The following is a 288,358-nucleotide window of genomic DNA, read 5'->3' as shown; positions in this document are numbered from 1 at the left end:
TAGGGCAGATGATCAAAAGCTTGGTGAAAGAGGTAGGCTTTAAGGAGCGTCTTAAAGGAGGAAAGCGAGGTAGAGAGGCGAAGCAGTTTAGGCAGGGAATTCCAGAGCTTAGGGTAGTCCCAAGGCACTTCACAGAAGCATAGTTTTAAAAAAAGCACACTGAACTTAAGAAGAAGCTAGTAGCAGGGGTGGCCAAGAGCATGGTCAAAGAGGGGGGCTTTAAGCAGAGTCTTAAAGGAGGACAGAGAACGGGGAGAGGCAGAGGAGTTTAGGACGGGATTTCAAAAGCATGGGGCCTAGGTGGCTGAAGGTATGGCCACCAATGGTGGGCAAAGTGAGGGCCGATGCACAAGAGTCTGGAGTCAGAGGAACAAAAAGTTTGGGAGGGGGGTTACAGAGGTAGGAAGCTGTGAGGCTGTAAAAGGATTTAAACAAGAAGATGAAAACTTTAAATTGGAGGCTTTGGGGGTCTGAGAGCTAATGTAGGTTAGCAAGGACCAGGCTAATTGGTGAGCAGGACTTGGTGCGAAGCAGGATACAACGGCAGATTTTTGGTTGAGCTGAAGTTTACAGAGCATGGAGGATGAGAGGCTGCCAGGAATGGTTGAAGTCTGGAGGTGACAAAGGCATGCATGAGGGTTTCAGCAGCAAGGTAAGTATGGAGCTGAGGGTGGTACGGAAGACATGGGCTCGGAAGCTCAGCTTGGGATCGAATAGAGTGCTGAGATTTACTTTGAGACAGTGGCTGGAGAGGAGGGTGGAATTGGTGGCGAGGGTAAAAAGGAAAGAAAGGACTTGCATTTATTACATAGAATATACGGCACAGGAACAGGCCATTCGGCGTTTATGCTCCACTCGAGCCTCCTCCCATCTTCCCTCATCTAAATCTATCAGCATAACCCTCTATTCCCTTTTCCCTCAGATGTTTGTCCAGCCTCCCCTTAAGTGCATCTATACTATTTGCCTCAGCCACTCCCTGTGGTAGCGAGTTCCACATTCTCACCACTCTCTTGCTGAAGAAGTTTCTTCTGAATTCTCTATTGGATTTCTTGGTGACTATTTTATATTGATGGCCTCTAGTTTTGCTCTTCTCCACAAGTGGAAACACTCTCTCTGTATCTACTCTATCAAAACCTTTCATAATTTTAAAGACCTCAATTAGGTCACCCCTCAGCCTTCAGTTTTTCAAGCGAAAAGAGACCCAGCCTGTTTATCCTTTCCTGATAGGTATACCCTCACATTTCTGGCATCATCCTTGTAAATCTTTTTTGCACCCTCTCCAGTGCCTCTATATCCTTTTCATAATATGACAACCAGAATTGTACGCAGTACTCTAAGTGTGATCTAACCAAGGTTCGATACAGGTTTAGCATAACTTCCCTACTTTTCAATTCTATCCTTCTCGAATAAACCCTAGTGCCTGGTTTGCTTTTTTTATGGCCTTGCTAACCTGTGGCACAACTTTTAGTGATTTGTGTATTTGTACTCCGAGATCCCTTTGTTCCTCTACCCCACCTAGACTCACACTCTCCAAGTGATATGTGACCTCCCTATTCTTCCTCCCAAAATGTAATACCTCACATTTATCTGTGTTGAATTTCATTTGCCAATTATATGCCCATTTTGCAAGTTTATTTATATAGCGCCTTTCACAACCTCAGGACATTCCAAAGCACTTTACAGCCAATTAAGTACAAGTGTAGTCATGCTGTTATGTAGAAAACGCAGTAGCCAATTTGTGCATAGCAAGGCCCCACAAACAGCAATAAAATAAATGACCAGATCATCTGTTTTACATGTTGGTTGAGGGATAAATATTGGCCAGGATACTGGGGAGAACTTCACTGCTCTTCTTTGAATAGTGCCATGGGATCTTTTACGTCCACCTGAGAGGGCAGATGGGGCCTTAGTTTAACATGTCATCCGAAAGGCGGCACCTCTGACAGTGCAGCACTCCCTCAGTACTGCACTAAAGTGCAGCCTCAATTATGTGTTCAAAGTCTCTGGACTGGGACTGAAACCCACAAACTTCTGACTCAGAAGCGAGAGTGTTACCACTGAGCCAAGGCTGACACTGTGAAGAGGGTCTTCAGGAGGACATAGACCAGCTTTTTAAAATTAGCTGGGAAGTTCATCAGCTTCCTCACACACCATTCCAAAGGCTCACATGTTTGAAGTCATATATATAAAGCAAAGATACTGTGCTACAACCTATAATGCAGTATTACCATACAAGTAAAACGTACAAGATAAAAGAGATACACAAATCACTGTGGAAAGTAAATTAAGTATCAACAACTGATGATAGAGCTATTCTTAGAGGAGACTGCATCATCATCATCATCATACCGAAAATAAACACCACTTAGGAATCTTGCACATAGTGGTTGTTGTGTATGTACCTTTAAGAGAAGAACTGATTTTATGCTGCAGTACCGGCAGTGACCACACCTGTATAAAAAGCCCTAGCAGGCTTCTGTACTTCAGTCTGACGTTTACTCCCTGTTCAGTAAATATCTGTTTTATTGTTCTCCCGCAGTCCGTGTATTATTAAGGCGCGGACTCTACAGTGGCGACGAGCAGGTTCGAACTCACCTGCAGTACTGCATCACCTCACAGGGATCTTTCCGAGAAGAAGTTTCTTGGAGGTCGAAGTCAGAGCAACGGGCGTCGACCGCGGGCAACCGCCCAAGGATCCATCGGAGTTCGGAGAATTGCGGGAGAGGCTGTGGAGAGCTGGGCTTGGCTCCCCAGTCAAGGTGTTCCAGCAAATCGTGCTGGTAGCAGGTAGTGCGCTGGCCCTTCCGGACTGCGGCAGGCTCGAGCTCGATCGAGCGGCTCTGCAAAGGGGCCGCGCAGCGTCGCCGGGAGGAAAGAGAGAGAGAGGGTGGAGCGCACAGGGCGCGGTCGGTGCTCAAGAACCGGGCAGCGGAGAGAAAATAAACGAGGGGAAGGAAAAGTGAGACGCGCCGAAGCCGCGGGTTGCCGCCATTACCCTGTAGAATGCTAGGAGCAGCGTGGCAGCAAGGGGAAGAAGGAAAAGCCCGGGAGGTGCCATTTTATTCCATTGGGGGAAGAAGGAAAAGCGCGGGAGGCGGCATTTTATTCCATTGGGGAAGAAGAAAAAGCGCGGGAGGCGCCATTTTAAATCACCCAAGATGCCAAAGAGTGGCAGTATCACTGCTTTCGACAACGAGGTAGAAGACTGGACCACGTATGTGGAAAGAATTGAAGTGTACTGCAAAGCCAATGAGGTGGCCAATGGAAAGAAGGCGTCGGTATTATTAAATTTAATGGGCGCGAGAACGTACGGCCTATTGCGGAATTTAATTACCCCAGCTAAACCAATGGAGAAAAGTTTTGAAGAGATTGTTAATATCTTACAGGAACACCTAAACCCTACACCGCTGCTGATAGCAGAAAGATTCAAGTTCCATAAAAGAAACCAGCACAGAGATGAGAACAATGCTGACTATCTTACGGAACTACGCAAGTTATCGAAGCACTGCCAGTTCGGAGCAGGACTGGCAGACACCTTACGGGATAAGTTTGTCTGCGGGCTCCAGAGTGAAGGAACCCAGAAACGACTACTTTCGGAAAAGGACCTGACGCTAGAACAGGCTTTCAGCGTGGCAGTATCCTACGAAGCAGCAGCACGGGGAGCTGCAGAAATACAACAGAAACCACAAGAATACAGCGCTAACGAAATGGCGTATGGAGCAGAAAAGTGCTATCGCTGCGGCAGAACAACCCATGATCAGAAGGACTGCTGGTTTAAGGACAAAGTATGCAGGCAATGCGGGAAAATGGGACATATAGCAAGAGTCTGCAGGTCGGGAAAGAAAACCAACACTACAAGAACTACTAAGGAAAAGTACAAGAAAGTAAAAAATATGAGACAGTAGTTCGGAAGATCAGGAGAGTGATAACGACTCCGGGAGCAGGAGACTAAGTTGTCTAAAGTTACACAACGTGATCGCAAAGGAGGATCACCGAACCATTTGGGTCACCCGCATGATAGCAGGGTCCCAAGTAAAGATGGAATTGGATACAGGATCAGCCCTAACTGTCATGAATCGACGAGACTATGAGCGGCTATTCTCACACATACCCTTAAAGGACACGTCCATTGTATTGAAGACATACACGGGGCAAAAAGTTTACCCCAGAGGAAAAATAAGGGTGCCAGTTAAATACAACGGCAAGGAAACACAGAAACTGTATCTATATATACTACAAGATGGAGGACCACCATTATTGGGATGTGAATGGATCCGAAAAATACAATTGGATTGGCATTCCATTCAGGCGCTAACTGTGACTGACAAAAAGGATGATGACGTCACACCTGGACGACTGTCACAAATTCTAACTGACGCGAAAGAGGTGTTCCAACAAGGACTTGGGACTCTAAAAGGAGTAAAGGCAATGATAAAAATCGAAGATAACGCAAACCCAAAATTTTTTAAGGCCAGACCGGTGCCGTACGCGATCCGTCCAGCCGTTGAAGCAGAACTGGAGAGTCTGGAGCGTTCGGGTGTGCTGTCCAAGGTGGACTGGAGCGAGTGGGCCACACCCATCATTCCTGTAATGAAGATATCATTGAGCAGCATGCCTGGGGAGCCGAAGAAGGTTCGCATCTGTGGGGACTTCAAGGTAACTGTGAACCCAGTCCTGCACACAGTACAATATCCACTTCCACGGATAGAAGATATTTTCACCTCACTATCTGGAGGGAAACGCTTTACGAAGATTGATCTGGCCCAAGCGTATCTACAAATGGAGGTGGAAGAAGCATCTAGGAAATACCTCACGATAAACACTTCCAAAGGCCTTTACCAGTACAATCGACTGGTATTCGGGGTAGCATCAGCCCCGGCTATTTGGCAGAGGGCGATGGAACAAGTCCTGCAAGGGATCCCGGGGACCCAGTGTTATTTGGACGACATCCTGGTTACGGGCGAAAATGACAGTGAACACCTTGCCAACCTGGAGCAGGTGCTCACTAGATTGCAGGAATATGGGTTACGAGCCAACCGCCCCAAATGCGAGTTCTTCAGGAAACAAATCTCGTATTGTGGCCACATGATTGATGAGGAAGGGTTGCATAAGTCGCCAGACAAGATTGAGGCTGTAGTCAAGGCTCCAGCACCGGAAAATGTGTCGCAACTGAGGTCGTTTCTCGGGCTGGTGAACTACTACCATAAGTTCTTGCCGAATTTATCTACAATTCTGCACCCACTGAATGCCCTGCTACAAACTGGAGTAACATGGAAATGGAGTGATGATCGTAAGCGTGCCTTTCAGAAATGTAAATGCCTAATCACTTCAAAAGAAGTATTGGCCCACTACAACCCAACACTACCGATTCGGTTGGCATGTGATGCGTTTCCCTACGGCATTGGAGCGGTGCTGTCACACAAATTCCTTGACGGTGCAGAGAGGCCAATAGCCTTTGCATCGCGCTCGTTAACCTCAGCCGAGCGTAACTATGCCCAGATTGACAGGGAGGCCCTCAGCCTGGTGTGGGGGGTGAAGAAGTTCAATCACTATCTGCACGGGCAGAAATTCACCCTACTGACTGATCATCAGCCCCTGGTCTCCATTTTTAACCCAAAGAAGGGCGTTTCGGTGATGACGGCGCAACGGCTGCAAAGATGGTCACTTTTTCTCGGGGCACATCAGTACGACATAGAGTACAAGGGTACGAAACAGCATGGAAACGCTGATGGGCTGTCGCGCCTACCATTGCCTACGGTAGAGGAAGCACCTGCAGTGGACCCTGTTGAGATATTCCATGCGACCATAGTCGAATGTCTGCCTGTTACAAACTCAAGTATAGAGAAGGAAACCCAAAATGACCCGACACTCTCTCAGGTCTATGATTTGACAGTGAAGGGATGGCCAGCACATGGCGACTCACTGTTGCCAGCATTCTCGCCAAGGAGAGAACAGCTGTCAGTGTGCCGGGGGACCCTGATGTGTGGATCCCGAGTGGTAATTCCACCCAAGTTGAGAGACAGAGTGCTCAATGAGCTGCATGAGGGTCATCTGGGAGGGGTAAAAATGAAAAGCCTAGCCAGGGCTTATGTGTGGTGGCCGGGAATCGATAAACAAATCGAGGACCTGACCAAGAGCTGCTCAGGATGCCAGAAAGTCCAAAATGCACCACCACAGGCCCCTCTACACCCATGGGAGTGGCCCTCATCTCCATGGCAACGGGTACACATTGATTTTGCTGGTCCATTTATGGACTCAATGTTTCTAATCGCCTTGGATGCTCATTCGAAATGGCCAGAGGTCATCAAAATGTCCTCCACCACCACGGAGAAAACTATTGCAGTCCTACGGACCATCTTCACCAGGAATGGCTTGCCAGAACAGATTTGCTCCGACAATGGGCCACAGTTTGTGTCCGAGGATTTCCGGAGGTTTTTGAGGAATAATGGGGTGAAACATTACACATCTGCCCCATATCATCCAGCCACAAATGGATTGGCTGAGAGGTTTGTTCAGACCTTTAAAAAGGCAATAAAGGCGATGTATAATGACGACATACCACTACAACACAAGGTGGATAATTTCTTGTTTGCTTACCGGAATGCGACGCATGCAGTCACCAACCAAGCTCCAGCCATAATGTTCTTCAACCGAAGGCTGAGATGTCACCTGGATTTGCTCAAACCAAACATAAGACGAGATGTTGAGGATAAGCAATTCCAGCACATCAACGAGAAGCCAACCAGGAGCTTCAAGATAGGGCAACCAGTCTTGGCCCGCGATTACCGAACAGAAAAATGGCAGCCAGGAACGATATGCACACAGCAGGGACCACTAATGTACACAGTGGACGTTGGAGAGAGCATCGTGAGACGCCATGCTGACCAGATTCTAGAGTCACAGGAACAAGCCAAACCTATACCACGAGCATGTGCACCTGGTAATGAACCCGAAGTACAGATTGCGTCTACCTCAGAAGCAGTGGTATTGGAAGCTGACGAACCAACCAATGACAATGAGCCAGAATCGACTCCACCGCAAGAGCAGGATACTCGAGAAAGGCGCTATCCAGTCAGGATCAGGAAGCCTCCTCAAAGACTGAACTTATAAATAATTATTTCAGTTGATGTATATAGTACCGAGAAAATTGTATTTGTAATTAGTTATTATTTAGTTGTTAAATGAATGTTATGTACTGTTTATCTAAAAGGGGAGGAATTGTTGTGTATGTACCTTTAAGAGAAGAACTGATTTTATGCTGCAGTACCGGCAGTGACCACACCTGTATAAAAAGCCCTAGCAGGCTTCTGTACTTCAGTCTGACGTTTACTGCCTGTTCAGTAAATACCTGTTTTATTGTTCTCCCGCAGTCCGTGTATTATTAAGGCGCGGACTCTACAGTGGTTACTAAGGAATTGTGAAGACAAAGCCATTATAGTGTGGGAAAATATGGTTCTGTAGGAATTGACAAATTCCTACGAATAACTGAGATCGACACAGGAGAACAATGAAACAGGTCTTTACTCAACGGAGATGCCATGAGGACTGCCTGGGCAGTCACGTTGTTAGCGACGTGACATCATCGCGTTTGCCCGCGTTTTCCCGCGCTCTTAAAGGGGCCACGCCCCGTACATGCAAACTCTATATACAAAACACAGTAATGCCTAACACAATGGTACAGGCTTAGGCTGGTGTTAGAACATCGTTAAAGAGAATTATGTACAGTTAGCCAGAGTCATTCAGTGGTTCTGCCACAGTTCCATGCATTAACTTAAAGGCTGGAGAAGTTATGATGTCCTGCATGCCTTGCTGTGCAACGCAAGTCAAAAACAAGCAAGCATCACTTGTGATGTCTGAACTTCTAGAATACCAATGGCACAAACAAAGTATTGATTTATGGGTGCTTTCATCTGTTGACTGACTACCTGTTTGTAATCATAAATGATTGCTTGAAGTTTTCAGAAGTTGAAATTCTGAGGTCGACATCTGCTTGAGCCATAGGACTCTCCTCAACAAAATCTTTGCAGTTCATGGAATGCCAATACCACTCTCCCACGCAACAGAGCAGAATTCCAAATATTCTCAGAATATCATGGGATTCATCACAGGAGGATAACGTCGCATTAGGCAAAGACCAATGGAGAAGCGGAAAGATGCTTAAAACGATAATCAATACAGCCTAAACTGGAGTAAAGTCATGGAAGAAAGAACTGTGGGAACATAAGAAATAGGAGCAGGAGTCGGCCATTTGGCCCTTCGAGCCTGCTCCGCCATTCAATAAGATCATGGCTGATCTTCTACCTCATTTCCTTTCCTGCTCTATCCCCATATCCCTTGATTCCCTTAATATTCAAAAATCTATCGATATAAATTTATGACAAACTGCTCTGCCTCACCACATGTTCACAGGTGAACACCCATTACAGCCTGATGCAATTGGAAAATAAGGATCACTTCAGCACATATGAGCAAAATAAAGCAGAACAATCTGGTCTAATAGTCAGATAAACAGTCAAAGAATAAAATGAAGGAATGTACACATAAAAGAAGGGTTGTTCAAATATTTATGATCAGGTAAGGAGACACAGTGTGGGTGAAAAATTATAAGAAAGGTGAACCATCCCCTCTACACACAGCATTAATATGAACTGTAAATATACAAGAAGGTGTCACCTATCACTGCAGAAACAGATGGTCAGAATCACAAGTAACGTTATCTCATTGCCAGAAAATACAGCTGAGTTATTTGGCATATAAATCAGTCCGAGGCATGAAGATGAGTTACTTGAGACTGAGATGTTCTCAACGGAATAGAAAGATTCAGCGCAACTTGGCAGATTCTACCAAGAAATAGGAGACTTACTGTGTTTCTGAAGAATTATATGATGAACAAAATGATTAGGAACTGACTTTGATATATAATATTGTGACTGGTATATAATTCTCAAATCATGTGTTATAAAGGGTCAACTTTGTTAGTGTTTGCTAGAGATAAGCTTAAATTAGAATTCTTATTTACCCTTGGTCTAGAGTGCAGGCTTACTCGTGATTCTCCCTCATAGAAACTTGCTCGACAGAAGCATGGATCAGATAAAACAACAGAAAATGCTGGAAAAACTCAGCAGGCCAGGCAACATCCGTGGAGAGAGAAATAGAGTCAACGTTTCAGGTCGAAACCCTTCGTCAGGATCAGAGAAATGGATCAGAGAAATGGCTGTGAGAGAATCGCTGAATTTGCCATGAAGGGGGAAATTTTCCGGGGGGTCAGTGGGCGAGATCGGTGGCGGGTCGGGTGGGAAAGTTTTTTTTTGATAGCAGGTCGGGACCCTGCTGTCAACCCGTCGCCACGCGCCTTTAAGCATGGAGGGAGTCACAGCATAAGTGTTTGCAGCACCTCAATGCTGCAGAACACTGACAGCACAACTGTCGAAGTAAATTTGCGCATGGTTCCTTTACGGAAATTGGCTGATGACTCGTCTTTAAATGATGTCATCAGACCCGCTTCCTTCAATTGGCCGGGAAACGCGCTGGGCGGGCTTAACAAGCCCAATCAGGGGAAAGTCATGTCGGAGGTTGGGATGGAGCCAGCATTGAGGCCGTGACTCGCCACTGACCTCACCCGCCAAGGACCCGCCGAGGTAGGGGAAATATATTGCGACCAAAGTGTTTCAGGTTGCATTATGTAGTTTCACAATCTTCCATCAGAGGGAGCCAGACATGTAATGTGATATTCGGCCAGAATTTGCTGTCAAAATATCGGTGAGGCTGTTATTTATGTACAAATGTTACAGCAACTTCAGGCCAGGAGCAGATGCTCAGTTAAACGTGAATATACGAAAGTTCCTTTCCAAGTTGCACCGTTCCATCATTAGCTTTGTGAAAATGCCATCTCGCTGTCTGCGTCACAATTGAAATGCATTGAATGACGTGAAGTTGTTGTATTTGCGTGATAGATACGAACTAATCTCACCACAGAAAGTTAAGCCTTGTCATTTCAAGTCTAAGTAGCTTTTTAACAACGTGATAATTGTTAATTACTGCCAATCAATCTCTCTTGCCCAGATAGTGAACAATGATAAGTGTGGAGTTTCATTCCTTCAGGCATTAATTGTCGTCAAAGATTTTTAAAATGTCAACTTATAAATTAATTTTTTACTTCCTTTCTGTCTCTTTTTTTCTCTCTCTTATTACAATCTTTCTTTCCCTCTCTTTATTTGTCATTCTGTACCTGATTTGACATTGAATTCACCCACTCTAATTGCTACTTCCTTCGCAGTCCTTGTGCTGTTTATTTCTCAATCTTTCAATCTGATTGGTTAAGTAGATACACAGTTGCTTGCCCTGTTCACCTTGGTCCCAGATGCCTGGTTTCCCTCGCAGCGATGTTATCAGCTCGCACTTTCAGCAACTTGCCAAGAAAACAATTTCAAAACCTAAAACTTGCAAGGGGAAGTCTAACTAATGGCAGATGCCGTTAGATGCCCTGCTACAACAAATTCTGGTCCATTATTGTTTTTTGGAGAAGGTTCTGGCTGAGATGTAAGCAAGTTAGAAAATGTGTGGCTGGAATAAGGAGAGTGACAGTGGCCTCAAAATTCACAGGGTGGTGTATCTCGGTGTCAGCTGTGGCTCAGTGGTAGTACACTCGTCTTTGACTCCGAAGATTGTTGGTTCAACTCCCACTCCAGGGACTTGGGAACAAAATCCACGCTGACACTTCCAGTGCAGTACTGGAGACATCACTTAAAGGCAGCCAGCAACTCTTAAAGGGGATGTGCACTCTGGCTGCAGACAACAGGGAATACTTGTAAGGAGAGAAATGGCAGCAAGAGATCGAGAAAGGGTACCCAGGTTCTCTGATGCAGCAGTGGAGGTCCTAGTCCAAATGGTGAACAGGAGGAGGGAAATGCTATTTCTCTAGAGGGAAGAAAAGCCTCCCTTGCAACACCTCCACTGCTAGTAGGAAGAGGTCACTGATGAGTTCAATGTCAGGAGCTTAACTCCAAGGACATGGCTGCAATGCCGAAAGAAGTTCAATGACTTCAGCAGAGTTGTCAAGGTAAGAATCTTACCTGTCAGCTCTCTTACTCTTTCCTCACATCTTCACCACCTGCAGCCTCACTACTCACAATACTCTCCCCTGCTGCTTCATTCACTCTCCTGTAATCGCTCCACCACACTTCACTTCTCCTCCGACTCACATACTCTGTATTTGTCCTGCCAGTGCGTAAAGAGCGTGCGCGCATGCCATCTGCCATGTTGGACGTAGGCGCTGTTTTATGGCTGTAAACCTGGCGTGGTGCCAACGACCTCCTATGCCCTTGTTTTTTAATCTAGCCCCAGAGAATCTTCTGAGGCACTTTTCTTCGAGATGGACCTTTTCAGTATATAAGGCATGCTGAGGCAATACTCTTTTCCCAGCCCAACCTACCTTCGACAAGCACAAGTATGTTGTTTGGATGGACCAGGCACAGAATGAGAAACTTTTTTTTATTAACTTTATTCCAGAATATAGGAAAATGATATTCAATATTCATAGATTATCATGTGCTGCTATCAAAAATGGAAGGCTACCTCAATTCAAGGTTTTATTTCTTCAATGAGCAGAGACAGGCCTCCACAACCCAACTGATGGCAGGGTGAAGAACAGAGATGTTAAAATTGGTACTCTCTGACTGCATCAGTAAAACCAATAGTTCCTAGTTGTGGTGATTATTCTTGTTTTATAAGAAGCACTGTAATTGGTTGCCTGTTTTCCTGCCTTGAGATATATGCTGTAAACTTATTGGTTAGTTGATTCCATGTGACCTGTGGTGGCCATCTTAAATTCAGTTTTCTACAGTTTGGTTGAGACTGGGTGCTCAGCATGTACTGCTGGTTTTTTAAGGTTAATAAAGCCTAGCTTTTGAAAGGCAATCTACTCTTTATTTCACTAGTAAATTGTATAAATTAATTCCTTATTTCCATTGGACCATAAACACTTTTTTCATGAGCTTGTTACTATTAAGAGTCCAGGGGGATTAGGATACATAACTTTCTGGGTTTTGCAGTTGAAGCCTCTTAAGTGGTATTGTTCCCCAAGTATTGATTTGTCTGTCTTTTGGCAATAAACAATTGGCAGGAATTATGGCTGGAATTTTGCCGGTGCTCAGCAGACGGGATCGGTGGCGGGTCAGCAGTTAAACGTGAATTGATTGACAGCGGGTTGGTAACCCACTATCAAATCGCGTGCACATGCCTTTCCCACTGTCGGGTCTGCCAGCGCTGAGCAGACCCGACAGGCAGCGGCGGGGGAGCCAATTTAAATGATTACTGGCTTCTTTACAGCCACTTAACAATGGTTTTAAACTAACCTTTTGAATTTGAGAGCTCACCCACGGGTTTTACGCTGTTGCCAGAGCTCGTCTGTGAAGCTGAGGTGGGAGGCCAGTGGCCATTGAATCGGCTGATGAGTTGACAGCTTCAAATGTCAAGTCAAAGCTCCCACCTTACAGAGATAGCTTCCCTCAGCCACAAGCTCATCCTCACTGCATTTCTATGACAGATTCAGCATATTTATACAAGTCTCCATCCAGTCAGACCTCATTACAATTCTCACCATTGACAGATCGTGTCTGTCATCTCTACTTCACCTGCAATCTATTCCATCAGCATGGGTGTCCTTTATACTCTCTCACCTTGGTCCTCAGAATCCTACCATGATCAGCCCCAACACCAGCAGCACCAGGCACACCAGCAGTAGCAACAACAACACCAACCTTCTCCGCAATCAACTGATACTGGTACAGGGCAGAGGGCATCAGCACCGACCACATTGCTGCCCGGAATGCCAGGGATGGCCTCACCATGGCCAGATTTGCTTCACTTGATGCTGTACACCCTGGCTGCCACATGATGCGCCAGGTTGGCACCATCCCACACCAACACTATAAAGCATCCCTACAATGCCCAAGCCATTCCTTTCACACTCATCACCATTGCAGGGGATATGTCTCACCATTCACTGCAACTCACTAAGCCACTTCCAAAGGTGCACACAAATCTGTCCAAGAATGCAAAGTGTTGAAAATAAAGGTTTCAATGTTTGACACCACATTAACAGAAACTTTACATGGACATTGCATAAAACATCCAAGTGCCTACGCTTGTGTGTTGTTAGTTGGTATGATTGCATGAGGATGAGGGTGAGTGCGAGGGGTGGCTAGTGAGATGGGGATGCGATAATGTAGATAGAGAGGGATGGGTGGAGGGGCAAGGTAAGTTGGTGTGAGTAAGGATGTGCAGGAGTAGGGTAGGGAAGGCAGAGTGATGGGGATGTGATGAGAGGCACAGCAGGATGAGGTTGAGTGTGGCTTTGTACTAACATTTCGCGATCAACTGAGATCATTGAAACGTATGTGGCACTGCAGCCTGGTCCTCCTGACCACATCTCTGCTTCTGTCCTCCTGTGCAATGTGCAACCAAGCTGTGTTGATCTCCTGGGGAGGCCTCTTCCATCCATGGGAAGGGAAGAGGACCTCCCTGCATGCTGTGACTCCCTCCATAAGCATATGCACATGGAGGGAGTCATGGGAGAGCCTGGGTGCAGCCCTGTGCCTTTGTGCAATCATTGTCAGTGTTTGCAGCACCTCAATGCTGTAGAACACTGACAGTAAATTTGCGCATGGTCCCTTTAAGGAAACCGGCTGATGACGCGTCATCAAATGAGGTCACCAGATCCACTTCCACTAATTGGCCGGGAAATGCGCTGGGCGGACTTAGCAAGCCCCCTCAATGGAAAAGTCATTCTACAGAGTGGGATGGAGCGAGCAGTGGGGTCAGGACCCGCCGAGGTCAGCAAAATCGTGGCCATTTTGTATCCTCAATGTTTAAGGTTAAGCGCTGCAAACTATGATTATAAGGCTACTAAACAATTGTTAGTTTTGACTTCTTTTTTGATAATTGACCAGAAGGGGTTAATTTGTTCACTCTTTACCTTGTGCAGATTCTATGGGAAGTTAGTAGCGTAAATGCTAATACAGTGTAATCTGAACTGATTGATAGAAGACACTTCAGCGAGCCAAATTTGGGCATCATCCACTATTCGGCGTAGACTGGGTGGTAAACCCCAGATGGTTCCTTGATGAGGAGTTATGGTGAAGGGGTTAAGGATTCATCTGGCACGCTTGATGAATATTCTTCTCAGGGTATTAACCCCAGTATTTTTATACACATGTACAGTCTCAGCAGCACAGATAGTGACGAGGAGAGGGAACCATAAATAATTTCCCCCATCTAAGTCCATGGCCCTGAAGCCAAGTGGTGTTCCTACTGCTGCCTGGTGCAAGCTGAGTACAGACCAGGGTTTGAGTCTGTGAGCGTCCTAGTCTATTTAGATCACATACTCACTACCCTAGCCAGCTGAGCTATCAGAGGAACTCAAACCAATATAATATTTGATATAAATGTGGCAAAATACCGATGTTTGTAACACGCAGGAAACTCTTGTTTAAATGGCACCTAAATATCCGGAATTCTCTATTAACCGGCAAAATTCTCACTCCGAAAACAACACCTCAATAACCGGAAATGTTGCCGAGTCCGAGTCTCCCGCGGTGGGCGAGTTAGTCAGTGGGGGTAGTTCTCCAAACTGCCACTACTCGGCTTCTTGGCGCTGTCGGAAGTCTCTTCCGATCCGAACACCTCACTAACAGGGGTCTGACTCTCCCGTGCTGCCGGTAGTCTCTTCCGATCCGCCATTTATCAGTGTGTGTCTCCATCTTTATCGTGAATTATCTCCCCCATCTTGCATTATGGAATTCCCAAAAGTTGGTCCAAGCAAAAGGAAGAGAGTGCTGTTAACTTTAAAACAGCAAATCGAGATATGCCAACGGTAGATAACCCTCTCCATCATCCGGAATTTTTAAAATACCGGCACCATCCCGGTCCTGTCGGTGCCGGATACCAAAGAGTTTCCTGTAATACAATATCTGGCGCCCTTGATGAATATCCTTCTCCAGGTAGTAATCCCAGTGCTTTTACAGAAGGATCGGTAACCAGAGGACACAGATTTCAGGTAATTGGCAAGAGACCCAGAAGTGAGATGAGGAGAATTTTTTTACGCAGCGAGTTATTATGATCTGGAAAGGGCGGTGAAGGCAAATTCAACAGTATCTTTCAAAAGGGAATTGGATAATTACTTGAAGGGTAGAAATTTGCAGGGCTGTGGGGAAAGAGCAGGGGGGAGTGTGACTAATTGGAGAGCTCGTTCAAAGAATTGGGACAGACACGATGGGCTGAATTGCTGCCTTCTGTGTTATAAGATTCTATATAACAGAAAGAGATGTTATTCTAATCAGACTGGTACAGACTCAGTATTCTTGTTACACTGGCTGAATCCATCTGTTGTTTTCAGCAGGTGTGCATGTATCTGTGCTGTTCAACAGCTGTATTATCCTACCCACATGGGTAGAAGTTGTCAAAATTGTTGGATCAAAATCTCCAATGATTCTGAAAGCGATTATCTACTATGAAAGTCCTGTAGGTGGCAGACAAGACAAAGATGTTAAAGTACGTATTTGAATAAAAGAAAGATGAAGGAAGGTCGTTTAAATAGGACAAGCATGTTTGCAGGAGCAATTTTTGCCCTGCGGTGAAAACAATCCAGTTGCAAAGAAACTGCAGAAAGATTTGAGTGATTCACCTCTTCAGTTGGTAAGTTCTTAAGCTATACAGGTCCTGCCATTTAGTGATTGCTTTTTACTGATACAGATCTCCCTATAGCTGTAGAAATTAAAAAGGCAATACAGCGTCTGCCTTACAAGACACAAATCTGTCAAATCAGACTTATCCAGGACAGTCACTGGCTTTTGTAAAAATAAAGTACATTTCTTGATATCCTGCTGCAAAAAAAATAAGCGAAGATCTGTTTAATCCAGTGGGTTTGCAATCTACATTACTGGTTTTCTTTTTTTTTGAAGTTACTATTTTCAACGGTCTGACTCTGGTAATCTTGTGTCATTACCTACCTCACACGTTTAAAAACATTTTTTTTTTTTTTACAGTTTTCTGCACTCATCTGCGAAAGAAAGTGGGGGTGAAATCGGAGGTGGGCGAGGACCCAAAACAGTCAGTATCGCATTGGTTGCCTGTAAACCCCCGCCAGTTCCATGGCCTTCGATAGAACGGAATATCGGCTGTGACCTGTAACGGGCAGCAAATGTGATTCCGCCTGTTTTGTGTCCCCGGGCCGTCTCCAATTTCAGTCCCCCCCACCCCTCCCGCCCCCCATGACTAATGCTGAGGTTCAATTCAATGGGCTTCAACAGCCATGTTGCGCCTGACCCAAGTTGTCTGTTCATCCTGTATGATCCTAGACAGTGAGTACTGGCGGATCGTATGACTATGGGGAGCATTGGAGCCAAGGTTGATCCTGCCTTCACCCAAAATGCACACACATCCACTTTCCAGCAAGTGTCACCACCACCAACAAAAACAACACCCAGCGACTTTAATGTTGTAAAACGTCCCCAGACGCTCCACAGGGGTGTAATCAGACAAAGATAGACGCCAAGCCAAAGAAGGGTCAAAGAGATAGGTTTTACAGAAGATCTTAAAGGAGGAGAGGGAGGCGGAGGGGCAGAAGTGTTTAAGGAGGTAATTCCAGAGCATGGGCTCGAGGTGGCTGAAGACATGGCTGGCAATGGTGGGGCAAAGGAGGGGGATACACAACAGGTCAGAGACAGAGAAACAAAGAGTTCGGGGGGGTAGTTAAACGCCTGCAATTTGTTGCTGAAAGCAGGTGTATGTCTGACCAACACTTAGAAAATTAACCACACATTCGGGTGAGGTGTTGGAATCACCTGTTGCATAAACAGGAAGAGACAGCAATTGATACCATGCAGAGAGAGAGGATAGGATGGGACAGGGTATTGAAGGAGTGTGATATTCCACACCACCAGGTGTCTGGGCAGCACTGATGATCCTCTACCCCAAAGGGCTGTAGATGCTGAACCGTGGAGTATATTCAAAGCTAAGATGGATATATTTTTGGACTGTAGGGGAATCAAGGGATATGGGGATCAGGGGGGAAAGTGGAGTTGAGGTAGAAGATCAGCCATGATCTTATTGAATGGCGGAGCAGGCTCGAGGGGCCATATGACCGACTCCTGCTCCTATTTCTTACGTTCTTATGATCCGCTGATGGTGCGGTTTTCGTTTTTCAGGGGCTAAACGAGTGCCTAAGCCTCCAATATGGCAAGCTCTTTAGACATTTGGGAGAGAAAATCGGTATCGCCCCGCTTGGAGGCGCTAAATTTTGAAAGCTGGAAAAATTAGCGCCAAGCGCGAATGATTCTCAGCTTTCTCTAAATTGGGTGTTAGCGCTCCAGGAAGGAAGTGGAGCGCTAAATCAAGCGCTACCACTTCCCTTCTGGCGCGCTAAGCCACGCAGGAGGGTCGGTAGAGGCGCAGCGCCGCACAATGTCCCGTGCAGCACTGCCGGGATCCGAGGCTCCTTTCCTCCCTTAAAGGGAAAGGCCATCGCTGCAGGCTCTGCATTTTAACAATGTCCCTCGTCGCCGACGGCAGCCGGGATCCGCGACGATCAGCCCCAGGCACTCTAACAGAGCGCAGTGCTGATCAATCGCAGCAGGTAAAAATTTTCAAACGGCAACCTGAGGGATGCAAACAAATTTGTTCTGCAGACCAGCGGCCTTACCTTTAATTACCGCTCCCGAAGCTCCCGGTCTCCCAAACAACGCCTCCTGCAGCTGTCGGTGTTATCGCCCGGCAATGCTGCAGGGGGGAGAACTGAATTTCCGGGCCGGGGTCCTGCGCAGCTGGATGACGTCACGATCTCTGGGCGCAGGAGATCGTGGCGCTAGGCGTTACTGCTGCCGCAAACCTCCAAGTGAATTTTGCGGGCGGTGGTACTATCACAATGCCTGAGCGGTAAATCGGTAACGCCTTGTTATCGCTCCCTGGAGGCGCTAATGGGAGGCGCAAAGGAGGCGAACTTTTAGCCCATATTGTGCCATTTAGCAGACCATTGCTTTTTGCTGATCTGTGAAATTGAGAAATCAGACATTAATGTGTAGAAAAGCCAATTTTCCAACAATGAACTAAACTGCTACAGCTTACACTAACATCACTATCTATCTACTTATATAGTCATAATAGATGTCCCAGTGAGTTTCACACTACAATAGAGCACTGTCAACTGACTAAAGCCCTTGGCATTGACTCATGCTTTAAATAATCTTTCTATCTAATACTCCACCATAAAACATGCTGCAGCATTCATTACAAACATATAATAAATCATTTATGCTCAATTTCAACGATGAAGGCATAATTGTTAAAATTTCGCAGGATTCCCATATAAGACGGTATTTTTAAAAGTCTCAGCCATGCTAACACAACGTAACAATTAAAGGAGCTGTGCTGTTTCACAAGGAAAGCTTATAATACAGAAGCTGGCACATGCAAACACAGTGGTTATTTGGGGGCCACTGTGAAGTTTCCTCAAACACTGTCAGAAACATTGTTCAGCATCTCAAAAAAATTCAAAACCAGATGTTTCGTTAAAATGCAGAAGACTCCATGACTGTCATTACGTTTCAAAGCTCAGTTTAGGCCCACGTTTACAGACATGCATTTTTAGCTTGTGTGATGTTCTTGCACCACAATAAAACTCCTATTTTTTTCTTAGTTCCTGGGATGTGGGCGTTGCTGGCAAGGCTGGCATTTATTGCCCATCCCTAATTGCCCTTGAGAAGGTGGTGGTGAGCTGCCTTCTTGAACCGCTGCAGTCCGTGTGGTGAAGGTACTCCCACAGTGCTGTTAGGGAGGGAGTTCCAGAATTTTGATGCGGTGACGACGAAGGAACGGCGATATATTTCCAAGTCAGGAGGGTGTGTGACTTGGAGGAGAACTTGGAGGTGGTGGTGTTCCCACGTGCCTGCTTATCTTGTCCTTCTAGGTGGTAGAGGTTGCGGGTTTGGAAGGTGCTGTTGAAGAATCCTCGGCGAGTTGCTGCAGTGCATCTTGTAGATGGTACACACTGCATGGTACGCTGGTGGTGGAGGGAGTGAATGTTTAAGGTGGTGGATGGGGTGCCAATCAAGCGGGCTGCTTTGTCTTGGATGGTGTCGAGCTTCTTGAGTGTTGTTGGAGCTGAAAAGTGAAGACTATAGTGTGGTTGGTGTTTATAGCAATCAACTATCTAGCTACCCTCCGATGATTGATTTGTCGGTATCTATATATATAAATCGGTACATCTGTCTGTCTGTCTGTCTGTCTGTCATTCTGTCTGTCTGTCATTCTGTCTGTCATCGCCTGTGCGTCTGTCGGGCTATGCGCTCGAAAGTTACAGGGCGTACCTACGCGCGCGTTACCTCCAAAGAAAGCTTACGCTTCCGAGACGGTTTTAAGCGTATTTACGTTTCGGCCGGGCTAAAATCCCACCCGCGGTATCCCAAAAACCTTCAACGTTCCGCTCATTAGCATCTCATTATCCGCTCATTAGCGACAGAGTGACCTCGAGCTCGACCAATCGTACGCCGGGTTGCTGGCGTGTGCCGCTGGGCCAATCGGTGCGTGTGTGGCCGGGCCTTATCGTTCTGAACCGAGGTGAGTCGCCACCATCTTGATTCCAAACTTTTCCTTTCTTTTTCCCGCTTTCTGCGTCTTAAAAAAAAAACGTTGCTTTTAAAACAAATATTGTTTTAAAAAAAAATGATTTAGAAAGTAATTAACTTATCTAATCTCATTAATTTTCCTACCTTTCCCCGTTTTTCCAGGTAGGCCTAGAAGCCTCGGCGTCTCCTCCGCACCCACGCCCGAGCTAGGCACCTCCCGGCCCCACTCGAAGGCTGGAGGGCCGAGCCTCAGCCCAGCGCTGCTAGGGTGCGCGCGCAGCAGGAGCTGAGACGCGCTGTCTCTCTCTGGCTCGGCCGGGGGGCGGGGCTTGCTGAGCATCAAGCGTTACCCTGGCAACCCCGGCCGGCCGTCTCGCACAGCCGCAATCGGCGGTCTTCACCTCGGGGGGGGGGGGGGGCCGCGACCCTCGGGGGGGGGGGGCCGCGACCCTCGGGGGGGGCCGCGCGCGCAGGAGCAGCTGAGACGCGGCGTCTCTCTCTCTCTCTGGCTCGGCCCGGGGGCGGGGCTTGGTCAGCATCACGGTTACCCTGGCAACCGGGCCCGCCGGCCGAGCCAGAGAGAGACGCCGCGTCTCAGCTCCTGCTGCGCGCGCAATCGGCGGTCTTCACCTCGGGGGGCGGCGCGCGACCCTTGGGGGGGGGGCCGCGACCCTGGGGGGGGGGCCGCGACCCTGGGGGGGCCCCCGCCCTCCCTCCCCCTACCGCGCCCCCCCTCCCCCCCTTCCCTTCCCCCCCTCCCCCCTCCCCCCCTTCCCTTCCCCCCCTCCCCCCCTCCCCTTCCCCCCTTCCCCCCTCCCCTTCCCCCCCTCCCCCCTCCCTTCCCCCCCTCCCCCCCTTCCCTTCCCCCTTCCCTTCCCCACCCCGCCCTCCCTTCCCCCCCAGCCCTCCCTCCCCCCCGCCTCCCTCCCTCCCCCCCCCCAGTCAATCTCTCTCTCTCTCTTCCAACAACAACATGCCCTCGAAAAAGCCTCGGCACCGCCGGGCACTTCAGCTAGTCTATATATATAAATCGGTACTTCTGTCATTCTGTCATTCTGTCTTTCTGTCATTCTGTCTGTCATCGCGTGTGCGTCTGGCGGGCTATGCGCTCGAAAGTTACAGGGCGTACCTACGCGCGCGTTACCTCCAAAGAAAGCTTACGCTTCCGAGACGGTTTTAAGCATATTTACGTTTCGGCCGGGCTAAAATCCCGCCCGCGGTATCCCAAAAACCTTCAACATTCCGCTCATTAGCATCTCATTATCCGCTCATTAGCGACAGAGTGACCTCGAGGTCGACCCATCGTACGGCGGCTTGCTGCCGCGTGCGGCCGGACCCTCCTACGGTCGAGTGACGGGACGATTGACCAATCCTACGCTTTGGTGACCTGACGGTCGACCAATCGGTGCGTGTGTGGGCGGGCCGTATTGTTCTGAACCGAGGTGAGTCGCCGCCATCTTGCTTCCATTCTTTTTCCTGCTTTCTGCGTCTTTCTTTTCAAATATACATTTCCAGCAAAATAAAATTCAATTTATTAAATTCTTTTAAAATAAATCACTCATTTGTAAATATTTTATCTAACCTGAACATTCTTTTTCCTACCTTTGCCCGTTTTTTTCTTAGGCCTGAAAGCCTGGGCCTTTCTTGCCCAGCCAGGCCCGAGCTAGGTAACTGGGCTGCTGCTAAGCTCCTCACCACCCCCCACCTCCCCCCCCACCGTGTCACGTTACCCGAGGCAACGGCGTCAGCCACGAGGGTCAGGGTGCGCGCGCAGCAGGAGCAGGTGAGACTCTGTTCCGCGCTCGGCTCGGGCGGGGGGGGGGCGGGGCTCTCGAGAGTGCGGATCGGGTTACCCCGGCAACGCAACGGGAGTGCGGGCCGGCTGGGGCTTGGAGAGTGCGGCTCTCGGCCGGGGGGGGGCGGGGCTTGGAGAGCGCGGCTCTCGGCCGGGGGGGGCGGGGCTCGGAGAGCGCGGCTCTCGGCCGGGGGGGGCGGGGCTCGGAGAGCGCGGCTCTCGGCCGGGGGGGGCGGGGCTCGGAGAGCTGGGCTCTCGGCAGTGCGGGGCGGCGCGGCAGGGTTACCCCGGCAACCGGGCGTGGCCGTGCCTGTCTCTCAGCCTCAAGCCCTCCCTTCCTCCCTCCCCCCCTTCCTTCCCCCCCTCCCTTCCCCCCCGCCCCCCTTCCCCCCTTCCCTTCCCCCCCGCCCTCCCTTCCTCCCCGCCCCCTTCCCCCCCGCCCTCCCTTCCCCCCTTCCCCCCCTCCCTTCCCCCCCGCCCTCCCTTCCCCCCACCCGCGCTCTCTCTCTACCCCCCAGTCGCTCTCTCCCTACCCCCCAGTCGCTCTCTCTCTTCCCCCCCCAGTCGCGCTCTCTCTCTCTCTCTCTCCCCCCCCCCAGTCGCTCTCTCTCTCTCTCTTCCAACAACAACATGCCCTCGAAAAAGCCTCGGCACCGCCGGGCACTTCAGCTAGTCTATATATATGTAAAACGGTATGTCTCTCTGTCTGTCTTTCTGTCTCTCTGTCCGGCTATACAATCAAAAGTTATAGAGCGTACCTACACGTGTGTTACATCAAAAGAAAGCTTACGATTCCAGAACGGTCGTAAGCGTATTTACGTTTCGGTGAGACAAAAATTGCGCCCGCGGTATCCAAAAAACGTTCAAAATTCCGCTCATTATCTGCTCATTAGCATTGAGTGACGTCGAGGTCGACCAATCGTATGGTCGAGCGACCCGACGGTCGACCAATCGCTGCGTGGCGGGGGCGGATTCCTGGCACGGCACGTGCAGGCGGGCCCTCCTCGAGTCGAGTGACGGGACGATTGACCAATCCTACACTTCGGTGACCTGACGGTCGACCAATCGGTGCATGTGTGGGCGGGCCTTATTGTTCTGAACCGAGGTGAGTCGCCGCCATCTTGATTCCAAACTTTTCATTTCTTTTTCCCACTTTCTGCGTGTTTCTTTTCAAATCTACATTTCCACCAAAAAAAAAGTTGCTTTTAAAACACAAATTGTTTTTAAAAAAGTTAATTCATTTGTAAATCTTTTTTCTAACCTCTATAATTTTCCTACCTTTCACCGTTTTTGCAGGCAGGCCTCGAAGCCTGGGCGTCTGTTGCCCAGCCACGCCCGAGCTATGCACCGGCCATCCCGCTGGGCCCGATTCCGAACCAGTGGCCAGCCATCTTGGTAAAGGCTGGCTGGGCTCACTGCAAGCTCCTCGCACTCGCGCTGCACGGCGCACGCGCACCTCCACACAGAGCGCGGCCAGAGGGAAGCGAGCAGGTTAGCGGGGGGGGGGGCGGGGCTCGGGAGGGGAGGGGGAGCGGAGAGGTTTACCCCGGCAACCGGGCTCGCCAGCCGCAATCGGCCGTCTCAAGCCGCTCAGGCCCAGGCCCGGTCCCAGAGATCATGAGGCGGAGAGGGGAGGAGGGTTACCAAGGCAACCGGGCCCGGCCAGCCGCAATCGGCCGTCTCAAGCCGCCTCGCCCCGGCCTCGGGAGGGCGGGGCTCGGGCTCACCGGGGCGCTGCGCTCGGCATGTCAGTGCATGGGGCGGCACGGAGCTCAGCGGAGCTATTGCCGGCAGAGGGGAGAGGGTCTGCTGGCTCCCCCCTCCCTTTCTCCCCCCCTCCTTCCCCCACCCCTCCTCTCCCCCTCCCCTCCCCCTCCCCCCTCCCCTCCCCCTCCCCCTCCCCTCCCCATCCCCTCCCCCCCTCTCCCCCTCCCCTCCCTCTCCCCCTCCCCCCTCCCCTCTCCTCCCCCTTCCTACCCTCCCTCCCCCTTCTCCCCTCCCTCCCCCCTTCCCCCCTTCCTCCCCTCCCTCCCCCCTCCCCCTCCCCCTCCCCTCCTCTTCCCCCTCCTCCTCCCCTCCTCTTCCCCCTCCTCCCCCCCTCCTCTTCCCCCTCCTCCCCCTCCCCCTCCTCCTCCCCCTCCCCCTCCTCCTCCCCCTCCTCCTCCCACTCCCCCTCCCTTCCCCTTCCCCTCCCCCCAGTCGCGCTCTCTCTTCCCCCCCTTCCCCCCAGTTGTGCTCTCTCTTCCCCCCAGTTGCGCTCTCTCTTCCCCCCAGTCGCTCTCTCTCTTCCCCCCAGTTGCTCTCTCTCTTCCCCCCAGTCGCGCTCTCTCTTCCCCCCAGTCGCGCTCTCTCTCTCTCTCTTCCAACACCAACATGCCCTCAAAAATCCCTCGGCACCACTGGGCACTTCAGCTAGTGATTTATAATTTTATAAAAATTATTCTACCACAGGAGTAACTGGCAGCTTAACAGTATCTGCTCCAACTGGAGCAAAAGTATCCTGGATTTAGTGCTGTATAATTGTCACTCTTGAGTCCACTATACACATCCAGGCAAAGAGATATAGTCGACTCCTGATGTGACTTCCTCGCAGTACTAACGGTGTTCTGTCCTGCTTAACATAGTCCTTTAAGTATAAGAAATTATATGAAAGGAAATGGAACTGTGTCCAGGTGGATCAATCACAGGAGGGCTGTTCAGGTATTTGATTGGTATAAATGGCACTATGGTCTCCATTTTTTAATATAACAAGGGCATTAACATTTAATATAGCCTTCATTATCAGGTACAGCAAGCAATTAGGAAAGCAAATGGTACGTTGACCTTTATTACAAAAGGATTTGAGTATAAGAGTAAAGAATTTTGTATGTTTCAATGAGATCATCTCTCATTCTTCTAAACTCTAGAAAATATCGGCCTAGTCTACTCAATCTCTCCTCATAGGACAATCCCCCATCCCAGGAATCAGTTATACAGGGCCTTGGTGAGACCACACCTAGAATATTGTGTACAGTTTTGGTCTCCTTACCTAAGGAAGGATATACTTGGCATAGAGGGTGTTATAAATCCCATCATTATAAAGAACTACTCATGAAATAACACTGGATGGCCAGCTGGTGGCGCCGTCCAAGGAGTATAAATACTCGGGTGTGGGCCCAGCTCTCCCAGGACATTTTGTAAGACAGGAACTAGTGAAGTACAACTAGACCTCCATGTTCTGAAACAAGTTGATTAAAGCCTTGCTTTATACTCAAACCAAGTGCGTAGTGAGTTTTATTACGTCAGAGGGATTGCAACGAAGGTTCACCAGACTGATTTCTGGGATGGGGGGATTGGGTAGACTAGGCCTATATTCTCTAGAGTTTAGAAGAATGAGAGGTGATCTCATTGAAACATACAAAATTCTTACAGGGCTTTGACAGGGTAGATGCAGGGAGGGTGTTTCCCTTGGCTGGGGAGTCTAGAACCAGGGGTCACAGTCTCAGAATAAGGGGTCGGTCATTTAGGACTGAGATGAGAAGAAATTTCTTCACTCAGAGGGTGGTGAATCTTTGGAATTCTCTACCCCAGAGGACTGTGGAGGCTCAGTCGTTGAGTGTATTCAAGACAGAGATCGATCGATTTTTGGATATTAAGGGAATCAAAGGATATGGGATAGTGCAGGAAAGTGGAGTTGAGGTAGAAGATCAGCCATGATCTTATTGAATGGTGGATCAGGCTCGAGGGGCCAAATGGCCTACTCCTGCTCTTATTTCTTATGTTCTTCAGCTACCTTCAGTGGCAGATGGCCAGCCTCTTCAGTGTAACAGTTTGAAAGGTGAAGGCTACAGTTGATCTTTCAGTAGGATCTATCGACCCCTCCACTCTGTCTAAATTGTCCAGTACTGGATGAGCAGAAATTTGTGCCCAGAATTTGTGGTTGGGATGACGGTGAACTGGCAGTGTTCGGCGTCATTCCGCCTTTGAAAATGACCGCAGCTTTGGGATTGCCATCAGCGCAGGCGCATTCAGAAATCCCAAAGTTGTGGTCAATCATTGACAGCTCCGAAACAGGCTGCGCTGTACTGCCAACCCCCCCCCACCCACCTCACCCCGCTCACAGAGCCAGCAATCTGTGTAATCACCCAAATCTGGGAAACCGATGAAAACATAGGCTCTTCCGTAGTAAGTATGCTGTTAAATTCCCCACTAAAAGTTAGATCCAAAGGGATTAGGTGTAACTGGGGTTTTGACAGCGTTAATACTGCTAAACAAATGTTAAGGGCCTGGAAAACTACTTTTAATTTTCTGCAGTGTGAAATTCGTCCATTTTAGTAAATATTTAAATTTTTAAGAAACTTTTCAACAAAAAAGTTGTAATTTTTTTTAAAAGTTTGTCCATCTTTATTTCAGGTTTGCCTTTTCCCCCATGTGAGAGTCCCAATCTTTCTTTTGCTCTCACTAACTATTTGCTCTCACTAACTAATAGTTCACTCACTTCCTTATTCGCTGTCTGTGAGAATTCTGCGTTTTGCTTAGACAGCTGGTTGATGTCACAGAAGTTCGCACAAGGAGATCCCCACTACAGTTCATTGATTTAAATTGAAGGTCAGAAAACCCGAAGTTCACGACACAGGGATCACAAGATCCTTGCGTGAAGCATACTTCGGGGCCAGCAGTGAAGACCTTCGCTTCGCTGCTGACTGCAAATTCTGGGCCATTGTTTTCGGTCCCCCACCACAAGCTCTATTCCCTAGCCACCGACTCCATCCCTCTGCCTGGCAAATGTCTGAGGCTGAACCAGACTGTTCGCAACCTTGGTGCCATATTTGACCACGAGATGAGCTTCCGACCGCATATCCGTGCCACCACTAAGACTGCCTATTTCCACCTCCGTAATATCACCCTACTCCGCCCTGTCTCAGCTCATCTGCTGCTGAAACCCTCATCCATGCCGTTATTATCGCTGGACTTGACGATTCCATCGCACTCCGGGCCGGCCTCCCATCTTCCACCTTCCGTAAACTTGAGGTCATCCAAAAGTCTGCTGCCCGTGTCCTAACTCGCACCAAGTCCCATTCGCCCATCACCCCTGTGCTCACAGACCTACATTGGCTCCCGGTTAAGCAATGCCTCGATTTAAAAATTCTCATCCTTGTTTTCAAATCTCTCCATGGCCTCACCCCTCCCTATCTCTGTAATCTCCTCCAGCCCCACAACCCTCCGAGATCTCTGCACGCCTCCAATTCTGGCCTCTTGAGCATTCCTGATTTTAATCGTTCCACCATTGGTGGCCGTGCCTTCAGCTGCCAAGGCCCTAAGCTCTGGAATTCCCTCCCTAAACCTCTCCGCCTCTCTACCTCCTTTTAAGATGCTCCTTAAAATCTACCTCTTTGACTAAGCATCTGCCCTAATATCTCCTTATGTGGCTCGGTGTCAAATTTTGTTTGATAGTGCTCCTGTGAAGCGCCTTGGGATGTTTTACTACATTAAAGGCGCTATATAAATACAATTTGTGGTGGTTGTTGTTGTTGAGTGAGTTGAGCCTAGATGTTATTACCAAAAGGTGCAATAGCATTACCATGTTACTTTGCTCATGGAAACCAGCCTTTGCTTTCAGATCAACTTACTTCCATTATAAATGTTCTAAGTTTAGGAAGACTTGCACCTTTGCACAACTCTATTAGTATTACTGCATTGATTTATTGATAAAATATACAAGATGTTCTTTGGCTGAGACCTTTGAGCTGGACCAGTAGACTATTTATATTCAGCTAGCAGTATTTATTACTCATATTTGTTTGTGTTAAGAGAACATCATATGTATTTGTGTGAGTGTAGATATAGATGAGTCAGACTTCCCAATCTTGGCTCCTGGCCACAATATTTCCTTTCTGTTTCAACCTAATTAAATTTGTGCTGTGCCAATTAGAACCAAATCTACTACTGCATTTATGTTGGGACTCTGGCAGCCTCGATTTCAGCATAGTGTAGGATGGACTGTTTACACTGGCACAAACTTCAGACGTTTCGAATCCTGCCACATATGTTTCTAGCCATCATGTTTATCTTATGTGTCCTGTTGCCTGGAGACAAGTGAGGAAATCAAAAGCTCCGTCTGGCTGGAGATCAGACACCTAATTATATTGAGTTAATATTGGGATTATGCAGCTATGAAAACCATGCCAGATGGTGATTGAACAAAAAACACTTTTGTATTGCTTCCTTGTTTCTTTTCCCATTTAATTTATTTCTATTTAGCAAAGTCTTTTGCCCAACATAATGAATAATATCATTGCTGGGGGACTGAACGTTTTCCAATTTTTGGCATGTAATTTCAATATTCTTCACTCAAAGGGTTATGAATCTTTGGAATTCTCTACCCCAGAGGGCTGTGGAGGCTCAGTCATTGAGTATATTCAAGACAGAGATCGATAGGTTTTTGGATATTACAGGAATCAAGGGATACGGGGATACTGTGGGAAGGTGGAGTTGAGGTAGAAGATCAGCCATTATCTTATTGAATGGCAGAGCAGGCTCGAATGGCCTACTCCTGCTCCTATTTCTTATGTTCTTATATCAGAAAGCCCAAATCAGGAGTAGTAGATGCAGAGTAAACCTCCTTGGCTTTTGTGGCAACAATGTGCCAGAGATGAGCATTCTCTTCTATACAGCATGAAGTTTCCACTTCCGTTTGTGATTGTCACAAGGCTTGCTCCTATGCCATATCCTAAAATATTTCTGTATTGTATCTTTTTATATGGATTTTAAATATCTGGCTTGTGGCAAAACCACTAAGAGATTCTTACAGTGACTTACATAATTGTCTGTAACCAATGTTATTACCTCTAGCATTAATTGCCTGTAACCAATGTTATTACCTCTAGCATTAATTGTCTGTAACCAATGTTATTACCTTTCAAGTTGGCTCTGGTTAAACAGAGCTAGATCGACAACATCGCGATCTGACGCAATGACGTCATCACGTGGGTCACGTGACGTCCCCTTCGGCGGGAAACGTGATGACGTCATGACGTCAGAGGTAGAGGGCGGGGCCAGCGAGTCCTCGTGTGGATTGAAAGAGAAAAGACCTGTTTTGAGCTTCTCCTGTAGTTTCTTGTTTTGTAAAGTTCTTAGACAATAAATTCAGTTTGTTAACTTCCAGTAAGCTATAGATTCTTTGTTAGGAGTGCAGAGACTCCTACATTGGTGACCCTGATTCCTCGCGATCGTTTTTCACGGTGAACGCCGAACACAGGCCAGTGACGGAGGCCAATGCAGTGGCCTTGAAGCTCCCCCAATTCTGGGAACAACAGGCAGCCTCTTGGTTTGTGCAAGCCGAGGCGCAATTTGAGCTTCGCAACATCGTTCAGGATCAGACCAGATATCTCCACGTGGTCTCCGCCCTCGAGAGCTCGACGGCGTCGAGAATCATCAGCCTGCTGGAGAGTCCTCCGACTGCTGACAAGTATGTCGCCATCAAGACACGATTGCTGCAGGTATTTGGTCTCACCAAAGCGGAGCGCGCTCGCCGTTTACTGGCTCTACCTGGGTTAGGAGACTCCAAACCCTCGGAAATGATGAGTCATATGCTGACTCTCCTGGGGTCCGAGCCCCAGTGCTTTCTGTTTCGCGAACTGTTCCTTACTCAACTTCCTGAGCAAGTACAGGCGTCCCTCGCCCGAGCAGAAACCGCAGACTGCGTCACGCTCGCCGAAGAGGCGGATAAGATTTACGCGGTCCGGCAACAATACTGCGCCCTCGCGCAATGCCCCGCCACGAAGAGCCCGGCCCCGGCTCCGACAAAGGCGCCTCCGACGACCGGTTTCTGCTACTACTACGCCCGTTTCAGCCCGAAGACCCGCTGCTGCCGCTCACCGTGCAGTTTCATTACCAGTCCGTCAAATAGACCGCCGCGAGTCAATCACGCCGGTCCCGGTACTTCCCCCGCGGCCGCGATGGCAATCGGTGCTTCCGGGAATCTCACCTACATAACCGACTCCATCTCCGGCCGTCGTTTTCTATGCGACACGGGGGCGCAATGCAGCATACTGCCCGCCTCGGTCATAGACCTTCGCTCCGGCAGCCGTGGTCCCCCTATGCAAGCGGCCAACGGGGGTTCGATCCGCACTTGCGGGAAGCGCCTCGTCCGAGTATGTTTTGGTGGACAGTTTTTCAGCTGGAATTTCATCACCGCTCAAATCTCACAGGCCCTGTTGGGTGCTGACTTTTTAGGCACCTGTTGGTGGACGTGAAAAATCGACGCCTCGTTCGCGCCGCCACGCTCGACGATATTTCGGGGGCACGCAGCACGGCTGCGTCACACACGATTTCATGTGCGCGGCCGCAGCCCGATGATTTCGCCCGTCTCCTCGAGGATTTCCCCGAGCTGACGAAGCCCAACTTTTCGGCTCCGACCGTCAAGCATAGGGTGGAGCACCATATTTCAACTACCGGCTCGCCCGTTTACGCCAGGGCGCGACGTTTAGAGCCCAGCAAGCTAGCGGCAGCAAAGGCGGAGTTCGCCATGATGGAAAAAATGGGGATCATCTGTCGGTCCAGTAGCCCCTGGTCCTCCCCTCTCCACATCGTCCCCAAGCCCGGCGGGGGATGGCGGCCCTGTGGGGATTATCGCCACCTCAATGACATAACGACGCCCGACCGCTACCCCATTCCCCATATACAGGACTTCTCAGCACATTTGGCGGGGACGTCCATCTTCTCCAAAATCGACCTCGTCCGTGGTTACCATCAGGTGCCGGTGCACCCTCAGGATGTCGAAAAGACAGCGGTAATTACCCCCTTTGGACTCTTTGAATTCCTGCGAATGCCCTTTGGGCTTAAGAATGCGGCACAGGCGTTTCAGCACCTCATGGATTCAGTCCTGCGGGACCTTGACTTTCTGTTTGTTTATTTGGACGATATTCTGGTTGCCAACACCTCCAAGGAGGAACACCTCGAGCACCTTCGGGTCCTTTTCAGACGGCTTCAGCAGCACGGCCTCATCGTTAACTTGGACAAATGCCGTTTCGGCCTATCGCAACTGGAGTTCCTGGGCCACCGCATAACCCCCACGGGGGCAACGCCACTTCGGGTCAAGGTGGAAGCAATTGCTGCGTTCCCGAAACCGAAATCCGTGAAAGCTTTACAGGAGTTCCTGGGGATGGTTAACTTCTATCATCGTTTCATCCCCAGGGCTGCACAGCTCATGCGTCCTCTATATGAGGCCCTCAGAGGCTCGACGGGAAAGGACCCTGTGGTATGGTCACAGGACATGGATCGTGCTTTCGAGGAGACGAAAGCCGCACTCGCCAATGCGACCATGTTAGCACACCCCCTGCCGGGAGCCACCATCGCTCTCACGACGGACGCGTCAGACTACGCGGTGGGGGCCGTCCAGGAGCAGTGGGTCGATGGCGCGTGGCAACCCCTGGCCTTTTTTAGCCGCCAGCTACAACGGCATGAACGCCGGTACAGTACTTTCGAGCGAGAGCTGTTGGCTTTGTTTTTGGCCATCCGCCATTTCCGTTTCCTCCTCGAAGGACGACGCTTCATCGTGTTTGTCGACCACAAGCCATTGCTGTTCGCAATGGCCAAGTCTGCGGAACCATGGTCGGCTCGGCAGCAACGGCAGCTGACGTACATATCGGAGTTCACCACCGACATCCGACATGTGGCCGGTAAGGACAACGTCGTCGCCGATTGCCTATCCCGCGCCGCCGTCCAGGCCGTCCAATTGGGCATTGACTACGCACAGATGGTGGTTGACCAAGCGGACGACCTGGAGACCCAGGGTTTTCGTTCGGTTCCAAACAGCCTCCAGCCGAGGGATGTGCCTTTCCATTCCGCAGGTACCACTCTACTCTGCGACGTTTCGCTGGGTGCACCCCGTCCGATCGTCCCGTCTAAATGGCATCGTACGATTTTTGATGCCTTACACGGCCTATCGCACCCTGGAGTGCGGACATCGCAAAAACTGCTGGTCTCCAAATTCGTATGGAGGGGAATACGCAAAGACGTCAGGGACTGGGCGAACACTTGTGTTGTTTGCCAACGGTCCAAGGTGCAGCGCCATGTCAGAGCCCCGCTCGCCACCTTCGAGGTCCCGGAACGGCGATTTGATCATATTCACATCGACTTAGTGGGACCACGCCCACCTTCCCGGGGCTTTACGTACCTTTTGACGATGGTGGATCGCACCACGAGGTGGCCGGAGGCAGTTCCCCTGACGTCCACCACATCTGCGGACATTGCTCGAGCTTTCGTTTCATCCTGGGTAGCCCATTTTGGTGTCCCTGCGGATATTTCGTCGGATCGGGGGCTGCAATTTTCACCCGAACTGTGGAACGAGGTGATTTCCGTGTTGGGCGTTAAACTCCACCGCACTACGGCCTATCACCCACAAGCGAACGGCTTGTGCGAGCGGTTCCACCGCTCCTTGAAGGCGTCGCTCAGGGCCAGCCTGCTGGATGCATCCTGGGTCGACAAACTACCGTGGGTGATGTTAGGACTCCGCACGGCGCCGAAGGAAGATCTCCAGTCGGCGGCGGCGGAGATGGTTTACGGGCAACCGCTTCGAGTCCCAGGTGAATTCCTGCTGTTACCTACGCGACTATGGTCCACGGCCACACAAAAAGAGACCCTCCGGGATGCGGCCCGCTGTTTCCGCCCAGTTCCGACCTCACGGCACGGTTTGCTTTCGTCCAACGTCCCGGGGGAGTTGTCGAAAGCCAAGTTCGTGTTTGTGCGCCAGGACGGCCATTGTACCCCGCTCGCACCGCCGTATGCCGGACCCTTCAAGGTTTTGCAGGCAGGGGACAAGAGTTTCGTGATTGACCTCGGGGGCAAACCGGATCACATCTCTGTCGATCGCCTCAAGCCTGCGCACCTGGACCTCGAACGACCGATCGAGCTGGTGCAGCCTCCGCGCCGCGACCGGCCGCCGGCCGCTACCACACCTGACAGCGCCGTGCTGCCTACCAGTTCGCCGCCTGCTCAGCGGTTTCCCCTCCGGGAATTTCGGAGTCGGTCCAACTGACTTGTCCGACCTCCTCAGCGATTGACTCTTTTCATTAAAGACAATTCTGGTGGGACGTATGTGGCAAAACCACTAAGAGACTCTTACAGTGACTTACATAATTGTCTGTAACCAATGTTATTACCTCTAGCATTAATTGTCTGTAACCAATGTTATTACCTTTCAAGTTGGCTCTGGTTAAACAGAGCTAGATCGACAACATCGCGATCTGACGCGATGATGTCATCACGTGGGTCACGTGACGTCCCCTTCGGCGGGAAACGTGATGACATCATGACGTCAGAGGTAGAGGGCGGGGCCAGCGAGTCCTCGTGTGGATTGAAAGAGAAAAGACCTGTTTTGAGCTTCTCCTGTAGTTTCTTTTTTTGTAAAGTTCTTAGACAATAAATTCAGTTTGTTAACTTCCAGTAAGTTATAGATTCTTTGTTAGGAGTGCAGAGACTCCTACAGGCTCACCAAAAACAAAAGGGAGGCCTGCCTCTGTTTATTTATTGCCTAGAAACAAAATCTTGTAAGGTCAAGTTTGTTTAGCTAGTACCTCCGACCTATAAATGATAATTTGTGCAATGTTCATTGATGTAATAAAATTCACTACGCACTTGGTTCAAGTATAAAGCAAGGCTTTAATCAACTTGTTTCAAAATATGGAGGTCTAGTTGTACTTCACTAGTTCCTGTCCTACAAAATGTCCCTGGACAAGCTGGACCACGCCCGAGTATTTATACTCTTTGGACGGCACCACCAGCTGGCCGTCCGGTGTTATTTCATGAGTCGTTTCTTGATGATGATGAGATTTATAACATTCATTACATAATCTCATTGGCTGTGACTGTCAGATTGTCGCTGTGGCTGTCAGATTGTCGCTGTGGCGCGGTCATGTTCCGTTGGGCTTAACACTGGGAAGCCAGAGCGACCCCCACCCTCACCCCCGAGTGAAGCAATAGTCTCATTTAAAGTGCAAATCAGGGTCCTATGATGTATGTAGGACCCCAGTGCCATTGTGGGAGAGAATTGGTCAGAGTGTGCACTGTCTACGCTCCATCCAGTTTTGCCAACATTAGAGCTGACAAGGTCCAGGAAAGGTAAGTTTCACATTGTTTTTGTGGGTGCAGCTTCACCCCTTAGCTTCGCCTCCCTCCCACCCAGGAACTGCAATCCCACATTTTTGTAGCCCAAAACCATCGAGCTGCCTCAGGACCTCACACCCATTTGCCGCATTAAAATGAGGCCCAGACCTCAAAATCGCGGGGGCCTCTCCACTCCCTCGGAAAAAAGAATGTGCATTGAAAGAAGAACTTGCATTTGTATTGTGTGTTTCACATCCTCAGGACATCTCAAAGCAATCCACAGCCAGTGAAGTACTTGTTTTTTTGAAGTATAGTTGAACCAGAGGACACAGATTTAAGGTTATTGGCGAACAACCAAAGACGACATGAGGAAAAGCTTTTTTACGCAGCGAGTAGTTAGGATCTGGAATGCACTGCCTGAAAGGGTGGTGGAGGCAGACTCCATCGTGGCTTTCAAAAGGGAATTGGATAAGCAACTGAAGGAAAAAAAATTGCAGGGCTACGGGGAAAGGGCTGGGGAGTGGGACTAGCTGAAGTGCTCTTGCAGAGAGCCGGCACGGGCTCGATGGACCGAACGGCTGTCTACTATGCTGTAACCATTCTATGATTCTATTCTATAGTCAGTGTTGTTAGACAAGAACAGTAGCCAATTTGTCCACAGCATGGTCCCACAAACAGCAAATGAGATGATGTGTTTTGGTGGTATTGGTTGAAGGATGCATATTGACCAGGACACCGGGAGAACTCGCTGCTCTTCTCCGAATAGTGCCATGGGATCTTTGGCATCTACCTACAGAGGTAGACAAAACCTTGGTTTAGTATCTCAACCAATAGACAGTCACCTCTAACAATGCAACACTCCCTAAGTACTACACTTAAATATCAGCTTGAATAGAGTATGTGCTTAGTTTCTGGAAAATGGCTTGAACTCGCAACCTTCTGATTCAGAGGTGAGAGTGCTACCAGGATGTCAAGCTTACACTTTCAGAACAATCTAAAGCAGCCTGCCGCTATATCTATACCCATTAAATATATCCATCTATGTTTGTGTACAGCTGACCTTTATCTATATTTCTGAAATAGCATGGTGTAAACTACCTGTACAGCTAAATACTCCTACATAACCTCCACAGCTGAAGCTACCTTGGTTGTTAAAACAGTAGGTTAAAGAAAATAGAGTAAAATCCAAAAGGTAATAAATAAAATAATGATCGATTTAGAGATACTACAAACACAAGGAATAATTTAAGAAACAGGGATACAAGTACAATGGTCCTCCGCACTGTCAGCATAGACCTATGTCAATAATATTTAAGTAGATTGTTGTTATCTGTTATTATCTGAATACTAAGCTTTAAGAAAAGCAATATAAGTACATATTTCACACTTTAACTTTCTCATTTTGCAGACCTAACTACAATCCCCCATTCTATCCTTTGAAAATAGTTGTGAACAATACATTACTAGTTGGTATGTTTTTTATATCACCAGACTGGATCATAAACCTCTGTGATTTGTCAGAGGCTTACCAATGTCATAAAGGTAATAAAGCATTTATAGAGTATTCTCCAAAACATTTTACATCAATATAATGTTTGGAAATAGAAGCATTCACATGATTTAAAAATCAAACTATTAAGAAAAAATATTTTATCTATGGAGCTGGTAGGAGCTGGAGGAGGTTCTACTTGAAACAACAGGAGAACTATTAGTTATTCAAAATGTCTGCCGTTATGTTATGCGCCTTTCATTTTCAATGGAACATGGAGTCTGGATGTGTTGGAAACCTATTTATCCAACACCTCTGGTAATAATCGGTGCAAAAGCTTGTGTCCAAACTGGTTGCAAAACACAATTGTTTCCAACAATGAATTCAATAAAACTTCATTACTTTTGTAAGGCAATTGAAATAATAATTGGTTCTGACATGACTTTGTGGCCAAGATTCTTGGACAATTTCTGCATTGTTTCAATCAAAGTGTATCCTGATACTCTAATCCAAAGACTCTGGTGGATGCAGTTGAAATGTTTGGTCCACTTCCAAGCACACAACTCATGCTCTTTGGCAACAGCAACAACAGGAAAGGAGCATAATATTTTCCTTAAATTGTTACCTGCCATCTTGGCAGTGATACCATGGGCAATCAGATAGTGAGTAAAGGATAATGCCTATGAAGATGCTGAATGCAGATACTGGAAGTAAAGGCTTTATTACAATCTTTATTCTATTAGTAAAGACCACATAACTCACAAGTGACAAAGTGAACTCACTTCCTATCAAGTATTCTTTTTATATCGTGAATGTGTGTTCCCTGTTATAAATTACAGAGAAATTTACTTGTGAAGACTGGAATTTTGGGCTGGGACAGTGTTCTATTTTGTTATGCTATGCAGATCTGTAAGCAGTTTGCTCAGAACGATAAAAGACATCAATGTCATAAGGGAGCTGATAGTGAAAGCAAATTGGAATGAGGTACAATTCATTTTTATACTTAAATAGCCAATGGTTTGGTTCTGGTCAATTTACTGTCTCACATAATGATCAATCAGTTCAGTATTAACCATAAGTGAAACGACAAGTATGTATCACATATGTTCGCAAAAACAAAGTGGTGGGATGGAGCTTTGATCCTCCAGACTTATTCTCAAGTAAGGAGGTACCACATGGAAGCCAGCGGGATGTCTCTCAATGTCTCTTAATCTCTCCTGCTTTCTATCCTATCTCTGACCTTCCCTTTTGTTCTTTCATCCCCTCCCCCTTTTCCCAGCCCCCACTTGCTTTAAAATCTATCCCTTTTCCTGCTTTTTTTCCAGTTCTGACGAAAGGTCTTCGACCTGAAACGTTAACTTCGTTTCTCTCGTCACGGATGCTGCCCTGGCCTGCTGAGTTTTTTCAGCGTTTTCTGTTGTTATATCGGATTTCCAGCGTCCGCAGTATTTTGCTATCGTATCAAGGTAGAGCCATTACCAGGTGCTGTTATGTGTCCACTTGTAGCACTGGGGAAACCTGGGGCGACTGGGCACCTGGGAGTGGGTTACCTCTGCTGTTCACTAAGTTGCAGGAGAGATTAAAAGGGAATAATTCCCTCATTAAAAAATAGTAAATTAAACGCCATGAGATAATATTTTATCAACCAATCATGCGACAATGAAGCTTCAGAAAACATTTGTTTACTTACATAATTTATTCAACGTTTTTTCAGTCCAATGGTAACTATTAAATCAGAATACCAGATGTTTTTTGTTTTCATACTGTGCTACCTCTAATCAAATTATACAAATGCGGCAGGAGACTTTCTTCATTTAAAAGAAAATCATTAAAAAATAGCCTTCTAGATTCCTGAATATAGAAACACACCACTTCAATTTCCCAAATTGTAGCAACGCATTCACAAGTATTTTGCACACTAATTACTGTAATTATTCAGGATGTGGGAGATTGATAGCAAATCTGAAACTTAAGTAGAATCAAATGCTCCACGGTTTGTTTTAGTGCAATATAATCACATTGTTTTGTATAGTTAGGTTATTTTATAAAATAGAAATCATTGTAAGGGAAGTAGGAAATGCCTATGCTCACTTGTTGCTAACGGTGCCAATAAATTTCCTAAACGAGTACAGGCAATTGCTGACACTTGTTACAACACTTCTGGAATCTTGCGCTGGCCTGCCAGTTATGCAGTGACTTCTCTTCCCACTCATTTTAATGTGAAGTAAAGTATGTTCAACGTTTACCTATTTGCATGTCCCATGCAACTCTGAAGCAGTGGACGCAGACAGTAGCTTAATATTCTATTGGAATTAATGGGAAGCAGTGTGGCCTTTGATGTGCCGGTGACAAGATGGTCCCCAATGTATTAAATAAACTACTATCCAGCTCATATACATGTTACATTACTTATCAGGTCAAATATGTTATACTATAAATTAATTAAACTAAGTGATTAAAGTTACCATCAGTGTTTCTTTATGCACTTGAAAGTCAATGGACTGGATTTTCTCAGCCCCGAGGAGGCGGGTATGGAGGCGGGACTGCCGGTAAAGTAGCAGAAAGTGGGGGCGGGTGGCAAACCCGCCCCCATCCCGCCTCCGTGCCCTTTTGCCAGGAGGCGGGAAGATGTGCTGCTTCGGGTCCCATCTCCTCAAGGCGGGAAAGGGATTAAATCCTTTTAACTGCCTATTAACAGTTTACCTTTTCAGGTGAAGGCTTCCCAACCTCGGAGAACTCCGCTGGGTTGGAGGAGTCGAGTAGGAGGTCTGCGGGGGTCAGAGGGGCCTGAAAGTAAGATGTAGAGGTGAGTGATGGGTGCAAGTATGGAGTGGTAAGTGTGTAAGGTGAGTGTTAAGTGTTAAAAAATGTTCACTTACCTTGGTTTCTGCCTACAGCCTTCATCTGTTCTGGATCGGGAGTGCCAACATCTTCCTTGTCGATTTCACAGACTGGCTGTTGGATCCTCCGAGCCAACAGTCATCTGAAATCTACAAAGTTGAAAGGTTTGATGAGTCCTGAACACAAGGACTCATCAAACTACAGAGAATGTCAGTGTTTGACAGCTTGACAGAGCTGTCAAACGCTGACATTTCTTCTTTCAAGAAGTCTTGACAGATGGCACGTCAGACGTTGACATGCTCTCGTCAGTGACTTCCCCCTAATTGGCCTGCTGAGCCCGCAGGGTGGGCTTAACAAGGTCAATCGGGAAAATCCCGCTGGTTGGCCAGAAGATGATGGAGGCGGGACATAGGCCTGGCAAGCAGCAGTCCCGCCTCAAACTCGTCGCCATTCACAAAATCGAGCCCAATGAGTTGGCATCAAAGATTAAACCATTTTTAACATAATGATAACACCTATAGCAACAATAAAAGCTTTGAGCTACAATGGCCCACTTTTAGAATTGCTCCTGAGAGCTATGCAGCCGAATCCTCAGCATCTGGAGCATTCATCACTGAAAACAAATTTAGAGACAGCTTTAAATATAATCCTACCATAAATGGAGAATTCCCTTATCACGTGAATCATATGAAACAGCCGAAGTAGAGCAGTCCTTCTCCCACACGGCTGCTACCATTACAACATGATTTGGAGAGGTCAAGAGATGTGAAATGATTGAATACAAACGTATTCTTATTTGAAAATGAATTGCCACAAGAATAGCTACCTGAATTAATGCCAAAATACTGTTGCAAAAAAAATACCAATATGAAGTGAAGATAAAGCAAATAGATTAAAGGTGCAAACATGACAAGAGCGATTGAGTATCTGAGCTTGAAGAACTAGTCACCTAAGTCATGAAGAACAGCTCTTCAAATAAATTGGATAGCCTTGCCAATTGTGATTGTGACAATGACCTTCTCATATTTGCTGTTCTTCAGGGGACTGAATGTTGACAATGCAGTTGGTTACCAAGGTAACCCAGGAAGCCCTTGAGTTGGACGATAGTTCAGTTGCAGGATATAATAATCAAGATCCCATTCTTGCTTGCAGTCAATCTCACGTCACACTCAGCCAGTGTATTTTCTCATGGCAAAGATGATTTTAACTGCCGAGGCTCCTTCCTCCACAGAGTCAGCTCTCAAATAACTTGACAGGAACTTGGCTCATCACCCATTGGCATTTTGTCTACTGCATTCCCCGTAGTTGTCCCGAAAGATGGTGGGGTAGATTTTGACTGCCTTTGTCTGGCATTGACGGGGCAGTAATAGTTTCAAAATGGGGTCGGTAGCCTTACCATCCTGTTAATACTGGCGATAATGCCAACTCCATTTTGAAAGGGGCTCTATGGTTGGCAGATTCAGGCAATAGACCCCTTTTTAATATGGAAATTGGGGTCCTATGGCATAACTAGAACCCCGATTGCCATTTTAGTTATGAACTGGTTGGAGCCTGTACAGTTCCACAGACAATGGAACAGAAGAGGACTACTAAAGGTAAATGTAGAATTACTTTTGTGGGCCCTGGAGCAACAGGACTGCTCCTCCGGGGCCCTTAAAAATAATCTAGGCCGTTGCCGCCCTGGGACCCCCACCCTCCGCGATCGCGACCTCCCCTCCCGCAACTTACCTTGCTGGCGGGTGCCCCAACCCACTCGTCGGGTCTCAATCCAGCGAGCTGCCTGTTTGGCGCACTGCAGCTCCTCTGCCAGATTTAAATGAGGCCAGGGCCTCAAAATCGTGGGGGGGGGCCTCTCTGCTGCCGGATTGGGTGGCCGACCAACGCACTCTGTCTGTCTTTCACCCAAAAGTCAAAATAGTCCCCGGTGTTTCCCCTGAGGATTCATCACAAATCTCTTTACGTAATGATGTGCAAAATTTGTAAGTATATGACAGGCATAAACTTTCGGTGAAAGAGAAGTATATTCAGGTATAAGTTGTCTACCTTGTGGGGTGTTAACTGATACATTGATGATCCCAGCCTATATATTTTGTGGGATCCACACTGCTTATACAGCAGTTCAACTTTGGGTTCAATTCATGTACCTTGAATGTGAATTAGTTTTATTGATTTTAAGTGCTTGAAATAATCTACAGACATTTAGGTAGTGCCATAAAAATTGCTCTTCATAATCATTCTCCCGCAGGTATAACCAGCCGAATACAATCTATGCCTAATAATTCAAACTTGGTCTTTTTGAACTAAAACTATTGAATTTTCCAGATTTATTTACAAGAAAATAAACATTTGATTTTTCTTCTGTAACAATCTTACTGAAATATCTAGCAACTCTGAGTAAACAATAAACGCTACGCATTTCCATCAAGTCCAAGGAATTTTGGGACCATTTCTAGTGTCTTTACTAGCACCTTGGGTGAGATCAGTGAACTCAGCATCAAATCTGACCTTTATCGTCTGTGTGGCTCAGTTACTGATTGGAAAACTCACTGAGCCATTGTGGGAGTTTTCAGTTGTGTTTAAAGGGACGATTATATTATAAGCTAGGTCTTGGGAAAGCAGCCCAAGAGTGCCACTCTCCCTAATTTACTTGGAAGTCACACCACCGGCTTCCCCCGTGAACTGGCACGAAAGAGGAAGCACAGCCACAGTGGCAAATTGGCCACTGCAAATCTGCAGTGTAAGTGTGTCCTAACATCATCAACTAGTAACATGCGAAATGCGTATTGGATGGGACAAAGTGCATGAGGACAGTGATAATGTCACGTCATCAGATTATGAGATCATTAAGGGGCATACCGAGAGCACACAGCTGCCAGTGAAGTGTATTTACTTAGTACAGTAAGACTGGTGGCAGGTACTAAGATCTGGGGAAAAATGGATCTTTCTGTCCGCCGTTCTAACAAAACTTTCGTCTGGCTGCAGGAAATCCAGACTTCGGGATCTGGTGGTTGAAGAACAATATGAAAGTGGTTTAAATGGCAAACAGCAATACACATTCATTTGGTCTGAGTGATATAATTCTCCAGTACTCAGATTTCAGATCTGATTTACTTATTCAGAAAGCTTTGGCAATTGCATATGGAAATACTAGATTTGCTGATTAAAAGTTAAAGGGCCCATGTGAGGTCTTGCAAAGTATAATGCTTGTTCGCATGCCAGATAGAGTTATAATAGCATAAGCTAATGGGAAGAAGGTGTTTTGCTGATCAAATTACTCTTTTGATTTGTTTATGAAGTACTCTTGCATATTACAATGCAACAAATCTGCTGAGTCTGATTGCATGCTCAATTACTGCTAAGTCTGACTAGAAAGACCAGAAATTGTTTCCAGGCTAATAAGACTATTTACAAATAGCTTCAGTGAAGCATCATAATCATCCTTGTAGTATGAACAACTCCATTGGAAAACAGTGCTATGCACAAGAAATAAGGTTTGGGATGAGTATAGTTTTAAGAACAGAAGAAATAGGAGCAGGAGTCGGCCATTCGGCCCCTCGAGCCTGCTCCGCCATTCAATAAGATCATGGCTGATCTTCTACCTCAACTCCACTCTCCTGCACTATCCCCATATCCCTTGATTCCCTTAATATCCAAAAATCTATCGATCTCTGCCCTGAATCTACTCAATGACTGAGCATTCATAGGTTTCCATGAGAAGGACGCCACCTGGGTGAGGTATCAGAGGGTCACCAGCCCCATGCGACCAGCCCGAGTATGAATTACCTCTTTCGGTGGTGGAAAAGAAAACAATGCAGTCCATTTGATAGACTTAGTTATCACCGTCTACAAGTACAATTGGATATTGTTGTGGAGTAATTTTAAATACTCAACACAAGTCTGATATCGCGAGTTCAAGCAGTCTTTATTCGCACGCATAGGGAGACAGCCTGCTTCTGTCTCAGCCAAGCTTCTCCAAATTGTTACAGCAGTGGTCAGATATTTATACATCCAAATGGTGTGTTATACATTGTTCCCGCCTCTTTTCTAAAACGTTCTATGTTACAACATCGTTAGTCCCAGTTCCTGTTAATACCAGGTGGCTATCGGCGCACCCTTGCCCTAATTTTGAGAATTGTTAACTCCATGTCTATTGTGGCCCGACTCATCGTCAGCTGCCCAAGTCATGTGGTTCCTATCATGGTTCTCCATCTGCACAGGTACGCTATCTTGCAACATCAGCTCTTTCGCCATGTCTGTTGACCAGAACATTTTTAGTTTCTTGCAGCGTTTGCAGTCCTGTGGTTACATCCGGTGATTATGTGTGGCAATGTTGCACCCTGCTCTCCTTGACCATTGTCTGTATAGAACCAAGCCCCCGTCATGCAACACTACTTCACACTAACTTTCCCAGATATTCTTTACTTTTCCCCTTTCAGTCCCCCCTTTTGGCCTTGGCCATGCTGGCCCAAGGTGGCCATACTGCTTACTTACAACCGTCGTGAGTTCCCTATCTTTTGCCTTGTTCATAGCTCTAGCCAGTCTCTCTTCCTTTTGCTTCCAGCATTTGAGGCAACAGCTTGACAGCAGGTACATCATGACTATCACTTGTAGGCATACCAGTATGTGAGATGCTATTCTTATCCAAGGCTGTATTTGTACACTTAGGGGTCGATTTTCAGTGTGCCGTGGAATCGGGATTGGAGGTGTGCGGGGGGTTAAATTCCCGAATTCGGGGGTCCCGACACCATCCCACCCAAAACCCGCCTCCATGTAAGTTTCAAAGGAAGCGGGTACCCGCCCCGCACTGGGATCCGTCGACCCGAGGCAGGAAGGGATTAGTGCCAATTAACTGCCTGTTAACAGGTAGTTAACAGGCAGTTTTTAGTCTAATCCCTATTTTGAAGGTTGTCATGTGGGATTCCCGACGGCTCCAAACCACGGCAAGTTAGAGGAGTCGGGCCGTCGGGTTGAAGGACTTGGAGGGGTCGAGATGTCGGTGTTCAGGTGAGTGATGGGTGCATGAGTGCAAATGTAAGTGTGTTTGGTGTGTCTAAAGTGTGTAAAGAAGTTTAAATTACCTGTACTTACCTTTACAGCCTTCATTTCTCCAGGTTTCGGGAGTCCATCATTCAGCTGGCACTGAAAGCAGAATGGCTGCAATCTGTCAAAAGTGACAGGTTGCAGCTTTCAGTGCTGGCGAGATTTCTAACTGAGTCTGCGTAGAAGGACTCATGTTAGAAGACTGTCAGTGTTTGACAGCTTCAAACAGCTGTGAAACACTGATATTTCATCTGTCAACACGTCTTGACAGATGAAATTTCAGTCTGTGAAGTCACCTGTTGCTGGGTGGCCCTTAATTGGCCTGCTGAGCCCGCTGGGCGGGCTCAACAAGGTCAATCAAGTGAAAATCGCATGGATTGGCCGCATCTCGATGGAGGCGGGACTACAACCCCGAAAGTTGCAGTCCCGCCTCCTTCCCAACTTCTGAATGAAAATCACCCCCTTAGTCCTCGTTTCCAGAGTGTTTCATACCATGGGGCATACCCCAAGTTTTTGACTTCCCTCCCAGTTTTCTCAATTTCCCATTGTAACTTGTGGTACAGTTTGACCATTTTGTTCAGTTTCTCGGCCATCTTAGTTAGGTGCTCTGGGAGTTTTGGGATTTTGGGTCCTTCGGGGATTGTGTAATTTCGCAGGTCCCCTTTAATCTCTTCCGTGACATTGATGGACACTTGTTGTCTCTTATATATTGCTCCTAAGTGCTGGTGTCCGATTGTCGCTGGTGTTTTGGGGTTAAAGCAAAAGCTTGCGTTGTAGATTGGACATACAAGAGGTCCGTAATTATACTGTTTTTCATTGGTGGTCACACAGTATTCCCCTCTGCCTCGATATGCAACATGAGTTGGCTCATGTCGAGCCTGTGCGATTTCCACAGTATAGTTTGTGGTCTTATTGAATCCACATCGTGCCTGTTCTCCAGTCCCTGCTGTGTGTGGGCACATTACTGCGTTTCCCTACTCTTTGCATCCTGTCAGGAATATTCCTACCAACATTTCTCCTACGCCAGGCGTTGGCTCCTTTTTTGTGGCGTAGCTATTGGTCGGATAGTTCCTCATGTGGGCCTTTTCCTGATTCTTCCCTATATTTTCTACTTGGTACAGGGGATAGGATGCTTGGTCTTTGGTCATTACCGGGATCATCATAACCACCCCGAGATATTGTGCGAGGTTAGTTATACAATGCGTTTCTGTGGGATATATTCAGATCAGACCTCGTAATTGACATGCCGTCATGTTGCCTGGGCTACTTGCCAAGTCTTTCAGCTTTTTGTTACTTATCCAATTGGGAACCTCCCCCTAATGTAGCTGGTTCATGTTGGCACGAACTTGGCCTGTTATCCATGACCCATAAGCGTGACACAACATTTCCGCCTTAGTTTGTCCTTCATTATACTCAGTGATATTTATTAGGCGGTTGGTTGTCTTTGCATGTGCTTCTAGGATATGGGTAATTCCCAATAGGGTTTCCTCTGTGTGTGTCCCCAGCTGCATTCCGTGTTGTGCCTCAGTGTTTGTCGGCTTCAATACCCATTTCAGTTTTTCATTCAGGCTTCCTAGCTCCCTGTCTACTGCTTTGAAGTCTAAGGCATTAACGAGTGGCGTACCTGTGTTAAACACTGTTCCTACATCTCCTAGCATACTTCGCTTCCTTCTAAACCTCTTTCTCCGTATTCCTGAACCCTGGGTAGCTTGGTCTATAACATTTTTTGCAAGGGTTTTATACAATTGTTGGGCTTGTGGCCTACACCACGTTGGTGGGTATATTGTTGACAAATTCAATACCACAGGTACAAGCTCATGGCGCACGTTATCATACAATATTCTGTCATTGTCCACTAATACAAGTCCTCCCTTTGGTCCTGGGAATGTTTTTGGACATTCCAGGGGTTTCGGTGTGGTGGTGGTTGTCGGCGGTTGTAAAGTTGGTGTTGGTAATGCATAGCCTTGTTCCGTCAGTCCACGATTTCCATCTGGTGAGGGTAGGGGTTCCTTCTGTGCAGCCTATGCACACCGTCACTCCTACTTTTGTCGTTATCTCGCCGCCCTGGCATGTTGTGTTATGGTGGGTACCATAAATTATCTGATGATTAGCCCCGACCTGCTGTGCAAGCACTAGTCTTGTGAGGATCCAGTATAGCAGCATTGTGGTTGCGGTCTACCTGCAGGGATATAATATGGTCTTAGTTGTCACCAAGGGTTAGCGGCCATCTACTAAAGCGGTCTCTTATGCATTATATTTTTTAAGCTGGGACCAGTGTTTCCACCACCCTTTACCATTCATATCCACACATGCACACGTATCACTGGTCATTATTACTTCATAGGGTCCAGTCCACCGCAGGGCGAACCCGGGTCGCCCTGGCAGTGCCTGGACCATTACGGAGTCCCCTACCTTTGGTAGAGGTTCCGTTGGCTCGGCCAATTTGTTCTTCTGGTCTCTAATGGCTTGTCGTTCCCTTACCTCCTTCCGTAAGGCCTTTAGTTGTTCGTCTAGAGTCTTAACATCGTTTTTAATTTGGTCCCTAACTCTGCACTCCCTGTGGAGATTCCTTCGGGCAGGCACATGGTGCGTCAGGTCATTAGTTCGTATGGGGTCAGGCCAGTTGTCCAGTTGGGTGTGGCTCGTAGGCGCATTAATAGGCATGGCAACAGGTCAGACCAAGATTTTCCTGTTCTGTGATAGCCTTTGCAAGGGCTGTCTTAAGAGTGCGGTTCATTTGCTCCACCATTCCTGAGCTTTGTGGGTGATATGGGATGTGGAATCGTTGTTGTATGCCCAATAGCTTACATGCTTGTTTCATTACCTTCCCTGTAAAGTGTGTCCCTTGATCCGAGTCTATTTGTAGCGGGACCCCCCACCTGGGAATAATTTCATAGGCAAATATCTGAGCCACTGTAATTGCGGAGCAGTCCCTTGTGGCAAAGGCTTCTACGCAACGTATGAATTGGTCTATTACTACCAGGCAATATGTTTTGCCCCTGCTATTGGGTAGAGGTCCTGTAAAATCTATTTGTAAGTTTTCCCATGGTCCTTTGGGTCTTGGCTGATGCGCCATGCGGACCTTTATTGGCTGGCCAGGGTTGTGTTGGGCACATATTACGCACCGTTGACAGTGCTTGGCTACGTCTCTCCCTAAGCCGCACCACCACCAATCCATTTTAAGCCTATTTATCATATATTCCCTTCCAACATAATCGGGTCCGTGATATATGTCCAGCAGGTTTCTCTGGATACAGTTTGGGGCTACTACCTGTAACTTACTTCTCCATATCCAGTCTTCCTCTAGCCTAGCTCCCTTTCTTTCCCATTCTTCCTTTTCTTCAACGTCTGTGTTTTCCTGTAACTTTCTGATATTCATTTCCTCAGGCCCGAAGGCGGCTGCAGCTATGTGAGTTACTATTTCAGTTTCTGTCGCCTTGCGGGCGGCCTCATCGGCTACCTCATTTCCTCTCTGAATCTTATCTGTCACCTTTTGGGGTGCCTTTACCTTTATTACTGCTGCCTCTATACGACCCTTTGCTGCCTCTACTAGATTTTTTACTATGTTTTCGTGTTTAATATGTCCCCCTCCGGAGGTGACATATCCTCTCCGGCTCCAAGCGGTCATGTAGTTATGTACTACGCCAAAGGCATGTCGGCTATCCGTGTAGATGTTTACCCGCTTTCCCTTTGCTAATTCCAAAGCTCGGACAGGGCAACTGCCTCGGCTACTTGTGCTGACATGGATCCTTCCAACCTCCCTTTTGCTACCACGTTCTCGTCCTGGTCTATCACTGCCCACCCAGTGCGTGGCTCCCCGTCTATATATTTTCTGGATCCATCCACATATAGGGTGATGTCCAGGTTTTCAATGGCCTCATCCGACATTCCACTAGGATTTTCTAATTCTATTGCCACCTTACAGAGGTGTTCCTGTCCTTCTGATAGCATTCCCTCAGCTGGGTTGGGGCGTAAGTCCCTAACTATCTGCACCGATCGGTCCTTGGGTATTAGGACTGCTTCCCAAGCAGCCCGCCTGCTGTCCGAGACAGCTCTTAATTTCCCGGTGTTTAGCAGCTCTACTAGCTCCGCAAATACAGTATGTTGGTTATGTAGGATGATTTGTCCTGACATGATTACTGGTTCGCTGACCCTGATCGCCCATGCAGCGCAATCCAATGCCGCTACACAGCGGGCCAACCTTGCTACTACTGGCGACTGTTGAGTAGAGTAGTATACCACTGGTCTCATTCTGTCACTGTGTTCTTGGGTAACTATTGCATTATAGAAGCTGCCCTCTATGCTGCAGTGTATGTGAAAGGGTCGTCCCATATTTGGCAACCCCAGTCTATAGATCGGTCGTCATTGTTAGTTGCCATTACTGGCGCCGCCGGTGTCACTGCGCTTGCGCATTTTTCCTTTTTCTGGGCTGTTATGAATTCATTAGCTCTCTTACGTAATTCGCAATATGATCTGGTTATTATTATCACTGCCTTCTCTTCTTTGTTTTTCTTTTCGCCTTCCCACCATTCTTTTTGTTTGGCGGGGATGGCATTGGGATCCCACTTATCTGCTAGCATTTTGGTTATTAGTTTCTTATTCTATCTGGCCACATATTTAGTCAGGGACCCTTCTGGTCCCCACTCCATATCTCTATTCCCCCATGGCTACTGTCAGAAGTATCTCTCTTTTTCCAAGACTCCTCCCGAGTGAGTCGGATACTTGCAACTTATACTGACCTTGCACCATTACGCTACATTACCGATTCAATCTAGATAACACAGTATTAGTAAGAGTCATTTCACCTGGGGTTGTTAGCCGTAGACTGTGTGGAGTCTCGTTCAGACCTGCAGATTCGGATCTCTCGGGCAGCTGACATGTAACAGACTTCTATTTTGTCCTAACTATGCGTGGTAATTTTAAATGTACTCACGTGGTTGACATGCTTCCGTCTGCCAGTGTCTGCCGTCCGTTTGAGATCCTGCTGACTACGCCAGATATGACCATGAATCTAGGTTTATTAACATTTCTGGAATGAGAAGTAAGCTATAATGAAAGATCTTGAAGCTTTTGCCACCATGACTTGATTGTAGAGATAGAGAAGCATCTCAAAGACTTAAACCTAAAACAACATTTTATTTTAAAAAGATGTTCACTAACACTCTTACCACAGTGGAGTAGTAGGATTGGGGTGTTATTTTAATGGCCTCAACACTCCCACAGCGCCTTCAAGTAAAAACATTAATCGAGGTGCTCAAAGACACAAAAGATAACTTGATAGTTAAGGTTAATCATATTACTGCAAAATGTGTAATTTTTAAATGTCTTTTTATATTACAAACCTTACTTTGGACACAAGAACCCTGAAATTTTACACGGTTCTTCAAGTCTCCCATTGTAACTTTGGTGAGAGGCTATTAAAATCCACAAAGAAACAGTGGAGACATTATGGCAGGAGACTGGGAGAACATCTGGGGAACTTTACAGACTAGATGTAAACGTAGAGACATTTAAGCTCTTTAAATAATGATTCTTACAATTATGAGAACTTACACATTTTATCTCCCACATTCAGCTCTCTACTTGAAACATGAAAACGATCTTAAAGTGCTGTGTGTTTCAGCTTCCATCCTCCAACATCATTCTGGTTCCAGTGTGTCACCCAACTTCTTACTTGACCTGTCAATCAAACAAAGCTAGGGTTCAGGCCTATAACTGACCCCAACACTCATGTCAAGAATTCACAGCAATTACACCTCGTAGCCATACAGGGCAACACACCAACATTCTATTTCACATGGTATAATTGTCCTGTCCTTTTAAAACAGCACACCCTCTGACTTACTGAAAGCAACATGGGAGATTTATTGGTGTGTATTTTTTCTAGTGTGTTGCGCTCCAGCACTTAAGCATATGATCTAGGTTGAGCAATGCACCACTGAGGGACTGGGACTGCTGAATTATCAGAGGTTCTGTCTTTTCAATGAGATATCTGCCTGTCCTGGGGGAGACTAAAGATCCCATGGCAAAACATTTTGAAGATGTATAGGGAGTTCTCCCAATGTCCTGGCCAGCATTTAACCCTCACCCAAAGTCACCAAAAAAAAGTTACCTGGTCATTCACCTCATTACTGTTCGTGGGACCTTGCTGTGTGTAAATTGACAGCCACAGTTGCCTACAAAACAAGGGACGGCATTTCAAAAGTACTTCATTGGTTATGAACATCTTGAGGTCATGGAAGGCGCTACATAAATACAAGTTGTTTCTTTGCTTTATAGGGACACATCAAGTTACACACAGCTGCGCTTCAGCAGCAGGCTAATACACTGTTACATGGTTTAACACTTCTGTCCTTATAAAGCATCATATATCCTCTGACTAACTAGTACCATGGAAGATCCACTAGTAAATGAATGAAATTAGAGTTGACTGTAATAACAACATGCAGGCATAAACTAAAATGTTATTTTCCCTTTTCTTCTATATTACATTTTCTTTTTCTTTCTTCCTCAATTTATATGTTTAACAGTGAAATAGGAAGTAGAGCACCTTCTTGGAAAATTAAAGATATAAATAGGCCCCCAAACCCCCCCAGAATTTTATGCAAATGATGTGCCAGGATTTAATAGAAGATTTATCTATGAAATGCCGATGTGATTTAAAAGCAGTAAAATGACAGAAGATCTGGATCAGGTGGGTGCGAACCATTTCATTGACCCCAAAACATTGGAGTGTTGACTTGGTATACTTAGTAAAAAAAAAGAAATTGCAATACAAGATATTAAAAATCATTCTTGGCAATCAAAATGAGACCAGAAGTAAATCAGTATGGTTGAACTTGTATGTACCCATTCAAGGTCATGTTGCCTTTTATACAAATGTTGCTCCAGATTTATCCTGATTAAGTTCTACCCCTGTGACAGGAGAAGGAAACCGGAATGAAGGGCTTGCCCCATTGTAAATAGGTCAAATCAAAATAAAGCAAGTGTGGAACAACTTTCAAGATGTTCAAATTGGCTTGATAGAGAGTTGAGTCTAGTTGACCCCTAACAACCAGTAAATCCAGCTGTAAGAGATTATTCCTCTTGGCAGCTTGCAAAATACAGCACAGTACAGGGATAGATACTGATTCTAATCGACAATGAACTAATATCAGACTTTACTAGCCAGTATTAATACAATCAATGGGCTGAATTTTCAGGCCTCCCACCCAGTGGAACCAGGGCTGTAGTGCCCCGAAACTGATGGGGATTGACCTACCACTCCATTACCACCATCACTGTGGCCACAGTAATGTTTCCCCGAAGCCTACTGATGAATGGACAGAGCAGCCCCCCTGAATCAGGCAGTAGGCCCATTTAAATTGCTAATTATTCCTATGCCTTACATAGGACCCGATAGCCACTTTTGGACCGAATTGAGCTGTGCGCGCTCCAACCATATCAGCTGGTGTCCCAGCCAAAAAGCAAGTACTTCTTTATATTTGTGGGGTCAGGAGAAGCAGGATTCCTTCTCCAGGCTCCACAAAACTAGCCTGCTGCTCCGGCTCTCCTCCCCCCACCCCCCCCCGCCACCCCTCCAGTGATCGAATCCCACTCCCCATTGGACCTATCTACCTTTCCTACATTACAACAGTGACTACACTTCAAAAGCACTTTGTTGGCTGTAAAGCACTTTGGGATGTCCTGTAGTCGTGAAAGGCGCTATATAAATGCAAGTCTTTCTTCTTTCTTTCTTTCTTACCTTCTTCTGACCCAGTAGCCGTCTGGAACACCTGATATTGTGGTGGCCATAGTCCACCGTCCTGATGCTAATGAGGCTCGGCTCTCAATGTGAACCTCAAAGAACTTTTATCTAATCTGCAATATTATTATAGTGTATATAACATACTTTCCATGTTGCGACAAGGTTTGATCGTTTTCGTCCCCTGTTGTGCCAAAGGTGGCTTTCAGTGTCAACTCTGACTGCCGGTGCGCTCTACATTGTTACATGTGATGATTTTCGTGCTGAAGGGCTGACAGATGTGATGTTATTACTGCAACGTTATCAATGGGAACCTCAACAGCCAGTATGTTTGACAACAAAATAATCTCTACTTGTTGACAGCACAGCTTGGGGACAAACAGAAATCGACCTAAGTAAATGAGGGTTTATAGAAAACAATGGAGCTCAGATTGGCATGTCTGCACCAAAATAAAATGACATGGTAATAATTTTGATTTTCAATGCTTTTCAAATATTAGGCATTAACTATATGGCACGGAGCTGAATACAAGACATTTCATTCAAATATATATACTTCTCAGTGAAGTATAGCAACTCACCTAACAAGCTATTCCTACATTACAACAGTGACTACACTTCAAAAGTACTTCATTAGCTGTAAAGCACTTTGAGATGTCCTGAGGTTGTGAAAGGCATTATATAAATGCAAGTCTTTCTTTCTATGGCTTGGCTTGGAGACAAATCAGTTTATAGCAAGTTCCTGCAAACCAGAGGAAATCATAGGCAAAGGTTAGTCCCATATAAATTTGTTACTGAGGGTACAAGTAAGTATTGCTAGTTTTAGAATTTACATTTTAATAACTTGCACCTTCTGTTATGTGATTCCACCACAAATACATCCTTTATTTGCTTGCCCTTCAAATTCTCATGCCACCAATAAACAACTATAAAAAGAACTTGCATTTCTATATTTTTCACATCCTCAGGACACCCCAAAGTGCTGCACAGCTAATTAGATACTTTTGAAGTGCAGTCACTGTTGTTACGTAGGCAGATACAACAGCCAATTGGTGCACAAAAGCCCCCACTGACAGAAAATGAGATAATTGACCAGTTCATCTGTTTTGGTTGAGGGATAAATGTTGCCCAGACATTGGGAGAACTTCCTTGCTCTTCTTTGAATCGTACCATGGAATATTTTGTGCCATCTAAACAGACAGGCAGAGTCTCCGTTTAAAATTACCCATGGCACCTTTGACAATGCAGCCTCTCAGTATTGCACTGAGGTGACAGCTTAGATTTGAAGAGATTGCAAAGTCTCTGAAGAATGGACTCAGTCAAGAATATTTTGTGGACTTTATGGGATTTTTCTGAGGGTATTTTCCCTGTGATGGGATCGCCCTGTGCAGATACGTGAAAAACTGGTTTGTTAAAACTCCAGAGAACGCATGGCTGTTGACTGTGACAAAAGAACTGTCAGTATCCAGAATGTATGGGTTCGCCCGACAGTCCTGGGAAAAGGAAGAGGGCCATTGACAAAGGGGCTGAGGACCCTGAGGCACCTGCTGAACTTGAACCTATTAAAAAGCCACTCTAATATGCAAAAGCACTTTTCACCTCCATCTCAGAAGAGAAGCAAAACAATGAACCCACTAGCCTAGCCAGCCGAAGAGGAGCCAGTTTTTCCCAACACAAAGACTGAGATATGTCCCAGACTTAGGGCCATTAGCCCAATCACGGAATACTCGTGGGTCCGATGATGACCCATCACTGATTAAGCACCGGAGTGCTTAGAAACAAAAGGATTTGAAAGATTGGCAGGAAAGATAGGGGTAGCAAGACTCCTATAAAGATAGATCCTTTTCCACCATTCTCTCTCTCTCTCGCTCTCGCTCCACCAAGATCGACCGAACAAGAAGTACCAGAGGAAGAAGCCACTGAGTGGAGCGATCGAGACCGACTGTGTGTGGTGGTAAGCATGGTCTCGAGTGTCCCAAGCCGGTAACCAGATATCCCAGGCGAGCTGGGTCAGGTGCAAGGGCTCAGGGTTTTTCTCAGAAGTGAAGTTTTTGGGCTAATCCGGGGTGGAAGCTTCGGTTGGTTCAGCCAGGCAAAGGGGCTTATGCGACGAGGTAAATTCGTTGGTAGGGGTGGAGTTAGAGTCCACCATAGCAACAAGGGAATTATTGCATGTTATAGTCCCCAGTTGTGTACTGTATGTATGTTGTTTGTAACCTGGATCTTATTCTCCACAGAGACAGTGATTTTATTTAGTAGTGCATGTTTTAGCCAGTGTACGTTAGACCAAATAAATATAAGTCTGATTTTTCACTGAAGCATTCCTGTCCGTGACTTATTCCATTTACACTCTGAATAATAATTCCTGGGTATAGAACTTTTGTAAGGCGGGGGCGATTCGAACCGTCCGTCTAGCACTTGGGCTAGGATCAAAACCGCTTACAGATTATGTACTCAAACCTGGAGTTAACCGTAGAACCTACAGCCTTCTAACTGAGAGACAAGAGTGCTACCACTCAGCAGAGCTGGCACTTCAATACACATGCAAACAATTAATTACTGACCCTCCCCTCCCCTTTCAGCATTCCAAAGGGACCATTCCCTCCACGATACGATAGCAAAATACTGCGGATGCTGGAAATCCATGATACTCTGGCCCACTCTTCCATCACCCCCAACACCCAGTCCCCTTCCCACAGCACCTTCCCATGCAAGAGCAGGAGATGCAGCACCTGCCTTTTCACCTCCTCAATTCCCACCGTCCAGGGCCCTAAACACTCCTCCTAGGTGAAACAGCGATTTACTTGTACAGGTAGACTATCCTTTATCCGAAAACCTCGGGACCAGCCGAGTTTCGGATAAAGGAGAATTTCGGATTTCGGAAGGTGGGTCGGCGGGGGGTCGTGCGCACGACTTACGCTGACGCTCAGCGTAAGTCAGTCGGGGCCGGCGGGGTACGCGGGGGGGGGGTCGGCGGTTGTCAGGGCTGGCGGGGTCCGCGGGGGGGTCGGGGCCCGCGGGGGGGGTCGGCGGTTGGCGGGGTCCGCGGGGGGGGTCGGCGGTTGTCGGGGCCCGCGGGGGGGGGGGTCGGCGGTTGTCGGGGCTGGCGGGGTCCGCGGGGGGGGTCGGCGGTTGTCGGGGCTGGCGGGGTCCGCGGGGGGGTCGGCGGTTGTCGGGGCTGGCGGGGTCGGCGGTTGTCGGGGTCCGCGGGGGGGTCGGCGGTTGTCGGGGCTGGCGGGGTCCGCGGGGGGGTCGGCGGTTGGCGGGGCTGGCGGGGTCGGCGGCTGGCGGGGGGTCGTGCGCACGACTTACCCTTTATCCGAACTTCCGCAACCGGAACCCTCTAAAAACCGAAGGTTTTTTCGTTCAGCGTAAGTCGTACGCACGACTTACGCTGAACGAAAAAACCTTCGGTTTTTAGAGGGTTTCGGTTTTCGGAAGTCCGGATAAAGGGTAGTCTACCTGTACTTCTTTCAATTTAGTGTACTGTATTCTCTGCTCACGATGCAGTCCAAAGATGTGCGGGTTAGGTTGATTGGCCATGATAAATTGACCCTTAGTGTTAGGGGGATTAAATACTTGGGTTTACGGGGATAGGGTGGGATATGTGTTGGTGTAGGGGTTATGGGGATTGGGTGGGATATGTGTCGGTGCAGGCTCGATGGGCCGAAATGGCCTCTATCTGCACTGTGGGGTTTCTGTGATTCTGTGATTCTGTGATGCAGTCTCCTCCACACTGGGGAGACCAAATGCAGATTGGGTGATCGCTTTGCTGAACGCCTCCGTTGAGTGACCCTGAGCTTCCAGTCGCTTGCCCTTTTAATTCTCCGCACTCCCCACTCCCACTCTGACCTCTCTCTACTCGGCCTCATACACTGTTCCAATGAAGATCAACAGAAGCTCGAGGAAGAGCACCTCATCTTTCGATTAGGCACTTTACAGCCTTCCAGACTCAACAATGAGTTCAACTGTTCGGACAGCGAGTGCTAGTAATGGTTCTGCTGTTGCCATTTATAACTCCTCTAGACCCAACTTCTTTCCTTGTCCCATTACCACCCTCTTTTGCCTTGCACCATCGTCCCTTTTGTCACTCCTGCCTATCACCGACCTCCCCTTTTGTTCTTCCCTCTCCTCCCCCTTTTCCGGCCTCTGTACTTGCTTAAAAACTGGTACACCTCTAACCTTTTTCAGTTCTGACAATAGGTCATCAAGCTGAAAGATTGACTCTGTTTCTCTCTCCACAGATGCTGCCTGACTTGCTGACTAGTATTTCCAGCATTTTCTCTTTTTATTTCAGATTTCCAGCATCTGCAGTATTTTGCTTTTGGATTACTGACTTTTAGTGTGTATATTGCTTTGAGCACTATGTTTACAGTAATTGTGATGGGAGTTCATTGATTAGAAATAAGAACTCAGTGAAAAATAAGAAGGCAACAATTAATCTGAAGCAAAGTACAAATGTATCGTGAAATGTGTACATATTCTGGAATAAAACACAACCAAAATGACTCTTTAAAGCCAACATGTAGATGTTGATATTGAGTACAAGTTTGCATACAACCATGATCAGACATTTAAGTAATCAACAAAAAAATATATGAGTTATGAATGTGGAAATGACTGTTGTTGACCTAAAAAATGTGCTTGTTGATAGATATTATTATACCAAATCTTCATTAGTGTCACAGCTGAGATGTTTTACAGATGTCTTTGCTTCAAACTGAAATTAGCCAATTAATAACATCTGCTAGGATGATGTAAGCTTTAAAAAGCATAGCAACAAGTGTTTCTCAGAGCCACGGGCAAAAGAAGTCAATGTTGAAAAAAGAGACTATTGCTCCTTTGCAAAATATGCAAACAAATGTTGTTAAAATTGGAGCTCAAAGCAAGTGTAAGAGGAAAAAAAAGACAACTTTGCAGAAAAGTCGGTATCATAGCCACATTAGTTAAAGAACCAAGAGAGAAAAAATAAGGTAGAAATAAAAACGGACTCATTCTATTCAGATAATTCTATCCTCCAGGCTTTTTTCCTCCCAAGTCTTTTTACTGCGTTAAAACCAACATCTTCCACTTCTGACTGAATCAAGAATTGATTAATTCTCTTTTGAATGATTCAATTCAGTCAGTATTTTCCACACTAGGTGGCAGTCTATTCCATAAATTAATGACTCGACATGAAGTTGTTCCTTATGCTAAGTTCAGGTTGTTGTTGCCTGACTTTATAACTGCGCCGTCCAGTTCAGCACTCTCTACATCACCTTATCAATGATCTAAATCCTGGAATCACCTTTGTTCTACTGTCTGAATTCTTTCAACTGTCAGTATTGGGTTAAAATTCCTCCATTCGTTAATGTTAGTGAAAAAGTCAGCGTGAGTATAAAGTACTTTATAATCATGCTGATATTTTTTGCTAACATTGGAACATCACATCATCTTATAATTTATCTTAAGTATGGTGAGCACATCTGGATACAAAATTCCATGTGTAATCTCAATCATGCTTTGCACATGTCAGTAACATTCTCAACTTGCATTTTGTGATCTTATTAAAATTCAAATTTTGTGTGTTTATGATTGCTGCCATACACTGCAATATCTTTTTTTTATTAACTATTACAACAAAGCTTTCTCTTGACTCAACTTATTCAATGATAGATGTAAGAAGGAATGGATCAAGAAAAGACCATCTCAAGCATTAAGCCTTTCTATAATAGACCATGTCCAATTCTCCTTATCATGGTCTATGCCCAACAAATGCAATTTAATCTCAGCAGCTCAGAGGCCATTCTGTTCTCTTCAGCATTCGATCATCTCTATTGATACGTGTTCTTCTAACCTACAATCCTCTACATAATAAGCCATGTATCCAGTTCTTTTTAAAGGAATTAATCAACACACCATTAACTGCTTCTGCTGGGAGCATATCTCTTTTGTGGGGAAAAGATTCTTCTGATCTTTAATCTTATGTGAGGCTTGAACCCATAACATTCTGAACTGGAGGCAAAATTGCCCCCAAACGTGTCACGCTTATAGATCAAAATGAACATTCATTATGATGATAACAAGCTTTATACAATGGAAAAACAGATAGCTCGTTAAGCACTTAGCATCTGAGATCCGCCAGCTCAATAGATTTTTAGTCTGGAGCTACTGGGCTACTGCTAATTTTGACCATAGAAACATAGAAGATAGGAGCAGGAGTAGGCCATTTGGCCCCTCGAGCTTGCTCCGCCATTCGATGAGATCATGGCTGATCATCCCAACTCAGTACCCCGTACCTGCCTTCTCCCCATATCCCTTGATACCTTTAGCTCTAAGAAATATATCTAACTCCTTCTTGAATATATTTAAAGACTTGGCCTCAACCGTCTTCTGTGGTAGAGAATTCCACAGGTTCACCACTCTCTGGGTGAAGAAATTCTTCCTCATCTCTGTCCTAAATGGCTTACCCCTTATCCTTAGACTATGACCCCTGGTTCTGGACTCTCCGACCATCGGGAACATTCTACCTGCATCTAGTTTGTCCAGACCTGTCAGAATTTTATAAGTTTCGATGAGATCCCCTCTCATTCTTCTAAACTCCAGCGAGTATAAGCCCAATCGACCCAATCTCTCCTCATACGTCATTCCTGCCATCCCAGGGATCAGCCTTGTGAATCTTCGCTGAACTCCTTCCATGGCAAGAACATCCTTCCTCAGATAAGGTGACCAAAACTGCACACAGTACTCAAGGTGTGGTCTCACCAAGGCCCTGTACAACTGCAGCAGGACATCCTTGTTCCTGTACTCAAACCCTTTTGCTATGAAGGCCAACATACCATTTGCCTTCTTCACCGCCTGCTGCACCTGCATGCTTACCTTCAGCGACTGGTGCACAAGGACACCCAGGTCTCATTGCACTTCCCCTTCTCCCAATCTATTGCCATTCAGATAATAGTCTGCCTTTCTGTTTTTGACACCAAAGTGGATAACCTTGCATTTATCCACGTTATATTGCATCTGCCACGCTTCTGCCCAGTCACCCAACCTGTCCAAATCATCCTGGAGTTTCTCAGTATCCTCCTCGCAGCACACACACCCACCCAGCTTTGTGGAGCAGAATAAATAGTAATGAGGCATGTTAGGGAAAATATTCTAGTTGAGGAACCTTGTAGCAGTCTCAGCGCTAGGAAGAGGTAACGTATGAGGAAATTGACAATGGATTTTTAAAAATGGATTCCATAAGTACATTGAATAAATGCAGTTAGAATTTTGACAATTAAAACATAAGATTACAAGAATGAGAAGTGGCTCCATTATACAGGACTTGTATCAAGTCCAAAACTTGCCATGTTGTCCAGTAGTGATTTAACCTTCACCATAGGGATGCACTTCCAATAGCAGTCAAGGTTATAGCTCCTCCCCCCGCCCCAACTTTTCAATCATTGCCTCCTTTCAAGCCAGCATGTGGATCATCTGCAGAGTAAGGCAATTTGATGCCCATAAATGTATCAAACAAGCGACTGATACAGTACTCAGCAGGCATAGCACTTATATCTCTTTTTTCCACTAACAGGAACATAACACAGCTGCCTAGTTTCACTGCACAGCTGCAATTCCCAAAGTACAAAAAGGCTATTAATAGCAGCTGTGTAGCCATTTAGTCAGCAGGTTCCTGTGGCACCACCATTTGCCCCATCTCACCTGTGCATTGTGACTCACCTGGTGTTACTTCTCAAGTTCACTAACTGCATCCTCCTGGGTGTTTATAGCTGTGCTGGTGTTTGCACACATGGATCAAAGGGATGCAGGTGTTGTGAGGTGCTGTCTTGTTCTGGGACATTGACACTGCTGTCAGGAAAAAACACCATGTGTGATGTACACGTCTTTCAGATGCGAGGGTTCTTTTTTTGCTGTTTACTTGTAGCTTATTTGAAGATTGACACAGAGGAAAAAATAAAGCAAAAAGCACAACATAAAGGTCTAGTTAACAAACACTAATTAATTATTATAAGACATGAACCCTTAAATGGTGTAATTTACATAAGGCTTGAAATCAAACCATCCAGCAGTCATAAAACAGAGAAGAGGTTTGCCATAAACTCAGCACTCCCAGGGTAGCAGGTAGGAACATATGAACAGGAGTAGGCCATTCAGCCCCTCGAGCCTGTTCCGCCATTCAATGAGATCATGGTGAGAATGTGGAACTCACTACCACAGGGAGTGGTTGAGGCGAATAGTATAGATGCATTTAAGGGGAAGCTAGATAAGCATATGGGAGAGAAAGGAATAGAGGGTTATGCTGATAGAGTTAGATGAGGAAGGATGGGAGGAGGCTCGAGTGGAGCACAAACGCCAGCACGGACTGGTTGCGCAATATGGCCCGTTTCTGTGCTGTATATTCTATGTAATCATGGCTGATCTGTATCTGTTCTGAACTTATTGGCCCAGAAATTCAAGTCGGGGGCTTGCCGCGCGTGTAAGCCCCCGATCTGCACTTACCCGACGCGCCGGCCGTTGAGCTTCAGGGACGCCTGGAATTGCTGTTTTAAAATGTTGACTCCCGGGCAGCGTCTGACGTCACGCCGCCCAGGAGTGCAGCCAGCGCGAAGCCTGTAGCGCGCTGTGCAACTGAGACACGCCCCTTGAGGTCTCAGTTTAACAGGACACGCCCCCAATGTTTCTGCCAAGCTGCTAAGCATTTTTACATGCAAAGCAGCAGTTTAAATAGGTTTTTGGAAGTTTTTTGAAGCTTTTGGTAACTTTTATAAACTTTTAAAAATGTTTACATTATTTTGAAGAATCTGAAGTAGTTTTAAACAGAATTAAAGCAATTTAAAGACTTTTAAAAGCCCTAAAAGAATTTTTTTAATTCCATTTATTTATTTAGCAATGTCGTCGTCATACGTGTCTTCACACTGTTCCCTTTGGGGAACTGTATGAAGTGGTGGAAGGATTTATGGCCATGATTAACGCTCATTCCGTGACCGTAACCATCTTTGAACCAGCCATTAGGGCGGTTAGTCCTATGGCGGGAGGGTTTTACGGGCTCCCACAAGCTATACAAGGAGGGGGGGCCACCCACACCCACGGATGCAAATATCCCACTGGATGTCAACCCAGAATTTAGAGCCGGAGCTCCGACTCCACTTGCTGGGACTGTCTGGAGCGGGGTTTGAAACCCTACCCTGATCTGGCCCAGCGGCGGGGATCCTACCGCTATGCCAAAGGCCCAATCCGATTAGCAACGTGAAATGGCTGGAATGAGCACAATTCACGGCATTAAAAGAACTCACAATTGAACTGATGATGACTTCAGCAATCTCCTCAAGGAGGTGGAGGCGCAGCGCCTGCTCATCATTGGTAATGAGAAGTCAAAGGCGCCGCAAAAAGGGCAGATGATAGCTTGGTCTTTCAAGTGGCAGCATAGGCCTCCAGTCACGGGGAGGGAAAAGGCGCAGGAAACGTATGGGTGTCACCTTTTGTGCGGAGTGGGCCTTTTGCGTAGCAGTAAGCATCCCCGCCGCTCGGCCAGAAGGAGTAGGGTTTCGAACCCCACTCCAGACAGTCCCGGCAAGTGGAGTCGGAGCTCCAACTATAAATTCTGGGTGGACATCCAGCGGGATACTTGCGTCCGTGGGTGTGGGTGGCCCCCCCCTCAGATGGGTTGTGGGAGCCCGTAAAACCCTCACGCCACAGGACTAACCACCCTAATGGCTGGTTCAAAGATGGTTACGGTCACGGAATGAGCGTTAATCACGGCCATAAATCCTTCCACCACTTCATACAGTTCCCGAAAGGGAACAGTGTGAGGATACATACGACGATGACCTCTTGCGCAATGCACCTCCTTGGACCCTCAGTCGCAGATGCGAGGGGGCAAATCGTGCAATTGTTAAATTTTTCATTTTATTGACATGTAAAATGTTGGCCCAGTAATTCCCTTCCAAATGCGCGAGTACGGTCGGGGTACTTACGCGTCTGGCCGGAGGAAATGCCGGTTTTCAGCATGCACAGCGCATGCGGGGAAAACCGGCATTTCCTGTCCTCTGAACGAAGGGGTTCAGAGGCAGAACGCGTGCGCAGTAAAATTCGCCGCTTTCATTCATGCTTTCAGTGAGGTCAAGTCCTTACAACTTACACATGAAAAAAGCATGGGTACAGTTGCTCCAGAGGCTGCGGAGGAAGATATTTCTTATCGTGGAGCTTCTGAAAGTATGTATGTCTGTATATATTCCTTTGCGTGTTATGTATATATTCCTTTACTTATGTGTATGAATGTATTATTTAATTATGACTTTCAGAGAAAGTAACTTATTGGAAAATCATAATTAAAAACATACATTCATACACATAAGTAAAGGAATATAAAACATACATACATATACGTAAAGGAATATATGCGGACATACATACATAATTACTTATTACTGATGAAAAGTTTCTTTCTTAAAAGTGCTGGAAATGTTACATTACTCATTTTAGAACACTCATTTTCACATTCAATTCACACAGCCACAATTGCTCCTTCTACCTACCGTTCTGAAAACCCGTTTAAAAAAAAAAAATTTAAACTTTAAAACTTACTTAAAATTTCTTAAAATAACTTCCCTCCCTTTCCCAAACAAAAATATTGCCTTTCAGAAGCTCCACGATAAAATATATCTTCCTCCGCAGCCTTGGAACAACTTTACACATGATTTTTTCAAGTGTAACTTGTAAGGACTTACCCTCACTGAATCCATGAATGAAATCGACGAAGTTCACTGCGCAAGCGCTGCCTGTGCAGTCGCACGCGCTGTGCCTATGAACCCCTTCGTTCCGAGGACTGGAAATGCCGGCGTTCCCCGCATGCGCTGTGCATGCTGAACGCCGGCATTTCCAACGGCCAGATGCGTGAGTACTCAGACCGTACTCACGCATTTGGTCACGAATTTCTGGCCCATTACATGCAGATAGCACCCTCTAGTGGTAGTTAGTGTATAGCAGTGTTAATGTATAGCATTAGATTATTTGACCTTCCTGTTTTGACCCGGAAGTAGTATTCCAGGAAGAACCTGGCAGAGTTATGGAGAATCTCACATGAGGGATGCTCAATCCTGTGCCATCTCATCTTATATGTGAGGCAAGACGCAATGTCTGTGAGTATCTTTGTTTAATAACAGGATAGCAACCTTGTCAGTGTAGTATTTGACAATACTTTGTCTATAAGAAGTTATTAGTTGTTAGTTACCAAAGTTTAGCTCCAGTGCTATTTAGTTATACAATCAGTCTATTCTATTGTTATAAATATGTTTATATCTTATGTAACATTTAATGTATAGTACTCAGTTCTATGTACAAAACATACTTTGTCTTTGTTTACAGTTTCACAAATTTGTTCAAGTAAAGCTTCAAAACAGCAAACCCGCTTCTCGAGGAATTATTTGAATGAGTGTTTAGCTGGCTGGATAACTAGATAGGAGCACGTCTAGCGAGACCAGTACAGTATCCTAACTCCATCCACCTGCCTTGGCTCCATAATCCCTTTATACCCTTGGCTAGCAAAAATCTATCAACCTCAGATTTAAAATTATTAATTGAGCTAGCATCTACTGCTTTTTTGTGGGGAGAGTTCCACACTTTTACCACCCTTTGTGTGAAGAAGCATTTCCAAACTTCTCTCCTGAATGGCCTGGCTCTGATTTTAAGGTTATGTCCCCTTGTCCCAGACTCCCCCCACCAGCGGAAAAAGTTTCTCTCGATCTACCCTATTAATTCCTTTCAAAATCCTAAAACTCTCAATCAAATCACAGAATCACAGAAACCCCACAGTGCAGATAGAGGCCATTTCGGCCCATCGAGCCTGCACCGACACATATCCCACCCGATCCCCGTAACCCCTACACCAACACATATCCCACCCTATCCCCGTAACCCCACGTATTTAATCCCCCTAACACTAAGGGTCAATTTATCATAGCCAATCAACCTAACCCGCACATCTTTGGACTGTGGGAGGAAACCGGAGCACCCGGAGGAAACCCACGCAAACACGGGGAGAATGTGCAAACTCCACACAGACAGTCACCCGAGGCCGGATTTGAACCCGGGTCCCTGGCGCTGTGAGGCAACAGTGCTAACCACTATGCCACCATGCTGCCCCTTAACTTTCTATATTCCAGGAAATACAAGTTTATTTTATGTAATCTTTCCTAATAATCTAATCCTCGGAGCCCTGATAACATTCTAGTGAATCTGCGCTGCACTCCTTCCAAGGCCAATAGATCCTTTCTAAGGTGCGGTGCCCAGAACTGTACAGAGTACTCCAGGCATGGTCAAACCAGGGCTTTGTGCAGCTGTAGCAAAACTTCCTTCCCTTTATATTCTAGCCCTCTAGTTATAAAGGCTAACAATAAATTAGCCTTTTTAATTATTTTTTGTACCTGACTACTACATTTTAGTGATCTGAGTACATGGACATCTAAATCTCTTTGGACCTCCACTGTTCCTAACTTTTCACCATTTAAATAATACTCGGATCTATCCCGTTTTGGTTCAAAATGGATAACTTCACACTTAGCTGCTTTGAAATCCGTCTGCCACAGTTTTGCCCACTCACTTAATTTATCAATGTCTCTTTGTAATTTTATGTTCCCGTCTAAACTACTTACTATACCACCAATCTTTCTGTCATCAGCAAACTTGGATATATGGCTCTCTATTATGTTATCTCAGTCATTAATAAGTATAGTGAATAGTTGAGGACCCTGCGCAGATTCTTGTGGGACACCACTAGTCACATCCTTCCAATTTGAGTACATACCCATTATCCCTACTCTCTTTCTTCTACCATCTAACCAATCTCCTAGCCAGGTCAATAATTTGTCTTTAATTCCATGAGCTTTAATGTGAGATAAGTCTCTTATGTAGAATCTTACCAAATGCCTTCTAGAAGTCCATATAAACTACATCCATAGACATTCCCCTGTCTACTACTTTAGTTACTTCCTTAAAAAAATCAATTAGGTTTGTTAGACATGACCTACCCTTTTCAAATTCATGTTGGCTCTTTCTAATCAGCTCAAATTTCTCTACGTGCTTAGTCACTCTGTCCTTAATGGCAGATGTTATACTAACAGATCTATTATTTTCTGGTTTCTCTCTCTCTCATAAGAATTAGGAGCAGGAGTAGGCCATACGCCATTCAATAAGATCATGGCTGATCTTCAACCTCAACTCCACTTTCCCGCCAATTCCCATATCCCTCCATTCCCCAAGAGTCCAAAAATCTATATCTCAGCCTTGAATATACTTAACGACTGAGCATGCACAGCCCTCTGGGGTAGAGAGTTCCAAAAATTCACAACCCTCTGAGTGAAAAAATTCCTCCTCATCTCAGTCTTAAATGGCCGACCCCTTATCCTGAGACTATGCCCCTTAGTTCTAGGCTCTCCAGCAAGGGGAAACAACCTCTCGGCGTCTACCCTGTCAATCCCCCTCAGAATCTTTTACGTTTCAATGAGATCATCTCTCATTCTTCTAGACTCCAGACAGTATAGGCCCAATCTACTCACCTTTGTTTCTTCATATTCATGGAGAGGTTAATAGATTCAACAGTGCACCAGAACAGTGCATCAGTCAACTCATGTCTGGAAGTGACCATGGTGCCCTTGTTAATGTCACCAAAAACACCTTCTGGTACCTGAAATGGACCTGTAGCCAGAAGATTGATAGTTGCTGCTGCTTTAAAAGCCACAGGCAGCTGGAGCCACTAAGTTCAGTGCCATCATTTGACACAGTTTAGACATGGGTTCCATACTGAACATTTCTCCACAGATGCATTGCTTCTCTGATCTATCCAGGTTATTATGTAAGACATGGCCAGTATAGCCCTTCCCTGGTTAAGACCTGGTGGTGGCTCCTCTGTAGACATGTCACCCTTACCTCCTAATGCTTTTCTGATACTGCAGTTGGAGCTACAAATGTGGGAATGTCATCCATTCTCCATTAATAAACAAAATTGAATTCCCTTTCCTGTGCAAGATGCAACAGCTGCCCTTTTACCTTCTCCCTTCCCACCAACCTGGGCCTCAATCACTCCTTCCAGGTGAAACAGCGATTTACTTGTACTTCTTTCAATTTAGCATACTGTATTCGCTGCTCACGATGCGGTCTGCTCTACACTTGGGGAGACCAAACGCAGATTGGGTGACCGCTTTGTGGAACACCTCCATTCAGCCCGCAAGCATGACCCTAAGTTTCCGGTCGCCTGTCATTTTAATTCTCCGCCCCACTCTGACGCTGAACTCTCTGTCCTCTGCCTCCTACACTGTTCCAATGAAGCTCACGTTAGCTCACGTAACAGCACCTCATCTTTCTATTAGGCACTTTACAGCCATCGGGATTCAACATTGAGTTCAACAATTTCAGATCATAACCTCTGCCCCCATTTTTTCGGATGGCAGCTGTTGCTGATGATTCTGATATTCCCATTTACACTTCCTCCAGAACCATCTTTTGTTTCTTTACTTGTCCTATTACCATCTCCTTGCCTTGCACCATCATCCCTTTTGTCATCTAATCTCTCCTGCCTTCCACCCTATCACAGACCTTCCCTTTTGTTCTTTCCTCCCCTCCCCCCTTTCCCTGCCCCTACACTTGCTTAAAACCTGTTACTTTTCTAACTTTTTCCAGTTTTGACAAAAGGTAATTGACCTGAAATGTTAACTGTTTCTCTCTCCACAGATGCTGCCTGACCTGCTGAGTGATTTCCAGCATTTTCTGTTTTTATTTAAAATTTAATTCTATGCTGGTTTCGTTATTTCTCATAGCACAACTATCATAAGACTTTTATAACAGCTGAAAATGTTGTGCTCAATACTCTCATTTGGATCCACCCTTTATTAATTGGCTCAATTAGTGTTTTTCATCCACTGCTCGTAAGTATTTACTGTAAAATTAAGTCCATATTGGAAAATATGATGTGCTAAAATATCAAAACAAGTTTTAATGCCAAAAAAATTATTTTTGCTTGGCACTGAGTACATGTCAAAATTATAGCCAAGATTTCCAAAAATTGATTCTGGATAATTCAAAGCATTCATAGCCACAAAAATACCGTATGATAATGATGTATTACATGGTAAAATTGTGCATGTATTTACTGCAATGTAAGAAAGAACTTGCATTTGCAAGTAAAATTAAATAAATCTGTGCAGTATTTTCTAAACGACTGTTGGTTTGTAAAAATATAGTCATTGCCAATCAAGCAATTGAAAAAAACAGAAATTGAATTGCCTATTTTGAATCAAAAAGTGAGGTTCTCTGCTGCCAAGTGAAACTGTTACAAATTAAACATTCTGCAAAAGTAATTTTAAAACGCATTTAAATATTTGTTTTCATCAATGTGAAGGATGTCAGTGGTGGGGTGTGAAATCTTCTCCTCCACTTTTGGATCTTCTGTCTGTTTCAAATCGTGACCAATTGAGTTAAATGCAGAGCAAAGCTCCACCTCTATCCATTCCTTATTTGGGAGGAAGGAGCTGTGTTTGTCATGATGGCATCATATGGCATCACAGGCTGACAACGGGTGTCGATATATCGTAGAACCACACAGCACAGAAGGAGACCATTCGGCCCATCGTGCCTGTGCCGGCTCTTTGAAAGAGCTCTCCAATTCGTTCCAATCCCCACGTTGTATGAGCAAAGGAAGAAAACACTGCCAAACATTTTTCAGGAAGACAGATGTCTCTTTAATGACACTATTCTCATGATTACAACAGAATTAGTTTTTTTTTAAAGGAATAACTAAAAGGTTATAGGGTGAAAGATCTGGTTTTAACATTGGAAATTAGATTCTGGTTTGTAATCTTCAATATCAACATCTGTGATTTCAGGTGATCAAGTTTGTACATTGGTGAACATTATTTTTTTTTAACCGTTCCTATTTTTATTGACATAAATAACCACGTTGAAAAATAGCTAAATGGAGCAAATATCACGACGCGGCGCTTATGCGCTAGTGACATATCTGAAGAAAAACATTCGGTAGATAATTATTTACAGACACTCAGCAAGTACGAATCAGACACTGAATGGAACGCAAAGACATAGCTTTTATAGCTAAAACCGAATTGGTTTGGGGAGACTGATGTGATTTATTTTGGATTTAAAGTCTAACGCTGGTAGTATTTCTTTTTTGGGTTTATTTTTTCGTTTTGAAATCACCCTGCTTCAAATGTTAAAATAAAACACTTGTTTAGAACTTCGAAGCTAGCATCGAAGAAACAACCCACTCAACAGTCAGCAATAATTCAATCCGATGATGTTAGCTTAGACAGAGAGAAGAAAAAAACCCACCCTATACTTTTTGCAGACTTGTGGTTAGACTTGCACTTTGCAACTTACAGATAGGAAAATGTGTGTAATTCAACTGCTCTCTCCATTCAGTCCCTGAAACTCATCCATCAGCCCTCGACATAACCGACCTGTCACACCAAGTCCCAGCAAAGGCGATTCCAGCACACGCCACTCCACATCTGGCCACTTGGAATAAACTGAATGGTTGAGAAGGGGGGTTAATGTTGCACCGCTGTGCGTTGGGGAAGATGTAAATAATCCCGCAGTGCCATTCCTTCTCCTGATGTTTTAATGTGCTCAGGTCTGTCCCAGCATTCCAGTCCCACAAATCCAGGAGGCGGAGAAAAGCAGCAGGAAAAAGTTTCTCATCAAGTTGGGGATTCAATGTCGAATTTTAAAAGCCACCATGATTTTGCCCTCTCTCACTTTTGTGCTGATGCTCGGTAAGTGGTTCATTATAACAGATTTTTTTTAGTCTCTCTAATCCAAATGAAAAGTGAGATGTGTAAAACTTTGTCTAAAACTTTTTGGATCGTTTCTATGTCTGGTTTCTGGAGTCTGATGGTTATTTTGTACAAATGTGGTTGAGGCTGATGGAAGACTTTGAGACCTGCACTAAATTTCCTATATTCAGACTTTTTGTGTTACTTTGTGAATTTTTTTTCCTTTATGGATTTGTCTTTCGATAGTTTACTGAAACGTTTAATAGTTATTTTTTAAGATTAGCAGAACATTTTATTGTAACAATAACAATGCGCCATATTTACAAATAAACGAGGTGATGCTGTCGTGTATATTGCCTTAGTCTTTTTTTAAGTTTAGCTTAAAACTTTTTTTCAGTGCAATTCACTAAGTAAAAAGCAGCATTGTTTCCAAAAGATGTAACTCGACCCATATTGGAAACAGATGTGGACTGTTAGATTAACAGTTTCCAGACCAAAATGTTAAAGGAAAAAGAATCGGCAGACTGGGTTAATGAAGTGGGAGAGGTGGTGGTGGTGAAAAAAGTTTATTTAAAAAAACACACACAAATTGAAGAAAAAGATTTAATATTGCTTGACTGCTCTGGTGAGTGAGTGTTTCTGATGGAGCGGTTGACGGTCTGCCTTTATATAGCGGCGGGCGGGGGCTGCGCTGTCGCAAGGCAACTGGAGCGAGACCAAGCCCTTGACCCGGCGCGTGAGCCTGTGGCAGTTGGGCGTGAGCCACTCGAGAGACGTCCCGCGCGCTGCCCCTGACCCCGCGCCGTCCTCGGAGACCCCGGGACCCGCGAGCCTGTCAAACCACAACCAGAAGCGGCCAGTTGCTGGGCTTCTTTTGTTGTTGTTGCTGCTATTATGTTAAAGACTCATTGCTTGAAGCTAAACCAGTCTGTTCTGCAATCAAACCAGAATATTTGGGGTGGGGGGAGTAGCTCGTCTTAATGTCCCTCCATATCAAAATCGAAGTAAACCAGCATTAGAAGAAATTACCAAAATGAGTTTACTTTCTCTTGCTTTTTTTTTGGTTTACAATGTGCGTAGTTCAAAGCTCGCTGCTTCTGTAAAAGAAAGACTTGCGTTTCTGTAGCGCCTTTCACGACCACCTGATCTCCCAAAGCGCTTTGCAGCCAATGAAGTACTTTTTTTGAAGTGTAGTCACTGGCTGCAACAATGTGCACACAGCCAGCTCCCACAAACAGCAATGTGATAATGACTGGATAATCTGTTTTTAGTGATGTTGATTAAAGGATAAATATTGGCCAGGACACGGGGATAACTCCCCTGCTCTTCTTCGAAATAGTGCTATGGGCTCTTTTACATCCACCTGAGAGAGCAGACAGATCCTCGGTTTAACGTCTCATCCGAAAGACAGTGCTGATTCATTGCTTTTTTTCATTTCTAAAGATTCGTTTTTTGGTATTTTTGATATTTACACTTAGTGTCACATTGTGTGCTTTTGGGACATTGCTTAAGTGCATCTACAAACTTTGGACTTTACATTAATACTAAATCAATACAACAGCATGCCCTTCTGCTGTTAGCTCAACATCAACACCAACTGCACTTTTAGCATGTCAAAATGTCCCAAAGGTGCCTCACAAAAACTTGGGTGGGGTGGGAAGAGGGATGAGGAGAGAACAGTCACAAAGGAGTTAGAAGAGTTATGAAAGATATGGTCGATGGGGGTTTTGAAGATGAAGAGAGATTTGGCAAGGCGGAGGGCTTCAGGGAGAGAATTCTAGAGTGCAGGCGTATGATAGCTAAAGACAGTGCCACTGATGGAGACCCATAACAGGCCAGAGTCAGAAGAGAAGAGGACTCAGAGCTGGGGCAAAGGGCTGGAGACGGGTTGGAGAACTAGGGTGGGCAATGCCATAGAGGGATTAGTAAATTAGGACAAGGGTTTTGAAATCAATGATTTATATATATTAAAACAAAATGAGCAAAGGGCTATCATAGAAATGGACCTACACTGTTAGTTCACAGTTGTACAAGTAAAGAGACATTAAGAGGTATTCAAAACCAGACGAGATGGTAATAGGACAAGTGGAGACAAAAGACGGCTCAGATTAGGAGTGAAGTGTACTGGCAGAAAGAGAGACAGCTGCCATGTGGGAGAAAGGGAAAAAAAAGGAAAGGGGGGGGGGAGGGAAAACCCAAAACAAAGGGGTGAAAAAAAAATAAGTAAAAATGTAATAGGGGCCGAGGTTATGATCTGAAATTGTTGAACTCGATATTGAGTCCGGAAGGCTGCAAAGTGCCTAATCGGAAGATGAGGTGTTGTTCCTCGAGTTTACGTTGAGCTTCCGTGGAACAATGCTATCCATTCTGGAGTATTACATTCATGTTACTTTCACCCAAAGCCTTTGATCAAATGAGTATTTACATTTAGAGCTAAGGCATAGTTTTACATTGGAAAGAGTTTAACTAAATTGAACTAAAAGCTTTCTCAAATTTGCTAAAATGTATAACTTCACAAGTATCTGAGAAAATCCCATGTTTCTAATTTATCGTCAATACTTTTGTTACACCTTGTGCATTAAACATAATGGCCTAGAAATTCAGTTGCGTCCGCCAGCCGTTAGCGCCATAAGAGGGGTAGATTTCCAGTGCTAGGCACTTAGCGCCCGGGCGCAGGCCGATCTGCGCCTACGCCCAACTTCAGTTGACATTTAGCGCCGGCGCAAAGTGTTTGCGCCCGCTCAGCTGCGCGCGCAGCTTATGACGTCATTTCGTCGTGCAACGCTGTTTGTGCGCCCCAAACCGGAAATTCAGTGGCGCCCGCCCAATGTGGGCGTGGCGCTGTTAAGAACTGTGAAGTGGAACGCAGCAGAGGCCCTGCGGGCCTCGGGGAGCGCTAATTAAAGGGCACTTAGACTGAACTATAAAGGCCAGTCATTTTGCTGCAATGACTTTAGTGCTTTGGATTTCTGGACAGAGACCAAGGAACAGACCTTCCTGATTTGGGACAACATAGGAGAGGTATTTTTGGCTTCTGGCCAGAGCTTGGAAATTTCACTCATTATGATTTCACTGTTTGCAAGTTTATTATGGGGGCTGCATGGGGTTCCAACCCTCAGTTCCAGCATTATGTGCGAAGGGCTCGCAGACGCTGTGTGAGAGGGCCAGCCATGCCTAGACGCAGAGGGGCCATCAGGCGTCGGCAACATAGGCCTTACCCACTCGGAATACCGGCAGCAGGTGTCCTATCTCACCATGACTGCCGCGCATTGTGTTAAGAGGCTGCGCTTCAGAAGGGAGGTGGTTGCAGAGATCTGCCAGCTGCTTCACAGAGATCTGCGTCCACAGCTGATGTGCAGGACATCTCTGTCGGTGGAAGTGAAGGTCACGGTGGCTCTGAACTTTTATGCAAGCGGCTCATTCCAAGCCGCTGCTGGGGACATAGCGAACATTTCCCAGTTCGCCGTGCATCGCTGCATCCGGCAGGTCACCGATGCCCTTTTCGCAAGGAGACACCAATTCATCTCCTTCCCCATGACCCTAGAGAGGCAGGAGCAGCGTGCAGTCGGATTTGCCAGGATCGCCGACTTCCCCATGGTGCAGGGCGCCATTGACTGCACGCATGTGGCTATGCAGGCACCTATCGACAATGCCGAGGATTACCGCAACCGGAAGGGCTACCATTCCCTCAATGTACAGCTGGTGTGTGACCACAGGCAGCGCATCCTAGCTGTCAATGCCCGCTTTCCAGGAAGCAGCCACGATGCATTTATCCTGCGCCAGACTACTGTGGCTGACATGTTCGAGGCACAGCCTCCACCAAGGGGATGGCTTATTGGGGACAAGGGCTACCCTTTGTGTACATGGCTCATGACCCCGCTCCGCGCGCCCAGGACCCCTGCGGAGGAGGCATACAACGAAAGCCATCAAGCCACAAGGAACATCATAGAGCAAACGATTGGCGTCCTCAAGCAACGGTTCCGCTGCCTGGATCGATCCGGCGGATCTCTACAGTATTCGCCGGATAGAGTCTCCCAGTTCGTCGTCGTTTGCTGCATGCTGCACAACCTGGCTATCCGCAGGACTCAGGCACTGCCACCTCACGTTGGACCACCACCTCAGGAGGACGAGCAGGAGGACCATGAGGAGGAGGAGGAGGAGGAGGAGGAGTACCAGCCCAGGAGGGAGCCACAAGGTCCAAGGGCCGTCCGCCGGCGGCTTATTGAACGACACTTCTAGGCCCCCTGTCAGGGAATGGCTTGTGGCAATGAACGCACCTGAATGCAGCCGCTCCGCAAGCCCTCAGCCGTTTAACGCAACAACCACTTGAAACATGACACCTGGACAAGCTGAATAAATAAAAAGCTTTATTTAACAAACTCAGGGCCCTTCCCACATGAAACAGAAAAACAGACAACACCCCCAAAAAACAGTCAAAAACATATCTCACTCCCACAACCTGGGGAGGAATAACAAAACTTGTCCATCCAATTGGCCTTCATCCTCGGCCTAACCAAGACAAACCCCCCCATACAGAACACAAACACCCCCATATAAAAAAACAGTTGGCAACACACTCTACTTGGTGTGCCGACAGGGCGAGTCCTTGTGCAGGCTTCTCCGGCCCCTGCCCGACTTGTTGCTCCGCCTCAACCTGGGCCCTGTGGGTGTTGCAAGGCTGGGGGAAGGCTCCTGAGGGGCACAATGCGTGACGGCAGATGCCCTTGGGGGTCGGCCTAGACGAGGTCCGGCCCTGGAGGGGCCGGCTGCTGACTGCTGCAGCTGTGGCTGGGCAGCATCAGTCTCTCCAGCAGCTCGTCGCAGCTTGGCTGGGGGAGTGGCAGTGGCGGCTGCATCAATGGGGGCAAGCTGGCTGATGCCAGGTGCTCGCTGGTCGCCAGAGACACTGGCACTCGGCCGGGCTGGCACTGCAGCAAGCGCAGCAATCTGGTGAAGGCCAGACCGCTGTGCTGCAGCAGGGCGGCGGGTGCCCTGGCGATGCTTCCGTGACACAGCGAGTGTGGCAGAAGTGAGTGCCCGAACTGCTCTGGTCTGTGCCCGCATCAGATCAGCCAGTGTCTGCACGGCACCACTCATGAACTCTCGACTCGCGTCCTGTGCTGCCGCGAGTTGGTCGACACCCCTGGCCTGTGAGTCCCCGAAATCGGCCACACTATGAGCCAGGGACTCAATGGCCTGAGGCAACTGTCCCACAACCCCCATGAACTCGTTTGTGGCGCCGCTCCGAGGCCGCGGACATTTCATCAAGGAGGCGCACCTCCTGGGCGAGGACCGCCTCCGGACTGGAGGCCGGACTCTCCCTCTGGGGAGAAGGCCGCTGAGCTGCCCGACCCTTCCCGCGTGCCTGGACGCCACTGGGCCCAGCAACTACACCCCCCTGCAACACTTCCCCCCTCTGGGGAGAAGGCCGCCGTGCTGCCCGACCCTTCCCGCGTGCCTGGACGCCACTGGGCCCAGCAACTACACCCCCCTGCAACACTTCCCCCCTCTGGGGAGAAGGCAGCCGTGCTGCCCGACCCTTCCCGCGTGCCTGGACGCCACTGGGCCCAGGAGCTACACCCCCCTGCAACACTTCCCCCTGGCTCTCCTCCAGGCAAGACGTGTCCCCTCCATTGCCATCCCCTGGCGCGGATGAGGGTTCCCCCGATGTGCCGCCTTCCTCTTGGTCCTCGTCGTCCTCCTCTTCCGAGGGACTGGCACTCTCAGCTTCAGGGACCTCCTCCTCACCAGCTGAAAGCAGGAAGGCACAAGAGTAGCTTTAGAGTGAGGACAGGGCGTCAGCGAGGGAGGCATGATTGGTGGCATTATGCGCATTGGTCGGACAGTGGCAAAGGATGTAGATCTGAAGCGCAAGGGGAACGAGAGAGGTGCAAACGGTCATGTCCTTACCATTGGGGCCCAGCACAGGGTCAGCATCTCCAATAGCAACGGGGCCAACCACCCGGGCACACATGAGTCGAGCCACGCGCTCCTCCAGGTCACTGAGCTCCTGGAACTGGGCACGGCCTCCCCCGGTGACAGTCCGGCTCCTCAGATTCTGCGCCAGCTTGGCCTGCAAGAGAAAGGATGGCCTCTAAGTACAGTGTGGTGCCCTGTTGTTGTGTGCACTGCCTCCCATGGTGGAATAGCTTGGCCAGTGCGGTGCCCTGTTGTTGTGTGCACTGCCTCCCATGGTGGAATAGCTTGGCCAGTGTGGTGCCCTGTTGTTGTGTGCACTGCCTCCCATGGTCGAATAGCTTGGCCAGTGTGGTGCCCTGTTGTTGTGTGCACTGCCTCCCATGGTCGAATAGCTTGGCCAGTGTGGTGCCCTGTTGTTGTGTGCACTGCCTCCCATGGTCGAATAGCTTGGCCAGTGTGTGAAGTGCAGAAAGTGCTATTGATGATCATGCCAGTGCCATAGCTGCGGGAGGAGGGCTGGCCATTAGGCCTTTGAGGTCCCTTTGCCCATAATGTGAGGTGCACATGCAAGGATGAGGAGGACACTGGAAAGGGTACTCACCCTGACCAACCGAGTGAGGTCGTTGTACTTCTTGCGGCATTGGTCACCAGTCCTGGGGACATCGCTGTTGGCTGACACCCTCAGGGCGATTTCCCTCCAGGCTCTCCTGTACTGCCTCCTGGGAGCCTTCTTGCCACTGTCCGGGCACAAGATCTCTCTGTTCTTTTCCAACTCCCTAAGCAGCACCCTCAAAGCATGCTCTGAGAAGCGCTGCGCTCGTTCACGGGCCTTCTGCATGGCTTCAGGCGCTATTTGGGTCCACCAGCAGTGTTCAGGCCTAGCTGCAGGGCTCCACTATCCAGGGCGTGGCAGCAGACAAAGTCGACCCTTCCCCCTTTAAGAGCTGGCCGGCGTCAGGGTGTCTGCTGTCAATCAAAACATGACCGCACCTGCGCTGCGCCCGGCCTCGGCGTTATCAGTCCGCACCGCCGGCTTAGCGCCTAAAGATAGGAGTGCAACGCCAGTTTCAGCGTTCGCCCAAACTCCTTGGCCAAAGCTACTGAATTTCGGCGAAGTGGCCTCCACTTTCCGGCGGGCGCTAACTTTACCGCCCGCCCGACTTTACCGCCCCAAAAGTGGCTAGACTGAATTTCTAGGCCAATGATCTTGAAATAATAAAGTGCTATTTTCTTTTCTCTAAGTGTTAAAGGAGTAAAACTTTTTTTACTGCTAATATAAAATTTGGCAATGGTAATGTCATTGAATGTCATGGGGAGGTGGTTAGGTTCTTTTTTGTTGGTGATGGTCATTGCCTGGCACTTGTATGGCGCGAATGTTACTTGCACTTATCAGCCCAAGCCTGGATGTTGTCCAGGTCTTGCTGCATGCTTGATTACATGTACAAAAATGTTCTTGGTTTTTGTTTGGCAGAATGTGGGTCCCAGAGTGCAATACAGGAAACTTTGTTATATCCGGCACCGACGGGACCGAGCTGTTGCCGATCTATCAAAACTGCCAGACATACCAGCATTAATGTTGAAGCATACAGAGATTTGCAGCTCCGTATCTGGCAACAAACACTGTTGCTTAGCAACAGCTTCTAAACAGTCGGCCTTACCTTAGAAGCGTCTCTGTAGCTTAGCAACAGCTTCAGAGAGACTTTGCAGAGCCTGACTGTTGAAAAAAAAGCCACGAGAAGAAAAAAAACCTAACAAAATGGCTCCTGATTTCTGCCGGTAGATCGAGGTTTCCGGACATACAACCTCCGCATAAACCAAAGTTTCCTGTATAAGGAATTACATTACCAAACTTTTAAGGAATGCTACTCCTTTAAATTCTGTTACTTCAGAAAGGTTTCTGGATGCTTTTTTGTTATGAACAATCAAAGCGAGTGGTAATTATCAATTTGGAAACAATTAAGAATGTAAATATGAAATGAACAAAATAACTTTTTTACACTGCTCCCAAATGAGGGCTCTGGATCGTTATCCTCGAGAGTTTACAGTTTTTTGCATGTGTGTGTGGTGGTGAAATATATTGTATAGAATAACCGATAACATGCTCCTCTAATGGATCAGTGAGCTTAGTCAATATCTACTTGATCCAAGTTTATTCGGAGTCTGTGCTGAGCTATTTGATCTTGGTTGGATGGTAGTAGGTTCTCTACAACTGTCCTTAGTGCCCCTGAATTAGGGAGGGAACATTGTTCAGGGTTCCTAATCCTGATCGCTGTCCAGCGGGATCCAGTCCTCACCCAAAGTCCACACACTTGCATTTTCTGGCTGGAAGTGCGCACGTGTAGACATCAGCTGAAGCCAGGGTCGGGATTGACTGTGCTACCACCCTCCTCTGCCATGGTCAAACAGCCAGCCAACACTCACTGTGAATCTTCATACACTGGCAACTTGCTGAATGGTTACTCATGTCTATGGACCTGTAACCCAGCAAAGAGTCAATATCTTCAGTAGAACAAGTCACATTGGCAGAGAAAATCAGAGGAAAAAAATATCGGTAACAAGGAATGACTGCAAGACAATCAATTCATGGGTTTAAAGCATGTTGGAAGCAATGGGAATGATGTTTCTTGGTTCTGCAATATGATCTGAACCTGAAGCTCTATTCTACAACTTAATGCATTTCAGCCATTTGGGCTGAATTTCCCCACTTGTTATTGCTGGTAAATCAGTGGATCCTGTTGGATCACCCAACATGACTTCCAGAATTATCTGCTGGAAGTGATGTCAGGCACACAATACACCCATCCCAATATGGGCAGCATATTCTAATTAGATGGAATGACTGGAATACAATGTATTTCTCGTCATTTGTGCCTTAGAAACATTGGCCTTGATATTAACAGGGAGGTGGGAAAGTTGCAGAGGAGCCTGATAGTGGGCAAAGAACCTGGTATGGCCGGGGACATAGAGGCCCTGCCAATATTAATGGCAGGACCTCATTTAAATAATACTGTGCAGACTCCTGCCCGACAGCCGGTCAAATTGACAGTGGGCGGGAAATTTAGCGGCAGGAGACCACAGCTGGAGACCCATGGGAATGGTCCCCGGCAGTAGGGGGGGAGGAAGGGGGGGGGGGCGCGAGGAAGGCTCAGGCCGCGATCGTGAAGGGCGAGCCAGCTGATGGCATCATCGGGCCGCGACTTTTGCGTGTTAGGTCGGCTCCCGCCTGCGTTTAGCGTGAGCCTCGTCCAGGGATTGAATCGCTGCAATAAATATTATGGAGTATGGGAATGGGATTGGGTTGGGGTCTGGTTACTCAATTCTGATATCTTAACCTCCCCTCTGACCCTCTCCTGCCCATCAGGAAGAGGAGGAGGGGGGTTAAAATCGAGCCTTCTAGGTTCAAGGAACACCAGTGCATTCCTGGGATGAGGGGAACTCAATTGTTAAAAGGCAGCTTTGTTTGATGTGATCTGTAAACCTGGAATCTTGAAAGTTTAAATAATGAAAACATTTGAAATCTTCTACCAACACTGCTGGCCAGATTACATTGGGCGACCTGGGGCCCAAATGATTAACATGGGCTGTGCTGTACTTTCTTTCCCAGTGGCCTCCTCTGTGTGAAAGCATTCAGTAAAGCACCAATTAACATGTCCGACCACTTGGCCTATAGCCAAGCAAAAGTTTCAGTGGTATTTTGAAAAGAACATTAAACGTAATGTTTGCATGTATAATAGGGCTAATTCAAAAAAGTTTCAAGCCGGAAGTTGGTTACCCAAGATGGCATCGCATCCAGCAGTCTAAGAGCCAGACATTAGCTAGACATTAGCGGAGTTCAAGCCAGATGTGTGCTGCAGAATACCACATCCCATCCAACTCATACATTGGAATTAGCTCACAGTTCCGGCTCAATCAGAGACATGCTGCAGTATTGGTGAAAAAGCAGAAATGTTTGGTTGATTGGGAGCTTTTGCAATACACATGCCAGATGAAATAAATTGTGGAGAAATGTGAAGTTACCTACTTTGGTAGGAAAAATAGAAAAGCAGAATATTTTTTAAATGGGGAGAGATTGGGAAATGTTGGTATTCAGAGGGACATGGGCGTCCTTGTACACGATGCACTGAAAGTTAACATGGAGGTACAGCAAGCAATTAGGAAAGCAAATGGTATGTTGGCCTTTAATACAAAAGGATTGGAATATAAGAGTATATGGAGTATACTGCTTAGAGGGAGTGCAACAAAGGTTCACCAGACTGATTCCTGGGATGTGGGGATTGTCCTATGAGGAGAGATTAAGGAGACTCTGCCTATATTTGCTAGAATTTAGAAGAATGAGAGGTGATCTCATTGAAACATCTAAAATTCTTACAGGGCTTGACAGGGTAGATGCTGGGAGGATGTTTCCCCTGGCTGGGGAGTCTAGAACTAGGGGTCACAGCTTCAGAATAAAAGGTCGGCCATTTAGGATTGAGATGAGAAATTTCTTCACTCAAAGGGTTGTGAATCTTTGGAATTCTGTACCCCAGAGGGCTGTGGATGCTCCAATGTAAAAACAAAAATCCACTGAACCAAGCAAATATGAGAGTGAGGAGCATGTAATTAAATTGCTGTCTAGTCTCTGCTTTGGTCCCTCTCTCCTTTTCACAAACTTTAACAATCCTCTATGATTGTCTGATATATGTCAGGTTAGTGGTCTCGTAAGTAGCATAACTATGAACTCTCAGATTGCAGAGGATATATTCAAGACAGAGATTGATAGATTTTTGGATATTAAGGAAATCAAAGGATATGGGGATAGTGTGGGAAGGTGGATTTGAGGTAGAAGATCAGCCATGATCTTATTGAATGGCGGAGCAGGCTCGAAAGGCCAAATGACCTACTCCTGCTTCTATTTCTTATGTTCTTATGTACAAACTTTCACAGCAGATCAGGGAGCTGCAACGCATCCAAGTGAACATTTGGCACCTAGCAATTGGCATGTCAATTTCAGATTAGTGATGGTTGGTTTTCAAAATATCTGATCATGGTATTTATGGTTGAAGTGGTACAGAATGAAAGAGAAATGATACAAAATGAAGGGAGGAATGTCAAGAATATCAGCAGGTACCAGATTGTCTGTACCTGCAATTATGCCACCAACCATACTGCAATCTCTGGCACGCTACATAACAATGACCAAGGAAAACTGCCTCTTCAGGCATCTGCCGTAAGGACACCTACAGCTCCGTTATATCATAATGACAACATTGCCTGTGACAGTTTTAATAAGGTCACCTGCTCCCTTAACGTTTTCTGATGCCATGCTTTGCCACGCAGGCTACATACATGATGTCATGGGGGTAAGGTACCCTGGAGTGCCAAATATGGCAACCCTCCTCATTCTTATCTCATGCAGCAGTAGCTACACATCAAACATATCAACCATATCAATCAGTAGATCCATCTTAATGAAGTGTTAAATATATTAATGCGATAGGGCTCTGGAAATACGAAGTGCAGGGTGTTTGTGCAATATAAGGTTTACATGCTGATCGTTAGCTTACAAGCTGAAGTTTGTCCAAAGAATGGGTTTATCCTCTGTAATCTGGGAGTTCATAGTTATGCTATTTATGAGACTACGAACCTGACATAAATCAGACAATCATAGAGGATTGTAAAAATTTGTGGAATGGAGAGAGAGAGACCAAAGCAGAGACTAGACAGAAATTTAATTACATGCTCCTCACTCTCATATTTGCTTGGTTCAGTGGATTTTTGTCACAGATACAAAGTTTATAAGTGAATCACTTAAGGGTCTGAAAATCATACTGTAAATACCCAGACAGAAAGGTTCTTTTGGGGCTTTTGCCCTGACTTGCCTGTGCACTTACTTTGGAGCTAGAAGGTGTCATGATAATACGTGGAAGAACCCGTAGACTGGAAAACAAAGAAACATCAATCAGCAAATCTTCTAAAATGATATACTGTACCCTCCACTTGCTGAGTTAATGTCTGGCAGTCAGCTGTTTCATGGAGTATATGTAATTTCTTCCCTGCGTAAATAAATCTTCCTTTGATATTCTGCACATCTGGCTGTGGTTCATTTACTAAGAAAAGTAAGACAGCATTTTTTTTGTTTATCCATGTTTGTGGAATTTATACTATTTTTCATATACCTATTTTTGTGTAATCCAAAGCTTTCAGACTTCATGTATTGCATTCTCTTACTCAAGTGGGCTATTTTCCTATTTTATGTGCTCCCACTACAGCACCTGACGATTTGGTTTAGCACAATTGGGTACGGTAGTGTAGTGGCTATGTTACTGGACTAGTAATGTCCTTTAGGAAAGGAAACCTGCTGACCTTACCTGGCCCATATGTGACTTCAGTCCAACACCAACGTGGTTGACTCTGAACTTCCCTCTGAAATGGTCAAGCAAGCCGCTCAATTGTCAAGGCAACTAGGGATGGGCAATAAATGCAGGCCTTGCCAACGAAGCCCACATCCCGAGAATGAATTAAATTGCTTTTCATTCAGGTACTCCCTCCTTCCCCCTTTCTTTCACAATTTTATCAGATCCTGAACACAGCCTATTCTGTGAGATTGCTCTAAAGGTGGTACAGGAAACTTTGGTTTATCCGGAGGTTAACTGTCCGGAATGCTCGATCCACCGGCAAAAATCAGGAGCTGTTTCGTTAGGTTTTTTTTCTTCTCGTTGCTTTTTTTTCACCAGTCAGGCTCTGCAAGGTCTCGCTGAAGCTGTTGCTAAGCTACAGAGACGCTTGCAATGTACGGCTGACTGTTTAGAAGCTGTTGCTAAGCAACAGGGTTTGTTGCCAGATATGGAGCGTATGTTTCAACATTAGCGCTGGTTTGTCCGGCAGTTTTGATGGGACGGCAACAGCTCGGTCCCGTCGGTGCCGGATATCCCCGTCGGTGCCGGATATCACAAAGTTTCCTGCATTCAGTATGCTATCACCACATCAACAATCAGTCATTTTGCAGAGCTCCAAACCAGCAAATCCTTAATCAAAGCTAGAGTTTAATGGTATTTATTTGCCACAACTAACAACATTGGCTGACTCAGTGGACAATAATATAAAAGTGCCCTTGATGTACTTCACCGCAAACCAACTTTGCTGGCTGTTTTAATTTAGTACACTGTGTACTTGGAAACAAAAATAAGAAAAACAGGATATGTAATATGTGGGCTACACTGGGACAGTATGCCACATGTGAAACTGCATTCTGTCTTTACATTTCACAATTGTAAATTCTGCTGAGTCAGCAAATCTGGTTTTCAAAGATGTACTAAGAATGAAAGATGAAACTCAAGTGATTTTGTTTGAATATGTTTCTGCTATGGAAGACACAAATCCATACTATACAACAAGTTACTTATGATTTCTAGTAGAACTAGTGCAGAAATGACGTGACAAAACAGGCAAGTCAGGGCTTGAAAATTCCACTGATCTGAGGTCTAGATGAATAGCTTTGAAGCTGGCTGAGTGTGAAAATGGCACAAGACTCTTCCCTCTGGAACATGGAGGATTGTATTGTTTGCCCTACTAACTTCTTCCATCACTATGGTTACAAACAGTAACTACCGACATCCATCAGAAGCGTATTTAATTCTAATTGTGTCCTGGCCAACATTCATCTCAACTAACACCACCAAATCTGGATTAATTAGTCTTTCACCTCATTTTCTGTTGATGGGATCCTGTTGAGTGCAAAATTAGTTACCATGTTTGCTTACATAAGTAACCACAATTCAAAAGTAATTTACTGGTTGAGAACCATTTTGGGATATCCTCTTCTTCTCTCTTAGGCAGTCCCTCGGAACCGAGGATGACTTGCTTCCACATTAAAAATGAGTTCGCAGGTGACTGATGAGTCCAATGTGGGACCTACAGTCTCTGTCACAGGTGGGGCAGACGGCGGTTGAAGGGGCGGGTGGGTGGGGTGCTTGGGTTGACGTGCGCTGCCTGCGCTTGGCTTCCGCTTGCTCCCGGCGAAGAGACTCAAGGTGTTCGGCGCCTTCCCGGATGCTTCTCCTCCACTTTGTGCGGTCTTGGGTCAGGGATTCCCAGGTGTCGGTGGGGATGTTACAGTTTTTCAAGGAGGCTTTGAGGGTGTCCTTGAAGCGTTTCCTCTGCCCACCTGGGGCTCTCTTGCCATGCCGGAGCTCCGAGTAGAGCGCTTGTTTTGGGAGTCTCATATCGGGCATGCGGACAATATGACCCGTCCATCGGAGCTGATTGAGCGTGTTCAAAGCTTCGATGCTGGGGATGTTGGCCTGAGCAAGAACACTGACGTTGGTGTGCCTATCCTGCCAATGAATTTGCAGGATCTTGCGGAGGCAGCGTTGGTGGTACCTCTCCATTGCTTTGAGGTGCCTGCTGTACATGATCCATGTCCCTGAGGCATACAGCAGGGCGGGTATCACTGCTGCTCTGTAGACCATGAGCTTAGTGCCGGGTTTGAGGTCCTGGTCTTCAAACACTCTCTTCCTCAGGCGACCGAAGGCTGCACTGGCACACTGAAGGCGGTGTTGGACTTCGTCGTCGACGTCTGCCCTTGTTGACAGATATCCACAGAGAATGATAATGCACCATATATAAATGCAGGTGCCTTTCTTTCTTTCATATTACTCCAGTTTGATTGAAGTCAAAAGAAATGAAGATCGGGAAAGATGTGTAATGGGCGGCTGAATCGATAGCGCCCATTTCACACTATCACTCAAAGTCAAAATTACCCCTACTGAGTCAGGGAATATGGCTCATTGTGGGGGCACAGTGGACAGAGGAATATTCTATATCAGGCCCATGAAATTGTTGCCCTGGGAATGCCTGATGGAAAATGTTTAGATCCCTGGCACTGACACACTCCCCCTTGATAGGAATAAAAATTCAACAAATGTTAGACATGAAGATCACACAAGCAAGTTAACAAATTTATTATTCTATAAAAACAGTTAGGTAGGGAACTGAAGAATTTTGGAATATCTACTTTTTGTACAAACTCTTAGGATAATTAATTTGTTTTTCCTCATTCCTAGGCCTCAAAGATCAGACTGCTAAATTATGCGTAGAATTTTTGGCCAGTTTTCTACTGTAATCTTTTCACAAATGATACATTGTGGGATTGGATTGAGATGGTTTGAACTTTATCAGAACCCTAATTAGTTGCCAGTGAAAAGAAATCGGTCGTGCCTTCCTTGAGCTTAAATCCAATCTGGGCCTGCTGAGGTGAACCACAGCACTCAAAGGGTTAAATTACGAGGAGAGATTTCACAAACTAGGGTTGTAGTCCTGGAATTTAGAAGGTTATGGGGTGATTTGATCGAAGTTTTCAAGATATTAAGGGGAACTGATAGGGTAGATAGAGAGAAACTATCTCCGTTGGTTGGGGAATCTAGGACTAGGGGGCATAGTCTAAAAATTAGAGCCAAATCTTTCAGGTATGAAGTTAGGAAACACTCCTACATGCAAAGGATGGTAGAAGTTTGGAACGCTCTTCCAGAAATGGCAATTGGTGCTCGGTCAATTGTTAATTTTAAATTTGAGTTTGATAGATTTTTGTTAATCAAAGGTATTTATTGATTCCTGGGATGAGAGGGCTGTCCTATGATGAGAGATTGTGTAGAATGGGTCTGTACTCTCTGGAGTTTAGAAGAATGAGAGGTGATCTCATTGAAACATACAAGATTCTGAAGGGGATTGACAGGGTAGATGCTGAGAGGTTGTTTCCCCTGGCTGAAGTGTCTAGAACTATAGGGGGGCATAGTCTCAGGATAACGGGTAGGCCATTTAAGAACAAGATGAGGAGGAATTTCTTCACTCAGAGGGTTGTGAATCTTTGGAATTCTTTGCCCCAGAGGGCTGTGAATGCTGAGTCTTTGAGTATATTCAAGGCTGAGATAGATAGATTTTTGAACTCTAGGGGAATCAAGGGATATGAGATCGGGCGGGAAAGTAGAGTTGAGGTCGATGATCAGCCATGATCTTATTGAATGGCGGAACAGGCTCGAGGGGCCGTATGGCCTACTCCTGTTCCTATGTCCCTATAGCAATGCTCTGAAACACTTTGCCATCCAGTTGCCATTGAATGTGAACCCTGTGAAATAGAATCGAATCGAATCATAGAATAGTACCGCACAGAAGGAGGCCATTCGGTCCATCGAGATATCCAGCAGCTATGTTGTACGTTGCATAATAACATAGGGATTGTTGCATTACCCTTTCTGAAAACGTTGCAGAAATCTTCGTACTTCTCAAAAGTTTGTTTTGAAATTGCTGTCTGTATTACCCAAGGTTAAACTCATGAAAAAAAGCAATCTGACTGCAGTAGTAGAGGGAAAAAAAATGTGACTGAGCTATTTAATGCTGAAATACCAGATTGAACCATAATTCCTGTTCTGCTGCATTTAGTCAATTAGAAACACATTTCTATACTTAGTGTCCCTTAAATGTTAATAGATCCTGTTCTGAGGTTATGGATATGCTTGTTAACATTCCAGAAATGTTATGCATATGAACAACAGATCAAGAAAGTGTACGAAAAGAAAACATAAAAGGAATGTTGCCACACGATTATTTATGTAGAAAGTGGGAGGAAAGTCAAGCAAAAGTAGATAAAAATCAACTGAATAAATAAGACTGGAGGAGGTTCATGCTGCCAGTGTCCTTGCTGCTCCATGCGTGAAGATGTTAGATGTCTCTCAACATCCCTTTAGTAGTCAGTTAATTATTCAATAATGCTGGAAATGTATTTCTTTTATCCCAGTTTTGTCCCCTTATCCCTCCTGATTGCATGAAATACCAGGACAGCTGTTGACATCTGTAGTATGGTACCACAGATGCCAACAGCTGTCCTGGTAACACATACTCTCTATTTATGCTGGTAGATAAAGAATGAGTGCACCAGTAGGCTACTCAACTGTGTGTGCGCGTGTGTGTGTGTTTGTGTGTATGGGGGGGACTGCATCAGAGTTGAACCCAACTTTATCTTCACCCAATGTTCACATACATGTACTTTGCTTAAGGGTTACTGGATAATGATCAAGAGTAGGCACCTTGCCAAATTTTCTATTCTCTAGCCTACTGGCACTGAGGATACTTGTAGTACATTCATACCAGGGTGAGAGCAACTAACTCAGCACAAATAAGGCATTGAGCCCACGACATTGCTCAATACAACCTCACTTAGCATATTTAACTTCTTGGGCTACGGTATTTAAAACTTAGAAAGGTTCTAAAAACAATGCTGAATTGACGACAGGGAAATTCAGCAGACAGTTTTCATTATCAGCAGACATCAGGCAGGCGGTGGGTGGAAATATTGCACTGTCCGCCCAATGCTCTCAGCGAGAGGCCTGAGCCATTTTGATGTTTGGACCTTATTTGCATCTGATCGGCTAGCGCTGAACCAAGGCTCACAGACAGCTCAGTGATTGAGGGAAATCTGTCGGGTCCTCTGCGGTGTTGAAATGGTAGTCAACACTTTAAGGGAGGGAGGGAATCATTGGTGGGGGGGCTATAAAAGGTCTGGCAACAGGCTGGAAGATTTTTGTGAGGTCAGGAGGAATATTTATGCTTCTAGTGTACCCAAGAAATGATCATTTTGAAAACTTACCCATGCTGTTTCCAGAGCGGCCTGCAGCGTTCCCTTTAAGGACATGCTGGTTTGGCTGCTCTTCACCCAACACCAATGGGTAGAGCATGAGCAGTGAATGCTCTGCCCATTTCTACCTGCAAAGTACATCTGGGTCCTATGTGTGTCATAGGACCCCGCTTTGTATGCCTAAAACAGGCAGGCACTCTTGCCGGCCATTTCGAGGACCAGTTGGAAATGGTGGCAGGCGGATTATCTACAGGAACAAAGGCGGTAAGTTGAGCACTGTGATTTTTGGAGCTCTAACACTCTGTTCCTGTCCGGTGGTGGCATGAAAATCGGCTTCTCTGTTTCTGTTGGCACCACAATCTGCTGCATTAATGATTCTCATGATTCTTGGAAAGGTTGGGTGAATTGTTCAGCAGACTTCTTACAGATGCATAATAGCCACTCACAACAATAATTGAATTAATAGACAGGAGAGGGAAATGCAGAATCTGTTCTTATTAGTCATAGAAAGATCGAACTTGGCCCAGATCTTGCAGTGGTAACGATGGCGAAACTGTCAGTGTTCGCCGTCATTACTCCTCTGAAAGTGACAGCAACTTCTGGAGTCAGCGCATGTGCAGATAAATGCGGAAATCCAGAAGTTGCTGCCAGTCATTCCCTACTACATAAGAACATAAGAAATAGGAGCAGGAGTAGGCCAATCGGCCCCTCGAGCCTGCTCCGCCATTCAATAAGATTATGGCTGCGCTGTTGAATTCCCCGGAGCTGGCAATCAATTCAAACTGCACTAAAGGACGAAAACTTCCCCTATTATGCTCGAATATCGCTGTTAAACCCCCACCCCCCACCCCAAAATAGTTAAGCCTTGTTGAAAGAGGTGTAACTGTGTTTTTATAAGTGTATTGACTGCTCAACAACCATTCTGGCCCTGAAAAATTAATTTTGTATTTGTCGAATGTCAAATATTTCCATTAATATGAAAAGAATTACATGATTGTTTTAAAATAATTTTTTTCAAAAGTTTGTATATGATATTTCAGCTTCTACCTTAATCCTATGTGTATGTCCTAATTTTTATTTCACTCTCTTTAAACTTTATAAAAAGTAAATTATAATCTGTGCATTTTACTTCCTGGTTTGCTGCCTGTGAGAATTCTTCAATGTGATTGGCTGCTTAGCCTGCTTGATGACATCACTGTTGCTGGATGCTGGTGATTCGCTTGATTTGGCACCAGATTCAAACTAACGTCAGGAGAGGTGAAATTCATGCCACAGAGATTGCTAGATCTTTGTGGACAGTTTTCTTCGAGGTCAGCGCCGAGTGCCGTCGCTTCGCCATTGACCGCAAATTTCGGGCCATTGTATTGGTTTGATGTCAGGTGTGTTCATCTTTGACCTACATAAAGCAACTTTTCATAAACAACCTATAATGGGAATTTGCAATACAGTAATAGCTAACATAGAATAACAGATACAGCTCAAAAATAATTAATCATAATGCAATGTTGAAAAATAGTGGTTCATTTATTTATCACCTTGCAGAGCCGATTTTCCTCCACCCCCCACCCTCCCCACTCTTTCTCAGTCAGGCCGAGTGAAGCCAAGGTTTGATCTGTCTGATATTACTTGAACCCCACCTAGATTTCTAGGTTCAGGTTATTTACTTAGGCCAGGCACTCCCCCAGCACAGGTCTGTTCTCTAGCATGGCCTAGTGCTTGAAAGTAGGGTAGAGGCTTGCGACAGTGGTGCTGGCCATTAGTTGCGAAGCATTCTAGCTAATATCTAAAATCAATAGCCAGAAAGCCTCCAGCCCCAATCCTCTTCTTCCTGCACCTGCAACAGAAAGTACTTGCCTCTTGCATGGCTCCAACAGGTCCTGCCAAGATCCTCCAATCTGACTGGCTCTAGTCTGAGGCTCCCTTCTTCTGGGCACACCTACCATCTCATTTTCATGGAATAACCTTGCTTATGCCTCATGTGGGTGTAATTGTTCCACCAGGGATCCCCAGGAAATCCCTGGGTAACATAAAAGTGGTGGAGATCTGGTGTAATGGGTCTCTGATCCTTTTTCCTCTACTTTGTGCCTAGGAACTGAGGACACCCTTGGTGCAAGCAGAAGAAAATTGTCCCTAGCGTCTCTTTTATAAACAGATTAGCTGCTTATAAGTATGCCAGGGCTCAACAGAATGGGGGCTGGAAGCTCGCCACAAATGGACCCAATTAGGTCTTACTAATTTCCTTGTGTATATACATCAAGATGAGCTGATGCAATGCTAGGAAATAAAATGTTTTCTTTATGCCAACTTTCCGCTTTAAGTACTCTCAAATTAACCATAGCATAGCTCAGATGCAGTCAGAGCGCCTCCCGTGTTTCCATTTCTCTGGTAATGCACCTCATTCCCAATAAGAGATTCGCATTTTAATTTTTCTTCACTCATTCAATTTCGACATACACATGCCACCATCAAAATATTAATTTGTCTTATTAGTTGTCATCCTCTTATCGTTTAAGCATTTGTAAAGGTTAATGGGGAGAAATTCGGTATCGCCTCGTTTGGGGCGCAATTATCGGCTGGGTGCAAAGTTTAGCGCCTGGCGCTGATTATCGCTTCCGACTGCAAACTTGGCTTCTACCGCCCCTGGAGGTGATTGGAGCGCTAAATCAGGCGGTACACACCTCTCTTAAGGCGCTAATGCCAAGGAGCGGGGCGCTACCTCAGAGCGCTGGCGAAGCTCATGTGATGTCAGTCAGCAATGGAACACAGACACACTGGCGCCGGCCAGTTCTTAAAGGGGAGGGTCGATCTTGCTCTCCATCCACACCCTGCTCATTGCAGCCTTGAACCTCGGCCTGGAGAGACCTGTACATCAAATCTGCTGGAAAAAACAATGGAGAGGCCCAGGGAAAGAGCTCAGAGTGCAGCCCCTATAGTCTTCTAAATCGATGCAAGGAAGATCAAATCAAAATGAACCTGCAAAGTGCTGCTCAGTACCCAAAACTCCTCAACACAGCATTGAATATCTCCAGAAGTCTCTCTCAGAATGTGTGGTGCAAAAATGTCGCCGACAAAAAAAGGCAGGAAGCGGTCGCCTTTAAATAGCGCTCCCCAGTTCCTTCCCGACTGCAATATGCTCCCCTCAACCTGTCGTTGCTAGCGGCAGGCGGTAAGGCAGGGGGTGCCACTCAATATCCAGTCCGGGGTGTTGCATGCTTGACTGACGTCACGATCTGCGGGCGCAGGAGATCGTGGCAGTATTGTTTAGCGCCGCCGCAAAATGTCATTAATTTCACGAGCGGCGCAAACATCGCTGCGCCCGGGCGCTAATTGCTTTGTGCCCCATTAACGCCCTCTTTCGGCGCTAACGGGAGGCACAAACCAACTGAATTTTCCCCCCTAAATATTTTGAAGGTAGTTTGTTAAAAACCTTCAATGTCATCTGTAAAGCCATGAAAGACCTTTCCTCATATATGTCAGGATTACTGCAAATCCAATCCTTGACAACTGTACTGACTGGAGATGCAATTCTTTCTGTGGCATTGGAACCAGACTTGGTTCGTGCACCCACTAGTTGGCAGAAACTGCTACTAACAGAGGGTGCCAATCTATCCACAGAATGATAGAAGGTTGCAGCAGAGAAGGAGGTTGTTCAGCTCATTGTGTCTGTATTGGTTCTTTGCTAGAGCAATCCAAAACTAATTTCACTTCCCTTCTATCTCTCCATAACCTTGCATCTTCCTCTGCTTCAAATATTTATCCAGTTTTACCGTAAAGGATAAATGGTCCCTGACTCAATTACTCCCTGTGCAAAGCATTCTCAGAAGTTGATGGAAGTAAATGCTGTCTATGAACAAACTGAACTAATGAAGATGTTACTTCTTAGAAAGAGTGGAACATAGAGAGGGTTCCAAAAGCCTTGGGCAGCAGTCAAATTTCTTTTGGTGACTATAAGACCAACATGATTCTAAATTGAGCCTTTATGTCCTTGAGAATTCTATCTAGGATCTAGTGCTTCTTGGCCAAATTCTTGCTAGTTTCCAGGTTTTTGCTCTCGCACAACCTATGTGGCTGTATACTGAGGTCATTTGGGAAAATGTTATTCAGTTTACCTTGGTTTCAGCCTGACTTGACAAATTATATAGAAACCTTCAAACCACAGACCAACCCATTTTAATGCTACCATTGTAGATTCCTCAGCGATACTCCACATACAGACACAATCTGGCAAATCACCCTGCCAGTGTCACATTCTTCTGCCCCCACGAACTTAATCCAGAAAGTTATATACTAGTCATTGATACATTTAGCTGGTCAAACTTGTAATTTCTTGTCCTTCAAAACATAATTTCTCTGGTTTTTGTTAAATTAATACATTTGTTTGTGCAGCCTTGCTGGCTCCTATTCTTGATTATGTGTTATTTAATTCCCATGACAATCTGGGACTAAATATTTTATCTGTACGTGGTTATTAATATTTTTGAGCACAATAGCAAAATACTGTGGATGCTGGAAATCTGAAATAACAACAGAAAATACTGGAAACACTCAGCAGGTCAGGCAGCATCCGCGGAGAAAGAAACAGAGTTAACGTTTCAGGTCTGTGACGAAGGGTGTGCTGAATTCAGTACCAAATCCTAGAGGTGAAAGGGTGCCAGTTTAATTCATTCTGTTCACACACTCCTCCTGTGGAATGTCATTAAAGGTCACATGATTGCTTTCTTGCCTAATCTTTCTTGAGATTGACAGACCAATCCCATTACCTCTGCGAAATATGAGCTAATCTATCTCCTTTCATGGAATCATAGAATCATAGAATGGTTACAGCACAGAAGGGGACCATTCGGCCTGTCAAGCCCATGCCGGCTCTCTGCAGGAGCACTTCAGCTAGTCCCACTCCCCTGTCCTTTCCCTGGCGCCCTGCAAATTTTTTTCCTTCAGGTACTTATCCAATTCCCTTTTGAAAGCCACAATTGAATCTGTCTCCACCACCCTCTCAGGCAGTGTATTCCAGATCCTAACCACTCGCTGCGTAAAAAAGTTTTTCCTCATGTCGCCTTTGGTTCTTCTGCCAATCATCTTAAATCTGTGTCCTCTAGTTCTCGACCCTTCCGCCAATGGGAACAGTTTCTCTTTACTCTGTCTAGATCCCTCATGATTTTGAACACCTTTATCAAATCTCCTCTCAACCTTCTCTACTCTAAGGAGAACAACCCCAGCTTCTCTAGTCTATTCACGTAACTGAAGTCCCTCATCCCTGGAACCATTCTTGTAAATCTTTTCTGCACCTTCTCTAAGGTCTTCACATCCTTCCTAAAGTGCTGTGCCCAGAATTGGACACACTACTCCAGTTGAGGCCAAACCAGTGTTTTATAAAGGTTCATAATAACTTGTTTCTTTTGTTCTTTTGTCTGATCGCAGCCCTGCCTTCGATCTAGTTTCTTTCCTTTCCAGTTTTGAAGAAGGGTCCAACCCGAAACGTCAACTCAAATTTCTCTCCACGGATGTTGCCTGACCTGCTGAGTTTTTCCAGCATTTTCTGTTGTTATTTCATAATAACTTCCTTGCTTTTGTACTCTTTGCCTCTATTTATAAAGCCCAGGAACCCGTATGTTTTTTTTAACTATTTTCTCAACCTGCCCTGCCACCTTCAATGATTTGATACATATACCCCCAGGTCTCTCTGTTCATGCACCCCTTTTAGAATTGTACCCTTTAGTTTATATTGCCTCTCCTTGTTCTTCCTACCAAAATGTATCACTTCACACTTTTCTGCGTTAAATTTCATCTGCCACATGTCTGCCCATTCCACCAGCCTGTCTATGTCCTCTTGAAGTCTATCACTATCGTCACTATTCACTATACCTCCAAGTTTTGTGTCATCTGCAAATTTTGAAATTGTGCCCTGTACACCCAAGTCCAAGTCATTAATATATATCAAGAAAAGCAGTGCTCCTAGTACCGACCCCTGGGGAACACCACTGTGTACATTTCTGCAGTGTGATAAACAACTGTTCACCACTACTCTCTGTTTCCTGTCACTTAGCCAATTTCGTATCTGCCACTGTCCCTTTTATTCCATGGGCTGCAACTTTGCTGGCAAGCCTATTATATGGCACCTTATCAAATGCCTTTTGGAAGTTGATGTACGCCACATCAACCGCATTGCCCTCATCAACCCTCTCTGTTACCTCATCAAAAAACTCAATCAAGTTGGCTAAACACGATTTGCCTTTTAAAAATCCATGCTGGCTTTCCTTAATTAATCCACACTTGTCCAAGTGACTTAATTTTGTCCCTGATTATCGTTTCTAAAAGCCTCCCCACTACCGAGGTTAAACTGACTGGCCTGTAGTTGCTGGGTGTATCCTTACACCCTTTTTTGAACAAGGGTGTAACATTTGCAATTCTCCAGTCCTCTGGCACCACCCCCATATCTAAGGAGGATTGGAAGATTATGGCCAGTATCTCTGCAATTTCCACCTTTACTTCCTGCGGCATCCTAGGATGCATCCCATCCGGTCCTGGTGACTTATCTACTTTAAGTACAGCCAGCCTTTCTAGTACCTCCTCTTTATCAATTTTTATCCCATTCAGTATCTCAACTACCTCCTCTTTCACTATGACTTTGGCAGCATCTTCTTCCTTGGTAAAGACAGATGCAAAGTACCTTTAGTACCTCAGCCAGGCCCTCTGCCTCCATGCATAGTTCTCCATTTTGGTCCTTAATCGGCCCCATCCCTCCTCTTACTACCCATTTACTATTTATATGCCTATAGAAGACTTTTGGATTCCTTTTTATGTTAGCTGCCAATCTATTCTTATACACTGTCTTTGCCCCTCTTATTTCCTTTTTCACTTCCCCTCTGAACTTTCTATATTCTGCCGGGTTTCACTTGTATTCTCAACCTGACATCTGTCATACGTCCCCTTTTTCTGCTTCATCTTACACGCTATCTCTTTTGTCATCTAGGGAGCTCTGACTTTGGTTGCCCTACGTTTCCCCCTCGTGGGAATGTACCTTGACTGTACCCGAACCATCTCCTCTTTAATGGCAGCCCATTGTTCGATTACAGTTTTTCCTGCCAATCTTTGATTCCAATTTACCTGGGCCAGATCCATTCTCAACCCACTGAAATTGGCCTTCCTCCAATTAAGTATTTTTACTCTAGATTGCTCCCTGTCCTTTCCATAGCTAATCTAAACCTTATGATACTATGATCACTGTTCCCCTACTGACACTTGCTCCACTTGACCCACCTCATTCCCCAGAACCAGATTCAGCAATGCCTCCTTCCTCGTTGGGCTGGAAACATACTGATCAAGAAAGTACTCCGGAACACACTTCAGAAATTCTTCCTCCTCTCTGCCCTTTACACTATTACTATCCCAGTCTATATTAGAATAGTTGAAGTCCCCCATTATCACTACTCTATAGTTCTTGCACCTCTCTGTAATTTCCCTGCAAATTTGCTCCTCTATATCCTTCCCACTAGTTGGTGGCCTATAGAATATACCTAGTAGTGTAATGGCACCTCTATTGTTTCTCAACTCTAACAAAATAGATTCTGTCCTTGACCCCTCCAGGACATCCTTTCTCTCCAGCACTGTAATATTCTCCTTAATCAATACTGCCACCCCATCTCCTTTCTTTCCTTCCCTATCTTTCCTGAACACCTTATATCCAGGAATATTTAGTACCCAATCCTGCCTTTTTTTGAACCAGGTTATCATATTCCCATGTGGCTATTTGCGCCTGCAGCTCACCAACCTTATTTACCACGCTTTCTGCATTTACACACATGCACTGTAAACCTATCTTAGTCTATTGTATTAGACCTTCTTGTATTCTCTCTTAGTCTGACCCCACCTAATACTGTACTATTTCTTACTCTAGTGCTATCTGTCTCTCCCACTCCTTTGTGCACCTTGTTTCTCCTTTCTAATTCCACATCCTGGTGCCCACCCCCCTGCCAAATTAGTTTAAACCCTCCCCAACAGCACAAGCAAACCCCTCCCCCCACCGTGAGGACATTGGTCCCGGCTCTGTTGAGGTGCAACCCGTCCAGCCTGTACAGGCCCCACCTCCCCCAGAACCCGTCCCAATGTCCCAGGAATCTAAAGCCCACCCTCCTGCACCATCTCTCCAGCCACGCATACATCTGCTCTATCATCCTATTTCTATGCTCACTAGCTCGTGGCACCAGTGAAATTACTACCTTTGAAGTCCTGCTTTTTAATCTCTTTCCTAGCTCCCTAAAATCTGCTTGCAGGATCTTATCCCTCTTTCTACTTATATCGTTGATACCGATATGGTCCACGACCTCTGGCTCTTCACCTAACCCCCTCGGAATGTTCTGCAGCCGCTCCATGACATCCTTGACCCTGGCACCAGGGAGGCAATATACCATCCTGGAATCACATCTGTGTCCGCAGAAATACCTGTCTGTTCCCTAACTATCGAATCTCCTGTCACTATTGCTTTCCCGATCTTCCTCCTCCCCCCCCCGCCCCCCCGTACAGCTGAGCTACCCATGGTGCCGTGGACTTGGCTCTGGCTGTACTCCCCAGAGGAACCATCGCCCTCACCAGTACTGGTTAGAGAGTGAGATGCACTCAGGGAACTCTTGCACTACCTGCCAGGTCCTCCTTGTCTGTCTGACGGTCACCCATTCCCTCTCTGCCTGCACACTCTTATGCTGCGGGGTGACCACCTCCTGAAACATGCTATCCACATTGCTCTCAGCCTCACGAATACACCGCAGTGACGCCAGCTGCTGCTCAAGCTCCGAAACCTGCAGCTTGAGCTCCTCCAGCTGACGACACTTCCTGCACATGTGGTTGTCCTGGACATGGGAAGCGTTCTGGAGTTCCCACATGGCACAAGATGTGCATTCCATGGGACTGAGGTGCCCTGCCATGACTTAATAGACTATTAACTAACATGACAGAAATAAACTCAAGACTTAAAAAAACAATCACCAGCTACTCACCAATCAGCTCCTTCCCTAGGTTTTTTACCTCGCTCCTTGACGCTCATGCTCCCTCCGGGTTTTGGGCTCTCAGGCCAACTTTATCTGTAGCCGCTCATCTCACTCTCCCGAAGGTCCGCTCTCGTGCCTATTAACTTCGAGTCCTTGGGTTCTGTGGTTCCACTCTTTCTTTTCAGTCAGACATCTCAACCGCCTTCCTCCTCTCCACCAAATTCCTGCTCTCACCAAATTCTTCCACTCTGCTTGCGATCCACTCCGATTGCATTCACCCAGCTGTTTCCAAGTTCTGTGCTCAAGTTCTTTCATATTTGTACACATTTTTTAAACACTACACCAATCGGTAAGAATTGATACAGCAATGTAATCAGAAGTAGAAATCTACTTCTATTTGTCAAACTAGAAGAATCACGAAAAAAAGCAAATAAAACATCCCTGATTTCTCCCATTTAATGAGATTTTAATAGGGTGAGGCACCATTAACAAGATTTTAGCCATGTCCTATTCACATATGACATTTTTATTGTGCAAAGACTTATGACTGTGATAAGATTTTGCTTGAAATTATGGCCAAATATTTTGGGCGTTCTTCATATTTTTTGCAGCTGTGACTGTTGGCATACTCTACTTTTGGAGCTTCATTACAAATAATTTTTGTTATAGGCAAAATGAAAACAGACACAATTTGCAGCAAGTACAATGCGGAAGAGTTTACAAACTATAAAATGGAGATCTATGCTAAAATTTTCTTAAATGATTTTACCTGCCAGTTATGCTGGCGAAAGTCCCATGTCACAACACTGTTTTTCCTCAGGTGTTCCGAATTTAAAGTGGAAATAACTATGAAGTGAATAACCAAGTTTTAAAGTAATTTGGCCATATTCTTTATTGGATCACATCTGTTCTATGTGTACTTTATTCATAAAAACACCAAATAATATTTTTAACGACTCAGCTGTTAAAGGTGGCATTGCAAGCTGAAACATAAAGTAAAGGGCATTGCTGACTGGAAAAGTGTCACTTTAACAGATTGTGCACAGAAGAGGATGCAGATGCTTGATTGGGACTAGATGCCCCCAGATGCTACAAACATCACAAACTTGTGCTGCTTTTTTAAACGAGTAAAAATATATATGAGCCGTGGTTAGTCAGGCTAAATGAAGAAAGGCAATATGTTCTAGCTTTTCCATTAATTACTGTAGTGGTCAGATTGAATCCTTCAAAGGAGCTCAGCTGCCTCATTCTAAGTAGCACAGAAATCTCTCTCGCTCGCTCCCTTATATCCCGTGTCAGCAAATAAATTTATGGCCAGAATTTTCCACTAAAAAAATGGGTGGGTTTGGAGCATGGGGGCAGTTACATTTTTAAAAATTGGGATTCCTGACCTGATTCCGCCTCCAACCCACCCACTGCGGCATCCAGGAGGTAAGTGACGTTATACCTACCTCCTGGATCCAGGGTCCCTACCTGACCCACCCCCACGATCGGAGACCCCCCCCCCCCCCACGAGGCCTCCAATCACCTCCACAGTCTCTCCCCCCCACCCCCCCGGCCTCTCCAGTCTCTTCCCCCCCCCCCTCCTGGCCTCCCCAGTCTCTTTCCCTCCCCCCCGCCAGGCCTCCCCAGTCTCTTTCCCCCCGCCCCCCCCAGGCCTCCCCAGTCTCTTCCCCCCCCCCCCCCGCCCCAGGCCTCCCCAGTCTCTTCGCCCCCCCCCAAGGCCTCCCCAGTCTCTTCCCCCCCCCCCCCCCAAGGCCTCCCCAGTCTCTTCCCCCCACCCCCCCGGCCTCCCCAGTCTCTTCCCCCCCCCCCCCCACCCCAGGCCTCCCCAGTATCTTTCCCCCCCCCCACAATGATGATGATGAGGCCGGCCATGATTGTCCAGTGGCCGGCCCCGCTCCTCTCTACCTCCTCCCCCCCAACCCCCGATCGCCTGCTGATCCTCTCCCCCCACCTCGATCCCATCGATCCTCTTCCACCCCCCACTCCCCATGATCATCGACCCCGGCCAATTGCCTTTCAATCTGGCTGGCTGTGGGCGGGAATCCGAGGCCTTGCATTCAAATCAAATCAGGTCTCCTGGGTTTCCCGCCCACCTCGGAGGCACCCCGACCCCAACCTGCCTCCCTTGAGAAAATTCCGGCCAAGCTGTCTGGAATTTTATTTGCAAGGAGATCATTATAGTTTGCTGTCAGACAGTTGTATCATGTTAAAAAGGGCTAGCTGTTATGTATGAAAGACATCTCATTTCTTACTAGATTTCTGAAAGGTGTTCAGCTTTAAGAACTTAGCAGGCATTTGGCGTTCATATTTCACATGAAACTCCCTACGTGATCAATTTGCCAAATTCTGTTTTTATTTCAAGAGACTGTTTCATTACAAAAGCCTGTAAGGAATTGACACAGCAATAGACTTTCTAGATGTATGCATTTTAAAAAGGTTTTGCCTTGTACTGTATAATATACAGTTTCACTTCTGTATGTGATTTAAGTGTAAATAAATTTAATTAGTTGTTTTAGCCTATACAGATCTGCTTTCTACTGCATGAACTTAAGTCTTGTGGGAACCCTATAAAAATTCTGGTGCACATTTGACCACAATCAGGGTTAATTGTTAGACCTGGGCTCAGTATTCTCAGCGAAGAAAGAAGCCCAAAGTTATGAATTTTAGTTTGTAACAGACATGGTCCATGTATGAAAACTTTCATATTTAACTAAAAACCTGAATTATAACAGCAAAATAGAAAATAACACATTGCACAAATTAATGTTGCAAGAGCTGTAATATTTACTGCAGCATTGTAAACCTTTCCTGCAAGCCAACATGGTAGAGTTTCAGCAAAGATTTCACAGCAGGCTTTCCTCGGCTGCCTGTTAAGGGCCTGTTCGTGCCAAACTGCAGGCAACATTTTTCAAAATCAATTTTAAGCAGCCAACTTCACTTGAAGATCACTTGTCGCCGCTTCTCTACCTCCAGTTATACTGTGGTTGAGGATGTGGATGTGGACTGGGAGGAAGGATGAGCAGAACTATGGACCTTTTTTTCCATGACCATTATCAATGTAATCTCACGAATGGTAAACAGGAGCGACAATTCAAACAATACCTGTCTGATACTGAATTTTACTGACTAATTTTATGCACATACTAATTGTAATCCAGGACTGCAAAGGGTGCCATAGTGGTTAGCACTGTTGCCTCACAGCGCCAGGGACCTGGGTTCAAATCCGGCCTCGGGCGACTGTCTGTGTGGAGTTTGCACATTCTCCCCGTGTTTGCGTGGGTTTCCTCCAGGTGCTCCGGTTTCCTCCCACAGTCCAAAGATGTGCGGGTTAGGTTGATTGGCCATGATAAAAAAATTGACCCTTAGTGTTAGGGGGGATTAAATACGTGGGGTTACGGGGATAGGGCTTGGGTGGGATGGCTGTCGGTGTAGGGACAGGGTGCTAGGGTTTGGATGATCAGCCATGATCTCGTTGAATGGCGGAGCAGGCTCGAAGGGCCGAATGGCCTACTCCTGCTCCTATCTTCTATGTTTCTATGTGCCGATTGTCAGAATCGCTAATGAAGCCATTGACTGTCATTCTTGTAGCTGATACCAGCTGGGCAATTTCTTACTGAGAGACATGTGGTGCGTCTGTGCAAGAGGGAAATGAAGAACAAATACCTCATATCAGAGGGTTTCATTTTTTTAACCATTTTTTCACATTTCTCAGATGGGAATAGTATTTCATATTGAAGGTTCATTCCCTCGTATTTTCCTTTTCCCATTTCTTGTTCCCTAGCAGTTATTTGACTGTGGTAGCATGAATCCATTAATTAGAGTAGATGAGCTATAGTATCTACAAGTAAGTGGGCAGAATCTAACGCAAGTATGGAATATTGGATAATTCTCAATCTCCATGTTCACCCATTACCATCTGCCTTGCACTGCTTATGCAATATACAACACCTTAGAAATCAGTACAGAGTGTAATCATTTTCCTTATTAAAACTGGAACATATCTGGGTCTTTCCAGTGGCTTTAACACCCTAGAGATCCAATAGCTAATTCCCAGTCCCAGAGTTAAACCCGTATTTACTCAAATATAGGTCACAATTTTTTAAAGTGCAAAATATTGGTTTAAGTCTAGATATGTGAGTTATTGATTTTAAAAAATTCCCTGGGGGTAGGGCTCAAATTTGGGGAGCAGTCTATGAGTGGCCTATATGCGAATAAATACGGTAAGCACTTTTTTAAACCAGTATTAAAACATCATCTATTGAATCCCTTAGTAGTTGTAAGAATGTCACAGATGGAGTGCACATAAACTATTTTTAATCACCAAAGCTGCATTAATGCGGGCACACCTGCGAACTGACAGAAAGAGTGCAAGGAAACGGAAAATCCTTTTGCTTATAAACAACACAGGGAAATCAGTCCCCTGTGTTACAGATTAAGATGCCAAATGAATTAAAAAGTGAATTCTGCTGTTGGTATTCCTTTTTGCAAATTACAAACTTACAAAGAGTTGTAATTCACTTTATCATTTGATTTATTTTTAAGTATTTTTATTTGTCTCATCACCACAAGGTACATCAGTGATCTTGCTGTTTCACCCACATATGTCAATTCACCCTCTCACACTGCCAGACTCAGTCCTTTCCTCAGCTAGTTCCCTTGAAGATGTCGTCAGCATCACTTAACAAAAAAAGTCTATTAAAATTAAAACAGAAGGAAACAATTAAACATATGATTTTTTGTGCTTGTTGTGTTTGTACCGCTATCCACAACTACATAAAATAATAAAGCAGCAGAGACTGAGAGTAACTTCAAGTGGTCTTTACTGGGTAACTGGAACTTCGGCACTGACTATACAAATCGACACGTGTCTGTTATATACGCTCGCAACTAAGGATGTACATCCGCAAAACAAAGTAGTCCCTTCAATGTTGTATACATTACACTTCCTCCCCCTTTAGTTCAATAGTATATTAATGCAAAATTTCTATAATTAACATACAGAGCCTGTCTTTACAGTAACCTTTTGGTTTTCTTAAAAGTAACAAAATTCAAATTCCAACATAACATTTTATTTTGTCAACAGCCCTTTTACAAGTCAAGTCTCTGGGGAGGCCTCCTCTGCCTCTCTGGGTAACGTCTCTCCAGACTCTCTTGCTTTGGAGAATGAGACTGTACAGGTACAGATGCATTAGGTGAGCTATCACAGGTAGAGCTCTCGGCTGTGGATGAGGCTGGTGCTGATGCTGATGAATCAGGAGTGTCTGTTTCCATGTCAGGTAAGTCTGGGCGAGGTATAGGGGTGTTTTTCACCTGAACATCCAGAATTTGGTCCACATGACGTCTCAAAACGTTCTCTCCCACATCCACTGTATACATCAGTGGTCCCTCTCTTGTGCATATTGTCCCTGGTTGCCACTTTTCCGTCCGGAAATCACGAGCAAGAACTGACTGTCCCACACTGAAGCTTCTTGTTGGCTTAGCATTCAAATGTTTGAACTGTTTGTTCTCTACATCACGACGTACATTCGGTTTAAGAAGGTCCATGCGAGATCTCAGGTTCCTGTTCAGAAACATCATCGCTGGAGTCTAATTAGTGGCTGCGTGTACTGCATTCCAATAAGCAAAGAGGAAATTGTCTATCTTGTGTTGCAGTGGTAGATTCTCGCTGTACATTGCTTTGATGGCCTTCTTGAAGGTCTGTATGAATCTTTCTGCCAAGCCATTTGTAGCTGGATGGTACGGGGCAGATGTGTAGTGCTTGATTCCATTTTTCCTCATGAACCCTTGGAATTCATCAGAGACAAATTGTCGTCCATTGTCTGTGCAGATTTGTTCTGGTAGGCCATTTCTAGCGAATATGATCCTCAGAACTGAAATGGTATTTTCAGATGTGGTTAATTTCATTTTAATGACCTCGGGCCATTTAGAATGAGCATCGACTGCAATCAAGAACATGGAGTCCATGAACGGTTCAGCAAAGTCGATGTGCACACATTGCCATGGTGATGAGGGCCATTCCCATGGATGGAGAGGGGCTTGTGGTGGTGCGTTCTGCACCTTTTGACATCCTGAGCAGCTCTTTGTCAGGTCCTTGATCTGTTTGTCAATTCCCGGCCAACACATGTATCCACGAGCAAGGCTTTTCATCTTTACCATACCTAAGTGGCCTTCATGCAGTTCATCTAGCACTCGGTTACGAAGCTTGGGAGGAATCACAACTCATGAGCCGCACATCAGTGTTCCCCGACACACTGATAACTGTTCCCTCCTAGCTGAGAATGCTGGAAACAATGAGTCACCATGCGCTGGCCATCCCTTCACAGTGATGTCATAAACTTTTGACAATGTAGGGTCATTGCGTGTTTCTCTTTCAATGAGGGAGTTTGTCACTGGTAGCTGCTCAACTTTTGTTGTGTGAAATACCTCTGCTGAGTCAACTGTTGTAGTTCTCTCTGAGGTCGGCAGTGGTAAACGTGACAAACCATCGGCGTTGCCATGTTGCTTGGTCCCCTTGTATTCAATGTCATACAGGTGAGCCCCTAGGAAGAGTGACCTTCACTGTAGCCGTTGTGCCGTCATCACTGGAACGCCCTTCCTTGGGTTGAAGATTGAAACGAGAGGCTGGTGGTCAGTTAACAGTGTAAACTGTTGACCATACAAGTAGTGGTTTCTTGACTCCCCACACAAGGCTGAGGGCTTCTCGGTCAATCTGTGCATAATTGCGTTCAGCTGTAGTCAATGATCTTGAGGCAAAGGCTATTAGTCTTTCTGAGCCGTCTGGGAACTTATGTGACAACACGGCACCAATGCCATGGGGTGAAGCATCACATGCCAGTCGAATAGGTAAGGATGGGTCAAAGTGAGCTAGCACCTCTTCTGAAGTAATGAGTCTTTTACTCTCTTGAAAAGCTTGTTCACAGCTGTCACTCCACTTCCATTGTGACCCTGTCTGTAGCAGTGCATTTAGTGGATGTAACACTGTGGATAGGTTGGGCAAGAACTTGTGATAGTAGTTCACCAGTCCAAGATATGATCTCAACTGAGACACATTTTCAGGTGTTGGTGCATTAATCACAGTTTCAATCTTGTCTGGAGACTTGTGTAAACCGTCCTTGTCAATCACATGTCCACAGTATGAGATTTCCTTTTTGAAAAACTCACACTTGTCTCGGTTCGCTCAGAGCCCATACTCCCATAACCTGATGAGCACCTGTTCAAGGCTGGAATGGTGGTCATTGTCATTCTTGCCAGTAATGATGATGTCATCAAGATAACACTGAGTACCTGGGATCCCCTGCAGGACTTGGTCCATTGCCCTTTGCCAGATTGCAGGAGCTGATGCTATTCCGAATACCAGCCGATTGTACTGGTAAAGGCCTTTGTGCGTATTTATTGTCAGGTACTTCTTTAATGCATCATCAATTTCCATTTGGAGATAGGCCTGGGCCAAGTCAATCTTTGTGAAGCGTTCCCCTCTTCATCACTGGAACTATAGGTGTGGCCCATTCACTCCAATCCACCTTGGACAGGACCCCTAACTGCTCCAAGTTCTCCAGCTCTGCTTCTACTGAAGGGCGAATTGCATAAGGCACTGGTCTGGCCTTGTGGAACTTTGGATTTGCGTTCTCCTCAATCTTAATTTTTGCTTTCATGCCCTTAAGTGTTCCTATTCCCTTCTTGAACACTTCCTGAGAGTCAGAGAGTATTTGTGACAGTCTCACAGGAGTGGCGTTGCTGTCCTCCTTTGCTGACACAAACAGTGCTTGGATGGTGTGCCAATCCAACTGTATTTTCCTGAGCCACTCGCGTCCCAGTAATGGTGGTCCTCCATTTTCCACTACATAGAGGTTCAATTGCGGTATTTTTTTTTCTTTGTATGTCACTGTCACTTTTATTTTACCTTTGGGGCACACTCTTTGTCCTGTGTATGTCTTTAACAGTACTTTAGTTGGCCTTAGCGGTATGTGTGAAAACAGTCGTTTGTAGTCATGTACAGAGATCACTGTTAAAGCTGAGCCTGTGTCCAACTCCATTTTCAGCCTAACTCCTGCCACTTCTGGAGTAACCCATATTATTCTGTGATCCCCTGTCTCTTTCACACTGTGTAATTTTAGACAAGCCAGATCCTCTTCCTCTGAGTCTGTGTCACTTTTTTCTTTATCTGAACTGTCTTCAGTCACGTGGTGTACCTTCTTGTATCTATCTTTGAAAGGTTTCTTGTTTTCAGTCACTTGATGTACCTTTTTGTTACCCTGTATTGTATCAGTTTTCTGCTTCTTATTTGCTTTGCAGACCCTTTCAATGTGCCCTCGTCTGCCACATTGTCTGCAATCTTTATCTTTAAACCAAGTCATTGTGGTCATGTGACATTTCACCACAGCAATAGCACTTCTTTTGTTTCAGTGACATTTTATTAGTTGAATATTCCAGGGATTTTTGTTGAATTTCTAAAGCGCCACGTGCTGCTGCTTCCATTGATATTGCAATACTCAGCACCTTCTCCAATGTGAGGTCTTTTTCAGACAGGAGCTTCTTTTGTGTGCTTTCACTTTGCATGCCACACACAAATCGGTCCCTCAATGCGTCTGATAAGCCCACTCCAAATTGGCAATGTTCTGATAATTTGTGCAACTTTGCCAAATATTCAGAAATGCTTTCATTTTTGCTCTGGTTCTGTTTATGGAATTTAAATCTTTCGGCTATGAGCAGTGGTTTGGGACTTAAATGGTCTTGGAGTGTGTCCACTATTTGTTTGAATGTTTTGTTTGCTGGCTTTTCAGGGGTTAATAAACTACGTAGCAGCCCGTATGTCTTTGCACCCATAACACTCAGAAAACAGTGGCTTTCTTTTCTACCTCCACTCTGTTAGCCTCACAGTACAACTCCACTCTTTCAATGTAAGTTGCCCAGTCTTCAATGCTGCTATCAAATGCTGCAATAGTGCCAATCCTCGCCATTTTTTTTTCCAAACCCGTTTTTCTTTCTTTACTAGTTAGTTAGCGTCATGCAAGTCCTGTGCACTTTTCACTTGACTTACGTATCCCCTGCCTAGCTTAGCAAGCGTGCTCCGTTTTCTCTACCGTCTCGCTCCTTTCTTCCAAATTTCGGTGTCCTCTGGATGCGATGCCAGAATAGGAAGACATGGGTTCATAATTCTCGTCGCCAATTTGTTGTGTTTGTACCGCTATACACAACTACATAAAATAATAAAGCAGCAGAGACTGAGAGTAACTTCAAGTGATCTTTACTGGGTAACTGGAACTTCGGCACTGACTATACAAATCGATACGTGTCTGTTATATACGCTCGCAACTAAGGATATACATCCGCAAAACAAAGTAGTCCCTTCAATGTTGTATACATTACAGTGCTCATTAATATTAGGAACGTTAGTGCTACGAAATGGGTACAAGCAATTGTATTAAGCACCACCTATAGTCTTCCCCAACAATGTGCCTTAACTCAACCAGTGTGACATCTTTTCATTTCCTGCACCAGCCCCCATGTGATATCTCTGAAAGAGACTGACAATTTAGTGTCGATTAGCAGCCACTATAATTACTCACATCCATTCAACTGAAAAAGCTGTTAATGTTAAACAGGTTGTGTTCTGGTGTTGGAAACGTTTAGTTTTTGACCAGTTCCTGGAACAGCCAGAGGTAGCCTACTTGGAAATGTCCATTCAGATGTTGGTCTGTTGCCTGGCATTATAAGTACAACTTTGGCAGCTGTCACATTCGCTGTAGCAGAAGTTCTATTTAAACAGAATTTTTTTTAAAGTGAAAATATTCTAGGTGACTGTGAATGTTGTGTGCGTATATCACTTCTTCTGAATGCAGGACAGTTTGCAGGAATCTTTACCAGTCCCCAATGCCCCTTTTAATTATAATTCCTATGAACTGTTTTTTGAAAGGGTTACTTGTCCCAAGGTTACCTTACTCTACTTTTAGTCATTTTGAATTTGAAATATTCCCTGTTGTGAAAAAACAAAATCTGAACGTCTCAGCTGGCACTTTCAACTTTGTGTAATACACAGAGGAATAAAATGATTGCATGCTTCACTGATTACCATTCTCCACATAAAGTCAGTATCAGATTTTTAGTCTCTGAACTCATTCAGTACATTCCTGAGGTATAATCTGTGTGGCGCTGATGGAAAGAAAAAGCAGTATGGTTTTTTTTGTTTTAAACTAGGCTATTTGTTTGGCGATCAATTCACAATGCTTACAACAGCAGTTTAGAAGCAGTGGCTTTCAAACTGCTGCCATCCTTCATCAGTCCACGGCAATAAACAAAACAGTTTGAAACTAGATGCTTCGAAACTTTTTGCTTACTGCAAATGTCCAAAACAGTCATTATTTTATTTAATAATGTTTACAGCTGCTTTTGCTAATGAAGATTTGATTGTTGATCACAAATGTAAACAGAGCATGTTGGCTTTAGCTGGTAAACAAGCTGGACTTGCATTAGTCCTTAGTAATGTCTGTCCTATAGGGTCTTGTTTACGCTCTCTTATTCTCATTCTGTATACCCGTTTCCTACTCTATAATGCATACTGACTGCAGTTTTGTATCACTTGTTAGTATTATGTTGCTGACTTTAGTTGCACCTCTTCACACTGAAGGAGAAAAAAATTGCAGGGATATGGGGAAAGAGCGGAGGAGTGGGACTAACTGGATTGCTCTCCGAAAGAGCCAGCGTAGACTCGATGGGCTGAATGGCCTCCTTCTGTGCTATACTATTCTATGATAGTGTTCCCAAATCTCTCAGTAAGGGAGTTCCTGTATTTTGGAGGATCATAAAAGAAGCTGGTCACCTACAGCTGGCCATCCATGGCCTCGCCCCTCCCTATCTCTGTAACCACCTCCAGCCCTACAACCATCCGAGATATTTGCTCTCCTCCAACTCTGGCATCTTGAACAGTTCCTATTTTATTCACTCCACCATTGGCGGCCATGCTTTCAGCTTGGCCCTAAGCTCTGGAATTCTCTCCCTAACCCTCTCTGCCGCTCTCTCCTCCTTTTAAGATGCTCCTTAAAACCCACCTCTTGGACCAAGCTTTTCGTCATCTGTCCTGATATCTCCTTCTGTGGCTCGGTGTCACATTTTTATTGCTAATGCTCTTGTTAAGGGCCACGGGACGTTTTGCTATGTTAAAGGTGCTATATAAATGCATGGCATTGTTGTTGTAGTGAAATGAGAAATAGAAAAGCTACAGTACTTTAGTGTCTCATTAATAGCTCATTAACGGGTTGTGGTGGTTTTAAAAACTGAAATATTGCAGGATGAAATTGAACAGACATGATAGACATCCACATGTGATATATTTTCTCTGCATGGGGCTTCTTGTGGAAGTGTCTCTTGTGAGTTCATGAGGTGTGCCAATCTCGCCAGATGGATCCCTTGGATTGTTTGGCTGTTTGAAAACGGAATCATAACAATTACTTTTCTTAATGTTTCTTCACCCAGGGAAAAATACAGAAAAGCACTTAAGGCAACAGGAGGAAAAAAATAATACGCAGGCTGTAGAAAAAGCCAAATTTTGATCTGGGAACGTCGCCATTGTCCTGCTGGGTGCCAAAAATGAACAGCCTAACAGTCATTTCACCAACACACAAACATATGCACCTTCATTCAGCTGCTGGCTAGGGTATTACATCAACTGTTATTGCTGCTCAAGCTACTGCATCTTGTATATATAATTAAAATGTTACTACAGTCGGGTTCGCATAAAGTTAAATCGCCTATCATTACAATCCACATAATGTTATGCTGGCGGCTGGTCCAGGCTGTGCTTGGTATGTTCTGTACACATTTAAGATTGTGTATTGTTATAGCCAAATAATGTTACAATTTGTCTAATATTATGCAAATGTGTAGGCCTGATTAACAAAAGATCGAATAATGTTAAACCGTATTTTAAACAACAATTTTGCTTGGTGCAGTATTGAAGAGGCAAGTCATGGTCTTTTGTCTCCACGTGCTTTGTATCGGATACATCAAAACATGGTTACACTCAGTACATTCAGTACCCAAATGTTACACTGAAACGTGACACTATCTAATCAACCAACTGTTAGCCCACAGGTGCAGAACTTCACTGGATCAACAACCTTACCAAGTGTTAAAGCATATCTCATAGCAAGGCCCACAAACCCAACTGAAGATGTCCTTTTTTTTAAGTGAGCCTCCCTCTACAGGTACAATGGGCAAAGATACCAATCCCTGACCTTGAAGGTTTACTGGGCAAAGGCACCATGGTGTATAATTCTCAGTCGATTTGTAGCTGGCTTTAGGTCGGTCACTGTGTAGCGCTCTCTCTCAGGATTTTTTCTGGAGCTGCTTGGATATGAGTTTGCCAGACCAAGCAAAACTACTTCAAAAGGCCTATTTTTCAAATAGGAATTACACAAGAAAGGTTCAAATAGAAACATTATTACTCCCATTAATCTAACAATTCAAATAAACAAATGAAAAGAAAAAACTGTTGTCGAACAAAAACACTAAAGCACAAAGTTCAAGCTCTGGTTATGCTTCACTATCAATAACTTTGCTATTATTCACTGCAATATCCCAGTGAACAATTAGAAGTGCAAGCCCAACTAATCTGTTTTCACTGTTCGAATTGTGGAACTGACTCTGGAAGAACATTTGTTGTTGTTCTATCGAGTGATCTACGGCACGTACTTTTGAAAGAAGGAGTGGTCCAATAAAAAATATCATAGAATCTGTTCAGGACTCAATCAAACCTGGCCTTTGAATTACAGCACAGATAATTGAATGTGCAATGTGGTCAATGATATGGGGATAGGGTGGGAAAGTGGAGTTGAGGTAAAAGATTAGCCATGATCTTGTTGAATGGCAGAGCAGGCTCAAGGGGCTGTATGACCTACTCCTGCTCCTATTTCTTATGTTCTTAACTTCATCATTATAAACTCATGAGTACTGCACAATTAGTTATTGGTCTATTATAGAATCATAGAATGATATAGCTCAGAGGAGGCCATTCGGTCCATCGTGCCTGTGCCGGCTCTTTGAAAGAGCTCTCCAATTAGTCCCTTTCCCCTGCTCTTTCCCCACAACTCTGCAAATGTTCCCTCTTCAAGTATTTATCCAATTCCCTTTTGAAAGTTATTATTAAATCTGCTTCCACCACCGTTTCAGGTAGTGCATTTCAGATCATAACAACTTGCAGTGTAAAAAGAAATCCTAATGTCACCTCTGGTTCTTTTGCCAATTACCTTAAATCCATGTCCTCTGGTTATTGACCCTTCTGCCAGTGGAAACGGATTCTTCTTTTTACTCTATCAAATTCCTTCATGATCTTGAACACCTCTATCAAATCTCGCTTTAACCTTCTCTGCTCTAAGGAGAACAACCCCAGTTTCTCTAGTCTCTCCACGTAATTGAAGTCTTTCATCCCTGGTACCATTCTAGTAAATCTCCTCTGCACGCTCTCCAAGGCCTTGTTATCCTTCCCAAAGTGTGGTGGCCAGGATTCGACACAATACTCCAGCTGGGGGCCTAACCAGTGTTGTATAAAGGTTTAGCGTAACTTCCTTGCTTTTGTACTCTATGGGCTGGATTTTAATTCAGGGGCGGGTTGGGGTCGTGTAATCCGTATTTCGTGTTATCCACACGAATCTAAATCGATGTGGGAGATTGATATGAATTTAACTTAATTGGCCAATTGAGTTCCAGCGAGTGGGAACCCATGGCAAATGAGTTTTTCCAGTCTGAAAGTTGCCTCCGATGCCGTCATCATTGCTGTTGCATTTAAAGTCTGCAACAAACCTGGCTTCTTCTGTAGACTGCCAACCTTTTAGCCTTTGCTGCTACAGGGACCTGGAGGCAGAATGGCCAGTGAAAGACCTAGGTCTGCTCCAAGATTTGACGACGTTGCCCTGCAGGCTTTAGTGGAGGGAGCAAGAGCTCATAAGGAGGTGCTCTTCCCTTCTTCAGGGAGGAAGAAGCCTCCCCAGCAGACCAAGGCTGTGTGGTTGCAAGTGGCAGAGGAGGTCAACTCCTTATCGGTAACCCGCAGAACCTGGATCAGTGCAGGAAGAGGTTTCATGACCTTCTGCGCACTGGAAAAGTGAGTATGAATTTCCCATCACCCTCAATCTGACCCCCATTGCCTTTCCTCACCAGCACTCAGCTTTAGCAATCTCTTCCTCCACATCCCACTTGACACTGACATCCATGCACCCTTACCCATTCCCTTTCTCTCTATGGTCACATTCACCTAACTATTCGACTATGCAGCCCTCACACTCCCTATCACTGTGATGCTACGAAAACAACTGACAACACACAGGGAGGGCCCTTGGTCTTGCCACCTCACTCCATCTTTGTCTCCTTCTAAGTATCTATGCTATGGAATCTCTACACTCACTGCTTCATTCTCACTCAAACTCCACTTGTCTCCCTCATTGCAGGAAAAGAGAGCTCACAATAAGCGAGAAAGAGCGAGGACAGGAGGAGGGCCACACTCAGTAGCCCACCTCACCCCCTGGGAGGAGGCGGTCCAGGAGATCGTGGGAGTGGAGGAAGATGTGCAAGTGGGAGACGGACAGAGGGGTGCATCACAGCAAGCTGGTGACAGAATAGTTTTCCATCTCATTTACATTGCATGAGTCGCTGATAATGATTCTGAAGCTCTAACAGATGGACTAATGATCATCTGCAATATGCAATGTGCATGTAACCTTGGCATCACATCTCTGACTCTTTCCTTTACTCCCCCACAGGACCATCGCAAGCACCCGTCCCCACTAGCCAGGAGGAAGAGCCTGAACATCAAGATTCCTCAGAGGAAGCTGCAACCTCTGAGGGTGCAGCATCAGCAGAATTCAGCGCACCCAGCACCAGCGCAGACACTCACACCTCGGTGGGACCTTCGGGACATAGAGTAGTGTTGTCACCTGGTGTATCACAGCTCACAAGTGAGCATCAGCAGATTGTGGAGACAGGGACAGCAGTGGAGAGTCCTAGTCGGAGGGCGCAGGACTCTGCCAGCTCGGCTCAGCTGCATGTCGACCCTCTGCCTCTGGGTCCATCCATAAGATCAGTGGTGCTGGAACTCCAGGAACAGATGCAGGAGTCTCTGGCAGGTTTTGTCTCCAGGGTCGCTGCGAGTGTGGAGCGAATGAAGGAGTCCATAGCGAACATGAGCAGAGCCTTTGTGGAGTCATTGGCGCATGAACGCATCACCATGGAAAGGATGGCAACCTCCATGGAGGTGATAAGTCGCCAGAGTGCAGAAAACATGGTGAGTGTTCAGAATAGAATGACATCTCTGGAGGAGCGATGGTCATCTATTGAACAGAGAAACCAGACCTTCATGGAAGTCCTTCTGAGTAGGACTGCCAGTGCAGATACGGGTCCCCATGGCCCCCCTGATGTGCAGCAAGGTGCTCTCAAGCCACTTGCAAGCGTTGAGGGGGACCTGACCCATGAGAGGGAAGTTGGTGGCAGACATCAAGGAAGTGGGGGCTCCTCTCCAAGCGCTCTCACTTCCATGCCACTGCAGAGCCCTCGGTCAGAGCCCCACCAGAGTCCACACCCAACTGAGATCGGCGTCTCAACCCCTGCACAGCCGTAGGAGCAGCAGACGGTTGACGAGTCCTCACGGATTCGCCACCCCAGAGGACGCCCGCCAAAGGTGTCGAGACAGGAGCAGCAGGAAAGTGAGCAAGGGGCCTCCACATCTGCTGAAGCCACAGGGGAAGCACCACGTAGGAGCACGCGTAAGAGAAAGATACAGCACAAATAGTCACAAGGGTAATCACTTGGGTGAAATTTGGGCCTAGAAATTCAGTTGTTAGCGTCAGCCACTAGCGCCTTAGGAGGAGGAGAAGTGGGGCGCTAAGCGGCTAGCGCCCAGGCGCGGCGCGATCTGCGCCTCTCGCGAACTTCACTCAAGATTTAGTGGCGGCGCTAAACCGCAGCGCCCGCTCAGCTGCGCACGCAGATCGTGATGTCATTTCATGGTGCAAAGCCCTTGGTGCGCCCCGAACCAGAACTTCAGTGGCGCCGCCCTTCTTTGCGCCTGGTGCCCCCAGCGACTGGTAGAGGGGAACGGTTCCCAGTCGCTGCGGTGCGCGGGGGGCGCTATTTAAAGGGGACTCCTCCTGCATTATAAGTGGCAGCCATTTTGTGCCAATCCTTCTGTGTGAGAGACAAAGGCAGAGAGCTTTCTGCTTTGACTCAGCGCTCGCACAGGTACTTCTGGCTTCAGGCCAGAGTTTTGCACTTGGATTTCACTTTCAGTGCCATAGCCTTGAGTCGCCACATATAATGGGGGCTGCAATGGGTGGAAACGTTGGCTTTCTGCATTGCATTCAAAGGGATCAGATACGCCGTGAGAGCGTGCCAGTCATGACCAGACGGAGAAGGGCCAACTGGCGTCGGCACAGGAGGCCTTACCCACCCAGGGTATACCGCCAGCAGTTCTCATATCTGAACATGCCTGAGGAGCAGTGTGTTCGGAGGCTGCGATTCAGAAGGGAGGTGGTCACTGAGCTCTGCCACCTGCTTCGCACAGATCTGCAGCCACAGCTGAGGAGCAGGACGTTTCTGTCGGTGGCAGTGAAGGTGACGGTGGCTCTCAACTTCTGTGCCACCGGCTCCTTCCAATCCGCTACTGGGGACATTGCCAACATCTCCCAGTTCGCGGTACATTGCTGCATCCGCCAGGTGAACAATGCCCTTTTCAGAAGGAGGCGTCAGTACATCTCCTTCCCCATGACCCTGGACAAGCAGCAAGAGCGTGCAATGGGATTTGGAAGAATAGCGGGCTTCCCCATGGTTCAGGGCGTAGAACTGATGAACCAGCAATGGTCAGGCCTTGCTTCAGGGCTGCAGTGTGCAGGGCATGGCAGCCAAACAAGTCGACCCTCCCCCTTTAAGAGCTGACCGGCGCCAGCGTGTCTGCCTTCATTCAGAAACTCGCCGCACCTGCGCTGTGTCCGCCCTCAGTGTTAGCGCCTCGGCACGCCGGCTTAGCGCCTTATGATAGTCGTGCATCGCCTGCTTTAGCGCAGCAGCAACCTCTTGGGGCGATGCAACTGAATATAGGCGAAGGTGGCGCTAAGTTGCGCCAGGCGCTAAATTTAGCGAACGCCCGGCTGTAGCGCCCCAAACGTGGCTAAACTGAATTTCTAGGCCTTGATGTTTTCTGTGGAAAAGCCATCAGATGAATAATGTAAATTAAAAATCTGATGGCTACTGCTGTAGTTGTGGCGTGTGTCATTTTGCGAATGGGACTTCCACATTGAGGGCTTAGGATTACTTGCAATTGTCAGTATGGTGGTCAAATTGCTAGGAATCAGCTGGTTTTTGGCTCAGGTAAGAAGCTGCGAGTTAAAAGTGCTTGAGTGGCTAGGCTAAGCAAATCTGGCCAAGATGAGACCACCGCCGCCACCACCTCCGCCGGCACTTTCTTCTTCTTCTTAACTGGTCATTCATTTCATGGCTACATTTCTACACGCCAACAAGTAGTTCATTGTATGATGTGTTTTATGTAATAAGACTTTTTATGAATGCAAGTATTTTACTCTTTATAAGATGTTCTATGGTACTGTACAATTCTTTAATTATACTTTGCCCCTCCACTTTTTCAGATAGTATAGTATGCCATCTGAGTTATGACCTTGTAATCATTGCTGAGTATCCATTATTCTTCATATTTTTTTAGAACTGCGGAAGACTCCAGTGCTAGTACCTAACTTGCGCGTGCTTGATATAGAACCAATCCCCAGTACTAACCTTGAGTGCAACATTCACAAAAAAAAGTAGTTAAACAGAATAAACTATGCCGATAATAGTTATAGATAAATCAGAATTTGAATCTGAAATAGGTATCTGATATGGCTTCAGTAATCAAAGGGTTAAAGAGACCCTTGTACAAGGCATCTTATTAGGCCATTATGACTAGTTTCTCACACAGATGCTTTATGAACTGTGCTATCCAGGGAGTTTCTTCCATTGCATATTTCACTGGAAGGAGAAAGGATTCATGGGGTGCACTGCAGAATAAAAGTGTAAAAGCTGTTGCGAGTTAGTTAGATTGATTATTAGTTTTAAAAGCCCCAGTTCAAACATTTTGCAGTATAAATGACTGTATTGTTACCATCAGGGCATCACTGCTTTTGGCACAGTTTGTAAAAGATGTGGAAGTTATTGCACATTGCATTCGTTTTCTCCTTTCCTTTTCCTTACTCTTAAGGCGAAGTAGCAGTCATGGTGATTCTGCGCCTGTTTAACACAGACTCTTGGCCCCAGCAACATCTACAGATGTTGTTACTTGTTATTTCAATCAGCAAGTGCCCTGGACATACAAACCTTAGCAGTCAAAGAACTCCAGTAATTAGATTTCACAATGAAAGACACCTGGCCCACCCAACTACAAAACCCTGTGTTATACATCCAAACCTGCCAAGTCGGTATTGCATGCTTGTTCATGAGGTCTGAGACAGCAGTTTTATTGGAGAGAATGAATTCAGCTGCTGATGAATAACATTCAGTACCACATTAGAAATTTAATTAGCTGATCTAGCACCTTGGATTAACTACTTGCTGTTCAGACTTTTCTGGGTTGAAATTCTGATTTATTTTTAACTATTATCATCCTGGTTTATACAGTTTTAAAATACTTTTTTCGTGCTCAAAGTGAAGGATGTTCAGTGATCGGGCCTGGAGCATATGAAGCACTCCCAAGTTAGTTATAGCACAGTTCGATGCAGACTAAAGCTCCCTCTCCTCTGACCGAAACTCCTGGCTCTGAAGAGGACCCTTTGCTGTGCCAATTTAAGAGAATAGTTTCTGACATGGAATAGCTAAGTTATATGATTTGCTGATCTGCATGGACCGTACTGAGTACAAGGGTGACAGATAGGTTTTCTCTTCAACTTGCCAAACATGACAATAATAACCCATCATTGGGCAGATATAAAAGAGAATGATAACTTCCTCCGCCCAGCAGAACAGGATCTATTTGCCGCTCCACTCCCTGTGTTTTTGCCAGTGGCTGAGTTTCATTAATATGTGCTAATCGGGGTCGTATGACGTACTGTATATAGGAACCTAGTGGCATTTTAATGCTGCACTGTGGGGTGCCCGCTGTGGGTGCCCCGCTCAAGTAAAACCTGTTGGAGAAAGAGCGAAGGTTTTAAACTTATCTTTGTGGGGCCAAGAGAAGCAGAAGTGCTCCTCTGAACCCCACCAGGAAAGTCTGGGCTTCTGTTGCTCGGGACTTCCTCTCCTGTTCTCACCCACGAGACCATGCAAAACCGTCACCCTGAAACCTACGGACTGTTGGTAGGTGGCCTCCAGGCTGCCCGATCTACACCTGCTGGTAGCTGGCCTGCTGCCTCTTTATGCCAGTTCCAATGCGCAACTACAGAAATTCCTGGGCGGGCGGCCTGTGCATCCCACCGACTTCCCACCTGGGACTTTAAAATTCCCACTATAATCTTTCTAAGACACAGAAGTTGCCAATGGAATGGAGCAGGGCTGGGCTTTCTGAGGATGCCACTCTTGCCAGCTTTACTACTTGTCTGTCCCTAAAGTAGAACAGATTGCTAAGCCAATAAATCTAAATGTAACTGAAAAAATTTGCAACCCTTGTAATGGTAAATTTACTGGTCCTGCGCTCCCAGAGGAGCCACATTCAAAGCGAGTGCAGGTTGGAGAATCGGCACTAATGTTTGCTAACCCTTTCTCCAACTCGCCCTCCTTATGACTGTTGCTTCCTGCTTGGAGCCTGCAAGCGGCAAATTGGCCCTATAGGATACAGATGAGTGGGTAACATCTGGGTCCAATCTTCTCTGCAGAGCTAGACTGTTCGGTACTGAAGATACCACAATATTTGTCCACCTACTCTCCAGTTCAGTCTATAACTGATTATTTCTTCTTTTAGATGGGATTGCAGTTAGTTATCACTTAGGCTGCTTCAGTACATTATAGAAGAACACAATTACCCACCTAATAGATTTGGGTGAGTAGGTCTATAAAACACCATTGTTGTTTAAATTGTACATGGTTCTATGGCTCATTACCTTGGCTGAACATATCGTAAAAGGGCTGTTGGAAGAAGTGCCTGATACACCAAATTATTTTTTTCTTAATTCATACCTTTTTATATCATGTGGAGTAGTTTCAAGCGGGTAAAGAAGTGCATAAAAACAACCAAGTTATAACCCAGGTACAAAGTCTGTTCCATTATTGGAGAGTTTGCAGTGGATAATTCTATAGATCATACCTCCCTTACTTATTCTGACATCGCAGCACAGTATATAGTAAGTTACACCTATAGTTTATGTACCATGTTTTGTGTTAGCGGTTGCTACAAAAATTAGTAGAAAGAATATGAACTTTAAAATAAATGCTTGAAAGAAACTATTTGGGCCCAATTTCCTACCTGCATTTGGACACAAACAGAGAAGTGGATTTCTTCCAGTGCCTTCCCGTTACATATAAAAGAGTGTTCAATAAAACTCCACCCTGTGCTCACCAGCTTATCAGTTTGCCAATATGATTTGGGAATAATAAAATGAAACACACATGCACAGATGAGAGCCACTAGAGACCAGGTTTTTGCTGTACTTTATTTATATTGAAAACAAATGATTAGGTTTGATTTTGCCAAGCAGTAGTTGGATGCTGATATCACATGGAGGGGCACTTTTAGTGGCCATTAGTAATCCCAAAAAGAAAAGAAAAAGGGAAGAACAGTTTGTCCTTTTCTCATCTTACTTATGAGGAACTCAGTGATGCCGGGTTAACTTTATATTTATTGAGTCTGATTGATCCCCAAATTATTCTCCAATTTAATTTCCCATTGCTCCATCCCTGTTTGAACAAGCTAGGCAAACAGTATGAGGATGTGTATGTGATCAACCTGAGGTAATTCTCCCTCCAATTTTTCCTTTCCTTCCAGTGGAAAATTGTGCAGCTTCTGCTTAGCACCTTAATGTGACGGTGCTAAACTTCACTTGTGACTGTGCAAAATCATTCATGACGCTCACAAACCATTCACTTTTCTACTGCACATCTCTAATTATATTCATATTATGATCCTTAAGTGTAATGCTTGACTACTATACTGTTTGCACATTGGAGGTATGGTGTGGGGAATCACTTGCACAAAACAGCATCCTATTGTTCCATCATACACCAACTTGAGGTCCTTCAATGGACTGTATCACTGTGCTCCCCAACAGAAGACTATTTCTAACTGTTGTGGAAGAGAGGAATGGAGATGCACCTTCCATCTGCTCATCCCTCCAATGTTCAAAGAGCAAACTAGCCCAAAGGGGAGCTCTGACACCCATAGTATTTATAAATCATAATTAGAGATGTGCAGACTTTGCCCATTCACAAAAAAGGGGAAATTGGGGCCTTGTTGGGTTTCTTTTGCAACATCAGATGATTGCATATTATGCAACAAATTGCATTTATATAGTGCCTTTAATGTAGTAAAACATCCCAAGGCATTTCACAGGAGCGTTATCAAATAAAATTTGACACCAATGCAACAGTCTGTCTAAAGAACAGGATCCTTTTGTGTAAAGCATTGTTGCTCAAAGTCCAAAGTATAAAAGACAAAGGCCTAGAAATTCAGTTGCGTTCGCCAGCCGTTAACGCCATAAGAGGGGTAGATTTCCAGCGCTAGGCACTAGCGCCCGGGCGCAGAACGAACTGCGCCTACGCCCAACTTCAGTTGTCATTTAGCGCCGGCGCAAAGTGTTTGCGCCCGCTCAGCTGCGCGCGCAGCTTATGACGTCATTTCGTCGTGCAACGCTGTTTGTGCGCCCCAAACCGGAAATTCAGTGGTGCCCGCCCAATGTGGGCGTGGCGCTGTTAAGAACTGTGAAGTGGAACGCAACAGAGGCCCTGCGGGCCTCGGGGAGCGCTAATTAAAGGGCACTTACACTGACCTATAAAGCCCAGCCATTTTGCAGCAATGACTTTAGTGCTTTGGATTTCTGGACAGAGACCAAGGAACAGAGCTTACTGATTTGGGACAACATAGGAGAGGTATTTTTGGCTTCTGGCCAGAGCTTGGAAATTTGATTCATTGTGATTTCACTGTTTGCAAGTTTATTATGGGGGCTGTATGGGGTGGCAACCCTCAGTTGCAGCATTATGTGCGAAGGGCTCGCAGACGCTGTGTGAGAGGGCCAGCCATGCCTAGACGCAGAGGGGCCATCAGGCGTCGGCAACGTAGGCCTTACCCATTCAGGGAATACCAGCAGCAGGTGTCCTATCTCGCCATGACTGCCGCGCAGTGTGTTAAGAGGCTGCGCTTCAGAAGGGAGGTGGTTGCAGAGATCTGCCAGCTGCTTCACCGAGATCTGCGTCCGCAGCTGATGTGCAGGACGTCTCTCTCGGTGGAAGTGAAGGTCACGGTGGCTCTGAACTTTTATGCAAGCGGCTCCTTCCAAGCCGCTGCTGGGGACATAGCGAACATCTCCCAGTTCGCCGCGCATCGCTGCATCTGGCAGGTCACCGATGCCCTTTTCGCGAGGAGACACCAATTCATCTCCTTCCCCATGACCCTAGAGAGGCAGGAGCAGCGTGCAGTCAGATTTGGCAGGATCGCGGACTTCCCCATGGTGCAGGGCGCCATTGACTGCACGCATGTGGCTATGCGGGCACCTATCGACAATGCTGAGGATTACCGCAACCGGAAGGGCTACCATTCCCTCAATGTACAGCTGGTGTGTGACCACAGGCAGTGCATCCTAGCTGTCAATGCCCGCTTTCCAGGAAGCAGCCACGATGCATTTATCCTGCGCCAGACTACTGTGGCTGACATGTTCGAGGCACAGCCTCCACCAAGGGGATGGCTTATTGGGGACAAGGGCTACCCTTTGTGTACATGGCTCATGACCCCGCTCCGCGCGCCCAGGACCCCTGTGGAGGAGGCATACAACGAAAGCCATCAAGCCACAAGGAACATCATAGAGCAAACGATTGGCGTCCTCAAGCAACGGTTCCGCTGCCTGGATCGCTCCGGCGGATCTCTACAGTATTCGCCGGATAGAGTCTCCCAGTTCGTCTTCGTTTGCTGCATGCTGCACAACCTGGCTATCCACAGGACTCAGGCACTGCCACCTGACGTAGCACCACCACCTCAGGAGGACGCGCAGGAGGACCATGAGGAGGAGGAGGAGGAGGAGGAGTACCAGGCCAGGAGGGAGCCACAAGGTCCAAGGGCCGTCCGCCGGCGGCTTATTGAACGACACTTCTAGGCCCCCTGTCAGGGAATGGCTTGTGGCAATGAACGCACCTGAATGCAGCCGCTCCGCAAGCCCTCAGCCGCTTAACGCAACAACCACTGGAAACATGACACCTGGACAAGCTGAATAAATAAAAAGCTTTATTTAACAAACTCAGGGCCCTTCCCACATGAAACAGAAAAACAGACAACACCCCCCAAAAAACTGTGAAAAGAATATCTCGCTCCCACAACCTGGGGAGGAATAACAAAACTTGCCCATCCAATTGGCCTTCATCCTCGGCCTTACCAAAAGAAGGCCCCCCCACAACACAAACACCCCCATATAAAAAACACCGTTGCCACCATACTCTACTGTGTGTGCCGAGAGGGCGAGTCCTTGTGCAGCCTTGTGCGGCCCCTGCCCGACCTGTTGCTCCGCCTCAACCTGGGCCCTGTGGGTGTTGCAAGGCTGGGGGAAGGCTCCTGAGGGGCAGAATGCGTGACGGCAGATGCCCTTGGGGGTCGGCCTAGACGAGGTCCAGCCCTGGAGGGGCCGGCTGCTGACTGCTGCAGCTGTGGCTGCGCAGCATCAGTCTCTGCAGCAGCTCGTCGCACCTTGGCTGGGGGAGTTGCAGTGGCAGCTGCAGCAATGGGGGCAAGCTGGCTGATGGCACGCGCTCGCTGTTCGCCAGAGACACTGGCACTCAGCCGGGCTGGCAGTGCAGCAAGCGCAGCAATCTGGTGGAGGCCAGACCGCTGTGCTGCAGCAGGGCGGCGGGTGCCCTGGCGATGCTTCCGCGACACAGCGAGTGTGGCAGAAGTGAGTGCCCGAACTGCCCTGGTCTGTGCCCGCATCAGATCAGTGAGTGTCTGCACGGCACCACTCATGAACTCGCGACTCGCGTCCTGCGCTGCCGCGAGTTGGTGGACACCCCTGTCCTGCGCTGCCGCGAGTTGGTGGACACCCCTGTCCTGTGCTGCCGCGAGTTGCTCGACAACCCTGTCCTGTGCTGCCGCGAGTTGGTCAACACCCCTGGCGTGTGCTGCCGCGAGTTGCTCAATACCCCTGGCCTGTGATTCCCCGAAAGCGGCCACACTATGAGCCAGGGACTCAATGGCCTGAGGCAACTGTCCCACAACCCCCATGAACTCCTTGTGGCGCCGCTCCGAATCCGCCGACATTTGATCAAGGAGGCGCGCCTCCTGGGCGAGGTCCGTCTCCGGACTGGAGGCCGGACTCTCCCTCTGGGGAGAAGGCCGCCGAGCTGGCCGACCCTTCCCACGTGCCTGGACGCCACTGGGCCCAGCAACTGCCCTCCCCTGCAACACTTCCCCCCTCTGGGGAGAAGGCCGCCGTTCTGCCCGACCCTTCCCGCGTGCCTGGACGGCACTGGGCCCAGGAGCTACACCCCCCTGCAACACTTCCCCCTGGCTCTCCTCCAGGCAAGACGTGTCCCCTCCATTGCCATCCCCTGGCGCAGATGATGCTTCCCCCGATGTGCCGCCTTCCTGTTGGTCCTCGTCGTGCTCCTCTTCCGAGGGTCTGGCACTCTCTGCTTCAGGGACATCCTCCTCACCAGCTGAAAGCAGGAAGGCACAAGAGTAGCTTTACAGTGAGGACAGGGCGTCAGCGAGGGAGGCATGAGTGGTGGCATTCAGCGCATTGGTCGGACAGTGGCAAAGGATGTAGATCTGATGCGCTAGGGGAACGAGAGAGGTCCAAACGGTCATGTCCTTACCATTGGGTCGCAGCACAGGGTCGGCATCTCCAATGGCAACAGGGCCAACCACCCGGCCACGCATGAGTCGAGCCACGCTCTCCTCCAGCTCACTGAGCTCCTGGAACTGGGCACGGCCTCCCCCGGTGACATTCTGGCTCTTCAAATTCCGGGCCATCTTGGCCTGCAAGAGAAAGGATGGCCTTGTGGTGGCCTGTTGTTGTGTGCACTGCCTCCCATGGTGGAATAGCTTGGCCAGTGTGGTGGCCTGTTGTTGTGTGCACTGCCTCCCATGGTGGAATAGCTTGGCCAGTGTGGTGGCCTGTTGTTGTGTGCACTGCCTCCCATGGTGGAATAGCTTGGCCAGTGTGGTGGCCTGTTGTTGTGTGCACTGCCTCCCATGGTGGAATAGCTTGGCCAGTGTGGTGCCCTGTTGTTGTGTGCACTGCCTCCCATGGTCGAATAGCTTGGCCAGTGTGGTGCCCTGTTGTTGTGTGCACTGCCTCCCATGGTCGAATAGCTTGGCCAGTGTGTTAAGTGCAGAAAGTGCTATTGAGGATCATGCCAGTGCCATAGCTGCGGGAGGAGGGCTGGCCATTAGGCCTTTGAGGTCCCTTTTCCCATAATGTGAGGTGCACATGCAAGGATGAGGAGGACACTGGAAAGGGTACTCACCTTGGCCATCTGAGTGAGGTCGTTGTACTTCTTGCGGCATTGGTCACCAGTCCTGGGGACATCGCTGTTGACTGACACCCTGTGGGCGATTTTCCTCCAGGCTCTCCTGTACTGCCTCCTGGGAGCCTTCTTGCCACTGTCCGGGCACAAGATCTCTTTGTACCTTTCCAACCCCCTAACCAGCACCCTCAAAGCATGCAGGGAGAAGCGCTGCGCTCGTTCACGGGCCTTCTCCATGGCTTCAGGCGCTATTTGGGTCCACCAGCAGTGTTCAGGCCTAGCTGCAGGGCTCCACTATCCAGGGCGTGGCTGCAGACAAAGTCGACCCTTCCCCCTTTAAGAGCTGGCTGGCGTCAGGGTGTCTGCTGTCAATCAAAACATGACCGCACCTGCGCTGCGCCCGGCCTCGGCGTTATCAGTCCGCACCGCCTGAAGATAGGAGTGCAACGCCAGTTTCAGCGCTCGCCCAAACTCTTGGCCAGATCTACTGAATTTCGGCGAAGTGACCTGCAGTTTCCGGCGGGCGCTAACTTTAGCAACCGCCCGACTTTACCGCCCCAAAAGTGGCTATACTGAATTTCTAGGCCAAAGTTTACACAATGGATTTTTGTGGTATCTTAAAAAATGTGTTTATAACTATTTAATTTTTAGTTGATGTTTATTTCAGGACTGTTGGAAAAGATAATTTTATTATATGAAAAAGCAATTCTTTACTGCTTAGAAAAATTCAGACAGTAATCCAGAAGCACATTGCTTAAGTTTTGTGTTTTCATTGTGATTACCAATTTGAGAAGGGTCAGTGTTGGACGTTGGAAGAACATTTTACACTTTTTGTTGCTCTGTGTCAGCACCAAGCACTACTACAGGTTATATGAAGAAAGAGTTAGGTACCAAGTAAAGTTCCCTCTAACCTGCTTCAACACGATGCCTTAATTCCAACCTAAGAAGAGCACCCCCTTCTGTAATATTTTTCATTTCCTGCACCAGCTATCCCTTTAGTCTATCTGAGTGAGGCTGTCAATTTAGTATGAATTAGTTCCAAGTTATGGTCCTCCTTATGCTATGGACTGTTACACACTAGGAACTCATGCCTCACAGCTGTCAGAATTAGGAGACTTTGATCCCAGTAACCTGAAGGGCAGTGTTCAACACCACCTAAACCCTCAAATCTATTAAACTAGAAATTGCGGTACCCTATTAGTTATGGTATTGGTCTAGCAACCCAGAGGATGTGAGTTCATGGCAAATTATAAAACCAAATTCAAGAAATCTATTAATTTATGAGCCAGTGCCAGAAAATGGCCTTGAAAGTTGCTAGATTGTTGTAAAACCCACTGCTTTACTAATGCCCTTCAGGGAGGGACCAGCCACGACTACTTGGTCTAGCCTACATGTAACTCCAGTCCCACACTACAAGGTTGACTCGTAAGGCCCTCAGGGCAACTAGGGATGGGCAATAAATACAGCCTTATCAATGTCACCCACATTCCAAGAGCAAATAAATAAAATGAGCACATGAATGTTTAACATAGAAACATAGAAGATAGGAGCAGGAGTAGACCATTCGGCCCCTCGAGCCTGCTCCGCCATTTAATGAGATCATGGCTGATCATCCAAATTCAGTACCCTGTCCCTGCCTTCTCTCCATATCCCTTGATCCCTTTAGCCTTAAGAAATATATCCAACTCCTTCTTGAATATATTTAATGAATTGGCCTCTACTGCCTTCTGTGGTAGAGAATTCCACAGGTTCACCACTCTCTGGGTGAAGAAATTCCTCCTCATCTCTGTCCTAAATGGCTTACTCCTTATCTTTAGACTATGACCCCTGGTTCTGGACTCCCCCGCCATCGGGAACATCCTTCCTGCATCTAGTCTGTCTAGTCCTGTTAGAATTTTATAAGTTTCAATGAGATCCCCTCTCATTCTTCTAAACTCCAGCGAATATAAGTCCACTCGACCCAATCTCTCCTCATACGTCATTCCTGCCATCCCAGGTATCAGCCTGGTGAATCTTCGCTGCACTCCCTCCATGGCAAGAACATCCTTCCTCAGATAAGGTGACCAAAACTGCATACAATACTCAAGGTGTGGTCTCACCAAGGCCCTGTACAACTGCAGCAAGACATCCTTGCTCCTGTACTCGAGTCCTCTCGCTATGAAGACCAACATACCATTTGCCTTCTTAACCACCTGCTGCACCTGCATGCTTACCTTCAGCGACTGGTGCCCAAGGACATCCAGGTCTCATTGCACTTCCCCTTCTCCCAATCTATTGCAGTTCAGATAATAATCTGCCTTCCTGTTTTTGCCACCAAAGTGGATAACCTCGCATTTATCCACATTATACTGCATCTGCCATGCTTCTGCCCAATCACCCAACCTGTCCAAATCACACTGGAGTTTCTCGGCATCCTCCTCACAGCACACATGCCCACCCAGCTTTGTGTCGTCTGCAAACTTGGAGATATTACATCTAGTTCCCTCATCTAGATCATTAATATATATTGTGAATAGCTGGGGTCCAAGGACCGATCCCTGCGGTACCCCACTAGTCACTGCCTGCCACTCGGAAAAAGACCCGTTTATTCCAACTCTTTGCTTCCTGTCTGCCAACCAGTTCTCTATCCAAGTCAGTACTGTGGTAAACCACTTTTATCGTTACACTATAGTTATCACTGTTGTATTGTTATCACCGTTATCACTGTTGTATCACGATACGAGGTCGCCTCTTGTCGCGCTGTTATACCTGGGCTGACCACCTCCGACTCCGCCCATGGCTCCACCTACCTGCCCAGGTATAAAGGTAGTCGACTGGCTGGTATTCCTCCTTGTTGGACCCGATCACCCACGAGGGTGGGCTCTGTTATTTAGTCAATAAAAACCTTTAGTTACGTTCCTAACTCGTCGCTTTTTATTGGACGAATTGATAGGTATATCAATTTTATTGACTAAATTTTAAAGATGTCTACTACTGGCCAGCCAGAAGCCCTCCCAGAAGCACAGCCACACCAGCCGGCTTGGCTGCAAGCCCTCAAACCACCGTACCTGGATCTAAACCCACAGGCAGCAAACGCAGCCCTCAACTTCAAACACTGGCTGGACTGCTTCGAATCCTACCTGGAAGAATCCGGCGCCCCGCAGAGATCCAAACTAAGACTTCTGAACGCCCAAGCGAGCCCGAGAGTATACGCACTCATCCAGGACACGACTACGTACGAGGCCGCTATCAACCTACTGAAACAGCAGTACCGCAGCCCGGTAAATTACATGTACACCAGGCACCTCCTAAGATCCCGCCCGCAACAGCCAGGAGAGTCTGTAGCTGAATTTTTACAGGCGCTAAGAGCACTCGGCAGGAACTGTGACTTTAAAGCGGTGACGGCTGTTGAAAATACGGAAGATAATATCCGCGATGCCTTTGTGAAAGGCCTACGGTCCGACTACTCACGGCAAAGACTGCTTGAAGCTAAAGACCTCGACCTGGACAAAGCTGAAGCCCTCGCTCTCTCCCTGGAGGTGGCCCATCAGGACCAGGAGGCGTTTTCCAGGTACTGCTCGCGACCCTGGGACTCGGGCCCGACCCCTACCGCAATACCCTTCGCAGCGCCGCCCCCGGGACCTACCTCAGCGTCGGCGTCCCGGACCCGACCGGGCCCGCCACCCCCGGTACCGGCTCCGACATCGGGCACCCGCGATCGGGCCGCCGGCTGCTTCTTTTGTGGCCAGGAGAAGCACCCGAGGTCGCGCTGCCCAGCCAGGAACTCTACCTGCACAACCTGCAGGAAGAAAGGCCACTTCTCTAAGGCCTGCAGGAGCGGATCTTCAGAGGCCAGCAGTGCCTCATGCGAACTGTGGGGGCGGCCATCTTCTTTCACGGCAACTGAGGCCAGTATCCCCACACATGAGTCATGGGGGCGGCCATCTTTGATCAAGGCAACCGACCCCAATAGTGCCTCATGTGAGTTATGGGGGCAGCCATCTTCTCCGCCATTTTGTCCTACCTCGTGGGAGACGCCATTTTACCCACCACGCCCGACTGCCACCGGGCCCCCGGACCCGACGACCGCCTCGCCCGCAGACGACAACGACTCGCTTACCTACACGCTAGCCTCCGTCACTCTGGATCAAGCCCGCCCACACCACCTGTCCAAGTCGATGATGGACATCAAAGTAAACGGCCACGCCACGACCTGCCTGTTCGACAGCGGAAGCACGGAGAGCTTCATCCACCCAGACACGGTGAGCCACTACTCCCTCCCTGTCCTGCCAACGCGCAACCGAATCTCGATGGCATCGAGGTCCCACGCCACGGACATTAGCGGCTACTGTGCTGTGACCTTGTCGGTTAAGGGTACAGAGTATAAAAACTTTAAACTCCTCGTCCTCCCCCAGCTCTGCGCTGCCGTCCTACTAGGGCTGGACTTCCAATCCCACCTCCAAAGTGTAACCCTAGCATACGGTGGACCCCTCCCCCCACTCACAGTCGACAACCAGCGAAGGTTAAACCGCCCACCGCGTAACACCTGCAGCCTATCCACCCTCAAGGTGCCGCCACCTTCCCTGTTCGCTAACCTCACCCCCGACTGCAAACCCGTCGCTACCAAGAGCAGGCGGTACAGCGCTGGGGACAGAGCTTTCATTAGCTCTGAGGTGCAGCGTCTCCTGAAGGAGGGCATCATTGAGGGGAGCAACAGCCCCTGGCGTGCCCAGGTCGTGGTCGTTAAGACCGGCGATAAAAATCGCCTGGTCATCGACTACAGCCAGACCATAAACAGATACACCCAGCTGGACGCATACCCCCTTCCCCGCATATCTGACATGGTCAATCAGATTGCACAATACCGCGTATTCTCGACCATCGACCTTAAGTCGGCCTACCACCAACTCCCTATCCACCCCGAGGACCGCCAGTACACCGCCTTCGAGGCGAATGGGCGCCTATACCACTTCCTTAGGGTCCCCTTCGGTGTCACCAACGGGGTCTCGGTCTTCCAAAGGGAGATGGACCGGATGGTTGACCAGAACGGACTGCAGGCCACATTCCCCTACCTAGATAACGTCACCATCTGCGGCCGCGACCGGCAGGACCACGACGTGAATCTGGAGAAATTCCTCCGTACAGCCCAACGGCTGAACCTCACCTACAATAAGGAGAAATGTGTGTTTAACACCTCGCGCCTTGCCATCCTTGGCTGTGTAGTAGAGAACGGACTCATCGGCCCCGACCCCGAAAGAATGCGCCCCCTCATGGAGCTACCCCTCCCCCACTGCCCTAAGGCACTTAAGAGAACCCTGGGGCTCTTCGCCTACTATGCCCAATGGGTGCCCAATTATGCGGACAAAGCCAGACCCCTCATGAAGTCCACATCCTTCCCCCTTACGGAGGAAGCGTGCGCAGCCTTCTCCCTCATTAAGGGAGACATTGCCAAGGCCACTATGCACGCAGTGGATGAGTCCATCCCCTTCCAAGTCGAGAGCGATGCATCCGACTTCGCCCTAGCCGCCACCCTTAACCAGGAGGGGAGACCGGTGGCCTTCTTCTCAAGGACCCTACAGGGCCCTGAGATCCGACACTCGTCGGTCGAGAAGGAGGCCCAGGCGATTGTGGAGGCGGTACGACGCTGGAGGCACTACCTGGCAGGCAAACGATTTACCCTCCTTACCGACCAACGTTCGGTCGCTTTTATGTTTAATAACAAGCTGAGGGGCAAAATCAAGAATGACAAGATCTTGAGGTGGAGAATCGAGCTCTCCACCTACGATTATGATATCTTGTACCGGCCAGGTAAGCTGAACGAACCCCCCGATGCTCTGTCACGAATTACATGCGCCAGCGCGCAAAGTGATAGACTTCAGACCCTCCACAACGACCTCTGCCACCCCGGGGTCACCAGACTTTACCACTTCATTAAGGCCCGCAACCTGCCCTACTCCATCGAGGAGGTCAGGACCATGACCAGGAACTGCCAGACCTGTGCCGAGTGCAAACCGCACTTCTTTAGGCCGGACAGAGCAAGCCTGATCAAGGCCACCCGCCCCTTCGAGCGCCTGAGCATCGACTTTAAGGGGCCCCTCCCGTCCTCTGACCGTAATGTGTACTTCCTTAACATTGTTGATGAGTACTCCCGTTTCCCCTTTGCCTTCCCCTGCCCAGACATGACCAGTACCACGGTCATTAAATGCCTGAACGACCTCTTCGCCTTGTTCGGGTTCCCAAACTATATACATAGTGACCGGGGCTCCTCTTTCATGAGCGAGGAACTCCGTCAGTTCCTACTAGCGAGAGGTATTGCAGCAAGTAGGACCACCAGCTACAACCCCCGAGGGAACGGCCAGGTGGAAAGAGAGAACGCGACGGTATGGAAGGCCGTCCTCTTAGCCTTAAAGTCTAAGGGCCTCCCGCTGGCAGGAAGTCCTCCCGACAGCGCTGCACTCCATCCGGTCACTACTTTGCACTGCCGTTAACGCCACCCCCCATGAACGAATGTTTGTTTTCCCCAGGAAGTCGACTACGGGAACCACTCTACCAACCTGGCTGACCTCTCCGGGGCCCGTCTTGCTGCGAAAGCACGTGAGGGCCCATAAAACAGACCCCCTGGTCGAGAGGGTGAACCTCCTGCACGCCAACCCCCAGTACGCCTACGTGGCTTACCCAGACGGGCGGGAGGACACTGTCTCCTTACGAGACCTCGCACCCTCGGGCACTCCGGAGACACCACCTTTACCCCCCCCCACCACCCCCCCAATTCCAGCCCAGGTAGACGGCATGCCGGAACCCCACGAGCCTTCGCCGACCACGCAGACACCAGCACTAACACCGGATAATGCAGCACCGCCGCTGCGACGATCGGAGAGGCTTACGAGGCCTCCGGACAGACTGACATACCAGAACTGGTAGTACACTTCACCCCGCCGGACTCAAATCTAAACAAGGGGTGAATGTGGTAAACCACTTTTATCGTTACACTATAGTTATCACTGTTGTATTGTTATCACCGTTATCACTGTTGTATCACGATACGAGGTCGCCTCTTGTCGCGCTGTTATACCTGGGCTGACCACCTCCGACTCCGCCCATGGCTCCACCTACCTGCCCAGGTATAAAGGTAGTCGACTGGCTGGTATTCCTCCTTGTTGGACCCGATCACCCACGAGGGTGGGCTCTGTTATTTAGTCAATAAAAACCTTTAGTTACGTTCCTAACTCGTCGCTTTTTATTGGACGAATTGATAGGTATATCAAGTACCTTACCCCCAGTCCCATGTGCTTTAACTTTACACGCTAATCTCTTATGCGGGACCTTATCGAAAGTCTTCTGAAAGTCCAAATACACCACATCCACTGGTTCTCCCTTATCTATTCTACCAGTTTCAAAAAATTCCAGTAGATTAGTCAAGCACGATTTACCTTTTGTGAATCCATAACACGCTCGTATAACGTTTTCTTGTCCACTATTTTAGCATAAGCTTAATCACATTTAAAATAAATGGGTCAATTCCTGCATTAAAACATTACATTTCAGATCTATGGTTCCCAAAGTGCTCCACCACTGGGGTTTTCCTCGTGTCATTTCTGGGTCTGTTGTAGAGTAATTGATAGAGATTGGTTGCTATAATTAGTCAACAACTCCATTATCATTGCATCACGTGAGTACCAGGATGGCAGAAGATGGACTAGATGGGTCTTGGTCTTTTTCCATCTAGCAATTACTAAAATAGCAGACAGAGGATTATTATGTGAATGTGTTATGGATTCCTCCACTGATACTGCCAACAATAATTTCTAAGCAGAGTTCTTTTGAAGAGTTTTGGAGTCAGGTGATCAACATACAAAAATGACAGACAGGAAAAGACCTACTGGTCCATCCAGCCTGTCCCACACAGTTGTAATGCCTTGTGCATCACAGTACTTAGTTCCTACCCACCGGAGCCATGTAATCTCCTGGGAGAAGCGAAACACCAGATAAAAACCCAGGCCAATTAGGGGTGAAGAATCTTGAAAATTCCTCTCCGACCCCCTTAGATGATCGAAACTAGGCGAGGAGAACACATTGCGCTGATATACATTATAGGATACCTACCTCTTGTACGAGGTGATCTCCACCCCAGCCAAAAACAGGTCCAGCTCACACTTGAAGGAATTTAGTGAATCAGTGTTCACCGCACGAGCCGGCAGCCTGTTCCACAAGTCCACTATTCTCTGGGGGGGAAAAAGAACCACCTAACATCCAACCTAGCTCTGCCTTTACATAACTTGTAAGCGTGATCCCTGGTCCTCCCTAACCTATTCCGATGTGCGGCAAGTTTCCATTTAGGAAAACATGCAATTGTAACAGGCCACTTAATAAGTACAAGTGTAGATAAATCAATTAACCAAATAATGTAAGGAAGGTGAAGGTCCCATTCCACATATGTATGATGAAGAATTCACTTAAAACTAGCTACACTCCACCACTAGAATGGCTAAGGGCCCCAACGAGTCTAGGGTGGAGGCAACAATCCCACTAATTACCCTGACCACATTGGTAAAGGAAACAGATACATTGAAGAAACAAGCACACCCTGCTAATATCCACAGATAGTCCTCAGAATAGAATAAGAGGCCCAAAAACCATGTGAAGCAACACAATAGGAGAGAAAAAAAATCCTCATATGAAAGAGATTTTAAAACCCAAGAAAATAAGTAGTGCCCCATCAAAAATGGAGCACATTCAGGTCGAAAAACATGCAAGGTCACAACCATTAGTCTGAAGAGGCCCTGCACTGTCAATAGGACCAGTAATCACAAGCATCAAACCTAAGAGGCACTGTACAAATTAACTGCTGACCTCATCTTGGAAAAAAAATCACATCATACTTCAGCAAAATTAAATATCGTGGTCGTACTAAAGTAATATTAAAACCGAAAAGACAGAGTACTGAACACACCAAATAAATTCCAGCTTAATTTAACCTAGCCAATATCCCAAATGCTATCACATACCTGTCTGCTTTAAGCACTGACTTATGTATTTTTAAGAGACATTTTAAAATATATCAAGTTAATAACACACCAGAATACATCGGGGGGAATTTTAACCTAAAAAATGAGTGGGTTTGGAGCGTGGGGGTAGTTAAATTGTTAAAAACGGGATTTCGGACCTGATCCCACCTCCAACCTGCCCACTTCCGGCTTTAACAGAGGCGGGAAGGGTGGGGGCGGGCGACCAACCTGCTCCCAGGGGGCAGAACGTCAATTTAAATATAATGAGGCTGGAAGCCTCTTTTTTTTAACCTTGTAGGAGTCTACGTACTCCTAGCAAAAAATACTGAACTCGGAGAGGTTCAACAGAAAAGGTTTAATTCTTGAGACTGCATGTTGAACACAAAATGGTGTCAGAGCCTACACCAAGTCCGACTGCCTTTCATCAGTCCACAGCTTCGACTGCTCCTCCCCCGCTCTGGGCTTAACTATGTTGCAGATCGAGTTTCTTAAAGGTGTGATCCTTCTTAAAGGCATGACGCCTGATTTGTAGTCTACGGACCGAAAAGCAGATTGTGTCCTTTCTGTGGTCGGTACGCCACAACCTTCATTTTGTTTTTAACTGCATGTGGATGGGTTTCACACAATTCGTGAAAACCGGCATTTAAAGCAAGACGAGGACTGCTGGATCCAGGAGGTAAGTGGCTTTATACCTACCTCCTGGATCCAGGGTCCCTGCCTAACCCACCCCGCCGCGATCGGAGATCCCACCCTCAGGTCTTCTGGGTTTCCCGACTGGATCAGAGTACCCCCCGCCCCCAACCCGCCTTCCTCCAGAAAATTCTGGCCATCATCTCAAAGATAATGCATTTCAATCTGAGAAAAGCAAGACTGCTCTACAGGTACATAAGCTGCACTTCTATTAAAATTCCTCCATTTATAGGAAGCTCACTGAAACACACATGATTTGGAAATGCACAGATCTTGCACCCTTCAAAAGGCATACCCTTTGTTCTCATTAGGCTATTGCAGCACAGTTCTTTTAATCAAAGTAAAATATCTATTTTCACCATGCAAAATGTTTGTAAATGTTGAATGTGCATCACATAAATAGTCTAGATCACAAAAAGTGTGAACTTTCTTAACTACATTTTTGTTAGAAGCTGGGAATCAGAAACCTTCACCTGTAATAATTCGGTGTCTATTTTTCAAGAGCCCTAGTAAAATTGACGTCAATGGGAATCAGGGGGAAAGTGCTCCACTGGCTGGAGCCATACCTAGCACAAAGGAAGATGGTTGTGGTTGTTGGAGGTCAATCATCTCAGCCCCAGGACATCGCTGCAGCAGTTCCTCAGGGCAGTGTCCTAGGCCCAACCATCTTCAGCTGCTTCATCAATGACCTTCCCACCATCATAAGGTTAGAAGTGGGGCTGTTTGCTGATGATTACACTGTGTTCCGTTCCACTCATAACTCCTCAGTTAATGAAGCAGTCCATGCCCACATGCAGCAAGACCTGGCTTGGGCTGATAAGTGGCAAGTAACATTCGCGCCACACAAGTGCCAGGCAATGACTATCTCCAACAAGAGAGAGTCTAACCACCACCTCTTGACATTCAATGGCATTATCATTGCCGAATCCCCCAGCATCAACATCCTGGGGGAGTCACCATTGACCAGAAACTTAACTGGACCAGCCACATAAATACTGTGGCTACAAGAACAGGTTAGAGGCTGGGCATTCTGCGGCAAGTGTCTCACCTCCTGGATGAGTGCAGCTCCAACAACACTCAAGAAGCTCGACACCATCCAAGACAAAGCTGTCCGCTTGATTGGCACCCCATCCACCACCTTAAACATTCACTCCCTCCACCATGAGTGTACCATGGCTGCTGTGTGTACCATTTACAAGATGCACTGCAGCAACTCACCAAGGATTCTTCGACAGCACCTCCCAAACCCGTGGCCTCTACCACCTAGAAGGACAAGGGCAGCAGGCGTACGGAAACACCACCACCTCCAAGTTCCCCTCCAAGTCACACACCACTCTGACTTGGAAATATATCGGCATTCCTTCATCATCGTTGGGTCAAAATTCTGGAACTCCCTAACAGCACTGTGGGAGTACCTTCACCACACGCCCTGCAGCAGTTCAAAAAGGCCTTCTCACGGGCAATTAGGGATGGGCAATAAATGCTGGCCTTGCCAGCGACACCCACATGCCATGAATGAATAAGAAAAAAAATCTGAAGGCCTTTATACTAGGTTTCAATTCTAGTGGCTCTCCTGTAAACCTTTTCAAAGGCCTTTGTATCACCCACCATGTGAAGGGGTCAAAGTGGAAATGAAAACTGTGCTTTCTAAAACGGACAGCTGATCTGCAACATCTGTTTTATGTCCAGGTGCAGGTTGAAAGTCTAGCCCAGTATTCTAGATGAGGTGTAACCATAGTTTTATATAAGGAACTGTGTAGTGTTTTTTGTTATGTATTGGATTGTACTAGCAATACATACTCTATTTTTGCTAACCATAAGAGATTCATGTACTCTAACACCTCGGTCTTGCTCCACTCAACAGACAAGTTTGCAATACTTTTCAGTACCTTGCTACCACCTGTTGCCTAACTACAGAAATTGTTTTCTTCGTAAAAGCTCCCAATTCTTTCAATTCCTTTGATGTTTTTATCACAAAATCAGAAAGTCTTCTGCAATTGTCAAAAGGTCGCAGCAGGATTTAACAACGCCTTCATCTTCATGCCAGTATGTCTTTTGTAGGCTCAACAGAGGCCTGTGCAGCAGGCTCCTTTATAAAGCTGTAAATGACTGCTTTAGGAATCAACCTGGAGAGACTTGTTTTAACTTATCTAAACTATATTCACACTTGTTTTCCTGATAGTTTGTCAGAATTTGGATTGGAGTGGTGGAGTGTGAGTTGTTTCTGGAGCCCAAGCAGCTCTGGGATTTTTGTAAATGTCAGGGCTGTATACGTTTTATCTAAACTTGCAGCCACTTAACACGCCTGAGTTATGTAGCACACACACTCGTGTATTTCACACAATGACCATGTATAGTAACGATATGAAACTGAAGGGACAAAGCCACAGCAACATTTATTGGCAAATACTTTAAGACAGGTCCATAACATATTATAGATTAGAGTTATCTGAATGTACACACAATGTTTAAATGATTTTATTATTATACCATTTTAAGACCTTTTCCCCAAAGGTCAGTGGTTTTATCATTCACGATCGTGCACACCAGAGAGCTGTGAGAGTAAGCTGCCAAAATATATTTGAAAAAAAAAAAAAAAATGACATGACGGGCAAGGGAATGGGTCTAAGTGGATAGCTCTTTCAGAGAACTGTCACAGACATGAGCGGAATGGCCTCCTTCTGTGCTGGAAAATTAGATGATTCTAAGACTGAGAATAAATTTCAGGAGATGGTGGAGTGGATTCGGTTGTATGTATAGTGTTCGGAATGATTAGCGTGAGTTGTATAAATCAAATAAATCAAAGTTCCACCATAAGTTCTAACATTCATAGGAAGGTAAGTCAGACTGAGATTCATGTGTGTTTTTTTGTTAGAGGAAGCATTTTAAAATTAAAAATGAATAGGGCAGTACCAAGAAGCTGTAGAGGAGGAGATGTTAAGAGTAGCAAAAAAAACAATCATTAACAACTACAAACCTTAAACCTGTGCATATTCTGGGAATGGAATATTCAGTGAACACAGAAGTACTCTCAGAGGAGGCAGCTGTACCATAAATGTTCTTTATATAGGCTTTTGCTTGGAAGTATTACAACAAATGTATAGCAAAGTTTGAATTCAAAATTTACATAAATGTGTCTAATTTGCACGAGTTGTGCTAAAATTCAGATACTACAAATAAACTTCAACACCTTGGGAGAATGTGAATCTTGCTTTGGATAAAATTCAATTTTGGCTAACTGTAACTTTTGGATCTCTAGCTGAAGTTTAGATTCAGATTTGAATTCTGTTACAGTGCAATCAGTTTTATAGGCAGCTACAAGTATCACCTATCACAATACATCATTACACTTACCCACAATGGGCAGAAGTCCGTTCAAATTGATATGAACTGGACAAAAGTATAAAATTAAAATTAACCAAATCTATATCATGAATTTTGATTTGGAAGCAAGTCCATAGCTAATCCACATTTGTGAATATTTTTAAGATATGGAACATTGGGCTAGAAATTCACTTTGGCCCCGCCAGCTGGCTAGCGCCCAAAAGTTAGCGCTGCACGCGGAGCCAGTTGCGCCCGTCAGAAATTCAGTTTTTGCGCCCCAAGTCGGAACCGGGCGCTATTCCAGGGTGTGCCCGCCCCCGCTTGGGGCGCTGAAACTGAATTTCAGCGCTGTAGGTGCCGCAGCGCCACCCGCTGCGGAGCGGCAGGCTGCGGTACTGCAGGCCTCCTCCTTCTCTTAAGGGGGAGGTGCCTGCAACTCGGAGATCGCCGCTCGCTAGTGCCGGCAAATGAGCCCGGCACCACGGAGAAGTGCCGGGCTCCCGGAAAGCAGCCGGCAATGCCGCGGGGGGGGGGGTGGAGGAGGCCGGGGAAGGAGGTGCGGGCAGGCGGCCGCTGAAAAAGCGGCCGGCCGCACCTCCGCCTTAACTAGCGCCACTAAGGCTGCAGCACGGCCCGGTCTTCACATCGTTGTTTGCGGCCGCTGCGGAAGAGGCGGCCGCAACTAAATATGGGGTTGGGCCGGTAGCGGGGCGGAACCGGGGCACTGCGCACACCGATGACGTCATCGGTGCCGGCGCAGCGCTACCGGCTACCGCCGCCATTACCGCAGCGCTGAATATCAGCGCAAACTCCTCTACTGGCGCAGAAGCCCTCTTTGGGCGGTAACTGGGCGCAAAGCCCACTAAATTTCTGGCCCATTGAGTTTAGATAATTATATTCCGCACTCAATGTTAACTGTAACATATTATGTTCAGAACATATTTCAGCGTAGAATTACATAGAATTTACAGCAGAGAAACAGGCCTTTTGCCCCAACTGGTCTGTGCCTGTGTTTATTCTCCAAATGGGCCTCCTCCCAATCTCACCCTATCCACATATCTTTCTATTCATTTCTCCCTCATATATTTATCTAGCTTCCCCTTAAATGCATCTGTGCTATTCACCTCAACCACTACATGTGATGGAAAGTTCCACATTCTCACCACTCTCTGAGTAAAGAAATTTCTCCTGAATTCCTTATTGGATTTAATGGTGTCTATTTTATATTTATGGCCCCTAGTTTTTGACTCTCCCACAAGTTTTCTGTATGCCTACCCCATCAAACCCCTTCATAATTTTAAAGACTTCTATCAGATCACCTTTCAGTCTTCTCTTTTCTAGACTAAAGACCTCCAGCCGGTTCAGTCTTTCCTGATAGTTAGTTGTACCCTCTCAGTTCTATAGCAATACCATGAAACCTATTTATAGCAACGACCTTTGGGCTTAACAAGGGATTCTTTGTAGGTGGTTCCTCAATACAGGCTCATTCCTGTACGTTTTGTGCATCATTATGACAGATACTAAGTTGTGACTATAGACAGATGGGGGGAGAAATTGGGTGGAGCCGCAAACGGGGCGCCAAGCTCGCCTGGGTGCCGGATTTAGCGCAGCGTTTGGAGCAGTAGCGACCACCGGAAATTCAGCTTGAGTGCCCCAAGAGGGACACGGGGCGAGGCTCGAGGCGCTCCACGTCCTTCTTAGGGCGCTGAAACTGAATATCGCAGCGCAACGTGCCACAGCGCCACACGCTGCGGCACGGCGCGCTGTGGTACTGCAGGCCTTCCTCCCATTCTTAAGGGGAGGGGCCAGCACCAGCGCGATCGGAGATCACGAGTGCCGGCAAAAGAGCCCGGCACCGAGGAGAAGTGCCGGGCTCTCGGAAAACAGCTGGCAACGCCGCGGGGGGCGATCAGGAGGCCGGGGACAGAGGTGCTGGCAGGCGGCCGCCGGAAAAAACGGCTGCGCCACTGCCGCCACAGGAAGGCCCCGTGAACCAGGCGCCATTTGCGAACGGCGCTACAGAGGCGGTCGCTGCCAAATATCGAGATCGGGGCGGTAGCGGGGCGCTGCGCACACCGATGACGTCATCGGAGGCGGCGCAGCGCAACAGGTTAACGCCGCCATTAGCGCCCCAGCTAAATATCGCGGGAGGCGTGGCCAGTGGCGCTAAAGCCACTGAATGCCCTCTTTAGGTGCTAACTGGTGGCGCAGCCCACTGAATTTCTAGGCCATGGTGTTTAGATAAATCTCCTGATTTTAGGGTTAAACCCGATCATTATTTCCTGAAAGATGAATTCCCAAAATTACTGTTATACACGATGAACCTGTAAACATCAGCATCAGCATATTGTTGTAATGCAGACAATTGCTGGCCCTGTTTGGCACAGGGAGTAGTCCATATCAACAGGCAACACTGATACAGAATAATCACTGGAGGAGGAGGCATTGAGGGTGCAGCTAATGACACCCATCAACTGCTTTAGCATTGTGCATTCTGAAGACAGTTGTAAATGTTTATTATTTACTTAAAAGTGTCGTATATCAGCCCATCGTGCCTGTGCCAGCTCCTTGCTAGTTTATTTCGGACCTATTTTATTTTGGATCTTTAAAAGCATGTATGTGCAGCAATAAATGCTGGCCTTGCCATCGACGTCCACATCCCATGAACGAATAAAGAAAAAAGATAATAGTGCATTAATTAAATATGACACAGTATTATTTAATTTTCAGTTCTGACAAATGCTAACCTGTTAATCTTTATAAATGTTGGCTGTGTATTTCCAGCATTTTCTGATTTTGTTTCAGATTTCCAGCATTTGCAGTTATTTCTTTTTATTAATTGTGTTTAGTTTGCAATTTAATTAGTTGTACACCTCAATGTACAGATGGCACCTCTTGTTGAAATGCAGCTGACCTAGATCTCAGCAAGGAATCAGCACTCAAAATCTCCTTTCAGGTCGACCAGTTGACAGACAGTAGTGATTGACTTCTGCTCCTTAGCAGGTTATAACCCTGCCTAAATACTAAATTATTTGAACATAAGAAGGTGTGGATGAGGAAAGAGTGCTCAGCTCATCCAACTTACCTTGTTGTGTCACTCAATAAACAGGATAATTTCTATCTTCATCCTGTGTTGGCATCAAGGCCTTTTTGTGTATTAAAAATGGCTCCCCAGCAACCAGCGTAGCAGCGGGCAAGGCCTTGCGCCTCAGGGCGGGGGTTTAAAAGAGGCTTTTCTGCAGAGTAGTATTCTTTAGGAAGTTTTACAAGCAGAGTTATGGGAGGAGAAATCATTCTGTGTTGAGGAAGCAAGGCACTTTTGGCAACAGTGATGTACAAACAGTAGGGCCTAGAAATTCAGTAGGCCTAGCGCCCCATTTGGGGCGCTGGAGGGCCTAGCGCCGGAGTTATGGCCAGTTTAAAAATTCCCTGGGGCCCTGGAATCGGCGGTAGACCGGTAGCGCTGCGCCGGCACCGATGACGTCATCGGTGTGCGCAGCGTCCCGGTTGCCATGCCGACGGGCCCCAGCGCCGAAATTCAGTTGCGGCCGCCTCGCCCGTGGCAGCCGCAACTAAGACTCTGGCAACAGAGTCTTACACGACTTTGCGCCGGCGCATAAAGGTGGAGCGGCGGCCGGCCGCTTTCCCGCCGGCCGCCTGCCCGCACCTCCCTCCCCGGACTCCCCCACCCCACCCCCGCGGAACAGATGCTTCTCGGCTGCGAGCCCGGCACTTCCCCGAGGTGCCGGGCTCATTTTTGTGGCGATTTTACCGGCCAGCGGGCGGGTGCAGGCAGCTCCTCCTTAACTGAAGGAGGAGGCCTGCACTTCCCGAGCCTGCCGCACCGCATCGGGCGCCGCAGCGCCGCAATGCGGCGCGTAGCGCCAGTTTTCAGGCGCAAACACCCTTCAGTAGCGCCGGCAGCCGTTTGGGCGCGGCGCTACTGAATTTTTGGCGCGCGCAGGGGGACTTAGCGCTGGCGCTAACTTTCCGGCGCTAAAGCCCTGGCGCGGCGCCAACTGAATTTCTAGGCCTAGATGTTTACCACTTTGAAAACATTAAGAGATATCTGTGACCAGTGTAGTACTCTTCTAATGATAGTGTAGAAATGCTTAATGCATTAATAGGAAATTTATTTGCTATTTTGGCAGAGGTGCTAATCTGTTTAAAATAAATGGATTAACCTCTTCATTAAGATAGCAGACAACAGCATATCCTACATTACAGCATTGACTACACTTCAAAAATACTTAATTGGATGTAAAGCTCTTAGGGACGTCCTGAGATGGTGAAAGGCGCAAGTTTTTTTTTCATATGAACGAGTAACATACAAACAGCCTAATTTCAAGGCGCAAGTGTATTACAGTTAACTGTCCCAGTATGTGTAACCCTGTATGACTTTAAACCAAAGTCATATTGTTAGGAGAACATTGGGTATAATTTTTTTTAAGACATTTGGCTAGATCTGTCCATTAGCGGTCCAGTGTGACTGGACGTACTGGCAATAGTAGTGATATTTTCAACCTGACTAAGCACTGTACAGTATTACTGTTTCTCCCAAGGATACAATCTTCTTTCTGCGGCCGTTGGAGTTTAGCAGATTGAATGTGCCAATAACCCTGGGGTTCGCTGACAGATTCAATGATGCAGATTTCCTGAGTAATGCAGATGGTGGGGACAAGTTCATTCGGAAGCTAATCTTACCTCTGGCTTGGTAATTAATATTTAAACTTAAGATGACATAAAGGGAAATTAATTTTCAGTGTGGCAGGACTCCATTTAACGTATGAGGGATGGGAATCTATAAAACTAACCCAGTTGCAATATTCCCACATGAGTTCCCAATATTGAAACTGTTGTCAAGGGAGACACAGATCAGAGGACAGATATTTCCCTCAGGAAGAGAGGGAAAATTAGAGGGCAATGCACCCAAGGTGTTCTCACTCAACTTTTAGCAGCTAGCTCAAGGTTCGTACTGGAAAAGGCTTGGCAGCAGGTTACGCATCCACCCTTTTAGCTAGGGATTGGTGTGTAGTGCCTGTCTTGCCTCTCAGTTGGGTAATGGGGTGTGGGAAGGAAATTGGGAATGTAATGTAATCTGTAAAGGAAACTCTCGTTTAAACGGCACCTAAATATCCGGAATTCTCTATTAACCGGCAAAATTCTCACTCCGAAAACAACACCTCAATAACCGGCAATGTTGCCGAGTCCGAGTCTCCCGCGGTGGCTGAGTTACTCAGTGGGGGTAGTTCTCCAAACTGCCACTACTCGGCTTCTTGGTGCTGTCGGAAGTCGGAACACCTCAATAACAGGAGTCTGACTCTCCCGCGCTGCCGGTAGTCTCTTCTGATCCGCCATTTTACAGGGGTACTGTGTGTCTCCCACGCTGCTGGTAGTCATTGCATTGCATTACCCTCAACTGGCAGTACTGTGCTTAATCAAGCATCTTCCACCATCCATTTAACACACCATTCTGTAGGTGAGTACCCAATTACTGTATACTGCACATTTCTTCATTTTTTTATTTTTCTTTGTTAAAAAGAGCCTCGGTAGATAACCCTCTCCGTCATCCGGAATTTTTGATCAACCGGCAACACGCCAGTCCCGTCGGTGCCGGATACCAAAGAGTTTCCTGTAGTATGTTTGCAGTACACCAACAGTAGAGCATATATGTAGCACCATTGCTCACTATGATCTCACACACTGGCCGCGATTTCACCTACCTTGGCGGGCGACGTCGGTGGCGGGTCCCGACCCTGCTGCTGGCTCCAGCCCGCTGTGTAGAATGATTTTACGTTGATTGGGCTTGTTAAGCCCGCCCAGCGTGTTTCCCAGCCAACTGAAGGAAGTGGGTCTGATGATGTCATTTGATGGCGCACCATCAGGTGGTTTCCTTAAAGGGACTATGCGCAAATTTATTTTGACAGTTGTGCTGTCAGTGTTTTACAGCATTGAGGTGCTGCAAACACTGACAAGCACTGCACAGAGGTGTACGGCTGCACCCAGGCTCTCCCAAGACTCCCTCCATATGCTTATGGAGGGAGTCACGGCACGCAGGGAGGTTCTCTTCCCTTCCAATGGGCGGAAGAGACCTCCCCAGGAGACCAATGCAGCCTAGTTGCACATTGCACAGGAAGACACAAGCAGGGATGTCATCAGGAGGACCAGGCTGCAGTGGCGCAAGCCTTTCAATGATCTCAGTAGATCATGAAACATTACTGCAAAGTCACACTCAACCTCATCCTGCTGTGCCACTCATCACATCCCCATCACTCTGCCTTCCCTACCCTACTCCTGCACATCCTTACTCACAGCAACTTAACTTGCACCTCCACCCATCCCTCTCTATCTACATTATCACTTCCCCATCTCACTAGCCACCCCTCACCCTCATCCTAGTCCAATCATACCAACTAACAACACACAAGTAAAGTTTCAATTAATGTGCTGTCAAACATTGAAACCTTTATTTTCAACACTTTGCTTTCTTGGACAGATTTGTACGCACCTTTGGAAGTGGCAGTGAGTTGCAGTGAATGGTGAGACATATCCCCTGCAATGGTGATGAGTGTGAAAGGAATGGCTTAGGCATTGTAGGGATGCTTTATAGTGTTGGTATGGGGTGGTGCCAACCTGGCGCATCATGTGGCAGCCAGGGTGTACAGCGTCAAGTGAAGTAAATCTGGCCATGGTGAGGCCATTCCTGGCCTCCCGGGCAGCAGTGTGGTCGGGCACTGATGCCCTCTTTCCTGTGCAGCATCAGTTGATTGCGGAGAAGGTTGGTATTGTTGTTGGTGCTGCTGGTGTGCCTGGTGCTGCTGGTGGTGGGAGTCTGAGGACCAAGGAAAGATAGTTAGGGCACTAATGCTGATGTAATAGATGGCAGGTGAACTTGAGATGACAGAAGTGATCTGTCAATGGTGAGAGAGGTTGTTCAATGAGGTGCCACTGGATAGAGAGTTTACCCCAAACACTTGCAACCTGCATAAAGCTCATTCTGTCTTCCAAATGCAGTAAGCAACATCTCAGTAGTGCGGGGAAATATCCCACCATTGAATAAATGAAAATCCATGCTTATTAGTAAAATAGCTAGACTGCCTTGAATGACAAAAAAAAAATCAGTACGCCACTTGGCTCCTCACTCACCCAATATCTGATTGGTGTCTGTACGTTATGAAGGACGAATAAATAACTTGGATTTATATAGCCCCTTTCACAACCTCAGGATGTCCCAATGCATTTCACAGCCAATTAAGTACTTTTGAAACGTCACTATTATAATGTAGGGAAATGCAGCATCCAAGTTGTGCACAGCAATATCCCACAAATAGCAATGAGATAAATGACCAGATAATCTGTTTTGGTGATGTTTGTTGAGGGATAAATACAGGAAACTTTCAATTTACCAGCCCCTAAATAACCGGAAGTGTCGGTTAACCGGCAAAATTCAGGAGTAGGTTCAGGTAACTTTTATTACTTTTATTACTTTTATTAGTCCATTTGTTGCTGTGCAAGGGTTTGGCTGCAGCTGTTGCTAAGCTACAGAGACGCTTGCAACTTGTGGACGTTGTTCTGAAGCAGGGTTTGTTGCTTTATACGGAGCTCTGAGCTCCGTATCTTTTACTATAACGTTCGGTTATCCGGAATTTTTGATGAACCGGCACCACGTCGGTCCCATCCGTGCCGGATACCAGAAAGTTTCCTGTATTGGCCGGAACATTGGCAGAAGTCCCCTCCTCTTCTTTGAATGGTACTGCAGGATCTTTTACATCCACCTGAGAGAGTTGACGATGCCTTGGTTTAATGTCGCATTTAACAGCATCTCCCTCAGTACTGCCTTAAAGTGCCAGCCTAAATTATGTGCTTAAACTTTAAGTGGGTCTTGAATTCATGACCTTCTGACTCAGAGGCAAGAGTGTTACCACTAAGCCAAGGCTGGCACCACTATATGTTGATTCCCTATATTGATTTGAACAGTTAATTTATAATTGTGCTGATTTTGATTGATATCTCTAATTTTTCTCTGCATTCCTCTCTGCTGCTCCTGAGGAAGCTCCTTATAACTTGGCATTCCCTTTGTTCTCACCACTTCTTGAAAATTATGGGATTTTAGACATTTGGAAAGAAATGTGTTTTCTATGATGGATTTCCTCCCTTTCTTGTGATCCAGATGGTGTTTCTGTTCAAACCTCTATTCTGAAATAGTTGGCTGTGCTTGTCTGCTCCTCAAATGTAATGATTTCTGCAACAGTCTTTACATTAACATGTGTTGTACTAATTCAGCTAGGAATGGTGTTGTGTAACTTCAGATATTCCTAAGTTTGCTCACAGCTGCAGTCAGCAGTGAATTCATACAGTGATGTAATTAAGTTACTTTACTGGAAACGCAGTCTCCCGGCTATGCAGAATTGTTGATGTGCTGGATGATTGGCTGGATTTTGTGTAAATGTAGCATCTGTCTTTCTGTTTCTGGGTAGATGGTATTTTAGTCCAAAGAAAAATGAAGATAAAATGTTCAACTAATCTATAACTTTATTAACATCAATAAACTCAAACATGAAAGTGCTATCAGTCCATGATTAATGGGGACTGTCGGAGAGACAAGAACATCCTACTGTAGTTAAGGTGAAAACTGTTAGCCTGGAGCCTTTCTCTTAGCAGTCTGGTAAACACATTCTTTCCAGGTTGCAGGAGTTCAACGCAGATCGCACTCAGAATTTAACCTTCATCTGAACTGACTTAGCCCCCTCTGAGTTCTCGTCACTAGCCCTGTTAGGACTGCTAGACTCCGCTCAATTTCTCAGTTATCTCTAAGCTAGAGTCCCTTTTTTTGTTCCCTATTCTTTTTGACAGGATCTGTAGTTGCATCATGTGTAATGATTAATTTGCATTAAATATTTTTCCTATTATAAAATTGCATGACATTCTCATTACTGGATCTACTTTTCCTTTGTAAATTTGTTTAAAGAAAATGCTCAAAGCTAAACATTCTTGAGGTAATTCTGTGAGACTCCGTTCACTACATGTAACCCGTAGTGGCAAATGCTGTAACCGAGACAGGATACAACTCTGCGTGGCCAATTTTACAACCCATACTCGCTGCTACTGGGAGCGCACAGCAGGAGCCCAGCTTCCCGAAACTACACTTTCTGAACCCACAAATCACAACTAATGCCTGATTGACATTTACGCTCCCACTGACATCACTGAAACCAAAGCTCGAGTGAATATGGTTAGCAGCTGAAGCCATGTTTGAATCTCTACATCTAATGAAATTTAAACTTTTTAAAATTTAATTTTTAACATATGGTATGAACAGAATACATAATGAAGGCCTGTGAGATGTGATTTATATTCCAGTTAAGATGCTGAGTGAATTATCAGCTCAGCTGGCTTGTGAGATAAATCATATTGCTTTGTTTTTTTGGAATACTCTATATATTCATCAACCAGTCCATAAACAGGCTGGCATCTGTAAGATTATATTCAACCTTGACAAACCAAGCGAATCCTGTGTTTTTATGCATTCAAAGTATAATTACACAAGGTAGCAAACATGGTTTTAAAGAAAATAAGCTCCTCTAAGATAGTAATTAAACCTTAGCCAGGCCTTATGCTGAAGTAATGATTTTACTCAGATGTCTGGCATTATTCTGCTTACAGTTTATTTCTAGTCTCCGCCTTTGTCTCCGGCCCAATATCCCCCCCAGCCCCAGACAGTAACTCCTTTGATTCTGGTTTTCGATCTCTTAGTCTCAATATTTTATATGTGACTTTGAGACTGATGGTTTGAGCTTATGTTTCCCTCCCACAACCACATTTTTTTTCTTTTTGTGACACATCAGCATCAAGAAATAAGAGATGTGTCAGAAAAACTGATTAAAAAATCAAACGTTTCACTCCACACCTAAACATGAAAATGGTGATTAAACTAATCAAAAAAATGAAGTAATTCAAAGCAGACATAAAATAATGTCATGGACTAGATAAATGGGACAGGGACCAGCGATTTACAAAAAGAAAATACCCATATAAATTGCTCACTCATTTCTCTGTATTGTCCATATATGTTCATAAGGTTTTAATGCTGTGTCATATTTCGTTTTTTTAAAGCAACATTGAAATGCTTTTCATGCCCATGCATCTAAATAGGACAGTAAGAATGTACTTCGTTCACATTCAACAGTTATTCAACTAGGAATTCAGCTGATTTTTGGATACATTAGAATGGTCTACTTTACATTCTCAAATTTTCACATAGTTTTGTTTCATTTAAGTACAGTAGTAAACAATCACTGGATTTCAAAAACTGAAGCACTTAAACTATGACGTATCATGTTATTCTTTCTGTCACAATATGGGGTTAAAAACCAGGTTCACTTACAGAAAATGATTTGGTTTTATTTGATGCACAATATCCCCAGAACTGATGTTATGTCCGTGTCAGGCATCCAGGGGAGGAGCCAAGCTATTCAGTTCAAATATATGCATCTTGTGGATTTTGTTTCAATATATGTTTGATTGGCAGCTCTATTTGAGTTTAAGAGATACTTATTAAAATTTAATTTGTCCTAGTCAAGTTTTGAAAGTATATTTCAGTCTGTCTTGTTCCAAGTGAGTAGTCCATCTGAAGCCATTATATAGCTGTAGATAAGCCAGAAAGACTCCATGGAAGGTCAGCAGCAAATCTTCACTTCAGGTTAAATCGTGGGCCATCTATAGTTCGCACTGAAATTTAATGTTACAGATATGACTGTTCTATCTTTCATGGAGGGATAGTTGGGTCTCGGAGCGGGCGGGGAGAGGAGCTCTGGACTGGAAATCCAGAAGTACATGTTTCCTATCTGCAGAACATCTTTTACATTTTTCTTCAGGTTTCCTGCCCAGCAGCCAGCCTGATTGACAGTAAATAAGGAGAAACTGTTTTCAGTGGCTGAAGGGTCAGTAACCAGAGGATACAGATTTAAGGTAATTGGCAAAAGAACCAGAGGCGAGATGAAGAAACATTTTTTCATGCAGCGAGTTGTTATGATCTGGAATGCACTGCCTGAAAAGGTGGTGGAAGAAGATTCAATAATAACTATCAAAAGAGAATTGGATAATGGCCCAGAAATTCGGGTCTCCGCGGGTGAGTACGCACGGGGTACTCACCCGTAAGCCCAATGGAAGTGCCGGTTTCCTGCATGCACTGCGCATGCGTGGGAAACCGGCACTTCCGTTCCTCTGAACGAAGGGGTTCAGAGTTCGAACGCGTGCACAGGAGAGGCTGCGCGTGCGCATCGAACTTAGTTTTTTTTTACAGGTTTTCCCGGGAGGGTAAGTCTCCAGAAGTTAGACATATAAACAGCAGGCGTAAGGCCTGCTTTTTACAAGGTAAGTGGTGAATTAATTAAAATTAAAACATTTTTTCCACAGGTTTATTATTTTTAAATACTTTAAAGCAAGGTAAGTTTATTTTTAGCCCCATTAGAAAATAAAATTATTTTTTTCAAAAATTTAAATTATTGTTTAAATAGTTATTTCGTGTAATTTATAGTTTACTTAAAAAATGTGATGTTTTTAAAAAATTTATTTGAAGATTTAGTGATGTTTTGGGGCCGTAGTATTTATAAGTTTTGACAGCTCTTCCTGTCAATCTTATGAATGGAGCATTCCCTGCTCCGATTGGCTCCCCATGGCCCACGTGATCCCAGGGGCCGCATCGAACTAACTGCGCCCCTGGGATACGCAAGCACTGCGCGCCAGCAGCTGGAGCAGGCCCCGGATCGGAATTCCACGCGGGCCCACAGCTCAACGGCCGGCGCGCAAGGTAAGTGCAGGTCGGGGGCTTGCACCCGCGGGAAGCCCCCCACCCGAATTTCTGAGCCAATACTTGAAGAGGAAAAAAATTGCAGGGCTATGGGAAAGGGCAGGGGAGTGGGACTAATTGGATAGCTCTTTCAAAGATCTATGGCCTTCTTCTGTGAAGTATAATTTTATTATTCTATGTAAAACAGACTTCGGATTCACTATCACCCATTTCAAACTATCGCACAAGGTCAAAAATACCCCCCCCCCCATTATGGTCCTAAGTCTGCCAGTGGATTATTTGCCATGTGTCTCTGGGTCTTAAAAGGGAGAAGTTTACTATCTCAGTGTCATAGTTGCCTAGTGATTCCTACTCATTTGGGACTAGGGTCATAGTTTGCGGCACATAGACAATGTGATGGAAGCAAAGCTCCGTCATGCAAAGTTTTAGGTTTTTTTTAGATGCCATTTAGATAAAATGGGGTAAAAATGAGCGCTACCTTCGCCGGGGCCCTAATTTTAGTGCCCCGAAAAAGTTAGCGCCCCCGCGGCCAATTTTCCCAGGTAGCACCCCGAAAGGGAGGAGGGGTGCTACTGGAAGCGCTCTGCGTCCCTCTTGGGGCGCTGCAAGCCAATATCGTGGCGTGACGTACCGCAGCGCCACGCGCTGTGGTACATCGCACCACGATACTGCAGGCCTTCCTCCCCTTATTAAAGGGGAGGGGCCTGGCGCAGCGCGTCCCGGCACCCAGCTGGGCCACCATGGATCGGGAGTGCCAGCAAACGAGCCCGGCACTCGAGAGGAGTGCTGGGCTCACAGAGAGCAGCCGGCACCCCACAGGGGGGCTTCACAGGGGCCGGGGAGAGCAACGGGGGCAGGTGCTGGCAGGCGGCCAGCAACAAAAATGGCCGCCCGCCACCTCCCCTTTAACTAGCACCGCCCCGGCCGCAGGTAAGCCCCCCTGACCCCGGCGGACATAGCGTCCAGCGGTGAGTCGGGGGGCACAACCCAATATTACAGCCGGAGCGAGAGCGGGGCGCTGCGCATGGCGATGACGTCACCGCCGGTGGCGCCACGCCACGTGGCACTAATGGTTAGCGCCGCCGCTAACCTCCCGCTGAATTTCGCGGGAGGCGTTAGCGGCACCGCACCCAGGCGCTAGTTGATTTGCGCCCTCTTAGGGCGCTAACGGGAGGCGCAAATCAACCGAATTTAGCCCCCATTGTGTTTTAAAACTGAGAGCTTTTTTTGAAAAAAGGAAGAAATTCATTTATCTTTTGTGAGGGAAAGAAAATACACGTATTCTGTCCTGGGACAACTACATTTCAGTGGACGTTATCTACGCCAGAAAGTTTTCCAGAAGGAAGTCATTACAGATACTACTAAGGTAATTGCATCAGAAATTCCCTCATGTCTTTGGAATATAAAATGCCTGTAAAACTTCCAGACACCTGTTGGATACTCTGGGGTTGTTTTGAGAGCTAAACTATTTCATATGTCAAGTCAGATATCAAAAGAAAATGAAAGAACCTTTAACTAAGGGGCTGCTGTTCACACACTATCCATGTGGATGGTAAAATTGATTAATAACATGTTTGCATGCTTGATGGGAAACGGCTGTTTTGACCTTTGGTGTTCTTTGAAGAAGCCAGCTCTGCTTCAAGGAAAGCAATGCATATACCTGGACAGCAGCCTTTGGGTGTTGCATTCCTCCTGCATCAGTGGATGGGCTTTGTGGACCTGAAATGTCCATATTATGGCCGTCAAAATCTCAGCTAAAATATCCTGAAGAGGACACTTAAGATTTTGGATATTATTATTTTTGGGACAGTTTAAAATATTATGTCAAGCCAGTATGGTATTGGTATTTATTTGCTGTAACACTTACATTGATGTCGGGCCTTTAATGTAGAAAAACAGCCCAAGTTGCTTCATAGATGTGAAAGGTAAAGACTGGGCCAAAAAAGGAAAGATTAGGTGGGACAGCCAAACGCTTGGGGTTTTAAGCAAGGTCTTGAAGGAGAAGAAGGAGGTGAAGAGATGGGAAGGAATTTTAGTGGGCTGAATTTTTACTTTGAAGAGTGTGCGGGTTTGCGAGCGGGTGGGCAGTTAAAAGCGCTACAGTTGACAGCACGTCGGGAAGCCGGCTTCAGCCTGCTGGCCTTCGCCTTTAACTCGGGCGCATTAGTCAGCGGGCCAGAGACCCGCTCGGGGAGGCGGGTGACCTAATTAAAGCAGTTTAGAGCTCGTTAAGAGGCTATTTTACCTGATGTTGCAGCTTTTACTGGCTGTCCTTGGTGATTTCTACAACTTCAGAAGTCACTCTCACCACATTGGAAGTTGCTCTCACGACATTGGAGGATTGTACCTCTGATCTCCACTTTACCTGACATATATCAGATTAACATGGGTGCCGTTTATACTGTTTTACCTTGGACCTCAGATTCGGACCAAGATGAGCCCCAGCAGCAACAACACCAGCAGCAGCCTTCTCCTCACCGACCTGCCGCTCCACAGGAGAGAGGGGATCAGCACAGGGGTGCACCTCGCAGGAGGCGATACCCGCAACACAGGGTATATAGGCAGAGGATCAGCTTCCTGGACATGACTGAACACCAGTGCCTCAGGAGGCTCAGGCGATCGCACCAGGTCATAGCAGACATTTGTAGTCTGCTGGAAGAAGACCTGCTACCAAGTGGACCTGGTGGACATGCCTTACCAGTGGCTGCCAAAGTCACCACCGCCCTCAACTTCTTCGCCTCAGGCCCCTTCCAGGGATCTGCAGGAGACATTTGTAGGATCTCGCAGTCAGCTGCCCACAACTGCATCACCCAGGTGACCAATGCCATGTTTGGCAAGTCAGGCATTTATGTACACTTTGCCACTGATGAAGTCAGTCAGACTGAGTGGGCGCTTAACTTTGCGGCTCTGGCTGACTTCCCACAGGTGCAGGGTGTTATCTACTGCACACATGTGGCCATCAAGGCACCCCCTGATCACCCAGGCGTGTTCGTGTCCGACCAGACTTATTGGCTGGCTGCTTGGAGATAAGGGGTATAAGAGGTAGCCACTGAAGACAGGGCTGATGACATCCTTGTGGAGACCAAGCAATGAGGCTAAAGAGCGCTACATGCAAAGCCAGATGATGATGAGATATGTAATAGATCAAGCAATCGGAAAGCTGACGATGCGCTTCTGATGACTGGACAGATCTGGAGGAGCCCTTCAATACTCACCAGCTAGGGCCTCCAGAATGATCGTGGTGTGCTGCGCTCTGCACAACATAGCACAGCAGTGAGGATTGGAGCTGCAGGAGGAGCAAGGTGCAGAGCGCAGAGCCTCTTTGGAGGAGAAAAAGGATGAGGAGGAGGAGCAGGAGGAACACGAGGAGGAGGAGGAGGAACCTGAAGTGGACATGGCAAGCACATTGCGGCCCGGGATGGCCTCATAATGGCACAATTTAGTTAAGTTGCACCATATGCGCTTTGGGCAGAGTCCCCACTTTCATGTCCCCTCTCACCATCATCCCTCTCATGGCCCACCCGCACCTCCCTGCTAGCAAGGAGGTGGAGAGAATTTTGCTGCACATCAGTGGGGCGATTAACGGCCAGCTCTAGGTTTCTATCCATCCTAGATATGGCTGCAATCAGAGGCTGCAAGCTGTTGTTCACAGCAAGCGTGCACTCGTTCGACTGGCGCATTTGATGCTCCATGCTGGTGGCCACCCTTTCCATGAATGAACACATCATGTGGCTGTATGATATTTAATTCTGTCACCAGGTAGCTGGGAAGCCCCCTCCCTCCATCTCCCACCGCCAGCAGCTCCGCAACGCAGCTCAGGTCCAGAGCCTCTTCCTCTGCTGAAGTCAGCGGTGAGGTGATTGGTGGGCCACCACCGGTTCGTTGCCTCGCCCAGGTGTTCTGCGCTCTCTTCTCCTACACGGAGGGAAACCTGTGAGTGAGAGTGATGGAATGAGCGTAAGTGATGGATTGGCAACATCTGTTGAGAGTGTCTATGAGGGAGAGGCATAGCATTGCATTAAGATGAGGGTGAGTGTCAGTGGTGGATGGTCAGATGGGGATGTGAGTAAATGCAAAGACAGTGAGGGATGGGTGCACCTGCAAGGTAGGTTGGTGTGAGGAGTGATGAGCAGTAGGAGGATTGGGAAGGCAGCGTGAAGGGTTTGGGGCGTCAAGCACATCAGGATATAGGACAGTGTGGCATTGTACTCATCTTTCCTGACCTCATGAGGTCGTTAAAACATTTCGTACACTGGATCCGTGTCCTTTGAACAAAACTCCTGCTGCTCACTTCTTCTGCAATCTCCAGCCATGCATTTTTCGTCAGTGCCACTGGCCTCTTCCTCCCATCAGCAGGGTACAGAATGTCCCTGCGGACCCTGACTCCATCTCCAAGGAGGCATCACTAAATCTGGGGGTTGCTTTCTGCCTTCGACTCTGCATAATTAAGGATTTAGTATTGTCAAAGTGTTATTGCACAAGCAATTCCCCTCTGTCACAATCTGGCATCCCCCTCCACCAGCCTTCAGGTGACATCTGTCCATTGCTCCTTTAAATAGCTCAGCTGATGTCGAGTCATCCATGACGTCATCGGGCCCGCGCCAGTTAATTGGTCGGGAAACCCGGAAGTCTGATTCAATTGCTGTGGCTTCGTTAAAAAGCCACTGCAAAACGCGTCTCTCCAACGTTCGGGTTCCTGACGCAATCCACGGCCCCCTCGCACCCATCGCGACTCCAAGGTAAAAATTCAGCCCAGAGAGTGGGACATAGGCAGCCAAAGGCACAGCCAGCAATGATAGGGTGAAGGGCAGGGGAAATGCACAAGAAGCTGGAGTCAGAGGAATGAAGTGTTTGGGGGAGGTTACAGCGGTAGGGAAGGGCAAGACCATAGAAACATAGAAACATAGAAGATAGGAGCAGGAGTAGGCCATTCGGCCCTTCGAGCCTGCTCCGCCATTCAATGAGATCATGGCTGATCATCCAAATTCAGTACCCTGTCCCTGCCTTCTCCCCATATCCCTTGATCCCTTTAGCCTTAAGAAATATATCCAACTCTTTTTTGAATATATTTAATGAACTGGCCTCCACCGCCCTCTGTGGCAGAGAATTCCACAGGTTCACCACTCTCTGGGTGAAGAAATTCCTCATTTCAGTCCTAAATGGCTTACCCCTTATCCTTAGACTATGACCCCTGGTTCTGGACTCCCCGGCCATCATAAACATCCTTCCTGCATCTAGTCTGTCCAGGCCTGACAGAATTTTATAAGTTTCGATGAGATCCCCTCTCAATCTTCTAAACTCCAGTGAGTATAAGCCCAATCGACACAATCTCTCCTCATACGTCATTCCTGCCATCCCAGGTATCAGCCTGGTGAATCTTCGCTGCACTCCTTCCATGGCAAGAACGTCCTTCCTCAGGTAAGGCGACCAAAACTGCACACAGTACTCAAGGTGCGGTCTCACCAAGGCCCTGTACAACTGTAGCAAGACATCCTTCTTCCTGTACTCGAACCCTCTTGCTACGAAGGCCAACATACCATTTGCCTTCTTAACCGCCTGCTGCACCTGCATGCTTACCTTCAGCGACTGGTGCACAAGAACACCCAGGTCTCTTTGCACTTCCCCTTCTCCCAATCTATTGCCATTCAAATAATAATCTGCCTTCCTGTTTTTGCCACCAAAGTGGATAACCTCACATTTATCCACATTATAGTGCATTTGCCATGTTTCTGCCCAATCACCCAATCTGTCCAAATCGTACTGGAGTTTCACGACATCCTCCTCACAGCTTACCCTCCCACCCAGCTTTGTGTCGTCTGCAAATTTGGAGATATTACATCCAATTCCCTCGTCCAGATCATTAATATATATTGTGAACAGCTGGGGTCCTAGGACCGATCCTTGCGGTACCCCACTAGTCACTGCCTGCCACTCGGAAAACGACCCGTTTATTCCAACTCTTTGCTTTCTGTCCGCCAACCAGTTCTCTATCCAAGTCAATACCTTGCCCCCAATCCCATGTGCCTTAATTTTGCACGCTAATCTCTTATGTGGGACCTTATCGAAAGCCTTCTGAAAGTCCAAATACACCACATCCACTGGTTCTCCCTTATCTATTTTACCAGTTACATCCTCAAAAAATTCCAGTAGATTAGTCAAGCATGATTTACCTTTTGTAAATCCATGTTGACTTTGTCCGATCCATGGAGGATAAGAATTTTAAATTTGAAGTCTTGGGGTCCCTAAGCCAACACAGTTCTGTGGAGATGGGTGAGCGGGGTAGGATAAGAGCAGCACAATTTTGAATGCGCTGAACATTATGGAGTTTATGAAGTTTACGGGTTATTTATGAAGTTTATTTATGAAGGTTATTTGTTATGTTCTTATATTTCTGTTTAATCATATAACCTTGCAAATGAGTTAGACTACTAGTTTAGCTGCATTACACAATCTGATAGTTATGCTGTTTTACAACTTCTGGAGTAGTCTGAGTGCGTGTGGTAGCCTGTGCCAAATCAGGTGTGAAATATCACAGTAAAAGGGTAAATGTTAGTCCAATTCCTGGTGTGCATAATGTTGTACGATGTAAATCTGCTGATCAAAACTGCCTTTTGCTGTGAACACGAATGAAGAGAATTAGGAGAGAGCCTAAATGGTAGCAGAAACATAAGTTAGCTTAACACCAAGCTGAAACAGTTCACAATCGGGGGAGTTTTCAGGAAGTGCTCTAAGACCTATAATCCCTCATTTTTAATCTTTTTCATTGTGACTGAGCCAAAAGTAGCCATAGACATCCTTATTTTTAATGATAGACTTGAAACTTCAGTATTAAAGAGTTAGTGAGTTCTACTAAAGTTTTTAATGCTGCATTTAATCTAGCGATTCTTTTGAAAGACTCACATCCCTTTTTCTAAATCACTATTATTTTGCCAGAAAAGGATGCGACTCCCCCATATTGGCAATGATTGCTGGAGTAGGATATTACTTGCCTTTGAGCTTCTCTTTGTTTAAATTCCCATTTCCTTTCTTTCCCAGTTATCTCCCCTTTCAACTGCCTAGTTTTGTTGTTATTTTAATAATCGGAATATTAGTGCTTTCTTAATTTTTAATGGAACAGTTGAAATTCTACTATTTTCCTCTACATTCGTGCTGCTGCATTCAATTTGTTCTTCTCTTCAGAAAGTATAGCAGTTTTTAGTGGTTCTGGGCCATTGCTTTGGAGAGATGTTAAACAGCTCAGTGAACTTTCAACTTTTTGTCATTGGGCATCTCCTACAAATGATGACACACTCCTGGAGACCGCCTGTCCGTACTTCTGAAAGATAATGTCAGTTCTCCAAAAGAAAGCGGTGCTCCAATGGCAGAAACCATTTTTTTACTAGTATACAATAATGGAAATAACTATTGGTAAAATTCAGAAATTTATAGACAGACACTAATTTGACAATGTCACAAACCCCCTTAGAGTCCTGTGATTCCCAGGTTAAAAAGCTACATTGTAGCTGGTTAGAGTCCAGTTACAGACTGACTAATACGACAGCAGGTTCGGGTATACATGTTACCCTTTCTGTTCAGACAAATGAGTCATGTCTGCTCTATAAACTTGAAAAGGGAAAAAGTGCTCCCCCCATTGACACTATAATTATGCTAACGAAGGGAAAGTAGCTGGCAGTTAATAATCATTGGGGGTCAAAGATACTATCTAAGTTACTTTCTAATTTCCAGCGTTATATGGTTCATAAAATCGAATTTTCATAGTTTAAGGTCACAAGTACCCTACAAGCTAATATATACTGATTGCTCGTGTTATAATTTTCACCTACTTAAATATGCACAAAGCACTGGAGTTTACATTCATCATGAATCATCTGGATTATTCATCCTTCAATTGGTGTGATCAAAGACTAGATTTACCCTGTGTCATTTAAAATTACAAAAATATTAACAGAATCAACTACAAATAGTAAACTTAGAGCTATTTCATTCATGCTTTGTGTCGACTTACAATCAATACTTTGTTGTTGTATTTTGCATTGTGCTTCGGATTGTTGTGGAACTCTCCTGAGGGAAGACGAGACAGCATTTTATCCAGCTTACAAAAGATGGATATTATATATGGCAGGGAACAGTAATTCACTAGGAATCTGCAAATGATGTCAGGCCTATTCACAAGCACCAAAAAGAAAATTGAATTGAAGCCTGACTCTCAAAAACCGTTTTATCTATCTATCAAAAAATGTTGTGTACGATCTACTCCTGATATTATAAAGCTGTTTTTTGAACTAGGAAATAAAAGGAATTATCCAATAATTTGAATGAAGCGACTTTGTATAGCATGCGTCCGTGACTATCTGTGGTTCACAATGCAAATCTTTAGCTGACAACCACACATGCGAAAACCTGGCTGATTTTCCTGAACTTACCCAGAGGTACTGAGCTAATTATAGATCTGAAGCTGGGATCTTACTGGGCTGTATCTCATTGACCCATTGTATAATACCGCTGAGCTATCGGGAGTATATTAAGAGTTTATTTAAGTCTTAATTGAATACAAAATTATGGTCAATCTTGTGATTCACAGGTTTGAGACTAGCATAACTAATTTCACAAAGGATCTTTACAGCTGCTAGAGGAAGGGACATTCACTCTGACGAAAGGTCATCGACCTGCAACGTTAACTCTGTTTCTCTCTTCACAGATGCTGCCTGACCTGCTGAGTATCTCCAGCATTTTCTGTTTTTATTTCACTCAATCAGCCTGGGCTGAATTTAAACCCAGTCTAAGTAGTGATAGAATAACGTTGTAACTAACAATACCACTCTTCAGTCTCCAGAAAGTTTTTTTTGTTTGTGGGGGGTAAAGAAAGCAATTTGAATTTTTTTTAATGGTTTCTAAGTTGGATGAGACGTTAAACCGAGGCCTGTCTGCCCTCTCAGGTGGTGCTATTATGAAGAGCAGGGGAGTTATCCCCGGTGTCCTGGCCAATATTTATCCCTCAATCAACATCACTAAAACAGATTATCTGGTCATTATCACATTGCTGTTTGTGGGAGCTTGCTGTGTGCAATTTGGCTGCTGCGTTTCCTACATTACAACAGTGACTACACTTCAGAAAGTACTTAATTGTCTGTAAAGTGCTTTGGGATGTCCGGTGGTTGTGAAAGGCGCTATATAAATGCAAGTCTTTCTTCTTTCTTTCTAAGTAGTTTTTCAAGTGATTAGACGTGTAGTTGGTGCTGGTGGTTATTCCACACAGGGCTATGTTTTGGAAATCCTGTAACGAGTTCACAGTGATGGAGGAGAGCACCGCAGAGGCAGCATGGAACTCAGCCATGTAGGTTTGGTAATTGAGATGGGAGTAAAAGTATGTTTTTACTTATTTTAGGATGTGTTGTTGGTGGATTTCTTGGAGCTGTTATACAAAGCGTGCCAACATTAATTTCTTTGTGGCTATATTGCACACCATTAGTGCATAGTCACACTGTACATTCACAATGTCATTGAGTCCTACCCAAGGTAAAAAAGAAATAAACCAAACTTGATGAATCACACAAGTGCAAGCTTCCCTGATGACTGGCAAGTCTATCCCACAAACAACTGAGCATTACGGACCAGAAGGTCCTAGGTTCCGTCCCCTATTTATGCTATGTGAGGTGGGGCAGAGTCATCCTGGATGCCTGTGTTAGGGATGGGGAGAGCAGCCAGTATTCCTACTTGAATAGTGACCCCCTTCTGGAATTTTGTATGTGTGGATTTTGGGTGTAAACAGGATCAGGCTCAGCTGTGATGTCCCTTGTGGTAAAATAGCCTTGAGACCCTGTCAAGACTCACTTGAATAGTGGCCACTCGGGCAAGGTATCAGATGTTACCTGTCCCTCATAGAATCGTAGCTAAGCAAGGAGTCAATACCTTTGGGAAAGGAGGGGTTGAACGACAGATACTGACAAAATGTTAAAAAGGAAAACAAAGCTGCCAGTGTAATATAAGTACTATAATATTTTTGCCCATATTACTGCAGATGACATATGCTCACCCCACCCAGGACTTTAATGTCAGAAATGATACAAGTGTACATTTGTGAACTTTCCAGCTTCTTCTGCCATATAATCCATACGAGTTTAATTATGCTCTGTGATTTAGCAACTTGTTTCCAAGCTATTCTGAGATGGATTTTTCTTGTCATTGCTGTGTCAAGTAACAGTACTTTAGGGGATAAAAAGCGAGCACAGAGTGAGTGTTTCTCTCAATAAATGATTCAGACTGCAGCACAGTTGGTTTGTACATGGAGTGTGTGCAGGTCTTTGAGTACAATGCAGCGTGTCCCCACCAACAACCCTGTGAGAGGGAGACTTGACCTCTCTTGGCTCAAAGCACTGCCTTCTGCTTTCCAAAGAAAAGAAAATATTTAATATCCCAGAACCAGATGTTGTAAGATGATGAAGCCAGCCTTTAAAATTGAGCTAAATTGCTTATATAGGCCTTGAATGCATAAAAGAAAGCTTTCTGTTCCTTATTGTGTTAGACGTGCTTCTAATGTGGAATAGAAAATCTAAATGGCATCAACAATCATTGATAGCATACATTTTAATTATTTAGCATTTTCTTTTCGTGTAAGCTTTCAGATTAAAAGTGAGGGGTGCAGGATATCACAGGAAATACTTGAGAGAAAAGCAGATAACTTCATCAGAAACCATGGAAAATAGGTGCAGATTATATCAAATTTCATAACAAATAGTGTACTTTGGAGCGCCATTTGTACGCAGTGCTCAGCACAGCCTCTCTGCTTTGAGGGGTCTAGGACTCCCACTGACTAAAGAAAAGTCCTACTGGCAGTGTTGGAAATGCCAGATTTTTTTCCAAATGTGTACAGAAAACCTTGCATGTAATTACATTGTGTGAAATTTTACAAGTTCAATCACTCTTCCAATGTTCTAAACACAACATTTTTGGCAGGCCAACTTTTCTTTTTGGTGTTAATTTAGGTATTGATGTAATGTAACGGGGCATCATCATCATCCTGGCATAGTGACTTGCACACCATTGTATCTGGTGTTCTGTGGCCATGTCATGGGTTTTTCCGGCATTATCTGCAGTGCACCTACTTGGTTTAACATGTGTCCTGGCACCAAGTACCATTATCTTGATTTGAGTAGTTAACAAGTACTGTGTGGCACTGTACTCCAAGTCAGCCTCATCAGAAAAGTTTTCCATCTCCATTTCTTTTGTACTAGCTTGCCATAATTCATTTGTACGTGGAAGTTGAATAAGTAAAGAGGAATGTTAGATGGCCTCATAACTTTAACCTCTCATCCCAGGTAACACCCGAGTGAATCTTTGCTTCATCTTTTCAATTACTTTTATATCCCTCCTGTAATGCAGTGCCCCAAACTACACATAATACTCCAACTGTGGCCTCAATAAGTTCTTGTATAACTTTAACATTGCCTCCTTGCTTTGTATTCTATGCTGTAGATATAAAACCAAGGATTCTGCCTGGCTTTTTATGGCTTTATCTACTTGTGTGGCCACTTTTAATGGCCTGTGTATCTGCACAGAAAGGTCCCTCTGCTCCTCTACTCCGTTTTGAAATATCATCATTCAAGAAGTATTTCCTCTCTTTCAATTAGCCACTTTACAACCTTCCGGACTCAACATTGAGTTCAACAATTTCAGATCATAACCACTGCTCCCATTTTATTGGACAGCAGGTGCTGGTTATGGTTCTGCTGTAGCCATTTACAGCTCCTCTAGTCCCATCTTTTGTTTCTTTACTTGCCCCATTACCACGCCCTTTTGCCTTGCACCATCATCCCTTTTGTTATTTAATCACTCCTACCTTCCACCCTATCACAGACCTTCCCTAGACCTAGACCACAGGCCTACGCAGTATGTACGCGGCCATAAGGGCCTCGCAAGCTCTGGGTTTACGCATGTGCTGCGCATGCGCGAAAACCCGGAACTTGCGATCTGTAAAGAATCTTCTTGGCAGATCCTCCGCATCCCCGGGAAATGGACATCTGTTGGCGGAGTGTTGGGCTATTTGCCCGACTCTTGCCCAGTGAATGCCCATGAAACTCTTATGCCTGGTAAAAGCAGGCGTAAGGCCTTCTTTTACCAGTGTAAGGGGAAAATAAATATTAAAATAAAATTTTAAAAATCATTTTAACATTCAAAAACCTGTAAAATAAGTTTGTGATATTTTTGGGCCCTTAAAAAATGTTTACATTTATTTTTCAAAAAATTACATTTTTGTTTTAATTGTTTAAACATGTTTTAATTTTAAACGTAATGATTTTTTTTTATTTCAAAGTTGCGTACATGTATTTTTTGGGTGATTCCTATTATGCTTATGGGGATTCCGTACGTAAATCGTATCCCCCAGAACCATAATGGGAATCCCCTTTCTGATTGGTTGGGCCAGCCAATGTGATTCCAGGGGCGCTTGCGAACCACATGCGCCCCTGGGATACGTGGGCCTCTATGCAGGCCTACGCATAGAGGCCCAGGAGCGCACGTCTCCATGGATCCAGGACCATCAGGTAGTTCATAGATTTATTGCGGATCGGAGGCATCCACCTGCGGGAAGCCTCCGACCTCAAATTCAGGACCAATAAGTCCCTCTTATTATGTAGGCAAATGCAGCTGACAATTTGCATGCACCAAGGTCACAGAAATAGTAGTTGAGACAATTGGCCAGATAATTTGTTTTATTGATCAATCTGGAGAAGTGTGAAGTAATGCATTTGGGGAGGACTAACGAGGAAAGGGAATACACATTAAATGGTAGGACACTGAGTAGTGTAGAGGAACAAAGGGACCTTGGAGTGCATGTCCACAGATCCCTGAAGGTAGCAGGCCAAGTAGATAAGAAGGCATACGGAATGCTTGCCTTTATTAGCCATGGCATAGAATACAAGAACAGGGGGTTTATGCTTTAACTATATAAAACACCAGTTAGGCCTCAGCTAGAATACTGCGTGCAGTTCTGGTCACCACATTACAGGAAAGATGTGATTGCACTAGAGAGGGCACAGAGGAGATTTACAAGGATGTTGCCGGGAGTAGAGAATCTTAGCTATGAGGAAAGACTGGATAGACTGGGTCTGTTTTCCTTGGAACAGAGGAGGCTGAGGGGAGACCTTACTGAGGTGTATAAAATTATGAGGGGCATAAAGTGGATAGAAAGGATCTATTTCCTTTAGCAGAGGGGTCAAAAACCATGGGGCACAGATTTAAAGTAATTGGTGGAAGGTTTAGAGGGGATTTGAGGGGAAATTTCTTTACCCAGAGGGTTGTGGGGGTCTGGAACTCACTGCCTGAAAGGGTGGTAGAGGCAGGAACCCTAACCACATTTAAAAAGTACTTGGATGTGCACTTGGGATGCTGTAACCTGCAGGGCTACGGACCAAGAGCTGGGAAGTGGGATTAGGCTGGATAGCTCTTTGTTGGCCGGCGCAGACACGATGGGCCGAAATGGCCTCCTTCCGTGCTGTAACTTTCTATGATTCTATGTTGGTTGGGGGATAAATATTGGCCAGGATGACTCCCCTGCTCTTCTTCAAATGGTGCCATGGGATCTCTTATGCCCTCCTGAACAGGCAAACAGGGCCACCATTTAACATCTCATCTGACAGGCAGGACTTCTGACAATCCAGCACTCCCTCAGTAGTACAAAAGTGTTAGCTGAGATTTCATGCTCAAATTCTGGAGAGCAACTTGAAAACAATACTTTCTAACTCAGATATAAGAGTAGTACCAACTGAACTAAGCTAACACTAATAATAATAATAGAAAAGAAAATTTCAGTACACTTTCCATGACTGGTTTGTTTATTTTTCTATCGAGCTATCTGTGTCACATGTGCCTGTGTGTATCTCACCTTTGGACTGGTTTTAATTCCTAAACTACAGGAAACTCTCATTTAAACGGCACCTAAATTCTCTATTAACCGGCAAAATTCATACTCCGAAAACACCTCAATAACTGGAAATGTTGCCGAGTCCAAGTCCGAGTCTCCCGCGGTGGCCGAGTTAGTCAGTGTGGGTAGTTCTCCAAACTGCCACTACTCGGCTTCTTGGCGCTGTCAGAAGTCCGAACACCTCAATAACAGGAGCCTGACTCTTTGTTTGTTAAAAATAGCCTCAGTAGATAACCCTCTCCGTCATCCAGAATTTTTAATCAACCGGCAACATCCCAGTCCCGTCGGTGCCGGATACCAGAGAGTTTCCTGTACATCTATCTGTTCCTATCAAATAGAGTGAAGGGGGGGCAACTTTTTCTAGTTATAAATTAATAATTTGTTAGCTTGTGTGTCCTAATGTTGCGACCATAATAACATGTAGTGAATTATTACTTAACAGTGTGAATTATGAGTAGCATTCCAGAAAGTATTTAAAAACTTCTATCCAGTGGCTCAGCAGATTAGTGTAGCAATCTACCACAGAACGGTAAGATGTGTGTTTATAGCCATGATTTCATACACACTGAGTTTCAGCCGGTAGGAAAAATGGGAAAGTAAATCAAACTAGACCACTCTTTCACAGCATCTAGCAACCAATTAGACAAGCCATGGCAGAGATCTGAGGCCAGGTTGCTTGACTGCCTTGATGTTGCAGAATTGCGCATGTGATAGGGAATTTCAAAATAGGGAGGCGGTGTGTTGGTCTAACATGTTGGAGCCAACACTTGACATTCTGGGGACATTGGTGCCAAAATACTCCATGATCCCATATCCGGTGCTGTGGGAAAGAAGCAAGGAGAAGAGAGGCACTTTCCCAAATGGTGGGAAGAGGCAAGAAGACAGGAACTTTCCTTATCGATGGAAGAGTGGGCAGAGTTACCCTTAGATAATTTTCTCACATCTGAGAGAGCCAGTTTCATAGCAACATTGGGATCAGAACATTTAACGTGACCCTCACAAAAATAAATCCTGCATCTTCAAAGGTTCCTCATGAAAAATAGTAAGCTATCGCACTCAGTATGTCCATTGTACAATAGTAAATGGTTATAAATGTTAAATCAACTAAAAGGTACCTACTATAAAAAAATAACAAATGTCTGGCAGTGAGTTTAAGCTAGTAATTCAAGCTCAGTGTTCAGCTGATAGCCAGTCATAAACATCGTTTATGGTATCAGAATCATTTGTTTATCTCAGGTGCCGTAACTTACTGGATTAGAGCCAACACACCAACTGTTCACAAAGCTGAAACGTATATTCTGATAAAGCTCTGTAAACTTAATTTACTACATTATGTCCCTGTTGCCGCATTATCAGTGCTGAATATGGTATGATTAAACTTTGATCTAAATCTGTACACTTTGTACTGCTGTGTTCTGTTACTAGTCTTAGCCTAGCATATGTCAGAATTAATATAGATCTCTGAAATTTGCCAAAATTTCTAAACCATGAACACTGAAAATAACAATTTTAAACTCCAAATTTGGGAGGACCTACACTTCATTTATCATTTAGGCAGTGTTTTTACCACTTTACCATGTGTGGTCCATCATAAATCATCAGATAAACAATGTACTTATTGAAGCTCTGGGAATGGCATGATGGTATTTGGTTTTTTTAAATGCGTACAATAATCTTTACAAAATGTACCACAATGTACAAGAAGTTAATAATACTGGTTTCTTTGTTGACTAAATAGTCCAGCTGGCACAGTAAGATAAATTATTATTCCAGCTGCTTTAAATGCAACTAGTGTCTTGTCAGCTAGTCTTGTGTCTGCATACTTTTACTGACATTTGTTGACAAATCTAGAAATAACAACTAGTTCTGGAATTTTTAATGTCTAGGTGCCGAAGTTCCTGCCTTCACTAATTTTAGCTAGAAAGTGGTATAATGTGGTAGAGAAGTGCGAACAGACTATTTGGCCATGTCCATGTCCAAGTTTAGCATTGTTTACTACAAGGAAGGACAACAAAATTGCATTTGTATACTGCCTTTAAAGTAGAAAAACATCCCAATGCACTTCACAGAAAGGTAATCAGAAATAAATGGACGCTGAGCCAAAGAAGATATTAAGGGGGTGACCAAAGCCTGGTCAAAGAGATGGGTCTTAAAGAGGGTCGAGAGAGAGGAGAAGGAGGTGGGGAGGTTTAGGGAGGGAATTCCAGAGCGTGGGGTATAGCTGGCTGAAGGCACGGCCGCCTATGGTGGGCCGAATGGAGGGGGGCTGTACAAAAGGCCAGTGTCAGAAGAATGAAAGTTCTGGGGAAGTTGTAAGGCTGGAGGAGGTTACAGCAATAGGAAGGAATGAGGCGATAAAGGGATTTAAACAGCATAATGAGAATTTTAAATGTGTGGTATTGGGGGTCCGAGAGCCAATGCAGGTCAGCAAGGACCGGGATAATGGGCGAGTGGGACTTGGTGGAGGTTAGAATACAGGCAGCAGATTTTCGGATGAGCTGAAGTTTACAGAGTATATCGAGAGGTCAGCCAGACGAGCATTGGAATAGGTGAGTCTGGAGGTGACAAAGGTATGGAGGAGAGTATCAGCAGCTGATTAACTGAGGTAGGTGAGGAGGCAGGCAACTTTATGGAGGTGGAAGTAGCTGGCCTTTGTGATGGAGAGGATATGGAGTTGGAAGCTTTAGCTCTTGGTTGATAATATGCAAACCAGGACCTTCATTGAGCTGACATTTGGGTGCTAAGAAATGCTTTGATGCTTGGACTGGCCTAGGGTTGGGGAGGGGGGTGGGCTGGAGAGGCTAAACAAAAGCCTAACAATATGCCCTAGAGAAGGTCTGCAAAACATTCAAAGTCTAATGCATGTTACATAATAATATTAATTGGATAGAGATTTCATCATTGACTTGAATGGGAAGTGTTGTGTATGTAACCGTTTACCTTTAAGGGAACTATAGAATGTAACCGTTCGCCTTTAAGAGCACTACTTTAGGGTGGCACTATCTATTGGCTCATGTATACTGTAATACCGATAGTGACCACACCAGTATATAAGGGTTGTGATACGTTAACTAGGGCAGAATCGCCCGAGCCTCTGAATAGTAAAGACGTGTTTTATTTTGTTAACAGTGGAGTCTGTGATTATTTATAATACAACCCACAGACTTAACATTGGCGACGAGTCAGGATTCGAACCCTGCGGCAGTTGTTCCACGGCGGCTTCGTCCGAAGACAGGACGTTGAAGAGAGGTTTCAATCCTCACCAGTCTGGAACCGACAGGCTGGAAGCGACAGGCATTAGGACCCTGAAGCCTCCATAACCTCGTGGGTAAGCCGCAGCGTTGGCTGCAAAGACAGGGCGATCGCAATCCCTGATAAGAGCCGCGGTGAAACGCGCGAGCGGGTAAGCCAGAGCCCGGGAGGGAGCGAGCAAGAGCCGCGCGAGCGGGTGAGCCAGAGGCCGGGGGCCGCTTTCAAGTGCGAGGCGCAGCCGGGCCATCGATCGCATCCGCTGATAAGGCCCGCACTCGGGCTGAAAGTCAGCGTCGGGGAACGGGTGATAACCGCCATTGAAGTGGGCGGAGAGCGCCGAGAAGCGCGGGAAAACCGCCATCGAAGTGGGCGGGGAGAGCGAGAAGCGCGGGAAAGCCGCCATTTTTCACGGGGAAACCGCTGAAGAAGAAGGAAGAAGCGGGAAACCGCCATCTTGGAAATTATTAAGAATTTCAGGAAAGTAATAAGATTTTTCAGAAAGGCTGGTGTGTTCTCAAGAAGAGAGGGAAAATAAGTATAAGTACAGCAATACTTGTGGTGTTCTCAAGAAGAGAGAAGAAAATTAATAATAAGTAAAGTAATACTTGTACTGTACTCGAAAAGAGAAGAAGATGCCTAAGCGAGGAAATATTAATGACTTTAATGCTGAAATAGAAGACTGGGCCATGTATGTGGAACGCATAGAAATATATTGCGTAGCCAACGAAATTGAGGATGACAACAAGGCAATAACTTTGTTAAATTCGATGGGAGCAAAAACATACGGGCTTTTGAAACATCTAATAGCACCAGTTAAACCAGTGGACCAGACCTTCGAAGAGATCGTAACAGTGTTGAAGGATCACTTGAACCCCACACCGTTGATGCTGGCTGAACGATTTAAATTTTACGCCAGAACCCAGAGGCAAGATGAAAGCAATGCGGAATACTTAGTCGAACTGCGTAAGCTAGCGAAATACTGCCAGTTTGGAGGGAATTTGACAGAGGCGCTGCGGGACAAGTTCGTATGCGGCTTGGCCAAAGAAGGAACGCAGAAGCGACTTCTGGAAGAAAACGACCTCACACTGGACAGGGCTGTCCTCATAGCTTCATCGCACGAAGCCGCAGCGAAAGGGACGGCGGAAATGCAGCTAAAGGCGGCGGCACTCGGGGTGGACCAAATTACAGCAAGCACTCCCAAATGCTACCGTTGTGGAAAGACAACGCACGACCAGAATCAGTGCTGGTTTAAGAACCAAGAGTGCAGGAAATGTGGCAAACTGGGTCACATCGCAAAGGTATGCAGGTCCGGAAAGAAGACCAACAAGCAAAGGAAGCCACCACCACAAGAAAAGTACAACAAGGTGCATCAGGTGGCTGAAAAGAGTTCAGACGAACAAAATTCAGACTCAGACCCAAACAGCCAGGAGTTGGATAGTCTGAGAATCCACAATGTGGGTAAAGTAAATGATCTACAGACGATCTGGGTCACACTAAAAATAGCTGGAGTCCAAGTACGAATGGAGCTGGACACGGGATCAGCTGTATCAGTCATCAACCAAAAGGACTACCACCGACTATTCTCTCACATACCCTTAAGAAATACCAAGTTCGTATTACAGACATACACGGGGCATCGCGTATACCCCATGGGGAAAATAAGAGTCAAGGTGAGAGATAGGGGTAAAGTACACCCAAGAATGAATTTGTACGTACTACCTGAGGGAGGACCACCACTTCTAGGACGGGAGTGGATCAAGAAAATAGACATGGAATGGCACTACCGACAAGCAATGACGAGTGAGGACTCGGTGCAGACAAGCAGCTCAGACTCTGAGCCGGAAGACAATAAGTCCAGCTTATGTATGAAAAACAAGGTTAACATTAACTCACAGACTAAGGTTGGAAAATCGATGGCGTGCATAAAGACAGAGAATTCTGAGTCTGTTCAAGCTACAGACATATGCATTACGGAGGAACACCGGGCTCGAACTCAACGCTATTTCAAAGTACAACAACAATTAGAACAATTAAGTTACCGCCTCGTACAAGAGATGAAAACAATGAAAAAGTTCTATGACACCGAATGGGAGAGTCTGGAAAGACAACAGAACCTACTGGCTCAAGCAGAGAGCGACCATAGAGCCATCGTGACCAATTACCGATCACATCTCCCTGATGATGTTCAGGGGTTAGAATATTTGCATGATCTAGAGATACAGCAGAAGGGCAAATCACGCTGCACTGAGGATTTTGTTCTGCAATTAGAGACGGAGCTAGTGCAGGCAAAGTTAAGAGAAGTTGAATCACAGGGTGCTCTTAAGGAGATGCAGAAACAAATCTTGGACATGGAAAAGAGAAACGCTTCTTTACCTGATGAGAATAATGTGGCCATGTTGCAAGAGGAGCTTATAGGGGCGAAACTGAAAGAAGCTAAGCAAAGGATGTTGGAACTTGAAACGCAGAACCAAATCAGCGGTAATCAGCTATGTCAAGCAGAGAAGGAGTGCAAGGGTCTACATGAGAAGGTGCAATATCTCTCAGCCCAAAATAAGGGACTACTCACTCAGTTAAATGAAAGTAAACGGGAAATGGCTGAGATGGACTGCAAGAATAAAGAAGAGTTGATGGCAGTGAGACTTCGAGAGGCAGATAGCATAGCAGCCTTGGCTGAACTCCAACAGGAAATTGCGAAAGAAACAAATGAAGAGGAATCTTCAGGAAGCCAGGATTTTATTCCAGTTCTTCTCTACGACTCCTTACAAGCAGAGTGCGAGAAGTTGAAAAAACAGTATGAACAGGCCCAGACTACAATTCTGGAGGGGGTTAACTCAGCAACCTCTGAAAAGCTAGTTTCGTTGGAAGTATATGAGCAACTAAAGGTTGAACATGAGCAAGAAGTCCAAAGGCTGCAGGAAATTCTTGAGGAGCTCAGGGCCAAGACAGACTCATCGGTAGAAGTTCCATACATAGATGAGGATGTAGAGGTGAAAGACATGGCAGAACTCATAAAAATATGGAAGGAAGCCCAAGACAAATATGAGGCGGCAATTACCGAGGTTGACCGACTTGAAGAACAGTTTCAACTGGGAATGGGCCCTGAACATGAGCTAGAGAGCATCGAGGCGCAACTTCTCCAAGCACTGGAAGCCAAAGTACAAGAGGAAGAGAAGATGAAAGCATTGGAGAAAATGATGGATGAAATGGAGGAGTACGCTGAATTACGTCCAGGGGAACAGGAGAATGGGGAAACAGCTACTTCAGTAGAAGGATTAAATAGCCTGATAACGAAATCCCTGAAGGAAGGGAAAGGATTGAACGCACAAATGAGGCCAGGAGGGAAGGAAGGGCAGACATCCGAGGAAGAGCAGGATGAATATGATTGCTTGAAGAAGGGTTTTGACCTGTTGAGTGACACCGAATGTTATGAGGATGTGGTCTGCCCAAATTGTGATGGGAACTCCCAAAGTGCTGAAATCCTGAGGAAGCACTTAAGGTCTAAGGAACATAGAGAGTTGGTGGCGCTACAGATGGCAGCCGGGAAAAGAGCTCGGAGAGTTTCAAAAAGGCAGAAAAGAAAAAGAAGAAGCAGAAAATAATAACTGTTTAAAATATTATTACTTCTACTACCTCAGTCCGAACACTACGAAAGGTGCTAAATTTGTAAAATAAATCCAGGGACATTATCAAGACAGCCAGTGGGTTGTATAAGTCCGCACTGCTGGTTCAACAGGACGAAAGTACAAGCTGTTAAAAAAAAAAAAAAAAAAGGCTATGGAGGATGCTGTCTGGAACGAATTAATACCAGAGACTGAATTTATGAACTGTTCCCACAGAGACTGAACCTGTAAACTGATTCCACTGAGAGTATGTTTGTAAACTGTTATATGACGTTGACTCCATTGAGAGTATATCTGTAAATTGTTATATGACGTTGACTCCATCGAGAGTATATCTGCAAACTGTTTATATAAAGTTGAAGATTGTATGTTTAACGGGATTCTGTAAGTAATAAGCTAGGAAGGGAGGAGTGTTGTGTATGTAACCGTTTACCTTTAAGGGAACTATAGAATGTAACCGTTCGCCTTTAAGAGCACTACTTTAGGGTGGCACTATCTATTGGCTCATGTATACTGTAATACCGATAGTGACCACACCAGTATATAAGGGTTGTGATACGTTAACTAGGGCAGAATCGCCCGAGCCTCTGAATAGTAAAGACGTGTTTTATTTTGTTAACAGTGGAGTCTGTGATTATTTATAATACAACCCACAGACTTAACAGGAAGCACCTAAAATGCTTGTAAAACCAGGAAGACAATGCTGTATAGCAGCTACTGCAAGCAGAATAGCAGCTATAGAGAAGGAGACAGGCGCACAAGGAACTCATTTCCCAGTTTTTCTAGGGTTCTGTAACGTGCACTATTACTTTCTATTGGACATATTTTAAATCACAGAACCACTACTTGTTTTGCCCATTTAGCTATTGCAGATCTCTGTAATGATGCGATATGAGGACATTTTTCGTTGTTATGTTTACTGTTTGTCAGGAGGATGTTGAGTTCTAAACAGCTGAGGCACCCGCCCACACGAAGCAGCCATAATCTGCTCTTACACTCTCTGTAATGTTGAACTCGGGTGGGGAGAACTGATGCAGAACTTAACCCATACACATTTAGACACGTGCATGGAGCTTGATTGACTGTCTGCCTGTACACCAATGTGTTTTCTAATGATCAAAAAGGACTGATGAGACATGACAGTCAGTTAATTTCACTCAGCAGAGAATTGAAAGGTAACCAAACAGAAAGTAAATGAAATGCAGGCTTCAAACCAGCAATAGGTATATGGGTCATCTTGCTTAAATTGATCTAGACGAGGTTGGGCCAAACCATCTGCATCATGCCGCACTTTTGGCTGCAGCACAAAAAACTTTTGGCATGGCACTGGTGCTTTATAACAACAGTATCAATGTGTTCTACAATGAAACCCAACTAATTCAGAAAAGTGAAGGAAGAGGAACAAAGATTATACGCAGAGCATCATTTGAATACATGTGATGGAATGATACACCACGCAAGAATATTGTGCAGCATGTAGCATACTGTAATCATTTTGTAGATCGTCTCTAGGTCATAGTGTAAGACACCCCCCCCCCCCCCACATGAGCATCTACAGTGTTGCTTTAGCCCTGCATTGGATTCCATTCTTCTACAGCTTTCTAGATGTCTTATATAAAGGGTCATTGAATACGAAAGCAAGGTGGTGAATCTGCACAAGACCTTGGTTCGACCACAGGTGGAGTACTGTGTGCAGTTTTAGGCACCCCCATTATGGACAGGGTGTTTGAGCCATGGAAAAGGTAGAACGTCAATTCACTAGGATGATAAAAGGGATAAGAAGATATAGGTATGAGGAGAGATTTCACAAACTAGAGCTGACTCACTGGAGCAGAGAAGGTGGGGGGGGGGTTCAATAGTGAAAGATTATTTGCATTGGTCAGTGAATCTGTAGCAAAGGACAAAAAATTAAGATTAGTATTTGAAGCATAAAATGAGAGATTAGAAGAAATTTTTCATGCAAAGGGTTATTAGATTATAGAACTCATTAGCAGACGTGGCCAGTGAAGCTGATTTCATCATAATATTTAAGAGGGAGTTCGATAAACAATTGAAGAAAAATCTGACATGGCACTGAGGAAAAGGCAGGACTGGGAGAGTGTGGAGCGAGCAGTAGCAAGGCATGAGGGGCCAAACTGGCCTCCTTCTGTACTTAAAGTTCTATAATTCAACATCTGTGTGGTGTGGACCGTTTGTCCAGTATCTCACCATTGGATGACACATCTATGTTCTCCTCCATATCTTTTACTTTAGGTCATACAGTAGAATAGCTGTTCAAAACAATCTCATGGTTTTTGTTCTCACCAGTACAGTCCAATCCAGGCTTATTGTTGATGTAACTATTCAACTCCAAGTACAGATCCCAATCCCAGCCACAATCTGATTCTTTTCTGAGAAACCACCACTGTTAATATCTCATTATTAGTGTTCCTTTGGTTTTCATCCACGGTGGTGAAAAGGCCTTTGTAAGTCAGCTTCTCATAAGCTCATGTTTAACTGCATCCCACAATAATAGGCAATCAGAGCTAAAATTGTTCTGTAATGGTCCACACAACCAATATCAGCTTTATGGATGGCAATACTAACTTTCAGCAGCGGCATGTAAAGCTACGAGTTATACCTTGATCCATGGATTGTGTGAGTGAGGTTGTATAAGGGAACATGAAATAAAATCAGTGTGGGACAGTTCAAATCCACTGTATGACATGTAGCAATGTCAAAAAAGCCTGCGCCTCTTTTGGAGTAAGGAATTATTTTTATATCTTTTGGAACATTAATCTGTATTTTTTTCCTTGTCCATATAAGAGTTGGATTTTCACTTGGGAGAACTATGAACATTTATTTTTATCTCCACATGTGCGTTTTAAACTTTTCAGCATCTACAAAATTAGGCATAGCCCATCAAACTGATTGTACTGCATTTGTTTGATGATGTTTTAAGATTCATACAGTAAAAGATCTGGCAAAATTACTCCTCCATTCATTTCCTGTAGTTTTCTTTGCTTGGAGTTTTTTTTAAAACAAGCAGTTTAAAAAAAAAAAAAGTTGTGTCGTTGCTAAAGCAAAACCATACATCAAAATCCCTCACATCTGCATTCTCTAAAAGCTTTGTTCCGTTAGCAGGAGCATTTATTTTTTGCTTCGATTTGTTTAAGCCACTGAAAGAGTCTCATTGACCTCTGGCTCTTCCCCATCAATCTGTCACTTTCCACTCAGACTGAAATTTAGAATTTTCTCCTTGTTTTGATTGACTCCACATTCTTGAGGTGATGGTTTTCCAAATTTAGTAGCACCATTCTGGTCCCCCCCACCCCTTTTCAGAGCATCCATATTTTTTGTTTGCTCGAGATTCCTAGTTGTCTCATTAAAAGAGGATGGGTAACACATGGGGAAGAATGGAAACATTTTGCAATTGAACTTTGTTGTGGATTTTCCACTGATAAATGTTATCACTCAATTTGAAAAACAGGATGTAGTTGGCCTCTGCCAGCTGAAACAATTATATGTCCAAACTCTTGATGTCTTTTTGCCCATGTTGACCCGAAGCAGATCATTAGCTGCTTCTAACTTATTTTATTCATTAAATTTGTGTACCATGATAAAGGAGAAAAAACAACTTTGTCACTGACGTAATAAAGACTCACTGCGCACTTGGTTGTACATAAAGCAAGGCTTTAATCAACTTGTAACAAAACATGGAGGTCTAGTTAGTAGTCACTAGCTTCCTGTTTCCAGACTGTCTCTGGCCAAGGTGGGCCCACGCCTGAGTATTTATACTCCTCAGGCGGCGCCCTCAGCTGGCCGTTCAGTAGTACTTCCTGAGTTACTTCTTGTAGAAGTTGCGATTTATGACAGTCACTGCATTGAATTTCATTGAGACTCGCGTCCTCAACAGGGCAGGGCTCCTGCCATTGTTCATCAGGTAGTTTGAAGGAGAAGGTGGTCGAGAAATGTTTCACTACTTTCATTCATGCCAAAATTTGCACTAGATTGGATGGGTATAATTTTGACTTTGGGTGATATGGATTTAGCCGCCCGTTATAAATCTCTCCCAATTTCCATTTCCAGTGACTTCAATAGAAATGAAAATCGGGAGAGACGCATAACAGGCAGCTGAATCGATATCGCCCTGGAGTGAGTGCTGCATTATCGGAGGTGCCATCTCTCACAAGACATTAAACTGAGGCCACACCTGTCTATTCAGGTGGACATTAGAGGTCCCACAGTTGGTAACGCACTCGCCTCTGAGTCAGAAGGTTGTGGGTTCATAGTCCCACTCCAGGGACTTGAGCACATAAAGCTAGGCTGACACTTCAGTGCAGTGCTGAGGGAGCGCTGCACTGTCAGAGGTACAGTCTTTCAGATGAGTTGTTAAACCGAGGCCCCATCTGCTCTCTCAGGTGGACGTAAAAGATCCCATGGCACTATTTCGAAGAAGAGTAGGGGAGTTATCCCCGGTGTCCTGGCCAATATTTCTCCCTCAACCAACATAACAGAAACAGATTATCTGGTCATTTTCACCTGCTGTTTGTGGGAGCTTGCTGTGCGCAAATTGGCTGCCACGTTTCCCACATTACAAGTGACTACACTTCAAAAAAAAAAGTACTTCATTGGCTGTAAAGCGCTTTGAGACGTCCGGTGGTTGTGAAAGGTGCTATATAAATGCAAGTCTTTCTTTCTTTCATTACACTATTTATGAAAAAGAGCAAGGTAGTTTGTCCTGGCCACCATTTATCCCTCAACCATCACCACCAAAACAGATTAACTGGTTAATCATCTCATTGTTGTTTGTGGGACTTTACAAAGTGCAAATTGGCTGCCATGTTTGCCTACATGACAACAGTGACTGCACTTCAAAAATAATGAATTGGCTCTGGGACATCCGGAGGATGGGAAAGGCGCTGTATAAATGAAAGCTGTTTCTTTACAACTAGTGAAGACAGGAATTTCACCCTATCAGTCTAGTTGTAGCCTTACAGTTGTATGGCCAACAGAGAGTGAAAGTTATAAGAAGTGTATACACACATGTGCAAATAGTCTAATGATTACTGCAGATCCGCGCCTGCTAGGAATGTCATCTGTGGAATGCAAACAACGGGCATAATTATAACGCTGCTGGCAATATTACTTCATTATCTTTCTATGTAACTTCTATATTCAATAGTAGATTGGATAGGTAGATGAACAAAAAGTGGCTGGGAACAGGAGGGGTACATTATATGATTAGAACTATTTGCTCACACAGAGGGTAAATGCTGACATAGACTAGTTGGGCCGAATGGCCTATTTCCTTATTGTAACTTCGTGCAACCTTAGAAAATAGGGAGAAAGTTCACAAAGGTTTGTCTTTTTGGGAAGTTTCACCTCCTTAGGGAGACCAGTCTGGGGGAGTTTATGGTCGTGCAAGTCATGCAGTTTTGGAAGTATTGCGCATGTAGACTCTGATTTCATACTTTCTAATGCTGTACCTAACATTGCTCCTTCTTTTTGGGACTTAGGCTGTGCTCGCTTGTGGACTGCAATTGCCCAGAGTGAAATAAAGAAGTTTGAGGAGCAGGATGTTGTTCTACCGTGTCAGCATCGCTTTGGTCGTTTAGTATCAAAGAACCTGGACATTGAGTGGCTTTTGCAAAACTCTGAACCCAATCAGAAAGTGGTGAGCATTCCTTTAGCAGATGGTTTACATTACAGTCAATCATTATTCTCATTGTGTTAATGTTCAATGAGATGGCTACATTGCATCATATTACATTTTAGTTTACTCAGCTGATACATGATTAACCTTTAACCCTACTCTGCAATTTATTTTTATTTAAACACACAGCAAGGCTGTTTGAAATTGCCTTTATTATAAAAAGGTATGGAAGTACCAGGCACCAGTTTGTATTAACATAGCCCTGTTACAGGCCAATTACATTCTTGACAAGATTCCCCAACTTCAGAGAGGCCTGCCTCTGAGCTCTAATCCATCTATTTTAAACTGCTTAATGTTTACACTAAAATAACAGAGAGAGGATTTTTTGCTTGATTCTGTTTGAGGAATCAGATTTACTCTTCATCACAAGTGGTACAGAATATAAGAGCAAGGAAGTGCAGCTGTGGTTGGACAGAGCACTGGCTGCTTCTCCTCTGAATTATGGGACTAAAATTCAACTTCGGCAGTGGGGGGGTGTATAACGAGCGGAAGCAGGTCAGCCACCCGTTATACACCCTGCTCATTGACGTCAATGGAAAGGAAAGTCAGGCGGGGTGTATAATGGGCGGCTGACCCCTTCCAAAGTAGTATTTTACCCCCCATGGTGTTCTTTCTTGAGTGTCCCATCTTTAGAAGGATATACTGGTCTTGGCAAAGATCTGCTATGATTCAGCAGGCTGAAAAGTGGGTCGCAGAGACTGAGCTATGATGAGAGAATGGCTAAACTTGGAGATGAGGAGGTATGGGTGATTTTATTAAGATGTATAAAATAACAAAGGGAATTTACTGGGTAGATAGGGAACAACTCTTTCCTTTACAGGGGAAATCCAGAACAAGAGGACATGATCTTAGAATTCAAGTTTTAAGCTAGTTAGAGGTGAATCCAGGAAAAACTTCTTCATACAAAGACATGTGAGAATGTGAAACATACAGCTCCAGAAGGCCACATATAAAGTCAATTGAGGGGTTTAAAAGGGAGATACATATTTACTTAGGAAGCAAGGATAGGGAGGAGATCTGGAGGAGATACGGAGAAAAGAAAGGCAATAACAATTAAAAAGATAGAGCTGCCATGGCTAACAAAATGATAGAGTAGGCTCAATGGGTCGAGTGATCTACTTCTGTAGAACATTGACTCAGACAATTAAATGGGTACAGTACACTTCATGATTAGATAGATTGCACATTGTCTGTGGAAGAAACAGACTTGATGGGATAAATAGCCTTTTCTGAGTCCATGACTTTTTATTTACATAGTGACGATTTGTTTACTCGCGAAGGATTGCAATGGATTTTTTCCCTGTGACATTGCACTGAATAACGTAAACCGGGTGGAAAATAATAATCTAAGCATTTAAACCAGGTTCCCAATGGCTTTGATTCGTGCCTGCTCAATTAAATAATGGTGCTTTTGATGGCTACTATGTCAGTTCTATCACTTCTGTGACCATCATACATCCCCTGAGGGTTTCCAGATCCTGATCATCCTGAACATGTATGGCCCAAAACATGTTTACTGATCATCCCATCTGCCTCATATAGCATTGAAATTTCACCTGTACATTTTCCTATCTACCGTGACAAAAACAATGGAGAATGGGCAATCAGGAATCTGCTGATACAGTTGTGTCCTTTTTAAAAAAAAAAAAAAAAAAAAAAAAATGTCCAGGGAGCACACTGTGGCATGTGAGTAAATAATATTCTGCGAATCACACTCTGAATCCACAGCTAGGGGGCACGTTACAGTGGCCCGAGGATGACTTTTCTTTGATTTGCCTCTCTTCCCTCACCTTGTACTTGGCCACTGATGTGTACACCAGGAACTTAGTAGAATGTGAACATCAAACCTATATTCCTTGCTGCAGTGGCACAATGTGTTAATGTTTTAATATTCTGCATCGCTGCACCACCTCGATACAGTTGAATGCTATGCTTGACAGCTGCACACCGTTGCCTCGAAAAGGAACTGGAAAAGTGACCTGCTGTCAGGCCTGTGACAAAGGTCCTCTTGAATAGTTTGGGTTGACTGGCCTGCCATTTTCCTCTCCTTTCGTCTGCTCAATCCCTCCCCCTACAGCATGGCTGAGATGGGAACTCACTGTTTTTGGGGAAATGAATGGGATAGGAGCACCAGTGTGCTGCCCATCACACCCCACAGGATCTCTGAACTCTGCAGATAGCATTAGCCCATTACAAGATCTTTCTACCACAGCCCAGTTAACAATTCAATTTCGAGTAAAATAGAAAATAGAAAACGATAAGATAAACACATAATCAAGTTTTTCTTACGTTACTCATAGTGAATTGTTTTGCACAAGCTGATAGACATGTAAAACAAGCTGCTCTCTCCATACATTAAATTTGGCAATGGAATGACCAGAGTTAATGTATTAAGCTCATCTCAGGCTTTGATCTGGAATTGTAATTAATAGGTTAATTTGAGATTACAAAGAATTACATTGAATGCACAGCATCTATATCAGTGTTTATGCTCCACACGAGCCTCCTCCTACCCCTCTTCACCTAACCCTGTCAGCATAACCATCCATTCCTTTCTTCCTTATGTGTTTTATCGAGCTTCTATTGGCTAGAGTGAAATTCCATTCGATGATTGTTAAGGTTCTCAGAGAAAATATCTAATTTGCATATTAATGTTTTGCCTCCCTATATTTAAGACATTTGATGCTAATTTAGGAACAGGAAGATTATTAACTGCTGTGTAGTGTTCAGCTCTCACCTCTATGAAGACTGGATCAAATTCTGCTGCTGCTCCACCTCAGTCTTTCATATTTGAGTGTGCATTTCATTAGTCAAATAAAAAACAAAAAACTGCAAATGCTGGAAGGCAGAAATAAAAATAGAAAATTCTGGAAATACATTGATCAGTTAGCATCTGTAGAGAGAAAAGGCAGGTTGACTTTTTGAACAGAACCCTCCTTTGTTAGTAGCCAGTTGTTTAACAATGAGCAAATGTAAAAGGAGGTTGAATAACCTTTAGGCCAGAAACATGCCTTCACACTTATAGATGCGACAGAGTGCCTGACGCGTGCTGAAGGAAGTCACAGCGTACTTCGTGAATTAGGATCATGGGCATAAAACAATTGGAGACCAACAGCATGCAACATGGATCGATCTAATCTCTCCTAAACTTCACTGCCAACAGACACACCATGGACTGGATTCTGCGGGGGCGCGGGGGGGGGCGGGGTGGGGGTGCGGGGGCGGGCGGGAGTCAGCGGGCGCGATCGGTGGCAGGTCAGGTGGGAAAGTGTTTTTTTTTTCCTCCGGGTCGGGACCCCTCTGTGAACCCGCCGCCATGCGCCCTTACCAAATGTCGGTTCTGCCAGCGCTGAGCAGACCCAACACACAGCGGCGGGGGAGCCAATTTAAATGATTAGTGGCTTCTTTACAGCCACTTATCAGTGGTTTTAAACTTACCTTTTGAATTTGACAGCTTGCCCATGGGTTTCACGCTGTGCCTGGACCTTGTCTGTGAAGCTGAGGCGGGAGGTCACTGGCCATTTAATCAGCTGTTGAGTTGACAGCTTCAAATGTCAAGTCAAAGCTCCCAGCTGATTGAGAAATGTTCCCTTAACCACTAGCTTCTCTAACTGCATTTCCACTACAGATTCAGGATGCTGCAAGTCTTTACACAAGCCTCCATCCAGTCTGACCTCATTGCCTCTCCCACCATTGACGGATCGCTTCTGTCATATCTACTTCACCAGTCATTTATTCCATCAGCATAGGTGCCCTTGAAACTCTCTCACCTTGGTCCTCAGAATCCCACCACAATCAATCCCAACTCCAGCACCACCAGGCACACCAGCAGCACCAACAACAACACCAACATTCTCCGCAATCACCTGATGCTGCATAGGACGCAGGGCATCAGCACTCGATCACATTGCTGCCCGGGAGGCCAGGCATGGCCTCACCAAGGTCACATTTACTTCACTTGACGCTATACACCCTGGCTGCTACTTAATGCGTCAGGTTGGCACCACCCCACACCAACACCATAAAGCGTCCCTACAATGCCCAAGCCATTCCTTTCACACTCATCAGCATTGCGGGGGTACCATTATGTCTCACCATTCATTGCAACTCATTAAGTCACTTCCAAAGATGCACACAAATCTGTCCAAGAATGCAAAGTGTTGAAAATAAAGATTTCAATGTTTGACAGCACATTAGCAGAAACTTTACATGAACATTGGTTAAAACACCCAAGTGCCTACCCTTGTGTGTTGTTAGTTGGTATGATTGGACTTGGATGAGGGTGAGTGTGAGGGGTGGCTAGTGAGATGGGGAAGTGATAATGGCCCAGAAATTCGGGTCGGAGGCTTCCCGTGGGTGCAAGCCCCCGACCTGCACTTATCTTGCGCGCCGGCCGTTGAGCTGTAGGGTCCCGTGGAATTCCGATCCGGGGCCTGGTCCAGCAGCCGGCGTGCAGTGCTTGCGTATCCCAGGGCCCCAAAATAGCACCAAACCTTCAAATAAATTTTTTAAAAACCACATTTTTTAAATAAACTATAAATTACATTAAATAACTATTTTAAACAATAATTTAAATTTTTGAAAAAATAATTTTATATTCTAACAGGGCTAAAAATAAACTTACCCCTTGCTTTAAAGTATTTAAAAATAATAAACCTGTGGAAAAAATGTTTTAATTTTAATTAATTCACCACTTCCCTTGTAAAAAGCAGGCCTTACGCCTGCTTTTTAAATGTGTATATTCTGCAGACTTACCCTCACGGAGAAACCTGGAAAAAAAACCTAAGTTCGATGCGCACGCGCAGCCTCCCCTGCGCACGCGTTCGACCTCTGAACCCCTTCGTTCAGGGGAACGGAAGTGCCGGTTTCCTGTGCATGCGCAGTGCATGCAGGAAACCGGCATTTCCATCGGACCCACGGGTGAGTACCCCGTGCGTACTCACCCGTGGAGACCCGAATTTCTGGGCCAATGTAGATAGAGAGGGATGGGTGGAGGTGCAAGGTAAGTTGGTGTGAGTAAGGATGTGCAGGAGTAGGGTAGGGAAGGCAGAGTGATGGGGATGTGATGAGTGGCACAGCAGGATGAGGTTGAGTGTGGCTTTGCAGTAATGTTTCGTGATCTACGGAAATCATTGAAATGTTTGCGCCACTGCAGCCTGGTCCTCCTGACGACATCCCTGCTTGTGTCCTCCTGTGCAATGTGCAACCAGGCTGTATTGGTGTCCTGGGGAGGTCGCTTCCGCCCATGGGAAGGAAAGAGGACCTTCCTGCGTGCTGTGACTCCCTCCATAAGCATATGGAGGGAGTCATGGGAGAGCCTGGGTGCAGCCGTGCACCTCTGTGCAGTGCTTGTCAGTTATTGCAGCACCTCAATGCGGTAGCACACTGACAGCACAACTGTCAAACTAAATTTGGGCATGGTCCCTCTAAGGAAACTGGCTGCTGACTCATCATAAATGACATCACCAGACCTGCTTCCTCTAATTGGCCGGGAAATGCGCTGGGCGGGCATAATGAGCCCAATCAAGGTAAATTCATTTCAGAAGCCGGGATGGAGACAGCAGCAAGGTTGGGGCCCACCACTGACATCACCCACCTTGGACCCGCCAAGGTCAGCAAAATCGCGGCCAAGGATGTAAGTTGCTGCACTTTTCTGCATTGCTACCAGAAATGGGTCACAAGGAGGTGTGTGACTGAGAAAAACATGTTGTTGTCACTTCAAGCTGTTGCTTATTAGAACTAATTCTGACTGGCTGCGAACTGAAAACGGAAATAATAGGGCTCTTGTCGGTCCAGTGGTTCTCCACGCATAAGCACGTGTTAGTGATGCTTATACATGAATTCACTTTGCTATACCGAAGTGCTGCAATATGCCTCGTTTGTAGTCAGTGATTAGCTGAATGTCGTAAGTGGGGCTGCTGCTAGTTTTTCAATTTTTAAGTATAAATGATCAAAGACAGATCATTTCTCAAAATGGACACTTTCAACTTTAAATGAGTTCCAATCCAATAAAATCAGTGTACACGATCTGCATGCACATCTTTATCCACAGTTCATTTGCACATCCGCTTTTGTACTGAAGTTAGAAAAGTTGAAATGTGAATTGAAAGTTTATATAAAGTGACATGTGCCTAAAAATGAAGCCAGAGGAGTAATAGACGGATGAAGCACAGTGCACTCTGCAAAGTGAAAGGCTATCATTCAATGTCCTATCCATTCTTGTGACCTTGCGGAATGTATAATGATCTTTTAACCCTTTTCACAAACATCATTGCCATATGGCATTATCTGTCAGGAATCTAGGAAACCTAAAACAAATTTTGTTTAACACATATTTCAACCTCAACTGGCTTACATTTTGAAGGATTTTTAAACAAATATTTAAAATGTATAAACTTCTCAATAAACATGCAGTGAGCTGTAGATGTTCACTGCGTTTGTGTGTGTGTAGAAAGCAGCCAATGTTTTCACGCTGACACTTTGCCTTACTTTATTAAAAGATCTCTGCAATCTCCTCCAGCCCTACAACCCTCTGAGATCTCTGCACTCCTCCAATTCTGGCCTCCTGCGCATCCCCGGTTTTTGTCTCCCCACCAGTAGCCGCCATGCTTTCAGCTGCCTAAATCCTAAGAACATAAAAACATAAGACGTAGGAGCAGGAGTCGGCCATTTGGCCCCTCGAGCCTGCTCCGCCATTCAATAAGATCATGGCTGATCTGATCTTGGCCTCACCTTCACTTTTCTGCCAGTTCCCCATAACCCTTGACTCCACTGTAGTTCAAAAATCTGTCTATCTCCACCTTAAATATACTCAATGACCCAGCCTCCACAGCTCTGTGGGGAAGTGAATTCCAAAGATTTACAACCCTCTGAGAGAAGAAATTCCTCCTCATTTCCTATTTAAAAGGGTGCCTCCTTATTCTGAAATTATGCCCCCTAGTTCTAGATTCCCCCACAAGGGGAAACATCCTCTCTGCATCTACCCTGTCAAGCCCCTTCAGAATCTTATATGTTTCAATAAGATCCCCTCTCATTCTTCTAAACTCCAATGAGTATAGGCCCAACCTGCTCAACCTTTCTTCATAAGACAACCCCTTCCTCTCCAGAATCAACCTCGTGCACCTTCTCTGAACTGCCTCCAATGCAAGTATATCCTTCCTTAAATAAGGAGACCAAAACTGTACGCAGTACTCTAGGTGTGGTCTCACCAGCGCCCTGCACAGTTGTAACAGGACTTCCCTACTTTTATACTCCATTCCCTTTGCAATAAAGGCCAACACTCCATTTTGCCTTCCTAATTACTTGCTGTACCTGCAAGCTAACTTTTAGTGATTCAAGCACAAGGACCCCCAGATCCCGCTGTACCTCACTATTATGTAATCTCTCCCCATTTAAATAATAATTTGCTTTTTTAATTTTTCCTACCAAAATGGATAACCTCACATTTTCCCACATTAAACTCCATCTGCCAGATTTTTGCCTACTCACTTAGCCTATCTATATCCCTTTGGAGATTCTTTGTGTCCTCCACACAATTTGCTTTCCCACCTATCTTTGTATCATCAGCAAATGTGGCTACATTACACTCAGTCCCTTCATCCAAGTCATTAATATAGATTGTAAATAGTTGAGGCCCCAGCACCGATCCCTGCAGCACCCCACTAGTTACAGTTTGCCAACCTGAAAATGACCCATTTATCCCAACTCTTTGTTTTCTGTTAGTTAGCCAATCCTCTATCCATGCTAATATATTACCCCCAACCCCATGAGCTCTTATCTTGTGTAGTAACCTTTTATGTGGCACCTTATCAAATGCCTTCTGGAAATCCAAATACACAAGATCTACTGGTTCCCCTTTATCTACCCTGCTCGTTACATCCTCAAAGAACTCCAGCAAATTTGTCAAATATGATTTCCCTTTCATAAAACCATGCTGACTCTGCTTGACTGCATTATGATTTTCTAAATGTTTTGCTATCACTTCCTTAATGATGGACTCCAGCATTTTCCCAATGACAGATGTTAGGCTAACTGGTTGATAGTTGCCTGCTTTCTGTCTCCCTCCTTTCTTAAATAGGGGCGTTACATTTGCGGTTTTCCAGTCCGCTGGGACCTCTCCAGAATCCAGGGAATTTTGGTAGATTACAACCAATGCATCCACTATCTCTGTAGCCACCTCTTTTAAGAGTCTAGGATGCAGGCCATCGGGTCCAGGGGACCTGTCCGCTTTTAGTCCCACTAGTTTGTCTAGTACTTTCTCTCTAGTGATGGTGATTGTTTTAAGTTTCCCCCCACCCCCACCTCTGGAATTCCTTCCCTAAACTTCTTTGCCTCCACCTCTCCTCCTTCAAGACACTCCTTAAAACCTACCTCTTTGACCAAGCTTTTGGTCACCTGTCCTAATGTCTCATTCTTTGTCTCGATGTCAAGTTTTTTTAATTGATTACGCTCCTGTGAAGCGCCTTGGGATGTTTTATATAGTTAAAAGCGCTTTATAAATGCAAGTTGGTGTTGTTGTTATATTGTTGTGGGTCTCCACTCACAAAGGAGGACACAAATAACCTCCCAGGAATATCGGCAAACATAGGGACTAATGAGAGGGAGGAGCTGACAGAAATTAGTATCTCTAGGGATATGGTGTTGGGTAAGTTGAGGGGACTGAAGGCCGACAAATCCCCGGGGCCTGATAAACTACATCCTAGGGTACTTAAGGAGGTGGCCCTGGAGATAGCAGATGCTCTAAGGATCATCTTCCGGAACTCCATTGACTCGGGAATAGTACCCGTGGATTGGAGGGTAGCTAATGTTACCCCAATATTTAAAAAGGGGGGTAGAGAGAAAGCAGGGAATTATAGACCAGTAAGCCTTACATCGGTTGTGGGCAAAATGCTAGAGTCCATTATTAAGGATAAAATAGCGGAGCACTTGACAAATGGGGAAAGGATCGGACAGAGTCAACATGGATTTACAAAGGGTAAATCGTGTTTGACTAATCTGCTGGAATTTTTTGAGGAAGTAACTGGTAAAATAGATGGGGGAGAGCCAGTGGATGTGGTGTACCTTGACTTCCAGAAAGCCTTCGATAAGGTTCCACACAAAAGATTATCATGCAAAATTAAGGCTCATGGGATTGGGGGCAAAGTATTAACGTGGATAGAGAACTGGCTGGCGGATAGAAAACAGAGAGTTGGAATAAACGGCTCGTTTTCGGAGTGGCAGGCAGTGACCAGCGGGGTGCCGCAAGGATCTGTCCTGGGACCCCAGCTGTTCACAATATATATAAATGATCTGGATCAGGGAATTGGATGCAATATTTCCAAATTCGCTGACGACACTAAACTAGGAGGAGGGGTGGGCTCTGATGAGGATGTCAGGAGGCTACAGTGCGATTTGGACAGGTTGGGGGAATGGGCGGATACGTGGCAGATGCACTATAATGTGGATAAATGCGAGGTTATCCACTTTGGGGGTAAAAACAGGAGGGTAGATTATTATCTAAATGGCAATAGATTGGGAGATGGGGAAGTGCAGAGGGACCTGGGTGTTCTTGTGCACCAGTCACTGAAGGAGAGCATGCAGGTGCAACAGGCGATTAAGAAGGCAAATGGTATGTTGGCCTTCATATCAAGGGGGTTCGAGTATAGGAATAGGGATACCTTACCTCAGCTGTACAAGGTGCTGGTGAGACCGCATCTGGAGTATTGTGTATAGTTTTGGTCGCCCCATCTGCGGAAGGATGTTCTTGCCATGGAAAGAGTGCAACGGCGATTCACCAGGCTGATACCTGGAATGGCGGGAATGACCTACGAAGAGAGATTAAATAGTTTGGGCTTGTACTCACTGGAGTTTAGAAGATTGAGAGGGGATCTCATCGAAACATATAAAATTATGGCAGGCCTGGACAGGCTGAATTCAGAGAGAATGTTTCCAATGGCCGGGGAGCACAGAACCAGGGGCCACAGTCTAAAAATAGCGGGCAAATCATTTAAAACAGAGATGAGGAAAAATTTCTTCACTCAAAGAGTGGTGAGCCTGTGGAATTCCCTGCCACAGAGGGCTGTGAAGGCTAATTCAATAAATATTTTCAAGAGAGAATTGGATATATTTCTGAAGGCTAAGGGGATTAAGGGTTACGGAGAAAAGGCGGGGACGGGGTACTGAACTGGTAAGATCAGCTATGATCTCAGACGAAGATCAGCCATGATCTCATTGAATGGCGGAGCAGGCTCGAAGGGCCGAATGGCCTACTCCTGTTCCTATCTCTATGTTTCTATGTTTCTCTCTCCTGGGTTCCTATCACAGAGTCAGAACCGAGGGGTTTCTTACTTGCTTTCTCCTACTTCCTTCATCCCTCTTGTCCCACCTACTCGTGTCTTTTATTCTCTTTCCCTTTTCACTCACTTCAGAGATCTGATTTGATATCCTGCTGCTTGTAATATTTATGAATCACCTTGATTTGCTATTAGTAGAACATTTAAGTTTGGTAATGATGCCAAATAATTAGCAACTGTAGCCGCAGTTCCTTCCACTGGCTGTTGAGGCTATTTTAGTGAATTGAGAGTTATTTATTAACAAAAATAGCAACATTCTGATCTGACCTGACCCGACCTCACCTTGTGTGCTTTTTGGATTCTTGTGTAAATGGTAGCCTATCACATTGGTATTTTTTTGTAAATTGAATTATGTAGTTCAGCCTATAATGGATGAAAGAATAATCAACAGTTAAATGTTAATTTGCACCTGTTAAAGCAACAAAGTTTCAAATGTTTAAAATGCAAACATTGAACTGTTTAATCTCTGTGCAAATTAACCAAGGATTATTTGAGGAACTGCTGTTTTTAAAATAGTGTATTGAGTGCCAGCAGTACATTTATTATAAATTACAGTCTTTACCAGAAATAGAATTTTAAAATGATAACCTCTCAATTAACCAAAACAGCTTTTATCTGTTTGAACGAAACAAGTTATGGTGTGGGATAAATGCTTGAGAACGTTTAGTGTATTGGTATGATGAAGTTTCCTTCCTCCTCGATTTTAAGGGAGACGTTAGGCCAAACCAAATAACATGCCTCTGTATCCTATGGCATAACTGCAAGGCCAAAGAACTGTGTTGTTATGTTTAAACAGTGTCACTAACCTTCGCCACTGACACAAAGGATATTAAGGCTAGTCACCGGCATAGGATATCTGAAAGTCCTGGTATAGAAAACATATTAAAACAGAAAATGTGCAACGAAGCATTTCATTATCATTCATACTTCTATCAATAATATTTACATTTTCCGTCCTCCCTTTAGAACAGAAAGAATGTGGCATTTTCTGTATTTAGACAAACATTTATATGACAATCTATGTGAGGTTACTCACTGGCACTGAATCATAGAATGGCTACAGCACGGAAGAAGGCCATTCGGCCCGTCGAGCCCATGCCGGCTCTCTGCAAGAACACTTCAGCTAGTCCCACTCCCCCGCCCTTTCCCCGTTGCCCTGCAAATTTTTTTCCTTCAGGTACTTATCCAACTCCCTTTTGAAAGCCATGATTGAGTCTGCCTTCATCACCCTTTCAGACAGTGCATTCTAGATCCTAACCACTCACTGACTAAAAAAGTTTTTCCTCATGTCACCTTTGGTTCTTCTGCCAATCACCTTAAATCTGTGTCTTCTGGTTCTCGACCCTTCTGCCAATGGGAACAGTTTCTCTCTAACTACTCTGTCCAGACCCCTCATGCTTTTCAACACCTCTATCAAATCTCCTCTCAATCTTCTCTGCTCTAAGGAGAACAACCCCAGCTTCTCCAGTCTATCCACGTAACTGAAGTCCCTCATCCCTGGAACCATTCTCGTTTCCTACATTACAACAGTGACTACATTCCAAAAGTACTTAATTGGCTGTAAAGCGCTTTGAGATGTCCGGTGGTCGTGAAAGGCGCTATATAAATGCAAGTCTTTCTTTTTAAATCTTTTCTGCACCCTCCCTAAGGCCTTCACATCCTTCCTAAAGTGCGTTGCCCAGAATTGGACACAATACTCCAATTGAGGCCGAGCCAGTGTTTTATAAACGTTCATCATAACTTCCTTTCTTTTGTACTCTATGGCTCTATTTATGAAGCCCAGGATCCCGTATGCTTTTTTAACTGCTTTTTCAACCTGCCCTGCCACCTTCAACGATTTGTGCACATATACCCACAGGTCTCTCTTCATGCACCCCCTTTAGGATTGTACCCTTTAGTTATATTTCCTCTCCTCATTCTTTCTACCAAAATGTATCACTTCGCACTTTTCTGCATTAAATTTCATCTGCCACATGTCCGCGAATTCCACCAGCCTGTCTATGTCCTCTTGAAGTCTATCACTATCCTCCTCACTGTTCACTATACTTTCAAGTTTTGTGTCATCTGCAAATTTTGAAATTGTGCCCTATACACCCACATCATTAATATATATATATATATATATATATAATATATATCAAGAAACGCAGTGGTCCTAGAACCGACCCCTGGGGGACACCTTCCTCCAGTCTGAAAAACAACTGTTCACCACTACTCTCTGCTTCCTGTCATTTAGCCAATTTCGTATCAATGTTGCCACTGTCCCTTTTATTCCATGGGCTACAACTTTGCTGGCAAGCCTATTAAGTGGCACTTTGTCAAACGCCTTTTGGAAGTCCGTGTATACCATGTCAACCGCATTGTCCTCATCAACCCCCTCTGCTACCTCATCAAAAAACTCGATAAAGTTGGTTAAACACGATTTGCCTTTAACAAATCTGTGGTGGCTTTCTTTAATTAATCCACTCTTGTCCAAGTGACTGTTAATTTTGTCCATGATTATTGTTTCTAAAACTTCCCCACTACCGAGGTTAAACTGACTGGCTGCAGTTGCTGGGTTTATCTTTACACCCTTTTTTGAACAAGGGCGTATCATTTGCAATTCTCCAGTCCTCTGGCACTACCCCTGTTTCTAAGGAGGATTGGAAGATTATGGCCAGTACCTCTGTAATTTCTTCCTTCCCTTCCCTCAGCGTCCTAGGATGTATCCCATCTGGTCCTGGTGACTTATCTACTTTAAGTATAGCCATCCTTTCTAGTACCTCCCCTTTATCAATTTTTATCCCATCCAGTATCTCCTCTACCTCCTCCTTCACTATGTCTATGGCAGCATCTTCCTCTTTGGTGAAGACAGATGCAAAGTACTCATTTAGCACCTTAGTCATACCCTCTGTCTCCATGCGTAGGTCTCCTTTTTGGTCACTAATCAGCCCCCACCCCTCTTTTTACTACCCGTTTACTATTTATATGCCTATAGTAGACTTTTGGATTACCTTTAATGTTAGCTGCCATTCTATTCTCATACCCTCTCTTTGCCTCTCTTATTTTTTTTTCACTTCTCCTCTGAACTTTCTATATTTAGCCTGATTCTCAGATGTATTCTTGAACTGACATCTGTCATATGCGTTCTTTTCTGCTTCATCTTACTCTCTCTTTCATTATCCCGGGAGCTCTGACTTTAGTTGCCCTACCTTTCCCCCTCATGGGAATGTACCTCGACGTACCCGAACTATTTCCTCTTTAAAGGCAGTCCATTGTTCCATTACAGTTTTGCCTGCCAATCTTTGATTCCAATTTACCCAGGCCAGATCTGTTCTCGTCCCACTGAAATTGGCCTTCCTCCAATTAAGTATTTTTTCTCTAGATTGCTCCCTGTCCTTTTCCATAGCTAATCTAAACCTTATGATACTATGATCACTGTTCCCTAAATGTTCCCCTACTGAGACTTGCTCCACTTGACCCACCTCATTCCCCAGAACCAGATCCAGCAATGTCTCCTTTCTCGTTGGGCCGGAAACATACTGATCAAGAAAGTTCTCCTGAACACACTTCAGAAATTCTTCCCCCTCTCTGCCCTTTACACTATTACTATCCCAGTCTATATTAGGATAGTTGAAGTCCCCCATTATCACTGCTCTATAGTTCTTGCACCTCTCTGTAATTTCCCTGCAAATTTGCTCCTCTATATCCTTCCCACTAGTTGGTGGCCTATAGAATACACCTAGTAGTGTAATGGCACCTCTATTATTTCATAACTCTAGCCGTACAGATTCTGTCCTTGACCCCTCCAGGACATCCTCTCACTCCAGCACTTTAACATTCTCCTTAACCAATACTGCCACACCACTTCCTATCTTTCCTTCCCTATCTTTTCTGAACACCTTATATCCAGGAATATTTAATACTCAGTATTGCCCTTTTTTGAGCCAGGTCTCCATTACTGCCACAACATCATATTCCCATGTGACTATTTGCACCTGCAGCTCACCAACCTTGTTTACTATGCTTTGTGCGTTCACACACACAGCTTTGGTGTTGCACTATTGTATGCTTTCAAATGATACAGTATAATTGTACTAAACTGCATGCTCAAACCGACTTCACTGAGTACATAAATAAGCAGCATGACAGAGCTGAGTGGAAAAAATAAGGCTAGAAAAATGTTACTGCAACAGGGTGATGTTTATATGGCAAGCCTTGTGTCTGGATTTGCTAATTGAACAAGCAGGGTGAACAAAACGGTTGGGTTTAACAGAATTGAAAGCTACCCGAATGCTTTGTTTAGAGCCGCGGAGCCTTAATACAGGCTCAGCTATCAAGTGCGCAGCATTGAATTGAGTAGAGCTTATGTTCTTAGCTCTCATCAGGGGACCTCCACGGCCATTTGTTTATTTTCCCATTCTCTTTTTTGTCTCTATTTTATTGCCGTGCAGTGCCAGATTTTCAACTGGACAGATTGTGGGCAGGGCAATTTTTGACACCAATGTGACAACTGGAATAACCACTGTCAGTGCAGTGTTTCCTTCATGGGTGTTACTGCCAGTATTCTGGACAGAAATAAAGGGAAGTGAAAGAAATAATTCATCACCACGTGAAAATGTTCTCTGACCATTTACCAGCACTGAAACTATGGATCATTGTGAAAGGAGTTGAATCTTTTGAATACATTGAATTAGTGGGATTTTGGTTTTGAAAGGACCACATCATAGCTTCAAAAATGTTCTGAGCAACACCCTTTTTGTCCCTAGGTTCAGTGGTGAGGAACTATTAGTATGAGCAACATAAAATTCCCGGTGGCCCTCCATCCATCCTCCAGCAGTGAGCACTGCTGCTATTACATGCAAAACCCACACATTTTATGATTCATTTATAAGATATTGCTCAATAGCTGAACACAGACATTGTGGGTCAGTTTTCAGAGCATTGGGCTTTAGGGCATTTTAGATTCATTAAATACATTTGCTGGCCAGCTGTGAACTCTGTACATTCTGATCCACAGCATTTTAACTTAAAGGCAGCAGACAGTTAAGACACTCAGGCAGATGTTAAATTAAATAATTTAAATTTGTCACTTCAACAGTTATACAATCTAAGCTACTGAATATGGGGGTAGAGCTTCCGCTTTGGGCGCAATTACAAATTGCGCCCGTTTTGAAACGTGTTCCCCCCCCACGTGTCCGCTCAAACTCATTTGCATATCGCCGAATGCAAAATCTACCATGACCCAATGCAATCGGGCAGCATTTTAAAACGTAATTTAAAAAAAATATGCTTTAAAAACATTTTCTTCATATATTTAAAAGTGGTAACTTGGTGAAGTTTGATTAAAACAGCTGAAAATGGGTTTATCATAAAAAATAAGCATTTTTAATCACAGTGCCTAGTCCACCACCTTTGAGTAACCTGATTTTAAATCACAGAAATTTACTTTAAAAAAAAATAAAACTATTTTCTAGTTATATTGGGGTACATTAGTCAGTTTCTTACTAAATTCAAACAAAAATCACATTTATAAGCTTTTAAATGTACCTTTTAGTGTCCTCGCACACAAAACAACCAGCTTAATTTTTAAAGCCTCCTGAAGGCTCGCAAATGAGCGCAATTAGCGGAAATTCCCAGTGGTGAATAATTCACCCTGGGTTCGTGGTTAATTTTATGGATGGGGCCTGCTTCCAGCGCGATGTTTTCAAAACTAGCGCAAAAGATCACGGAAACTCGCAGTGAACGCAAATTGCGCTTAAAATGCTGCGATCTTTTGTGCCGGTTACTCCAATTTTGGCTGAATTGTGCCGTAAAAACCAGCAGAATCGAGTGGAAACTCCAGGCCATGATGTTTTGTGCTGATGGCAGCATAGGGCAGAAATGGCAAGTGCAAAGGGAACTTTGTCAGGAACTGAACTGATTTTTTTTCATTTTGTTCATCCAATAAGATATTGCTCGTCATCCACTTCGGGAAAAATACTTGGCGACACTTGGAAAAAGGTTCGTTTTCTAGAGCTCAGGTGACCTTTCTTTCCTTGAGTGTCTCACTAATACGTCTTCATTATGGAGGTTGACTAACTTTTTTTCTTCCTTCATCAACATCAGCACCTCTCCATCTCCAGTAGTGTCCCTGATACCTTCGCTGAGAAAATTGCTTTCTTTTCCTGTTCTTTCTTGACTGGCTGCTCACTGCTTTTATGATATTTCTGACGCTGAGTAAGCCTTTTTACATTTTTATTGTATCATATTTACAGCACTTCAAATGCCTTTTTTGATATTTTAGTGGCAGTTTCAGGAGAACAGAGTTATACCAATTTCACAGCTCCCCTCCGTTCACACTTCCACTTGACGCTGTTCCCCATCAGGTCCTGGGCAGAAGCAGTGCCAACAAATTTAGCAATAGCTCTTAAAAGACCCTTGAAAAAGTGACTCTCTGTTGCTGCCCAGAACAAAGGGTTGGCAGGTTTGTATTAATAATGGCAATCTATGGTGAGAGAACCATTGGCTGCAGTCTTTAAACGCTTGATACCAAAGACGGAGTTAAATCTGATGTGTTAAGTTTATTTTCTCTTTCAGCACAAACCATTGCCGGGGTCTTTTTTGTTAACCCTTCCTACCATTTTTGTCAGTTGTTGCTGTTTAATATGACTTTATTTCTGTCTTTGTCAGTTGTAGTTTTGTGTTGCAACACAACTCATGATCTCTCTTGAGAGGCCACCTTGGGGAAAAAAAAAGGAGGAAAGTTTAAACAGCCGTACAAAGATCTATGCACATGTGACAAAAACAGAGCATTGTTGTATAATGTGGATTATTATTGGATTATTTTGTTACTGATCCCAATGCACAGAGTTAAAATTAAATACAGTTGGCTGAGTCACTTAGCTGCAGAGAACATAAATTATGGTCTGGTATGCTGAAAGTATTACTATGCATCTGTAGAAAGAGGTGGTTTAATATGCTAGTGTCTGTTGAGCTCAGAACTCGTAGTGTCATTCTGACCAATAGTATCCCTGATAGCTGTCTAGACAAGTATGAATGTCATACAATTTAGGTCTTTAGCTTCAAAAGATGCTAGAGATTACCCTGACCAACAAACATCCTTGGTAATAGGCGGTCTTTGAATGGCCGATCACCTAATATAATCATAAGAAATCTAGCCTTTTCATACCCTTTGTTCTGGTTTATTTCTCAGTCCATCTTGGAGAAATGCACGTGAAGTAGACATGATCAGATCACAAGGGGGTTACATCCTATAAAATTACAGGCAGATGCCTAAACTTAAGAGACTTGGACTGCTTACTGTAGTGACCAGTACCACTGTACCCTAAAGAATATCTAAGGCAGACCCAAACTTGTAACACCAATCTTGAGCCCAAACATCAGGGGCTCATCTTTTGTTTTAAAATTAGTTGCAATGATGCTATTAGAGATTGATCTGATTACATTCTGTTTAATTCACAGGTGATCACTTATTCATTAGGTTCAGTGTATGAGAATGTAAGTACAGAGCAGAGAGGAAGAATCTCCTTTGCAGCAGATTACCTGATGGGAGATGCTTCCATTAAAATATCTTCCCTGCGGTCAACAGATTCTGGTCTGTACACATGCAAAGTGAAAAATGGAGGAGAGTATGACTGGAAGAATGCTATTAATCTTGTAGTTCTGGGTAAGCATCTGGAAAAATATTAATTTTAATATTGAGTTGTTCGGTAAAGTAAATAAACCTTTTTGTGGGCTTAGTATTAAAAAGGTGTAATAATAATGTCAAAATACATGACAAAGATCTGACAAACATTCTTAATCAATGTGTTTTTTGATCTGAATTACGGTAGTCCAGTCGGCTGTATTAAATTAATTCACTTTTCAAAATATTTTTGAGCACATGCCTATAATAAAAAATCTTACACCTGCACCCCATTCCTGACTTCAAAACCTCACTTCTTGTTGTCATGTTTTTGTCACACTTTTCGCATTATAAACTCCAATGTTCACATATATAATGAAATCCGCTTATGTCAACTTGTCACATTGTTGTTACACTCTCCCACCAATGGCAGCAGTGTCGTGCCTCAGTATAGAGTCTTTCCAGCTCCTCAGTCACGGAAGGAGCGTTTAACACGGCCAGAAATCCTTCCACTACTTCATACTGTTCCCCAAAGGGAACAGTGTGTAGACACGATAAGAAGAAGAAGCCTGTGCTGCAGGGAAGATCCTACGCTTCACTCTACTGCTGCTTCCCAAATTGCCACAAGGTTTGATACTTAATTAGAAAGAATAATATAACATCATTAGCATTATATAAAAATAAAGACAGAATATATGACTTTAGAATGGGGACTGGATTATATGTCTGTGTCCTGGTCCAATTATCCCCACCCTCTAGCTTCACTTTACCCAAAGACTACACTTGATCTTAACTCCTTGTGTGCAATGCCGCTGGAGTTTGACGACTTACATTAAAAGTCTTACGTATGGTGCACACTTCCTGTAAGTGTCATGCTTACTTCCTGTAACACTTTCCCTGTCTCATTTTGTTGCTCACATCCCTGTTATTCTAAAACAGGGTATTCTCTTGTTCACCATGAGCAAAGCTTTCAGAGATAGCTATTATTTTAAATTTGAATTATTGTTAGAAGTGTATCACTGAATAATCCTTGGGCACTGACAGGACATATTACGGGTGACAGGCACCAGTACACATACTGTCGGTGACTACTTATTAAAAATTACTGGGTAAGGGGAACATTTTATGGAACCGGATCCGAGCTTTCTAGACATAATATAAGTTCAGAAGAAAATAAAAAATAGGAGCAGGCCATATGGCCCCTCGAGCCTGCTCTGCCATTCAATAAGATCATGGCTGATCTTTTACCTCAACTCCACTTTCCCGCCCGATCCCCATATCCCTTGATTCCCTTAATATTCAAAAATCTATCGATCTCAGTCTTGAATATACTCAACGACTGAGTATCCACAGCCCTCTGGGGTAGAGAATTCTTAAGAAAGTATCTTTTAATTAGTTTGGGGCCACTAGCTGTAACTGCTGTGCCTTCCTTGGGTCAGTTGTAGGTCAGACAGGCTTTCTTCTTTGTGTGTGCGAGACAGATGAAATGTGAAGGACACAGACATATGTTAGATGCGGGTTTATAGATTTTGTTTATATATGTCATTGTGTTATATTAACAACCATAATTTTATCCCATTATTACTAAACATCTTTCAGCTGACACATTAAACCGAGGCCCCATCTGCTCTCTCAGGTGGACGTAAAAGATCCCATGAGGCACTATTTCGAAGAAGAGCAGGGGAGTTATCCCCGGTGTCCTGGCCAATATTTATCCCTCAACCAACAGCCGCGATTTCCCCTACCTCGGTGGGTCCGTGGCGGGCAACATCGGTGGCGGGTCCCGACCCTGCTGCTGGCTTCAGTCCGCTTTGTAGAATGATTTTACGTTGATAGGCTTGTTAAGCCCGCCCAGCGCATTTGCCGGCCAATTGAAGGAAGTGGGTCTGATGACGTCATTTGATGACGTGTCGCCAGCTGGTTTCCTTAAAGGGACCATGCGCAAATTGATTTTGACCATTGTGCTGTCAGTGTTCGACAGCATTGAGGTGCTGCAAAACACTGACAAGCACGGCACAGAGATGCAGAGCTGCACCCTGGCTCTCCAAGGTCACATTTACTTCACTTGACGCTATACACCCTGGCTGCTACTTAATGCGTCGGGTTGGCACCACCCCACACCAACACCATAAAGCATCCCTACAATGCCCAAGCCATTCCTTTCACACTCATCAGCATTGCGGGGGTACCATTATGTCTCACCATTCATTGCAACTCATTAAGTCACTTCCAAAGATGCACACAAATCTGTCCAAGAATGCAAAGTGTTGAAAATAAAGATTTCAATGTTTGACAGCACATTAGCAGAAACTTTACATGAACATTGGTTAAAACACCCAAGTGCCTACCCTTGTGTGTTGTTAGTGGTATGATTGGACTAGGATGAGGGTGAGCGTGAGGGGTGGCTAGTGAGATGGGGAATTGATAATGTAGATAGAGAGGTGTTTTAGGCAATGTTCATGATAAGTTTCTGTTAATGTGCTGAAAAACACTTTATTTTCAACACTTTGCATTCTTGGACAGATTTGTGTGCAGCTTTGGAAGTGGCTTAGTGAGTGCTGAGACATAACGTAATGGTGCTGTAATGGTGATGAGTGTGAAAGGAATGGCTTGGACATTGTAGGGATGCTTTATGGTGTTGGTGTGGGGTGGTGCCAACCTGGCGCATCATGTGGCAGCCAGGGTGTACAGTGTTAAATGAAGTAAATCTGGCCATGATGAGGCCATTGCTGGCCTCCCGGGCAGCAATGTGCTCGGGTGCTGATGCCCTCTGTCCTGTGCAGCATCAATTGATTGAGGAACAGGTTGGTGTTGTTGGTGTTGCTGGTGTGCCTGGTGCTGCTGGTGTTGGGGCTGACCGTGGTGGGATTCTGAGGACCAAGGTGAGATAGTTTCAATGCTGATGGAATAGATGGCAGGTGAAGTTGAGATGACAGAAGCAAACTGTCAATGGTGAGAGAGGTTGTTCCAATGAGGTGACACTGGATTGAGAGTTTACTCCAAACACTTGCAAGCTGCATAAAGCTCAATCTGTCTTCCAAATGCTGTAAGCAACAGCTTCTAACCTTGGAAAGTGAACAGCTGTGAGATGGGTGCTTTTATAGCACATTTGCAGCTGTCAAGTAATGAGATGATTCCATGGTCATACAACTCCCGACCTGCTTACCTGACGTGATCCCCCGAGCGGCGTGGACCCCGTGGGCGACCTGGTAAAATGGTACAGTGAGCTCAAAATACTTTTTAATGGGCTGTTAACAAGGTCATAATGACCTGAATTGCCTTCCCTGCTGCTGCATGTCGGGTCTGTTCAGTGCTGACAGACCCGATACCTGGGAAAGTTGCGTGGCGGCGGGTTGGCAGCGGGGTCCCGACCCGCCGTCAAAAAAAAATTCCCACCTGACCCGCCCCCTGAAAAATTCCCCCCAACATCACTAAAACAGATTATCTGGTCATTATCACATTGCTGCTTGTGGGACCTTGCTGTGTACAAATTGGCTGATGCATTTCCACATTTACAACAGAGCCTACACTTCAAAAATAAAAAGTACTTAATTGGCTGCAACGTGCTTTGCGATGCCTGAGCTCATGAAAGGCGCTCTGTAAATGCAAGTTATTCCCTTCTTTAAATATATTAGAAGCCGATTTTCCTCAACTGTGGAGGAAACATGCCAAACATCAAGGTCGCAACTTCAAAACAGAGAGACTGCAATTCTGAGTTCACGTACGAGTCGAGTCATAGATTTGATTTATTTTAAAACTGATTGAAAGTGGAGTGGTGGCAGTCACTGGTTGTGCAGAGATTTGTTGGCAGAAATAAACAGTACATTTTCCTGGAGCGCCACCTGCTGTATATTCAGAAGAACTGCATGGAATAATTATTGCAAAAAAAAAGTAATTTTTTCCAGTCTACTTCTCTTCTGCTCTCTGAGACTTTACTTATGAGGAGAGACCAAAGAAACTGGGGCTCCTTTTATTAGAACAAAGGAGGTTAAGAAGAGATTCAAGAGAGGCATTCAAAAATTATAAGGTGTTTTGATAAGGTCAGTCAGTCAGGAAAACTATTTGCATTGGTTAGGAGTCGATAAGTAGAGGGCATTACTTTAAGCTAATCACCCAAGGAACAAAGGGAGAGGTTCGGAGAATTTGCTTTATGCAGGGGGTTGTTAGGCGACAGAATGTCTTACCAGAAACGGTGGTGGAAGCAGAATCCATAATACCTTTTATAATAGAAGTGAATAAAATATTTTAGAAAGAACATAATTAAAAGTGTATGAGGTTGGTTAATATGTAGCTTGCATTGATCCATGGTATTCTGTCTGGTGTATATGTGCCTTATTGAGTGAGGCGTTAAGGAATAGTGGTGTCAGAAGCTATTAAGCAGTGGCAGATCCTGCTAAACATACAAAACAAGCTACGTATTGTGCTTTCAAGTACAGCTTCTTTATCATCAATGCTCTATGCTGTCAAATACTTCATAGAGTCATAGAATCGTAACGGCACAAAAGGAGGCCATTCGGCCCATCAAGTCCGTGCCGGCTCTCTGCAGAGCAATCCAGTCAGTCCCATTCCCCCGCTCTATCCCCGTAGCCCTACAAGTTTATTTCCCTCAAGTGCCTATCCAGTCTCCCCTTGAAAACATTGAGTGTCTCCGCTTCCACCACTTCCGTCAGCAGCGAATTCCAGGTCATCACCACTCGCTGCGCAAGAAAGTTTTTTCTCACATCCCCCCCGTATCTCTTGCCCAAAACCTTAAATCTGTGTCCCCTAGTCCTTGTACCATCAACTAGTGGGAACAGCCTTTTCCCATCTAGCCTATCCAAACCCGTCATAATCTTGTACACCTCTATCAAATCACCCCTCAACCTCCTTTGCTCTAATGAAAACAAATCCAGCTTCTCCAACTTGTCCTTGTACCTATGATCCCCTGGAACCATTCTGGTAAATCTCCTCTGCACCATCTCAAGGGCCTTCACGTCCTTCCTAAAGTGTGATGACGAGAACTGGATGCAATACTCCAGTTGTGGACTAACCAACACTTTGTAAAGGTTCAGCATAACTTCTCTACTTTTGTACTCAATACCTCTATTTATGAAGCCCAAGATCCCATATGCTTTGCTGACCACTCACTCAATATGTCCTGCCACCTTCAGGGACCTATGCACCTTAACTCCCAGGTCCCTCTGTCCCTGCACACTCTTAAACTGTGCCATTAAGTGTATATTGCCTCTCCCTGTTCCTTCTGTCAAAATGCATCACCTCACACTTCTCTGTATTAAATTCCATCTGCCACTTGTCTGCCCATTCTGCTAGCCTTTTCTGATTCTGTGGGAAACACTGCTTATACCTGTTTGGAAGACATATATGATTTACAAATAGGAGTTTTATTGACAGTTGCACGAACCATGCAGTACACAGATGTGCCTATACAGTACTGTACTAACATGTATCTGAATTCCTATCCTTTACCTAATATGCATTGTAACTAGCTATAATGGAGGGAATTAACAATGCCTGTTATAAAATGCAATATACTGATTAAAACGTGTGACCGCAATCAAAATATCTCTGTTCTATTTCAGTCAGACCTTCTAAGCCCAAGTGCTGGACCCAAGGGCAGTTACTGAAAGGAAATGATATCAAACTTCAGTGTAAATCAGAGAAAGGCAGCGACCCCATCCTGTATAGGTGGGAACATCTTTTGGATTCAGAAGGACACCAAGCCAAATTTCAACCCAGTTCACGCATAGGTTGGTGAATAAAATTTTACAGAAGACTGGATTGTGTTCCATACCCACATAGGACACGTTTTCCAAATCAGGGTGCTATGCTTATACTCATTTCTGTATAGGACAAAAGAATTCAAATCAGATTTATATGGCTAAAGAAAATACTTGAAACATTCAACAGGTTAGCCAGCATCTGTTGTGAGAACAGATGGGTTAATGTTTCAGGTGTGGTCCATTCGTCGGAAGTGGAAGATATTACAGATGAGTGGCATTTCAACAGAAAAGCTGTCCATCTGTGACATCTTCCAATTCTCAGGAAGAATCTACAGCTGAAACGTTAACTCATCTGTTCTCTCCACAGGTGCCGGCTGATCCGCTGAGTGTTGCCAGCATTTTCTTTTTGTTTTGATTCAGTTTTCCAGCACTTGTAGTTTTTTGCGTTTTGTTTAATGAAAAATGTACGTGAGCAGTAGTAGTCGCTGAAATGCCCAGTTATGTTACAGCACTGCAGTGAGGGGGCTCTCCCTCTGGTGTTATGTTCCCTTAATTGTCCACAATTTCACTCTTGTTGAGGATGACATTAGAATTTTAAAATGACACAAGTGAAAATAGAGATATATCTTGTTGTTATAATTGAGCTGTGATATTTGGCATAATGGGCATCTTAGCACCTGAAAACAGCACAAACCATATGGTTCAGAGCCAAGCATGTATTTTCTCCCTCCTTGGACTACTCCATACACAAGGTCCAACGTCCAATATCGCCAGACAGCCAAAGACTGCAGAGTACACGATCCAACCTGGATCGGGGGGGGGGTGGGAGTCATACCCACAATTCCCCTTGTGGTGAGTTCCTGATCTCTGCTATGCCATCAAGGGAGGCACAGAGTGAAGGCAAAGTGCTTTCCAACAGAGAGAGAGATGGAAACCCAGAAGGAATCTCATGTTGGGACACATTCAAGCACTTCCTAGTGTCCAGTTACTAAGTGTCATTTACCTCGGCCTGGGAGAAGGTCGTCTGCTTGCCTTCTTGGTCAGAAAATGTCATGTACATAAAAGAGAAAGACGTGAAAGAGAAAGGAAGAAAAAAACCTCACAATAGAGAGTTCTGCAGGGGAATATAGCTCAGTGAAAATACATGATAACATAAGAAAATACTCATTCATTCAGCAAAAATGTGGTAGAAATTTTCAGGAGTTGCAAATGCAAGTCTTTCTTTCAAACATCTTAACGGTTTCATTTACAGCAATTTACTCTTTGAGGTAATCTTTGAATTGTTGGCTTGTCAAATGCCCCGTGCAGAATTCACCACGTAACTAAGCTGAACTTTCTTTTTCAGATTCAAAAACTCCAGAAATGCTGTTGTTGAGGAACTTGAGCCACGTGAACGCGGGCCTGTACCAGTGCAGTGCCACGAATGAGGCAGGGCAAGAAAGCTGCTTTGTTGATGTCACAATTATACGTGAGTTATCTACCTGCATAAACAATATCAAAGAATTTGAGCATTGCACCCAAGTGTGTGCAGTCAGCAGTACAGCTACAATCAAGTTTATTCACAATGAAACTTACAGTGGCAAAGAATAATTAATGATGCTTTATGGGGAGAATGAAGACGTTTGTGTCATGTGACGTATTTTAAAATTTAGCTTCTTCCGTGTGTGTGTGTGTCATGTAAAAAAAATTACATGCAAAACTTTGATCTTTTTAAGTAAATGCTATCTGTGTGGCCTGCTTAATTATGAGGATCATAGGTCAAATGTGACAGAGTGGCAAAATAGAAATTTTGAATTTACAATTACCATGTTCATCAATAATGAGCACAGAACAGAAATAACTTTAAGAAGTTCAAGAAGGTAGTGGAAAACATGTCATCGAAAAGTTTTTTTTTCCACAAGAATGGAGTGCCAATATAAACCCACATTTACACTGAAAACAAGCACATGCATACTTTCATTCAAATTAATTTAATTGGACAAGAATGTCAATATTAATTTGCCTACTTTCTTTTATTTCCAGATGTGATAGATCCTGGGATAATTGCTGGTGCTGTTATTGGAGTTATAGTTGGGCTACTGTTAATCTTCCTTATCGTCTGGTTCACACTGTACAGGAAAGAAAAGCATAAATATGAGGAAGAGGAAATACCAAATGAGATCAGGTAGAGTTGCAATCAGCGGCCTAAGATGCACAATCACGGTAGTTTACACGGGTTTCAGGCCTTTGATCCCTTAGATTTTGGATATTAACACTGACCTTGTCACTAATCACTGGTGAGGTAAGACAGAGATCTGTGTCTGTGCAAATATTCACTGTCCCATCCCTGTGACATAATTCTAACCGCAGAAAAAGCGCCTGTTTCTGCACCAGTGCGATGTTTACGTTTCAGATACCGTTTATTCTTGTGGTTTCTGATCCTGTCATTGTGCCACACGAACATTTTCAGCACTGTGCCAAGTGTGAGAGAGGCTACTTCCTAAAGGTTGTGCAATGCTTTTGCCTCACTACCAGCTTCAGTACAACCAAGCCCATCTTATTTCTACTTTTTTTAAACTTTAACTTTGAGTGTTCTGCCAACCCTTTTTAACACAGCTGAAAACATATTGGGATTGTACAGGAGCTGTTAAGTACCACCCCATTCTTGAGTTTTGAGCACATATGTATGGAGCTCATGACCGCCACCAACTTAATAGTGGTGGAAACATATTGGGCCGTATTTTCCGATCGGAGGCTTCCCGCGTGCGGAGGCCTCCGATCTGGAAAAAATCTACGTACTTACCTGAGGGCTCCCGAGGTGAGTATAGTTCCGCTCCTGGGTCTCTCCAAACTCCAAGTGTGCAGGGCCCAGGTATCCCAGAGGCGCAGGTGGTTCGCAAGCATCCCTGGGAGGGAGCCAATAGGAGACGGGAATCTCCCTTCATACACTTGACAGATAGACCTGTCAAATATATGAATGGAGATCACCCCAAAAACACTTTAAAACATTAAATAAATTACATTTTTAAAATTAGTTGAAATTACAATAAATTAAATATTTTAAACAAAAATTTAATTTTTTGAAAAAAATAATGTAAGTTTTTTACAGGGCTAAAAAGAAACTTACCTTTTTGAAAGTATTTTTAAATGATAAATGAGTGAAAAAATGTTTTTTTTAAACTTTTTTTCAACTCTTATCCTGGTAAAAGCAGGCTTTACGCCTGCTTTTACCAGGCGTAAGAATTCTAAGGGTTTTCTGCGGGCGGAGGGTTTCCAGAAAGCGGAACTCTCCCCCCGCAGAGGCCCTTCTCCAGGGCAGGCGTCCGATCTGTCAAGAGCATTCTTGACAGATCGGAAATGCCGGTTTTCAGCGCATGTGCTGTGCATACCTGAAACCGGCATTTCCGATGTCCCTACGGGTGGGTACACAGCGCGTACACACCTGTAGGCATCGGAATATCCAGCCCATTATATCACCATGCTTCCCAGTCACACTACTGCTTAGGTGCTGGTGGTATTGCTCCAATATATGCACCATAACAACTGCAGGAGTGTGATTTCCAAACTGGTGGCAGTCGATGCTGAATTAGAGGATACACTAGATTCCAGTGCCAAAGGCTTTTTATTTACCATTTTTAACTTGCCACCAGACAGTAGAGATCTTCACCTCTACCCGAGATGATTTTGAATCCAGTTCTCAGAGCTGAGAGAACAATGCCTTAACACATGTCACATGCACTCTGCTCACTCATTGCACTAACCACTACGACTGCAGTAGAAATTTATGTCAGTAGCTATGTAGTTTCCTCCACTTTGGAAGGCAAAAAAATAAGCAGCCTGTCTGACCATAGTTTAGATTAGAAACTATTAGTTAGATTGAACAGTATCAAACACAAACTTTAGATTTACCGTAGTTACAGATGTTACTACTCTCTTTGCAATATTGAAAACGACAAAGGCTATTCTCCCGTGCTGTAAGCTGGACTGGAAGCATGTTCCCTGACTAAACACATGTGGCAGTTCACTGCCGACCAACCCACGGAACCGCTGGATTTCCCCAGCTAGCACAGAACAACAATATCTCCCACCTACAGAACTGGTCACTAGATAGACTACAAAGAATCATGACGTTTCTTGCCCTCGCCCTGAACTAGAAAATTTCATTCACTTTGCTTTCACCCTTCCCTCACCTTCACATGGTCCATCTCCGACTCTTCCCTTCCCTTCCTCGACTTCTCTGTCTCCATTTCTGTGGATAGGCTATCAACGAAAATCCACTATAAGCCCACTGACTCCCAAAGCTACCTGGACTACAGTTCCTCCCACCCCGTTTCCTGTAAGGACTCTATTCCATTCTCCCAGTTTCTCCGTCTCCGCCGCATCTGTTCAGATGATGCCACCTTCCATATAGTGCTTCCGACATGTCTTCCTTTTTTCTCAACCGAGGATTCTCCTCTACCGTGGTTGAGAGGACCCTCGATTGTATCTGTTCCATTTCCCGCACTTCTGCTCTCACCCCTTCCCCTCCCTCCCAGGACCACGATAGGGTTCCCCTTGTCCTCACCTTTCACTCCACCAACCTCCAGATTTAACGGATTATCCTCCGCCATTTCCGCCACCTCCAGCGTGATCCCACCACCAAGCACATCTTCCCCTCACCTCCCCTTTCAGGGACCGCTCCCTCTGCGACACCCTGGTCCACTCCTCAATCACCCCCAACAGCCCCTCCCCTCCCCACGGCACCTTCTCGTGCAAGCAACACCTGCCCTTTTACCTCCTCCCTTCTCACTGTCCAGGGCCCCAAACACTCCTCCCAGGTGAAACAGCGATTTACCTGTACTTCTTGCAATTTAGTATACTGTATTCGCTGCTCACGATGCGGTCTCTATATTGGGGAGACCCAACGCAGATTGGGCGACCGCTTTGCAGAACACCTCCGTTCAGTCCGTAAGGGTGACCCCGAGCTTCCGGTCGCCTGTCACTTTAATTCCCCACTGCACTCCCACTCAGACCTCTCCGTCCTCGGCCTCTTGCACTGTTCCAACGAAGCTCAACGTAAGCTCGAGGAACAGCACCTCATCTTTCGATTAGGCACTTTACAGCCTTTTGGACTCAACATCCAGTTCAACAATTTCAGACTATAACCTCTGCCCCTATTTTTTCAGGCGGCAGCCGTTGATGATTCTGCCATCCCCATTTACAGCATTTCACCACTCCTGCCTTCCACCCTATCACAGACCGTCCCTTTTGTTCTTTCCTCCTCCCCCCTTTCCCTGCCTCTGCACCTGCTTAAAATCTGTTACATCGCTAACTCTTTCCAGTTCTGACGAAGGGTCACAGACTGTGGTAAACCACTGTTATACCTGTCTGTATGTGTATGTGTATTCCACTAGGTACAGGTCTGGACATGCCTCGGCTGACTCCTCCCACTATTCCAGGTATATAAGTGACTACCTCCCAGTCCCTTAGTATTCTGGACGGGTCGACCACTCGAGACAAGACCTTCATTCTTTAGTTAATAAAAGCCTGATTGTTACTCGCTTAACCTCAGTCTTTTGAGTAATTGATGGCGCATCATAGACCTGAAACATAAACTGTGTTTCTCTCTCCACGGATGCTGCCTGGCCTGCTGAGTGTTTCCAGCATTTTCTGCTTTTGTTTAAAATATATAGACCTTGTTACTGTTATAAATGTGACTGAAAGTCCCCATTTGTCTCCCCTTCCCCCTCTGTGGGGAAGGACTAGCATCCACTTGCCACCTTCACAATGGCATGGCCGAATTCAGAACCCTCAACATTGGGAATTGTAGGTGGAAACCAGCTCCAATGAGTTGCTTAACCAGGTCTCATGCAAAAAATGTGTGCTGTATAAAAATGGATCTGCTGTTTCTTTATCTCACTTCAAACCTTGGGTTATACTGTGCTATTTTCTTTCATTGCACTGAACAGGGAAGATGCTGAGGCACCAAAGGCAAAGCTTGTCAACACGCAATCCTCAGTGGGGACAGGAAGCACACAGTCTGGTTCCTGCTCAGTCAAGTCCATCCGAAACGGCACCCCTTACTCCCAGCAGCCTCGAACGCCATCAACCGAGGAGGACAAGACACCCATTACTTACACGCCGATAGAGGAGGCCAAGATTGATAGGAATGGAGCAACCCAGGCACATATGAAAAGAATGGGAGCAGTCCCTGTCATGATACCGGCCCAAACCAGAGCTTTTCAGACAGTGTGAGCATAGCTTGATTAAGAAGGGGAGATGTTTTCCTGGGTAATTAAGGAATTTTCATTAGCTAACTAAACACATTAAATTTAAGGCTGGACAGTCCGAGCTTCCCCGCCCCTTTCCCAATTTTGACATGAGCAAATTATGTTGAGTAAACAGGATGCATTTACCTAAACCAGACATCGCCTCATATAATGGCTGGATTAGGGAAAAACTCCAGAAAAAATAGATTTCCATTGAACAGATTAATCTATTTTGCACATCAAAGTTCTTAGCCAGGCTTCACTGACCCTTTCATAATAAAGCACACACAAGGAAGTGATTCATTTTAACTCTGACTGAATTCTGTCTGAATTTGCTGAACCTATGGAATCGTCAGATATGAGGGATATTTTAACATTGTTCAGAACTGGGTTAGTGATGCCATGTTTCAGAGCGTTATTGAAAGAAAAGGGGAGGCACTCAACATTGTATAGTACTCTGATTTGTGACCTGCTAATGGTTTTGGTTTTGTAAAATATACGCTGGAATCCTCCGGTGTGAACATTCCTGACAGGCCCAGTTGTCAGCAAAGTCCCAATTTGTTCCTTACACATTCACAGTCAGTCCCATATTATCCAAGCCTGATTTTGAACAACCTTCTTGTCCATCCCAACCTATTGCATACACCAGGATTCCTCGGAAATTGCAGGCTGTGCACATTTAGCACTGACACTCGCAAGAAAAGCACACCAGTGGAGAATAACATTCGAGCTGGGCATCTACAATAAGCAGTTTAATACATTTTCACCTATTTCAAAATCAGTGTTAAAATTATACACAGTCATCACAGCAGTGATATATCTTGATATCAGCTCAGTATCAGTGGCACTGGAGGATATTGGTTACTGGCAGCAAAAATCCTGGAAGTGACAAATATTGAAATGAAATGATGTCTATTCGTGCCGAGTGTGTACAGCAGTACATGGTGTTTAAGTGTGCGCACTGCCTGCCCAGTGCATGCTGCACAAGCAAATAAGAAATCTTCGCTCATTTTTTTCCCCTAAGGTTGTCAAATGTACAGTTTTTAATCAAGTGATACTTTTTGTTTTTTGATTTAAAAAATTTATGACACGGGCACACCATGTTGTACGGTTGTGTGCTGTCATTCCTGTCTTGTGCCTCATAATCAACTTTGAATATCTTTGATATTCATTGGTGAGTAATCGTCAGTAACACAACCTTACCATGCGCTACAAAAGGCTTGTGATATCACCCTAGGAACAGTAGTAGGTCATTCAGCCCCTTCAACCTGTTCCACCATTCCATTAGATCTTGGCTGATCTGTAGCTCAGCTCCATTTACCCACCCATGCTCCATATCTCTAGATACCCTTACCTAACAACAATCTATAGTTTCATTCCTTTTATTGTTGAGATTGTGCACCTGACATAATGTGCTACCACTTAGGGCATTAACTGGCCAGAATGCTGCCTCAGAAGATTTGATCTCGATCTGATCCATAAATTTTGTAACTGGTCCATGATAATATTACCTCACTATCCCCAACATCATGAGGACTTTCTTCACTCTCTCTTTATCCCACCTAGATTTCTCTTATATTTTAGATAGTTTAAGAACGTAAGAAATAGGGGCAGGGGTTGGCCACACGGCCCTTCGAGCCTGCTTCGCCATTCAATAAGATCTTCGACCTCAACTCCACGTTCCCGTCTGATCCCCATATCCTTTTATTCCCTTAGAGATAAGAACATAACAAATATAGTGGAGTTTATAGATCATTTTTCTAAAAAATGTCATATCAGGTGGATTGACATCATAATTAAAAAATTGTGGACAGGGATTACAATTCTTACAGTTCTTACTGCCAGCTAGAAGTCAAGAAAACTGGCAGGAAAATGGTCCTGAGTTTTATGCTGATAAAAATAAACAAGAAAATTAGTTTGCTAGAGTGACTAAAGATCTCAGTAAGTTGAGAAAATTTATTAGACATCTGAGAGAATAACAGATCCACTGCTTCACATCTCACTGCTTTCTTTATGAGACTTGCATTTACAGATAATTAATTTGTTTTAGCTAACTCATATCCAAGATTATTTGGCTGTCTGATCCTTATTAATCTTTTACTGGTGGCCTGTGTAGAGTCAGTGGTGTCTCCTACAAACACCCGTTTAAACTGTTTTCCTGAGAGAATTTACACAGAGTTAAAATTGGTGCCTTTCTTGTGATTATTTCAAGGCTGCACAAATCTTGGAGGATGCCAAAATGGATGACCCCACGGTAAACAAAATTACATACATCGAATTTACAGCAGAGTAACAGGCCTTTCACCCCAACTGGTCTGTGGTAGTGTTTATGCTCAACATGAGCCTCCTCCCAACCTACTTCATCTAAGCCTACCTCCATAACCTTCTATTCCTTTCTCCCTCATGTATTTACCTATCTTCCCCTTAAAGGCATCTGTGCTATTTGCCTCAACTGCTCCTTGTGGTACCAGGTTTCACATTCTAACCACTCTCTGGGTAAAGACGTTTCTCCTGCATTCGTTATTGGACTTATTGGTGACTATCTTGTATTTATGGCCCCTAGTTTTGGACTCCCCCACAAGAGGAAAGATCTTCTCTTTGTCTACACTATCAAACCCCTTCATTAATTTACAGACCTCTATTAGGTGGTATAATGCTGCTATAACATCAGTACAATTGCAGTTATGTTACAAACTGCTCCTTCTCCTGCTTTAAGTGATATCAGTTATGCTCACAGTGAATTTACCTTTCAGCAGAACTGCTAAGGGCAATAAAACATCTGTTGACTCTATTGCATTTTAATCATGCAGGTATTACCTGCTAACTCTAGTACATACTGTTTGCCTTAATAACACCAATGACAGAGAATGAAGTTTTGTTGCGAGAATATGAGACTTCCACAGCCTATAGTACAGGGAAGGAAATCTTCTCCAGAAACTGCAGATGGCTCTTGGGTAATGATTGATTGCAATGAGCAACATAAGCCTGTTCCTCATTCGTTCTACTGGTGTTCAGTAATCACTCTTCATAAAATTCTTGCCCTCAAGCTCCAAAGGCAAACTTTATTGTCATCCACGTATGTTATATATTGCTTCCAGACTCCCCCAAATTCTATACTTGACAAGCATTACAGCCCCTTCCAAAATAGAGGTCTGCACTTCAACTTGTGTTGCCTTAGCCTCAGTGGAGATAATGGCCCAAAAATTGCTGTCAAAATAATGGTGAGGCTAATAGCGCTCGCCGTTATTTAAGTGCAAATGCCACAGCAACTTCAGGCGAGGGCAGATGCACAATTAAATGCAGAAATCCAAAGTTGCTGTCCGAGATGCTCCACTCTGCCATTAGCTTCGCGAAAACGGCATCCCGCAGCCTGGCTCCCTGTTAAAATGCATTGAGCGACCGTGAAGTTGCTGTATTTGCACGGTCGATGGGAAATAATCACGCTGTGGAATGTTAAGTCAAGTCACTTCAAGTCTAAGTACCCTTTTAACGACGTGTTAAGTGTTAATTACTGCCAGTCAATCTTGCTGGCACTGAAAATAAACTATTACAAGAGTGGACTGTCATTCCTTCAGGTTTTAATTGTTGCTTGAGATTTTTTTTCAAATTTTTTTTAACTTTTTCTTTTTTTCCTCTCTTAATCCAATCTTTCTTTCCCTCTCGTTATTTCTCTTTCTGCCTCAGATTTGACGTTGAGTTCACCATTCTAACTTACACTTTCTGGTTCCATCTCTGCCCTGTTCATTTCACAATCCTTCAATCTGATTGGTTAAGGAGATACACAGTTGCTTGTCCTGTTCACTCAGGTCCCAGATGCCCTGTAGAGGGCACCGCGCCGTTTCCATCTTACACTTCCAGCGACTTGCAGAGCAAAATATCATGGAGATTAAACAGACAAGGGAAGTCTAACTAACAGTCAGTGCCGTTTGTTGACCTGCCACAGCAATTTTTGATCCAATATGTGTCCAACAGAACAAATGGGTTGTGTCTACTAGATTTTAGAAAACTGGTTTCTGCTGATTAACTTCACAAGATGCCTGATCATTGACAGTTACTTTTGATCTTTTATTCTTTGATGCTGGCTTACTGTCAAAAAGATGGCCCAAGAATTACTTTGAAAGAAAAAAAACTGTATGAATCACAGTGCACATTTTTACGTAATTATAGACCTGATCCCTAAAGATTGGGTGGGGGCATATGACAACAATGCTTAGTTACTACCAACACTGTATAAACACCTGGGAAGCATAGAGTCCATAACCGTAGGGGATAGGGAATTTGTGTTTGCCTGACATATGGGACATGGTGCAACATATTGGAATTCAGGGACATGGGCCAAATATAGTTCAGAACCACTGTACTCGTGTCATTCACACAGTGAGAACATCTTTCAAAGCAGATGTTTTCCGCTTACTGAGATTCACCATGTAACAACCAGGGGAAGCTGTAAGGTGCAGATTTTTTAAATCTTGTGTGTACCTACACGGTCCTTAATATAAGTTAACAATGAAGGGAATTTTGCAAGATAAAATTTTGCATAAAATTTTTAAAAATCTTATCAAAGACAACCGTTAATTTGGTAAATGCACGTTCAAAAGTAAAAATGAGCAGATAAGTACATTTTTGCCTGCAGAGGCATCTGTACAAATGACCCAATGGTCACGGCACAGTGGGGATAGACCATTCCATTCAAAAGGGACACGAAAGCTTAGCTAAGATGTCTGCTCTAGGCAGACAATTTCAAACTTTGTTTACTTTTATTTTTATATATATTTAAATAATTAGAAAACTTTGTGTTCATTATTCTGTAAATATTTGCTTAAAGATTTAAAAAAACCTGCCAAATTCCATCATTTTTGTTATTAATGAGAGGAAGTCTGAATGCAGCACTTGGTGATATTTGTATTGAAACCATTGGCTCGTTGCCTTATACAAGCATTGCCTTTTCTCCAGTGTAGCTTAGGGAGTTGCAAAACTTTATTGTGCCTAGTATAACTTAACCAAGCAACTTTGTGAAAGTCTGGTCATTGGATGGGTTATATTTGCATAACCAATCAAATTATTTACAACTAAAATACCTATTGGAGATTTCTTTGCTGCTAGGTTGAGCTGTTACAGGGTAAAGTTCATTCATTTGGTTTTCCTTGCTCTTATCGTGAAAATCATTTCACCGGCTGTGGGATAGAATGTTGTTAACCACTAGTGAGGTGGTTTACCTGTGAAAGATTTTGTTGCAAATTTTCAAACATCCTGACAGCGAAGATTTGAGTTTTGTTTTAAAAAGTAAAATTGTTACTACATTGTTGGTTAAAAGGGATATAAAGGGAAAGCTTGTTTATACCAAACAGGACCTCTGAAAAGAGAAATGATGTTAAAATACAAACCAGTCAGTATTTAACGATACAGTAATCACAAGCACCAAGCCTATAATGTTGTTTAATCATCCATCGCTTCCCATGCAGTGTGTGGCAGTACCACTGCGTAATCACTCAACTGTACTTTGCAGAAAAGTTTTCTTAATTTGTTCTGTAAATTTAATTTTAGCTTTTAAAATTCTTTCTATAATTACAAGCTTTATAATGAACTGTAACATCCTAATGTGAGTATGAAACTTCACAAGTGTATGAAAAACTACAGAACATTAACTTTATTTCCCAGTTTTTTTTTAAGTTCTCCCCTCCTATGAAGCTCACCGCACAATACAGATGTGAGGGTCGGCAGGTGGTCTCCTCCTAGACCTCAGCCAGTATTGCTCATTAGCCAACTGGATGATTCTCAGAACTTCCCTCCCTACGTGTGAAGATGATCTTGGCTTTTACGTGGTGCTCCCTCCACTCCGCCCCCCCCCTCCACAACCAATATCAGACGCGTGGATCTAAATCCTACCCGTGTGGCACGGTATGTGGAGCACCAGTATGCCGAGAAATAATATTAACTTTAAACGATCTTAAGTATACCAGCTGCTGCAGATTTAGTGTGAAGCATGTTTACGTTTGAATTTAAAATGTACAAGTGGAGTAGCAGGCAGAGGTACTATTTAGCAAGAGTTAAATACTGAGCAGTAGAGATAAAAATAAAAACTGTGAACGCTGGAAATCTGAAATCGAAACAGAAAACACGGTCATGTACAGCAGGCCCATTAGTATTTGAAAAGAGAAGAGCCAGGCAAAGGCTGATAGTCACGACTATTCTGACAAAAGTTCTTCACACAAAATGTGAACCTATATTTTCTCTTTTCAGTTGTTGATAGGCCTGCTCTGTATTTACAGATATTGTTTTTTATTTCATGTATGTATATTGAATCATTTGAAGATTACACGTCGAAAAACATTTCCGGAGCAAATGATTCCAGTTTTTAAAATACAGGGCAGGCTTATTATTTGTGTTTTATGTTTTGTTCTTATTGTCTTTTTTTAAAATAACAAATATTGTACTGCAAGGTTTCCGAACTCTCATTTCCACTCACCAGCTGTGCTCGACAGCTTTACATTGACAAATTTACATACTGAGGGAAGATAATGAAATGTCCAAAGCTTGTAACTACAAAACCTAGAGTGTCATTAATGTGATTAAGTAAAACCCTGACATAAAATTGTGGTAAAGATACTAGGGAAACTGGATTCAGCTTTCCTTAAGGCACCGTGGACCCTAGTTCAACGAAATGCAAGTTGTTGTAGTTAAAAACAAACGGTACAAAAAGATTATATTGGACTGACACTTGGTGGTGAATGAAGTGCCAGCATTCTTTTGTTCAGGAGATTATGTTTATCTGCTATTCCTTTTAGTAGTATTTCAAAATACATGTTTAAATGAAGCACTGTAATAGTAACTTGCATCTGACTTTAGTGGGCAATATTTCAGTTAAGGTAAACCTTTTACATTTAACACTCAATAGGTACTGTAAATTTTTTATTTGTCTAAGATACGAAAAAGTACAGATAAGATGACCATAATCTTCCTTGCTGCAGAAAACTGTGACTCAGTCCTAACCAATAGTCATATGTGGAAAGGATAGGGAAATTGCAGAAAGAAAGGAATGAATGGAGCTTTAATTGTGCGATTGAAATAAAATCACTGCTAAACATTAAAAGGGATAGAGAAAACTCTAATTATTGCACTCTGTGGTATTATGTTGCCCTTTTTAATTATATGTTTGAAGTTTCCTTCTGCTTCAAAATGCTTCATCAGTAACATTAAAAGCACTTCAACCTACAAGGGATCATCTTTGAACTGTCATACACAATGCATGTTCACATTTCAATGCATAGTATGACATGAGAGAAATGACACTGTATCCTGGATAATGCAGCACAAATTAATGTAAAGAGTTTCTCATTTCAAGTGTAAATGTATATTTTTGTAATTTACCACAGCATTTCCTGGTTTGGATGTTTTAAATATTCTCCAGTAAAATAATAAAACACAATTCATCTTGTGCTTCTTTATTTTTTTTCTAAGTCTGCAGTAGTGGAGGCAAAACATTCATCAACGTGCAAAGATAAAGAAGTGAGAGCGATACATAAAGAGCAACAGTTTTCTAGAGGTCCCTGGATGGCTGTGATTATTCAGTCCTTGCTCTGCGCTAAGACAGTTGGTCTCAGCTGATGACTGGGGCATTACAACTGGCTTCAGTACCCCAGATAGGAGAAAAATCAGCTAAGTTCCCATTGCTGATTGCTGTCCAGTTATTTAAACTGGAAAGTGCATGTGTGTGAATTTTGGGTGGGGACAAGATTGGGCTTCGCAACGATGCCCCCCCCCCCCCAACAGTTGAATATCATCCTGACACTCGTTGTCCAATTTCATACATGAAGAACGGTCACCTGGGTTAAACAACGGGAGGACACCTGGAGCCTCCGTAAACTGTACCTCAACGTAAGTCCGTGCCTTCAAGGGGAGAACATTGGAAGGGAAAAAATAAATGACCTAAATACCTCCCTGCTTTTGAGTAGAGATTACATTGGATGCTTTTAACATGCTGGGTAGCCTTCTACATGTATCAAGATGTTATGTAGGCAGATCAAGCTGAAATAAGGGAGATATTCAAGCATGGGAGGCAGTGAAGAGTCAAAGGGCAGATTCCTAGTGTCAGGTGTCTAAATTATGAGGAAAGACTGGAGACTTGGGTTATTCAGCTTGGAAAGGATGTGTCTGAGACGTCATCTTATAGAGGTATGTAGGGTAGTAAATGGTATGGAACAGGTTAATCTATAACACTACTTCGAAATAAATAGGAGTAGAACAAGGGAACACAGGTTTCCACACAGAGTGCTAGAGGCAAAAACCCTGGAATTATTTAAGAAATGATTAGATGCTGCAAAGGAGGGAAGTGTAGATTTGTCTGAATGGATGTTCAACAAAGGGGAGAGGGATAAACCAGGTAACTACAGACCAGTCAGCATAATGTCAGTACTGGGGAAACTTTTAGAAACAATAATCCGGAACAAAAATGAAGAAAAGGAGAAACTGTTTCCAGTGGCAGAAGGGTCGGTAACCAGAGGAAAGAGATTTAAGATAATTGGCAAAAGAGCCAGAGGTGAGATGAGAATTTTTTTAGGCAGCAAGTTATCATGATCGGGAATGTACTGCCTGAAAGAGTGGTGAAAGCAGATTCAATGGTAACTTTCAAAAGTGAATTGGATAAATATTTGAAGGGGAGAAAATTGCAGAGCTGTGGGGAAAGAGCAGGGGAGTGGATTAATTGGACAGCTGTACCAAAGAGCTGACCCAGGCTCGATGGGCCGAATGTCATTCCTCATCCGTAAGCATCTTGTGATGAGATTTCTGATTTATGTGTGTTTTCTTAATGGTAATTTACAGCTATGCTCCTGAGCAACAGTGAAATCACACTATTGTACTTTAATTCAAGTCCAAGTGGGAGATGCTTTTCCTGCACTGCAAAGTATGGACAAAACCGCTGTATAGCATCATACTAATGAAAATGCCTTAAATGCTAATCTGTCCAAACTCTAGCCCTTCAATGTTTTTATAATCCCCTCCCTTTTTCCTGCTCCAATGGATCCTTTAGGGTTTCTTTCATCCCCATTAATTGGTTAATTAATGTATTCATTTCTTTTGACAATGATTTTCTGGCTGAAGTATACATGTTTGTAGTTGAAAAATTCATTTAAATTAGTTTAGATAAGAGAAAAAGCATCCAGCAGTTCATATAAAATATTCTATTTCTACAATGTTTGCATCTAGCTTTTGTGCGGTTACAATTAGAAATGTAAAACAAATTTACCTGGGCTGTAGCACAGTGACATAGCACCTTGTACGGTGATGTATGTACCTTGTACGGTGATGTATGCACCTCGTACGGTGATGTATGCACCTCGTACGGTGATGTATGTACCTCGTACGGTGATGTATGCACCTCGTACGGTGATGTATGCACCTCGTACGGTGATGTATGCACCTCGTAAGGTGATGTATGCACCTCGTACGGTGATGTATGTACCTCAGAATCCCTTAAGCTGCGATGCTTGGGAAGTCATTAGTTGCAGTTTGGTCAAAAAGCCGGTTGTGATGCAGTACATATGTGGCTATGGAATATTTGAGTTTATTTGACTCCATTTTATTTAGGTGATGTTTCGTACACGATTGTTGCCAGTTGTATAAGTTTTTGATGAATCATTTACGTACTGTTACTGTGTGAGGGTTTTCTGTGCTCTTGCTGCTCCAGAATCCTTGAGGACAGTTAGGGCAAAGAAGTTGTCATGGCCACAGCTGGTGCTCACTGATGGGAACAGTTAACATGCAAGTTGATTCATTGACTTTCAAATTGCCAGTGGCTTGCAGGAAAGTAATTTAGGCCATGTTGTGACCTCAATTACAGAGTCAATTCCAGACCCAAAGTAAACAAGATAACAGGCATTTACTACCTGCTATTCCGGGCTACAGATGTATAAGGTAAATATCCCATGTTCATAGCACTGATTAGAACCCAATGAATGCAGTAGCCAAGGTCAGGTGTGATATAATAGAGCTCAACATACACTTTAGGAGGAGGCAACAAGGAATGTTTATTAACCACTCAAACAGAAAATATAATCAAGCATTGCTTCACTGCAGTCCAAATAATGCTTTCAGTAGAAATGATGGGCTACTGAACGGCATGAATTGTTCAAATAGTTTTCAGAATCGGCTCTACTTTTCAGAGCACAAATTTTATGAGTTAATTTGCTACTTATATTTAAAAATTTGTAACGGAATGCTAAAACTAGGCATCCAAACATAACTAGCTATTCTCGTGTGGTACACAAGATGTCGACTCAGCTCAGTCATTGAGTGCAGGAGTAGGATGCTTCAGCAGGTTGAATGGAAGATTCCTCCGACGGCAACCCCCTCTTTCACCAGTTCGTTATACTGCTGCACAGCTTGCTCTGTTTGGAGAACCACAGCATCAACACCCATGCTTCTGATGAAAGCCAGTGTCTCTTCAGGCACCTACAAACAACATTGCGAGTTAGATTTCTATGATGCTACTTCAGTGGAAGAGTCTGCACTCATTACTGACTTGGATCAAATCTGAATGCAGATCAGATCTGTGGATTACCATGCCACAAATGGATAATTTTACAAAACTGAAGGACAAATCTGTTATTGATCCTTAAAAACTTCAATTTGATAATACAGTAGATGATGCCTAATACCGCTATTCAAAAACATCTAAAGAGATCTTTACAACTTACCACTGTACCATTTAGTCTGATAAACGGTAACATTTATTCAAAATTGTCCCACATCACACATTTCTTTAAGGACAGTTTTTTATAAAATCCAAATCGGGGCCTTGGTTTAACGTCTCATCTGAAAGACGGCACCTCTTAACAATGCAGCATTCCCTCCATGCTGGTGTTGAAGTGTCAGCCTAGATTATGTGCTTAAGTTTCTGGAGTGGAGCTTGAACCCACAACCTTCTGACTCGAGAATGGTACCAATGAGCCAAGGCTGACACCTACATTACTAGAAATTGGGCAGGGTGGTACATGAGTTTGGATTAGTGAGGTGAGCATGAATGAGCTTGATGGTCTTTTCCCACCTTTCTTTTGATAGTCTCAGTTTCTAGTCTATTATCACTGGCGATCAACTGTCTGGTGCTAGCAGGTACACAATAGCAGCCCAGGGGAACTCGGGGGACATTCTTCCTTATGGCCCAATCGCCTCCATCTTCCAAAACAGCAGACTTGCTATGTGGAGATTAACAACTAGAAATTCATGTCTTACTGTGTGGTTACTCAAGGTCACTAACTGCCACTAGTGCCTTCAAAATGTGTTTCAGGGAAATGTTATTAAAAATACTAAGTTTGTACCTAAATTTCTCTCAAAATACACACACACACAATTAAAATCTAATTAATATAATCACTATTGTAAATGGAACACTTTTACTACCAAATCTGAAAAATTATTTACTGAATGGATTGTGGTGAAAAAAGTTACATTTCAAAAAAGCAATGGGCTCATCAAAGCCACAAGCAAGTGAAGCTTGATTCATTTTGTTTAATGTTTATCCTTCAAAATGTACTTACTTGCAATGCTTCATCCATCCCCCTTCCAATTACAAGAGTCCGAATACCTTTGTTCACAATCTCATTAACATCAGCTGGCTGAACTCCAGGTCTATGCTGCAAGAACATGGGAACAATATTCAAGATACAAACTACAGCTCCATGAAACAGAAACATTATTTTATTCATCACTAGTCTTCGGTGTCTATCAAATTATCTACGGTTGCTGAATTCGACTGCTGGATGCTGTGATTGTTGACAGCCTCAGCGGTTTGAAGCGGCCCTGTTAAAATATTGTATAATCTTTCAATTCTTGTTCTAATGTATCCTATTCTACACTATTTCTGTTCCCTGACCCGAGCCATCCACTAACTAGTTGCATATATAAACTCCTGGAAAGAGTGACGAGAATTCAACCATCTTTGGCAATCAGGCTTCAATTCAGCTTGAAAGAGTCAGTATTCTAATAATTGCGAAGTCAGTCCCAATACGCAAGTGCTAAAACTGTCGAATGAATCTCAAAATGGCAGCAGTTCTTACCACATGCGCCTTATTGTATTTGAAACCATTCTATAACCCTTTAAATGAACTGGATTCACAATGGAAATTAAAGTGTTCTGGATTCTCTGGAGAAGTCATCTAAACAAAGTACATCAGGAAAACGAACTGTCACAGATGTATTTCAACCAACAACTTGCATTTACATAACATTCTTTATGTCGGAACGACATTCCAGAATACTACAGAGATTAAATAAATGAAAATGGACACCAAAGGGGATGAAGATTAGGTAAAATGGATTAAGGGGCAGGGTCAAAAAAGGGGTTGACTAAGAAATCACAGAAACCCCACAGTGCAGATAGAGGCCATTTCGGCCCATCGAGCCTGCACCGACACATATCCCACCCGATCCCCGTAACCCCTACACCAACACATATCCCACCCTATCCCCGTAACCCCACGTATTAAATCCCCCTAACACTAAGGGTCAATTTATCATAGCCAATCAACCTAACCCGCACATCTTTGGACTGTGGGAGGAAACCAGAGCACCCGGAGGAAACCCACGCAAACACGGGGAGAATGTGCAAACTCCACACAGACAGTCACCCGAGGCCGGATTCGAACCCGGGTCCCTGGCGCTGTGAGGCAACAGTGCTAACCACTATGCCTGAAAGTTGTAAGTAGACTTCTGAAATCAAGGAGGAAGGAGGTAAGGTAAAGGGGTTTGGGAAGGAGTTCTAGAGGGCAAGGGCGAGATGGCTGGCAATGTGGAGTGAAGAGTAGGGGGAAAGAATAGCAGAGATGAGAGCAGGTGCAAAAGGCCGAGTGAGCTCACAGGGGCATTTAAAGTTGAGGTTAAGGATCTTCAAATTGATTTGTACAGCATAGGAAGTGGGTGTAGCCTGACAAGGTTGAAAGTAATGGAAGTGCAGAGCTTCAAGCATAGAAAATGTATTGCTATGTACCAATATTATTTCTGCCTTGCATTTAGATATTGTTATGATGATGATTCCCTTTAGCTGTTGGATTCCACTGTTAGCTAGAAGTATCTATTGTTTAGGCTGAACATTGTATTTACATTAGTCTTATTTTTTTGTTGTTCCATAAGTATTTTCTTGAATTTAAAGTACAAGTTTGCATTGCAAAAGTTACAACATCTAGACATGGAATCTACAGAGCACCTCTATGGACCTGTTCCCACAGCACACTGTTCTACTTCCCATGTAGACAACAAAGTCCTTTTATACTATCTGCCAGCAGACAATATATACAAATTATACTGTTTTAAACTATGCAGTTTGCTAGATTACAATTATTTTCAGCATCTGAGATCAAATCTCTACTCACACGGGTTCCTGTCTCTCGCCAGTCCCACGCTCGTTTTCCTCCCGGCCAGACTTTACAATCCTTGTACACAGTATCACTGCCCGCAACCTTCATTTCTCCCCACCTTAATGACGCAATAGAGGGTGAAGCCATGTTTCACTCACTGTTGGGGTAGGAAAACAAAAACTCAGCTTCCGTAGCAAACTACACACTCCATCGGATTCTGTTCAGTTTATATTTGGTGCATTTAAAGGAGCTGGACAACAGAAATGTGGCAAAGGCCTTTTAACGAAAGGAATGACTGGAATGCTTACCGTTAGCATTTCCAACAGAAGAATCCATTATTACACAACTTACCACATTTCCTTTCCCTTGGTTTTCTCTCTTCTCTAAAGCCAGGGTATGGATTCACACATGCAGACCTCCCAAGAGACCATTCCACATGTGTGAGCCATAACAGTGAGTGTTCGCAGGCCATTTGATTGTGGAAGGATGAAGGAAACACCAGCTGAAACCTCACTGTTATTTCCTTTTCCTGGCCTAGGGTAATGTGGCCAATTATAACACCCCTCCTGAAATTAGCGAACTCAGCACAGACCAGATGCCAAACCTAGGAGCTTTCTGGTTTGTATGGTCCAGACACTAGATGGTGTTGGGGTTTCAAGTCAATCATATGCTTTTTTTACAATAATTAATAATTACTTCAATGACAAACCAATTACATGGTAGAATAGGCCTAAACATTGGATTCTTAATTATGGGAATTTGGACGTTTGATAAGAACAGGATCAGGCTGTGATCATCTAGCTTGCCAGCACACTAAGTTCACACATGAACAATAGCCACTTGGGTGAGGTACTGAAGGGTTGCTGGCATCCATGGAACCAGAGTCCATCAGGAGCCACCGCCCTTCAAAAGAAAGGGGAGAAAATTGTCATGGAAATAAAGATAATAGTTACATCACAAAAATAAGTACAGAAGAGAGAGGCCATTTGACCAGACAACCTCAATCCTTTCATGTAAACCTACAGTACTCAAATCACAGCAGCCTACCAATTCTTGAATAGTTTGGTTTTGTCTCCACTCAATACCCTGAATGACAGTCCAAGTGCTGATCACTCTTTATGTGACAAAGTGCTTCCTGATACAAGTCTTGATTGTGCCGTTTGCACCTATGTCCCCTTGTTGAGCAGTGAAGGTTTAACTTAAAATAATGCTCCAGGTTTATATTTTCTATTCCATTCAATATCATATGCTTTTAGATGGTCCCTTCTCATTCGAGTCCAAGTTTCTCCAGCTTATCTATTTTTATATTTCAGTCATGGGAGGACAAACTAAATGGGATGGGTGCCCTCCCTCATCTGTACGTATCTTTGTGATGCAACTATTAGTCTTTTTTCCTTACTTAAATTCTACTGATTTGGCAATATTGCTCAGTATTCTGTTACCTATATTGGTTGTTGCTCTGTAATAACTGTACATATGAACTGTTGAGTCTGCTATCACTTCCAGATCTCTTTCAGGTTCTCCCATTAGAAGTTCATTAGCATTCATTGAGTAAGTGTGTGTCCCACTCTTCCTTCCAATGTGCAACAGCCCTCCTGAATTTCATCTGCCATTGCTCTGCCCGCTTGCAAATGTTATCCAAGTCCTGCTATAGTTCATCAGCTGCCTCGTAAGACTCAACTGTTCACCTCTTTGGGTTTCTGGAAGATTTAATCAGAGGGCTTTCCCTGATCAATTTGAGACATGACCTCCTCAAAAATGCCACAGTCAGGCATGATTTTTCCACTTTTTTGTCAGCTTTATAGAGTCATAGAGTTATAACGACACAGGAGGCCATTCGGCCCATCAAGTCTGTGCCGGCTCTCTGTAGAGCAATCCAGTCAGTCCCATTCTCCCGCTCTATCAGCTTAGTTTCTTACAACTAATTATAATTATTAAATTAATAATAATTTGTTTTTAAATGATCAATTCTATCATTTTGTCAGTTATTGATGCAAGACTAATAGGTGTGTAGTTACTCAGGTTAATATTGTTGTCTTTTTTTGAGAGGCTAAATACCACATCAGCGAGTGGGACCTCTCGCGTGTTCATTGATTCCCTCGTAACAAATGTCAATGCCTTGTTGATTTTGGCTCCAATCTCATTTAGCACCCTCCAGTATGTATTGTCCATCACAATGGGTTTATTTAATTTGAGTGCTTTTAAACAGTCTAGGGCCTCCATCCCAGTAATACTGAAGTTGTTAAGTTTACTTATAGAAACTCTTGTGATGGGTGACATGCTATTAGTGTCTTCTCCGGTGAATACTGTCATGTTCCATTCTTCCAACAGTAGTTTAACAACAACAACTTGCATTTATATAGCATCTTTAGCGGAGTAAAACATCCCAAGGCGCTTAACAAGCGCGTCATCAATAAATAGTTTTGACACCGAGCCACAGAAGGAGACATCAGGACAGATGGTCAAAGAAGTAGGTTTTAAGGAGCATCTTAAAAGGAGGAAAGAGAGGTCGAGAGGTTTAGGGAGGGAATTCCAGAGCTTAGGGCCTCGGCAGCTGAAGGCACGGCCACCAATGGTAGAGCGATTAAAATCAGGGATGCACAAGATGCCACAATTGGAGGAGCACAGATATCTCGAAGACTTGTAGGACTGGAGGGGGTTACAGTGATAGGGAGGAGCGGGTGGAGATAAGGAATAATAAGGGGGAAAAAACACTAGTGGGTGTAGTATATAGGCCTCCGAACAGTCGCAACTCGGTTGGACGGAGTATCAATCAGGAAATAGTTGAGGCTTGTAATAAGGGAACATCTATAATTATGGGGGATTTTAACTATCATATAAATTGGACGAATCAAATTGGGCAGGGCTGCCTTGAGGATGAGTTCATTGAGTGTATTAGGGATGGGTTTCTTGAGCAGTATGTAACTGAACCAACCAGGGGGCAAGCAACCTTAGATCTGGTCCTGTGTAACGAGACAGGATTAATTAAAAATGTCCTAGTAAAGGATCCCCTTGGAATGAGTGACCATAACATGGTTGAATTCCATATTCAGTTAGAGGGTGAGGAGGCTGTATCTCAAACAAGCGTGCTAAGCTTGAATAAAGGAGACTATGAAGGTATGAGAGCGGAATTGAGTAAAGTGGATTGGGAAAATAGGTTAAAGGATAAGACGATACATGATGTGGTGTACATTTAAGGAGTTATTTTACAAATTCCAAAAAAAGTATATTCCACTGAGAAAAAAAGGGTGTAAAAGAAAAGACAGCCATCCGTGGCTAAGTAAAGAAATTAAGGATAGTATTCGACTAAAAACAAGGGCATATAAGGTAGCCAAATCTAGTGGGAGGATAGAGGATTGGGAAAACTTTAAAAGACAGCAAAAAATAACAAAAAGATTGATTAAGAAAGGGAAGATACATTATGAAAGTAAATTAGCAAAAAATATAAAGACAGATAGTAAGAGTTTTTATAGTTATATAAAAAGAAAAAGGGTGGCTAAAGTAAATGTTGGTCCCTTAGAGGATGAGACCGGGAAATTAATGGTGGGAAATATGGAGATGGCAAAAACACTGAATGAATATTTTACATCAGTCTTTACAGTAGAGGACACCAAGAATATCCCAACACTTGACAAGCAGGGGGCTATAGGGGGGGGGGAGGAGCTAAATACGATTAAAATCACTAAGGAAGTAGTACTTGGTAAAATAATGGGACTCAAGGCGGATAAATCACCTGGACCTGATGGCTTACATCCCAGGGTTTTGAGGGAAGTGGCGGTAGGGATTGTGGATGCATTGGTAATAATCTTCCAAAACTCCCTGGACTCAGCAAAGGTCCCGGCAGACTGGAAAACTGCTAATGTAACACCCTTATTTAAAAAGGGCAGTAGACAGAAGGCTGGAAACTATAGACCGGTTAGCCTAACATCTGTGGTAGGTAAAATTTTGGAGTCCATTATTAAGGAGACAGTAACAGGACATTTGGATAATCCTAATTTAATAAGACAAAGTCAGCATGGTTTTATGAAGGGGAAGTCATGTTTGACAAATTTGCTGGAGTTCTTTGAGGAAGTAACATATAGGGTGGATAAAGGTGAACCAGTGGACGTAGTGTATTTAGACTTCCAAAAGGCATTTGACAAGGTGCCACACAAAAGATTATTGCTTAAGATAAAAAATCACGGGATTGGGGGTAATATTCTGGCATGGATAGAGGATTGGCTATCTAACAGAAGGCAGAGAGTTGGGATAAATGGTTCATATTCAGACTGGCAATCAGTAACCAGTGGTGTTCCGCAGGGGTCAGTGCTGGGTCCCCAACTCTTTACAATCTATATTAACGATTTGGAGGAGGGGACCGAGTGTAACACGTCAAAGTTTGCAGATGATACTAAGATGGGAGGGAAAGTAGTGAGTGAGGAGGACATAAAAAACCTGCAAGGGGACATAGACAGGCTAAGTAAGTGGGCAGAGATTTGGCAGATGGAATACAATACTGGAAAGTGTGAGGTTATGCACTTTGGCAGGAAAAATCGTAGAGCAAGTTATTATCTTAATGGCAAGAAACTTGAAAGTACTGAAGTACAAAGGGATCTGGGGGTCCTGGTGCACGAAACTCAAAAGGTTAGTATGCAGGTGCAGCAAGTGATTAAGAAGGCCAATGGAATGTTGGCTTTCATTGCTAGGGGGATAGAATATAAAAATAGGGAGGTATTGCTTCAGTTGTACAAGGTATTGGTGAGACCGCACCTGGAATACTGCATACAGTTTTGGTGTCCATACTTAAGAAAGGACATACTTGCTCTCGAGTCAGTACAAAGAAGGTTCACTCGATTAATCCCGGGGATGAGGGGATGGACATATGAGGAGAGGTTGAGTAGATTGGGACTCTACTCATTGGAGTTCAGAAGAATGAGAGGCGATCTTATTGAAACATATAAGATTATGAAGGGGTTGGATCGGGTGGATGCAGGGAGGATGTTCCAGATGATGGGTGAAACTAGAACTAGGGGGCATAGTCTTAGAATAAGGGGCTGCTCTTTCAAAACTGAGATGAGGAGGAACTACTTCACTCAGAGGGTGGTAGGTCCATGGAATATGCTGCCCCAAAAAGCTGTCGAAGCTACATCATTACATAAATTTAAAACAGAAATAGACAGTTTCCTAGTAGAAAAGGGAATTAAGGGTTACGGGGAGCGGGCAGGAATTTGGACATGAGTCTAGGTTCGGATAGGTCATGGCCCTGTGGGTAGCGGAGCGGGCCCAGGGGCCGTGTAGCCTGATCCTGCTCCTGTTTTCGTGTGTCTAATGCTGTTAGATTCAGGAGATAGTCCTGTCATAGTGGATTGGCGGTTAGGATCAGATCAGCCATGATCTTATTGAATGGCGGAGCAGGCTCGAGGGGCCAATTGGCCTACTCCTGCTCCTATTTCTTATGTTCTTATGTTTATGTTCTTATGAAACCATGGAGGGATTTGAAAACAAGGATGAGGATTTTTAAATTGAGGCGTTGTCGGACCGGGAGCTGGTGTAGGTCAGCAAGCACAGGGGTGATGGGTGAACGAGACTTGGTGTGAGTTAAGATACAGGCAGCAGAGTTTTGGATGAGCACAAGTTTATGGAGGGTGGAAGATGGGAGGCCGGCCAGGAGAGCATTGGAATAGACAAGTCTAGAGGTATCAAGGCATGGATGAGGGTTTCAGCAGCAGATGAGCTGAGGCGGGGCAGAGTCTGGCGATGTTACAGAGGTGGAAGGAGGTGGTCTTAGTGATGAAGCGGATATGGGGTCAAACACAACACCAAGGTTGCGAATGGTCTGGCTCAGCTTCAGACAGTTGCCAGGGATGGAAATGGTGGTCAGGGAATGGAGTTTGTGGTGGGGACAAAAAACAATGGCTTCAGTCTTCCCAATATTTAGTTGGAGGAAATTTCTGCTCATCCAGTACTGGATCAAGAGAGATGGTGGTGAGATAGAGCTGAGGGTCATCGTACATGTGAAACCTGATGTTAATTATTCAATGAAGATTCATAATGGGATGAATCTTCAATTAATGGGCTGGAATTTGCGGTGGGTAATATCAGCAAACTAACAGTGTTCGTCATTATGACCCCTTTGAAACTGACTTGCAACTTCAGGATTTAGCGCATGCGCATCTAAACACGGAAATCCTGAAGTTGCAGTCAGTCATTCACTGCTCCGACACAGGCTGCGCTGTGCAGCAACCCCCACTCCACCACCTAACCACCTGCACCCCCCCAGCCGGCAATCAGTGTAATCAGTCAAACTGACAAAAACTTGGGCTTTTCCACGTTAATTTCGCTGTTAAATACCCCATTAATAGTTAGACCTTGTTGGATTAGGTGTAACTGGGGTTTTAACAGCATTTTGACTGCTAAACAAATGTTATGGCCCTGAAAAACTAACTTTAAATTGTGTGGAGTGTCAAATTTCTCCATTATGATAAAAATAATTTTTAAGAAACTTTAAAAAAATCTTTTTTTTTTTTTTTTTTTAAAAAGTATGTTCATGATATTTCAGGCTTACCTTATCCCCATGTGAGAGCCCCAAACCTTGTTTTGCTCTCTGTAACATTTTTAAAAAGTTGGGATAAAAGCAGGCTCTCATTTCCTGCTTCCCTGTCTGTGAGAATTCTGCAATGTGATTGCCTGCTAGGCAGCTTGTTGACGTCACAGTAGATTGCGCTAGGGGATCCCCACTATACTGCACTGAAATCACTTACATGTCGAAAAAGGCAAACTTCGGAACGTCTTTGCTTCGCCGCTGACCGCAAATTCCAGGCCAATAATTAACTTAGAAAACGGAATTTTCCAATCAACTTATCTGATCACCTGCAAGTCTCTTTCATTGAAATTCTCATAAGGCCAAGATTGCTATTGAGGGAAACCTTGGAGAATTTACATATAGATTTTATAATTGTTGAATTTTACTTCATAATTTCTCAACCCCTGGAAACAGAACAGAAATAATCTGCCATCAGTGACTGAACATTTGGACAAGTATGAGCTGATCAAAGAGAATTATCATGGATTTGTGATGGCTAGGTCATGTCTGACTAACTTAGTTGAATTATTTTGAGGAGGTCACTAACATACTGGACAGGGAAGTATCTATGAATGTTGTCTATATAGATTTCCAGCAGGCATTTGATAAGGTAATACACGAGACATTATTAGCAAAAATAAAAGCTTACAGAATTGGAGTAACCTTGTGGCATGGGTTGGCAATTGGTTGGGTGGTAGGAGATAGACAGTAGAGATAAAAGGAAATGGAGACATAAGGGGGCATATTCATAAAATTAGAGCTGGGTCATTCAGGAGTGAAATCTGGAAGCACTTTTTCCACACAAAGTGTAGTGGAAGTATCTCCCCCAAAAGACTGGATGCTGGGTCAATTTAAATTTTCCAGACTGAGATCGACAGATTTTTTTTTGGAAAGGAATAAAGGGATATGGAGCTACGGTGGGTAAATGGAGTTGGGGTACAGATCAGCCATGAGCTACTTGAATGGCAGAACAGGCTCGAGGGACTAAATACCCTACTCCTGTTCCTAACATAGCAAACTTGTCGATATATACCTTTCAACAATATATCTGTACTTTAGTAAAACCTCAGAAAATACACCACCATGGTTTACTAAAATTTTACTGTGCACAGTCAATGCAGACTAAAAATATCAGAATATATCACAATGTGGTTAAAACAGTTAAGTGTTTACACTACTGATAAAGTAATTTTCTGGTGTACTTTCATTGTATGAATCTTCTGGGTCAGCTGGCTTCCTGGCAATCTTATGGTTGGCCAGTTGCACTACCCGTTTACTTTGAGGTAAAAGTGGTTTTGGATGCTCAAACAACTATGTAAATCAGAAGTCAGGACAATGATGCGATTACATGAAGTAAGTATGAAAGCACCTCTAGGAGATAATCTCACACACACTTGCAATGTAACTGCAGAAGCAAGTTTAAAATATTCTCAAAGAGGGCCAAAAATGCAGTTAATATTGAATCATTTTAATGTTAGCAGGGAGTTCACCATCCCCCCTCAGCACTTCCATCACATTAAAATGTAACTGGCATGTAGCAGCCAGTAAGCAGAAGGCCACTGGCACTGGGCAAGAGAACGAAAAAGACTTGCATTTCTATAGCGCCTTTCGTGACCTCAGGGCGTCCCAAAGCACTTTACAGACAATGAAGTACTTTTGAATTGTAGTGAGCGTTGTAATGTAGGAAACACAGTAGTCAATTTGCGCACAGCAAGCTCCCACAAACAGCAACGTGATAATGACCAGAAATCTGCTTATGTTGGTAGAGGCTAAGAGAACTGTCTCCACATGGGTAATACAGCTCTGAGACCCACACAACTAAAGTTTTAAGCAGAGTAATAGAAATATAGCACCCTAAAGAAACAGCACAACATACCAGGTTTATAGAGCATGTAAAATTTGCCATACACTTTACTCGAGCAAAAATAATCTCACTGTTGCAGATATGGAAACTTCCGCAGGCTCACACTTAACAAACTCCCAGAACTGGTGCAGATTAACTGAACCCAAACAGAAACTCTCCAAACAATCTCTGGTGGCAGCAATGCCTGACTGCAGATTTTGTTTCATTTGTTTGATCCTAACTGCCGAGCAACAGGCGATTTTTCAAAAAATATATATTATTAAAAAGGCAGGAGGTTCCGAGTCCAGATTCCTGGAAACTAGGGCAGCTTGTGGAGAGGATTCCTGCGACAGGAGCGGACCAGCGGCCTTCAGCCCCAGCCCGCAGGCCTGAGGCGGGAAAAAAAACCCTCGCCGTTTGGACAAGTACAAACACAAGCAACGCCTCTCGCCCCGTTAAACATCGTTCAATCTCCCCCCGGCCCCTCTCACCTCAGCAGCGCCGTCCAGTGAGGCTCCCGGCCCGCCGAGCCGGAGCCCGGGTCTAGGTCGCCGCCCACGGTTGTCATAGAAACGCCAGGTTGGCGCCTGGAAACGCCTCAGTGCAATCTTCAGTCCACCAACACTTCATTCATCAGTCCCCTGCTATATATACATCTATATATATGTGTGTATTGTATCAGAGTAAATTAAGGGTTTATGGTCTCTCCAAACTTACAGCAACCTCTAAACCGACAGAAAATGTACAACTGCACTTCCTTCCCTTGAGTATTTCCTTCTTGGCTAACTTTCCTCAGCCTGGGGTTAAATTAATTAAAACTGCATAATAAATAGAAGTGTAAGGGAATCTGTCAGCATTAACAACTTATTCAAATAGTCTTTTTTCTGGAATTAAACACATCAATATAGATCAATGTCACAGCAGTAAGGGAGACCTGACTCGATAAAGAAAAACCTTGACATTTTTGAACAAAATGTAGTCCTACATTCCTTCCTGTTGTGTATGTACCTTTAAGAGAGAACTGACTTTATACTGTAGTACCGGCAATGACCACACCTGTATATAAAGCCATAGCAGGCTTCTGTACTTTCAGTTTTAAGCTTACCCTCTGTTCAGTAAATACCTGTTATTATTGTTCTCCTGCAGTCCGTGTATTATTGATACGCGGACACTACACTGGCGACGAGCAGGTTCGAACTCACCTGCAGTACTGCATCACCTCACGGGGATCTTTCCCTGAAAAGAAGCTTCTTGGAGGTCGAAGTCAGAGCAACGGGCGTCGACCGCGGGCAACCGCCCAGGGATCCATCGGAGTTCGGAGAATTGCAGGGGAGGCTGTGGAGAGCTGGGCTTGGCTCCCCAGTCAAGGTGTTCCAGCAAATCGTGCTGGTAGCAGGTAGTGCGCTGACCCTTCCGGACTGCGGCGGGCTCGAGCTCGATCGAGCGGCGCTGCAAAGGGGCCGTGCAGCGTCGTCAGGAGGAAAAGAGAGAGAGAGAGGGTGGAGCGCACAGGGCGCGGTCGGTGCTCAAGAACCGGGCAGCATAGAGAAAATGAAACGAGGGGAAGGAAAAGTGAGACGTGCCGAAGCCGCGGGTCGCCGCCATTACCCTGTAGAACGCTAGGAGCAGCGTGGCAGCAAGGGGAAGAAGGAAAAGCGCGGGAGGCGCCATTTTATTCCATTGGGGAAGAAGGAAAAGCGCGGGAGGCGCCATTTTAAACCACTCAAGATGCCGAAGAGTGGCAGTATCACTGCTTTCGACAACGAGGTAGAAGACTGGACCACGTATGTGGAAAGAATTGAAGTGTACTGCAAGGCAAATGAGGTGGCCGATGGAAAGAAGGCGTTGGTATTATTAAATTTGATGGGCGCGAGACCGTACGGCCCATTGCAGAATTTAATTACCCCAGCTAAACCAATGGAGAAAAGTTTTGAAGAGATTGTTAATATCTTACAGGAACACCTAAACCCTACACCGCTGCTGATAGCAGAAAGATTCAAGTTCCATAAAAGAAACCAGCACAAAGATGAGAGCAATGCTGACTATCTTACGGAACTACACAAGTTATCGAAGCACTGCCAGTTCGGAGCAGGACTGGCAGACACCTTGCGGGATAAGTTTGTCTGCGGGCTCCAGAGTGAAGGAACCCAGAAACGACTACTTTCGGAAAAGGACCTGACGCTAGAACAGGCTTTCAGCGTGGCAGTATCCTACGAAGCAGCGGCACGGGGAGCTGCGGAAATACAACAGAAACCACACGAATACAGCGCTAACGAAATGGCGTATGGAGCAGAAAAGTGCTATCGCTGCGGCAGAACAACCCATGATCAGAAGGACTGCTGGTTTAAGGACAAAGTATGCAGGCAATGTGGGAAAATGGGACACATAGCAAGAGTCTGCAGGTCGGGAAAGAAAACCAACACTAAAAGAACTACTAAGGAAAAGTACAAGAAAGTAAAAAAAATGACAGACAATAGTGCAGAAGGTCAGGAGAGTGCTAATGCCTCCGGGAGCAGGAGACTAAGTTGTCTAAAGTTACACAACGTGATCGCAAAGGAGGATCACCGAACCATTTGGGTCGCCCTTGTTGTGTCGGTACCTTTCTACCTAGACACAATTTAGGACTCAGAGCTCAGAGATTCAAACATGAAGTGCTTTATTGGAAGGAAAGGAAGTTCTGGAAAGTTCCGAACAAAGAGAGCTAAACTTAACATAGAACACCCAACCATTTATCTCCTGTGACAGTGCCACCACAGGTGGGAGGAGAACACACAATAGAACACACAATACATAACATTTCCTCCCCTCTTAAATGGAAGGTCCACAGTATTCCTCAACAGGTAAGTTACTTTCAATGCACTCAACGAACCTAGGGTAAAGGTAGACTGCCTCAACCCCTGACTTTACCCTGGGGTTTATTCTGCCCCAGTCTTGTGGGTAAGTCACTAAGCCTACAGATCCAAGCGTCTTGGAGGCCGCCGCTCTCTGACAGGATACCGGCGGTCATCGCTGGCTTCCACAGCAGTAGGCATTGACACAGGCCTGGATGGAGAAGGTGCCTGTGTCAGTCGAAAGTCAGGAGTTTGCGCAGGTGGAACAGTCTCTTTGACTTCCTGTGTTGGAGAAGAGCACCGTGGCAAAGGATGCTGTTTTGCGGTATCATCCGGAAACAGTTCAGGCCAACCAGCCGTTGGAGCCTCTGTGGCTGTCTCTGCTCCTAGCAACAGTTGATCTGTGTGTCTTCTCCAGACGACGTCCTCAGCAGTCTCAACTGTGTAAGACACAGGGCCCGTCTGCGTGATCACCATAGCAGGAACCCATTTCGGTCCAGTGTTGTAGTTTCGAGCTAGGACGTGCTCTCCAGGGTGAAACCGTCTCTCCTTGGCTCTTTTCTCTCTCTTTTCAACTTGAGCTTGTTGTTGACAATGGACAACCTGTTCTGCCCTTGGAGGTTTGAGTAAGTCAAAACTTGTCCGCAACTGCCTCTTCATCATGAGCGAAGCGGGGGAAGTTTTGGTTGTGGCATGCGGCCCATTCCTGTAGGACAACAGGAAGCTGTTCAGACGTTGGTGGATTGAGCCCTGACCTTGCGATGCCTTCAAGGCGTGCTTCAAAGTTTGCACAAACCTTTCTGCCTGGCCGTTAGTAGAGGGATGATAGGGTGCAGACCTGATGTGTTGGACACCATTCACATGCAGGAAGGTTGCAAACTCCTGTGATACAAATTGTGGACCATTGTCACTTACGAGTTGTTCCGCTGAGCCATAACGGCTGAACATCTCACCAAGTTTCTCAACTGTTTTCTCTGCCGTGGTAGACCTCATCACAGCGACCTCCGGCCACTTGCTACGAGCGTCCACAACCACCATAAACATCTTCTCTTCGAAAGGACCGGCGAAGTCCACATGTACTCGCTGCCACACTTCTGCAGGCCAATCCCAGGGGTGTAGGGTTGCCAGCTGTGGAACATTCCGGACCCTTTGACATGGGGAACAAGTTTTGGCTTTCTCCTCAATATTCCCATCGAGACCTGGCCACCAGAAGTAGCTTCTTGCCATTTCCTTCATCCGAACCATCCCACTGTGGCCTGTATGAAATTGTTGCAGTATAGGTTCCCTCAGAGGTGGCGGAATGATGACACGGCGTCCCCAAAGAAGACAACCTGCCTAGACGGAGAGCTCATTTCTTTTTGAAACGTAAGGTTTCAAACTAGGAGAATCTCCTATAGCTCTCCCTCGAATGACATCGTCCATTACCTCAGACAGGACTGGATCATTGTGGGTGTACCTTCGCACCCGAACTGCAGTGACAGGTGCTCCCTCCACTTGTCTAAAGTAGAAGATATCTATCTGACGAGGCTCTGGGGGAGTAACAGGCAAGGGTAGCCTCGAGAGACCGTCTGCGTTGCCGTGCAAGTCTGATTTGCGATATTTGATGTCGTATGTGTGTCCTGACAACAGTAAAGCCCACCTTTGCATCCTGCTTGCAACGAGAGACGGAATTCCGGTGTGGGGCCCGAAGATTGAAGTCAATGGACGGTGGTCCGTCAGGAGTGTGAACCTTCTCCCAAACAGGTACTGATGAAATTTTCGAATTCCAAAAATGATTCCCAAGGCCTCGTGCTCGATCTGCGCATAGTTACTCTTGGCCTTGTTCAAGGTGCGTGATGCGAAGGCGATAGGTTTCTCTTCACCCGAAGGCATGATGTGGGATATGACTTCTTCCACACCATATGGTGATGCATCACATGCTAGCTGCATGGGCAGCTTTGGGTCGAAGTGTGTCTGGACCTCCGATTTCAGCAATGCTTTCTTTGCTTGGGCGAAAGCTTCATTGCACAGTTCAGTCCATTTCCATGTTTTGCCTTGACATAGCAACTGATGTAACGGCTTCAGCAATGTTGCTAAGTCTGGAATAAGCTTCCCATAGTAGTTAAGTAGCCCCAGAAATGAACGTAACTGGCTCACATTCTGGGGTGCTGGGGCCTCCATGATCGCCTTGACCTTTGACGGCGCCTTATGCAGGCCAGTAGCGTCAATCACATGCCCCAGGTACTCAACTGAAGACTGAAAGAATTCACATTTGTCTTTACGAACTCTGAGTCCGTACTCTTTCAGTCGTTGTAGTGTCGCATCCAAGTTCAGAAGATGATCCTCCTCATTTGTCCCAGTGACAAGGATGTCGTCCAGGTAGCACTGGACTCCTGGCACTCCACTCAAAATCTGATCCATTGCCCTTTGGAATAGAGCAGGGGCCGACATAATTCCAAATGGAAGGCGGCAGTACCTGTATAGCCCCTTGTGTGTCACAATTGTCAGCAGCTCCTTTGATTTGTCATCGATATGCATTTCTAGATAAGCCTGGCATAAGTCTATTTTGCTGAACTTTTGCCCTCCGGCCAGGCCCGTAAAAAGATCATCAATGAGGGGAAGAGGACACTGTTCCGCAGACAGCACCGGGTTAATAGTCACTTTAAAATCCCCGCAGATTCGAACAGATCCATCCTTTTTCAGGACAGGAACAATGGGTGTGGCCCATTTGCTCATGCTCACAGGCTCCAGGACTTCATTTTCGACTAAGGCCTCCAAGTTAGCCTCAACTTTTGGCCTAATTGCATAGGGTACAGGTCGGGCTTTGTGAAACTTCGGCTTGCTGTCAGGTTTAATGTCCAGTCTCACGCTGATCTTTTTCATGCTCCCAAGTTCCCCATTGAAGAGTTCTGCATGTTTGTTTAACACTGCAGTCAGACCTGACTCCCCTTTTGGCATCATGCGGACTGCAGGCCAGTCCAGCGTGATTTTCTCTAACCACGCACGTCCCAGTAGCGATGGGTAATTTCCCTTTACCACATATAGTGGCAGTTTTGCAGTCTGTCCGTTCAATTTAACTGTCACCTCAATGACGCCTCTCATGGCCACAGGTTCGCCAGTATACGTCTTTAGCACAATCTTTGTTGGCTGAAGGGTAAGATGCTTTAGCATTTTGTTGTAGACAGTGTCTGAAACAAGGGACACAGCTGCGCCTGTGTCCACCTCCATCCGCACTGATTGTCACTCCACCAGTGGTGACACCCAGTAGCCATTTGAATCACCTGCAACCGTCAGTATGTGCACCTCTTCCTCCTCAGAGATGTCACTCCCCTCTGTTTTGCTTGTTCCATCATACTGCACTGAATGAACACTCTTTTTCCTCTCTTGTCCAAATACAGACATTTTGCTTCCATGCTTCCCAGCTCTGTCTGTTCTTTTTTTACCTCTACAGGCGCGTTCAATGTGACCCTTTTTGCCACAATTTCGGCATTCCAGCTCCGTACACCAGCAGTCATTAGCGTGATGGCCTGTTTTCCCACAACGGTAACATGTGCCGTTCCACGCAACTTTAGGCTCAGACGACACCTTGTGAACTCTCCCTGTTGAACTCAACTGGTGAGCCTCCTTTTCCGCCATCTCCATGGAGACACTAACTTCAATGGCATTTTCAAGAGTAAGGTTGTCCTCAGTAAGAAGGCGCTTCTGTGTGGCTGCATTTTGCAGACCACACACAAGTCTGTCTCTAATGGTGTCATTCAGCACCTCCTTGAACTCGCAGTGTTCCGACAACCTTTTTAAAGCAGCAATAAACATCGTCACTGATTCCCCTTCCTCTTGATTCCGTTTGTGAAATCTAAATCTCTCAGCAATAACCAGAGGTTTTGGTGAAAAATGTGCTCCAAGAATTTCCACTAGTTGCTTATGTGTTTTAGTTCCTGGCATATCTGGTTGCACGAGGCTGCGAAGTAAATTGAATGTCTTCAGCCCGATTACACTCAAAAAGGTAGGCACGACCTTTTCATTTGCCACCGCATTCGCCAATACAAAATAGTCAAAACGTTCCGTATATGCGCTCCATTGCTCCACATTTTCATCAAAATCACCGATGTTTCCTAATACAGTAGCCATCTCACGTTTCAAAGTAAATTTTCTGTTTACTCACTGCACCCGTAACGTACGCAGATTCATCCGCTCCTCATTGCCACTTGTTGTGTTGGTACCTTTCTACCTAGACACAATTTAGGACTCAGAACTCAGAGATTCAAACATGAAGTGCTTTATTGGAAGGAAAGGAAGTTCTGAAAAGTTCCGAACAAAGAGAGCTAAACTTAACAGAGAACACCCAACCATTTATCTCCTGTGACAGCGCCACCACAGGTGGGAGGAGAACACACAATAGAACACACAATACATAACAACCCTCATGATAGCAGGGTCCCAAGTAAAGATGGAATTGGACACAGGATCAGCCCTAACTGTCATGAATCGACGAGACTATGAGCGGCTATTCTCACACATACCCTTGAAGGACACGTCCATTGTATTGAAGACATACACGGGGCAAAAAGTCTACCCCAGAGGAAAAATAAGGGTGCCAGTTAAATACAACGGCAAGGAAACACAGAAACTGTATCTATATATATTACAAGATGGAGGACCACCATTATTGGGACGTGAATGGATCCAAAAAATACAATTGGATTGGCATTCCATTCAGGCGCTAACTGTGACTGACAAAAAGGATGACGACGTCACACCTGGACGACTGTCAAAAATTCTAACTGACGCGAAAAAGGTGTTCCAACAAGGACTTGGGACTCTAAAAGGAGTAACGGCAATGATAAAAATCGAAGATAACGCAAACCCAAAATTTTTTAAGGCCAGACCGGTACCGTACGCGATCCGCCCAGCCGTTGAAGCAGAGCTGGAGAGTCTGGAGCGTTCGGGTGTGCTGTCCAAGGTGGACTGGAGCGAGTGGGCCACACCCATCATTCCTGTAATGAAGAAATCATTGAGCAGCACGCCTGGGGAGCCGAAGAAGGTTCGCATCTGTAGGGACTTCAAGGTAACCGTGAACCCAGTCCTGCACACAGTACAATATCCATTTCCACGGATAGAAGATATTTTCGCCTCACTATCTGGAGGGAAACGCTTTACGAAGATTGATCTGGCCAAAGCGTATCTACAAATGGAGGTGGAAGAATCATCTAGGAAATACCTCACGATAAACACTCACAAAGGTCTTTACCAGTACAACCGACTGGTATTCAGGGTAGCATCAGTCCCGGCTATTTGGCAGAGGGCAATGGAACAAGTCCTGCAAGGGATCCCGGGGACCCAGTGTTATTTGGACGACATCGTGGTTACGGGCGAAAATGACAGTGAACACCTTGCCAACCTGGAGCAGGTGCTCACTAGATTACAAGAATATGGGCTACGAGCCAACTGCCCCAAATGCGAGTTCTTCAGGAGACAAATCTCGTATTGTGGCCACATGATTGATGAGGAAGGGTTGCATAAGTCCCCAGACAAGATTGAGGCAGTAGTCAAGGCTCCAGCACCGGAAAATGTGTCGCAACTGAGGTCGTTCCTCGGGTTGGTGAACTACTACCATAAGTTCTTGCCGAATTTATCTACAATTCTGCACCCACTGAACGCCCTGCTGCAAACTGGAGTAACATGGAAATGGAGTGATGAGTGTAAGCGTGCCTTTCAGAAATGTAAATGCCTAATCACTTCAAAAGAAGTATTGGCCCACTACAATCCAACACTACCGATTCGGTTGGCATGTGATGCGTCTCCCTACGGCATTGGAGCGGTGCTGTCACACAAATTCCCTGACGGTTCAGAGACGCCAATAGCCTTTGCATCGCGCTCGTTAACCTCAGCCGAGCGTAACTACGCCCAGATTGACAGGGAGGCCCTCAGCCTGGTGTAGGGGGTGAAGAAGTTCAATCACTATCTGCACAGTCAGAAATTCACCCTACTGGCTGATCATCAGCCTCTGGTCTCCATTTTTAACCCAAAGAAGGGCGTTCCGGTGATGACGGCGCAACGGCTGCAAAGATGGTCACTTTTTCTAGGGGCACATCAGTACGACATAGAGTACAAGGGTACGAAACAGCATGGAAACGCTGATGGGCTGTCGCGCCTACCGTTGCCTATGGTGGAGGAAGCACCTGCAGTGGACCCTGTTGAGATATTCCATTCGACCATAGTCGAATGTCTACCTGTTACAAACTTAAGTATAGAGAAGGAAACCCGAAATGACCCGACACTCTCTCGGGTCTATGATTTGACAGTGAAGGGATGGCCAGCACATGGCGACTCACTGTTGCCAGCATTCTCACCAAGGAGAGAACAGCTGTCAGTGTGCCGGGGGACCTTGATGTGTGGATCCCGAGTGGTAATTCCACCCAAGTTGAGAGATAGAGTGCTCAATGAGCTTCATGAGGGTCATCTGGGAGGGGTAAAAATGAGGAGCCTAGCCAGGGCGTTTGTGTGGTGGCCGGGAATCGATAAAAAATCGAGGATATGACCAAGCGATGCACAGGATGCCAGAAGGTCCAAAACGTTCCACCACAGGCCCCGCTACACCCATGGGAGTGGCCCTCATCTCCATGGCAACGGGTACACATTGATTTTGCTGGTCCATTTATGGACTCAATGTTTCTAATCGCTGTGGATGCCCATTCAAAATGGCCAGAGGTCATCAAAATGTCCTCCACCACCACGGAGAAAACTATTGCAGTCCTACGGACCATCTTCGCCAGGAATGGCTTGCCAGAACAGATTTGCTCCGACAATGGGCCACAGTTTGTGTCCGAGGATTTCCAGAGGTTTCTGAGGAATAATGGGGTGAAACATTACACATCTGCCCCATATCATCCAGCCACAAATGGATTGGCTGAGAGGTTTGTTCAGACCTTTAAAAAGGCAATAAAGGTGATGTATAACAACGATATACCACTACAACACAAGGTGGATAATTTCTTGTTTGCTTACCGGAATGCAACACATGCAGTCACCAACCAAGCTCCAGCCATAATGTTCTTCAACCGAAGGCTAAGATGTCGCCTGGATTTGCTCAAACCAAACATAAGACGAGATGTTGAGGATAAGCAATTCCAACACATCAATGAGAAGCCAACCAGGAGCTTCAAGATAGGGCAACCAGTCTTGGCCCGCGACTACCGAACAGAAAAATGGCAGCCAGGAACGATATGCACACAGCAGGGACCACTAATGTACACAGTGGACGTTGGAGAGAGCATTGTGAGATGCTATGCTGACCAGATTCTAGAGTCACAGGAACAAGCCAAACCCATACCACGAGCATGTGCACCTGGTAATGAACCCGAAGTACAGATTGCGTCTACATCAGAATCAGTGGTATTGGAAGCTGACGAACCAACCAATGACAATGAGCCAGAATCGACTCCGCCGCAAGAACAGGATACTCGAGAAAGGCGCTATCCAGTCAGGATCAGGAAGCCTCCTCAAAGACTGAACTTATAAATGATTATTTCAGTTGATGTATATAGTACAGAGAAAATTGTAATTGTAATTAGTTATTATTTAATTGTTAAATGAATGTTATGTACTGTTTATCTAAAAGGGGAGGAATTGTTGTGTATGTACCTTTAAGAGAGAACTGACTTTATACTGTAGTACCGGCAGTGACCACACCTGTATATAAAGCCATAGCAGGCTTCTGTACTTTCAGTTTTAAGCTTACCCTCTGTTCAGTAAATACCTGTTATTATTGTTCTCCTGCAGTCCGTGTATTATTGATATGCGGACACTACACTTCCCTTGAAAGGAAAATAAATTCAGCTTCCATAGTGCATACTCAGGTCAGGCAGCATCTGTGGAGAGAGAAACAGTTAGCATTTCAGGTCGATGACCCTTTGTCAGAACTGGAAAAAGCTGGAGATGGAACAGGTTTTTAAGCAAGTGTGGGGGGAGGGGAGGAAAGAACAGCAACATTGTTGCTCACAATATGGTCTCTACATTGGGAAGACCAAACGCAGATTGGGTGACCGCTTTGCGGAACACCTCCGTTCAGTCCGTAAGGGTGACCCTGAGCTTCCAGTCGCCTGTCATTTTAATTCTCCGCTCCACTCCCACTCTGCTCCTTTCCGTCCAATGAAACTCAACGTAAGCTCGAGGAACAGCACCTCCTCTTTTGATTAGGCACTTTACAGCCTGTTCCATCTCCAGCTTTTTCCAGTTCTGACAAAGGGTCATCGACCTGAAATGCTAACTGTTTCTCTCTCCACAGATGCTGCCTGACCTGAGTATTTCCAGCATTTTCTGTTTTTACCCGAGTCTTGTCAGCTTGATAAGCCAGGGCACCCTATCATACTATAAGTACAACCTCTTGATTGCACAGAAAAGGCTGGCATAGACTGGTTGGGCCGAATGACCCATTTCTGTGCTGTATATTCTATGTAAAACCAGGAAAGTCTGGCAACTTTTTAAAGAGGCAACATTAATCAGACTAATGCTGCAGTTAGTATAACAGATTTTTAATACTGCAGTGTAGCATTGCTAAGTTAAAAATTTTCAAAAATCTTTCATTCCAAAAATAAATCTAGGCATGCAAGAACTGAAGATGAAACTAAAATAAGATGGAGCTCACCAAAATGCATGTAGAGAAAGTGACCCGAATAGGTTGTTCATATTTCAACACAGTTGCATCAGGGCCTGAAGCTCAGCTCTGAAAACCCCTCTCTAAACCACTCATCCTTTAAGATCCTCCTTAAAAACCTACTTTGACCAAGCTTTTTTGTTGGCTGTGTCAATTATTGTCTGATTACACCGTGGGATTTATATGTTAAAGGCATTATATAAATACATTGTTTTTGAAATGCCTTCAAAACATAAGGAATAGTTGATGCAATTACTTGCGAGTAGAGGCAATTGTCAGGACTGTGAGAAACCAGCTGAATACCTCCTGCTAATTCAGTATATAGAGTCCCTAGACACTTGGAATTCCCTTCCTAAGGATCACCACCTTAAAACCTACCGCTTTGCCCAAGCTTTTGGTCGCTGTCCTAATATCTCCTTATGTGGCTTGGTGTCAAATTGTGTTTGATAACACTCCTGTGAAGTGCCTTGAGATGTTTTACTATGTTAAAAAGGTGCTATTTAAAAAGTTGTTGTTGGTTGAAGAACCATTTTATACCTTTAGAAAAACTAGGCTACCTTTAATCAACTCTTGGTGTAAAGTTCCATATGAAAATAGATACAGGAATTTTGAGAGACTTGACAAGAGTTCTGTCTACATCACAAAGATTACTTGCATTATTGGGTAGCAGTGAGTAAAGTACATTTATTTTACCCAGTCTCATTTAGGATAGCAAAACCAAAACACACAAACTTTTGCTGTTACAGGCAGGGTTTATTTTGAATAAAAAGTGAATTTTCAACTGCTCATTTTTTATTACATGACAGAAGTGCTAACAAATAAAGTTGACTGAGTGAAACAGTTTACAATAACAGCCAAACAAAACCGCTTATCCCTATCCATGGTTTTATGTACACCAAACATTTCAGCCCATGATAAAAAAAATTAAACCAGTTTTCTGGCAAGATAATTTTTAAAGCAGCTTGAGATCAGCAACAAAAAACACACCAGAAAGTCACTGCACATGCAGTAATAGAACACCATTACTTGCAATTTGGAGCTTAACCAAGCACCCTATCTCTCAGAAAGATATGGAAATGAATCCTGAATTAAACTGAAGCAGAAAAGTGTTGTCAGATTTATTATGCCACATGCTGGAAGATGGAATGGAGACAGAAGATCAGCCATGATCTTACTGAATGGCGGAGCAAGTTCGAAGGGCCGTATGGTCCTGCTCCTATTTCTTATGTTCCTATATAAATGCAAGAATATCACCAAATTCAAAGCAGTCGTGCTCTAATATAACGCTGCTGTGTCGATTCGTAAGCCAAAAGCTCCAATTAGAAGAAACAAAAAAAGGAGCCAGTTAGCTAAGGCTTCATTATAATTGCTCAATCAGCAAAGGCTGTAACAAATAAAAAGATTAAACACTACAGAAAGAAATTTAGACACTCTGCTTTTAACTGTTACACAGCACAATATAGCTTATTTTCAAGTGCCCAAACTTGGTTGAGAGCAAACAGATATTACAAGTTTGTTGGGAGCTTCCTGGGTGTCATCAGTCAGTCCCTTAGCTCTAGCTCTCTCGCTCGCCACTGTCACCATTTTCTAGGTGAGTTTTTCTCTTCTTCTCATCCGCTTTGGTTTCTTTAAATACATGCATCCTGTAAAACTGGAGCTCTTTGATGCTCTCATGGATGTCATCTAATGCTCTGCAAAGTAAACAGATAGGATTTAAGAACTAGAATTAGTTTATGTAGTAAAACTATTAAAAGTCTATACAAAATAAATGTATTTTAGGTGGGTCATTTTCCCAACTTCCTTCCTCCTCCCCTGAAGGCAAAGAGTTACATTGGATCGCAATTCCCAAAGACGTCAGCACCATTGCACAAGATGGCAACTGTTCAACTATAAGCCTGTCAAGAACAACTGTCTAGGCTATTCAACCAGAGTCAGGCCCAAGTCTGATGTGGTCTTCATCTATTTGAAGCTTGTTAATTTTGTGTTCATGTGCTCCATTTCTGCACTCAGTCCAAGTCAGCCTACATTAGCCCTGCCTTTCAGCATTTTACACCTTTAATAATGCCATTGGGCTTTTCTCATCGGTCATCTATGTGGCCCTCCAGAACATGATGGCAAAATTAAAGCTAAACAGAAGCAACTGTATAGGTCATGAGACAGAAAAATGGATCAAGACTATCCAGGTTTATTACACTTTCAGCAATTTCGCAATCAGGAATAGTGGGATTTTTTTCACCTCCCCAACCTGTACATACAGTTTCCAGGAGGTGAAGCGTGGCATTATCAATGCACTATCCAATTTCCATTAAGGAAGTCCACACTTTTTTTTTTGTAAGCTGTATTTCAACTGCCTAGGTCCTAAACTCTGGAATTCCCACCCTAAATCTCTCCGCTTTTCTTTCCTCCTTTAAGACGCTCCTTCAAACCTATCTCTTTGACCAAGCTTTTGGTCATTTGCCCTAACATCTCCTTATATGGCTCAGTGTCAATTTTTTGTTATTTTTTTTGTTAACGCGCCTGTGAAAGTTTTATTGTGTTAAGGGCGCTATATAAATGCAAGCTGTTGTTGTGGAAGTTTCATGGCTAAATAGGCAAGATTTTAACAAATAAGTCTGTTCTTTTTCTATTATTCCTCCAAATAGTCGGTCATGACAGGCATTACTCACCTGTGTGAAGCTCTTTTCTTTGGTGTATCTTCATATTCATCTGGATACCAGCGTCTAAAAGCATCAAAAGCAAATAATGAACGTTGTTCTGGAAACCTAGATTGAGATTTGAATCTGATAGACAGAAGTATAAACTTGATGGATCAGGAAAAAAAAAAAATCATACAACTTGGTATTGAAAAACTACTGCACTATTGAATAGAACTACAGATCTAATTACAACACAGAATTGTGAGCAGGACAAATAAAGCCTTGAAGTATCAACACTTTACTCTTAAAACAATCTTGTGTTGTTTGCAGAATTCCATTCTGATGACACCAGAAAACAATGGGAATACAGGATTTTCTTCTCCCCAGTAGCTAAATTTTCCATTTAGATTGGCAAATGTAACTCCATTGTTTAAGAAAGGCGAGAGAGAGAGAAATCAGAAAATTATAGACCCATTAGACCAACATATGTTGTGGGGAAGTTGGAATCTATAAGGACAGAGTGACTGACCATTTAGAGAAACGTGAGCTGACTAGAGAGCCAACATGGATTTGTAACGGGTAGGTCATGTCTAGTGAACCCACTTGAATTTTTTGAGGAAGCATCGAAAGTAGACAGGGGAATGTCTACGGATGTAATTTATATGGACTTCCAGAAGGCAAATTATTAACCTGGTTAGGCAGTAGAAGACAGAGTTGGGATAAAGGGTATGCATTTGAATTGGAAGGAAGTGACTAGTGGTATCACACAAGGATCTATGCCGGGTCCTCAACTATTCACTATATTTTATTAATGACAGAGAGCCATATAGCTAAGTTTGCTGATGACACAAAGATTAGTGGTATAGTAAGTAGTGTAGACAGGAGCATAAAATTAGAGACATTGATAAATTAAGTGAGTGAGCAAAACTGTGGCAGATGGATTTCAATGCAGGCAAGTAGGAGGTAATCCATTTTGGATCAAAAAAGGATAGATCGAGTACTTTTTTTTTTTTTAAATGGTGAAAAATTAGGAACAGTGGAGGTCCAAAGAGATTTAGGGGTCCATGTACACAGATCACTAAAATGTAGTAGTCAGGTACAAAAAATAATTAAGAGCACTAATGGAACGTTACCATTTATAACTAGAGGGATAGACTATAAAGGGGAGGAGGTTTTGCTACAGTTATACAAAGCCCTGGTTAGAGCACGCCTGGAGTACTCTGTACAGTTATGGGCACCATACCTTAGAAAGGATATACAGTATTGGCCTTGAAAGGAGGGCAGCGCAGATTCAGCAGAATGTTACCAGGCACCAAAGGTTAGATTATGAGAGGGATTATATAAACTAGGCTTGTATTCCCTGGAATATAAAAGGTTAAGGGGTGATTTGATTGAGGTTTTTAGGATTTTGAAAGGAATGGATAGGGTAGAGAGAGAGAAACCTTTTCTGCTGGGGTGAGTGTCTAGGACAAGGTGACATAACCTTAAAAATCAGCCAGGTCATTTAGGAGAGAATTTAGGAAACACTTCTGCACATAAATGGTGGTAGAAAAAGTGTCAATTCTCCCCCACAAAAAGCAGTAGGTACTAGCTCAATTAATTATTTTAAATTGGAGATCGATAGATTTTTGCTAAAGGGTATAAAAGGATATGGAGCCAAGGCTGTGGATGGAGTCAAGATACAGATCATCCGTGATCTCAATGAATGGCGGAACAGGCCCAAGGGGCTAAATGGCCTGCTCCTGTTTCTATACCAAAGAGTAAGCCTACAACATTTAGTCATGTATCTTGAAACAAGTCTGAAAAGTAAAAAGTGCATTGCCCTGTAGTAACATAGCTGTCAATCAGGCATCTGCCATATGCAGTCTGTCTACAGCAATAGCAACCTAAATGGACTTTATATGGTGTGCTGCACAGGAGCTATACCCTCACCACTGGATCCAATGGGCTCCAATGAAAGTCAGGCACAGCAATAAAAGTGTGTGGTTCTCCCAAGTTGCTAAACAGGTACTCCAGTATGGACAGAACACTCCCATTTTGTATTTCAATACTAGTGCTGCTCAGTCCTATGCTGAAAGTCCAACTCCATAACAACCAACTTTTTGAATAAAACAGCAAACTTTTTACCTGCATAATTCCTTGATGGTGCTGACATCAATTATTCTGTAATGCAAGTGCTTCATGAACTGTGGCATATACTTATCCAGAAACTTTTTATCAGCGTGGACTGAATTTCCTAGAAATACATTTTTAGAACATTAATTTTCTGCTGCATTACACTTTTCCCTTCGAATTTCTTGCTCTGCTCTCTTGAGACACCAACTCATGCAAATGTATGTTCCACAGGTGCCTGCACATCCTGGTAATTCTTCATCTGTGAGCCTCGAGTGTGTAGTTTTAAAAAAACAGCCTGACTGATGAATAGAACCTCAAACTGAGTGCGGTTTAAACAGAGTGCTGCGAGTTGGGCGAGTCAGGGAGTTAGGTGAGGAGTGGAAGGAGGAGTTCCCTTGCTTCGCCTTTGTTTTTCCTAACTTTTCACCCTGTAGGAATTGGTTCTTACTGTACACCAAGGAAAGAGTCCGAGAGCGGGAGCAGTCAAACAACAACAACTGCGAAACCGCTAAAGTGACGTCACAACCAGGGAAGGAGCTGATTGGCAAGTAGGACCCGGTGAGTATTTCTACAGTCCAGTCGTTAAAGTAAAAGCAAGGTCTCTAGTTTAGAGTAAGTAGTGTTTAAAGGGAAGTAAGGTCCCTAGTGTATTTAATATTCATTAATTTAAAGGAAGTAAATTAAGGGTAGGACATGGCAGGGCAGCTCGGCAGTGTGGAGTGCTCCTCTTGTGCTATGTGGGAAGTCAGGGACACGTTAGGTGCCCAGGGCGAACATATGTGCAGGAAGTGTCTCCAGCTGCAGCTACTCAAAATCCGCATTTCGGAGCTGGAGCTGCGGCTGGAGTCACTGTGGAGCATCCGCGAAGCACGTAAAGATTGCACTGCCAGACAGAGTAAAAGAACTAGGAAGGTAGTGCAGGAGTCCCCTGGGTCCAGCTCCCTCTCCAACAGATTTTCCGTTTTGGATACTGCTGGGGGAGAAGGTTTCTCAGGGGAATGCAGCAAGAGCCAAGTCCGTGGCACTACGAGTGGCTCAGCTACACAGGAGGGGAGGAAAAAGAGGGGGAGAGCAATAGTGATAGGGGATTCTATCTTAAGGGGAACAGATAGACATTTCTGTGGCCGCAGACATGACTCCAGGATGGTATGTTGCCTCCTTGGTGCCAGGGTCAAGGATGTCACTGAACGGCTGCAGGGCATTCTGAAGGGGGAGGGCAAACAGTCAGAGGTCATGGTTCACATTGGTACCAACAACATGGGTAGAAAGAGGGATGAGGTCCTGTAACAAGAATTTAGGGAGCTAGGTAGCAGATTAAAAAGCAGGACCTCAAAAGGTTGTAATCTCTGGATTACTCCCGGTGCCACGTGCTAGTGAGTATAGGAATAGAAGGATAGAGCAGATGAATGCGTGGCTAAAGAGTTGGTGCAGGAGGGAGGGCTTTAGTTTCCTGGATCACGGTCTGCTTCTGGGGAAGGTGGGACCTGTACAAGTCAGACGGGTTGCTCCTGAACCAGAACGGGACCAACATCCTTGCAGGGAGGTTTGCTAGTACTGTTGGTGGAGGGGGGGTTTAAATTATCTTGGCAGGGGGATACGGTGTAGAGCTATAGTAGGGGGTGATGCACAGCCAAATATAGAGGAAAAAACAAGTCAGCCTGGAAGGCAGAGCAAATATGTAACGACACAAGGGAGTATGGCAAGGCTGGATGGCATTCATTTTAATGCAAGGAGTCTTGCGAGTAAGGCAGATGAATTGAAGGTGTTTATGAACACACTGGGGTATGATATTGTTGCTATCAGAGACATGGTTGAGGGAGGGGCAGGACTAGCAGCTCAATATTCCTGGGTATAGAATCTTCAGGCGAGATAGAGGGGGGTGTAAAAGAGATGGGGGGTGTTGCAATATTAATCAAGGAGTCAGTTACTGCTGTAAGGAGGGATGATATCTCAGCAGGTTCTGCTAATGAGGCCATATGGGTAGAATTTAAAAACAAAAAAAGTGGGCAAACACTTTGCTGGGAGTGTACTATAGGCCCCCCAAACAGTCAGGGGGAGATAGAGGAACAGATGTGTAGGCAAATCTCAGAAGTTTAGAAATAATAGGGTAATAATAAGTAGGGGATTTCAACTTCCCCAATATTAACTGGGATAATCAGAGTGTGAAAGGCTTAGAGGGTGCAGAATTCTTAAAGTGCATCCAGGAGAGCTTTTTGAGCCGGCATGTAGAAAGTCCTACAAGAGAGGGAGCGGTACTGGACCTAATTCTAGGGAATGTAGCCAGGCAAGTGGTAGAAGTGTCAGTAGGAGAGCATTTTGGTGACAGTGACCATAATTCGGTGAGATTTAAGGTAGTCATGGAAAAGGACAAAGATGGACCGGAAATAAAAGTTCTAAATTGGGGGAAGGCCGATTTTAATATAAGACAAGACAGGATCTGGCCAAAGTGGACTGGGATAAACTACTTGTAGGAAAATCCACATCAGAGCAATGGGAGTCCTTCAGAAAGGAAAGAGAGAGAATACAATGCCAACATGTTCCTGTAAAGGTCAAGGGTGGGACCGACAAACCCAGGGAACCCTGGCTGTCAAGGGATATACAAAAATGGATTAGGGAAAAGAGGCGGCGGCTTTTGGCAGATACAAGACACAAAACAGTGGAAGCCCTAGAGGAGTATAGAAAGTCCAGGGGGGTACTTAAAGAAATTAGTAGAGCGAAGAGGGGGCATGAAAAAACACTGGCGGGCAAAATAAAGGAAAATCCCAAGGTGTTTTACAAGTATATTAAGGGCAAGAGGATAACCAGGGAAAGAGTACGGCCCATTAGGGACCAAAGTGGCAATCTGTGTGTAGAGCCGGAAGATGTAGGTGAGGTTTTAAATGAATATTTTGCATCTATGTTCACCATGGAGAAGGACGACGTAGGCATAGAAATCAGGCAGGGGGATTGTGATATACTTGAACAAATTAGTATTGAGAGGGAGGAGATATTAGCTGTTTTAGCAGGCTTAAAAATGGATAAATCCCCAGGCCCTGATGAGATGTATCCCAGGCTGCTGTGTGAGGCAAGGGAGGAGATTGCAGGGGCTCTGACACAAATTTTCAGAACCTCTCTGGCCACAGGGGAGGTGCCAGAGGACTGGAGAACAGCTAACGTAGTACCATTATTCAAGAAGGGTAGTAGGGATAAACCTGGGAATTACAGGCCAGTGAGCCGAACATCAGTGGTAGGGAAGTTATTGGAAAATTTTCTGAGGGACAGAATTAGTCTCCACTTGGAGAGGCAAGGATTAATCAGGGATAGCCAGCATGGCTTTGTCAGGGGGAGATCATGTCTAAACAATTTGATTGAATTTTTCGAGAGGGTGACTAGGTGTGTGGATGACGGTAATGCAGTTGATGTAGTCTACATGGACTTCAGTAAGGCTTTTGACAAAGTCCCACATGGGAGACTGGTCAAGAAGGCAAGAGCCCATGGGATCCAGGGCAATTTGGCACATTGGATCCAAAATTGGCTTAGTGGCAGGAGGCAGAGGGTGATGGTCGAAAGTTGTTTTTGTGACTGGAAGCCTGTGTCCAGTGGTGTACCGCAGGGATCGGTGCTGGGTCCTTTGCTGTTTGTAGTGTACATTAATGATTTAGATATGAATGTAGGAGGTATGATCAGTAAGTTCGCAGATGAAACAAACATTGGTGGAGTGGTAAATAGTGAGGAGGGAAGCCTCAGGCTACAGGACGATATAGACGGATTGGTTAGATGGGCAGAACAGTGGCAAATGGAATTTAACCCTGGAAGTGTGAGGTGATGCATTTTGGGAGGACTAACAAGGCAAGGGAATACACAATGAATGGTAGGACCCTAGGAAGGACAGAGGAACCTTGGTGTGCATGTATAGATCCCTGAAGGCAGCAGGACAGGTAGATAAGGTGGTTAAAAAGGCATATGGGATACTTGCCTTCATTAGCCGAGGCATGGAATATAAGAACAGGGAGGTTATGATGGAGCTGAACAAAACGCTAGTTAGGCCACAGCTGGAATACTGTGTGCAGTTCTGGTCGCCACACTATAGGAGGGATAAATGTAAGAAGTCACACAACACCAGGTTATAGTCCAACAGCTTTATTTGAAATCACAAGCTTTCAGAGCGCTGCTCCTTCTTCAGGTGAAGTGGAGAAATGCATAAAGACACAGCTTATATAGTCAGAGAATCATGTCAGATGTTTACAGGTAACCTTTCCAACTGCCATTTATCACACCTCGGCAGAGAGATAATCACAGCAGTCAAAGGTGTGAATGGTGTCCAAACAGGTCAGTCAGGGAAACATTACATCAAAGAACAATGAGGTGGGGTCACAAGGGGTCAAATATTGCAGATGCTGGGGTCTGTATGAAAAACAAAAAACATTTTTTTTGGCTGGAAATCACAGCAGGTCCGGCCGCATCTGTGTAGAGAGAACAAGCCAATGTCGACTCGAGTCTGGATGACCCTGCATCAGGTGGGGTTACATGTAGCGTGACATGAACCCAAGATCTCGGTTGAGGCCGTCCTCATGGGTGCGGAACTTGGCTATCAGTCTCTGACTATATAAGCTGTGTCTTTATGCATTTCTCCACTTCACCTGAAGAAGGAGCAGCGCTCCGAAAGCTTGTGATTTCAAATAAAGCTGTTGGACTATAACCTGGTGTTGTGTGACTTCTTACATTTGTCCACCCCAGTCCAACTCCGGCATCTCCACACTATAGGAGGGATGTGATTGCATTGGAGAGGGTGCAGAGGAGATTCACCAGGATGTTACCTGGGCTGGAGCGCTTCAGCTATGAGGAGAGACTGGACAGCAGAAGGCTGAGGGGGGACCTGATTGAGGTGTACAAAATTATGAGGGGCATAGATAGGGTAGATAGAAAGGAACTTTTCCCCTTAGTAGAGGGGTCAATAACCAGGGGGCATAGTTTCAAGGTAAGGGGCAGGAGGTTTAGAGGGGATTTGAGGAAAAGCTTTTTCACCCAGAGGGTGGTTGGAATCTGGAACTCACTGCCTGAAAGGGTGGTAGAGGCAGGAACCCTCACAAGAAGCATTTAGATGAGCACTTGAAACGCCATAGCATACAAGGCTACAGACCAAGTGCTGGAAAATGGAATTAGAATAGACAGGGCTTGATGGCCGGCGCAGACACGATGGGCTGAAGGGCCTCTTTCTGTGCTGTATAACTATGACTATAAACGGAGCAAGGAAGGATGGTCAGGAGTTAAAGTGCAGGACTGTACAATTGTATAAATCTAATTTTAGAATGACTCTAAGTGACCCAACTATTTTAACCAGATCTATACCTTGCTAGAAAAAGTTATTTCCCAATACAATGATTCTTTTACCCCTTCTTATTCTAGAAATATATTTTGGCTGCTGTTTCTTTGACCATTCTCATACATGATCCCTTGCTCCTTACACCTTCAAGAGTATTCATACTTTCTCTGATATCAAGGAGCATAAGAACACAACATAAGAATTAGAAGCAGAGTCGGCCATATGGCCCCTCGAGCCTGCTCCGCCATTCAAGATGATCATGACTGATCTTCGGCCTCAACTCCACTTTCCCGCCCGATCACCATATCCCTCGATTCCCCAAGAGACCAAAAATCTCTGTCTCAGCCTTGAATATACTCAACGATCCAGCATCCACATCCCTCTGGGGCAGAGAATTCCAAAGATTCACAACCCTCTGAGTGAAGAAATTCCTCATCTCAGTCTTAAAATGGCCAGCCCCCTAATTCGAGACTATGCCCCCTAGTTCTAGACTCTCCAGCCAGGGGAAACAACCTCTCAGCATCTACCCTGTCAATCCCCCTCAGAATCTTATACGCTTCAATGAAATCACCCCTCATTCTTCTAAACTCCAGAGAGTATAGGCTGAATCTACTCAATCTCTCATTAGGACAACCCTCCCATCCCAAGAATCACTCTAGTGAACCTTTGTTACACCGTCTCCAAGGCAAGTATATCCTTCCTCAGATAAGGAGAGCAAAACTGTGCACAGTACTCTAGGTATGGTCTTACCCAAGCCCTGTATAATTGTAGCAAGACTTCCTTACTCTTGTACTCCAACCCCCTTTCAATACCCAACATGCCATTTTCCTTACTAATTGCTTGCTGTATCTGCATGCTGTGTTTCTTGTACAAGGACACCTAAATCTCTCTGAATACCAATATTTAATAGTTTCTCAGTTTTTCTATTCTTCCTACTAAAAAGTGTATAACCTCACATTATACTCCATCTGCCACCAAATTGCCCACTCACTTTACCTGTCTATATCCTTTGCAGGCTTTGTGTTACCTTGAATGGATAAAACATTTTCAGGACCAGCAGCATCAATGAAATAAAAAAAAGCCCATGCAAGCCAAATAATACCTTAGTTAATCTGACATACCTGCAAGAGGACAGAGGCCTGGCGGGGTATGCTGGCGCACAAAGGACAGAAACTCGTATTCTGCTTGCTGCAGGCTGATCTTACTGTCTCGCACTGCCTGTGTGAGACCTGACTGCAAGGAAAGGGCAAAAAAAAGTAGATATATGCACACCGTTTTGAAGCCAGATGTACAGATTCTTAGCTACAGAGATGACATTTATCCACACTATTAAAAAAAAATCCACAACTGTGGCACGCTCCTGCCACTGCATCAACTTATGCAAGCACCTCATCAAAATGAAATCTCAAAACTTTTGTAGAGTTTACATTTTCAGAATGAACAGTTTGTTCATCAACTGACATTTTCCTTCACATTTACTTCCCCTCCCCCCCCCACTCAGTAAACGTCAAAATCATTTTTATAAAGACACTAGTCAAATCTCCTGTGGCATTGCATGAGGAGTGAAGTACAGGTGTTGTTTTCAGGCAAAGTGATGCTGGACCAGGGTATGCAGGTTTAATTCAGAACCATTGAGCTATTTGAAATTTATTTTTTATATTTATTATAAATTCTTATAAGAACATAAGAAAGAGTAGGTCGTACAGCCCCTCAAGCCTGCTCTGCTAGTCAATAATTTTTTTTTAAGTTTTTGTTCTGATATTTACGTGTGTATGTCTCAATCTTTGTTTCACTTTCTGTACAATGATTTCAATATGACTTAGATTGCCAGCTTTTTACTTCCTGCTGAGAGAATTCTTCAATCTGATTGGCTGATCAGCCTGCCTGTCCTGGTGCTGGACGCCACAGATCCCCTGTAACTGGCGCCAAATTGAAACGGGCATCAAATTAGGAAACCTATGCTCTAGAGCCTGCTAAATCTTTGTGGGCAGCTTCCCCCCCCCGCCCCGCCCCCCCCCCCCCCCACAAACTCCCTTCGCCGCTGATCCCAAAATCCAGGCCACTGTGGCAAGTTTGCATAGGAATTTGTAATGGAAAGTTGACATGAATGTGAAAAACAGATTGATCCTTCTACAAAAAGTTCCAATACATTATTGTTTTCTTCCCCATCGACTCCCACAAGCAACTTGTGATATGCATTCTGTTTTGCTGTACAAGATCACCCTCACCAGAAAACAGGAAATTAAAACTACTAACACTGATGTGGTACGCCACAGGAAGCTGAAAACAAAGAGGCCAGTCAGCCAAAGAGCAACATTTGAAAATTAAGATATAGTACAAACATATGAACAATGACAAACAGGTAAAGACCCTCTGGTCCATCGAACCTGTCCGACACAATTGCAATATCTCACAATATGTACACTCCCAACCCCACACGAAACCATGTGATCTCCTGGGTGAGGCAAAACCCCCCAGAAAAACTCAGGCCAATTTGGGGTTGGGGGGGGAGGAGTCCGGGAAATTTCTCTCCAACCCATGTGGGTGATCGAAACTAGTCCAGGAAATCATTCGGGCCCTGAATTCCCTGCAGTATCTATCGTCTGTAAGAGGTGATCTCTGCCCCAGCCAGAAACATGTCCGCTCTCGCTTGAAGGAATTCAGTGAATTACCATCCACCGCATGAGACAGCAGTCATTTCAACAGAATTGGAAATGGAAAAATATTTAGTTCCCGATGCTGCAGAGGACATTACAGAAAGAAGTCCTCCAAGGTGATTTCAAAGGAATCTATTCAAACTAGGGAAGATGCTCAGGAAACAAAATTGAAATGTTTCAAAAGCATTTCACCCAACGAATTATCTTTGAAGTACAGTGACTATTGTTGATATATAGGCAACCAAATATTGAACCAGAGTGCTAGGACATATCATATGGACGGTCCTAAACAAATTTGATGTTAACAGATTGTTGTTTTGAAGGGAGCGGGAAGGAGGATTAGGCAGGATCGGCAATTCAGACACAAGGGGGCGATTTTTCTCAGCCCCGAGGAGGCGGGACTGCTGGGAAAATGGCAGAATTTGGAGACGGGTGGCAAACCCGCCTCCATGCCATCTTCCCAGGAGGCGGGTTGCCGTCCCCGCTGGGTCCCAGGTAGTTAACAGGCAGAAAATAGGATTATCCCGTTTTTGCCCTCAAGTGCGGGCTTCCCGAAGGCTCCAAAACCCGCCAGGGTTATCGAGGCGAGTAGTGGGTCTGAAGGGGTCGGGGATGTGCAAAAGCGTGGTGTGAAGGTAAGTGATGGGTGCAAGAGTGTAGAGGTGAGTATCTGAATAAGTGTTTTTAAAAGTGTACTTACCTTTGTTTCTTCCTGCAGGCTTCAGTCGGTTTCTATACAGAGAGTCTTGCACCTCCGTGTTGCAGATCAGAGATAACCATTGCATTCTCAGATGCAACAAACATCTCATTTCTGTAAACGAAAGAAGGTTGATGAGGTCTTGTATGCAAGACCTCATCAAACTACACGGAATGTCAGTGTTTGACAGCTTCACAGAGCTGTCAAACGATGAATTATTTCTTTCAAAAATTCTTGACAGATGACACGTCATATGTTGATGTGCTCTGCAACCGGCTTCGCCCTAATTGGCCTGCTGAGCCCGCCGGGCAAGCTTAACAAGGTCAATCGGGAAAATCCCACTGGTTGGCCAGAAGCTAATGGAGGCGGTATTGAAACCCGTCAAGAAGGAGTCCCGCCTCCAAAAGCTTCCCATTCAGAAAATCACCCCAAGCATGTCAATGTGTAGCTGTGTAGAAGTACCAGTATAACTGAAAAATAGTAGGCAGCACCTTACCTTTCCATGATGTTCCGTACACCAGTCTGACATGCCATCCAGCAGCTCATTTGGTTGGTTAACAATCAAATGTGGACCCTGATAAAAAAACACCAGTGACATTGACACTTTGACACTTTATTTTTGGAACATAAAAGACACCATTTTAAATCTTTTTCCAGGGGTGCGTCCTGAAGTACATTTTTAGGCATCTTACCTCGACTAAAATATTCAATTCTGAATCGGTTATAATGCAAGCCATTTCTATGATTTTATCTTTTTCTATGTCCAACCCAGTCATCTATTTAGGGAAAAAAAAGAGGAAAATGTCAAACCACATTGTAATTTTACACACAGAAGAATGTTTTTACTCCTGGCAATTCCATAAAATAGTAAAAGCCTAGTACTGCAAAACATTGTCACTGAATAGCACTCTTGAAAAACCCAAAGCACAATTTTATGATAGTAGCAGAGAATTAGAATAATTATAATAATTCTCTGCTTCTGTCTATCTCATTTCTACACAAAAGACATATTTAAGTATTTGCATATAACAGAATAGCAGCGCAGAATCTTAACTGCCTCCATCTACAAAAACTTGAGCCAATAGATTTGATATATATTCAGTGAACTCCACATTATAAAATTCTTCAATTACTTGTTCCTTCACGTCATTAATAAATATATTCAAGAAGGAGTTAGATATATTTCTTAAGGCTAAAGGGATCAAGGGATATGGAGAGAAGGCAGGGACAGGGTAATGAGTTTGGATGATCAGCCATGATCTCATTGAATGGCAGAGTAGGCTCAAGGGGCCGAATGGCCTGCTCCTATCTTCTATGTTTTTATTCTTTAGGATTCTGGTTAATCAATTACAAGACTGTAACATTAACTACACCAGAACAAAAAAAAGCACACATATTTGGGACAGTTTGGAATCCACAAAGTGAAACCAGCTTATACAACACCCAGTGCAACACAACTGGATCAGCTCTACCTTACTGCAATAACTCTAATCCAACCAATTTTCAATCCCATTTCATCAATTATAGTTTCCCAGCTGTATACACCCCTCACTTTCCCACCTCGGGCAAACGAATTGTCCCTAGAGCTTTAGCAACACCACTATTGACCCAGAAAAAATGAAATGGTCTGCACACTCTAGCTTCTCCATTCTTCTGCTAAAGGGTCCCATTCTCCTCGGAGCACCTCATCAACTGATATAAGCAGCTTGCAATAGTAAAATCACATGGAAAACTTGCATCATCTCTCTCTCTCTGGCACATTACATGCGCGCACAAACAGTGCCACCAAGCATAAAATCTTTCCTAGCTTCAATTCCTGTTCAATTGAAACCCATGGTCTAAGCATTAATTATACAGATCGTGATTTCATTACTGGAGATAAAAACATTTTTCACACGGTATATCCAGGAAATCACTTTTTAATCAGAGACTCTGCTTCTAAAAAAAATGACGCCTTTGTATTAGGGCCTTTTCAAGTGGGGCTAAAATGCAGATAAGTAAAAAAAAAATCCAGGCAAGTGGCACGATTATCAATAGGAAAAGCAAAATACAGAGGATGCTGAGCTGGGAGCTAAAGCACAGCACGATTCATAGATTAATGAAAAGCTGCATTGACAAAAAAACAATTACATAATTCCAGCAGCTGCCACTAAACTTAGCAAATTCTGCCTGCAGCGGCTGGCGGGAAAGGTTTGCTGTCCCTCTCCCGGCAGTGTATTAATTTAACATTCAGAAGTTGTAGCTCACGGTAGAGAGGGGGCGGGGGGGGGAGGAAGGGAAAGTTACCTCCAGATCCACCCAGACCATCCTCTTGGCCATGCTTTGGGCCGCCATGGTAGTGAGGCGCCGGGGCATGAGCCAGGCGACCAGGCCGGGAGCGGACACCGGCTGCTCGGTGTGGCGGAACCCGGGGGAAGCGGAGAGCGGGCGGACAAGGACAGGGGCGAGGCCGCTGTTGATGAGGGAGCGGGCGCCAAATGGCGGGCGGCCGGCAGAGAAATAGCGCTGCCACTCGCGGCCCACAACTTTAAGTCCCGCCCGATGGCCGCGCAGCATCGTCTGCCACTCTGCGCTGCGGCACCTAGCGACTGGCCACGCCCCCGGCGGCACCTAGCAACTGGCCCCGCCCCACACCTAGCAACAGGCCCCGCCCCACACTGCGGCACCTTGCAACTGGCCCCGCCCCACACTGCTCCATCCCAACCTGCCAGTCCCCCCCAGTTGGTGCTGAGAGTCTCTTCCATTGTGGAAGTTCCAAATGAAGGATTATTTGTCAAATACATTCATCTAAATGCTGTTTTATGTTAGCAATTGATGTCCTGGCCAATATTTATTCCTCAACCAACATCACTAAAACAGATTATCTGGTCATTACCACATTGCTGTTTTTGGGAGTTTGCTGTGCGCACATTGGCTGCCCCATTTTCCACATTACAACAGTGACTCCACTTCAGAAAGTACTTCATTGGCTGTAAAGCGCTTTGGGATGTCCCGAGGGCGGTGAGAGGTGCTGTATAAATGCAAGTCTTTCTTTTCTTCCTTACACAATAAATTATATTTAGCCTGTCATCGCTGCAGTATTGCCCACCTCACCATCCCATAAATCAAGACACACATTCTTAAAAATAAAGAGATTTGGTATATAAATCAGGAGTTGCTTTTTTTTTCAAATATAAACCAATATTGATAGTTGGTAAAACCACATTGGTGGCTTTTTTAATGTCTAACAGGTCACAACTCTTTACAAAAACTATATTACTGCAGCTGAAAATGCATTACAAAAAACCTTGTGGCGTGAGTCTATCCGGCATCGGCCCCCCCCACCCCCCGCCTTTTGCCACTCCGGGAGGGGGCTGCTCGCTCTGTGTCCGGGTCATCTCGGATCATCAATACCAAACGTGTCCTATCCTAAGGACTATCCTAAATCAAAATGTTCTGAAAAACACTCACTCACACGTACACAGACAATACACGCATTCAAACACACACATTCACTCAACAACAACTTGTATTTATATAGCGCCTTTAATGTAGTAAAATGTTCCAAGGAGTGTTATCTAACAAACTTTGACACTGAGCTACATAAGGAGCTATTAGGGCAGATGACCAAAAGCTTGGTCAAAGAGGTAGGTTTTAAGGGGTGTCTTAAAGGAGGAGAGAGAGGTAGAGAGATGGAGAGGTTTAGGCAGGGAGTGCCAGAGCTTGGGGCCTCGGCAACAGAAGGTACGGCCACCAATGGTTGAGCGATTATGAGCAGGGATGCTCTAGAGGCCAGAACTAGAGGAGCGCAGATATCTCAGGGGGTTGTGGGGCTGAAGGAGATTACAGAGATAGGGACGGGTGAGACCATGGAGGGATTTGAAAACAAGGGTGAGAATTTTAAAATTGAGGCGTTGCTTGACCGGAAGCCAATGTAGGTCAGCGAGCACAGGGGTAATGGGTAAAGGAGACTTGGTGCGAGTTAGAACACGGGATGCTGCATTTTGGATGACCTCAAGTTTACATAGGGTAGGACGTGGGAGGCCAGCCAGGAGTGCGTTGGAATAGTTGAGTCCAGAGGTAACAATGGCAACGGATGAGTATTTCATCAGCGGATGTACTGAGGCAGGGGCGGAGATGGGCAATTTTACGAAGGTGGTCTTAGTTATGGCAGATATGTGGTCGGAAGCTCATTTCAGGGTCAAATAGGACACCAAGGCTGTGAACAGTGTGGTTCAGCCTCAGACAAATGCTAGGGAGAGGGATGGAGTCGGTAGCTAGGGAACGAAGTTTATGGCGGGGACTGAAGACAATGACTTCAGTCTTCCCAATATTCGTTTGGAGGAAATTTCTGCTCATGCAGTACTGGATGTTGGACAAGCAGTCTGACAATTTAGAGACAGACACAGACATTCACACAAATACAGACATTCACTCACACACACACACACACGTACATAGACAACACACGCATTAAAAATACGAAGATTGAGGCGGTTTCTATCCACAGAAAGGCTGTTCTTGGAGACCCGACTTGCACACCTATCCCAGCAGTGTTTATAAACAGCCTGGGGCGGGTGGACAGAGGCCGGGGCCCAGGGGTCTGCCTCAGGTGCCAGTCGTCAGCAGACAGTGCCGCTCACCTGGGGGTGAGGGAGGCATCCTCCCTGAGTTTCTGCATAAATAAAACAGCAACACCTTACCAACCAATATGGGCTTGGCCCTCCCGTTTTCACTGTCACTCTGGTTCTCACGGTCACATAGAAACATAGAAGATAGGAGCAGGAGTAGGCCATTCGGCCCCTCGAGCCTGCTCCGCCATTCAATGAGATCATGGCTGATCATCCAAACTGAGTACCCTGTCCCTGCCTTCTCCCCATATCCCTTGATCCCTTTAGCCTTTAGAAATATATCTAACTCCTTCTTGAATATAAACAATCAAGATGCATTTCTCCCGCCGAAAAAACAAACGGTCAGCGGAATCGGGACGGTACCATGAGAAGAGGGAGGGGGGGGTGAAGAAGGAGAGACAGTAAATGTAAGTAAAGTAAAGGTAAAACATTGAGGAGTAAAATTTAACAACAATGCCATTTCTGAGGCGTTCTTTGCCAATAAGTCTTTAAAGAATGTATTTAGGTGTTTTAAGTGATTTTGGTACCAACCGCTCCCCCCCATTTTGTACCTATAATGGATTTGAATGGGTGATAACCAATGTTCTCCCTAATTTTTTTTGGGTGTGCTGCCTCTTTAAGAAGGTAAGAATTCATAAGTTAAGACTATGGGGTCGATTTTCTGCCAGCCGTCAGGCGGCTTTCCATGCGGCCGGGGGCCGAAAATCGCAGAAAAAGTGGGTCAGGACCCCCCCCCCGCCTGATTCCCCGCCCCGTCCGACTTTCGGACTGCTGTTTCCCCGTGACCCGCTTCAGTCCCGGCCGCCGCTGGCGGGACTGGTCGTCGGAACACTAATGACCAATAATTACCTTGTTGAAGTAGATTTTCCGGGGCCGTTGCGACTTTGGGGCTTTCCCCACATCAAACACACCTGTGGGGAACCCCACTGATGAGACCTGGCGTGAAGCTTGCCGGCTTGCTAGCTGTCAGCTGCAGGTCAATCGGAGAAGCTGCGATTTAAAGGGACTGCACTTGTATGTTGAAGGACCTTGTTGTTGCAGGTTTGGGGCTACTTCTTCAAGGCTTAGGCACAGCTGTGGAAGGTTGGAGCCTCACACACTTCTCCAATGCGATCTCCTGGGAAGCCCCTCTCGCCACCGTCACTCAGCGCTTCCTCAGCGGAGGCATCTACGAGAAGCTTGGGACGCCTTTTTTACCTTCCCTTCTTGCCATTAGAGGATCTCCAGCAGCAGAGGCGGCAGCAGCAGAACCAGGAACAGCAGGATCAGCAACAGGAGCACCAGGCTGCTGCTCACTCACCTGAAGCTGCACAGGCCAGAAGGGGCCAGCGCTTGGAAGTGGCTTGAGAGCACCTTGCTGCGCTTTAGGGGGCCATCGGGACCTGTTTCTGCACTGGCAGTCCTACTCAGAAGGACTTCCATGAAGATCTGGTTTCTCTGTTCAACAGATGGCCAACGCTCCTCAAGAGATGTCATTCTCTTATGAGCACTCACCATGTTTTCCGTACCCTGGCGAGTTATCTCCTCCATGGAGGTTGCCAACCTTTCCATGGTGATGCGTTCATGTGCCAATGACTCCACAAAGGCTCTGCTCATGGTCGCTATGGACTCCTCCATTCGCTCCACACTTGCAGCGACCCTGGAGACAAAACCTGCCAGAGACTCCTGCATCTGTGCAAGGAGATCCATCACCTCTTCTCTTGCGGATGGACCCAGAGGCAGAGGGTCGACATGCAGCGCAGCTGAGCTGAGCTGGCAGAGTCCTGCGCCCTCCGACAAGGACTCTCCACTGCTGTCCCTGTCTCCACAATCTGCTGAGGCTCACTTGTGAGCTGTGAAACACCAGGTGACAACACTACTCTATGTCCCGAAGGTCCCCCCGAGGTGTGAGTGTCTGCGCTGGTGCTGGGTGCGCTTACTTCTGCTGACGCTGCGCCCTCAGAGGTTGGAGCTTCCTCTGAGGAGTCTGGCTGCACAGCCTCTTCCTCCTCCACAGTGAGGATGGGGGCTCTGGATGGTACTGTGGGGGAGTAAAGGAAGGAGTTAGAGATGTAATGCCAAGGTTCTTCTGGTGACTCACAGCGAGTTGGCATCTGCTGACACCTGCATCCATGCAGCATTGGTCTCGGTGGGAGGCCTCTTCCTCCCTGACCTAGGGAAGAGGACCTCCATGTGGGCCCTAACCCCATCCAATAATGCCTGCAGTGAAGCCTCGTCGAATTTGAAGGCAGCTCGGGGTCTGGCACTGGCCACAGCTGCTGCAGGCTCCTCTGCCATCCTGTATGGTTCGTTTGGAAGCCTTCAGAGGATGCAGTGCTTGCTTTGGACCTTGAAAGCACCACGAATGATGACATCATACTGTGGGGATTTCTGACTCGAATTGGACAATTAGCAAGGCTTCCCACATGCTGGGAATGAATTAGCCACTTGAGGGAAAATTGCGTGGAGCTGGCTGACACTTTTTTACGTGTCAGAAACCCCACATTCGGGGAAACCCGACCATTTCCCACACAAGCCGCAAATCGGGGCCCACGTGTGTAACAGAGAGGAGTTCTGGCTGACAAAAGCAAGAAAAGAGGAAGCAGTGAATAGATGAGCGGATATTAGGAATCTTTGCGAATTAATTCTGTGGAAAGGTCATTTGACAGGCAACAATGAAAGAGAATATGGAAAAGAAAGTTGCGAGGAGGACGTTATCTTGCATATCTGGCAACAATTGTTTTAGGAACTCTTGACCAGAAAGAAAACAGCTGATGCTACACACAGTGGCTCTAATCAAGGTGAGAATGGTGACAGGGCTAACTGGCAACTCAACAACAACTTGCATTTATATAGTGTCTTCAAAGTGGGAAAATGCCCCAAGGCGCTTCTCAGGAGTGTAATAAGACAGAAATTGACACTGAGCCAAATAAGGAGAAATTAGACTAAAAGCTTGGTCAAAGGGTTAAGTTTTAAAGAGGGTCTTAAATGAGGAGAGAGCAGTGGAAAGATGGAGAGGTGTAGGGAGAGAATTGCATAAGCCTAGGGCCTAGAGGGTGGAATGAGGTGGAGGTAGGCAGTTTTTGTGATGGAGAGGCAATGGGAGTCGGAAGCTCAGCTTCTGAACTGATGGAACCAGCAGCGAGGGAATGGAGTTTGTGGTGGGGGCTGAAGACAACAGCTTTGATTTTCCCAATGTTTAATTGGAGGAGATTATGGCTCATCCAGGGCTGGATGTCGGACAAGCAGTCTGACAACACAAAGACAATGGGGGAAACGTGGTTTGGTGGGCAAGGGGAAGGGAGGGTTGTGGCAGCGGCAGCTCAACGGATGGTCTCAATCTTAGTGACAAAGAGGTCCATGAGCTTCACAGAATCACAGAAACCCCACAGTGCAGATAGAGGCCATTTCGGCCCATCGAGCCTGCACCGACACATATCCCACCCGATCCCCGTAACCCCCACACCAACACATATCCCACTCTATCCCCGTAACCCCACGTATTTAATTCCCCTAACAATAAGGGTCAATTTATCATAGCCAATCAACCTAACCCGCACATCTTTGGACTGTGGGAGGAAACCGGAGCACCCGGAGGAAACCCACGCAAACACGGGGAGAATGTGCAAACTCCACACAGACAGTCACCCGAGGCCAGATTCGAACCCGGGTCCCTGGCGCTGTGAGGCAACAGTGCTAACCACTATGCCACCGTGCTGCCGCACTTGTTGGAGGTGAGGGTGGACAGGAGCAGGGGAACTGGGTTTAAGGAGACGGTTGGTAGTGAAGAATAGTTGCCGGTGGGGTGGAGGGTTACCTTTGCCTTCCAGGATGATCCTGCAATAGTGAGCAGTTTTGGCAAATGTCAATAGTGCTTGATGTGGTCCAGCCAGATCTGGCAGTGAATTGCTAAACTAGTTGTGCACCATATAAGTTCAATGAACTTAAAGATTAGCTCTTTTAAAAAGCCGGCACAAGCATAATGGGCCGAATGGCCTACTTTTGTGCTGTTATGATTCTAAGATGGGTGCCATACCAGGGGGAATGATCAGGGTAATAGAGAGTAAGGGCCTTACTGGGAACAACGGTGGAGGTGAGGGTGTGATTGAATAGAATGATAGCTGTAAAAGTACCATGGCGAATGGAGGGCACAATGCTAGGCTGTTGAGAAAGTGCCATTGTTTGTGACTTGAGGGAGAGTGTTCTCCCGGGGCGGACGCAGAACAAAGTGGGGTTGGAAGGGGGACCGGGGATCAGTGGTCCCTTTAAGCTGTGTGGCCACGCAGCCTTCTGCAGCTTCCATGCAGCTGGCTCCCCAGCTTTTAAATAGGAAAAAACGCGCTGTGCGGTATTTTGAATGGGCTGCACAGCCCCTTAAAGGGGTCGCGCACCAAAAAAATAAATAAAAGGGAACACTGCCGGGGTTGTAAATGTTGAGGGATACAAGGAAGTGATCAGAGGTGGCCTAGTCTGTGATTGAGATGATGATACTAGGGAGGCGATGTGAGATGGCAAGTTCGAGGGGGGTGGCTGGGAATATGGGTAGGAGAGTTTATACGGAGGGTGGGGTTAAAAAGGGACACGAGGGCAGTGAACTCAGAGGAGCGAGGTGAGTTGAGCTGGAGGTTGAAATCACCGAGGATGAGAAGTCACTCAGTGCAGAGGCTGAGGGAGGAAAGGAGCGAGGATATCTCGGTGAGAAACATGGGGTGGGGCTTGGGTAGGCGGTAAAGAACGAGGAGTTTAAAGAAGAGGCAAGAGGGGTGGAACAAGGTAAGGTGCCAGAAGAGTACTGTGACAGACCAAGGTGAGGTTTGATGATGAGCCACATTGCCACCATGGTGGTTTGGGTGGAGCAAGCGGTGGAAGGTATAGCCAGGTGGGGAGGCTTCAGTAAGGGCAAGGTGTCATCACCCATGAGCCAAATTTCTGTCAAGGCCATGATGTCAATGCAATCATCCACAATAAGGTAATGGATAGCAGGGGTCTCGTTCGCAAGTGAACGGACATTCGGAAGGGAGATGTGGAGAGGGTCGGTGATTGTTGATCCACTGGCACAGTCCACGGACTCAGTGGTGGAACGGGTGAGCGGGACAGGAAGGAAGTTGCCAAGATTAGTCCCCAGCGGGCGCACTGGGTGGGAAAGTCGGTGAGACTAGAACTAGGGGGCATAATCTTAGAATAAGGGGCTGCCGTTTCAAAACTGAGATGAGGAGAAACTTCTTCACTCAGAGGGTAGTAAATCTATGGAATTTGCTACCTCGGAGAGCTGTGGAAGCTACGACATTAAATAAATTTAAAACGGAGATAGACAGTTTCCTAGCTGATAAGGGAATTAGGGGTTACGGGGAGCGGGCAGGGAAGTGGACGTGAGTCTAGGTTCGGATCAGCCATGATCCTATTGAATGGCGGAGCAGGCCCGAGGGGCCGTATGGCCTACTCCTGCTCCTACTTCTTATGTTCTTATGAGAGCGGTGGATTGGACAGTTGCGGCTGTGTTAGTAAGGAGGCAGCGACGAGTGCCTCGATGGGCCCTCTAGTGAAAGCAGAGAGAGGCACAGAGGGAAGCTGTGGGCTTATTCAGGAGAGAGTCAAGCCTGGGATGGTGGCAGCAGTAGAAAGGTAGAGGAATAGGGAAGGGTTGGGGTACGAATTTTGGGGGGGGGGCGGAATGGGGAAAGCACCCGAGAGGGAGAGATGAAAGGAGGCATGACTGGCTAGCAGAAAGGAGAGGAGGGCCCAGAGGGGCAAAGAGAAGAGAATGAAAAGGGGAGATAGAAGTAATGGGCTTGGGTCTGGAGTAGCAGCCAAAATGTGAAATTCAACTAAGCTTGGAAGATAGCGAGAGGATGAGGAGGTGGAACCTGTAGTAATAATTATTAAAAAAAACTGGATAGCACTTCCTCACATTGAAGCCTCTCAAAGTCACACATTGTGACTTTCATCGCTGTAGAGGTTGTGGAATGTCTGTACAAGCCAGCAAGGAGAACATTGCATCACTATCCCAAGAGCTCAGCTGCCTGCGGCCAGAAAAGACAATCCAGAGGCACCAGAGAAAAGCACCCAGCACTTCCAGAAGGACTTGTGTTACTGAGGTGGGGAGCTGCCTTAGATCAATGCAAAGATAAATGTAACAGTTGTTACATGTTCAGGGTGTGAAAGGATTCGCAAATTTCATGTCTCCCCCGAAGATTTACTTTTGATTTATTAAAGAAACCCTGGTTGGACTGAGTTTAAAACCCAGGGCTTAACAAGATAGCTACGGTCAGCCTCATGGCAAAAGCCTGTAAGTTTCAGTTTGGACTGACAAAGAAGGAATTTTCCAGAAACCTGAATGCAGACAGACCTTCTGCATTTATGCATGAGAAGCAAACCCAGTGGCATTCGGGCCTCTGATTAAAACCCATCAAGGTCATTTGCACAAGCAATCAAGGGCAGGCAAGGCCTATTCAACACGTAATGGGACAAGCTTAGCTGCATTTCAGACCTTTGTTAGAGAACATCGACGCTGTTTACAAACGATCAACGGGGCATTCAGTCTGGAATGGCCCCATCATGAAACCAGTTGGACAAAGGGGAACACTGATGGGACGTTTAAAACCGATTAATCGGCCATCCAGGTCGATGGGCCCAGATTGGTACCCTTTGTATGAGTTTTAACACGTCCAGATCAGACAAAGAAATGAGCTGATCTGGTGGGAGATAAGGGTTACCGGGAAGGGTATAACTAGTCCCTCGGGAAGCCATCTCTCTCTCTCTCGCCTCGCCTCCAGTGCCCTGCCGTATCATCAACCCAGCGAGAGGATCGTCGACGAAGAGCCCGTCCAGGGAAGTAGGACACCCGCAGTTACGTTTGAATTACTGGGGTATCTCTGCTCTGGGGCGGTGAAAACCTAAAAACATCGACAGGCAACAGGGCATGGAGCAGACGTTTCAACATCCTAGACTGGTGAGCATCAATTTTCTGGCCCATCACAAGACAATCTAGATAGGTGTAAAGGGTGGGAGTTCAGGGGAATTGCTAAAGTGTCATTTTAGTCATTTTCCCTCGATGTGTCCGTTTCTCCTCCCCCGTTAAGTGTAATTGTGTTGCATCCATAGAGATTTTCTCTGTATAGTAATTGTTCTCTATTTTAATAAACATTGGTTTTCTTTGCACCGAACCACTGGTCTCATTTGTCTATATCGCTGCTTGTAAATAAGTCCGGTGGTCAGAACCAAAGGGGAAGCGATTCGAACCGCACGGGGCTGGAGCAGCTCAGATACGTCTGACTGGCCAGACACAAAACCCCAAACCAAAACCCCCTACAGGTGGAAACCTTTCAGATACTTTCAGTCATGTTTATTGTGCTTAATTCACAGAGTTGGAATGGTTTGTGATGCATTATGTTTCTTAGAATAGAAATGGTTTAACTGTGGGAAAGGTAGCATTGCAGTGTTTTTCTGAAAGCCATTAAAATGTTCTAAATATCTTAAAAACTTTTATTTTCATAATGATATCCAGCGATCAAATTGGAACATATGTAAAAGGCAGCTTCATTCACAAAGTGAATGAAGAACAAACACTTCACTCATATAAACAAATGCTAGAAATCTGAGATAAAAACAAAGAATGCTGGAAACACTCAGCAGGTCAGACAGCATCTGTGGAGAGTTAAGATTTCAGCTCAATGACCTTTCCTCAGAATAAGTTTGCACTCCATTCATTTTTTTACCAGCAAACATCTAACACAACAGCTAAACTCAACTCTTTGTTAATTGATAAGGATGATTAAATCAGCAAACGAGAACACTTAGGGGGAAAAATTCAGTTGTTTGCGCCTCCCGTTAGTGCCTTAAGAGGGCGCTAATGGGGCGCAAAATTGACCAGACATTTTGCGGCGGCACTAAACACTACCGCCACGATCTCCTGCGCCCGCAGATCGTGACATCAGTCGAGCGTGTAACGCCTCGGTAGCGCCCAGGATCGGATATTGAGTGGCGCCCCCTGTCTTACCGCCTGCCGCTAGCAACAACAGGTTGAGAGGAGCATTTTGCAGTTGGGAAGGGACTGGGGGAGCGCTATTTAAAGGCGACTGCTTCCTGCCTTTTTTTGTCTGCGACATTTTTGCACCACACATTCTGAGAGAGAGAGACTTTTAGAGATATTCAGTGCTGTGTTGAGGAGATCTGGGTACTGAGTAGCACTTTGCAGGTTCATTTTGATTTGTATCGATTTAGAAGAGACTGTGGGGGCTGCACTCTGAGCTCTTTCCCTGGGCCTCTCCATTGTTCTTTCCAGCAGATTTGTTGTACAGGTCTCTCCAGGCCGAGATTCAAGGCTGCAATGAGCAGGATGTGGATGGAGAGCAAGATCGACCCTCCCCTTTAAGAACTGGCCGGCGCCAGTGTGTGTGTTCCATTGCTGACTGACATCACATGAGCTTCGCCAGCGCTCTGAGGTAGCACTTCGCTCCTCAGCGTTAGTGCCTTAAGAGGTGTGCAGCGCCTGATTTAGTACTCCAATCACTTCCAGCGGGCAATAGAAGCCAAGTTTGCAGTCAGAGGTGATAATTAGCGCCAGGCGCTAAACTTTGCACCCGGCCGATAATTGCGCCCCAAATGGTGCGATACCGAATTTCTCCCCCTTAAACCGTAAGCGCCCCCTTTTTAAAACAAAGGGGGGGGGACAAAAAATAAGTTCCCAATTAGGACAAAACTACCATTAGAAACATAGAAACATAGAGGATAGGAGCAGGAGTAGGCCATTCGGCCCCTCGAGCCTGCTCCGCCATTCAATGAGATCATGGCTGATCATCCAAATTCAGTACCCTGTCCCTGCCTTCTCTCCATATCCCTTGATCCCTTTAGCCTTAAGAAATATATCTAACTCCTTCTTGAATACATTTAATGAATTGGCCTCTACTGCCTTCTTTGGCAGAGAATTCCACAGGTTCACCACTCTCTGGGTGAAGAAATTCCTCCTCATCTCTGTCCTAAATGGCTTAACCCTTATCCTTAGACTGTGACCCCTGGTTCTGGACTCCCCGACCATCGGGAACATCCTTCCAGCATCTAGTCTGTCTAGTCCTGTTAGAATTTTATAAGTTTCAATGCGATCCCTTCTCATTCTTCTAAACTCCAGCGAGTATAAGCCCAATCGACCCAATCTCTCCTCATACGTCATTCCTGCCATCCCAGGTATCAGCCTGGTGAATCTTCGCTGCACTCCTTCCATGGCAAGAACATCCTTCCTCAGATAAGGCGACCAAAACTGCACACAATACTCAAGATGTGGTCTCACCAAGGCCCTGTACAACTGCAGCAAGACATCCTTGTTCCTGTACTCAAACCCTCTCGCTATGAAGGCCAACATACCATTTGCCTTCTTAACCGCCTGCTGCACCTGCATGCTTACCTTCAGCGACTGGTGCACAAGGACACCCAGGTCTCGTTGCACTTCCCCTTCTCCCAATCTATTGCCGTTCAGATAATAATCTGCCTTCCTGTTTTTGACACCAAAGTGGATAACCTCGCATTTATGCACATAATATTGCATCTGCCATGCTTTTGCCCAATCACCCAACCTGTCCAAATCATACTGGAGTTTCTCGGCATCCTCCTCACAGCACACACGCCCACCCAGCTTTGAGTCGTCTGCAAACTTGGAGATATTACATCTAGTTCCCTCGTCCAGATCATTAATATATATTGTGAATAGCTGGGGTCCAAGGACCGATCCCTGCAGTACCCCACTAGTCACTGCCTGCCACACGGAAAAAGACCCGTTTATTCCAACTCTTTGCTTTCTGTCTGCCAACCAGTTCTCTATCCAAGTCAATACCTTGCCCCCAATCCCATGTGCCTTAATTTTACACGCTAATCTCTTATGCGGGACCTTATCGAAAGCCTTTTGAAAATCCAAATACACCACATCCACTGGTTCTCCCTTATCTATTTTACCATAAACTTTTCATGTTATAAAAGCAAAATACCGCGGATGCTTGGAATCTGAAGTAAAAACAGAAAATGCTGGAAATACTCAGCAGGTCAGGCAGCATCTGTGGAGAGAGAAACAGAGTTACGTTTCAGGTCAACCTAAAAATCAGAGTTCTGATGAAAGGTCAGCGACCTGTTTCTCCTCTCTCCACAGATGCCGCCTGACCTGCTGAGGATTTCCAGCATTTTCTGTTCTTTTTTCAAATTCTAATTTTATTCCCTTTGTCCACTATGCACTTCAATGCCTCTGGTTTGCACTTCATTCATATGTTGATCTGTTTCAAATGATTGGGCATCTTGCAGAGAATGGCCCTGTTGGTCACTGAAATAAATTCCTGCATGACACAATAGTTGAGATTTACTCATGTGTGTTTTCACTCTGTCTGGTAGTTGATGCACAACACCTGAACAATTTGCAGTTCAGTTTATGTAGAGGCAACTTCATTGTTAAAAGACAAAGGAGCAAAGAAGGTGAGAATGACCAGAAAACATTCTGAATGAGTGAGTGAATTTTCCGAAACCTGAATCAGTTGTACTGAAATAACGATAGAAAATGCTGGATATGCACAGCAGTCAGGCAACATCTGTTTATCATATTTTGGATATACATCTTTCATTAGAAGTGAAGATTGAAAGATAAACAAGAATTTTAGCAAGGGTTGTATGGGAGAAGACTTGAGCAATGGAGTTTGTAAATGGGAGGGCATTTGAGAAGTTAATTCTAGAGGTGTTGATGTTAATTAGGGTTTTGGCAATGAAAAGAGGGAGAGTACAGAAGGGGCACAAACAGGCACTGTTTCAGAGGTGGAAAAGTGCATTCCTGGTAACTGATCTGATGTGAGGCAAGAAAGTCAGCTAAGGGTGGAGAAGGATTTTGAGATTGTGGGTAATGGGGGTGGTTGACCTTGTTGGAGGTACCGGTGAGCTTTGGGTTTGCCAGTGTTCAGATAAAAGTTTGATGTTAGATAGGTAATTGGTTATTATGGCTTTGAAGTCAGTAGTGGAAGCAGAGCGGTAGAGTTGCGTGTCATTGGTGCACACGTGAACATTGACCCTGTATTTGTGAATGATGTGTCCAAGTGGTAGCACTTATCTGGTGAATCATAGAATAATACAGCACAGAAGGAGGCCATTCGGCCCATTGCGCCTGTGCGGGGAGGGGAATCGAAGATGGATTCTAGGTTGTGCATGTTTGTAACTAAGGCAAGAAAAATACTTTTGAAAGCGCATCTTATCTATTCAGATTTATTGTACTTTTTGTTTTCCCATGAACACGAGGGATGTCAGTCCTGGAGAAAGGAATATTGTGGCTGCTCGGTTTTAGCCTGAATTACTTCTCGGTCAGCATAACAGTCACGGGACGAGTACACCCCCCTTTCTTTGATCCAGCTATATTTCAACTCTCACCTTCTGCAAGTGTAATTTTGCTAATTTCCCACACCCACCCATGCTTTATGACCTTACTGAGAGAGACTGCCAAATTGTGGACAGGTTTGTTGTGGTCCTCTACAGGTTTGATGAGACTGTCCAGGTAGAATCCTTAGAATTCCGGTCACAGCAAAGTGGTAAAGTACTATGCCATTCAGTATTTTGACTTCATATGTACTTCATACATGTCTCAGTGGGTAGCACTCTTGCCTCCTGAGTTTAAAAAAAAAAAAAAAAAGGTTGTGGGTTCAAGCCCCACTCCAGAGACTTAAGCACAAAAATCTAGGCTGACACTCCAGTGCAGTGCTGAGGGAGTGCTGCATGGTTGAAAGTTCCGTCTTTTGGATGAGATGTTAAACTGAGGCCCTGTCTGCTTTCTCGGGTGGACGTAAAAGATCCCATGGCAGTATTTCGAAGATGAGCAGGGGAGTTATCCCTGGTGTCCTGGCCAATATTTATCCCTCAATCGACCTCACCAAAAAAAATTCTGGTCATTATCACATTGTGGGAGCTTGCTGTGTGCAAATTGGCTGCCGCATTTCCTACATTACAGTAGTGACTACATTTCAAAAGTACTTAATTGGCTGTAAAGCGTATTGGGATGTCCTGAGGTCATGAAAGGTGCTATAGAAATGCAAGTCTTTCTTTAATCATCCATGTTTGCCATGGACAGTTCAGTGTTTTACAGATCCAGTCCGTGAACTCCACTCCTATCCACGTGCTGTTGCTATTTGAAGTGATTACAGCCGCTGCACACTGCAGGTGGGAATTCCGGCCTGCAGGTGGGAATTCCGGCCTGCAGTGGGCAGCAGTTGGAATAACTTCAAGAAGAAGCAGGACTTGGGTAGGAGTAATGTTGAGGGGAAGTGAAAGGGAAGGTGGAAATGGAAGAGGGAAGAAGCCAGGAGTGCTGATTTGGGGAAGGGGGTAGGAAGTATAGGGAAGCCAGATTTGGCACTTGACCCAGTTTTTCTCCTGTTGCAAAGTACTCCTGAGAGGAGGGAGGGCATGCCAGTAATAGCTGAGGGGATGGGTGTATTTTTTGGGGGGTGGAGTGTGTGGAGAGTGCTATTATGAGCGGAGAGGGTGGGATTTGGTAGTATTAATGGGGGGAGGGGTGGAAAAGGAGGATGCCAGCTTGTAGGCTGGCAGTTTAGATGGGCATGGTAGCAAATCACCTGCTTGAACTAGGTCGGCACCACAAGTTGGCAAAGGCTCGTTTTTTAAAGGAATGCACAATTCTGAATTTGCTGCTTACACCCCTGATTACAGTGATCCCATGGTGAATAAGTCAGGATTCAAAACCTTTCTGCAATTAGGGAATTATTTTCAAAAAGTAACTTAGTTAGGTCTTTTCCACCTGGTAATAGATTATTTGCTACTACTGGGTGAAAGGATTTTTAAAATATAAAGCTAAAAAATTCAAATAGAAAATAGAGTAGCTTTCAATAAAGTTTAGTGACTGTACCTTTTTAGATAAAAATGTAATACTGTACCTGTATTCATTGTAGATTCCAAAACACTGGAAAATGCACTGAATAAAGTGTCGTAAATCAAACATACTTGGGGTGCAGGTCTCAGAACATAACTTTTAGAATCATAGAAGCACGGTGGCATAGTGGTTAGCACTGTTGCCTCACGGCGCCAGGGACCTGGGTTCGAATCCGGCCTCGGGTGACTGTCTGTGTGGAGTTTGCACATTCTCCCCGTGTTTGCGTGGGTTTCCTCCGGGTGCTCCGGTTTCCTCCCACAGTCCAAAGATGTGCGGGTTAGGTTGATTGGCTATGATAAATTGACCCTTAGTGTTAGGGGGATTAAATATGTGGGGTTACGGGGATAGGGTGGGATATGTGTTGGTGTAGGGGTTACGGGGATCGGGTGGGATATGTGTCGGTGCAGGCTCGCCTCTATCTGCATTGTGGGGTTTCTGTGATTCTGTGAACCATAGAATGGTTACAGCACAGAAGGAGGCCCTTCGGCCTGTCGAGCCTATGCCAGCTCTCTGCAAGAGCAATTCAGCTAGGCCCCTGCCCTTTCCCTGTAGCCCTGCAATTTTTTTCCCTTCAGGTACTTATCCCTTATCCAATTCCCAATTCCCTTTTGAAAGCCTCGATTGAGTCTGCCTCCACCATCCTTTCAGGCAGTGCATTCCAGGTCCTAACCACTCGCTGTGTAAAAAAGTTTTTCCTCATGTCACCTTTGGTTCTTTTGCCAATCATCTTAAATCTATGTTCACTGGTTCTCGACCCTTCCTCCAATGGAAACAGTCTCTATCTACTCTGTCTAGACCCATCATGATTTTGAACACCTCTATCAAAACTCCTCCATTTTCTCTGCTCTAAGGTGAACAACCCCAGCTTCTCAAGTCTATCCATGTAACTGAAGTTCCTCATCCCTGGAACCATTCTCGTAAATCTTTTCTGCACCCTCTCTAAGGCCTTCACATCCTTCCTAAAGTGCGGTACCCAGAATTGGACACACTACTCCAGTTGAGGCCAGTGTTTTATAAAGGTTCAACATAACTTCCTTGCTTTTGTACTCTATGCCTCTATTTATGAAGCCCAGGATCCCGTATGCTTTTTTAACTGCTTTCTCAACCTGCCCTGCCACCTTCAATGATTTGACACATATACCCCCAGGTCTCTCTGTTCATGCACCCCCTTTAGGATTGTACCCTTTAGTTTATATTGCCTCTCCTTGTCCTTCCTACCAAAATGTATCACTTTGCACTTTACTGCGTTAAATTTCATCTGCTACGTGTCTGCCCATTTCACCAGCCTGTCTATGTCTTCTTGAAGTCTATCACTACCCTCCTCACTGTTCACTATACTTCCAAGTTTTGTGTCATCTGCAAATTTTGAAATTGTGCCCTGTACTCCCAAGTCCAAGTCATTAATATATATCAAGAAAAGCAGTGGTCCTAGTACCGACCCCTGGGGAACACCACTGTGTACCTTCCAATTTCCTATCCATGCTGCCACTGTCCCTTTTATTCCATGGGCTTCAACTTTGCTGGCAAGCCTATTATGTGGCACCTTATCCAATACCTTTTACACCACATCAACTGAATTGCCCTCATCAACCCGCTCTGTTACCTCATCAAAAAACTCAACCAAGTTGGTTGAACACGATTTGCTTTTAACAAATCCATGCTTACTTTCCTTAATTAATCCACACTTGTCCAAGTGACTTAACTTTGTCCCTGATTATCATTACCAAAAGCTTCCCTGCTATTGAGGTTAAACTGACTGGCCTGTAGTTGCTGGGTTTATTCTTTTTTGAACAAGGTTGAAACATTTGCAATTCTCCAGTCCTCTGAAACAACCCCCGTATCTAAGGAGGATTGGAAGATTATGGCCAGTACCTCCCCGATTTCCTCCTTAACCTCCCTCCGCATCCTAGGATGAATCACATCCGGTCCTGGTGACTTATCAACTTTAAGTTCAGACAGTCTGTCTAGTACCTCCTCTTTATCAATTTTTATCTCATCCAGTATTGCCAGTACCTCCTCTTTCACTATGACTTTGGCAGCATCTTCTTCCTGGTGAAGAAAGCTGCAAGGTATTCATTTAGTACCTCAGCTATGCCCTCTACCTCCATGCGTAGGTCTCCTTTTTGGTCCCTAATCGGCCCCACCTCGCCTCTTACTACCCGTTTATTATTTTAATATGCCTATAGAAGACTTTTGAATTCCCTTTTATGTTAGCTGCCAATCTATTCTCATACTCTTTTTGCCCCTCTTATTTTCTTTTTCACTTCCCCTCTGAACTTTCTATATTCAGCGTGATTCTCACTTGTATTCTCAACCTGACATCTGTCATAAGCACCCTTTTTCTGCTTCATCTTACTCTCTATCTCTTTTGTCATCCAGGGAGCTCTGACTTTAGTTGCCCTACCTTTCCTCCTCGTGGGAATGTACCTCAACTGTATCCAAACCATCTCCTCTTTAAAGGTAGCCCATTGTTCGATTACAGTTTTTCCTGCCAATCTTTGATTCCAATTTACCCGGGCCAGATCCGTTCTCAACCCACTGAAATTTGCCGCCTTCCAGTTAAATATTTTTACTCTAGATTGCTCCCTGTCCTTTCCATAGCTAATCTAAACCATTGTAAGAAGTCACACACCAGGTTATAGTCCAACAGCTTTATTTGAAATCACATGCTTTCGGAGCGCTGCTCCTTCGTCAGGTGAAGTGCATTTCTCCACTTCACCTGACGAAGGAGCAGCGCTCCGAAAGCTTGTGATTTCAAATAAAGCTGTTGGACTATAACCTGGTGTTGTGTGACTTCTTACATTTGTCCACCCCAGTCCAACTCCGGCATCTCCACACCAATCTAAACCATACGATACTATGTTCACTATTCCCTAAATGTTCCCCTATTGACACTTGCTCCACTTGAGCCACCTCATTCCCCAGAACCAGATCCAGCAATGGGCTGGAAACGTACTGATCAAGAAAGTTCTCTGAAACACACTTCAGAAATTCTTCCTCCTCTGCCCTTTACACTATTACTATCCCAGTCTATATTAGGATAATTGAAATCTCTCTTTATCACTACTCTATAATTCTTGCACCTCTCTGTAATTTCCCCACAAATTTGCTCCTCTATATCCTTCCCATTAGTTGGTGGCCTATAGAATATACTGAGGTCAGTGCATCAGCTGATGCTAGTTTTCTAGGTTGGTATTTATGTGACTCAGATTTACATCAAAATGAAGTTCATTACTGCAACGCCCACAAGGCGCTGAATCTGAGCATTCAATTTAAATTGTACCTTTTAAAATTAAACTGGTAGCTAAGAAGCTAGTTGGCCTTCTCGTGAAGAAGGAGCAACGCTCCGAAAGCTTGTGATTTCAAATAAAGCTGTTGGACTATAACCTGGTGTTGTGTGACTTCTTACATTTCTCGTGATGAAACAGTCAACAAGCTTGGCGCCTGACATGGGGACGGGATCTGGGAGGACCGGGCTAGCGGGGCGGAAGCGGGGCCGGGGCGGACCAGGGCTAGCGGGGGCGGAAGCGGGGTCTGGGGGAAGCGGGGCCGGGGCGGACCAGGGCTAGCGGGGCGGAAGCGGGGTCGGGGCAGACCAGGGCTAGCGGGGCGGAAGCCGGGCCTAGGCGGATTAAAAAGGCGCCTGAAGCGGGATTGCGGACCTGGTATTGGGAGTGGCGGGCCGAGCCTGAGTTGGGAGCAGCATGGGGGTGTCGAAGGACGCGGACAAGACGCTGTTCGTCGGCAACTTGGATGTGAAAGTAACGGAGGAGCTTCTGTTCGAGCTGTTCCTGCAGGTGAGGCCTTGGCCTCCGCCCTCCGGCACCGGGGTACCGGCTCTCCCCGGCGCGGCGGCCCGGGTCAATGTTCAGGGGTTGGGAACCGCGGGCCGTGCAGTTAGATTCTGAACTCCGCTTTTTACTCGCGTTAACTCGACGATTCTCTTCAGTTTAAAAGACTGAATCATTTGAACGATGTGATAAACTTTCCCAACGGTCACACACAACTGAAATTATTTTTTTCCTCTCTATCTAATCACATTCAGCCCCCGCTGGCTGGTTTGGGTTGTATTCATAAGAACATAAGAAATAGGAGCAGGAGTAGGCCAATCGGCCCCTCGAGCCTGCTCCGCCATTCAATAAGATCATGGCTGATCTGATCCTAACCGCCAATCTACTATCACTGAACCATCTCCTGAATCTAACAGAATTAGACACACGAAATAGGAGCAGGATCAGGCTACATGGCCCTTAGGCCCGCTCCGCTACCCACAGGGCCATGACCGATCCGAACCTAGACTCATGTCCAAATTCCTGCCCGATCCCCGTAACCCTTAATTCCCTTTACTTCTAGGAAACTGTCTATTTCAGTTTTAAATTTATGTAATGATGTAGCTTCTACAGCTTTTTGGGGCAGCATATTCCATGGACCTACCACCCTCTGAGTGAAGTAGTTCCTCCTCATCTCAGTTTTGAAAGAGCAGCCCCTTATTCTAAGACTATGCCCCCTAGTTCTAGTTTCACCCATCGTCGGGAACATCTTCCCCGCATCCACCCGATCCAACCCCTTCACAATCTTATATGTTTCAATAAGATCGCCTCTCATTCTTCTGAACTCCAATGAGTAGAGTCCCAATCTACTCAACCCCTCCTCATATGTCCATCCCCTCATCCCCGGGACTAACCGAGTGAACCTTCTTTGTACTGACTCGAGAGCAAGTATGTCCTTTCTTAAGTATGGACAACAAAACTGTACGCAGTATTCCAGGTGCGGTCTCACCGATACCTTGTACAACTGAAGCAATACCTCCCTATTTTTATATTCTATCCCCCTAGCAATGAAAGCCAACATTCCATTGGCCGCCTTAATCACTTGCTGCACCTGCATACTAACCTTTTGAGTTTCGTGCACAGGACCCCCAGATCCCTTTGTACTTCAGTACTTTCCAGTTTCTTGCCATTAAGATAATAACTTGCTCTATGATTTTTCCTGCCAAAGTGCATAAACTCACACTTTCCAGTATTGTATTCCATCTGCCAAATCTCTGCCCACTTACTTAGCCTGTCTATGTCCCCTTGAAGGTTTTTTATGTCCTCCTCACTCACTACTTTCCCTCCCATCTTAGTACCATCTGCAAACTTTGATATGTTACACTCGGTCCCCTCCTCCAAATCGTTAATATAGATTGTAAAGAGTTGGGGACCCAGCACTGACCCCTGCGGAACACCGCTAGTTACTGATTGCCAGTCTGAGAATGAACCATTTATCCCAACTCCCTGCCTTCTGTTAGATAGCCAATCCTCTATCCATGCCAGAATATTACCCCCAATCCTGTGAATTTTTTTATCTTAGCAATAATCTTTTGTGTGGCACCTTGTCAAATGCCTTTTGGAAGTCTAAATACACTACGTCCACTGGTTCCCCTTTATCCACCCTATATGTTACTTCCTCAAAGAACTCCAGCAAATTTGTCAAACATGACTTCCCCTTCATAAAACCATGCTGACTTATCCAAATGTCCTGTTACTGTCTCCTTAATAATGGACTCCAAAATTTTACCTACCACAGATGTTAGGCTAACCGGCCTATAGTTTCCAGCCTTCTGTCTACTGCCCTTCGCACTTGAAGGGTTCCAGGGGAGATTTTATTCTGGGTTCTACAGGTTAATTTAGCTGCACAGATTTTTTTTCAAACTCTTCCATCTCCCTGTGTAGTTTTAACCCTGATTTGCTTCACTAAATGGCGATGCTGTTTTTTTTTGTGTCTTTTTTTCTTTAAAATTTGAACATTTTACAGTAAATCACATTGACAGAGCTCAAATCTCAGCTCTTTGTACAAAGTCACAAGCCCTCATACCTACAAGACTTCACCTGACGAAGGAGCAGCGCTCCGAAAGCTTGTGATCTCAAATAAAGCTGTTGGACTATAACCTGGTGTTGTGTGACTTCTCACATTGATGCCTACAAGGCAGGGGTCCCAGTCTCTACAAGCTTCTTGGTCGTCTTCACTTGTTCATCCGGACAGCGGGTCTCCAGGAATTCACACAGATGAGGGTCGGTGCTCCCAGTGGAGGGTTTGTGCAGATCCGGCAGACTCTGGTTGACATTCTTCGCCATCTGCAGGGCTCTCCCCCTCGCGCTCCCGACCGAACAAGTGTACTGTAAAGAAGCTTTAAAAAACCCATGATTAATATTTAAAACTTATCAAATTAAATTAAAATCACCTGGCGATGCAGTTTACAAGTTGATTTTTTTTTACTTTGTTATTTTTCCTTCCCCTGCCTCGGACCAGATTGAAAAGGTTCCAATCACACTTCTCTTCATTTTACTGTTTGCCAGGCTGGCCCACTCCTCACCGTAAAGATCCCCAAGGACAAGGATGGAAAATCCAAGCAGTTTGCGTTTGTGAATTTTAAACACGAAGAGTCGGTCCACTATGGGAAGGACTTGTTGAATGGAATACAGCTGTATGGCAGGGCCATCAAGATCCAGTTCAGATCAGGTAAGGAGCCCTTGAGTCAATGGTGCTTTTTTTTTGTTTAGCCACTTATTTCCTGTCTTATCTGCTGATTTGTTTTCAATTCTGTTTGTCTAATTTTTGACCTATAGTCTGTCGGCTTCCACCTGTCGTAATTTTTAATTCTCTACTGCGCATTTTTCCAGATTAGAAAGAATGCAAATCTGTTCCCGGGTGCCCCAACATTTGAGCTAATTGCTAGGAAGGGAATAGTGCGGGTGAACTGTAGGAATTCCTAGTGGCAACTGGTGGAGGTGGCCGGGCACTTCAGTGCACACCATACAAAGATTAAACTTCAAACGTCCTCGTCAATTTTACTAAATAATTCTGCAATGGACCCACTTAAAGATGAATTAGATTTTATTTGTATGCTTGTGGAACTATTTTTGACTATACACTGGGCATGCCACCATAATTTAGCATGCATACATAGAAGATAGGAGCAGGAGTAGGCCATTCGGCCCCTCGAGCCTGCTCCACCATTCAATGCGATCATGGCTGATCATCCAAATTCAATACCCTGTCCCTGCTTTCTCCCCATATCCCTTGATCCCTTTAGCCTTAAGAAATATATCTAACTCCTTCTTGAATATATTTAATGAATTGGCCTCAACTGCCTTCTGTGGTAGAGACTTCCACAGGTTCACCACTCTCTGGGTGAAGAAATTCCTCCTCATCTCTGTCCTAAATGGCTTACCCCTTATCTTTAGACTGTGACCCCTGGTTCTGGACTCCCCTGCCATCGGGAACATCCTTCCTGTGTCTAGTCCTGTCAGAATTTTATAAGTTTCAATGAGATCCCCTCTCATTCTTCAGTCCAGTGAGTATAAGCCCAATCGACCCAATCTCTCCTCATACGTCATTCCTGCCATCTCAGGTATCAGTCTGGTGAATCTTCGCTGCACTCCCTCCATGGCAAGAACATCCTTCCTCAGATACATCAAGCTTTTAAACCATCACCCTCACCTGGTGCTTTGCAAATGGAGAGTGATACTGCTGTCACCACCAAACTTTAGATGGTTTTACCTGGAGTGGAGATGCTGCTTCTGTTGAGCTGTTAGTAAATATGTGTTGAGGGGAAGAGAGGAATGTGAAGCAAGGAGAGAATTAGGAATGAGAAAAACAAGGCGAGCTGGGCAGAAAGATAGATATTGAATCTCTATAGAAGACAAGTTACCATCCATTTTAAAATGTCTTTGTAATGCAGGAAGGTTAAAATGAACTGTTTTATTTGAAATTGAAATTTGCAGTAATTCCCTCTGTTCCCTTCCCAGGTAGTGTTCATGAATCTCGGGAAGGAAACCAGTCTCAGAATTCAACTGCTTCTCTCAGTCCCTACAATTCTAACCAATTCAATAATAATCGGTACAGACTTCCTTTTGTGATTGTTCAGCTATTTTATTTATTTTTCAGCCCTGTGTTGCTAGCTAGGGATGTAATCTATTTGCTGTATCGAACCTTTTTTAAAAAAAAGGAACGTGGAACCCGCCAATCCACTTCATAGAGAGTCATGTAGGTAGAACTTGCGATTAGTTGTTTAAATAAAAAGTAATTGCATCTAAAAACTGATTACAAAGGGTTATCGAGCTATCACGATGCCATGGCATTCTTCCCGTGAACATTTGTTACACCAAAATAAAACCGGGTGCTTGCCTGGAAATGAGGCAGCAACTAAATTCTAGCTTTAATAGTTATCAGTTACCAACTTTAACAGAACTTCCAGTTCTGTCTGGATTTAGATTTTGAATATTGGTGGAGTCTTTGCTGTTTTGAAGTCTTGAAGAAACCCAATAGTTAGACTAAAATCAGCTACAGGAAACTTTTTTTTTTTATCTGGCACGGACGGGACCGACGTGGTGCCGGTTCATCAAAAATTCCGGATAACCGAAAGCTATAGTGAAAGATAAGGAGAGCTGAGAGCTCCGTATAAAGCAACAAACCCCGTTGCTTAGCAACGGCTTCAGAACAATGGCCACAAGTTGCAAGCGTCTCTGTAGCTTAGCAACAGCTGCAGCCACACCCTTGCACAGCAACAAATGGAGGAAGGCAAGTAATAAAAGTTACCTGAACCGACTCCTGCATTTTGCCGGTTAACCGAGATTTCCGGTTATATAGGTGCTGGTAAATCGAAAGTTTCCTGTACTTATTAAATGCCATCATTATGCTGCTGGTACTGTTACAGTATTGTATAGTTTTCATAGCTAGAGCTGGAAGCTATACTGGCTATTGATACCACTCATTGTATGTGGGGACATTTTAGATGTTGTGTATTTGGTGCAAACATCTAGCTGCAGTTATTGTGCGGAAAAGCTGATGTAGAATCACGGCTTGGAGGTGGTCTCATCAGTGATCATCCCTTTCAAGGTTGGTGCCTGCAATATACTGTACCATTTACAAATGTGCAGAATAAAGTAGTAGTGGTAGGAAACCTGAGACCCTAAAGTTTGTATCAAAGATGTGTGACCGTAATTCTGATTAATATTAAATGAATTTGAATGGTGTCGAATAAAATTCAATCTCTTGGTCGCCATTTATTTTCAGCTCGTTACACTCCATGCATTTCCCACATCGTAAACTTCACTGGTGCAACTGGACTCGGAGCTTCTGTAACAGTTGAGATCAGTGGGGGTTTGCTAATTCCTGCACATTCATTACCTTGCACATTTCTTCTGTTGGAGATGATAGAAATGGGGATTAGAAGAATGGTGTCGGCCCAATGCTATTGCAATAGGGGAAACTTTAAGGGGAGAAACCTCATGGTGATAAATGTGGTTGTGGAATCATGGCGCACCAGGAGCCCTATACTGCACCCATGCTATCACTTTTTACAGTATTTGAGTGTTACTTGGACTTGAACAGACTCCTGCAATTCTGAAGTTTTTAGTCTGTATTGCTTCTTGGATCATTTTGAAAAATGTTCCCCTCCACTCCTTTTGACAGATTTGATCGGGGAGTGGATAATGTGGGCTCTCCACTGTTTGCAACTCCACAGTTGGTATCGAGATCTTTTTCTTCACCTGATAGTCTTCAAAGACAGGTCATGGTAAGTGAAATCATTTCCTTTGCAAAATCTATTTCCATCTCAAGTTTATTGGGCTAAAAGTATTCTGAACCTGAAAAATGAAATACAGATTTCAAGGTGCAGTCTATTATTGTACATGTGTACACAATTGTATCCTAATTTACTTGTATATAAACTGCGCTATGGACATACTGAATTTTAAAACCACAAATCGAAAGATGCTGTTGAAGGAGCAGTAACACGATGGAGACATGACCCTTTAACACTTTTTTTTAAAAAAGGTTTCTTGTAAAATACCACTTTAATAACCATGAATCTTTGCAGATGATTGAAATTTTTCTTCTTTTGGAACCCTTTTTTTAAACAAAGTGTTCATTTGCATTAGCAGTTTTTCTATGCCCCTGTTCTGAAATTCTATACATGACAGAAATCCTTACCTTTTGCATGTGAACATTGATGTTCCTTCTTGTGTAATCCCATTTATAATACCTTCTATCAGGCCACCCCCCCCCCCCTGCCCCCCACCCAGTCTTGTGGTCTTTGAGACAAGTCCCAGGGTCTTCACTGCTTATCCCTCCCATGTTCTGGCAGTAATTTTTTTGCTCTCTGTTGAACCCTCTTATAACATCGCCCCTTGAAGTAGTGGGAGCCAAACCGGAGATTCTGTATGTAGTCTCACCAAAGCTATGTACAATTTTTAAAATAACTTTTTTGCAACTGTTTTCTTTGCCTGGAAGCACTAGGCTGATATTGACCTGTTCACCAATATTACAAGATCTCTTCCCTATCCTGATACCTCCAGTTTGTTTCCACTGAGTATATAACAACTTTAGATAGTGCCGTTTAACATAGTGAAATGTCCAAAGAAGCTTAACAGGAGTGTTATCAAACAAAATTCGACACCGAGCCACATGAGCTATTAGGACAAACATAGAAGATAGGAGCAGGAGTCGGCCATTCGGCCCCTTGAGCCTGCTCCGCCATTCAATGCGATCATGGCTGATCATCCAAATTCAGTACCCGGTCCCTGCTTTCTCCCCATACTCCTTGATTCCTTTAGTCTTAAGAAATATATCCAACTCCTTCTTGAATATATTTAATGTATTGGCCTCTACTGCCTTCTGTGGTAGAGAATTCCACAGGTTCACCACTCTCTCGGTGAAGAAATTCCTCCTCATTTCTGTCCTAAATGGCCCACCCCTTATCCTTAGACTGTGACCCCTGGTTCTGGACTCCCCTGACCATCGGGAACATCCTTCTTGCATCTAGTCTGTCCAGTCCTGTCAGAATTTTATAAGAGTCAATGAGATCCCTTCTCATTCTTCTAAACTCCAGCGAGTACAAGCCCAATCGTCCCAATCTCTCCTCATACGTCATTCCTGCCATCCCAAGTATCAGCCTGGTGAATCTTCGCTGAACTCCTTCCATGGCAAGAACATCCTTCCTCAGATAAGGTGACCAAAACTGCACACAATACTCAAGATGTGGTCTCACCAAGGCCCTGTACAACTGCAGCAAGACATCCTTGTTCCTGTACTCAAACCCTCTCGCTACGAAGGCCAACATGCCATTTGCCTTCTTAACCGCCTGCTGCACCTGCATGCTTATCTTCAGCAACTGGTGCACAAGGACACCCAGGTCTCGTTGTACTTCCCCTTCTCCCAATCTATTGCCATTCAGATAATAATCTGCCTTCCTGTTTTTGCCACCAAAGTGGATAACCTCACATTGATCCAAGTTATAGTGCATCTGCCATGCTTCTGCCCAATCACCCAACCTGTCCAAATCATCCTGTAGTTTCTTGGCATCCTCCTAACAGCACACACGCCCACCCAGCTTTGAGTCGTCTGCAAACTTGGAGATATTACATCTAGCTCCCTCGTCCAGATCATTAATATATATTGTGAATAGCTGGGGTCGAAGGACCGATCCCTGCAGTACCCCACTAGTCACTGCCTGCCACACGGAAAAAGACCCGTTTATTCCAACTCTTTGCTTTCTGTCTGCCAACCAGTTCTCTATCCAAGCCAATACCTTGCCCCCAATCCCATGTGCCTTAACTTTACATGCTAATCTCTTATGCAGGACCTTATCGAAAGCCTTCTGAAAGTCCAAATACACCACATCCACTGGTTCTCCCTTATCTATTTTACTAGTTACATCCTCAAAAAATTCCAGTAGATTAGTCAAGCACGATTTACCTTTTGTAAATCCATGTTGACTTTGTCTGATCCTGTCACTGTTTTCCAAGTGCTCTGCTATTACATCTTTTACATTGGACTCTAGCATTTTCCCCACTACTGATGTCAGGATGTAATTCCCTGTTTTCTCTCTACCACCTTTTTTGAATAGTGGGGTAACATTAGCTACCCTCCAATCCATGGGTACTGTTCCAGATTCCATCGAATGTTGGAAGATGATCAGCAATGCATCTACTATTTCTAGGGCCACTTCCTTAAGTACCCTATGAAGTAGATTATCAGGCCCTGGGGATTTATCGGCCTTCAATCCCATCAATTTCCCTAACACCATTTCCCTACAAATACTGATTTCTTTCAGTTCCTCCCTTTCATCAGACCCTATGTTCCCCGACATCTCTGGGAGGTTATTTGTGTCCTCCTTTTGTGAAGACAGAACCAAAATATGTATTTAATTGGTCTGCCATTTCTTTGTTCCCCATTATAAATTCCCCTGATTCTGACTGCAAGGGACCTACGCTTGACTTCACCAATCTTTTTCTCTTCACATATCTATAAAAGCTTTTACAGTCAGTTTCTATGTTCCCTGCAAGCTTACTCTCATCTATTTTCCCTTTCTTAATTAATCCCTTTGTCCTCCTTTGTTGAATCCTAAACTGCTCCCAATCCTCAAGTTTACTGCTTTTTCTGGCCAATTTATATGTCCTCTCCTTGGATCTTATGCTATCCCTAATTTCCCTTGTTAGCCACGGTTGAGTCACCTTTTTTGTTTTATTTTTATGCCAAACTGGGATGAACAAATTCTGTAGTTCATCCATGCGGTCTTTGAATGTTTGCCATTGCCTATCCACCGTCAACCCTCTGAGTGACATTCCCCAATCAATCCTACCCAACTCCTGCCTCAGACCATCGTAGTTTCCTTTATTTAAATTCAGGACCCTAGTCTCTGAGTCAACTACTTCATTCTCCATCTGAAGGGGTGTCTTAAAGGAGGAAAAAGTTGGAGCGGTTTAGGGAGGGAATTCCAGAGCACGTCCGTCAATGGTGGAGTGATTAAAGTCGGGGATGCGCAAGAGGCCAGAACTGGACGAGTGCAGATATTGTGAGGGTTGTATGGCTGGAGGAGGTTAGAGCGCTAGGGTCGATAGATTTCTGACTAGTAAGAGCATCAAGGGATATGTCGATAGGGCCGGTGAATGAAGTTGAGGCAGAAGATCAGCCATGATCGCATTGAATGGCGGAGCAGGCTCGAATGGCTCCTATTTCTTATGTTGTCAGCGTACATGTTGAAACTGATGCTGTGTTTTCGGATGATGTCGCTGAGGGGCAGCATGTAGATGTGAAATAGAAGGGGCCAAGGATAGATCCTTGGGGGACACCAGAGGTAAAGATGTGGGAGCGGGAAGAGAAGCCATTGCAGGTGATTCTCTGGCTATGACTGAATAGATAAGAATGGAACCAGGCGAGTGCAGTCCCACCCAGCTGGACAATGGTGGAGAGGTATTGGAAGTGTGTGGTGTGGTCAGCCGTGTCAAAGGCTGCAGACAGGTCGAGAAGGATGAGGAGGGATAATTTCCCACTGTCACAGTGATGTAGAATGTCATTTATACTTTGCTGTTTCGGAACTGTGGCGGGACGGTAACCTGATCCAAACATGACATGGGAGTTCCGGGAAAGATGGGTACGGATTTGGGAGGCGACAGCACGTTTAAGGACTTTGGAGAGGCATGGGGGGTTGGAGAAGGGGTGCTAGTTTGCACGGACAGAGGGCTTATGGGCTGGATTTTTGAGGAGAGGCGTGATTAGGGTAGATTTGAAGGAGAGAGGTACAGTATGCGAGAGCGAGAGAACATTGAAGTATCTCTTGAGAAACCTGGCTTGGTACTTGGGTAGGCAGTAGAAAATGAGGGTGTTAAATGAAGCGAGATGAGTGAAACGAGGCAAGGTGCCAGAGGAGTATGGGGCCAGACCAAGGTGTGATTTGGTGATGAGAGTCACACCACCACTGTGATGAGTTTTCTCTCTCTCATTTGGAATAATTAAGGGGGGAAAAAGGCAAGCCTCCAATTTTGGAAATAATTATGATGGATTCTCTTTTGTACAATATATAGATTTATTTCTTGGTTAGCAGCCAAATTATCACCTAATTTGCAGAGAAATCATTAATCCACCAGTGTGGGTCATTACATGGAGCACCCTGTTCAGCGTCTGATCGATTTATAGGGCAATGATTTTAAGAGTTCAGATGAATGTTGAGTTGTAAGATTTATAATTTCGTTTGAGCTTCTCTGCGATTAAAATGTTGTATTTCTTTCCAGATGTCCGTTAAGTATTTTGGGGGTAGCATGGTTTTGATTCAGAATTGTTGCGTACAGTAAACCCCCTAAGGTGCGCAACTGTGCACCAATCGGGAGGTCCCGAGCAGGCCTCTTCCCCAGCTGCTGCTGCTGGAAAGGATACGCAGCACATTTAAAGGGACCGCACACCAAAAAAAAATTAGAGGGAACATTGATTACACATGGTGAGACCAGTCGTGCTGTTGCAGTGTCTCTGGGTAGTGAAGCGGTTTCATGAATGTATCCCAAATTTTGCAGCGACAGTCCATTTTTATGTTCTGCCTGAATTAACTTAAAGACACAGAATTGTACCGTGCAGTAGGAGGCCATTTTGCCCATCGTGCCCGTGCTGGCTCTTTGGTGGAGCTGTCCAATTAGTTGCACTCCCTTGTTCTTTCTCCATAGCCCTGCATTTTTTCCTTTTTGAAGCATATATCCAATTCCCTTCTGAAAGTTACTATTGAATCTGCTTCCACTACCCTTTCAGGCAGTGCATTCCAGATCGTAACAACTTGCTGCGTAAAATAAATAAAATTCTCCTTGTCTCCCCTCCGGTTCTTTTCCAATTGACTTATTGGCCCGTGTTTTCCGATCGCAGGCCTCCCGCGGGCGGAGGACTGCGATCTGGAAAAATCTGCGCCCTTACCTGAGGGCTCCCAGGACGCGCACGCTTCCGCTCCTGGGCCTCCAAACTTGAAGGGCGCGGGTAGTTTGCAGCGTCCCTGGGATCACGTGGGCCATGGGGAGCCAATCACAGAAGGGAATCTCCCTTCATACACTTGACGGGAAGACCTGTCAAATATATGAATGGAGATCAATGAAAAAACATAGTAAAACTTTAAATAATTTTTTTTTTTAAATCACATTTTTAAAATGACTTGAAATTACAATAAATTAAGTATTTTAAACAAATTAAATTTTTTGAAAACGGTGCAAAAAATAAGCTTACCTTTTTTAAATGTTAAATCAGTGAATTCTTTTTTTCAACTCTTATCCTGGTAAAAGCAGGCCTTGCTGCTTTTACCAGGCGTAAGAATTAACATAAGCACATAAGAAATAGGAGCAGGAGTAGGCCAATCGGCCCCTCGAGCCTGCTCCACTACTCAATAAGATCATGGCTGATCTGATCCTAACCTCAAATCTTCTATCACTCTGCATCCACCCGAACCCATGTGATCTCCCGGGAGAGGCGAAAAACCAGATAAAGACCCAATGGCCAATTTGGGAGAAAAAAATCTGGGAAATTCCTCTCCGACCCATCTAGGCGATCGAAATTCTTCCAGGAGATCACTCTGTCCCTATATTTTCTACAGTACTTACCTTCTGTAAAGGCGATCTCCACCCCAGCCAGGAACAGGAATAAAACCATCTCCTGAAATCTAACACAGAATTAGAACACAGTAGGAGCAGAACCAGGCTACACGGCCCCTGGGCCCACTCCACTACCCACAGGGCCATGACCATTCCGAACCTAGACTCATGTCCAATTTCCTGCCCGCTCCCCGTAACCCTTAATTCCCTTTACTCCTAGGAAACTATCTATTTCTGTTTTAAATTTATTTAATGATGTAGCTTCCACAGCTTTCTGGGGCAGCAAATTCCACAAACCTACCACCCTCTGAGTGAAGAAGTTTCTCCTCATCTCAGTTTTGAAAGAGCAGCCCCTTATTCTAAGATTATGCCCCCTAGTTCTAGTTTCACCCTTCATTGGGAACATCCTCACCGCATCCACCCGATCAAGCCCCTTCACAATCTTATGTTTCAATAAGATCGCCTCTCATTCTTCTGAACTCCAATGAGTAGCGTCCCAATCTACTCAACCTCTCCTCATATGACCACCCCCTCATCCCCGGGATTAACCGAGTGAACCTTCTTTGTACTGACTCGAGAGCAAGTATGTCTTTTCTTAAGTATGGACACCAAAGCTGTATGCGGTATTCCAGGTGCGGTCTCGCCAATACCTTGTACAACTGCAGCAATACCTCCCTGTTTTTATATTCCATCCCCCTAGCAATAAAAGCCAACATTCCATTGGCCTTCTTGATCACTTGCTGCACCTGCATACTAACTTTTTGAGTTTTGTGCACCAGGACCCCCAGATCCCTTTGTACTACAGTACTTTCCAGTTTCTTGCCATTAAGGTAATAACTTGCTCTATGATTTTTCCTGCCAAAGTGCATAACCTCACACTTTCCAGTATTGTATTCCATCTGCCAAATCTCTGCCCACTTACTTAGCCTGTCGATGTCCCCTTGCAGGTTTTTTATGTCCTCCTCACTCACTACTTTCCCTCCCATCTTAGTATCATCTGCAAACTTTGATATGTTACACTCGGTCCCCTCCTCCAAATCATTAATATAGATTGTAAAGAGTTGGGGACCCAGCACTGACCCCTGCGGAACACCACTAGTTACTGGTTGCCAATCTGAGAACGAACCATTTATCCCAACTCTCTGCTTTCTGTTAGAGAGCCAATCCTCCACCCACGCCAGAATATTGCCCCCAATCCCGTGATTTTTTATCTTGAGCAATAATCTTTTGTGTGGCACAAAATTGTAAGGATTTTTTTGCGGGCGGAGAGTCTCCAAAAAGCGGAACTATCCGCCCGCAGAGGTCCTGCTCCAGAGCAGCTGGAGGATCTGTCAAGAGCTTTCTTGACAGATCAGAAATGCCGGTATTCAGCGCATGCGCTGTGCATACCTGAAACCGGCATTTCCGATGTCCCTACGGGTGGGTACACAGCGCATACACACCATAGGGATCGGAATATCTGGGCCATTGTGTGAGCTGTGGCTCAGTGGGGAGCACACTCCCCTCTGAGTCAGAAGGTTGTGGGTTCAAGTCCCACACCGGGTACTTGAGCACACAAAGCTGGGCTGACACTCCAGTGCAGTGCTGAGGGAGTGCTGCACTGTTGGAGGTGCCGTCTTTCGGACGAGATGTTAAACCAAGGCTCCGTCTGCTCTCGGGTGGACGTAAAAGATCCCATGGCACTATTTCGAAGAAGAGCAGGGGAGTTATCCCCAGTGTCCTGGCCAATATTGATCCCTCAACCAACTTAACAAAAACAGATTATCTGGTCATTATCCCATTGCTGTTTGTGGGAGCTTGCTGTGTGCAAATTGGCTGCCGCATTTCCCACATTACAACAGTGACTACACTTCAAATGTACTTCATTGGCTGTAAAGCGCTTCGAGATGTCCGGTGGTTGTGAAAGGCACTATATAAATGCAGTTTTGTTTGTTTGTTTGTTCGTTCGCTCGAATCTGTGTCCTCTGGTTACCGACACTCTTGTCTGTGTAATCGGTTCCTCCTTGCTCGTATCAAAACCCTTCATGTTTTACTTCAATTGAGTACCTGAGTTCAACTTTTCATTGATCAGCTGATTGCTCTCACCAGTTTAGCTCTGACTCTATTCTGTGGCTTTTTCAAACGGTTTGATTTAACTTCCAGATAAACAACATGTGGCATCAACCGGCCAGAGGAGGGCAGCAGAATTACAGTCCTTCAATGCAGCAGCCCAATGTCAACAATCGATCCACCCTGCAGCAATCAAATCGAGGAATGCCTTCTAACCAGCAAACGGCACTTCCGAATGTACAGCCACGGTCAACCAGTCCAAATTCACAAGCAACGTGGCATTCGGAAAAGTCATCAGCGGGCACCCAGAGGCAGCAGGCACACTCTTCCTATCAGTCAGATAATGGCCGTTTTACGCGAGATGGTCGTTTCCAGGATCACAGTCCAGACCGGCACTACAAGGCAAACCGCGAGCCCGAGTTCCGACAGGACCCGACCTCGTCGGAAAATGGCCGTTTTACGCGAGATGCTCGCTTCCAGGATCACAGTCCAGACCGGCACTACAGGGGAAACCGCGAGCCTGAGTTCCGACAGGACCAAACCTCTCAACACAACAGAAATTGGGAATACGATTACAAGAGGGAGCACTCTAGTGGTGGAAGACGACGAGGAAATTGGCAATAAACTGTCACAACGTCTGATGGATGTTGTTTTAATCCCCTTTCGCTCGAAGATTGGAATTTGACACAACGTTCAGCGAAAGTGAACTAAACTAGAACGCCACTTGGTGTTAAAAATTTTATATACATAATTACTGTAATTTTCTCTGTGCAAGTTGGGATGCCCGCACAGAAGTTCCCTGTTCATAGAATTTACAACACAGAAGGCCCTTCGGCCCACGTGCCGGTTTCGCTCTTCAACTGGCGCTGTCTAGTCCCGTTCCCTCCCCATTTATATACTTCTCCAATTCCCTTTTAACGCCAGCCTCTGCCTCCGCTACTTGTGGTAAAACATTCCATGATCTAATCGTGCTCTGTTTGGGGGTGGGGGGAATGAGTTATCTAACTTCCCTTTTGAGTTCATATCTCATCCCAGTGACTTTACCATGTGGTCTACAAGGGGAGTAAATTTGAACCAAAATTCAAACGTACACAACTAGTTCTGCAGTAAAATGGAAATAAGATTACTTTTAGAGGCAGTATTAAACATACAGCAGAGCAAATAACTATCACATGAATGATTTAGATCCCATTCAGATTGCACGTGAGTGGCATCTACTTGTAGTGATCATGCAGATGCAATATTTAAATTGAGTGCCAAAACCCATAAAAAAGCTTAAGTTTGGATTTTTAAAAATCCGTTGTACAGACCAGTCTTGTGCTAGATTTTCCTCCCCATTGTACCTTCTATTGATGCTTTCTAGAGGCAGCAATCATTCTTGAATGAATGAGCAATGCTGCTCTGTACTCCAAACCGTAGACAATTGACTTAATCGGATGCTCCGCCTGCCTCCAATGCGTACCTCGGTGTTGGCATTCTTCCAATCGGGTGTTTTTGTTTCATTCTGGCAAGTCCAGATGCAGCATGCTAAGCAGAATGTTGCTCACCCGCATAGGAGGGATTACCCGCACTGTCCAGTCCGCTATGTTGAGCATTCGGGCTACTGACCAAATCATTTGCTCAACTGGATTCCACTATATTTTAGTCATAATTTACAGGTACATCTGGTAAACTGATTTTAAAATTAGTGAATGATTTACTCACTGAGCCATAACCAGTGCTATAAAAAAAAATTGCTTAAAAGATTGGATTTCTTTTCGCAATATCTTCAGTCACACACAAAAATTGCCCATTTCAAGAAAAATAAAAAGGAAATTTAGGTTAGGTATAGATGAGTAAGATTGGGGCAGGAAGAGCTTTAGTAAAAGGATGAAGAATTTCAGGAATGATAGACACAGAATTTGAATGTGCGGGTGGTTGTAATATGTGCAGTTTCTTAGCTTCACTCTAAGCTGAAAAGCAGCATGCGCCTGGTAAAGCTGTCGAGTGCAGTTTGCCACTGGCATTTGCTCAGTGTGCATGTACACTGCTAAATCCAGCTCTTACCCGGTTGACAATCACAGACTGCAATTGGATGTGTAAATGCAGGGAGCTAGTGCGCAGCGTCAGTCTCCCACACGTCAAACTAAACAAGCGAGTAAAATGATGCCCGGTCGTCTGGTGGTTGAGTGCCTATTCGGCAAAAGTTGTCGCTGTTTACCTTCAAGTTGATTGACTCATTTTTAAAAGTTTGTACTGACAAGATAAGTGGAAGCTGTTAATTTTACTGCCTTAAAGCAGTATGGGCCTTCATACTGGCAGTACGGTTCCTTTTTGAGAGTAGTTCACTATTGCAGGCAAATTCTAGTTGCGATAATTAGAGTGCAGGGATTTCCTGTTGGGTATTATACTGGTTATTCATTTTTTAACTTTCTCATTCTTCATTTTAAAATTACACCTAATCAAATCTTACTGCGTTTTCCCACCTGAAATTGATGGACTCACCAACCAATTGTAGTGATTTTTGTTTTTGTTCTATGTACCTTTCAGCTGCATATGAAGAAGAAGAATGTATTCTCTGGTCTTCAGTACACCAGCAAAAAAAAAATGTAATTTTTATAACCTAATTTTTATAACCTAAATGAAACAGACAGTTTTTTCAAAAAAGGCATTTTCTGCAGATTTCTTTAATGTAACCTTTTTGATTTTCTTTTAAACCTGGATTCATGGAAAAAAAAAAAAAATTTTTTCCAGGAAAATGGTGGCTGCTTCACCTTTGTGTATCCTGGCCAATGTTCCCATTAAGCTGCGCGGCCTCGTAGTCCGCTCACCGGCTTTGCGATGGAAATAACCGCGCGCGTGTGAAAATTTCAACGGGCTGCTCGGCTAAAGAGACCACACATGAAAAAAAATTAGAGGGAACGTTGATCCTAATGAGACTTTTTTGCTTTTGTAAAATGTGTACTTGTTTAGTTTCTCTCATAATTTGAAATCTAATTTTTCCCTTTTTTTTTGCAAGGTCTCTTGACTTTGTTCCCCTGTTTTTGAAATGGAAACGTTAACTTACCAACTATAATGAGGAAGAGGAGATGGTGGAATTTTAAGTACTAGGAAAAATTGCACCGTTGTCTAAATTTTAGCATAGGTTTTTACAGCGTTCTATTTAGCTGTTGTACAGCTTGAAATTTGTCGAGTGCAATATTTTTAATATTTCATAAATACTTTTGTAGGAAGACCCGTTCAGTGCAGTCTGACTTTATTGGTTCCTGAACATAGCTATGGCATATACTATGCACAAGCAAATTTCTTAATGACAAATGTACTGTCATGTCAATTGGCATTGTTCATGTATCAGTAAAGGTTGATACTTCAATGTATTTTCTCCTTCAGGTTATATTGTGATCCTTTTTGTATATGGGAGTTTTACAGATGACAAACCGTATTGCCACTTTTTCTCCCATGTACAGTTGTGAACAGCCCATGCAACTACTCTAAAACCAGCAACATTTTGGAAGTAAAGGGTGTTTTTTCTCCTTCATTGTGTGTTTTTTTAATATATAAATGTTACATGGTTTTGTCTATACTGCAGCCGTTCCATGTCCATGCTGTCAGCTGTGGCTCAGTGGCAGCACCCTCGCCTCTGAGTCAGAAGGTTGTGGGTTCAAGTCCCCACTCCACAGACTTGAGCACATAAAGCTAGGCTGACACTCCAGTGCAGTACTGAGGGAGTGCTGCACTGTCTGAGGTTCCGTCTTTCAGTTGAGACGTTAAACTGAGGCGCCATTTGCACGCTCAGATCCCATGGCACTATTTTGAAGAAGAGCAGGGGAATTCTCCCTGGTATCCTGGCCAATATTTATCCCTTGATCAACATCACAAACATTATCTGGTCACTATCACATTGCTGTTTGTGGGAGCTTGCTGTGTGCAAATTGGCTGCTGTATTTCCTACATTACAAGTGACTACACTTCAAAAAGTATTTCATTGGCTGTAAAGCACTTTTCCATGTCCAGTGGTCATGAAAGGTGCTATATGAAAGCAAGTCTTTTTTTATGGTCACTTACAACAGTACAAATTCATATAACTCATCGGCCCCAAGTTACTAGAGTCCATATAGCCAAGTTTAGTTTGCCAATGAGACAAGATTGGGGTAAGTAGTGTAGACCGGAATATAAAATTACAAAGACATGGATAGAACTGTGGCAGATGGATTTTGGTGTGAGGTCATCCATTGTGGACCCAAAAAAAGGATAGATTTGAGGTTTTATTTTTAAATGGTGAGACGCTAGGAACAGTGGAGATCCAAAGAAATTTAAGGGTCCATGTACACAGATCACTAAATTGCAGTACAAAAGCAAAATACTGTGGATGCTGGAAATCTGGAATAAAACCAGAAAATGCTGGAAATACTCAGCAGGTTTTATTCCAGATTTCCAGCATCCACAGTATTTTGCTTTCTGCCAAGTGTATAAAGGGAGATTCCCTTCTATTGGCTGGCCTGGCCCACATGATCCCCGGGACGCTTGCGAACCGCCTGCGCCTCTGGGATACGTGGGCCCTGCGCACTTGGAGTTTGGAGAGGCCCAGGATCGGCAGTGTAGGCGCCCCGGGAGCCCTCTGGTAAGTTCGTAGATTTTTCCAGATCAGAAGCCTCCGATCGGAAAATACGGCCCAGTAATAATGTTACTAAATGTTAGTCTTTGTATGTAGATAGCTACAGTATAAAGGGGCAGAAGTTTTGCTACAGCTGTACAAAACCTCGGTTAGACCATAGCTGGAGTACTGTACAGTTCTGAGCGTGCTACTTATTAGAAAGTATATATTGGCCTTGGAAGGGGTGCATTGCAGATTCACCAGAATGTTATCGGGGCTCAAAGGGTTACATTTATTGAAAAAAAAAAAAAAAAAAAAAATTCACTTATGGGATGTGGGCGTCACTGGCAAGGCCAGCATTTATTGCCCATCCCTAATTGCCCTCGAGAAGGTGGTGGTGAGCTGCCTTCGTGACCGCTGCAGTCCGTGTGGTTAAGGTACTTCCACAGTGCTGTTAGGTAGGGAGTTCCAGGCTTTTGACCCAGCGATGATGAAGGATCGGTGATATACTTCTAAGTCAGGATGGTGTGTGACTTGGAGGGGAATTTGGAGGTGGTGGTGTTCCCATGAGCCTGCTGCACTTGTCCTAGGTGGAAGAGGTCGCGGATGTGGGAGTTGCTGCAGTGCATCTTGTAGATGGTGTACACTGCAGCCACGGTACGCTGGTGGTGGAGGGAGTGAATGTTTAAGGTGGTGGGTGGGGTGCCAATCAAACGGGCTGCTATGTCCTAGATGGTGTCGAGCTTCTTGAGTGTTGTTGGAGCTGCACTCATCCAGGTAAGTGGAGAGTTTTCCATCACACTCCTTATGCCTTGTAGATGGTGGAAAGGCTTTGGGGAGTCAGGAGGTGAGACACTCGCTGCAGAATACCTAGCCTCTGACCTGCTCTTGTTGGCACAGTATTTATGTGGCTGGTCCAGTTAAGTTTCTGGTCAGTGGTGATCCCCAGCATGTTGATGGTGGGGGATTCGGCGATGATAATGTTGTTGAATGTCAAGGGGTGGTGGTTAGACTCTCGCTTGTTGGAGATGGTCATTGCCTCACTTCTGCGGTGCAAATGTTACCTGCCACTTATCAGCCTAAGCCTGAACGTTGTCCAGGTCTTGTTGCATGTGGGCATGGACTGTTTCATTATCTGAGGAGTTGTGAATGGCGCTGAACACTGCAGTCTTCGGCGAACATCCCCATTTCTGACCTTATGTTGGAGGGAAGGTCATTGATGAAGCAGCTGAAGGTGGTTGGGCCTAGGACACTGCCCTGAGGAACTCCTGCACTGATGTCCTGGGGCTGTGATGATTGACCTTCAGCCACCACAACCATTTTCCTTTCTGCCAGGTATGACTCCTGCCAGTGGAGCGTTTTCCCCCTGATTTCCATTGACTTCAGTTTTACTAGGGCTCCTTGCTGCCAGACTCGGTCAAATGCTGCCTTGATGTCAAGGGCAGTCACTCGCCTCACCTCTGGAATTCAGCTCCTTTGTCCATGTTTGGACCAAGGCTATAATGAGGTTGACAGCCGAGTGGTCTTGGCGGAACCCAAACTGGGCATCAGTGAGCAGGT

At 45.1% G+C, this 288,358-nt stretch overlaps 4 protein-coding genes across 6 annotated transcripts; 2 read left to right on the top strand and 2 right to left on the bottom strand.

Annotated features, from left to right (window-relative positions):
- Positions 1 to 66,548: 66,548 nt before the first annotated feature.
- Positions 66,549 to 208,108, top strand: clmpa (CXADR like membrane protein a). Its single transcript, XM_085967999.1, has 7 exons — positions 66,549 to 67,375; positions 170,602 to 170,759; positions 188,573 to 188,777; positions 194,315 to 194,482; positions 195,801 to 195,923; positions 196,478 to 196,619; positions 200,383 to 208,108. Exons 1-7 carry the CDS (start codon positions 67,339 to 67,341, stop codon positions 200,666 to 200,668), a joined length of 1,119 nt encoding a protein of 372 aa, XP_085824125.1. The 5' UTR covers positions 66,549 to 67,338; the 3' UTR covers positions 200,669 to 208,108.
- A 2,574-nt stretch (positions 208,109 to 210,682) lies between these two features.
- LOC147100365 (mth938 domain-containing protein-like) lies at positions 210,683 to 223,065 on the bottom strand. 3 transcript variants are annotated; one of them, XM_085968001.1, is made up of 5 exons: positions 222,928 to 223,065; positions 214,383 to 214,934; positions 214,047 to 214,188; positions 212,217 to 212,312; positions 210,683 to 211,131 (listed from the first exon to the last, which is right to left on the bottom strand). In XM_085968001.1, exons 3-5 carry the CDS (start codon positions 214,176 to 214,178, stop codon positions 210,991 to 210,993), a joined length of 369 nt encoding a protein of 122 aa, XP_085824127.1. In that variant the 5' UTR covers positions 214,179 to 214,188; positions 214,383 to 214,934; positions 222,928 to 223,065; the 3' UTR covers positions 210,683 to 210,990. The 3 variants fall into 3 exon arrangements, with proteins under 3 accessions (XP_085824127.1, XP_085824126.1, XP_085824128.1); XM_085968000.1 differs by lacking the exon at positions 214,383 to 214,934 and having other exon boundaries at positions 222,928 to 223,045; XM_085968002.1 differs by lacking the exons at positions 214,383 to 214,934; positions 222,928 to 223,065 and adding an exon at positions 222,470 to 222,569.
- Positions 223,066 to 234,631: 11,566 nt separating this feature from the next.
- Positions 234,632 to 249,899, bottom strand: rexo2 (RNA exonuclease 2). The gene is made up of 7 exons (XM_085967997.1): positions 249,593 to 249,899; positions 247,999 to 248,082; positions 247,803 to 247,880; positions 245,074 to 245,185; positions 238,663 to 238,771; positions 236,566 to 236,619; positions 234,632 to 235,590 (listed from the first exon to the last, which is right to left on the bottom strand). Exons 1-7 carry the CDS (start codon positions 249,860 to 249,862, stop codon positions 235,455 to 235,457), a joined length of 843 nt encoding a protein of 280 aa, XP_085824123.1. The 5' UTR covers positions 249,863 to 249,899; the 3' UTR covers positions 234,632 to 235,454.
- An 18,484-nt stretch (positions 249,900 to 268,383) lies between these two features.
- rbm7 (RNA binding motif protein 7) lies at positions 268,384 to 285,742 on the top strand. The gene is made up of 5 exons (XM_085967996.1): positions 268,384 to 268,590; positions 271,132 to 271,294; positions 272,584 to 272,674; positions 274,250 to 274,352; positions 282,319 to 285,742. The coding sequence occupies exons 1-5, from the start codon at positions 268,498 to 268,500 to the stop codon at positions 282,847 to 282,849; spliced, it is 981 nt and encodes a 326-aa protein (XP_085824122.1). The 5' UTR covers positions 268,384 to 268,497; the 3' UTR covers positions 282,850 to 285,742.
- Positions 285,743 to 288,358: the final 2,616 nt, after the last annotated feature.

This window comes from Somniosus microcephalus, chromosome 26 (assembly GCF_052327205.1).
Source record: "Somniosus microcephalus isolate GS21.2 chromosome 26, FLI_Smic_1.0, whole genome shotgun sequence".
Taxonomy (NCBI): Eukaryota; Metazoa; Chordata; class Chondrichthyes; order Squaliformes; family Somniosidae; genus Somniosus; species Somniosus microcephalus.
Note: the sequence above shows the minus strand (reverse complement) of the source record. Positions and strands in the feature narration are given on the sequence as shown.

What these genes read in the sequence shown, in the direction of transcription:
- rexo2 (XM_085967997.1), bottom strand. Translation starts at nt 249,862, where the DNA reads ATGCTGCGCGGCCATCGGGCGGGACTTAAAGTTGTGGGCCGCGAGTGG. An exon ending in GTACGGAACATCATGGAAAG is followed by an intron (nt 245,186 to 247,802) that starts GTAAGGTGCTGC and finishes CTTTCCTTGCAG; the next exon opens with TCAGGTCTCACACAGGCAGT. An exon ending in AGGCCTCTGTCCTCTTGCAG is followed by an intron (nt 238,772 to 245,073) that starts GTATGTCAGATT and finishes ATGTATTTCTAG; the next exon opens with GAAATTCAGTCCACGCTGAT.
- rbm7 (XM_085967996.1), top strand. Translation starts at nt 268,498, where the DNA reads ATGGGGGTGTCGAAGGACGCGGACAAGACGCTGTTCGTCGGCAACTTG. An exon ending in TGTTCGAGCTGTTCCTGCAG is followed by an intron (nt 268,591 to 271,131) that starts GTGAGGCCTTGG and finishes ACTGTTTGCCAG; the next exon opens with GCTGGCCCACTCCTCACCGT. An exon ending in CAAGATCCAGTTCAGATCAG is followed by an intron (nt 271,295 to 272,583) that starts GTAAGGAGCCCT and finishes TTCCCTTCCCAG; the next exon opens with GTAGTGTTCATGAATCTCGG.
- clmpa (XM_085967999.1), top strand. Translation starts at nt 67,339, where the DNA reads ATGATTTTGCCCTCTCTCACTTTTGTGCTGATGCTCG. An exon ending in TCAACCCAGTTCACGCATAG is followed by an intron (nt 194,483 to 195,800) that starts GTTGGTGAATAA and finishes TTTCTTTTTCAG; the next exon opens with ATTCAAAAACTCCAGAAATG. An exon ending in TGTTGATGTCACAATTATAC is followed by an intron (nt 195,924 to 196,477) that starts GTGAGTTATCTA and finishes TTTTATTTCCAG; the next exon opens with ATGTGATAGATCCTGGGATA.
- LOC147100365 (XM_085968001.1), bottom strand. Translation starts at nt 214,178, where the DNA reads ATGGCTTCACCCTCTATTGCGTCATTAAGGTGGGGAGAAATGAAGGTT. An exon ending in GGCGAGAGACAGGAACCCGT is followed by an intron (nt 212,313 to 214,046) that starts GTGAGTAGAGAT and finishes ATGTTCTTGCAG; the next exon opens with CATAGACCTGGAGTTCAGCC. An exon ending in GGATGGATGAAGCATTGCAA is followed by an intron (nt 211,132 to 212,216) that starts GTAAGTACATTT and finishes TGTTGTTTGTAG; the next exon opens with GTGCCTGAAGAGACACTGGC.